The 282633-nt window shown below is 45.6% G+C and overlaps 7 protein-coding genes across 17 annotated transcripts in view; 4 read left to right on the forward strand and 3 right to left on the reverse strand.

Moving 5' to 3' along the window:
• The window catches only part of PPP2R3A (protein phosphatase 2 regulatory subunit B''alpha), a 53139-nt gene extending 32149 nt beyond the window's left edge, over positions 1-20990 (reverse strand). The window contains exons 1-3 of one of the 3 annotated variants that reach the window (XM_039696872.1): positions 20932-20990; positions 19355-19456; positions 6609-9037 (exon numbers count right to left, since the gene is read on the reverse strand). In XM_039696872.1, the coding sequence (XP_039552806.1) occupies positions 6609-8591 (1983 nt within the window). In that variant the 5' untranslated portion in view covers positions 8592-9037; positions 19355-19456; positions 20932-20990. Of the gene's footprint in view, positions 1-651; positions 1068-6608; positions 9038-19354; positions 19457-20931 lie in introns of those variants that run through there. The other 2 variants (XM_039696873.1, XM_039696875.1) reach the window with 2 other exon arrangements.
• A 4462-nt stretch (positions 20991-25452) lies between these two features.
• Positions 25453-33070, forward strand: DBR1 (debranching RNA lariats 1). The gene is made up of 8 exons (XM_039696943.1): positions 25453-25690; positions 25776-25900; positions 25996-26076; positions 27094-27179; positions 27568-27792; positions 28611-28691; positions 29813-29958; positions 30459-33070. The coding sequence occupies exons 1-8, from the start codon at positions 25494-25496 to the stop codon at positions 31132-31134; spliced, it is 1617 nt and encodes a 538-aa protein (XP_039552877.1). The 5' UTR covers positions 25453-25493; the 3' UTR covers positions 31135-33070.
• A 1452-nt stretch (positions 33071-34522) lies between these two features.
• Positions 34523-97571, forward strand: ARMC8 (armadillo repeat containing 8). 3 transcript variants are annotated; one of them, XM_039696949.1, is made up of 22 exons: positions 34523-34635; positions 36570-36646; positions 50089-50160; positions 60877-61019; positions 61111-61208; positions 68512-68604; positions 73089-73169; positions 74449-74524; positions 74610-74700; positions 78037-78097; positions 80931-81131; positions 83487-83582; positions 85055-85137; positions 85391-85472; positions 86654-86740; positions 87735-87827; positions 88305-88454; positions 90137-90232; positions 92193-92288; positions 92756-92828; positions 93753-93846; positions 95083-97571. In XM_039696949.1, exons 1-22 carry the CDS (start codon positions 34591-34593, stop codon positions 95114-95116), a joined length of 2022 nt encoding a protein of 673 aa, XP_039552883.1. In that variant the 5' UTR covers positions 34523-34590; the 3' UTR covers positions 95117-97571. The 3 variants fall into 3 exon arrangements, with proteins under 3 accessions (XP_039552883.1, XP_039552884.1, XP_039552885.1); XM_039696951.1 differs by lacking the exon at positions 34523-34635 and adding an exon at positions 37777-37849 and having other exon boundaries at positions 36581-36646; XM_039696950.1 differs by lacking the exon at positions 50089-50160.
• Positions 97572-98866: 1295 nt separating this feature from the next.
• VPS8 (VPS8 subunit of CORVET complex) lies at positions 98867-172910 on the forward strand. Of its 4 annotated transcripts, none has more exons than XM_039696947.1 (52): positions 98867-99220; positions 101638-101695; positions 102247-102350; positions 103455-103526; positions 103965-104078; positions 104548-104623; positions 105238-105587; positions 106247-106315; positions 107721-107851; positions 109263-109356; positions 109913-109945; positions 111790-111844; positions 114074-114079; positions 116923-117047; positions 118484-118570; positions 119559-119626; positions 120224-120377; positions 120480-120539; positions 121335-121442; positions 122225-122305; positions 122800-122970; positions 123661-123735; positions 124207-124242; positions 126433-126502; positions 127588-127634; positions 128495-128584; positions 128967-129013; positions 129504-129726; positions 130472-130561; positions 131682-131733; positions 131990-132032; positions 132766-132838; positions 134695-134814; positions 135383-135454; positions 138405-138524; positions 139595-139651; positions 140010-140092; positions 141357-141441; positions 142377-142475; positions 145406-145495; positions 145932-145978; positions 149861-150002; positions 150618-150707; positions 151137-151179; positions 151946-152049; positions 153174-153252; positions 154521-154603; positions 160415-160495; positions 161774-161943; positions 162495-162663; positions 171460-171540; positions 172190-172910. In XM_039696947.1, exons 7-52 carry the CDS (start codon positions 105480-105482, stop codon positions 172343-172345), a joined length of 4167 nt encoding a protein of 1388 aa, XP_039552881.1. In that variant the 5' UTR covers positions 98867-99220; positions 101638-101695; positions 102247-102350; positions 103455-103526; positions 103965-104078; positions 104548-104623; positions 105238-105479; the 3' UTR covers positions 172346-172910. The 4 variants fall into 4 exon arrangements, with proteins under 4 accessions (XP_039552881.1, XP_039552879.1, XP_039552880.1 ...); XM_039696945.1 differs by having other exon boundaries at positions 98868-99220; positions 126433-126523; XM_039696946.1 differs by lacking the exon at positions 114074-114079 and having other exon boundaries at positions 98868-99220; positions 126433-126523.
• Positions 172911-173613: 703 nt separating this feature from the next.
• On the reverse strand, positions 173614-194631 carry CUNH3orf70 (chromosome unknown C3orf70 homolog). 2 transcript variants are annotated; one of them, XR_005626306.1, is made up of 3 exons: positions 194355-194631; positions 175938-176718; positions 173614-174064 (listed from the first exon to the last, which is right to left on the reverse strand). XR_005626306.1 is itself a non-coding variant. In XM_039696937.1 (2 exons), the coding sequence occupies exons 1-2, from the start codon at positions 194527-194529 to the stop codon at positions 176165-176167; spliced, it is 729 nt and encodes a 242-aa protein (XP_039552871.1). In that variant the 5' UTR covers positions 194530-194631; the 3' UTR covers positions 173614-176164. The 2 variants fall into 2 exon arrangements, 1 of the variants encoding a protein (XP_039552871.1); XM_039696937.1 differs by having other exon boundaries at positions 173614-176718.
• Positions 194632-198528: 3897 nt separating this feature from the next.
• EHHADH (enoyl-CoA hydratase and 3-hydroxyacyl CoA dehydrogenase) lies at positions 198529-217443 on the reverse strand. The gene is made up of 6 exons (XM_039696912.1): positions 217341-217443; positions 216430-216602; positions 214778-214889; positions 214452-214556; positions 208175-208516; positions 198529-201014 (listed from the first exon to the last, which is right to left on the reverse strand). The coding sequence occupies exons 1-6, from the start codon at positions 217372-217374 to the stop codon at positions 199744-199746; spliced, it is 2037 nt and encodes a 678-aa protein (XP_039552846.1). The 5' UTR covers positions 217375-217443; the 3' UTR covers positions 198529-199743.
• An 11029-nt stretch (positions 217444-228472) lies between these two features.
• The window catches only part of MAP3K13 (mitogen-activated protein kinase kinase kinase 13), a 72248-nt gene continuing 18087 nt past the window's right edge, over positions 228473-282633 (forward strand). For all 3 annotated transcript variants that reach the window (XM_039696901.1, XM_039696903.1, XM_039696902.1), the window contains exons 1-6: positions 228473-228583; positions 237187-237301; positions 254709-254854; positions 275151-275725; positions 281957-282140; positions 282303-282494. In XM_039696901.1, coding sequence (XP_039552835.1) covers positions 275224-275725; positions 281957-282140; positions 282303-282494 — 878 coding nt within the window. In that variant the 5' untranslated portion in view covers positions 228473-228583; positions 237187-237301; positions 254709-254854; positions 275151-275223. The remainder of the gene's footprint in view (positions 228584-237186; positions 237302-254708; positions 254855-275150; positions 275726-281956; positions 282141-282302; positions 282495-282633) is intronic.

Genomic DNA, 282633 nt, shown 5'->3' on the forward strand with positions numbered 1-282633 from the left:
CGATTTCAGCAAATTGTGAACCCTCTAAATCTGGAGTGACTACATGTCCATTTGGTGTCCTGGCACATCCAATCTTTTGTCAGTTGTTCCAGAGAGCGAGTACAGCAGCTGGGATTTACCAAAAGCACACAGTTGTGATACAGTTTCCATTTCTTTGGCTACACCTCTGTGATCTTCAGGGTCTTTTCCAGACTAAATGATTCTATTACCTCCACAGCCCAAAGAGGGTAGGAAACGGCACAAAGAAGCATCTTGGGATGGTAAAATCATAAAAACCTAAGCCAGGTAGGCTGGTCTGCAGAGATTTGTACAGTTCACAGCAGACAGCAGAACCTCGTGCTTCTTCCAACATGCAACAACAAACATTCAACAGAGCAACCACACAAAAAATCTCACAGAAAACACTTGAATTTTACAACACTTGTCCCCATTATTAAAACACTGCCCTTGCTGTTAATTTCCCCGCTTGTTTACAAAGACATTTTAACTCTGCAATCTAAGCCTGGAAGGTTTATTTTTAAACCTGCTGGTATCTAGCTGCAAATAACTTTCTGCAAATAGACACGCCTAGAGGGGACACAGATTGATTCTCTGATCCAATAAAAAAATACAAAAAAAAAAAAAAGACAAAGAAATGCCAAGTGTCCAAACCTGGGCCTGCTGGAAGGCCTTGAGCCGCCTCTTGAATCGAGATGGAAGAACAAAGTCACAGCCCTTGGCAAGGAAAGCTAGCTCCCCTCCCAGATCTGGGTCCCTCCGCAGAGAACTCTCCTTGATCATCATCCTGGGCAGCTCCTAAGCAGATGTTGACCTTTCCAGAAGGGGCACGGGCACTCTGGAGGAGACCACGTCAAGACCAGCACGCTGCTTTCTTGGGTTTGAGTTTTTACAGGCAAAAAATGACAAATGGCTTCAACATATTATGTCTTCTCTCTCTTCACAAGGACAACATCTAGCAATTCTATCTCACTCCTGAAGCCAGAGTTCCCTACTTGAACCAATATTCAAAGTGTCTTTCAGTACCACCAGGATCTTCTGCCTTCTTGTAATACTTTAATTGAGAAACATGATCTACAAGTGAATCTATTTCCCTGCTGGCTACATGACAGACAATCTGTCCTTGGCTTGTAATAGGCCAGGGGTGACATGAGAAAGGAAGCACCCACCACCACTACCAAGAGCTCTAAAATTAGATGCTCTGCAGAAGTGGCTAAATATACCATCTTCCCCAATAGTTCCTACTTGTGTGCTCCAGTGCTGAGACCTCTGGGTCAGTCAGGCTCAGCTAGAGTTAAACCAGGCTCAGCCAAGGGCCCTGCCTGTGGGATGGCAGTGGTTTGAGGTCCCTGCTGCTGAGGTGATGAAGCAGAGGAGCAGCATTAGTTCCCACTCTCAACTGAAGGCTGTAATTTTCAAAAAACATCATTTTTTCCTTCTTGCTGGAAAAAGCAAATAATCTAGTTCCTTTAATGCCAAGCAAGCACATAAGGATGATCTTGGATAATAAGCTCAGTCATTCCCAAGCAGCTCTTAAGAAAACAGTTTCCTAAAGACATCAAAATGCATGATTCTTGTTATTCACTCTCCCCGTAACTCTCATGAGGCAAAGGCAAAGCAATTCTCAGAGGACAATAGACTTTTTCTCTGCACAACTTGGAGCAAGCAGGCTCCAAACCCTTGCTCTAACTTTGTCTAGGCTTGTTAGAAGTGTGTTCTCCTTCTCTTATCATGAGAATGGTGCTGAAAAAGGGCCTAAATCCAATTCTTCCCACACAAGAGTCCCATGGAGTGCTTCCCCTACCTGACTGTAAAATGGGAGCTGCTCTGCCAGGCTGCTGTCTAAGTTCAATAACACAAGAAAACACCCAATTTTGAGCTAGCAGGGCTTGCTCTCATCAAGGTATTGCATTTGAAATGGATAGATCTCAGTGAGCCTCACAACAGAAAGCTTTCATTGGACATGTGCCTCTGATGTCTTTCCTGGGCTCCTGCAGTTAACATGAAGTTCAAACGAGTGCAAAGCCTGAGTGACACAAAGAGGATGGGGATGAAAAAGTAACCTCCAAAAAGGAAAAGGCAGGCAAGGATCTTTGAAGAGGAGCTGCCACCAAATAAAGGATACACAGATCCATATGCAACACATTTGGAACAAATTTGGTTTTCTCACTCTGAGAATTTTTTTCTAAACATTAAGACAACACCTAAAGAGTCCATGAGGCTGCACTGTACTGGGAGTGCTGCAGATCTCATGCAGCAGCATGTCAGGAGGTGATTTATTGTAAATCATCTGTGGCAAGTGATGAATTACTTCATGTTCTGCTTACAGCCTGCAGAGGAAATGAAGCCCAGGGAACCTCTCTGACCTCCAGCTGCATCCAGACCAGCTACAGAGACCTTTGACAGACGTATGCATTAAAGAGACACACTTATCTGGCAGCCACTAGCTCATACTTTAAAAAACCAGCACAGCCAAATACTTTTCATGCTCAAATTAACGAAACACGAATGATCTCAGAAGTTTGGGAGGTTTTCACTGATAACCTGAAAAAAAGCAAGTAATCCAGAGGCAGGGCTCACTGTGTCTGTATTCCAATATTTTGGAATAGTTGTCTAGCATGCTACTTCCTATCCTCAAAACACACAAGGAGGGTATAAATAAATATATAATTATTCAGTACTATGAGAAATTGACAGTAAGAGAATCTTGTTTCAACAGCTTCAAAGTCAACTGGACAAAACCCACAACAGAAAAGTCTGGTCTCAACAGCCAGACCAACTGCACAAACCACAAACCCAGAAATCCCTCCTTGCTGTAGGTGACCCAGGTTAAAGGTGAGAGATCCCAGACTGCCTGTTAACTGCCTTTCATTCTGAGATACTTGAGACTCACTTAGACTTGTTTTTATTTCAGTAACTCTTAACAACAGGAAAAAAAAGCCCATAGTTATTCACTATTTGTGTTGAGAAGCAATGAATAATTGATCTTTGAAAGGAGCACAGATTGTGCGTATAGCTTAAGTGACAGATATTATCAATAGCAACAATTTTTAACGTATATAAGATGAAAGTTGATTTTCCAGAGAGTTTTGTATTATATTTTAGGCACATTTTGAGAATATAGAATTATTTCAGAACAAAGTTAAAGTTACTGTGACATTATAGAAGCCACTTTTTACAATTAATCACCCCATACAAGATCCTTGAAAAGAATATCATTACATTTGCAAAACAAAGACGTGAACAAAATTATGGAAGGGGCAGAATTACCAGTTGCGAGGTCAACCTTGGCTTTCTATGATTCACAAAGAGTTAATTCCACTCAGAGGCTTCTTAGGGCCCCCTGATTTAAGAACACAACACAGACATTTTGATACAAAAAAGCAAAGTGTGTGGCCTTGAGATGGTGTTTCAGGGCACAGGGAGTTAAGAACCTTCTGAGAGTCCCAGAAACACCCACCCCATCAGTCATTCAGGAGAGGCAGGACTAAACTGACACTACTTGGAGCCCACCCAGAGGACATGTGGAAACAGGGAACAGCCTCTGGATACTTCACTCAAGGCTCTACCACCTGAGACAGAGCAGGGTTATAAAGGTGGTCTCGTCAACCCCACAAACCCTGTGTTCCCAGATCCACTGTCCCTGGCCAAAAATGGATGGATCACCCATCTGACATCAGCCTGAGCTATTCCACTTACTAAGGTGGCAGCAAACAAAAATGTTAGTTAGGTTTAACAACAATACAATAGGAAGTAGAGGCATGGAGGAGAGAGAAATGGGAAGGAGAATGCTCTTTCTGGCTCACTACAACACAAGTAATCCTTTTGAGGAGCTACCCAAGAGTGGAGGGACAAAAACCAAAAGAGTCTCTTTGTGTCAAAGCCTGGCCCTGACCTCTGCTCCCAAAATTATTCATAGACTTTGTTCAACAGCTCTTAAAATACAACACATGAGCAGAACATGCAGCAGAGCCCTGCACCACTCACATTTGATTCTGAAAACAGCAGGACCACGTTGCTTACAGATTTTTCTAGGGTTCTTTCACTAGAGCACCACTTCAAGCATTAGCTGAATTTACTTTGTCAAATCAGCCAACCTGTACAGGTGGCCGACCAAGGACACAGGTTACAGCCAAAAACATCCACCACTGCCTTCTCCAAGGACCTTGCCTATGACATTTTACTCAAAGGCAGCAGTCTTTACCTTCCAACACACCCCAACACTCAGCATTTCTTCAGGTCAGCTCAGAGCATCCCAACAGCCCCATCTCCACCTTCTTCATTGCTTACTGGTCCCAGTTTACCCCAACTCCCTCAAACCTGCTGGTCAATCCAGCCCTTCTCACTACAGACAAAAGCACAGACAAGTACTAGGGGGCTTACTAATCTCTAAAAGGCAACTGCACTGTTCCCACTGAACTACTTTTTTCAAAACCAACATGCTAAAAAATCAGCTTAAGACAGGCACAGAGAACAGGAAATCCCAAACCAAATAGTTAGGAGGTTTAGAGATAAGCAACGGAAAACTGGATCTCAGAATGGGAAATGTTGGACAGTCTAAAAGTATGCAATGCTTCCTGGCCTGCCCAAAAGAAGCGTGATGCCCTTATTATGTGCTCTGCAAAACTGATGGACTTCTGGAGTATTCATTTCCTAGTTTCTAAATATTTGTGTTTTGAAGATGAAGAAGCAAGTAATTCTTTTGTTCTCTGTGGAGGATCATAATTGGGTTTATGATAAAGAGGAAGTCTGTTGCTGATATAAATTAGCACAGATTTAACACAGATAGGCCAGCTGAGCCAGAGAACAGCCTGGTCTGAAGGATTCTCCCTCTCCTTTTTAATTGCTTAGCATTTGAGGGATATTAAATCTGTCACAACCTTTACAAACAAAAGGTGTGCTGTTCTGTCATCAGTCTCAGAGCTCTAGGGTTTCTGCATGTGTGCCCAGCTATTTGATAACAGTTTTATGAGCCTTAAGAAAACACAGCAAATACTTCGTATAATTGAGGCACACATGCAATACTGAGTGAGAACCCACACGCAGCTTCAATTACATCCAGAGTGATCCAGGAATATGGATGTACTCCTAGATGCTACACCTAGCAAGGGATCTACACATCTGTGCCACAAATAACAGCAAACCTCAGGGCAAGTGCAGAGCCAGCAGCCCAGTGCCTTGTGCCCACTGCTGAGGGGACCAGCTGCCTCCACATCCTCTGCTTCCCCAGAACAGCTCTTCTCTCCCAGGGTCTTTGGTTCTGGGCATCTGCACCAGGCAGGAGTCGTGTGACTGCACAGAGGAGCAGAGCTCTGGGAGCTGTGGAGCACAAGCCCATAGAAGGCAGGCTGGGAGCAAACTAACACACAGCCAGGTGGGATCAGGGGAGCACAACCTGCCAAGGCACCACGCTGAGAAGTCACTTGGCAGCATAAATGCATCCCATTTTCAAGCATTACAAAAAATCTGCCACAAAGTCAGTGTCACACTTCATCAAATACATTTTTGTTTGAACTCCCAAGTCAGAAAATTTTGTAAAATAATGTACAAGGCAAGATTACAAGGGATTACTTTAGATATTTTGAAGCTGTTTAATTCTGCACTCTGAGGAAAAAGCTTCTTTCCCTTGCTGGAAATATCAGAATTCCATTTTCTGTAAGCAAAACTTCCCAGAGTAACAACAGAAACTCTTGGAGAGCCTGGTCTAAAAGGGTCTCAGTGCCATCATGTAGGGTAAGACACAACCCATGCACTCTTTTTCAGAACTGCATCAAGTTCTGGGCTAAAGTGGCCAGTTCTGAAAATGTGCACATTAAGAAGAAGCTGTGAAAGTTCACTTACAATCTGGGCACTTTTTCAGTGCCTGTGTGGAAGGGGGACTTTGGAAATTGAAGTTCTCACTACTGCCTACTTGGAAGTATGGCAACAAGCTTTCTTGAGACTTGGCAGCTGTTACCAAACAAAAAGCACCAAGTGCTCAACAGACAGCCCTGGCTTCCCTCTGAAGCAGGCTCTCATCAAGACCCCTTTTCCTGGGAAAAGCTGCTCCTCATCTGAGATACAAGCAGTGCAGACTCCACATGATTCCATGCACTGGGTTCAGGGAAAGCAGAACTAAATCCTCAGAGATTCTGTCCTTTGTCCCATGGAGGACTGCTCTCCCTAGGAAGCAGTGATGAGGAGGACAAGAAACGCTGCTCAGAGATGGGAAAGGGAGAGGTGGAAGAATCAGTTCTCACTGAACTGCTGAGAGGCAGTCCAATACTTGGTCCCAGAAATAATTATTTATACTTATTAAAGTAATTATTACTACACCCTATTATAAGGGACCCATTTAAACCACAAGCAAACAGTCTACAAGAGCACCTGCAGGAAAGGATCAAGCTCAAAGGTGAAACTCCAGGTCAGGACCTATTCTATTTTCTCATGGGTTTCAGTTTCCTTTTTTTGTTTGTATTTAAATAAAGACTACATTTCTGCCAGGTTGAACACATTATTCCACACTGCAGCATTCAAAGCACAATGCATCACTTAGATGTAATTCCCCACATCCCCCACATTTTCCCATGTTTGTTTTACTCACTATCCCATCAGAAGTTTTGTTCTCTTACCTTTATTACTTCTGGGGCCTGCTGAATTGAAGCTGGAACAGAGTCTCTGGAGGCAGCCCCAGCATGGCTTTTTTGCCCTGCAAGCAGGGACTGTGAAGGAGTTGCTAAAGTTTCCTGGAGAATTTGCATCACTTCCCTCTCCTTGGACAAACTTCCCTTGCCAGTCTGGAATTCCACCAGCTCCTGGGCAAAGTCCTCAATGCTTCCCAGGATACGCAGTAAAAGGGCTTTGTCATCCTCTTCCATTTTATGACCGTTGGTTTCCATGATTTTTGACAAAGAAGAAGGGGGATCAGCAGGTTTACTTTTGGGTTCAAGAGCCAGAGGTGGAGCCTGCCTCCCCTGCCTGCCAGACACCTGCAGTGAGGCAGGTTCACCCTCCTTCCGAGAGGGCTCCCTCAGAGTACTCTGCATTTTCTGTGAGAAGCTCTCCAAGTCCAGCAGCAGTTTGTCTATCTCCTCCTTGTCCACCCTACTGCATGTCTGGGCTCCTTTGGGGGCAGCAGCTTGGGCACCACCCAACACAGGGTCTGACACTGGCTTTAAAGGAGCGGTTTGCTCGGGAGCACCTCCTGCCCTGGCCCGCTCTGCTTTAGCATCAGCAGCCAGGTCTGAACCAGCAGCTTGCTGGTGGCTGCGCTCCAGGCTCTGCCAGCCCCCCTTCTGCTCTGCCTTCCTCTCTGTCCCCGCTGCTCTGTCCCCATCAGACTCCTCCTCGATGTACAGAGCCTCGGTGGCAGACGCGCAGTCGCAGGGGCTCGGGGCTGGTGGCTGAGGTAGGGCATCTTTCACAGCTCTCACGCTGCTCTCTGGAGGGACAGCGGGCAGGGAGCTGGAGCTGAAGCTCACAGTACCTGTCTGGATGGACTGGGAGGTGCTTGTCACCTCACCCTGACCTGGTAGGACAAGAGGAGCTGCACTTGAGGATGGCAGCTGAATGATATCTTCATACCTGGGTGGCTGCTCATCACCAAATACCAGGGGAAAAGGAGTTTGCTGCAAGCCATGGAAACAGTTCATCAGCTCTGCCCAGTCACTCGCTTCCCTCTGCCCTGCTGTCTTCAGCTCAAAGGGCAGCTTTTTCAGGTAGGAAGAAAATCTTGTCATCAGATTCATGTATATCCTCTCTGAATTAGCCAGGGGATCATTGCTGCTTCCTCCACCAACGACATCTGCAGACTTCTTCTTGATGCAGTGTTTGATTATGTCCGTGCACTTTTTCAGATCCTCTGAGCACTTGAGCAGGATGTCCAGGCACACCTTAATATCCCCACCAGAAGAACCATCTAGCTTGTGTTTTTCCAAAATCTGGGTAATGAAGTTTTCTTCAGGGAAGGAATGAGGGCAGAAGGGAACCACAGGATTTATGGTGACTTCTGGTGCATCACTGCTCTCCTGCCATTTCTCCACAGGTGAGGGACTCTGCAAAAAGCCACATGGAGGGCAGTTCTCATCATTGTTAAAGTGCCCATAAATCAAGTCAAAATCAAAGGATCGTCTGCTGAAAGATTCTGACCGAACTTTCCTTCCCTTTCTGTAGGCCACATGACTGGAAGAGTTTTTGAGCTTTTCAAAGGAGAATTCCTTTATTTTACCACTGGCAAGGTTTATTGCCTCGCCAGTAATGTCTTTTAAACTGCTGGAGGCTTGCACTGAAGAGCCCTTCTTGATTCTTGGATTATTTGGGAGGATTTGGTGATAGTCCTCATTTCCAGCCAAGGCAAGTCCATTTTCAGGAACAGGAATTTTATGGTCCAGGTTGGCATCTTGGACACTGAGCTCTGCACAGACACTGTGGTGAGCAACTATGCAGGTGAGTCCCTGTCTGAGGAGCTGGCAGGAGCCTGTGCAGTAGTGCACAGTGTGCTGGGAGTGCTGCTCTACCACCACGCTGCTGTAGCAGTTCACTGAAGTCACCATCAGCCTGTAGGTCGCTGCCATAGCACAGACCACGCTGGGAAGTGAGGCTGCAAAACTCACCATCAACTTCACAGGGAAAAGCTCACTTTTCACAGCCACACCAGACTGGATGAAAACATTCAAATGTCAATTGAAAACATCCAAACTGTGTGAGGAGCTACTGCCTTGGAAGGCCCCAGAGAAGTCTGGAGTGGTTTCAGCAGTACAGTCACAACAACTAGTGCAACTTGCATATGGTTTAACTTAAGGCACCTCGATGCTCATATTCCATGCTCAGCAGAGGTGCAGCATGAGCTGCTCCATCTCCAATAGTCCAGGTAGCTTCTCCAGCAGAGGCCATAAAATCCAGTCAGCTTCAAGGCAGAAGTGACAAGTCAACAATTTCTGTTTGACGCTTTTTATCTGGTTTTGGGTGCATCAGTAAAAGGTAGATAATCCAGTAGCAAGTGCAGGGAAAAAATCCAGAGTGTACTTGGGAGATTCCTCTCTCACACTGGTGACACAGGTCCCTGCAATAGAAAAAGGTGACAGTCATTATGATTGCCATGTATTGTGCAGCCTTGTCTACTACCAAACATCTGGCACCAGACAGAACAACCAGCACACAGGCCTGCACAGAACAGAGCAGGCTGATAGTCTTCTTTCACTCAGATCTACCATATAAGAGCAGTGCTGAGGAGCTGGCCTATATTTATACACAGGCTGTCTGTGTGCTGCCATTTTAACAGCTCTATTTTAGCCACTCATTAATTTTTTTCAGACTTGCTTTTTTCCCTCTCCAGACTGATCAAAACATTACCTTTAATTCTAATAGAGCAAAACATTTTGATCCTGTTGTGAATTTCTGCCTTTTGTTTTCCAAGGCTCTAAAGATAAGGCAAAGGGCACTAGAGAAAAGCACTTTCAGGATTTCCAAGCTCTCTGGATTATAAAAAGCTGCAAAAAGCCTGCAGCAAAGTAGCTGAATGCCTCTAAGAATGCACAGTCTTTAGTAAAGGCCATACTGGCTTCCATTAGCCTTTCACTAAGGTCTCAGGGACCATAGCAATATATTTTAAGGAGGAATAACTGTTGCACTTACAAGCCATAAATAGCAGCATATTTAATACAGTAAGTCCACTGCTGTAGACACTGAGGATAGTAACATTTGTATAAAGGTTAAGCCTATGGAAACTAGGAATTGAGTGTTTTACACTTGGCACAGTCATTTCCAGCTGCATTTCCTATCATCGTGGTCAGAACTGCACCAGAAAAAAACTCAAAAGCTGTTTAACTTTGTTATGAAAAAAAGCAAATCTCGCATTTAAGGGTCTTGAATTTTAGACATTGCCTCATCTTTCTTTAATACATGAACAATCAAATGAAAACACCCCAGTGAAATTCTGAGCACCCTCTATTCCTGTACAAACAGAAATCTATTTAATAAAACATTATTATATCACACAGCTAAGTCACTCCACAGCATGGGTTTATTTTGGTTTCTTCAAAGGCAAATATCCAGCACTGTGAAAGGCCAGGCCTGCACCTGATGAAAGCACTGCCCTCCCCACAGCTCCATCCCTAACTTAGCTCAAAGCCTGGACTAAACACAGCCCACACAAGGCAAGTCCCCTAAGAATTTGGTGCTGTTGTAATTACCCACTGGGGAGAGCACGAGTCTAAATGGTCACATTTTACATATTTTAAAGCCTTAATTTAAAATTGAGAAGCACTGATTCAAGAGTGTTCAGTGGAATTTGTGATGTGCCACGTCTGCTCACTGCAGTTACGTGGAGTGGGCACAGGTAAAGAACCCTTCCCACTTTGTTCTTTGGATTATATAAGGCATTGAAATGATTGCATTGAGGACAAAGAGCTAACTGCCATGCTGGGCTCTGGAACAGGCTGCCACCTGCCCATCCCAGCTGCGGGCCAAGCAGCTCCTCCTGTCCCGGCCTGCCCCCCTCCACACCCACTGGCACTGCCCCAAAGCCCCTCTGGCGTGGGAGGGCCCTCCCGAGGGATGAGCAGAGGTATGAGGTGTGCCCCTTCCCAAGGGAACATCAGGGGCTCCAGCTGTGCCCCTTCCCCTGGGATGAGCTATGGTACAAGGTGTGCCCCTTCCCAAGGGAACAGCAGGGGCACCAGCTGTGCCCCTCCCCTGGGATGAGCAGTGGTATGAGGTGTGCCCCTTCCCGAGGAACAGCAGTGGCACCAGCTGTGCCCTTCCCCTGGGATGAGCTATGGTACAAGGTGTGCCCCTTGCCCAGGGACAAGCACAGTGCCCCAGGCACTGCAGTGAGTCAAGGTGCCGGTGGAGAAAGGGCACCTTTTCACACTCTGAGGTGCCCACACCATCACTCACAAAGCCAGGGAACACACTTCACACCCTGCACTCACGGCTCTCAGGCTCCACTGCCACGTGTGCTAAAGCCTCTGCTGAATCAGAGCCACAGCTTAACATGGGCTGTTGGCTCCCCAGTGCCCTCATGGGCTCTGTCAGGAAACTCATGCTAGGCCTCCAAAAAGTCCACTGATCCACAGACTCCCTTCACCACATCAGGGTAAGAGGCCTGCTGCTTTTCCTTTTCTGAGCCTCCATCAACTTCAAACAAGCCTTCTAGCATTTCCTGAAATGATTGCTATATAATATTTAGAGAAAGGAGAGGCCTTCAGGACAGCAAGTTTGGTGATTAATGTTGCTTCTCAAAAAGCACAGGACATCCCGAGGGCTCCTTCCTCCCTCTGTGTCATACACAGCAAGGACAGACTGGTTTTCTTTTAGCAGCAAAGAACAGTTTGGGTTTATACCTAATTTGGGCAATAATTACATCTTGATTAAGTTATTTCTTAATTAGAATAATAATGTGTTACTCACTGTCTCCTCCTCTGTCCCTCCAAGGGTAGTTTCCTCCTTCCACATCACTGACTAAGCCTGTTTCTCTAATTCTTTAAACCACCTTCAAGCAATGAAGTTTTTGTGTCTGTAAGGTTATTCCTTCAAGGAAAGAGTCTCCTAGATTCCCAGCCTAAATGGACTCTTTTTTTTTTTTTTGTTCAACCTTGTATTGCCAGCTATGCCCAATAACAATTTTAGGTGTTTATGCAATGATTGCTGCAGTCTCCAATTCCTTTCCAGTTTGCCTGTATTCCTCTGGTAGTATTACAAACCAACACAATGCAAACACAAATTTGCCCAGGCCAACACGAGGATTGCTGCCTCCTGCCTCTGCTGTCAGCACCTTTTACTGCTGCATCTGAGGAGGAAGTAATCAAACAATCAATACAAAACCCCAATAATGCTCTTTCCTACACACTAACTAATGACTTTTCAGTAATTATTTACTAATTGCTTTATTATCACTGTCTGCAGAAACACGCTCAGGTTCTTCAAGGGCTGGAGCAGCACAAATCCTTACAGATGCAGAACAGAAATTTCTCTCCTTTCCCAGTGCCTTGCCCAAGGTAGGACATGCTCAGCTTGCAGCTTTATTTGAATGTGATCCGTTGAACATGATCCAGCATGCAAACCTGAGAGAGGAGTATCCCTGTTTTCAGATCTGGGAACACAGCCTCAAGCTGAGCTTCAGTTGTGACTCTTGGTGGCTGACTAAAACTTACTATTTATAAGTAGAATGAAAAGACCAAATGCATCAAGAAACTTTCCTACTTGGCTCTTTCCAGGCTGGAACTTCATTCCAGTTTGACTCTAGAGCAGCCCCCAGTTCAGAACCACTGCAGAAGGATTCTGTAATTAGGACTGCTGCCACGAAACCAGCCCAGCCCCAGGGATACAGGGCTGGCTCCACAACACAAACTGTGAATGAATAGTGCTTCTTGTGTGACTGCAGAATAATGCTTTATGTCTGTCCTATCTCTGCAAGATGACATGAATTACTTTCCAAAGGAAAAAATTATTGCAGATACTAATTATATAAAAGGTTATTCCACAAGACACACAAGAAATTCTATTCATGCAAAGATTATGCAGAAGTTAAAGAATTCAACAATGACAATCTGTTCAGACTGGGACTATCAGCCAGCACTTGTCTAGAAAGCTACAGGACAGGGCTCCAATACCTCTGAAAGTCTCTAACTCACCAAAAGTCTTCTTGAACCCTTATCTGCAGCACTACCAACAGGAGCTAGAAGCCACCATAACACAGTATTGATCAAGCCAACCTTCCTGCACCAGGACATGGCATCACTGTGGAACTGCTTGTTTCTAGTGGAAGGTGTGGTAGGACCAACCCTCCAGTTTGGTACTCTTGCAAAAGTACCAAACCTGTTTGTCATTTGGACAGTCACCAGTATAGCTTCAGGTATATCACCATGCCTGTGTAATCATGTGTCAGGTCTTATCCCCTTAGAAGGGCTTGTGGTACCAAAAAGCAACATTTAACTGTATCTTCTTATTTAGAGGTGATTGGGTTTTGTTTAGAATTCACTGAGCAAAGCAGATTTGGGAGCAAGCTATATGGATTATAGAAGAAAAAAGCAGGCAAACAACAAAGTAATGTTTCTTTCCAAGAAATTTTTGTAACAAATCCAGTTCTACTGAATTAAGTGGAAATTTTACAACCAGACACTTAATAAATTACTTTGGATCACAAAGGAACTGATTAACAACTCACCATCACTTGCACAACTTTTTGCTTCTCAAAAAGGAACAGTTAAAATTAGATTAGAGATTAAAATTAGTAACTTTTCTTTCTATACGGAAGAAGTTCAGTAGAAAAAAAATCTGGGTTGTTTCTTTGTCCTGTATTTCTTATATATTTACAGCTTATAATATTTTGGTGCACTTAATGGCAGCAGAACGATTTTGTATGTAGAACTTAGGTGGGAAGTGCAGCTTTTCAGTCCTCAGGACCAGCAGAAATTTGATGCACATGCACACATTTCAGGGACAGTAGAAGAAACCACTCACAATTGCACCTGTACAGTTTGGGGATTACAGGGGCTTACACCACTGACACTGGCACTGCAACCAGAACCTTCAGAACCTCTATTTCTAAAAGGTTTTAGCTACAAGCTATTTAATGTTTTAGAAACTGCAACAAACTGTGATTGCTACAAATCCAAACTTGCCTCATAAGCCTGGTTAGAGGACCTGACCTACTCAAAGTAAGTACTTCTATTTGAACCAGAGGACACTTCCTCATATTCTCAAGTGCTTCAGTATTTAATTACACACATTGTAGAAAAAGGGTCATCATTTCTCATTGAAGTATGTTCAGCATCAGGTTCCACAAACAGCTATCCCACTTATGCTAAATTAAAAGAGCTTTCAGGAAGACAAATTTCCTCACCTACAAGTACTAACACAGTGTAATCAAATCACCTCTTAGCATTTTCCAGGAGAGCCAGAGAGTCTGAGAGATATCTTCAGTCATTGCTATAAATCTTTGTCTGAGTTCTGTTTCTAACTTGCTATTGTTCTTACAAAACCATGGCAGAGGTGGGATTCATCTCACCTACACAGCCATGAAGTGTTTGGTGCTGTCTGTAGGCAGTGCAGATAGGGAGGCACCTCAAAAACAAAGATCACCCCAAAGATCACTTTAACAATCTAGTTTTGAGATGATGAGTTACATTAGATGAATCCTATCCTTCAGGATTACACAAGAACACAGGAAAAAACATTTCTGTCTCCAACAGTGGTTAAATGCCAGTGCTCAAGGGGCAGTATTAGAAAGACATATTGTATTTCTTAGGAGTATTCTCTTGGCCTTCAACTGTTTCCAGTTCATGAGAACTGTGAAGCTGGATGTGGTTTGTGTGTACTTACTAACCTCTGGAGGATTTCTCTCCTATTTCTCTCTTGAACACCCCCGGATTCAACAGAAATTTTTTGCATCCTGAGCATCTTTTGACAAGACATTCCACCATCCACCACCCCTTTCCACCCTGTCACTCACCAGCTTCAGTATGCCAAGATCTTGTGCTGATACACTGCACAAACACTGCATCTCCATGCACACTGTCCACAGCATTCCCACATTTACAGAACTCCATGTCACCCTCTGCCTTCTCTTTCCCTTCTCTTAGCTTACTCAGTTCTCCTAGAGCAGAAGCTACTTTGAACCTCTAAGCACTACCACAGCTCCTCTCATAAGCTTTTCTGGTTCAATTACACACTTTAAGACACAGGAACCCAAAGTGGACAGAGCATGCAGGAAAGATGAGAACCACAGGCAGAAATTAATTTCCGAGCTGCCTTTCAGAAATCAGTGTTATGCCTATGTAGTGTTTTCCCCTTTCCAGCCTGACTGCACTCAGGTAATGTATTCTCAAGTGTCTGCTCTCACAACCACCTGGGTTAGCTCACTCTGTCCTTCTTCCTACTTGTCATCCAAGAGGAAATAAAGATACTATTGTCCTTTGTAAAATGCTCAGAGATCTACTGAAAGACCACTCTATTCAAGAGGAAGGTGTTCACTTTTAGAGATCAATATTTTCATGTAGCCTCAGAAAAAAGGTTCAGAGATGGGCAGCAATAATGACCCAGAGGTCTTGAACAGCTGTTCTGAGAGGAATGATGGAGCAGGACCAGGCATTTCAGGTCAGAAGAGAGATGGCTCCAGAGAAATATAAATCTCCAAAGTCATGAATGGCATGGAAAGGGCAGATAGGGTCTGACTGCTCACCTACTCCTCAGCACAAGAACTAGGTGGTCAGTGCCACAAGAAGCAGGGTTAGACAAGCACACACATGCAGCAAACCTGGGAAATGTCTCCTCAAAGGATGCCAGGGACCCAGAAAGATTCTGGGGAGTCAAGGGGCCAGCTTTTATACCTCCTCTGTCAAAAGGCACCACGTTTTACATGGGTGCCACTTGACACCCTTTCATTCTTGCTATGCTGGTGTGGCAAAATAAACAGGGATATTCCTATGGCTGCAGATTTCTATCCTAAACCTTCCTCTTATCCTTCCTACTTCCAAACATGTATTTTCCACACTAAGTCCCAGTTTTTTTGGTTACTCTTTCTACAAAAGCTCTTCAGTCAGGTGTTTTCCTGTAATATTAACTACAACTGTTTGGAGAGGGGAGAATGTCTACCCCTAACTTTGGGAGGGTATGTTATTCATTACACAAAAACACTATGGATTTACACCATGGCATGCTGATTTGCTCCCTCTTCTTTTCCTAGAGATGTCATTTCTATTTGCCTTATTTTTTTGTTATTTTTGACTGCTGCTGAGCGAGTTTCACAGAGCCTTATCTGCATTACTTAAAAGATCTCTTTCTTGAATGGCACAGATTCTCATGAGCTCATCACTGCACAGGCACAAGGAGTTGTTTATCCCTTGTGCACATTAGTTTATATCTGCTGGTATCAAGTACCTACAGCCAAGTACTGTGAGAACCTTCTGCAACTGCAGGCAGCTTTTGTTTCTCCTACCCTACTCCTGTGATTTTCAGCATATACTGTCACTTCATTACTCTCTTCCAGGCCATTTATAACTTAGTTCAACAACACAAGCCTTAACAGGGATCCCCCCAGGAGTGAAGGGTGACCACTCTTCCCTAGAAAAGCTGAGAGTCCTTCCTAGGCTTTAACCAGGTATTAATTAATGACTGAGAAAGCTACACTGCTGCTCCATGGCAGCTCATTTCCTTTAAGGAGCATTAACAAAGTCCTTTGTTAATCTCTCTCTGAAAACCCAGACACAGCAGAATATTTGCTTGTTTGTCTCTCATGCCTTCTTGTCCAAGAGCTCCAGACCATCAAACTTTACCAGCTGTAGCTGGACTCCAGCATTCCTGCAGTGACCCATGGAGGTCACTGCAATGGGAACACTTATCAAGGCAGGCTTCCAAGCAGACATGACCTTGAGCCTCACTGTCCTGCCTCACTGTGGCAGGACCATTAACACTGCTCTGCAGTCACTGTGCATTCAGATAAATCAGTTTTTACACTGAGAAATCTGTTTTGCTAGATTTACCCTAAAGAAAAATAATCCCCCAACACTAACTTAAATATAACCTCTCCACGTTTACAGCAGCAACATAAGGCAAGCCCACCACTCAAAAAGATCTGGGCTACTATCAATAATCGTATTCACTGATTTTTAAAAATAAACCTGGCCATAGACCATAATGTATTGTTTTAAAATACTGACCTGCAGTTAGTGAATGCAGTATTATTCAGTCTAACTCCTTCAGGTTAAGTGACAAGGTTATCTAATACTCCAGGGCCTCTATCCCCTCCACAAACACCAGCACAGAGTCCCTGAACACGAGCATACCAGAAACTGCTGGGGAGCACCAGTGCACAGCCGTGCAAAGCTTGTCACTGGAGGTGTCAGCTGGGAAGGAGAGGAGTTAACAGTACCAGGAAAGATGTCACCCTTTTCAGCTTTTCTGAAATACCTTTCTTCAACTTTCCATTTGTACAGTCTTGGAACTAAAACTGACCAGACAGGAATTTGTGCCCCATGAGACTGGTTTCCAGTTAGATGAGACAGCAAGAGAGTAAAAGCTCACACAGTTTTTCCGTGTAACGCCAACCCGTTACACAGAAATACTTTGCCAACTAATTCTTGTTCCAGCCCCATGTCTGTGTAGACACACCAATCTTGCTCACTTAGCAGGACACAAATACATTCACCAACATGCTGAAGTTTAGCAAGGCACAAGAAAAAGAACAATTAACGCCTGAGCTCTGACACACTGACAGAAAATAAGGTGACTAACCAGTAAAACACTGGAGGTGAACGAGCTTCAAAAGCACATAATTAGCAAGGCTCAGGGCAGAGGTCAGAAAGCCTGCTTGATTAAGTAATGTGTCTCCTGGCTGCTTATAACCGTATATGGAAAGAGATAATTTCATATTAGCAAGATACATTTATTGCCCCTGGAATGTTAACTCAGTATTAAGAGTATCCATTCACTTTACATGGATTAAAGTGATTTTATGTAAGTAAGTGTTAAAATAACAAGGAAGATTTCTGTCCAAGACAGCATTCCCTTGGTCATTAACTTCTGCTGACACCGAGGTTACAACTTACAGATTCCCTGAAACCATTTTTGGAAACTTACTTGGAAATTAAATTTCTCCTGTAGCAGAGTAGCCATCTGCTAGTGGTCTGCAGAATAAATACACTTTTAATTTAATAACAACTAAACCAAAACAATTGTTTTCATTTATTACACATCTATTCAGAGCTCGCATTTCTCATTGCCTGACATATCCAACTTCTTCAGGTTTTACATGTATCACATTGGAGCCACTTAAACCCTCAGGCATTCACAATTTTGGGTAAAATTCTCTTTGTCTAAGGTGATAGCCCATTTCTCCAGGGCAGCCTCAGTTCCCAGCCCATATCTGGCCCCAGCTGCAGTACTGCTATAGCTACTCCATGGGTCAGCAGCAAGGACAGTGACACAGAAAAGCTCCAACTCTGCTGCATTCCCACCCTCTGAGGTCCCAGGAGCTGTCATTGCCACCAGCCATGCCCTGCACAAGCCCATTCCTGCCAGCCTCCAGCTCACACTGGGAACAGCAGCAGCTGCATTTGTCGAAATGCAACAAATTACACCAAAAGGTGCAGCATGTCCTGGCATTCAACAAGTCTGGCACTGCTACAGATTTTTGTGCCTGTGCCTTCGATAAGGCAGCCCAGAGGCACAGAGCAGCGTGCTCAAAGCAATGCACAGTTTAAGGGAGCATAACTTCTCTGTCCCCCACCCTCTACCAAGGAAAACTAAAGGTGTTTTAGCCTGACATCCCAGTAAGATTGAGGAAATAATTTCTCCTGTGTCTTTATTAACCTAGGGAGATTTACAAAACAACAGTGAAGCAGAGAATTTCCATCAACTTCTCTCTTTTCTCTGTGTATTTAAATAGAAGCATATTAAAAAGAAAAGCAATACACACAGAAAGAAAAAACAAACAGAAAACCAGATAAATTCAAAGATTACCTCACCTTAAGTGGACAGCTGTGTTCACATTTGTGAAGCTGCATATTCATTGAAATGAAGTAATTTTTAACTAGCCTGTGGTTTACAAGTATGACCTCGGGTATTGCCTCCTGCACCCTACCCATACACTATTCTGCAGTCAGAATTACTCATTTCTCCATCAGCAGAGTATTTGCATGCTAATCAGACACTGATTAATTGTTAACATGGTTAATCACCAACATATTTTTCAATAATATTTTCCAGTATTATCCTCATTTTACTCTGCAAAGAGAATACATCTGTTTCTGGTGCTCAAGCCCTGATTTTCCAAACTATGTGACATTAGGGAGTGTTTCATGTGGCTAAAGCAAAGCACCTGCTTAGTCACAACTGCAATGGCAGTCCTAGCTCAGAAATTCCACAAACTAGACCCAAGGACATAAGCAGCAGAGGAAACACAACAGTGAATTCTGCTGGAAGAATCTTGTCCCATAACACACATGAAAACAGTTCTTTATGACAGCACTCAACGAGGTTAATTATGGATGAGAAAATTCCCCTCCTCCCGTAGTTCTACATTGCTGTCCTGTTTCTGACAGAACTGGAGCACAGGATCTAAGTTCTAACTGAACGTTCAGAAAAGTTCAATGCAATAGGAGAAAGCCTGGTCTCACAGGGAAAAAGAACATGCAGTAATTTAAGTCAAATCAGTATTGGAAAACATTTACACAATGAAGCCAAAGCAAGCTCTGTCCTGCACCAGGACATGCCAAGCTCAGAGTCACTTCAAATCAGGTTTTCTGTGTAATTCAAGGGCAGAGAAGTCCTCTATGGAGAACAGTCCTTACTAAAAACAAAAAAAACACCAGCCAACACTCACCCCACCCATGAAAAAAAAAGGGAAAACAAATTCCACCATGCAGCATCATATTTATACCTCCAGGGCTAGCAGCAATGAGTGTCAGACCGCAGGGCTCCACCACAGAGCTTTCTGAACTGCCTGAGCCACGTTATTCATCACCTGCTCCACAGGTTGCAGCTGAAGGAAATGAAATAGATGCTTTACCAGAAAATCTCTGCAGTGTTTGGCAGTCACACATCAGTCAGCTGTAATTTGAGGAGCTTTGCCCACAGCTACCTTTAACATTACACCTCTGTGTAAATTACAACTACAAAATAATATGATGCGACAGTGGTTGCAAAGGTCTAGGTAATGGAAACGGGCCATGTGCCACCAGGGAACTTCGACTTTTCTCCTTCATTTTCAGGCAGATATAAATCAGTTGCAACTGATACATAGCGTTACTCTTTCCAGATATATAAATACTGGGAAAAAACCCAAACAACCCACCACTGTCTCATGCTTCAGTTTCTCAGAATCCAGCAGACGTTAAACACATAATTTTATATAACAAAGTCTAGCAGTACTGACAATCTCCTCAAAGTTCTCACTAAAATAACCTCCCCCTACACAACCTGAGAGAGCAGACCTGCCAAGCTGGAGAGATTGACAAGAAAAAACAAGAGAGAAGGTGATTTAAAGAAATGGTTAGTCAATTTTTGGAAGTGTTATTTCCTGAAGCAGACATCACATCATGTGAGCTACAGCCATGAGACCACCACCAAGAAAAAAGTGCCCTGCCTTGCAGGCAGCACTTCTACAGCAAACAGCTTGGGGGACTATCTGCCTCTGGAATCCTTCCCCAGCCCCATTTCTGCAAAGGTGGGAGCATAGAGCAGCACACCTCCCAGGGTTTCCCTCTTCAGCAGGAAAAAGAGAGTTAATATAATTAGTCCCAGGCTTAAAAATATTTACATTACTTGAGACCAACGCAGTCTGATGACCTGCAGAGAGAATTACTCCGGCAGGAACACCTCCTTCATAAATCATTCCACTCGTTATTCAAACTCAGTTTCACAAGTTTATGCTCAACTTAATCTCGAATTCATCTCCCCGTGAACCAAGGAGTCTGGTAGCCAAAGCCGTTCCCTTGCTCGCTCATGAAGAAATACATCGGGGGGAAAAAAATGAATCCTGCTTTCACGACCACGTATTCATTCACAGCTACAGTGAAGATAATGGAAGGTCCGGCTACGCAGGGTACTGGGGCAAGTGGTCACAGAAAAAGAACGTCCTGAGGACCCCTCACCGGAGCTGACCTCCGGCTCTCAACAGCCAACACCTCCGGGCCAGCCCGGGCTGGGGACTCGCTGTGCTCAGAACCTGCTACGCCGAAGCCCCTGGGGACAACTCTCCGGGGACAGCTCTCAGCCCCGAGCCGGGACACCACGGAGCTTCATCGCCTCCCGCGTACGCCCGGCACTGCCGGTCCCCCCGCCCTCAGCACACCCCGCCAGACCCTCCGGGACCGAGCCAGCGCCCACAGCGGGACCCCCGCGCCGGCTCCTCATGCACAGACACAGCCCCGGGCCCCCGCCGCCGCGCCCCGCGGCACAGACCCACTGCCCCAGACAGGGCGAGCCGCGGCCCCGGGCCCTGCCGCTCACACGTACCCGCCGGGGCAGCGCCCCGTCCCGTCCCATGGCCAGCGCCGCTCCCGCCGCCGGCCGCGNNNCACGGCCGGGCCCGCCCAGCGCCGCGGGCCGGGGGGCGGAGGGCGGAGGCGGGTCCCGCCTCAGAGAGCCCCGGGGCCGCCTCACGGCCCGTCCGCGCCTCGGCCCCGCCTGCGGATCTCCAATCGCCGCGGACGGCGGGTTTTGTTTTTCCCTCAAGAACGCCACCAACGCCCTTATAGAATCACGGAATCGTCAAGGTTGGAAGAGACCTTCAAGATCATCCAGTCCGACCATGCAGCCAGCACTGCCACTGTAACCCCTAAACCACATCAGCCAGCGCCAGAACCAGACTCCTCTTGTACACCTCCACGGACCATGACTCCATCACCTACCTGGCAACCTATTCCAGTGCCTGGCTGCTCAGAGTCAATTTTTTTTTTCCTAATAGCTGATCTGAACCTTCCCTGTCTCGGCTTAGGGCCATTTCCTCACTGCAGGCACGGCAGAGTCCGGCCCCACCTCACTACAGCCTCCTGTCAGGGAGTTGTGCAGAGTGATGAGGTCCCCCCGAGCCTTGTCAAAGCTAAACAAACCCAGCTCCCTCAGGTGTTCCTCATGGGGTACGTTTCCTTCCCGAGCCTTGCTGCCCTTCTCTGGATATGCTACAGCCCTCAATATCCTTTTAGAGGTGAAGGGCCCAGAAGTGAATGCAGTGCAGCCTCACCAACGCTGAGTACAGGGGAGGAATGACTTCCCTGGTCCTACTGGCTACAATGCTCTTCATACAGGCCAGGATGTCACCGGTCTTCTTGGCCACACTGCTGGCTCATATCCAGCTGCTGCCGACCAGCCCCCAAGAGCCCTCACTGCTGAGCAGCTCTCAAGCCACCCCTGCCTGAGGCTGGAGCTGCAGGAGGTTGCTGTGATGATCCCAAGTGCAGGATGTGGCACTTGTCCTTACTGAACCTCACGGTGCTGTCCTCAGCCCTTTGATCAAGTCTGTCCAGGTCTCCGCAGAGCCTTCCTGCCCTTGAGCAACACCCTCAACCAGCCTGGTGTCATCTGCAAATTTACTAAGGGTTTCTTCATCTCTTCCTCCAGACACCTTCCAGCCCTCATTGGCTGGAGGCCATCAGTAGTGCCCTCCAGCAAAGCAGCGTCCTCTGGCAAAAGATACAAATTAAGAGGGAAAGAGCCCTGTTGAGGCAGCTGCAGTGCCTCGGCCAGGACCAAGCCCTCCACTGGCAGCTGTGTTGCTGCACTGCAGATCGTGTTGCAATCATCAGACACGATATAGGGGAGGAGATGCCCAAAGACACTGGACACAGCTGCAGGTAAGACAGGTGGCATTCAGGCCAGCCTCTCCTAAGGGAGCTTTAGTCTTGTCTGGTTGCAGCAGCCCCTCCCTTCAGTTGCACACACACCAACCTGCCACCTCACATGCTCTTACAGCTTACAGCAGCAGCTCAAAATCTCAGCTGGAACACATCAGATTTGTCTTTTGCACTCCAGTGCATCTCCCTCCCCTTCACAAACATTGTCTCCCAGCACTTCTCCTTGTACCTCCCTTCTCAGCCATGCTGTCCCTCCCTAAAAGTCAGACAGATTCCTCTTCTTCATTTTAGTAATATGTAAATAATGCTAGAAACCTGTTAGTATACTCTAGAAACACTAGGAAGCACTTGACAGAAAAGGCTTCAAAAGCTCTTCTCACTCCATTCTCAGAGATGAGGGAAGAAACTCTTGTCATCCACAGCCCCTTCAGATGCCTTTTATTCTTCATTTCTCTGCAGAGGAAAACTACTTTCATGGTACTAAACTACCACAATCAGCTCTGAAAGAAACCATTATTTACTGCTCAGTGCAGGCAGGCAAGATCCAAAAGGGCAGCCCAAGCAATCTACTGACCTGAGCTTGCTTGTTGGGACCTTTCCCTCCTTGGCCCCACAGTTCCCTGGCCATTCATGCAGGACAGGATGTGCACTCAGTCCTCTGCTGCAGGACTGGACATTCAGGCATGAGACACACGCACAGGCAACTGGGGCAAGAGACTATGACTGCAAAACCCAATCCAAGGCCAAACACGGGTCATTCATGTGCTGGAAGAGGGCTGTGCTTCAGTCACATGGGTTTTCAAACAGTCTTGAAGAATGAAGAAAACTACAATAACATAGTTAAGCATTAACTTGCTGCCACCTACCCTGTAAACAGCAGCATGGCTGATTCCCTTTGTGCTCTGGAAAGATCAGAGCAGTTTTGCTCAGTGAACACTGAGTTTAATTACGGATATTGAGATGCATAATGAGTAGTGTACAAGTACTGAAATATTATGACATAAAAGAAGCCCAACTTTATAGACTCTACTGTGCACCAGTTCACTTGGGATAAGGGGCACATAGAGTATAAGAAATTAGCCTGAGCCAACAAACCCAGGAAATACAATTACAGTATCAGCTTACCTTGCCTGTCTGGGGATGAATTTGGGTGGGCAGGTGTCTCAGGAAGCCCCTCGAGATGGTGTACTCTGGGTAAGGTGGAATCTTCCAGAGAGTCATGGACCTTTCCTGTCTCTCAGCCCCTTCCTTTCAGGAAGTCTGAGAGATGGCAAACGCAGGAGGTTGTTGTTCTCCCCCAGAGAGTTGGAAAGCTTTCCCAGGAGAGGTGCTGGACTGATGAGTTCTTGCACTACTCCAGGTAGGTCTAAGCAAAGTTAGTGAAAGAGCCAAGTGCACCCGAAGTGTGCTTTCCCCTTGGAGACTTGTGGGGTTTGGAAGGCAGGGGAATTTTCCCTTTCACTTCAGCTGGGCTTGGAAGGGCCCCAAAGTACACAGAGTAATGCAACACTGTGAAATTATGAAACGTAGGAGACAACACTCATATTTTCTTAGTATCAAAAGAGAGGCCATTATGTAATGCTTGCTGCCATGGGGGAACAGGAATGTCTACTTGGTTCCATGATTACAGAGGAAGCAGTAGCAAGTTAATGCTTAACTATGTCTTTGCAATTTGGTTCAATCCCAACACCTAAAAAAACCTCCAAACCAGTCTGGAAGTGGAAAGTCCGGAGTGGTTTTACTACGTGACAATACAAGGCCACCGTACAATCCAATCCACTGCCTTTCCAAAGCAGGAAATCAGTGCTTTCCAAAGAGCCCTTTGGAAGTGCTCGAGGAAAAGGGGAGATACCCGATTTCTCACCCCGCCTCATACGTGCTTGCCCTGGCGACATTCCGGTCTCTTCCTGTCCCTGTGTGCTACAAAGTTACGGAAGCCAGGGCTTTGGCTATGCTAAAAACTCCCCTGCCTGAGGCTGAACTGGCCCGAGTCGGTGTTTTATCAGCTCAAACTGCGGGTGGAAGCGTGCACAGGCACTGCTCGTGCTGCTCTACCACTCTGTGGTCTGCGAGCCACGCGTGAGGGATAAGCACAGCCTGTGCTGCTCCCCGCTGGGCTGCCCGAGGAGGTGCTGCAGCACCGGCGGGTGCTGCGGTGCCGGGCAGCCGGACTGCCCTCCCTGGGCAGCCCTCCCTGGGCAGCCCGGGTACCCCCGCCGGGGCTCCTGTACAACCCCACTCTGTGGGTGGGACGAGCCTTCCTGGCCACTTACAGACCGCGGTGCTCATCATCACATCAGCACTGTGCCAGTGTTACTACAGACCCGCTGTACAACCCCACTCTGTGGGTGGGACCAGTCTTCCTGGCCACTTACAGACCGCGGTGCTCATCATCACATCAGCACTGTGCCAGTGGCCAGAGTGAAGGTCCCTCTGGGCAGCTACGGAATCACAGTCAGTCACCAAGGTTGGAAAAGACCTCCTGAGATCACCGAACTCAACCTGTGACCGAACTCCGCCTTGACAAGCAGACCGGGGCACTGAGTGCCACGGGCAGTCTTTCCGTAAAGACCTCCGGGGATGGGGACTTCACCGCCTCCCTGGGCAGCCCGTTTTCCAGTGTCTGATCACCGTTTGCATGAAGGAATTCCTCCTGATGTTCCACCTAAACCCCTCCGGGTGCAGCCCGAGGCCATGTCCTGTCCTGTTCCCTGGGAGCAGAGCCCGATCTCCCCCTGGCTGCACCCTCCTGTCACAGGGAGTTGTGGAGAGCAGGAAGATCTCCCCTGAGCCTCCTTTTCTCCATGCTAAGCCCCCCCAGCTCCTCCTCTCAGTCCGGAGATCCTTTCCCGGCTCCGCTCCCTGCTCTGAACTCGCTCCAGAACACCTGCAGGGACAGTGACTCTACCACCTGCCCGGGCAGCCCATTCCAGTGCCTGGCCACCCTTTCTGTGAAGAACGGGCAAGGCTGGAAGGGGCCATGGGCTGTCAGCGGGTCCGACCTCCCTGCTGGGTGGGGCGGGGGGTACCCCCGACGGTGAGCGGGCCGGCTCCCGCAGCGCAGCGCTCGGGGAAGCCAGAGACGGGCAGCGGGCATGAGGGACGGGCCCCGCTCCCCCGGTCCCGTGTGCCCCCCGCAGGGCGCATGCGCGGCGGTGACGCACGGGAGCGCGCGGCGGTGACGCGGCAGGCGCGCGCGGCGGCCGCTCGTCGCTGCGCTCGGCGATGAAGGTGGCGGTGGCCGGGTGCTGCCATGGCGCCCTGGACAAGATGTACGAGACGCTGGAGCTGCTGCAGCGGCGCCACAACGTGCGGCCCGACCTGCTGCTCTGCTGCGGGGACTTCCAGGCCGTGCGCAACGAGGCGGACCTGCGGTGCATGGCCGTGCCCGCCAAGTACCGGCACATGCAGACCTTCTACCGGTGAGCGCCGCCGGCCCGGCCCCGGCCCGGCCCGGCCCGACCCACGCGGGCTTGGCCGGGTCCAGCAGCTGCCGTGTCTCCGCAGGTACTACTCGGGCGAGAAGAAAGCCCCGGTGCTCACCGTGTTCATCGGCGGCAACCACGAGGCTTCCAACCACCTGCAGGAGCTGCCCTACGGCGGCTGGGTCGCGCCCAACATCTACTACTTGGGTGAGGCCCCTGCGCTCCAGTCCCGGCCCCGGCGGGTTCCCCCCCAGCCCCTGCCCCGCCCGGCCCCTCCGTGACCGCCCTCCCGTGTCCCGCAGGTTACGCGGGCGTGGTGCGGTTCCGCGGAGTGAGGATCGGCGGCATCTCGGGCATCTTCAAGTCTCACGACTACCGGAAAGGTACCGGGGCAGCGGGGAGGGGAGAGCCGGGGCCGCCTTGTGGTGTGAGGCTCTGCCTGTGCTCACCGCCAAACGTCTCTTAGCCTGGAAACCACCCTTGGTTCAATACACGGATTTCCCTGGGGTTGGTAGATGAGTCTGTAGCTGCCCAGTGACCACAGCAGGAAGCAAGGCACCTTTGGGGTGTTTTTGGAACAGAGTTGATTTTTCCATGGCAGTGTCCTTTCAGCGTGCAGTGCAACACTGTTTGGTTTTCCTTGAGTGAAGCAGTCAGTTTATAACCGTGACACTATATGAGTGTATTGTCCTGCCCTGAGGTTTAGGGAGTGTACATCTGGTTCCTCCTGGTTATGTGGGTGGATATTCAAGAGTTCTTCCTGGGAAGGGTGTCAAAGATGATACCCCATGTCAGTGAGTAGAAGATAGTTTGTTCTTTCTGATCTCAGCACTTAAAAGAGTGGTCCTTGTGGTTACTGTACTGTGCTGTCTTTAGTAACAAACAGCTTCAGGGAAGCTTTGCAGGTGGCTGTCAAGCTGCAAAGTACTGAACCAGTTTTCTGGAACACTTGATTCTGTCTGATACTTGCCAACACCAGTTCAATTTGCTGTCATCAAGGGGGCACTGTATATGCTTGAATATTGCCTGAATGAGATGAGATGAGACTCTTTAGGCAATAACTAAAAGAGCAATTATTCTGTTAATTCTGTAGAGTATGTAGGAGCTATGTCAGGCATTCGTGTGTTTTGTCCCAAGGCAAAGTTGGAAACTCATCCCTTATGTCAGGGTACATGTTGGTGCTTCTGGAGCCTGTGGTGCCTGTGGACAGTGACTGGGATGTTTAGGCTGCTGCTGAACCTGTTAAGCTGTACTTACATGGTGGGTGGCAGCACTGAACAATCATGAAAAATCACAGCCTTGTATTTGGGGTTACTCCAGGTGCCTGTGTGACCCCAGAAAGCTGCTGTGTAGGAGGGAGCTAGTCATTCAGATAACTCTTCTTGTTATCAACATTTCAGGCCACTTTGAGTGCCCACCATACAACCAGCAGACCATCAGAAGTGCTTACCATGTGAGGAATATTGAAGTCTTCAAACTCAAACAGGTCAGTGGAAAGTCTCTTTTTTTAAACAAGGGTAATTTTCATTAATTTGGAAGTAGGAAGTTAAAGCTACTCTGATCAAGTATGCTGAATATTGAACATGCTTGAACAGGTTGATCATACATCTGAGGGCTGTGTCCTTTGAGGAGGACTATTATGCTTAGCTATTAAGCTTAGCCATTATCCCTTTAAAAAATGTAATGAGGAAGAAGATGCCTTTGTGGGCAGAGGACTTGCTCTCTATCTATGATTTCCTCTGAGTGTCTTGAGTTATGGTGGTGGTATGAACCCTTTTATAAGGCAGTATAAAGCACAGCTGGCTGCCCCAAGTAATTTCTGAACTCCTTTGTCAATATGTTGTATTTATGCCATGTGCTTTTTGGCCTGACAGCTGAAGCGTCCCATCGATATATTTATGTCACATGACTGGCCAAGGAGCATCTATCACTATGGAAACAAGAAACAGCTCCTCAAAATGAAATCTTTCTTCCGTCAAGAAGTGGAGAGCAACACGTTGGGAAGCCCTGCTGCTTCAGAGCTGCTGCAGCACCTGAAGCCCACCTACTGGTTCTCAGCACATCTCCACGTTAAATTTGCAGCTTTCATGCAACACGAGGTAAAGAGGGACCAAAAATGAATGTATGTGTCCCAGGCACACTTTAGAATTCTCATGCAGGTAATCATGTCCAGAAAAGCAATGTAGTGGTTTTTGTTCTTAAAACTCAGTTAAAACCATGAAAGATTAAGTGGTGTTAGGATTACTGTTTTATGTAAATTAAAGAGATGTTATAAATGAGGGGTGTGACTCCTGATCTTCTTTAAGAACACCAAGAAATAGCTATTGTTTTGAAACTTCTTAATTTAACTGTGTAGAAAAGCACTCTCCTGCTCTGCTGGGGAAGCAGATAACTTCACAACAGGTGAGAAAAAGAGGCAACTTCAAAAAAACTGGTAAGGAGTGATTGAAGAGAGGGGTTACCTGAGGGTGGGAGGATCCCTGGAGTACAGCTTTGCAGGTCTGGTAGCCCAGGTTTCAGCCAAAAAACACCCTGTAGTTCAAACAGTTATTCCTGAAGTGGTGCCAGGGCTGTTTGTATTTGCAAATTATTTATCTCTAAAAATGTTAACTCCAGACCTTGTAGGATCAACAAGTCTGTTGCCAATTAAGTTACAGTTTTTCTTTTTATTCCAAGGCTGAATGTGCTCAGCTGAAATGAGTTAGTGCTGAAATGTAGCTCTTGCTTTATCTTGCTATTATCTGCATCCTGCTAGACTCCCAGTGAAGTCTGTCATTCTCTTTGTCACTGCTAATTTTCTATTTCAGAAAGTATTTTTCTGTAGAAATTATACCTTTAACCTGTCTATACAGCTTGTTTAGATTGGTCAAATTTCACATAAGTGCTAATGATTGTGTTAACACCATTTGCTTCCTAGACAAACTCCAAAGAAGAGTTACCAAAAGCAACCAAGTTCCTGGCTCTGGATAAATGCTTGCCACACAGAGACTTCCTGCAGGTGATGGACATTTGTAGAAGGTTTTCACTTTAAGTATTTTATTTGTTTGAACTGCTAGTGCTGTTCTTAGGTATAAGATGAAGAATAGTGCTGATAACTGGAGGACTTTCAAAGAAACTGGGAATGCTGGCTGTGTGGAATGGTCTTTGTAGGATTTTGTCCTGAACTAAGCAGACCATTTTGTGTAGGTGCAGTGTTTCCTTAATCCTACCAGTTCCATCCAGCTTTGAACAAGTACCTGACTCCGGTGAATGAGTCTAAAATAGATAGTTGAGAGTGCTGCTGACAGTGTGTTTTTCAAATGCACTCAGGTGTTTTATTAGTATTAGAGTAGCTTTTATTTATCATTATAAGGATAAAGTGGTGCCTTGTCTGTCCTTTGGATGTGTGGTGGGATCTATTTGCCCTAGTAAATACTTCTGAAGGTGAAAGAGTTTGAGGATGGGCTCTAGCCATGCAAAGGGACATGAATGCTAATCCAGACTTAAAATCCTAGAACGAAACTGATCTGGATTAGTACTACCTCCAGCAGCATGGAGGGTTTTATTACTTTGTGGAGTATTTAAAGTTAGAGTCTGACTAGGGCTAGTCAAAATCTGGCAGTATCACTGCCTTTCCCTGGAGAAATCCCCTCAGCTAAGAGATGTAGCAAACTGCATCCTCTCCCTTGTCCTGGCCACATCTTTTTTCTCTTAAGTATCTGTTTTTCTGTTTTCTTAGGCCACAAATGGGAGAAAAATTCCTTAAGAGAAACTAAAAAAAAAAAAAGGGAAAAAATCCTATCCTCCAATAGAAGGCAGCATGAATTTAGAAACAGGCAAATTCTATTTCTGAGTTGCATCACTGTCTAGTTGCTGGCAGTAATTGAGGGAGTGTGTTCTGCTTTTTAATTGATGTAAGCTGAAATTTAGAAATTCCTTTTTTACTGTTACTGATTGTCCTTTGTTAGCCCTTAATGGGAGGCTGCCTTGAGAGGACTTGTTTGGTTGAGACCACTAGCTCAGTGTACTTTAAACTTCATTAAAACTGTGTACAGTGAAAGTAACCTTTGAAACTTTAATCAGATTCTGGTGTCAAGAGAAATGACTCACTTGATCTGTTTTCTGTGTGTTTGTAAGTAGATAATAGACGTGGAGCATGATCCCAATGCAGGAGACTCGCTGGAGTACGATGCTGAGTGGATTGCAATCCTCAAGGCCACCAACAATCTTGTTAATGTGACCCAGAGCTCCTGGAACATGCCTGAAAATAATGGCCTCCATGCCAAGTAAGTTGTCTGTAAAATAGAGATGAAAATGTGGTTTGTTTGTTTGTTTTTCTGGACTGGAAGTAAAGTTATATTGGAGTTGTGTTTCTGTTCTGCAGCCTGTAGGACTGGCTAAATGCTTTGGAAAGAAAAGGGGATATTGGAAAAAAATGTAGTCTAAAGCATACAACTTCTTTAATGTTCTACCTTGGCAGTTAGTTTTGTTTTGCAAATTTAGACACCAGCATTTGAGGGACAGAAACTATACCAGGAGGTATAGTTTCTGAAAATCAGACTGGGTTTATAGGCATGGGTTGACAAAATACACTAATCCTTGGTAGGGAGAAGGGTGTCTCAGTACTGACCAAAAGCAAATGAAAACCTTCCTGAAAAAGCACTTGAGGAGTAAAGTGTCTCTTGTAAGATGAATATATAATCCATCTTTGAAGGTTGCACTCTGGTGGGAACAGGCAGTACCTTTTGACTTGCTGCACTTATTTAAACTTTATGCACTTGTTTAGGTGGGATTACAGTGTGACAGAAGAAGCCATTAAAGAGGTGTTAGAAGAGCTGAACCATGACCTCAAAATTCCTTGCAACTTCACATTGACAGCTGCTTGTTACGATCCCAGCAAGCCCCAAAAAAACATGGAGCCAGTTCATACCATCAATCCACAGACCACTGAGTTCTGTGCCCAGTTTGGCCTCACTGACATTAATGACAGGATCCAGCAGGCTAAAGAAGAGAGCTCAGGACGAGGTGAATGTGAAGAGGAGGAGGAAGAGGAGATGGACAGTACTGGGTCAGCAGAGGAACCCAGTGAATACACTACAGATAATTCTGGCCTCTCATCCTTTAATCCAGATGAAATAATGCTGGATGAAGAAGGTGGTGATGAAGACCTGAGTACATGTTCTGTAGATCCCTCCCCTGATCACCCTCCCGAGTTCTCTACGAGCTTCTCCGACATCCGGATCATGCCAGACTCCATGGTGGTGTCGTCTGACGATGCCACGGACTCCAACAATGAGGAACTGGACAAGTCTGGTGGGAGCAAGCAGCTGGAGGACAAGAGCTCCACTGAGAGGTCCTTAAAGCGCCTCAGTGGGGATGAGAACGGGGACAGCGGTGTTAAAAAAATCAAGAGAAGGAACCAAGCTATCTATGCTGCAGAGGAGGAAGATAAAACAGATTAATAGTTCACAGGGTGTAAGTTCTCCCAGCCTTTCTGTGGGAAGGTGGTGAGAATTGTACTGGACCACATGTGCTTTTAATGTTACATGATCTTAGTCATGTTACTTTCCTAATCTCAGAGGCTGGATGTACTTCTCACAGGGAAGGTGATTTACACAAGATAGACATCAAGGAAAGAAGCTGAGCTTTTCCAACAAAGTACTTTGTCAAAGGGTGTAAATCTCGTATATCCTTGATTTTTGCCGTGGTGTATGGTGTACACTCCATAACTTCAGCTGAACAAGACTCACCGTGCTTGTTTAACAAGAACTCTTAAACTTGTAGCCTGAGTCCAAGCAAGAGGATGTCTGACTTACAAGCAAGAGGATGTCTGACTTACAAGCCTGAATGATTTTATTTTATTGCTTTTATCTTGTTTTATACCGAATTATTAATGCAAAGTAGCATACGCAATAACCCTGTGAATGACATTTGGAAATAGAATTCCCATGATAACAAAACAGCAACAGAAGAATGAAGATTTTTGTTTCTGGTGATAGTCATGCCACAGAAAAACTTTGTGGTCTTAAACAAAACAATATGTATTGTCCAGGATTGGCTTTTAATTACAGTTCTGATAGCAAACCAAGTCTCTTGCTTTTGAAGGATGACGGTTTTATGGGGACCATGGAAGAGTGCATTTCTGTTCTTAAAAACTCTTTTTAGTTCTATGTCTTAAAACTTGAGAACACTGTCTTAAAATGAAAGTAGTTAGGAAGGTCAGCTTCCTGAATGTGGACAGCACCACTGTGTCAACTCTGACTAATTAGGGCTGAGTTTGGTGTTCGTGCAAGGCGGTGGGTGTGTGAGTTGTCTGAGACAGTAACGCCTCCCATTAGCAAAGTCACCTTTCACTTGTCATTTCAGTAGCTGTAACTTGCTGAACTCTTAAAACTGGATTTAAAATCTTCCAAAACACCTTGGTAATCTTCAGCTGAGGGAGAACTGAGGAGTTCAGGTTTTTTTTTTGTTTTAAAATTTTTGTTTTCAATTTGTTTTTAAAATAACACCAAAGTGCTGTGCTCAGCTGCCAGAACAGAGACCCCCTTGTAAGTTTCATTTTTTTTAATTTTTGCTCTGAATTATTAGTAAATGGCACTGCATTGGCCTGAGAGGCCACAAGGATAAAACTGAGTGAATTCATGAAAATGACAATGTTTTCAACCATATGTCATTAGACTCATTAGCCTTCCTGACAGATTGAATTCCTCATGGCCGTGCTGCCCCACCCCAAGAGCAAAAGTAGCTCCTGTGCTTTTCCTCCTCCAAGGCACAGGCACTGAGAAGGGAACAATCATCCTGACAGTAACAGGGAACTGGACAGGGAGCAGTGAGTGAAATACACCCATGAGTGTGAGTTGTGTATCAGGGTCGGGAATTAATCTGTTTTTAAATCACTTCCATGGTCTGGAGTTCATCTTGCTTCCTCTCCTGTCAAGCAGTTCACTACAAAAACTAAACATGTTAAGTATTCAAGGGCTAGAAAAGGCCATAATTAATGCTCTCAACAGTTCAATTAACAGCTCATCTGTCAGAACAGCCACCAAAGAGCTGTGCTGAGGTATGAGGAGAAACGGGGAGTAACCGGGGTGTGATACTCAGGGTATGTAAAACGGCTGTGAACTGTCAGGAAAGTTATTGAAGCAGATGAGTCTCTTTAAGGGTCCTGGGTCTGCAGTGGTAAAATCGTAATCGTGCCTCATGATCTGAACACTATAATGGAAATAAAGTGTTTTAAATATAAGTTCTGTTATGGACTTGAAAAGCCTCCCAAGGAACCTAAGCATGGCATTGAGCTCTCAGGGTCTCTGCACAGGAATAGAAGATGTATTGTGCATGTAATAGACTTTTCAGTCTGGTTCCTTTTGTTTTTAAAATAAACTTCTCTCCTATGTTGTCCCATGCCTCCCTCCTTCTGATAAATATGTTTCTAGAAGGCAAGAGACTTAGACTCAATATACAATACTGGTTTTAGAACCTTTAAAGATTTTTTTATAAAGTAATTCAGCGTCTATTGAGCAGAGTGCAGCTGGTGGAGACTTAGACTCAATATACAATACTGATTTTTGAACCTTTAAAGATTTTTTATAAAGTAATTCAGCGTCTATTGAGCAGAGTGCAGCTGGTAAACACAGTGAACATAAATGCTTTTTGAGTGTGAATCATGTCTGACCTCTAGAGTTGCCATGCCCTTTCTTGCAGTTGTTCACTCCCTCTGCAGTTTGCACTGTCCTCCCCTACCTTGCTTTCATCCATTATGGATTTTCCCTGTCGCCAGGATTCTCTGCTGCAAGGAGGATTCAGAAGAAGTGCTGAGCTTTTCTAGTAAAGGCCAGGTCCTTCAAAAAGGAAAACTCTAGGGAATGCTGATAAATTTAAATTGGCTTTTAAGACCCAGAGTGTCCAGTCCTCTTTAAAAAGATTTAGTCTCTGAAAACATTTGAAATTTTGATGAGAAACCTCTGGAAAACCTTGGTACAACCCTTTTATTTTTTTCCAGTGTGTGTACTTAGTCTAAAACTGTTTTTGCTGTTATTAGTGCTTGAGAAAAGTGTTGGCCTGTTCCATCCCACGCCAGCACACAGGTTTTTTCACAGCATGTCATCAGTCTGCTCAGAAAAACAGCAAAGACGTATAGCCTTGTTTAAAATGGAGTATTTTAAAATTAAATCTATTAAAGTCATTTTGTGACTGCATCCTAAGGTATGTTTATTGTACTCCTGTTATCCTGTGCAGTCTCTAGCAGCTGCCAAAACTCTGCTTTCCTGGGAAGGGAATAGGTTGAGAGGTGTGAACCCGAACTGATATTTCTGCTATCTTTTCGTAGTTTTACCATCCTCCCGTTCAGTTCTGACTTCAGGGTGGGTGCAGTCAGTGTCCCTCAGGCTGTGTAATGCAGTGGCGCTAATAAAAAAGTAGATCTTGTAGACCCTGTAGCACGTCTCAGTGAAGTCCTGGGTTGTTTGGGGTGTTTTCTGTGAAAAACAAATTCAAAACCAAAGAAATCAATGCTGGCAAAAAACCAACGACGAACTAAAGCAACGCAAACCGAATGTGTGCAGCGGGGCTGAGGGGAAGGGCGGGCTCGGGCTCGGCCCCGCTCGGGCTTGTTTCGGTTTAGGTTCGTGTTCGGCTCGGGCTCTTTTCGGTTTAGGTTCGGATCTGCTCGGGCTGGGCTCGGCTCGGCTCGTTTCCCCTCGGTCTCCGGCTCAAGTGGGCTCGGCTCGGCTCGGGCCGTCACTCTCCGCGGTCCGCGAAGGCCGCGCCCTTCCCCGCGCGTGCGCACAGCGGGCACCGTCCCGCACGCGGGTGGCGCGCGGCGGCGCAGGCGCGGTGGGCGGCAGCGGGGGNCCGCGCGCCCGCCATGAGCCCGCGCCCGCCGGCCTGAGGCGCCGCCGGTGCCGGAGCGCTCCGCCAAGATGGCGTGTGTGCTGGAGGCGCCGCTCCGCATGAGCGTCCTCTCGGTGAGTGCCGCGGCCGGGCCCTGCCTGACCTTGGCCCCCGCTGGGCCCCGCTGTCCGGCGGCGCCGGGAGCGGCCCTGGGGCTGCGCCGGGAGCGGGGGCGGCGGGGCCGCGTTCCTTCCCTCTGCCCCCCGCGCCGCAACTTCTCCCGGCGCTGCTTTTCCCCCTGCGAGGAGCCCGTTCCGTGCCTGCGGAGGCACCGGCGCTCCGGACGTGTCGTTCGCTGCTGGCGGCTCGGGCTCGCCGGCCCCGGGCAGCTGCGGCTGGGCACGCGGAGGGCCCGGCGCTGCCGGCGCTGCCCTTCCTCGGGGCTGCGGAGCCGGGCAGGGCTCCGGGTGCGCTCGCAGCCCGCCCCGGCTCGGGGGCTGTGCCGCTGCCGGAACCGGGGCTCTCTCCTCGCGGCGTCCCGGCTCCTGCGGCAGGGAGGAGCCGCCGTGCTGGGGGAGCCTGTGACAGGCACCTTCCCTTCCCTTCCCTTCCCTTCCCTTCCCTTCCCTTCCCTTCCCTTCCCTTCCCTTCCCTGCCCGGGGCGCGCAGCGGTCCTGCTGCATCGCCCGGTGCTGGCAGTAACGATGCGAAAGGTGCAGCCCGCGTGCTGCCGCAAGAGCGGAGGCTTGGCGCTTTCCCTTCTGTTTCCTGAAAAATACACGTTGGTTAAGAGTTCCGTGAAATTGATTATGTCGATTTTTTTTTTTTTTTTTGGAGGGGACTGCCTGCATATGAATGCACTTGTACACATTGTAGACTTCGTAGCTGATGGTGTTTCTTCATATTTTAGAAACAGAAAGCTGCGGGTTCTTTGAAGTCTAGAAGAGTTTTACATGTAAATACGTAGGTCAGATAGGTAGAAGTCTATTGCTATTCTCAAAAATACTGTCTTTGGTTACACGGTGGAAGTGCATCTGTAGGACTTACGTGGCATAATTTAATAGTGTTCCTGGAGACAAAGGAGCCTTGCTGCCTCTAGATGATTCTTCTCTGTGATGTGAGACCACAGGCAAGAAGCTGCTGGTGCCTCTTGACATCAGGGTGGGGAAGCAGGAGTAGGTTCAACTCCATAGCAGATACTTGCTAAAGCAAGGAAGAGTTTTCAACTCTTAGAGCTTCTCTCAAGGAAAACTCATAAGGAAAAAATGGGAAGCTCAATGAAAAGAGAGCTGGCAAAAAGGAAAAAAAAAAAAAAGAAAAAAAAGAAAAAAGAGAGATATAATGGCAACACATCCTGGCAAGTGTTCCTGAGAACCTGAAGACCTGGAGGGAAAATTCCCTTCCCCTTTCCCACCCTTGTATTTTGGAATGCTTGCCATCTCCGACTTTGGATCCTCTCAAAAGGAATAGCAAATCAGTGGTGCATAAGTGTGGAGCTTACAAGCACAGTCCTGTTGCTGGGAAGAGAATTCTCTTTGTCTTATACAGCACTATGTGAATGTTGAGGGGAATACTGTGCTGCTGTCCCATTGTAGGTGTGTGGCACAGGCTCTGAAATTTAGGTATGTTGGGACAAAGTGAGTTACAGAAAAATGTCTTGTTATGAGCTTCCTTCTTTAGGAGAGCTTGTTTGTGGGTTCTTGGGCAACATTAACTGCTCTTTGAAGCTTTTTCTTCCAGGAATTTATTTTTAATCTATATAGTAATTAAACATAATAAAATTGTGATTCAAGGCAGTGCTAATAACTGCAGTTGATAAACAGCTCTCTGTTAACTTGCTTTGACACTTACCGTGTTGTTATCTACATTAAGCCCCTCATCTTCTCTAGATTACCCTTGAACACAGGGTTATCTTTGTGTGATGTTGCCCAGCAGTAACACGCTGCACATTTAAATACAATTCTGTGGGTTCCCTGCCTCTTGCCTGGGAAGTTTTGTACACTTGCTGCTGCATAAGCCATGTGTGGATTGATATAAACTGTTGCAATTGTTTGCTCTCTCTCTGCAGGAGGTCACAGCCAGTAGCCGCCACTATGTCGATAGATTGTTTGATCTCGATCCCCAAAAAGTCCTGCAAGGTGTCATGTAAGTCACTGAAACACTCTTGGGCTCTTGGTTGTGCATAGGCCAGGTGTACTTGATCCCATGCGAGTGATAAGTCAAGGGCAAGAAGCTCTTCCTATGGTTTTTTTAAGAAATGTAGTTGGCAAATCTTAATACAAATATGTCAGTATTGATATAGAGATAGTATTGATATAGACTCTGACTCTGTAGTGCATATGGTTCATAACACAGGCTCCCAGTTGCCAGAAATGAGGTTAAACATTCTGTGAGCACTGAAATTTTTTTTTGATGTATTTCTGCCTTTTGGCCGTGTTTTGCTCCTCTTCCAGGTCTGTTGAGACTCTTTGTTCTTACTGCCCTGCCAAGTCAGTGTACCTGCCTCTTACTCTTTCCCCTGCTGCCATGCCTGCTTGTTGGCTCTGACTTTTTTAGTGCTTGGCTTCTGTCTCCCCATGGGAACTGCAAGCTGCAAGAGAATGCTCCCACAGAACTGAATTTGGATGCAAGTTGTATTTCAGTACTTCTGTTTCATGCCAGCGGTCAGGGTAGGGACTGAGAGCGTGAGTCAAGGAGCAGGAGTGAAACTGCTGCAAAGCTCTGCGTGTTCCCTTGCTGTCCTTAGGCCATGAGCTTTCCACTAGAATCACTTTTCCAGCAAAGTGGCAAATGAGTCCTTGCCCAGGACTGACCTTGGTGGTGAAACCAGACCTTTTTGGGCTTATCAGTAGCTTGCTGGCTGTGGCTGTCTAGTACAACACCAGGAGAAATCAGAGGAACAAGTAGATCAAAAAGCCAGGAATATTGCTTGTGTTGCTTAGCATGACCTGAGGTGTTCCCCAGTAGCAGATGAAAACACTTATTCCAAATGCCCAGGGCAACATGTGAGTGTCCCTTCAAAAGAACCCAGTCTAGGTAAAACTGTCCTGGAAGTTTCCTTGGTTGGAATACCCCCTTACCTGTGTAAGAACTTTAGATACCCTGCTGGAACTATGTGCAGGTTCTTAACTCTGCTCAAGGGGAGCCTGGTTTTGCTTCCACCCCTTGGCCTTTGTGCTCCCCTCCTCATAAGGGTGGTGGGGTGGTCCTGGGGAAGGATGTGTCTCATCCAGTGTCCCAGTGGGGTGACTTAGCCCCTCTTTTCTCCCTGGCAGATGCTCTGAGCCATGGCTGGTTCTCCGTCCCTGCTCTCCTTCCTTTTCAAAGGACTGGAGCCCACAACCCTTGGTAATCCCTTCCCTGTCTTTTGATACGTTATTCATCTTTTGCAGTATAACTGATCTCCCAGAAACAGGAGTTTTAGGCAGTATCTTTGTCTTGGGTAACATCTGAAATTCATCTGGTCTGTGGGTGTCAGTGGATTCTATGCTGAGATCCTTTTCTTGTATTTAAAGACTAGAAAATACCAATTTATTTCACAAAATCTCTCATAGGGCAGATTTGGATGGTAAAACTGTATTTGTGATGCTCTGGCTAAAATCTTATTTGTGAGAGTATCTTTACAGACTCTGAGCCAGTCCTTTGTGGCAGATGTGTTGTTTTTCCAATAGTGGTGGGTGGGTGTGTGACAGTCCAATTTAGAAAAAAAATTATATAAAAGATAGAACAAGAATACGAAAGAATATAAAAATATATATAAAAGATGGAATATAGAGTAATGTATACATTAAAAATTTCTGTCAGTCCAGGATTCTTTTTGGGCAGAAGAATACTGCTTTGTCCTTCTTTCTTTGATTTCAGGGTATATGCAGAGATGTTGAAGTTAGAATGATCTGGTATTTGGGGTGGAGTAGGAAAGGTTTAAAGTTTTTCCAGAAGTGCCTGTCAGAAGCTTTACCAGATATGCTGCATCCTTTGCACAAAATCTTTGTTTCCTAAGATGTGCTGGTTTTTCCCTGCATCCTGGCTGGAAATACTGATGACCTAGATTTTTATTTTGATTGATGGAACTGTATGAATATCAAGGATCAGAAAATGGGCTGTTGTAAGAGGCTTTGTTTCTGCCGATTGTTTTCAGTTATGATAGTGCTGTTTTTTGTATGCTTGAATGAATAACTTGGCTTGAGGCTTTTTTTCATTGCATCCTTGTAATTTTAATTAAACCCAACTTCTGAATGAGCATTGATAAAGGTAAAATGTACCTAAATGCTTCCTGAACTTGAAAATCATGCCAGTCCAGTTTTCATCTTGTAACTTGAGAAAGCTTTAATTACATATTCTAAAAGCATTTAAATGATTAAAATCTCCTTTTTTTCCTTGCTTTCCCATGAATTTTCAGAGAGGTGGTGTTTGGAGTTTTCCTTGTCCAGACAATAAAGCTTTACCTGGTTAAGAGCTTTTTTATTTTCCTTCTACTGGGAAAACAGAAACAATTTCCTTGTCCATTACTGCTGCATGTGGATCTATTGATCTTATTTCAAAATGTCAAGTTTCCTGCAGAACTTCTGTTCCCATAATTTCTGTCCTGCTCATCTGGGTGTGGATAGTGGATAGGAAAGGGAGAATTGTACCTGCCACTAAATCCTGAATTTCTGTTCAGGATTTGAGAAGTTGAGATGACTGCTGCCTTTTTTACTGTATCTGGTGGTGCACTAAAGTGTTCAAGGCCTGTCTCCATACCCACATCTGTGTGGCAGTGTGTGTATTTACCTTTTACTTGCTGTCTTTGTAGATGGGCAAGGTTAATATAGAAGTTCCCTTCTGTAAACCTGGACTCTAAATTGTGGCCATGCTTATGCTTGAGAGGTCTGTACAGGTTTGCTTTGTGTCTCCTTAGGTGCTCCTGTGACCCTTCCCTCTTGCTGTTGTAGAGCTCAGGTTTTCTCCAGTGTGCTCAGAGTGCATTCTGCAAGGTCAGCACTGATGTCAGGTGTGCAGCTTGTGTTGGCAGTGCTTACATTGCCTCACACAGATACTGCAGTGCATTAAATGCTGTGGTCTCTCTGAGGTTCTCTTTAGTGTTTTGCTGTTATTGGCAGAGGAACAGAACAGAAGTGGTTCTGTAAATTTCTGTGCTTTTATAAGAGCTTCCTTTGTCCCAAGGTTGTTCCCGCAGGATCATTTTGTGCTTTGCAGTATTTTTTTTAAAGCATATCTGGGTTGTGATCCTTAGACTGTCATTTGCTTTTCACCTGCTATTAAGCTCAGAACCACATTGTTCAGATGCAAGACTGATACCTGTTTTTATCCTCTAATTTTTTTGCTGGTCAGGGGCTTCTTTGAGAGACATTTTATTATCATTACATTTAGCCTGGTGCCTTCAAAGTGGCAGTATATCATTTTATGGAGAACTGTGTAATCCCACCTCAAGGCTGGGTTTGAAAGGAGCATCTTTTCTGACAAGCCTGGCTTACTCAAGGTCCCAGCTGTTTCTCATCAGGCTATTCCTCAGCAGTCAGAGGATCCTTTAAGACTTGTAAATTACCATCTTTGTGGTGCACTGAGAATTCCTGTGCTACTGCTGTTCCTGTCCTTTATGGCCAGCAGGAATTAGTAGACAAGTGTTTTCCAACCTTGTGTGAGCATTTTATTTCTCAGCACAATGAAAGAAACATCCTATAGAAATGGCACATGGTCCTCACACAGTGTGTGTCTTGCATCCAGCTATTTCATTTTTGTAGTTTGGGTGTGTGTTAAATGCTCTGGGCACAGGTTTAGATGGCTGTGTAATAGTGTGCTGTGTTCTCAGCTATGACTGTTGGAAGGATCATCAGTGCAGTGTTCACACATAACCACCACAAAAACTCTGAAATATGAGGCAACTTCATGAAGTAGGAAGAGAGGAAATTCCCATCTCAGTTCTAATGGAGCAACAGTTACCTCTCTTCAGACAGTTGTGAAGGGGCTACTTTTTGTTTTTGTTCTTCTTGTTTGTTAAACTTTCTGTAACACTAAGTGATGAACAGCACATGTTCATCATCCACATTTTGCATCTCTAACAGCTGCATCAGATTTGCAGTCTCAGTGGGCACTTGTGAACCTCAGTTTTCTGCAGAATCTTTTTTGCTTTTGTGCATATTCCCTTGGCCATGTGGAAATAGAGCAGTCCTTAGAGGGTTTTTCCTGTCATAGTTTGCCCCTGTACATTTGGGGCAAACATTTTTTGTACAAAAAATGTACAAAAACAGGGTCAGTTCTGTTGTCTCCTAGGCAGTACACTGTAGTAAATGCATATCCTCCCTGAAACTTGGAGGTGTTGTTGGCTAACAATAAGCCAATAATTGATGTAATTTTTTGAAGCATTGTTTTTGTGCAGAGTCATTCATAGAGGGAGGAGGCTCCTGAGTCCCTTGTTGGTGCTTTGTGAACTGCAGGCTGGGCTCTTTGTGGCTCGGAGTGGGGAAGCTGCAGGATGTGACAGAAATTGGAGCAGGTTTAGGTAGTGCTGGGTGCACTCCTCTGCTTGTTGTTGGTTTTTTTTTTCTGAGAGCTGAGCTGTGAAAGAAGGCTTTTTGGAGGAAGAGGAGGAACTGAAAGGCTTAAATATCTGAGCATTAAGTAGTGCTCTGTGAAGAGGGTCTTTCAGTGCAGTGGTTTTTGTAGTCAGGTGGAAGGGTGGTGTAGACAGAGGGAAGAGAGGGAGGTGCACTTCAATGCAAGTGTGTTCCTGTCACAGAGAAAAGGTACTCTCACTTTTGCATTTTTTTGTAATGCAGCAAAAGGTACATATGCAGAATAGCTTTTTTTTGGCACGTAAGTTGGTATGTGTTGTAACTCCTGGTGTAATATTTAGAGGTGGGCTAAACTTCAGGTGTACCTATGAGATTTGGCCAGCAATCTTGAGCCTCACAGGGATGTTTAATATTTCAAGCCTTGCATGTACTGCTCTGAGACAATGAAAGAATGATGGTTATTGACTCCATTTCACTGCTACTTTTGAGATGGCTGTGAAGCCACTTTTCTCCAAGACCCCTCTGTTGAAACAGCCCTCAGTGTGGTGATGCGGCATGTAAGTTGCCATGGTTGTGTTGGTATGTGTTGTAACTCCTGGTGTAATATTTAGAGGTGGGCTAAACTTCAGGTGTACCTATGAGATTTGGCCAGCAATCTTGATCCTCACAAGGATGTTTAATATTTCAAGCAGGTACTGCTCTGAGCCCATGAGAGAATGATGGTTATTGACTCCATTTCACTGCTACTTTTGAGATGGCTGTGAAGCAACTTTTCTCCAAGACCCCTCTGTTGAAACAACCCTCAGTGTGGTGATGCTGTTGCTGTCACGGCTTCAGTCAGAGGAGGGAGCAGGAACAGCCTCTGTCAGATTGACTGGTGGAGCTGGAGAGGATGGGGAATGACAGGAGTGCTGAGGTGGGACTCAGTAGCAGAGCGCCCTCAGTGTGGTGATGCTGTTGCTGTCATGGCTTGAGGCTCAGAGTCAGAGGAGGGAGCAGGAACAGCCTCTGTCAGACTGGCTGATGGAGCTGGAGAGGGAGGATAGGGTCACGGGAGTGCTGAGGTGGGACTCAGTAGCAGAGCTCAAGCTGAGCGCAGCTGAACATTACATGGCCTTTCAGAGTTTACCTTCCCCTGGTTAATCTGGTACACAAAGGCAGTGGCTGCCTGCAAGGGAGGGTGCAAGCAGCAGGCAGCTGGGGGAGAAATAATTCTGCCCTTTGGGGGTGTGGTGTGTTGTAAAGACTGAATTTGTAGGTTGGGCCCAAGGGATAAGTGCCACAGAGCCAGCAATGCTGCTGAGGTTGTGATTCTGCATATCTGGCGTTGGAGTTTCTGGTTCCAAGCTGCCAATTTGCACTGATGGGAATCAGAATTAAAAATTTGAATTTAGCAGCTTTCCAAAAGAAGCGCATTTTCCATTTGCAATATGGAACTTTCATGCTAACATAAAGGGTTGATATTTCTGGTAACATACAAGGGACAGAACCCTGTTTTCCAGTTAATTTGTATACCAGATGATTCAGCCAACTGTAGTATGTGTGGTGTGTTTTTGGTGCTGAGCTGATAATGTCAACTGTTGAAAAACTTTTCCTGGGGGATTATAGCAGGAAGGGTAGCTCATAGAATTACTTGCTAAAATATACTTCGAACAGTCATTTATCTGAAATGTCCAGAAACTCCAGAATGAGAGAGTTTATGGGCATATAAATATTAGGGAATTTCTATTCTAATAAGAGTAGAGTAACACCCATTTGAGAAATGGAATTTAGGCTTGACTGGGCCAGTACATCATCTTAGCTCTGATAGCTATGTGGAGATAAAAATCAGAAGTTTTACTTCATGACAGAGAGACTTCAGATTATTACAATCTAATGAGTAGTAGCTATGTTAAATTAGTAGGGTTTGGTGATCCTTCAGTGGCCTAAGGTACAGTGGACAGTGTCAAACAATATTCCAAGCTCACATTTAAAACAGCCAAACACATGCTGCAAGGCCATTTTAAGGCATTTTCTGTCCTGAATGAAACTCAAAACTTCTCCATGTAGATCACTTTTGGTGAGCGACATTCTGTAGACAAAGAGTGGTGGGTTTAAAATGGGGCAGTGGACAAAAGTAACTTTAAATAAAGAGACAGTGAATGAAGAGTAGTGCAGTAAAAATGTAGTGTTACAGATACCTCTTGGTTTAATGAAATTTCATTCGGTTTTTGCTGAAGCTGTGAGATGCACAGCTAAACTGCACACTGGGAAGTGAAATATCCTTGGAGAAAGATCGAGACATTAAAAAAAAGATACCACAGTTACTTGTATTTTGATATTTTGGGTCATTCATGTGAAGCAGCAGTGGTAGAGCTGCTCTTTTCATGTGGTTTGGCTGTTTTGGGACAGTTGTGAAAGAAATGTTTTGCTGACCTGGCATCACAGAGCAGGGATTTTCTGAGTGAGGATTTGTGAGAGTTCTGCTGAGCTGCAGCTGTTTTGCCCACACCTCTGTTCAGATAATACTTTAGGACCTAGTGTGGTTAAATAGCAGAGATTGATGCTGAAATTGAAATGCTGATAATACAGAGCTCTCTCCAGCTATGGGTCGTGTGGTTTTGTTGGTTTGTTTTTTTAAGTTTCTCCTGGTTACATAATAGAAGTTAGCTGAACTCCCATCCACCACTAACTTCAAACACTTTACATTTGGGTTACATTGTTCTTAAGGCTGAGGGAGGCAAATTGTCTCCATTACTGATCTCATGCAACTTGTAGCACCATATCCAGACTCAGTGCAAAGGATGAGACAATAAAACATGCTTGGGAGAGTGGGAAAAGCAGCATCTCCCTTTTGTCAGTCCAGGTAGAGACTGGAAAGGAACTTGAGTTTAAACTGTAGCCAAAGACATGTAGAGCTGACCTTGTAAAGCTTGATCAGAAGGGCAGCACGTGAATTGGCTGATGGAAACTCCTGTGTGGAAGTGAAGGTTTGGTATGAGAGGTTTCTTCAGTCTGGCACACACAGCAAGAGGAGCACTGGAAAGCAGGATAAATTCGGGGTAGGAGTAAGCTGTCAATATCTCTAGCTACAGGTATGGGTCACTGGAACACCTCCTTTTCTGTTTGGTAGACTTTCTTTGTCAGGAAGCTCCTGACATGGTAATTTGCTTCTGCAGAGGGGATACTTGAGATAAGAGTTCAAGCGTTTTCAATGGCATTGAGATATGGAGGAGTTGGAGTAAATAATCACTTTTAGCATTATGTGTATTAAATTCTACTGTTCTGCAGTGCTGTAATTGTAGCCAGGTGCTATTTTTCTACAGCACTTTGATTTTATGCACTGAGACTGCAGAATTAATATTGAGAACAACCATGGAATGAGGGGCTTTTGTTTAAATGTTGTTTTTTTAGTTTGCACTGTATGTTGATTGTGTCACAGTTTCTAAGTGTTGAAATTCAAAGGAGTTGAGTAACACTGTTTTGCTTTGCTGCTTTGTTCTTTCGTGTAAAATCATCTTTTTTGTTGTATCAACTGATATTTTTGAATGGGATTAGAAATCTTGAAACTTTGCTTCCCAACTTGATGATTAACTGTAAAAATAAGTTGATTTAGGACTTTTGGGGTTTGCTTGAATTGATAGGAGTTTGTAAAATTTTATTCACTTGATTGGACCAGTCATGTTGGTCTCTACTTACTAAAGGAGTAGAAAACAGCTTCAAGCCATAGTAGTATCCATCTTAGAAATTAATTCAGTGACAATAGTGATGTGTGTGTTTTGACATGCAAAAACTGGTCATTAAATCTTGACATTGCCTTCCATCCATCTATAAAAGTGGGAGAGGAGAGGAAAGGGAGCAGGAGGAGGAGGAGACAAAAGCTGTAGGAAGCATAATTATCCAAACGTAGCTCCTCCCCAGTGAGCTTCTGGCTGTAGTCCAGCCAGTACAGGTGCCATGTGCTAATATGATCCTGAAACTTAGAAACTCTCCTGCAGCTGGGGCAGCTGGTTTTTGTCTGAGTTGTGTCCCTGTATCAGCTGCAGTACCTCGGTTTTTTAGAAGGTTGCATTTTGAGTTTTTGAAACCTTTGAGAACGCTGCTTTGTGTTGCTCTGTTGTGACTTTGGACAGCCCCTGCTAGATAAATCTCCAGCCCTGACAGTGCTTTGTGTTGGGAGCTTTGTCTGCCTGCATAACTGGCTCAGAATCTCTTGGAACTATTTCATACTAAAAGTGAAAGCATTGGCTGGAGGTGCCATGGGGTACTTTTCCTTCTGTGATTGTTGAGCTCGTGTTTGATACCCTTCTCTGTCTAGGAACCCCTGAGATACAGCTCTCTGCTGTTTTCAAAAGCCATAAGATGAGGAAATGTCATGCAGGCTGTTTATTTCCTCTTCTTCTGTGGAGTTCCTGTGGCTGCTTCCTCAAGTCACTCTGGCTCCTTTCAAGATCTTTTGTGTTGCTCTGGTGGAAGGTGATGTAGGAAAGGTCCAGGGCTTCCTAGCAGAATTTTATAATTTCTTCTGTTTGTGCTTGATTTACTGTACTTAAAAATGGAGGTAGAGCCAAATGGTCACCTTGTCCTTGTATCCAGGCTGCTTTCTCAGGATTTCTTTTGCAGGAGAGATGAAGGTATGGGAGCTCACTGGGGATGCTGTGAAAGTCTCTTCTTTCTCAGTTGGGACCTGAGCTCACTCTTGTGTTTCACTGGGGTTTTATTCTGTGGGAGGAGTCCCAAACTTGGAACTGACTTCATTAAGATGTTGAACTTCAGTAACTTCTGCGTAGGATAAAGGTCAGCGCCTCAGCTTCCTTCTGCAATAGTAATTTTCTCAGGATGTAGTAATTTAATAATATTGGCTTTTATTGGTTAGGAATCATTAAAACTGAAAGACCATATTTTACTTGCAGACTGTTATAGTTAATGTCACTTCTTGCTTGTCTGAAGTGACTATATCTGGTGCCTTTAAACAATTACATATTAAATATCGGAATAAAACCAGAACTTAATACACAGTTTGCAAATTAGCTCTTCTTGTAAATCTTGTCAAGCTGTATTTAGATGGAAATTAGATTTTTCTTTAGTTTAATGTACTCGTAAAATACTTTAAACACTCATGCTGTGTTCATATTCTAGCATGCACTGCACTTTATTTATAGCTAATTAATTGAACTGATTGCTTTTGGGTTGCAATGTTCCAAAACATTGTTAGAGCTGATAAACACCACACCACCTGATAGTTTTTTGTGCTTTTCTCAAGTTTGTAGGAAGAAAAATCATTCTTTCTACTTTTCCAGTCTCTAGCTGGTTTCGTAACTTAGAGCTGAATGGTCATGGGTTCAGCTGATGAAACAATATTTTTATTTCTTTAAGAAGTAATAAGAGATTGAAAAAGCTGGTTTAGCACTTCAGGAAGCAATATTCCCAAGCACTTAGCTAGGAGCTCTGTGGTATCTTATTGTTGGCAGCCTGTGTTATTCCTTCTTGCAGGTTTTTTCCATGTAAATTACTTTATTGCACTATAATACATGTCAGCATAAATATCAGATTTTAAATCTATGCGTTAAATTGATTGTAATGCAGGTTATTTTATTAAATTATTTGGAATTTAGTTTGAACGTAAACTAAGATTTAATATTCAGGATATTAGAAAAGCCCAAACCAAAAACCCAGCCAACCTCAAATGCATCTTAAGGGCTCTATTTTATGGAGCTTCAGGTTTGTCTTTTGACTCTCCACAGAGCTGCTGTTCTGAGCTGAAAAACTCCCTGGTGCTGAGGTGTTGTGGGTGCAGGTGCCAGCTCTGAGTTTTTCTTGGGAGGCTGCTCCAGCTGTGCTGGTGCCTGGCAGCTGGCTCACAACCTGAGCTTGGAGCTGGGAGTTGGAAAGGCTGCATCTCCCTCTGGATCATGGTCCTGTCACAGGTTAGGCCTGGAGTCACCAGGGATGCTGCTTCTGAAGTTCTCTCCCTGTAGCTGCACTGTTACTGCTGCTCCCTTTTTCCTCATGCCAGGGACTCCTTTGCACAGAGGAAATGGGAGCAGGGTGCCTGACATTTGGAAATAAAGTGGGGGTTAGTTTTGGACTGAGTTTCTGAGGCTTCTTTGTTGCCTTTTGTACAAGATAGTGATCTGTGCTGCTTTTTTCCCTTGGATGTATCTCATGATGTCTTGGATGTGAAATCAGTCAAGCTGGAACTTGTTGGAGGTAATGTTCTTGAATATGGGAGTTGCCCTCAGCTTTTCCAAGGTTTGTGATTCACCAAGGACCTGGTAGTCCAGGACAGCATATGGTAGTTCCTTGCTTCTTAGGGAACTAGCTTCTTGATCAGGAAAATCTCTATAAATTATCATATGGAATTACATAATTATTTTTCATAGTACACAACAAAAGTCTACTACTATGCAGCATTTGAATATGGCATTTTAAGGGTGTTCTTGCTTTCCATATCCACAGTTTGCTGTGTGTTGAATGGGGTCATTTCTGTAGATGGCAGCTTGGAAGAGAGAAGCATGGCAGGGAGCTTGGGAGTGCACACAGACATGGGCACCTTTGAGTCCTGTGTGACAGGTTTTGGCCATGTTATCAATCTGAAGGTATTTGGCTTGCCTGCAAGTTGAAGTTGGTCAAATGTACATGTGTTGGATCTGTCAGAAATCTCAAACTTGTACCATTTACCTATCTGACATAACTTTTCTGAGGAACTTTATGAACATGGGATGGAGAAAATTAATCTGAATAATTTACAGATCAGGACTGTGCCCTCACTAACCCTCTCCACTTGAGTGTTGTGGAACTTGGCCATGCTCCTGCCACTTGTGAGAGGGTCTCTAAGTCAAATTCTAATAGGGAATACTTATTAAATGGTTATAATGTTAACAAACCATTCTGTTGGGGATTGGGGCAGGAGTCACAAAAGTTGGGTAGTGTTGTTTTCAGTTTTGTTTTGTTTTACACAAAATACAATGTAAAATCACAAGCACAGGGTATTAAAACAACACCAAAATCTATTTGTTAATTGGCAGGGTGCTTGGTTAGTGGCTCCTCTTTAGCTGCCTGAGATGCCTTTGCAGGTTGTGGGTATGGTGCAGCTTTTGATGGCTCTGGTGTCTCAGGGCAGCAGGGAGAGGGAGCCTCTTCAGAAGTCCTGGAGTGGCCTGAGCATTTCAGTACTTTAGTGACACATCTGTTGGTGCAGTTTCCCTTATCTTCAGTATCCGAACTTGACACATCTGTTGGTGCAGTTTCCCTTATTCCTCTGAAACATCTGACCCTTGCTTCTGCCACTGTTTTGGACTGACTCTTGTATTTCACAAGCTTAAAAAAATTACCTTTAATGTGAAGGGTTCAGCATAGAAACCACTGAAGTACTGTTTCTGATTTTAGTGACAACTTCAAGTCCATTTGTGGAATTCTCAGGGGTTTCCAGCTTAGCCTGTCTCCTGACCTTGCTCTTTCTCCTCTGCCTCCTGCCTCGTGGTGTGAAGTTACCCACCTTAGGTTGACACAGCAGGGAGGTGCAGCATTTCCCACCGATGCTGAGCTAAGTGGAGCTGTGCTGGGCTGGCAGTTGCTGTTCAGTGGTGGCTCCTTGGCAGGGGGTTCCTGATCTGCTGGGTTCAGGGGTGCACTGAACTGCAGCTGAGCTGTGTTTAGTGATGCTCCTGTGCTGGAGCTCTGAGATCACAGCTAGACTTGGAGGTGGCCTGGAATTCCTTGAGTACTCTTGTGCATGCAAGGAGAGATGTGGAGAAAGTGCGGGAGAACAATTACCTTTTGCTAATTGAGCTTTATGCAGGTCCTGTTTGTGCCAGTAAGGTGCTGCCTGCCTTGGCTAAGGTATTTTACAATTCTAGTGGAGGGAGTTGTTAAGCTTGGGGCACTCGGGACAGCTGCTTGGTGCAGTGAAATCTGCTTTTTCAGTGCACACCAAAGGACTGTATAGTGTTCCTGCTGGCCAGGGCAGGCCTTACAGGACAGGGCTGCTCTACATTTCTTTAAAATTGCAGATAGCAGCTGGGAGAGATATAGAGGCAAGAAAATGTGCTCACTTAAAGCAACCACTAACACTCCCAAATTGTTTGAATAAATTATATGCGTAGTGATTAACTTATCAACTTTGCTGCTAACACTGTAATCAATCTAGTTTTGGGTTTTTGATGATAAAGAATTACCTGAAGTTGATCTCTCTTTATTCTCTGCTCTTAAAGGCCCCAACAGCTAGAAGGCTTCCTAGAAATGAATCATCTTGATTTTCGTAAATCAGTTTTAGGTTGCAAGCTTGCTTTCAGATTCTCTGGATGTTCATGTATGCTCTATGTGCTCATTTGAAGAGAAGAAAGAGCAGGTGGTGACAGTTTTTAAGATGCAGTAGGAATTTTCTGAACAAGGTTGCAAACCACAGGTTTTCATAGGAGTTCTTAGTGTGTGCAACCAGTGTCCACTTTCCAAAGTGCATCCCATGTTCTGTACCACAGTATGAATGCCTGTAATGTGTGTAACCTTGCAGTGACTCTCAGGTGGGAGAATGCTCTGGTTTCCATTTAATTCCTGAGATTTTGATGTACAGATGTTTAGGTGTCCTGCTGAAATACATGAAAGGAAGCCTGGGGTGAAGAGAGTACAAGCCTGGTCTCTGGAGACTGGTGATGGTTCCTTGTTCCTTTTTCTTAGCTTGCCTTTCCCTGCACCCAGTAGACTATTCAGCTAATACTTTAAATTACCAATATTTGACTTTCCAACCAGTAGCGGGGTTTTAAAATTGTTTTAGAAGTCTAGTGATAATGTGGGCACAAAGAACCAGTATATCTAGTTTTTCTCAGTAATAAGACTTCTTGGTTTATGGTGTGCATGTGAGATAGTTTGGGGTTTTGCTTACTTGCAGGAGTTGGGATGTAGTGGAATCCCAGAGCTCTGGGGTATTTTCCTCTGGGCTGAGGAAACTGTGCCCTGAAGCACTGCCCAGTCTGTAGCTGCAGCATGGACATATAGAAAACTGCTTGATAAGCCTCATGGAAATAGTAAATTCTATAGATAAGCCCTCAGTACCTCAGCATAATTTACCAGGGTTTGTTTTTCTTTCTGGATTTACAGAGATATGAAAAATGCTGTAATTGGAAACAACAAACAAAAAGCCAACTTGATTGTTTTGGGAGCAGTTCCAAGGTATGTCCTTTGCTACTCTCCTTTTCACTGATTCACAACAGGTCTGGAATAATGATCCTTCGATCACAGGCACTTTTTTGTTTTAACTTTGATTGTAGTTGACTGAATATTTTCTTTAATGTAACTGAGAGACACTTGAAATATCTGTTAAACTCATGTATTACAGAACAGGCTGTTGAGTAATGCTTTTCATTTAGAATTTCATAGAATTCTCTAAAGTAGTCTTGGTGTTTTTATTGAACTTTATCAGCTCAGGAATAAAATCTATTTTTTTGACATTGATATTAATGATGGATGCAGTGGTTGTATCTTAATCCTATTCTTCAGCCAATTGCCTGGTGAGTTCATAACTGAAAATGTGTAAGGTTATGTTTAAGATTTAATTTAAAATATTGAAAAACATCTGACATAATTTGCTTGTCTGCTCCACTTGCTTCAGAGGATTAAAAACCATTGATCATACTTTATTGTACCTTGCTGCTTCAGCTGATGTTAACATTTTCTGGACCCTGATTCCACTAGTACAAATTGAGCAGGTGACTTTAACTCCTAGATTGCTACTACAGCTTTCATTTCATCCCTCTTCTCCTCTAGCTTTCTTTCAGCCTCAGTTTGCACCAATGTGGAATGGAAACCTTGAGCACTGCAGTCCTCGTGCTGTCAGTGTGGCACCCACCTGTATCTTTTTGCTTAAATGGCAGCCAGGTCCAAAACTGTTCTGCCTGAGAGCTGCTGCTGCTGTCTTGTCAAAAATGCTTTTTATTTGCAGAGAGTCTCTTCTCACTGACACACTGAGTTTGTGCCAATGCTGGCCCTTGAAATTCTCTAGGGATTAGCACTGGGGCCACCCCTGTACAGAACCTGCAGGGTTATCTTCCCTTTTGACCAGCTACAAACAGTTGAAGAGAAGACTTCACAGGAGATAAAAATATGAAAATGAGCATTTGTTGAAGATTATGAGAAATTTATGGAATTTCTATCAGCAACAGGCCTTAAGGGTTTTTGCAAGTCCTGCTGATTCTTGTGGTTCCCATTTTAAAAGCTACAGAAGACCTTCACCTTTCAAATCTAGAATCTGCCCATTCTTACATTTTGTAGGACTTCTTTTCCCTCGGTTATCCTGCTTTTTGCTGCTGCTTGTTTTTGCCCAGTAAGGAAAATTCAAAAGTGCTCTTTTCTTCATTGCTGTTAATGCCTTCTGGCTGTCTAGGTGAATTATACAGTTAATCTACAACTGCAGAGACATGACTGGCCCTGGGAAATGTTAAAAAGTGAACTATCATACTTGTCCTCTCTTCAGGACAAGTTATTCTCAAATGACCAGAAGTTTCTTTAGAGATGTTCAGAAAAGGCTCTTCAGACTGGAGGACTAGCTGAAATCCATTGAGTTATTGTGACCAAAGGTCATCCTCCCTGGCTATAACCTGGCATCATCTACCCCCAAGTGCCTTTCTGAAGGCTTTGCAATTTCCTCAAGGTGTTGCAGACAGACTTCAGTAGATTATAGACTGTTTGGGTTAGAGAACCCCTTTGGTTGTTCTCTGTCAAGGAGGGGGGAATCCTTTGGCTCTTTTGATGTGCCTGCTGATCAGTGGAGCTGGTGGAGTACAGGGGCCTGTGGAATTCCAGTCTGCAAAGCCAGGCCTCTCCCTCAGTGAGGAGAGGAATAACTAACATGGCATTCTTTATGTCTTAAAGAACCTTTTTCTTTTCACAGAGTTCATTTGCAGGTTCCCATGGGAAGATGATTCTCTTCTCTAATGGGAATTGTTAGAATTCTGCTGCAGCTTTGTCCTGTGGTTCAGCTTGTTTTTTTACTCATTTCTTGCTTCTCTCTCCTTCCCCAAGTATTCCTCTATCAAGCTTTCAAAAATACTCTTTAGACCCAAGGAACCCCTTCAGACCTGTCACTCAGTGAAAAAGAAAACAGTATCTTCAAATATTAGAGCAGACTTGTACAGTGTTTGGAAACCAGTCTAGAGGTATCTTTTGTTTGAAATCGGGCCAAATACTACTGGAATATATGAAATAGCCCTATTATTTTAAAATATTGCAAAGAAATGCAAAGTCCTTTGAAGATCTTCCTACGAAGGAAGCAGGTTCTGTGGAGGAATGGTGGATCCCTGTCATTTCTGGGCCAGTGGCCTCCTGAGAGCTGGCTCTTCAGTGGTGTCATCTTTGGAAAGGGACATGTATCAATACCTTAAATGAATATTTTTGAGGCCCTTGAAAGTTCAGTCTGACCTGTGGTCATCTCTGGACTGCTTGTTCTGAAGAGGGTGTTAGGGAAAACAAAGTTGATTAAAGAAAGCTTGCAGAATTTCCATGTCTGGAATTTAAAACTAGGAGGTGTTAAACCTGTACAAATGTGTGCACAGACTTGGCTCTGGATGTTCAGAACGGAAATAGCCAGCTTGTGTGTGGATTTTGTTTCCTAAGAAATGATTTCTATATCTCTTCCTAGAATCATAAAATTTCCATTCTCATGGAATGCTGGCCTTGGGCCCTTGTCAAGGCTGCAGAAATGTTACTTTTTGAAATTCTTGCTTTTTAGTAGTAGTCCTAGAAAATACAATTTTTAAAGTTTAGAGGGGAAAAGTTATTTTAAGGCCAAGTTCTTTAAGTGGCAGGCTGCTTAAAGCTAAGTGGCAGATCTTAAAGACACAACAGCATTAGTAAAAATAATTTCCTACTTGTACTGTCCTTCAGCTTTTTTTTTCCTTCTACCCCACAATAGTGCTAGCAGAGACCAAGAACTCCACAGTAATTGCTGGTGTGCCCTACTCAGTAGTTTTATAAGAACAAATCCTGCAGCTTGTGTGTCTTATCACGTCAGACACCTCTTTGGAGTCCAAGTTCAATTTAATGCTTTCTGTCAGTCCTCTTACAGCCTAAATCTCAGGGAAGTGATGGAATCATCAGTTCAAATGTAAATTGTTCTTTTCTAAGTCATCTCAACAGGGCTTCTGAACTAACTTAACGCTGTTCATCTAGCAGCAGTCTGCAGTGCTGCTGGCTCCCAATCCTCTGAGCTGTAAATGGCTCACAGAGGTGGAACTGGAAAAGAAAACCCTTCAGTGAAATGAGCAGGAGCAAGTTCCTGCTCAGTCAGTGTTCCCAGTCTGTGGAGCAGCTCTTGGTACCCAGAGAGATGCAGCATTGCTGGTTTGGCACTGAAAGGACCAGCAGTCCTGGGATCATTCCCTCCCTTCTTCCAGTGGGGATGGCCGGGCACAGGGAAGGCAATGCTGAATTCCAGTGAGCAGAGCATAGCTCTGTCTTCCTGTTTGTTGTAGTTACCTGTTCTGTTCTGTATGATTTTGACAAAAAACCTTACCTGAATGAAGTTACTGCTGATCTAATTATTGCTGAGAGTTCAGCATTTAAAGTCTAATCCACTTCATTAAGAGCTTCAGTTATTCATTTGCTCCAAAATTAATACAGTTTTTAATCAAATCTTAGTCCCAACCACCCAGGGCCTTTAACAGAATCACTAAATCATTCTTGTCACTTACTGAAAATTATTTTCTAACTTCCAGCTGGTTGTTCCCCTATCACATAAAGTCAATTATTTGGCTTTCTAAGGTGGTAGTGCCCTTCTTCCCAAAGCTTTCTCTAGGTAGGTGCACCTCAAAGAATTTTGTGTAGCTAATTTTAACCTTTCCCTGGCATTTATTAGTGATTCTGTTTAACTCTTGGGTTTTTAAATCTTTAAAATTTATTTGGAGTACATTTTAAAGGCCATGTAGAACAGCTGAAGGACTCTCTTCCATTCCATCACTTGGATTTTGAGTTCTGCACAGCAGATTGTTTGGTTGCCTATGGAAGTGAAACTAGTAAGAATTTATTGGAATTTTAAATTGTTTCTAGGTCTGTAAACACAGCAACATTAAATTTTATGTTTTGATTTATTGTTAAACATAATCAAATTCCTTCAGGCAGTGTTGTTTTAGAGTTTGCCAAAAGAATAACAGATTGCTGCTTTGGTAATTGTGTAACCTGGTAAAAAAGATGAGAAAGGAAGTGCTTTAGGTGGCTGTGCCCCTGGCAGTGCAGGTGAAATGCCAGCTTGGTGTAACAGAGCTCCTCTCAGAACCACCCTCGGTGCTTCTGACCATGTCCCACCTCCACTTGTCTTGTGCTTGACTGCACCAAGACCTGCCTCAGCTCAATAATCACACAAAACTAACTCTCACAAAAAGCAGGCCTTGTTTTGTGGGGTTAAAAAGAAGACAGGTGAGCAGAGAATGGGGAGAGCAGGACTTGCCCTACAGCAGTGGAGAAATGTGCCTTGAAATGCTGAGGGGCTGCTGGGGTGGCAGTGCCCTGGATCCCCATCAGTGGGAGCTGGAAAATGGATCAGGACAGCCACTTCAAATGGTTCCATGTTTGATCCTGCCTCAGAGCAAGGCCTGAGGATCTGTCAGAGCTCCTCATGCCTCCAGTGCTCCTCTGTGCCCACCTGGTTGTCGTGGTGGCCGCAGGAGTGAGGGCTGGCCTCTGCTGGGGCTGTCAGTGGATGTGCTGTTAGCAGCTCTGCACATCTTCTGGGACCTTCCTTGTCCCTGGCCTGCTCCCAGCTTGCTTCCAGGAACTCCCTGCGCTTGGACTCAGTACTGTGAGGTCTGTCATGCACATTAGGGAGTGTTTAGTCCAAATTTCTTGGCTGTCCTTAAGAGATTGTTTCCTGATGCCTTGTTCTGTTTTTTGTGCAGTTTGCACTGGGATTTTCTGTCATGCACCCCTCCAGGCAGGGATCTGTGCACAGGTGCTGTGCTTTGCTCTCTTAGGGGAAGGAGCTTCACTTGCCTTGCTGGTTTTCCAAGGCTTGCTTTGCTTTAGGGTGGTGAAAGAGGTGGGGAGCAGAGGCTCTACCATGGTTGTCCTTTGCTTTTCATCAAATCAAGTCAGGAGTCAGGACTTGATTGCATAATTAGACATCTCTTTATGAGGAATAACTCTCTCCACAAGGATGATGTGTGTAACTGGAGCGAGGTATTCTTCTAACACAGCTGTGGAGTACAGGTGAGTCAAGGCAAACATTTGCAGTCAGCAGAATTGTGTGAGAGCTGTTGTTTAGAAGCTATACAACCCCATATCTCTGAAGTGCCTGTTCTGATAGCAAAAAGAAGGTTGTTAATACAAGATGTACTTCTAATGCCACCTTTTCTATTGTGTATTTTTATTAGAATTTTAAGTTTCAAGTTTAAAACTATAATGTAGAAGGTAGCTTTATGATACCTCATGTTACTTCTTCTTAAGGAGCTGGAAGAGTCAAATCTGTACAAAACTACTCAAAAATGTGTTCTTGACATCCTCTTTCATGTGCTGATGCAGGATTTTGTATGGTGATATCAAACTCAATATTATGTAGAAGGTAGCTTTATGATACCTCGTGTTACTTCTTAAGGAGCTGGAAGAGTCAAATCTGTACAAAACTACTCAAAAATGTGTTCTTGACATCCTCTTTCATGTGCTGATGCAGGATTTTGTATGGTGATATCAAACTCAGTGAGACTGTAGTGTAATCTTTTTGTATACAATGGAGAATTTCAAACTGCAGGTGAATGGGAAGTAAAAACAGCTTGATTTTTGGTATAAGGTCACTTGATATTCTCAGACGAAAACCTTTTAGAATTGGTTTGTTTTAATGAACAGTAGTTTTTCAGATGGTCATAAGCTGGCTGATATTCTAAATCAGACAGGAATTTCTGGAAAATTTAGGATAAAGTTTGAATGTGTTTTATCAAAGTAAATTGAATGAACAGTCCAGTGGTGAACATAGGAATCCGACATCAGTTTTGAGCAAGGTGATAACACGATTGAAGCAAGAGTAGGTGAAGATGTTGCTTTGTGTAATGCCTATTAACACACTTTTTGTGGAAAAAAAGGCTTTTGTAATCTCAAAAATAGTCTTCAACTGAACCAGTGTAATTCACTGTGGAAGTGAAAACGTGAGTGCTGTTGGTGTAAATTTATCTCTGTTTGGTTCCAGGGGCTGTGTATTCCTATTGTGGTATAAATGGCTGCAAAGAAAGGATGTATTTATGTTTTGCTGAGTGGGTCATGGAATAGTCTTAGGGGGAAAATTGGAATAAATTCAGCTCAGACTGGAGATCTGAAAGTGGTGATGCACTGGGATGAAGGGTTTTGATCTAGTAACCAAGAGGAGAGGCAGCCACCTCAGTAGCCTTCAAGTCACTTGGAAGGGAGTGTGGGCACCTCGAGGGAGCTGGGAGCACCTGGGTGGGAACAGGGCAGGAACCCATGGAGTGCTGGGGGAATATTCCTGCTGTAAACAGGGCTCCAGGGGAGGAGCCAGGGCTGTTTCCTAATGAAACATCATTAAAGAGGAAGGGGAGGGAAAACTTGATTGGAGTCATGAAAAATGTGGAGTTTCAAATCCAGACCTCTTGCAGCTCATTGGATTTTGAAACTCCCCAAAGGTGGATTTAGTTACATGAAGGATCAGACTGGATGCAGGTTTTGTGGTGTATATGCAACAGCTCATGGAATATTAATGTTAGTGAGGATGTCTAAGCATTAGGATAAATTACTAGAGCTGCAAGCTGAGACTCCTTGTTTTACTCCCAAGGGAAAAGCTCTCTGTGCAGCCAGCTTCCCTACTTATAACCCTGCATACTGCTCAACTTGGCTCTTTTAAAAAGCTGTGCACTGTGTGAAATATTTCAGAAGCAGTTATTTTTGCATTCAGGGAGGGCTTTTCAGGGAGTAGTTAGCCCAGGTCTCTTGGATCCAACCTCTGGAGATTTGGAATTACCATTCCTTCTAGAAGGGAAACTGGCATCCCACTCCAGAATAAATTTCTGTGACTAGTAGTCATAAAAATCACTCATTTTTTGAGTCTTCTTGTGTAAGAATCTGCAGGTATTTAATTTGTCACTTTAGATATTATTGTACAGAAATTATTCTGAAGGCCTTTAAAATTATACTTGGTTCCGTCTTTGGGAAGTTCTGGGGAAAGTGATTGTTTCTTGTTATGTCTGAAAAGTAGTGCTTTTTAGCACTAAAAAGAACAGGTTGAAAAAAAGTTTGTGTTCCTGTCTTGTTTGAACTATTCTCAATACATTAATTCCATTCACTGTTTGGAGTTGACTCTCACGGGGACTTCCAGCATGTTCAGAGGTCACCTCTATGCATGCAGTGAGTTTTTATTCCATGTTCTGTCAGCCAGCAGGGGTAACTCACCTGAGCAGTGCTTTCATCTGTGTGTTCATCACAGGGGTTTTCAGGGAACAGCTTTTGGGCCTTCTTGCAATGGACTGGAATGCAAGCATCTTCCAAGGTAGAATAAAATACAATAATTCCACAAGTAGTGTATTCATCCCCTTTGCAAGGGGGTTGGTAAGAAATGTTCAGCTAATCATGACTGAATTAAAGCTTTTATTTATTAACATACTTTGATGAAAGATGTCTTAAGCTTCACAGCACTCAAACTGTTATCCTGGGCTCTTCCTCCACATGCCTGCCTATGGGGTTTGAGGAAGGGCTGAGTTTCATTTCCTTGCCAGGTGTTTTAGGAACTGGAGAAATTTTTGTGACAACTTGTGAATGGGCAGGAATGTGAAAAAGGGATTTTTTGTTCTTTTTAACTGTGAGGTTGGTGCTCAGACTGGATTGGGGAGGTCTGAATCATGCACATGTGTTTTATGGTGTAGAACTCAGGTGCATCTCACCCGACTCACTCATCATCAAAGGAAAGAGGAAGTGCAGCTGGGTCTCTTCCTTGCCAAGCCACTCTACTTCCCTTTTGTTCAGCAGCTCTTCCTGTGAAAGTTTTCTACTTTAAAATAATCCATGGTTTTCCCAGGTGTGTATCATGCCTCCAGCTGACCTCATTTCTGTTTCTTGGCGTGATTGTTTATGGAGTCCATTGGAGTGTCTTTCTGGATGGATTTGCTGTCCTTCCTCATTTGGATATAATTTCCTGGATATCATTCCTAACACTTGAGAAAAAAAAAGCCTTAATCACTTAATTGCCCTTAGAAGGGCAGAAGTTGTATTTTATATAAATGTAAGTGGAAAATATTTGAAGAAGCCTTATAGAAGTTTGAAAAAAATCCAAACACTGCATTTTAAAACCATGGAAAATGCTCATTTATATGTTGTAAGATCCTTCCATCAGGTTTATCTAATTTCCTCTTTGTTGTAATGAGCTTTACTGCAGGACCACAGGCTGAAGAGTGTCAACAAGAACATTAGCACCTTTTTGCTGTTTAGACAACCTTTTCTGTGTGGCTGTGCTTTTGTTTTCCTCCGAAGCACACAAAGTGTGTTGTGGTGGTTCTAGCACAGCCTTGTTCAGTATTTCTGCTGGCTGATAAGGGATAAGGCTGCAGATCAGGGATCCAGGTTATGCAGGGATGCTGTGTTCTTAGAACATTTGAACTATGAACAAGTACCTTAATCATATTTTTAAGTTCCCAAAATCCAAATTATAATCTTCCCTTCTGTCCCCTGCATATAAATGCCAATTTTCTTCTTTTTTATCCTGATGATATTAATGTAAAGGAGGACTGCATGACATCTTTGCTGAATATGTCTAGGCTAGAGCTTGGGAACAACAAACCAGTCCAGGATGTTCCCCTGGACAATAGAAGGATGTGGATCTTTGTCTTTGATGCTTGACAGTACTTTATTATTTAAGTTTTATCTTTAGTGATTATATGGATTCTCTTCACTTGAAACTTTTTGTAATTTTATAGTTTGTCATGGAAGTACCTAATTTTCAATGTTACTTGGTGTCAGTTCTGTCTTTTAAAGACAGAAATAGAAAATATTACAATATGCATGTCTAGCTCTGTGAAACACCTGATCTGAACCTCAAACTTATTTTAAAGATTTAGAAAAGGATATTATTAGTATTTCAGGAACTTATTGTATGTAAAATGGGAACTTAAATTTTGATCTTCACTAATTATAAAGTTTAGGTAAGGCTTTCTATTTTAAGCATGTTAGACTTTAGATTGTAGTCAATGTGTTTAATTTTTGCTCTTTAAGAGAAGCAGAACTGTAACATTTGTTCCACGTGTGGGGCGTTAATGGGAAAGAAAATAGCAATTACTTTCCTTGGAAGAGAAAAGCCTTCAGAATTTTATGTGCTTTTGAATTTTTAAAAAATCCTTTTGGGGAAAAAAGTCTTTTTAGGATGTGATATTGAGGGGCTGGGGCGTGTCTAGGGAAGGGAATGGAGCTGAGGAAGGGGCTGGAGCAGCTGGGGGGACTCAGCCTGGAGAAAAGGAGGCTCAGGGGGGCCCTTCTGGCTCTGCACAACTCCTGACAGGAGGGGACAGCTGGGGGGAGTCGGGCTCTGCTCCATGGAACAGGGACAGGAGGAGAGATAACAGCCTCAAGCTGTGCCAGGAAGGTTCAGGTTGGATATTGGGAAAATCCCTCCTGGAAAAAGCTTGCCCAGCCCTGGCACGGCTGCCCAGGGCATTGGTGGTGGAGTCCCCTTCCCTGCAGGGATTTAAAAGTTGTGTGGATGTGGCATCTGGGGACATGGGGCAGTGGTGGCCTTGGCAGTGCTGGGTTAATGGTTGGACTTGATGATCTGAGAGGAGTTTTCCAACTTTAATGATCCTGTGGTTCTGTGACTGAACATTTCTGCATACAAGCAGCAGGTTATTTGTTGAAGGCCTTGATAATGGGAGAAGGCCATTGGTGTGGTCTGTACAGGGAAGACACAGAGCAGGGTTTCAGGACTTCCTAGTGAAAATGGAACAAAATAGTCTTGCATTTCTGAATTTCTAAATTGGCCTCTAGGTTATTGAAAGCTATTTTTAAAACGGTTGTTGCTACTGACATGTTTTAATTAGTAATTAGATCAATATTTACCAACACATACAGCAGAGGAGTCAGCCAGGGTTAGAACAGTAGATGAGATTGTGCTTTCCACATAGGAGCTCAATATTCTCTTCTTTTCCACGATGAATTTTAGCAAGGATCTCTCAATATATTTGTACATGACCACAGAAGCTTTTGTTTCCTGTTGTCACCTGATTCCACAGGATTGAGGGAGTGCTATTTTTCCTTAGTGATGATTTTACATACCACTGATTATGTATTTTGCTTCTTGATACTGTAGAAAGGATCCAAATAGATTGGGACCCAGATCATTGGCAAGATGGGCTTTAGGCTTGAAGTGATTCTGTTTAGCTCCAATACAGCTGCCTTTCTGCACATACAGCTTTCCTGGGCTTTCTTTGCTTATGTGATCATTTCTCAGTGTTCCAAACTCAGATTGCCCTCAGACCACCCCATGCTTGTGCTTGGTGATAGAGTTACTTTGCAGTTGTGACCCAGAAGAAATCACTGCCAAAGATAACCATCCCCACAATGGTAATCAGGTGTTAAGGTTCCCTTTCCCATCAGCCTCAAACTGCAAACTCATTTCCTTCAGCTGAGATTTGGGATCTCCCTGTTGTCCTGAAAGGCCCATCCTGGATGTCAGTACTGTGACAGTACCTTTTTAAGAAAGAGCAGTGGGTTTTTTTCCTACACCAAGTAAAAGTTGTGTAGGAACACACAGTGTGAAAAGGTTGTGAATGAAGTGTTACTCTACTGTTTTGCTCAGTCTTCATCTTTCTTTTAAGGTTTTCATCATCTTTGCGTAGCAAAATTCAGATTATTTTCCATTAGACTTAAATTTTCTCTTCCATATGAATTTTCCTCTAAAAATACTTGTGTTTGCAGGTTGCTGTATTTACTCCAGCAAGAGACCTCAAGCACGGAGCTGAGAACAGAATGTGCAGTGGTCCTGGGCAGCCTTGCCATGGGGACAGAGAACAATGTCAAATCCCTCCTAGACTGCCATATTATCCCAGCCTTATTGCAAGGTACTCCTCCCTTGATGGATCTGTGTCAGTAAATGTTCCTAAAGTACTGAAATAAACAAAGACTGAATGGTTGATGTGCCCATATTTATAGGATTGCTCTCGCCAGATCTGAAGTTTATTGAAGCTTGCCTGCGATGTCTCCGTACCATTTTCATCAGCCCTGTAACTCCAGAGGATCTGCTGTACACAGTAAGTTGTAAGCAGATTGTTACGTCTTTTTAAAGGCTGTAAAGAGGGTGGGAGTGAAAAATCTTGTTGTCTGGAGTAGTAATAAGGCCTTGTTTGAGCAACAGCATTAGCACTTCTCTCCTGCCTTTAAGGCATTTGGTGTCTCTGACATTTATGGCTGGTTTGATATCAGCTGGTCACAGGGTAGCCCACTGATAAAGAAAATACCTATATGTTCAGACTTGTGTGCAATCTTAAGGAGGAAAAACTGTCTCTAAATGGTATTTAGAGCTGCTGTTATCAGAGCTGTACTGACAACAATTACTTTCTAAAAGTTTGTTTTATCCAGCATTGTCCTCCCTCTCCAGCTGGGAGAGGGCTTGCTCAGTTTTTGTACTTCCAGTGGAAGAGCTTCACCTCTAAAATGTCTCTGCTCTTAGTTATATATGTGTGATTTGCATTTAGGTGACAGGAGGATAGAAAATGTGCCTCTCCAGGTGCTGTAGTCCTGAGTTTGTCCTGGAGCATGTGCCAGCTGGGCTGTTGGTGCTGGCCCTGGTTAGGTGACTGGGCAGAGCCCTCTCTGAAGGCACTGCTGTCCCTGGGGTTTGCCCAAACCCAGGGACTGCCTCTTAGTGGGGAAGGAGGGGCAGGGAGAGTTCAGCAGCTTCCTTTGCCCTGGTGCGAGGTGAGCCATGGAATGGAAGCTGTAGTGGACCAGCAATCTCTTCCTGCTTGGAAAATGGGATCATTGCCTCAGTCTGGGGGAGGTCACAGAGCAGCTCCAGCTTCTTAGAGCAACTGGGCACCCACAGTGGGAACCACTCTGGTCCCACTCATTGAGAGCTGCTGCTTGCTGAGGAAGTCTTGATGCTTACAGAGAAGGGCACAGCTGGCCTCTCATGTCTTACTTTCTCTACAGTTTGGCTGTTAATAGTCAACAGATTTTCTTTGTGATTTTTTTGTCTCATTCTTATGCACTGCTGCAATATCTGTTTTGTTATCTATTCATTTTTCCAAAGAATTTTTACATTTTCATTCCAGACACAGGTAGGCAAACTTGTTATTTTCTATGGGCTCAATCTTACCATACACCTATTCTGAATTTCATCTGCCAGTTAGTCCATCTCAGAAAGTCAGCTTGCATTTAGTGTGTATAGACAATCAGCCAGCTTTGTCCTCCACTGCTCACTGCCTTTTTTTCCAGGTGTTTGGTGATTGTTCAGTGTGGAAAACCTCAATGCATATTGTATGTGTGAACACCAAAGGCACCTGTCCAGAGGGATCCAAGGGCTTCCTCTGTGTCTTTCTTTGGCTTCACTCCATGCTCCCAGATTCCCCCAAATCAGCCTCTAAGAGTTGTAAGTGCAGAGGCATCTGCTTCCTGCTCTCAGCCTCCAGAGAGGGGTTTAAGATGACTGTGTCCATTAACAATCCATAGCTCTTCTTGGGCATCAGTGCTCAATAGGGACTTTTAATTGCTCCCTGTCTGGAGGAGGGGTTTGATGTCTTGAAGGGAGAGGAAGGGTTAGAGAAATGGGCAGAAATGGGAAGGAACCAGCATTAGCACAGAAATAATTCCTACCATGGGACCAATATGCCTGAGGATTGGATTTGGTGTTTCATGCTTTGCTTTCTCAGCTGCACAGCAATGACATCAACTGCTCCCCAAGTCCTTCTTCAGGCAAATGGGGTGTCCTGGAATTAACCATAACTACAGGAAATTATCATCTGGTGAGGGGTCCTTGCTCCTTAGTTCACCTGTAAATCCCATTTTCCCATTTCCCATTCCAGTTAGACACCTCAAAGTTAATTATTTTATGATTATGCTTAAGGTCCTATTTCTGCAAATCCTTTTTTTTCCTTGTCTTGTGGGAATACCCAGAGCCATGCTTTGAAAAGAGCTGAATACAGATCCTTTGATAACATGCTTTTCTTATCTCTTGGAAGGTACAGCCCCAGCCCACACTGCTGTATTTCACAAGGCAGCAATTGAGACATTGGCTTTGCAATTAAAGGAGTAATTATGGGCCTGATGAACAGTTCATGGTAGACATTCCAACAGTGAGAACAAGAGGAAGAATTCAGAGCTCCCATGTAGCCACCCTGCTCCCTCTTTGTTTCTGGTCCCAGCAGCTCCAGGGAGACTTTCACCATCTCTGTGCAGCTGCAGCACTTGAAGGTCTGTCAAGTTCTGTCCTTTTCAGGTCCTGTTTTGAAAGGTAGGAGACCAAGTTTGTCAATGGCTTTTCATTCCAGCCCAGCAGTTCTGGAAAAAACTTCTGGAGAGTTGGATCTTGAGTTGTGTCTAACATGGAAACTTTCCCAGAATTTTTTCATGATTTGACTGCAGAGAGAGGATGCTCTCTCTCAAACCTTGGGCAGGACTGTTTCCAGGACAAGGTGTTGGGAGTTAGCTTAGAATCTCCAAAGGTGTTGCAGTCATTCTAGAGGTTTCAGAAGACCTCTCAGTTAAAATCCAGGATATACAAGTGCTTTAAAGAGTGCAGCTTAAAACATTCCTTTCTGTTTGTAACAGGTGCACATCACCCACAGTAATGGGAATATTTCTCCCAGCAGAAGTGCTAGGTCTCAGAGCTACACCTTTCATTTTGAGCCTCTCCTTATGGACAGAAGCCTGAAGGATCAATTGCTGACAGTTTTGTGTAATTCATTCTGTTCAGTTCCAAGGATAAAATAGTTCTTCAGAGGTGGAAACATTCGGGCAGTTTCCTGTAGAAACTTAGGGTTTGTACTGAAAAAATGTGCAGATCCGTCCATCCATCCAGGCAGGTTTTTAGGGTCTGATGCTGAGCTGTGACACCAGGTTATATCCAGACTTGCTGTGCCAGAGGAATCCTTGTTCATGGAGGCTTCCTACACAGGCAGTGTGCAGGATTTGGTGCTGAGACCCATTTAGTGACCATGCTGCATTTGGAAATGAGGAATGACATGGAGTTCAGGGGGACAGATCTGTTGAGGTTCAGACATATGTTCAGACTTCTTTAAATTCCAAGGTTATTGTGCATGCAAACCAGCCAGTTCACTGTAGCTGGGTGTGTTTTGGCTTGCTGAGTAGATGGAAGCTCTAAGGCAAATCCAGTTTGACTGAGTTCCTGTTACTTCAACTCCTGATACCTTATTGACAACAGAAGAATGGCAGAAAACGTTTCCAGCCCATGAAAGCATTCTGCATGTTTCCTGACAGATCTTCTCAGTTGTCATTCTATTTTCCTTGCTCAGTGGGACCCAGATACAATTCCAGTGGGAGCTTGCTGTCTGTGCTGGCCTTGCAGGAGGTGCATTCCCTGCTGGGAGTGCTGCCCTTACAGGAGTTTGGAGAGTGAAGGCACTGCAGCAGGATGAGACTCTGTCCTGTAGAGACAATGAGGAATCAGTTTGAGAAGTCTCAGGTCTTAGAAATGATGAGTGAAAGGCATTCCTGCTTCTTGGGCAGGTTTGGGATGAAAAACCTGACGTCACCTGGTATTGGCCAGGCTTGGTAGAAGGGAGGAGGCACACCTGAGAGGATCAGGATATCTCACACTGACTAATAACCAGGTGTCTAATGAGCAAAGAGCCCACACTGCCAAGTGTGCACGTGCTCCACCACAGCTCAGTGATCCACAGTTCCTAAGGGAGGAATCTGGGTCAGCCTCTCATGCCTTACTCCTTCTTTCCTTCTGGCTGTCTGTGGTGGCTGAGCAAGGCTGAATGTTCTCCAGTCCAAACTGCTTCCTAAAAATGAGAGTTGTAAAAGAACCAATTCTAGCTTATAGAGCTCGAATTCAAGTTATTTGGGTGGACAGAAGCATTTCAGTTCTCTGACTTGGGGAAAAGAATAGCAACCCTCAATGAAAAAGAAATGTTTTAAGAGTAGATCTTTACAAATTTTGTGTTAAAAAGGAATATGAAGAAATTAGGTATTGGGATCCAAGCAGGTAAATGTAACTGCTAAGTCTTTCTAAGTTCTGTTTGTATGGACAATAATTTTGTTACAATATGTATGATACAGAGGTATTTGTCCTAAGTTGCCTGTAACTGCTTTGTTAGCAGATAACATTTTAATGGGTTTGTGAATGTCATTGTTTTAACTGTAGCTTATGAGTGTAGACTCAATCTCACTAGGGCTGCTAGGAAGATCCTTTGTTATTTAGATACCAATACTGAATAAAAGTGGAATTATGTAGCCTCACACGGGCACCTAATCACTGTTCACATTTCTTTGGAAGTCAGTTATGTCCACACATCCCTTAGTTCTTTCTAGGTTCTTTTGTGATGAACATGCCAAAATTCTTTTACAAGTTGGATATTATAGCAAAATTGTAGAGAAGAATTAACAGTTTTCTTAAAAAACACATTAAGGAAGTCCTCTTGGAACTTTCCAAGAGTTTTTAACCTTTTCATACTCACCACACTTCAGATTTGATAGAACATAATGAGAAGGTGTATAAAAATGTCTATAAATAATTGCTTCTTAAATGTATAGTCCAGAATATCTAATAATACACATTTTTGTGTATTAGCAGAATTTCAGGGGACTGTGACTGTGTTGTTTGCAAAGATTCATTAACTCTTATATCATATGTACAATGACATTGTTGGGGTCACAGTGGCACCACAAGTACCCTGCCCCAATGTTTGATGGCAGAACAGCCCCGTCTCATAAATGCTACATGAAAATGGTTTTCATCATCCAGTATGAAAACCTTCCCATCCAGGAAGTCACCACTGGGTCATGGTGCCACACTGGTCAGTAAAACACAAAACGCCATGTGCCATTTCATTCCCATTTCTGTAGCTCTGCTGTAGAGCTTCCCAGCAGTTTGAGGCTCAATTTCTGACTACTTAGATCTTTACCAAAAACTTCCAGTCTATAAACTGCAGCTGGAATACTCCTGTGATCAATACTCCTCTGATCAATACTCCTGTGATCAATGCTGTTGGATTTTTAGGTGAAACTGGACCATTGCACAAGGATGTCACTGCTCAGGATGCAAAATAAGTGTTTGTTGGTTCCTTCTCTGATGTTGCACATTCATCTGTCTGGATTAAAAGAGTTTAACTGAATAATTATTTTATTCAAAGATGTGCTGCTTTAATAGTTGCAGCCTGAACCCTTTGAAATAATTCAGGTTTCATAGTCAGGGATTTCCCTGCAGGAGATTTCAGGTCTTGCATCTTACAATATAAAGCTCCTTTTTTAAAGCATTCCTGCCTGTGAATCCTGGTGTGTCTTTCTTCTCTTCTCCCTTTCCTCCTGGCTTCATGATGGTTGTGTCTCAGGGGAACTTCATAACTGAGCAGCCTCTTAGCACTGATTGTGATGTTGTGTTGAACACTGATGGGGCTTGATGCCTCCAGCTGCTGAAGATTTGCAGAAAAGGACAAGAATCTGTTTTAATGGGTCAAATGCATTAAAACACAGAGGAATCCTGGGTATATTGTCAGTTGGTGTTGCTTTCACTCAGGGAAGTTGGGAACAGGCAGCCTGGAGAGGGTGTGGGGTCTCCCTCACTGGAGGTATTCCAGTCTGGAATGCTCTGTGCCCTGTGCTCTGGGATGGCCCTGCTGGAGCAGGGAGGCGAGACCAGGTGACTGCTGGGCTCTTCCAGCCTGACCCATTCTGGGATTGAATTCCCACTATTGCACTGCAAGCAAAGCAGTCCCTTGCTGGCCTTTGGGTTCTGAAGTTTGGCTCTGGGCTCTGTGTGAAGGCAGATCAGATGGAGCTGCTGTGGGCTAAACCCTGAAAATGTTGCTTGAAGTAGGTAATCCCTTGGTCTTCCTATGCACATAAGCATGAAATGACCATGGATATATGGCTGGTGTACCTGGGAGAAAGTCATTATAAATAATTTTCTCTCTGGATGCTGAGATGCCAAATGAGGCTGTTGCATGTTGATCCTTTCCAGTTGGTGAGAAACCAGCAGTAGAAACAAGTTGAGTTTTTGCTCAGTGTGTTTCTTGGCTCTCTTGGTCTATTGTTTTCTGTAGAGAATAAGAGGCCTGGATTGTCAGCAGCAAAGCTTCCTAAAATAAGAATGATAATTGTGTATATACATAAGTAAAAAATATTAAATAAATACTGCAAGCTTTGTATAATCTCAAATATTTTTGCAAATAGGGGAGACTGGTACATGTTTATTTTGACAATATTAAAAAGTGTGGTGGGAAATTTCCCAAGTAATTGGGAAGCAAAACTTCTCATAACCAGAGTGTCTCTGTGAAGACACAGTCACTGAACAGTCAGTGCTGCTTTCAGTGCTCTCACAGGAGCTGAGGTGCAGGAAGGTTTTGCTCTAATTTCAATTAACTTCTCTCTAGATCAGGGGGTTGTAATTCATCATTGTGCGGGTAAAATGGAGTCTTAGTTTTTTTGGGCCAAGATAGCACATGTGCTTTGGAAAGGAAGGCTCATTCAATCCTTCACTCTGCTCAGCTCCCTTTATCTCATGGAAGTAATTTATTTTACCCGCTTCCAAACTAAAATATCTATTGTTTCTTTTAATATCACCATAGTTCCTGCCACTAAAATGTGCTGGTAAAAATAACTGAAAGCTTTTGAACATTATGGTTTTGTAACTCACCACAGAGATAAATAACTGGATGTGTTTGCAGAAGACAGCTTGTCACAGAATCATGGGAAAGTTTGGCTTGCAAGGGACTTTAAAGATCATCTTGTTCCAACCCCCTTGGCGTAGGGAACCTCCCACTGAAGTATAAAGGTTTTCTTTTGCTGATTTATTTGGGATTCTCTGTCACTAGTGTCACACACACTGGCAGTGTCTATAGTGTGTGTGTGACTGCAAGACAAAGGACATGATGACTGCCCATGAATCAGTTCCAGGGGACTGTGCCCTGTCCAGGATGGCACCATGTTCCCTCCCTGCTCCCTTGGACTCAGAGCTGGGAGAGGAGCTAGGTCAGCCACACTGCTGGGAACCATACTAAGGCAGCTCCTCATCTAATCCCTGTCAGTGGTCATGTTTGATTTTGGTATGTTCCCCCCCCCCCATTCTTTTATTGGTTTTGTCCCAAATATTTTGGAGGAAAATTGCAGAAGTTTTATTCCTGTTATTCCTATTTATTCCAATTGCACTAACCTTTTATTTATTTTCCATGGGGATTTGGCTCAGAAGTGTCACTCATGCCTTCAGCCTTTAATGAACTGCTTTTAATGGTCTTGATCTGTATCCACAGAAGTTTTGGTGGAAGGAAGAACACTGAGTGCAGAATCAGGAGTGCTCCTTTAAGTAACAAAGTGCAAAGAAGCTGTGCTGAAATCCAGTGTTAACACTCTTCTTTTCTCCCTTGTTTGCAGGATGCTACAGTTATCTCCCACCTCATGGCACTGCTCAGTAGGTCTCGATACACACAAGAATACATATGTCAGATCTTCTCCCACTGCTGCAAAGTAAGAAACAATTCATGTTCTCCGTGTTTCTGACCTGCAAGAATTGTGTGTGTGCTGCCTTTTGTGGCAGGAATTTTGGGCCAGTAGGACTGAACTGGTACTGCTCTGCATTTGCTGCAGATTTATTTGGGTTGATATATGCTGCTCTGCAGTACAAGAAAATATGCATATCTGGGGGGTTTATAGGCTTTGTCTGCTAAACAAAGCCAACAGTCTGGGCAAGCATCAGTCTTGACTTTTAGCACTATAAATCTTGGAACACTTCTGGTTTTCCTCTGAAAGTCTGAGGGTTGTGTGAGCATCTCTTTGCAGAGGTTGTGTAGCTGCTTTCACTTGTTTTAAATACAGGGACTGTTCTCTCAGAGGTGCTGTTGGTTGAGAGGAGAAATGCTGTTCTCAGCTGAGCTCTGTCAGTTACAGGTTCATCCAGATACGTGTTCATTCCTGCTATGTAATGCAATTCTATTGATAGGAGAAAACTGATTTAAAACCAGCAGCAACCCCACCCCAAACGTAGTTTTGTCTTTCCCTTCCCCCACTCCAAGTTTCCCCACAGCACTGATTTTAATTGTTGCAGGTTTTTGGGAGTTACTGTACCAGTGAGTTATACAATAACTGTATCAAAATAATTCAGGGTAGGAAGGGAGCTTTATACAGCATCTTTCCCTTTTAGTAACAGTTAAAACTAAAGAATCAGATTGTGTACTAACAAATGAGAAAGTTCCTAAGTTTATGAATTTGTAAGTATTTACCTTGAAAAATATCTTTCTGCCTTATCACTTAGAATGAGTCCCCTGGAACTGTGAATTATTCCTTTGTTAAGTGTCTGTGTTCTTCTGCCTTGACTGTTATTTATGTACATTCATCCTTTTGCATTTCTTCTGCTAAATGAAGCTGAGGACTGAAAACTGTCCATTTTGTGAGATATAATAATAGGACTCAGCTGATGATGTTTAGGGAACTGTTTATAGAAAACATGAAGACAAAATCCTACACTGGGCCATGGAGGTTCACATATATACCTAATAGTAGAAAAAAAAGTTTGGTATTTATGGAACAAAAATGGAGCAGTGAGGCACCTCCTGTTTAAGTGGCCCTTGAAAGTCTCCTTGACAGGCTGAGGAGCTTGAACAGGTGAAAAATCAGGCCATGTTGGCCTACAAGAAAAATAACCCATGACTAATTATGGGATGGTGAAAGAGTCGGTTTGTACAGTCAGGGGTTGGCTCTGGGAATATAAACCCTGTTGGCTGGGAGAGAACAGAAAACAGTTATTGTCATCTTTTTCCAAAGGAGTTATTTCCTTGTAGCTCCTGCAATTCCTGGTGGCTTGCACATCTGAAATGTTGTTTACAGTGCAAATGCACAGTCACTTCACAAGTGAGGAAAGTCTTCTGAGCTCACCATTCCAATTGGAGTGCCTCTCCAACCCCAAATCTCTCTCAAATTTTAGAATGAATGTCTGGAAAAAATCAGGGTTTTGGAAGGAAGTTGTTGGCTGTGTAAACAGAGAGAAACTAGGCTGCTACAAGAAAGACAGGGTGATGGGTATGAGTGTGAGGAAATGGTTGCATTTGCAGAATAAACAGCTGCATAACAAAGAAAAATATTTGAGGTTGAGTAAACAGATCATCACAAATGTTAAATTGATCAAGAACTCATTCTCTTGCCCAAGCAAATGCAGCTGTTCAGCAAAAATCTGAAATGTCCCCTTCCTTCTGTTTTGTTTAGTTTTGGCCTTTCAGGTTTATAATGTCAATGATTGTATTTTCAGACAGAACAAAATGCACCTAATACAATGAAGACACATTTGCAGGGGATTTTCTCACTTAAATGAATAGGCGAAGTGTGTTCTTATAATTAACAAAAATAATGAAAGTTTCAGTATTCACTGCATTTTAAATGAAGACTTCATCTTCCTCCAAAAGGCCCTTAGTGAGAGAACCTTTCTTACTTTTTCCCCTGAAGCAATAAATTACTATACATAAACCTTTGCATTTAGGTAAGGCTTAGCATATGTTCTAAGAGGCATTGATGCTTTTATTTCTCTTTTTGCTCATCTTAGTAGATGTATTAATTGAGTTAATAGTGACTTATCACAGCTTCTGCCCTCCTTGTCCCTGCACTGTTCTCAGCTCACATCTGGTGTAGCCATTTCTTTCTCTGCCCTTCCAGCATTTTTGTTGGTTTCTCAGGTTTCTGCCTTGCCCTCTTCCTTTTCCCTGGAAAAGCGCAGACTGGTTCTCTAGAGCTAGGAAATCCATCATTTGGGTTCCTAGCATATTGCTGCTGGTTTTTGCTTTTGCTGCTCTCTTTTGCTGCTTCTCCCTGCACATTCAGAGTTAAAATTAATGGCAGGGGGGCATTGCCCTGGAGAAAGGCCATCCTGAGCAAGGGAAGTGTTGATTTACAGGGGAACAGATGCAGTTCTTAATGTACAGAGCCAGGATTCTATCAACACAGAAGCAAATAAGTAAACTGAAATCAGGTTGATGTACCTGGGATGTGAAAGTGCAAGTCAAAATTAACTTTATAAGAGTCTCTCTATCTCAGTTCATTTGTTTTTAGAGCAAGTGGTATGAAGAGGTAGAATTTACTGTTTTAGGAGGGGTCCAGGATAAAGCCTGTAGTCAAGGCAGCTTTCTCCAGGCCTTCTTTTGCTGGGTGACCTTAGGCTGCTGCTGGATCCCTGCCCCAAGGCACAAAGGCACTTAGGTATCTGCCTTTCATTGTGGAATGAGTTGTTACATTTTGCTACCCTAATGTTTCCTTGAAAATTGGCATTTTGTGATGGAAGATTGTGCAAGAAGTGATGTCTATTCCTGAAATATGTCAGTCATTTGTATTTGGAGAACAAGGTCACTGTCAGAGGAGTGGAACAAAACCAGCAGCCTTCCTGTTAAACAGGGGCCTGAACTGCTTGGAAGTGCTTCATCATATTCTCAAGTTTTCACCTTTATATTTACAGCTGTCCCTCTTTGTGGGTTAGTGTTTCCTAGTTGTACTGGTTGGTGTGTGCAAACAAAGTGTATACACGAAATATTTCCACTTGTGCAACTCACATACACCCAGGTGTCACCTCTGTACAGGCATCTGCCCTGCTTGCACAGAATCTGCCACCTGCATCCCATGGAGGAATCACTGATACTTGGGAATTACTGAATCTAGGACAGTATGATTTCTTCTACTTTAAACTCACTCTTTTTTTTCACATATTTCAATATCTGTTCTTCAGCTCCAACACTGGCATAGCTGCGGCTTTAACTCATTGCCTCAGCCACTTCTGTGTGCCAATGTAAGTGGTTTTCCTCCTTCAACCATGCTGTTTTAATTGCATTTTTTGGTAGAAAGCTCTTGGTGGCAGTAGCAGCTGAAGCATCTCTTAAAGCACCAGATATGTTACATCTGAAAGTAATTTTATGGTTTTTTTCTTAGAGGTAAGAGACACTCTAAAAATGTTCTTTTGACTGTGAGGGGAATCTGATTTCAGCTATATCTCAGATTAGAAGATAATGTGTCATTGATGCCTACCAGGGTGTAAGAGGTGCCATTAACTCAGCCAGGTTTGAACAAGAGATTAAGGAGTGAAGAGACTTCCTTCACTTGCAGATTAATCAAGGAAGTGCAGAGAGGGATGAGAAATGCTGTGGCATCCTATAAGCTGAATTTAAATGTGCATAGCTCATGCTTAATGAGATAAAACCAGAGCTATGAACCTATTTTTAAAGAGAGGTTTGCAAGTCACAGACCAGCTTTGGCAAGAGACTGTTGAGGGCTGCAAGTATTGAGATTTCAGGTTGTTTTTTCAACCTCATCAAATCTTGTCATGCTACAGAAGTTCTTAGACCTTTCTCCTGTAAAATTTAGTATTTGTGTTTAATTCTAAAGGCTGTTTTGGAAAAAGTACCGACATATTAGCCATTGCCAGCTTAGATCTTGAAGTCAATAATAGGTGATGGCTGGCTGGATTTATGGCCAAACATGCTTGAAACTAAAATAAAAAATGATAAAAACTGGAAGAAAATGTGAATTTCTTCTCAAAGGACTGTCACTCTGTCTGGAACCAGTTTTAGAAGAAATCCCTTCCCTTCTGCAGTTAGAATTGTTGAAAATGCTTAATATAAACATTGAGGAAGACATTAGTGACTGGTGATCTTTTATGTGATTTGTAGAGAAAATCAGGAGCTTTCTGTTGTTTCCAGTAGGAAGAAAAAGTTCTCTAACAGAAGTTCTCTATCCATGTTGCTTCATTTGTGAGAACTAATGTCATTGCCTATTGAAGGAGAGAGTGGAAATGATTACCAGAAAAGGACAAATGCTCTAAAAATATAGTTGAAGTTGTTTATATAAAAAAAAAATTGTTATGCCAGCTGATTACAAAGTAAATGTTAGGAAATGTATCTTAAATATTTAACAATACATTGCAGACAGTGGAAATCTCTTGCATGTTGTTTTAAAAACCCTGTGTTATGTTTCCTTTGAAGGGTCCAGATCACCAGACAATCTTATTTAACCATGGAGCTGTTCAGAACATCGCACATCTGTTGGTCTCCACCTCCTACAAAGTAAGACATTTCAACTGCTCTATGTTTAACGTGTGTTTATGAAAGGAATTCAAATGGAGATTATAAAAACTGTGAACCTGTGAACCAAAGCTGTAAACATGTATGATGCGTATTTGTGGAGTAACAGTTGCTTTTACTTGCCATATTCTGTCAAAACCAGAGCTATTGTACTGTAAAGTTGAGGCAGCAGTAATGAAAACAGGGCTGCCTAGCATTGCTCCAAAGAGGAACAGGCACCTGGCAACCCAAGTGGTCTAATTTTTGAACAATTAATGAGAAAAAGAAGTTAAGCTGAAGAATAGCAAGGGTGATCTGTCCTAAACAGGAAGTCCTACCTATAAAAATAGATGGTTGTGGAATGTGTGGAGGCCACCAGCTGCCTGTGTGTTGTGCTCCCTGAATTCCTGAGTCTCTGCTCCCTTCTCTGTTGTGTTTTGGAAGTCCATCCTGTGCCATCACCTCAGAGAACATCACACTGTGCCTGTAACTTGGTGGCCAGGAGGGTCATCTCCTTCTCAGTCCTTCCACTTGTGAAGACAAGAACACAGTTTAAATATGTGCAGCTGTAGAAGGGCAAGTCAAAAACTAATACCTGAACTAATCTAGGTTCTGTGATCTGGGAAGGTGATAAGGTTGATCTTCCCTGTGGCAAAAAAGAAGTTATAAAGATTTCAGGAACTAGACAGCCATGAAACATTGATTAAATCAAAACTTTGGACTGAAGAAGGGGGAGCCAAGATGAAGAAATTGGTCCATCCTTTTCATCCAGGTGGTACCTGAGGCTGTGTAATGGCAGTAAAACTTATGGTGTACATTTGTTCTAAGATTAGTTTGGTATCACTGCAGTTGGATGGTTCTCTTCAGACATTTTATTAAGCCCACCTTCAAAGGATTCTGAAATAGAAATCTCAAGGGTACCTATGTCTGATTCTCTAATGTACTTATGAGTCCTAAAAGTAAAAGTACCATCATTATATAGTATTATTCTATTCTTCTTGTTGTTTTTGTACATTTGTGAGGCATTACAAATAAGACCAGTATTTCCTGTTTAGTTCTCAAGTTTTAACCTTGCTGGTTTTCTTCAGAAAACCTACAGAATGATAGTTCCAACAGGGAGATGACAGAAGTCAGGGTGTGAGTTAGATGTTTCCATATGCCATAATTCTTCATCTCAATTTCTTGTTGATTATACAGCATTGTTTTCTAGAAGCCTATCCAGCAGTATAGCCCAGTTTTGCTTTGAAATCAGTGTTGATATTTCATATTATGTTTTACACAGGTCCGAATGCAGGCACTGAAATGCTTCTCAGTTCTAGCCTTTGAGAACCCCCAGGTATCCATGACTCTGGTCAATGGTGAGTGCAATGCTGCTGCTGCTGGTTTGACACTCACTTTTTGCCTAGCTGAATGAGAATGACTTGGAACTCTCTCTTTTTTCAGTTTCTGTTGATGGAGAATTGTTACCACAGATTTTTGTGAAGATGTTACAAAGGGACAAGCCCATTGAAATGCAGCTCACGTCAGCCAAATGGTAATTGTCTTCAGGATCTGGGGAAATAGCAGGGAGTTTAGTCCTTACTCTTCAACTGCTTCCTTCTTCCTCGTTCCAAAGTAATGTGGGATGTAAAATCTTAGGAATAATTAAAGATACTTGTTTGCATTGTCTGAATCCTTGAACAAGTGGGTCTCACCCCATTTTATAATGTAACTTTCACTCTTTGCTGTACATAAACAGGGAAAAATATTGCTGGGCAGCAGTTTTGTGAGGAATGTGTGTTCAGCCATAGGGGTTTTCACCTGTATCTTGAATTTTTTAAGTTTTGATTTGAACAGGCAAAGCACTGTCCTGAACTACCATCCATGATGGCTGTGCTGTGCTGGAGACTGCACCAAGATGATGGGAGAGCAGAGTTAGTCCCTCTACCCAACTGTTTTAAATAAAATAGATTATTCTTCAGGCTTCATGTGCTCTTACAGCAGAATTAATGTTATTAATTAACTTTGTACTTCAGCTTTCCCTGCTGGTGTGGGCACATTTGTGTGTTCATATCCATAATGACTTCCTACCCAGTGACAAGATGTGACCCAGTTCTGTAATAGCAGCACCCTGGTTATGCTCACTCCATAAGCTGGGATTGACACTTTTTAGGACCATTTTCATTTTCTTGTGGTGATAGCTATGAAATAAATCACTCCAGGGAGTTAAAGAGATAAAATCACCCATTGGTATGAACTACTAAAATTAAGTTTAACTCAGGAGTTTGGTCGCTGATGTGTTGCTTGATTATTCATTTAGTTTTTGATGGCTTTTCTGACAAAGTACAGTGAGTTCTCTGAGTTCACCAAACAATTTCACAGCCACTGGTGGCAGTACAAGTCTCTTGATTCTGCATGAGGAGTAGATGGGGTAGGTAGGATCTGTGACTCTGGGCTCATGCTGCCAGGTTGTGATGCCCTAACTCATTCATGAAAGCAGTTTCAGTGATGTGCTTTATGAGGGGGGTTCTTGGGTAATCCCACTCCATGTAGGAGGTGTGTCTTGGGACCTCCCAGCCTCCATTCCAACCACAATTGGCCCAAGCACTCTGGTTTTACTTGTTTTATTGGGCAATTCTTAGTGAAGAAGGCAAGTTAAATTAATTGCACTGCATCAGTCTCAGTTCTGATTGATTTATGTGTTTCTTTGAGAAGTCAGAAAATACATAGAGAATGGCATACTTAAAAGAAATTTTTTTACTAATCTCGAGATATAAAGCAGCTGACAAGTCATAAAGATAGGCTGGAGTTAGAAGAATTGTTCTGAGATGGATGTTCCCAGGTCTACTGGTGTTTTCTGCTGAATGAAGGAACTGGGTTCCCATCTTTTGCTGTTACTTTGCAGTACTTTGGCTGATCTGGACCTTTGAAGCATGAAAGAAAGTGATGTGGTGAAAAGCAGTATAAGAAAATTGCAGGGGAATGGCAGACAAACCAATATCTTGAATTTCAGATTGGGTTTCTCCCAATTAGTCCACAGGCACTCATCCTTCTTAGGGCTCTCAGCTTTACAGCAATCCTGGAGTTTGCAAAGCCCTGCTGGTTTTTCTTCAAGTAGGTCCATCCCCTACCTGATTGCCCCCAAGTTAGACTCTCTCTTCCTTTTTCTTAATGAGAGCAGTAGGAGAAATTGTCACAGATGATTTCTTCTGCTTATAAATTAGATTTTACCCCTACCGTGCCAGTTTCAGTCAGTTAATCTGCAGTTCCTCTGATTTGTCATTAGACTCTTTGGAATGCAGATCTAGAAGAGTTTTTTTCCTTTTGAACCTTCTTTATAATTTCTATTTGAATCTGGACTGGCATACAAGACTACTTTAAGAAGTTCCCTTTCTTTCCCCTCAACAATTTAAGCAGACTTGGAAGATTCAGGGCAAAACCTCTTGACTGAAATGGAGCAAAGATCCTTCCCTTGAGCAGCAGTGTTGGGACAGAGGGAAGATCAGGATGCCCCTAAATGGGAGAGTGCTCTGCAGCTACAAGTGGAGCAGTAACCTTTCCTGCTAAAATCACCAGAACTGCTTCAAGCTAAGCCAAGCCTATGTTACCTGAAATCAAAAATTGCTTTCTTTCATTGCTGAAATAGACCTACTTTGCCTGGCAAATGGGGTCTCAACCAGACTAAATGGCAGCTGCAGGATGGGTGCTTTCCTTCTGATTGTGCAGGTGTGAAAATGAGTTTCCTGCTGTAGCTGCAAGGCTTGGGCAGTAAAAGTTTAGCAGATGATCTCTGTGGTAACATTGAAGTCTTATCTCTAACTTTCTGAGAAATATATTCAGAGAGTTCTGATGGTGGGATTTTTAGCTGTGGCTGTATTCAGAACGAGGATCAGTGTTGTTGCCTCTACAGGGATGTGGTGAAACACACCGTGGTTGTATGAGCACATTGCTGTTCCTTGGCTGAGCAGTTCTGATTGACCCTGTGTACTTCAGCCTGCCAGCTGAGGGTCCAAACATGTTAGTTTTAAGTTACCTTTACTGAAATACAGTTACATTTTTTAACCTCCACTCTGACATGCTAAAACCCAGCTCCAATGGTCAGTTCAGAAGCTAAAACAAGAGATAGTGGTGCACAGCAGTTCCCCTCCAGCTCCATTCCGCTGCCTTGTAGCAGAGCAGGTAAAAACAAAACCACTTCAAAGTAAAACACTTTTTTTGGTGGGCGAACTGTTTTGCATTTCTGATAGTTTGGAGCACTTTACAAGTACATTAACAAAGAGCTTGGAATTTGTCTGATGCTGTGTGCTGGTGAGACCTTGTGGTTGTCATATCCACTGTGAGCTGTTGTCTAATAAGGACCAAATGCTGGCTTGGTGCAGTGTCAGAGCCTTGGCTGGGTTCATTGTTAGTCAGGGTGTGCTGCTCCCTGCAGAGTGTGAAGCCCTGCCTGTGGACAGGCAGCATAGCAATTCCACCTCTCCTGGGCTGGGGAGGGCCTGGCTGGCTGTGCCTGGGCTGTCAGGCTGTGTTCTGTGCTGGTTCTCTCCTGCTGGCTGCACAGCCATGGGGCAGGTACTTACAGGAAGGTCTGGGTGTGCTGCACCTTTGCTTAGTGCAGGTTGTTCCTTTTGGCTGTGGGGCTCAGGCAGGGTGGTGGTGTGACCCTTTGTGGCCAGTGTGTGCTGTGTGCATTGATCACTGCTCCTGCCAGGGGTCCTGCACTGCAAACCTTCCAGAAAGTGCACCCGGAGGGGTTTGTGTGCCCAGGCTTAGTAAGCTCTGATGTATTTAAATCAAACACAGGAGGATGTTTCATTAGGACAGATGTTCTGCAGCAGCTGAAGTGCACCAAAGCCATGGTAGGTGACTGTGTGTTGTTGTGTTGTTGCAGCCTTACTTCCATGTGCAGAGCTGGAGCAATACGGACGGACGATCCCTGCATCGTTCTGAAGGTGAGCTGTGTCCTGCTTCCACCACCTTGTAAATGTAGAATAATTCTTTTTGTGCTGGCCAGATCTCTGTTCAAAAGGTTTTCTCATGTAGGTTTATCCTGGTTTTATTTTCTCATATAAAAGGTAGCACAAAATCTGATACACCAAAGATTGAAAAGCACCAAGTTCTCCTGACTTTTTTTTAATTAAAAAAAAAAGAAGTTCCCTGATTTGTCTTTTTTTTCCACATTGATAGATAAAAAAATCTGCATGTTGGCTGATACAAAGGCCTGCCCCTCCTGTCTTTTTGTGCAAGAAAGTGCAATGTACTGTTCATTCCAGTGTGCATATTGGCATCTGCTCTGCACTGACACCTGGTACTGCACAGCTGAGGAAGCCAAGCTGCATCATTCTCCCTCATCCTCCTGCTTAGCTTTGTTTCAAATTGACATCCCAATTCTCTGCTCTCCTTTCTCCCTACAACACATGCAAACTGGGGGCAACAATTCCGTTCTCCCAGCCCCTCTCTTCTGCAAACCTCTTTCTTCTGTTTTGGAAACATCTTCCCTTCATGAATCCCCCGTGTTGGGCTGTGCCCTGGTCAGGATGTGTTTGTTCCAGAGCTGCTCTGCCCTGGGACAGGGAGCAGGGCCTGTGGCAGCGGCAGGTCACTGCTGGGAGCTGGACCCTGCCCTGTGGAGCTGCACATGCTGGGCCCTGTGGAAAACCACCATCCTTTCAAACCTTTGCAAAGGGATGTGCTTGGGCCAGCTCACAGCAAAAGCAGCATTTTTTCCTTGTGGAAGCTGCTTTGTGTTTGAGGCTGTGGAATTAAATGTGTTGTACTACTTGAGAGTAGACAAAAGAGTGAGGGAAGAAGAAAGGCACAGAACCTTTGCCTTGTTCAAGCCACCCCAGTGATTGCTCCTCTAGGAGCTCCTACTTGCAAGATAACACAATGTCCCAGTGCTTAATCCAGCCACAAATCCTTTAACCTCTGCTGAGCTGAAGTGATGGCCCCATTAACATTCAGGAATTATTGACCCTTTGCTATCAAACTTTCTGCATTTGGGGGCCAGTCAAGAATGTCTGTTTCCAAAATGGTTTTAATTTACTTTCTTTGCTCAGTTTGAGTAGTGGGTGGGCCTGCAACATGGGGAAAAAATAAAATCCCTTGAGAAGGGCAGGGAAGGCTGATAAATAATGGATTTGATGGGAAGGGAAATGATTTCTCTGGAATCCTAATAATGAAACTGTCCAGATAACCCAGATACATCCCAGCCATACCATGGGAATTAGATATTCCATCTTTACAGTCCATTTCCAGACTTTTATCTGCTGGCCAGGTGTGCATTGTGGCTTTCCATCTTACACCCCTACAGAGCCTCCTGTGCATTAATTGCACTGTACTGACCTGTAGGTCCAATGGAACAGTTAAAATGTGGCTGTCAGAACTCTTGATTTATCTTACACCCCTACACAGCCTCCTGTGCAATTAATTGCACTGTGCTGACCTGTAGGTCCAATGGAACAGTTAAAATGTGGCTGTCAGAACTCTTGATTCTGTTTTTAAGCAGATGGAATTGCTTAATGTTGAAAAATATGAAATGTGTATTTCTCGGGTGCACGCAGCCGGTGACTTAACAATGCCCAGCCCTTGAATTCCAAGAAATAGCTCATTTCAGGCCATTTGACCTTGGAAAGAATTAAGACATTGTCTTTGTGATTTGGACATGGAATTCCACTTCTTTTCTTTCTCACTCCACATGAATGTAAGTTTTAAGAGCCTATGTACAATCTTCCCTGCTGCCTGAAGGCCAGGTATGCAGAAGGGAGTGCTTTGGCTCGCTGGATTAGCTGCAGGATTCACCACCTCAGTGTTAGTCTTTGAGGTGGCATCGAGCTTTCTAAAACATGTAGCCAAGTCCTACTTCCTGTGCAATGGAAATAAGGTATTTATCTATTTAATCATTTGAACAATCCATGGGTAGATGGATTTCGGGTCCCCAAAACATAACTCTGAGCAACATTTGCTGGAGTTATTGTGCTCACCTTGGTGGCATTGCACAAGCACAGACCTTGGTGTTATTCCTTGTCCATTTTCATATTTGGGAAGGCTTGAAGGAGCAGAGTCCCATCTCTTGGAGAGCTCTTGGAGAATTGGCCTGTCCAGAGTTAAGTACTTTTTATTGGGCTTCAGGTAAAGAAAGACTTGATTGGTTTTTCTGTTTCAGTAGAGAAGGTGTAACAAAACTGTTGTGTGGGTGTAACCAAGGTAGAGGGGATGTCAGGGAAGGCAGAATGGACCTGGATTCCAGGTTAGCTTCTTTTCTGGTTGATCAAAAATGCTTCTTGCTAAGGAGTATTCCTCCCTTGCCCTCTGCTCCAGGCAGCCAGTTTGTGTGAAAGGAACCCTGGGATTATTGCTGACTGCATTGTCCTTAGTTAATCCTGGATCACAGAAGGGCAGGAGGGGTCAAGTACTTCTTGAGGGCAGCTTGGGTTCTTTTGGTTCTGATATGTAGCAAGAACAAGCCTGTGAAAATATCGACTTCTGAGGGGATTTAAAAATTTTTTTACAAGGCTTTGTCAAACTTTGTCTATGTTTACTTTCAAACATTGCATGATTTTGGCTGTGTAAAAGGTTGTCTGAAAGTAGCTGATTGTACACTCAGCAATGCCTGAAACAATTTCTTCTGTGTGTGGAGTCTTTGAACCCACTGAAATGTGTGTGTGTGAAAGTTCTTCTCTAAAGAACAATGCAGAGCATTGCTGTAGGACAGTTGTTTCATTTCTTTGGAGTTTCTTCATCAACATAGCTGCCCTAGAAACTCCTTTTATTTAACCTCTGCAGACTCTGCCGTGCTTGGTTCGAATGTGCAGCAAGGACAGACTGCTGGAGGAGCGGGTGGAGGGGGCAGAGACCCTGGCCTACCTGATAGAGACCGACGTGGAGCTGCAGAGGATGGCCAGCATCAGCGACCACCTCATCGTCATGCTGGCCGACTACTTCAAGTACCCCAGCTCCGTCAGTGCCATCGCCGACATCAAGAGGGTGCGTTCCTGACCGCTCTGGGCCTTGCAGGAATGGGCAAAACCAAAATAAACCAGCTCAGGATGGGGGTTTTTAATTCTGGTTAAACCTGGTGTGGTAGCAGGCCCGCAGCTCGGTAATAATTAGCATTGACTCTATGATTCAGAAAGCATGAAAGACACTTTATTATTAGAAATCTGCAGTTCTTATAGAAACAATGTGGACCTAAGACCTGGTTGGTCTCAAAGTGAAAACTTCTCACACACTATTGGTGGTTATCAATAACACACTCTAGAGAACCATATCTATAAACAATGGTTTATAGAAAGAGAGAGAACAATTGTTTGAATTCTTTATCTCTAAGTTTCCCACAACTTCTAAACAGCTTCCCAAGATGTTACTAAAAAAGTCTGTGCCCACTCTCTGTGTCCAGAGAGCCGCTGCCACAACCTGGTGCCTGAGGTCCTCAATTGAAAGGTGGCCAGAGGTCCAGCAGGACTTGGTTCTTGGTGTTTGTACTCTCCAAGTCTCAGTCACTGCTCTTTGGAGACTTCATTAACCACACAAAAGTGTGTTTATCTGGTCTTCTTATCCTCTGAGTTTAAACATCTTGCCTTCAGGAACCAGTACATTTCAGCTTCATAAGAGATAATAGTCCATGTGAAGAGAGATTTGTTTTCAATTCTCAGGTCAGGTTTGTGGAAGATCTGAAATTCAGAGGTGGTTTTGTTGTGTTTAAGCACAAAAACATGTGGATGTCATGCACTGTTTCATATTATGAGTTATCTGCACTTGCAAGATGTTGGATAAACAGAGACCAGATGTACCTTGGAGTCTTACTGAGCCTGATTATTAGAAAGAACTCAAAAAAATACATGACAGAGCTTTGCTTTTTTTTTCCCTGAAACTAGCCCAAGAGAGAGGTTTATTTCCCTGACCCTTATAGAAAGGGGTTAATTCCAAAAAAATACATTACAGAGCTTTGCTTTTTCCCTGAAACTAGCCCAAGAGACAGGTTCATTTCCCTGACCCTTATAGAAAGGGGTTAATTCTGCATAGAGAGCCTCTTGAATGCTCTGTAAAAATGCAAATGAAACATTAAAAAAAAAAATCAGTTACAGCATAAAAAACTGAGCAAAAAGAAGTTTAGCAGCTTATTGAGGTGTAATGGACATTGGCTGTAGCATCAAAAATATGATCAGGTTCCAAAAGTGAGTGGGGCAATTCTAAATATTATGACAGTGCTCTGAGTGTGCAGTAAGTCTGTAGAAGCTGCCAGCTGGGATCCAGGGCACTGGCTTTGAACAGTGCTTGGAATTGCACCCTGTAAGGTAAAACTACGTGAGGAGTGAGTGAGGAACCTGCCAAACAGAGTACTTGTCTGCTTAAAATATTTATAGCATAATATTAAAATATTTATAACATAATATTTTAATACTTCTTGCTCCAGTGTAGCTGCACTGGAGAGAATTACTCATAGAGCTTAATTTTTGACATTTCTTTTATTTCAGCACTTTGCTACCTTATGCTGTCATTTTCCTGGCATTTTGTGTAGACTTTGAAGATTGCATTGTTTGTAGAACACTTTGGCACAGAGTTTTGAGGATAGTCAGAGTCACAGAATTATCTTCAGAAGAGAACATGAGGAGATCTGAGAGCCCAGATTTGCTGTTCCAAGCAGGGTCAACCTCAAACACCCCTATTTTATGATGCCTTTAGTGCTCCCATTAATTATCATAAAATCACAGAATATCCTGAGCTGGAAGGGTCTCCAAGGATCATCCAGTCCAACCCCTGGCCCTGCACAGACACCCCAACAATCCCACCCTGGGCATCCCTGAGAGCATTGTCCAAACTCTCCTGGAGCTCTGGCAGCCTTGGGGCTGTGCCCATTCCCTGGAGAGCCTGGGCACTGCCCAGCACCCTGTGGAAGAAGAACCTTTTCCTGACATCCAACCTCACCCTCCTTAACATGGCCTCAGAGGCCAACTTTGGCTCCTGGTTTTGCTTCAGTTCTCTTAATAAAACTTGTCTTGATTTTTCTCCCAGATTTGTCACTCCTTCTGGCTAGTTCCTGTAAGTCTCTGTTGGGAGATAAGAATAGCTTTTACCTGAATATGGTCTTGATAGAGTCCTAACCTTGTTTTGGCCTCAAATTGAAGACAAAGTTGTCTTCTCTTTAACTCAGCAGAAAAATGAACCGTATTCTTAACTCTGGTTATTGCATTTAGCCGGTAAATGTGGACATGAGCTCAGGGAGCAGCACTTTGTGCTTCTGGCAAAGGGAAATGTGTAAGCACCAGTGTAGAACAAAGCAGAATGTGACACTGCAACTGCTTTGGTGGCTGAGCCTGGTGCCTGTGCTGTGTTTCCCAGCTGGACCATGACCTGAAGCACGCCCACGAGCTGCGCCAGGCCGCCTTCAAGCTCTACGCGTCGCTGGGGGCCAACGACGAGGACATCCGCAAAAAGGTGAGCACTGCTCGGCCAGGGGGCACTGGAAGGCAGCAGTCCCCACCCTCCCAGTGGTTTGCCCCATTTTGATGTAAAAAGGTTGAAATGAGACCTCTCTCCTTCATTAATATAAATTTTCAGATCGCGTGGAATTGGAGCAAAAATTAATGTCTTGCTATCAGAGTGTAACAAAAGTAAAGTTTAGTTATGTGAGCATCTTCACAGTGGTGAACTAGACTTGCACAAGGAGTTGTCTTTCCACATTTTTGGTACTTGGCTACTCATAAGGAATGTTGTTGTGGCATATGAGAAATTTTTGAAACTTGTGTTCTGAGAGAGATAATACAACTCTGTTCTCATTTTTTGCACAAGTTGTCTTTCCACATTTTTGGTACTTGGCTACTCATAAGGAATATTGTTGTGGCATATGAGAAATTTTTGAAACTTGTGTTCTGAGAGAGATAATACAACTCTGTTCTCATTTATTGTATTATATGACAAATATTTTTTAAAAAATGGAAAGTATGGTCCTATTGGGAAACAAAGTCAGAATTTGTTTCCCAGTTCTCAAGTGACCAAGGCCTTGCGCTGGCATAACAATGCAGTTGGTGATTCAAACATTACAGCAAAGAGATTGGTTGCTTGAGCCACTGACTTAGTTAAAAATTAATGTGTGAAAAGTGGAGGGAACTTAATAAATGAATAATTAGAAGAAGCTTTTTTTAAATTAATCATGGATTTGCAGTGTCATGTAGCAGCTGCAGAAGACAGGAATGTTTTCTGAGTTTATTGGCTGGTTAAAGGGGAAAAGCAGAAGGAAGGGGGCAGGAAAACACAGGGTGAAAAGATAACATCAGGAGGATTTATCAGTGAGGAACCACTCAGGATCTCCAGAACTCAACACCATAAACTCCTCTTTTGTTACTTTAGTTAATAGAGAAGATCCTCCTTTTACACAGCTTTTAATATGCAGTGGGTGTGTGCATGCCAAAGTTGATTTATTATGCAAAAATCCATCATTCATTTGAGTATTAACTCCCTTTTATGCTGGTCTTAAGTGTTTGTGCTGGCCTTGTCTAAATATGGCAGGGGGGCTACTGGATATTTTTTATCCACACAGCTCTACAACCTGTCTCTGATCTATAGATTTTATATGTTGTGTGCACTCACACATGCTCACTTTTGTTTTAATATGACATTAAGGGTAATTCATGTATATGTATGTGTATATATAGATAGATAGATACTTCTATATAAAAATCACCCTCTTGTTGTTTGATGATTAAAAGCCATAGTGGAATATAGAATATAGATTTTTTATTTCCTAATTGTCTGGAGATACACAAAACTTCCCACTTAATCTGGCAAGAGAGTGTGGCGTGCTGGTTTTAGCTGCCGTTTTTATTTGTAACATTAAAAATGCTGCAGCCACAACCCCAGCAAGCCATGAATGCTGTTGAGCTGTGCACTGACCTGAGTTTTTGGCCCAGATCATTGAGACTGAGAACATGATGGACCGTATCGTTAACGGCCTGTCCGAGTCCAGCATCAAGGTGCGCTTGGCTGCAGTCAGGTGAGCCTGTCCTCGTCCCTCAGGACCTCTGCTGCTCCTGGGAGAGCTCCTGCTGCCTGAGAGCTGCTCTGAGCTCAGTTCTGCTGCTGGGAGAGGGGCAGTTATCCTGGGCTGGTGCAGGGTTTTCTCTTGGCTGTTCCAGGCTTTTCCTGCCTGCCTCCCAGCTCAGTAATCCTTGTGGAGCAGCAGGGTGTGTACAGCAGTGCCCATGGGGTGTGCATGTCTCACAGGGAAGATTTCTCTTCTGTTCCAGATGTTTGCACAGTTTGTCCCGTTCTGTCCAGCAGCTCAGGACAAGTTTTCAGGATCATGCTGTATGGAAGCCTTTAATGAAGGTAAGTGAGGAGCAGTCAGGTCTCAGTGCCTGGAGTGCTCTGCTCCATTCAAGGAGCACAGGGTGTCTGTTCAGTTGGTGTGCCTTGCTGTAGGATCATGATACAAATTACCTAGAAACCAAAATCCTGTGGCCTTCTCCTAAGAGAGTCATAAGTCAACAAAAGCCAACAGCAGCAAGTGTGCTTGGTTTTGGTTGGCTTTTTGTTTCCTTTTTTTCATTATTGGTTTTGGGATTGTTTTTTTTTTGTCATCAGTGAGTGAATCTCAATGCTCATGCAGGACACCACAAGCACAACATGTCCCTTAATGTCAGACTAAAGTTAGATGGCACAGTTCAGACTTGGTCTGTGAGCTCTGCAAGAGAATTTGGACCTGTGTTTTCTCCTGTCATTCTCTACCTCTTACATCTCATTGCAGATTTTATAGCTGAAACCAAAGAGCTCAGAAAGACCTTTGAAAAGACACATTATCATAGCGCAATTTTCCACAAGATTAAGAGACATTCAAGTGTGTAAGCTCTCATCCCGTAATGTCACTGTCATAAATGCAGATAAATAAACTAGTTTCTCAGTTTCAACATCTTTGAGACCTTGAAAATGCAGAACAGACCAAGTCTGCAAGCACACCTGAAGGCTTGGGCAGTATTGACATCCATAGGAATCTCCTGAAGTCAGCTTGAATGGACTTTTCAGAAGTGAAATGGCTGAGCACAGCAGGTGTTGTCGGCAGTAGGGAGCAAGGGAGGAACATGTTTGGTTCAGGAGTTGGTGTTTTGGTGCTGCTGGAGATGCAGGCAGAGGTAAAGGGCTGTAACTTGTCTCAGGCTGTGCTGCTCTGAGAGGGTGCTCCTTAGGAAATTTGCTGTGTTGTGCTTAGCACGAGGTGCAGAGAGGTTGAAGAGGCTCCTGGAGCTTTCTCTGCATATGTGTCCTTTGCAGAGCAGGGCTTGTCCCCACTGATTTCTACTAAATTGGACTGAAAGCTCTCAAATCTGATTTCTGTGAAATGATGCATTGCTCCAGCTTGTCCTGTGATGTGTGTCAGTCTGGGTCTGCACTGCTACCATGGAAGCACCTCCTGAAGTCTGCAATGTCCAGCTACAGCATAATTCCAGGTATTCCATTTTAGTGATCTCTTCATTATCCTGCTAACAGAATTCCTCTCTCCCCCCTGCCTGCAGGTTTTACAGAATGCTCCAAATGAAATTCTTGTAGTAGCATCTTCCACGCTATGCAATCTTCTTCTGGAATTCTCTCCAAGCAAGGAGGTGAGTACTTAGCCAGCAGCAGGGAGAGGGGATGGACTGAAGTGACATTACACAATGGTTCAATTAGCATAAAGGCATGTTAATTGGCAGCCATTGCTTGTGACATGTTATGGAGGTGTGATATTGCAGAGCTGTGCCACTGATGGCTTGGGAACAAAAAAAAAATAATCTGCTTACAGTGCAATGACAGTTAATTTAGTCTCTAAAGAAAAGAAGTAGACATGAAGTTTTGTCATTTCCTTTTTACTTGTAAAACACTGTTATCTTAAAAGATCATAAACAAGAAGAAACCACACTGATAATTTGCAATGTGATCCATTGTCTTAGAGAATTACTGCTACTGTAATGCTGAAAATGCTGGCTTAGCTGAGTCTTGTGTTTTTATTGTTCTCTGATGAACAGTAGAGGATATCTGGTTCTGCAGAGTCTGTATTTCATACAGATCATACTCACAAATCAACACTCCACAGCAGTGCAACAATTCCCCAAGTCTAAACCACTTCTTAATTACAGAAAATATTTGCAAGATTGTGCTGTATGTGGGATCCTGCAGGGCTCTATGGATTACCAAATTATCAGTTGGTCTTGGTGGTTTCAATCACATCTGTGAGACAGCAAAATAACTGAAATAATGCCAAGCACAGTTCACTGGCCATGAGGCCAGCCATGGGGTTTTTTTTAGCTGACTGCAGATCAGGTGTTTGTGGGGTGTGAGCAGCAGTGTGAGGTGATGCATATACACATATAATGTGTGTGCATCCATGTCTCCACAAACACAGACATAGGAGAAAGGAGCTGCCTTGACCTGGCTTTTTTCATAAAACCTACTGTTAAATGGTCATGGATATGGGGTGTGGCATGGCCAGTTCATGTGAGTGCACTGGACATGCTGTAAGCTCAAGAATGAGATGTAAGGAGTATATTTTTAGTATTTTCATACATGCAGTTAGTCTAAGTAGTGTTGTAAAGATCTGTTTTTCCCTCCTTCTTTCAGCCTATTTTAGAATCAGGAGCCATAGAACTTCTATGTAGTTTAACCCAGAGTGAAAACCTTGCCTTGCGAGTGAATGGCATTTGGGCTTTAATGGTGAGTATGACCCAATGAAAAATCCCTTGTGACTGTGTGCCTTGATAAGTTGGGGAACATAGCTTGTAGAACTTGTCAGTTGTTACTAACAATGACATCATTGATATCTGGCTTGTTGTTCCACCAAACTGCAGAAGAAAAATGGCATCAGCCTGGTGGTAGGAACACTTCATCCATTAGTCCATAAAGTAAAATAAATTCTTCAGTTCTGGTACTAATTTTGTTGCCAAGGTCATTCAGGGAAGCAGTTAAGTAGTGTCACTAGCATGCCAGGGGGAAAATAAAAGCAGGTAATAACCAGGTCAGGTGTAAGACAATGTGAAAATTGAATTCACTGTGTAGCAGTTGCTCATAAATTACAGCCTTTTTGCAAGATTAATTTAGGGAGGATATATTCTTGTAGAGAATAGTCTACTAAAAGAGTGAAAACCCAGGTTTTCAGGTTAAAAAATCCATTAAAAAGTGTGTCTGTTTCAGAATATGGCATTTCAAGCGGAACAGAAGATCAAGTCAGACATCCTGCGAGGTCTGAGCACAGAGCAGTTGTTTCAGTTGCTTTCTGATTCCGATGTAAATGTTCTGATGAAAACCTTGGGACTGCTCAGGAATCTTCTCTCCACTCGCCCAGTAAGTAGAGCTGCAAGCAGACCTTCTGAAAGCTGATCAAAGAAGCAGCCAGTCCAGTGCTTCTGTGCAAGACATTTTCCTGTTTTAACACCACTTGGATTTATTCAAATATCTGTAAGCAAATGTGCAAATCGGTGTGAGAAAGCATTTGAACGAATCCTCTGCATCCATGGAAACACTGTAATTATTATCAGAGCTAGATATTTTCATTTAATGCTCAATTCCATTGCATTTAGCTCTTAGCAACATTATTTTCATAGCAGTTTCTCTGTCCAAAACAACACTGAGGGTTGCACCATTGAGTCAGTGTATGGGAAGGTCCAGATCTCAAAGATCTTTCTTCTTCCTTGGCACTTGAAATATGTCTGTTCTTATCCATCTACATAGGTAGCACTGGCTCTGTGAATTTGGTGTGGGACTGTGCACTCACAAAATTCAGACATTCATTTTACACCCTGAAATAAAGTGGTTGGAAAATGTAAGTCCAGGAGTTGTTTTTGACAGGGAGAAAGACATATTCATGGAGGTAAAGAAAGGGGTAATCCCCTGTGAAGAACAGAGGGAAAACATGCAGCAAGAATTTGGCAAGCCAACATTTTTGAGGGGAAAAAAACCCCATGAAACCTCTCTGTGCATTTATCACATATTATGTTTCTGCCAGAAAAAGGTCACTGTAAAAAATCTTCTGATATTTTTACTCATTGAGTCTCAATAACCTTGATAGAAAATTAGCTCTGTCTTAATGTGCAAGAAAAAGTACTTAATACCTGTAATTCCTTGAATACACCCTGACAGCTCTCACTGCCAGTTAAGGTGTTCTCTGTCTGGAACTGTGTGCCAGCTTTGCTGCTTCCTGTGGTAGGCTTTAGAGCCAGAACCAGCCATTTTCAATCTCTACCCAAAACTCACTCCAGAATAACTCATTCAGCAGCTTTCCAATGAAATTCCATTATTAGCAATTTTAAGAAATCCTACAAGAATCCCTGAGGTCTTAAAAGAATTGTAGTGTGCAGGGTGATGATCATCTCTGATGCCTGTTTGCTGCCACTCACTCACTCAAACATCTGAGGTTTGGTATCAGTTAATCCAGTAGATCTTTTTTAATCTTTTCTCTTTTATTCTAGTGTGTTCATAGTCTGTCATGAAGTGACCTTTGAGCTGTGAACTTAGGGCAGTTTCCCCAGACAGTAACCAATGCATCTGGCTCATTTCTCTGCCCTCTTTAAGGCTTTGGAAATGTGGCTGTTGGACCTGGGCACAGTGTCCCTGCAAGAGTAGCAAATACCAGAGAAGAAACATCAGTTTTCTCACTCCTCTCTGATATTACCCCCTGGTTATCAGAAGAGGAGTGGTAGTTTCCAACTTCAGCATCACACATTTAGAGCCTGGGTCAGCAGGGCTCAGGCCTCAGCCTGGCAGCTGGGACAGCAGTGTCTCCTCTCCAGGTGATGGGGAAAGCACCACCAAGGCCCATATGATGCTCTCTCAGACAAAAGCAGGCTCACATGAAGAAGAATGTTCTGAGGTGTTTCTGCTGTGATTAATTCTTGGTTTGGGAGTGCTGACTGGGAGCAGTGCTCTGTGTGCAGTGTTGCTACTCCTCACTTGGAGTGATTCAAGCAGGAATGTCCCTTCCTTGTCTGGGGAGTTGCACTAAATGTATTTCATCCTTGCTTTGGCAGCACATAGACCACATAATGAGCACTCATGGGAAGCAAATCATGCAAGCAGTGACCCTCATTCTGGAAGGGGAGCACAATATAGAAGTCAAAGAACAGGTACCTTTTCTGTTTTGTGTTGTCTTGGCAGAATAAAATATAAGAGCAAAGAATGCTTACTGTTCACAACATGTAATTTTTGTTTGGGATTATGATGTGCTGTGAATATTTTACTGAGATCTGTCAGATGAGTAACTTGAGTACCTACAAGAATGTTTTTCTTTCTAATGGATTGTTACAGAATTGTTTGGACTGAATTCAGATTGGTTTTGCAAATGTAGGTTTGGCAAAGAGGAGGGATGTGAGAGCAGAAGAATTACACTGGGGCCATTGCATGGCAGGAAGGAATCAGCAGGAATAGAAACACTTGCAGGGAAAAGAGCATCCTGGTGGAGCCCAGGAAAAAGTGGGGAGGGACCTGGCCCGACAAATTAAAACTTTAAAAAAAAGCAATCCGCAAGAGGGAAAGTAGAGGGAAAGAGGAGATGGCCAGCAGGGAATGGCATCCTGGAGCCAATGAACAAAGGACAGCTGCTGTGGGGGTGCTAAAGCAGCAGTTAGAGGGTAGCTGGGCAGGATTTGGCTGGATAACTCTTGTGCCACACAAGACAGGTAGTGGGAGAGCCGTGTTCCTTCCTCGTACGGGGTGTGTGGTGGGGAAGGATGGGGGCAGCAAGGAGCTGTGGGAGATGCCAGAGGATTGCTTTGGCTTAGGTTGGACATGGATAGCCAACAGCATGGGAAATAAATGTAGGACTAGAGCTGGTCTAAATTCCTGCTCAGGGAAGAACAGGCTGAACACCAACAGGACTCCTTTGGCAATTTAAGTGCAAAATTAGCAAAAATAAAAATCCCCAGAGACTTGCTAGCATGTGTAGTGACACCATGGGTCTGAAACAGCTGAGAATTAACCCCATGTGTCTTTCTAGATAGGTCTTCCTGCTAAAGCTGAGGTGACAGGAATGGCCTTTATTGCCATAGATTATTCACCTTGCCACACCTATCTGAATTATTTCACAGGAGAACCAGCATACCTGGGAAAGAGCTGGGGCTGAATATGGGCTTTGGAGTTTGGGGCCTCTATCCACTGAGCATTTCCTTGGTCCCTGTGGTGCAGCTGGCTCTTATTTCAAGACCCACTACTACCTGTCTGCACACCAGAGCCCCTGATTGCAGCAGGACAGTGATTGTCTCTGTCACTGCCGGCCTCATCAGGATGTAATTAGCAGCTTGGAAGTAATTAGTCTCTGCAGCTGCTGACACAGTGCAGCGCAGCGTAGACACAAGCACCATGCAAGTGCTGATCGTGCTCCATTGTCCTCCCAGCATGTCCAGAAAAGATGGTCAAGTTCTTCCAGAGCTCTTTGGGAACGAGCCTGTGGAGCATCTGCTGGTGACCCTGAGAGCCAGGGAAGGGGCTGTGCCCATCAGAGCTCTGTGCAGTAGTGCCAACGTGGGCCAGGGTGCTTCAAGGGCATCCTGTGGGATGGCTTCTGTAATTTGAAAGAAATTACCAGCTGCAGAAGTAGCTGGAGTTACCTCTGCAGGTGACAACTGTGATTAGACTTGTTGAAAAGAAATGACTCCTCTGCCAGATCAGCAGGAAGGCCTCTGTCTCTCCTGTTCCTGGCCTTAACAATGAGGTAGAAATGGTTGGGGTTTGTTGTTTTTCCGTTTCCCCCAGCCACTGCTAAAGAACAGATTGCTTTATTTTCCAGGGCATTTATTCTTTCCTATATGTTGCAGATTTTCATAAGAGACTTAAAATGTTCTTTCTTGCAATAAATTAACGAGTGCTGCTCTTCATTTTAAAATGGTGATGAATGTTTTTGGCCAGGGCTGCTCCCCACAGCTGGTGACTCCTTGGCATTGGCCCTAGATGTGAGCAAGCTGGAAACTCCAGATTAAAGATATTAAAACTAATTAAAGGAGTTGTTTGTCCCGAGTTCAGAGCTGTCAGAGAAGCTGTCATGGGATGTGATCTGGGGCCAAATAACTTCCCAGTTTTTCTCTCTTTCAGACATTGTGTATCCTTGCCAATATAGCAGATGGCACGACAGCAAAAGAACTGATTATGACCAATGATGACATCCTGCAGAAAATCAAATACTACATGGTAAGGGGGATTTCTCTTACAGGATTTGTGTTGGTCTTTTGCATGACTGAAAAGAGGAAAGTGCTTTAGGATTTTGTTTTGTGAGTTATTCACTGTCATGCATTTAATTTCCATATAACCAGTGGGGTGTAAGTGCAGTTCTGTATGACAGAGGTGTACAAAAGAACTGACTAAAAGGAAAATCCAGGGCTTATTTCCTATAAAAACATGACAGTGATGTCATCTACATAGAAAACATTTAATGAACTTGGAAAAGGCATATCTTGAAGATGTCAGTAAACATTTGGAAGGAAGTGATTGACCACTACTCAAGTGCCTTATATTATGGCCCTATGTTTGAGAGAAGTTGTAGAGAAGAATTAATCCCAGCTTTGCTATCTTATTTATTACATGATGAATGCCAAAATATGTCTTGTGAATTTCTGAATTTCTTCTTCTAAACTTGAGTTCTATTTTTCTATATTTAGAGTCATTCAAATGCTAAACTACAGCTTGCTGCCATGTTCTGTATATCTAATCTCATATGGAATGAAGAGGAAGGTAAGAAACCCTCCTTATTAATGCACAGACAAGTTACTATCCTGATCAAAAAGCTTTTGTGGAATAGTAATCAATATTTACAGTGCACAGTGCAGTGGGATCCAAAGTGTAATGGGAAGCATCATTATAGGTGTAACATGGAATGTGGGAGTGGTCAGGAGACACTGAGGAGGATGCAGAGAGCTTTTGGGGGAGCACAAGGACACAGTGACAATAAACAGGAGCTGGAGAGACACAGGGGGAGGTTTTCACCTGTAGAATTTCTCTGAAGTCTCTAAACTATTGGAGTGAAAGTGAATTCTTGTAAGAGCTTCCAGATCTTAGAGGGGCTGTGGAAACTCATTTTTGGAGGGAACAAGTTCACTGGAGAGAATAAATGGATTAGAAGGGGATTTCTGGCAAAGAAATTCCACAGTATGGCTGGTTTGAGTGGCTTGGGCTGAAACCGGCTAAAGGACCTGTGGGTGGAACTGGGAGCAATGGATAAGGCATTTGGTGAGGAGTCATGGCCTGGCAGAGTGGGAGGTTTCCAGGAGGGGGCTGAAGGATGGTGCTGCTCAGGTGAATATGGTGAGAGGAGAGGGCAAAAGTCAGGCTCAGAAACACCACCAGGGGAATGCTGTCTGCATCCAGATCCTGTGAGATCATGGAGATGAGAATAAAACAGCTGAAGTCAGGATACCTTAGGATAAAGATTTTTGCCTTCAAGATGTTCTTGGCTCCAAACGTGTGCACAGAACACAGCAAAAGAAGCTGGAGCTCCCTGGGGGAGCAGGCAGAGCTTGAGGGAATGTTTCCATGGCTGTGCTGTGGCTGGACATTGCTCCTTACCCCTCCTTGACTGGTTCCTGCTCCCACCCCTCTGCTGTCCTGCAGCCTCTTGGGCTGCTGCCCCTCCCAGCACTGGGATTGTTGTTGTTGCAGGTTCACAGGAGCGCCAGGACAAACTCCGAGACATGGGAGTAGTAGATATTCTACACAAACTGAGTCAGTCCTCAGATCCCAATCTGTGTGACAAGTGAGTATGAAGATAACACGAGATCACCACAGTTGTTAATCTCAATTAAATTACTTTTAACTAATTAAGCACAACAGTAACTTTGCACACACCTGTGCTGTTACCTGTGTTAGTATCCACACAATCCAAAAGTTAGTGACAATTTCTGGGGTTTTATATTAACCTTTTGCAATTATCCCACCTACAGTTAGCAACAGCCCATATTTATTCTACAAAGGAGAAAAGCTGATCTTTGAAAGATGTCACACACAGACAACACAACTCAAAACTGGCAGTTATTTTTAAAATCCATTAAATTTGGTATTCTTGGTTTTATGAAAGATGTTCTAGTGTTCTGAGACATCTTTGTAGCAAAGTTAGGGCTTCTCATCTTAAAATCTGTGCCAGAGTATTAGCCCTAAAAATGGTCATCAGGAACATTTTGATATCCCACTGTTGCCACACCAGCCCCCCATAAGCTATTATGGCTTGTGATCACAGCAGGAAGCTGAGAAGAAAGAAAAAAATAATCTTCTTCCATGTTGATGAATTGTATCAGGTCCTGGAAAAGTCTGTTAAGGTCATGGTAGCAGGCTGGGAGCTGTGGGGGACAAAGGAAGAGCAAAGTGTCTCACTTCAGGTGGGCGGAAACTCAAAATTAGCCCATGTGATGATGGAACTGTAACCCCAGACTGGTGGGAGGTGTTTTTGTTTTAACAAAAACATTGTGCAATATTAGATGACATAAATTGCATTATTAGACTGGCTCCTTCCTCCCTCTCACCTCACTGTATGTTTTTGGTGGGACCAGTATTCCTACAGGATTCCTGACAGGACTCATGTGCCTCTAGTATATTCTGAGTTGACACTCCTTGATTTCTCAGCTCAAAGACCTGCTTTTCATGGTACACCTGTATAGCAGAAAACAATTGCTTTTCAGTGCCTGCCCTTAAGGGATTTTGGAAGGTGTGTATAGCACACATCCCAAGCCCCACCATGCTGGGAGCTCCTCAGTTAGTGCTGGGACCAGTGATCTTGGCTGGATCAGGTTATCCTTGGATGCCAGGGGGATTCTTTAACAGTTACAACCCCCACAGAGCATTTCTGCACCACAGGCCAGATCCTTCCAAAGTGAGGGAGCCTTTTCCTCAGCCATCCTCCCTCCCTCTCTGCTGGCACACTGAGCCTGCCCATGAAGCTGCTGCAGCTGCTGAGGAAGCCAGGTTCCTGTAATTAATGGTGTGTTCTTTCTTGCAGGGCGAAGACAGCACTCCAGCAGTACCTTGCATGATCAAAGACTAATTGAATCTGTGGACACCCCTCATGTCTACTTAAGGAATAGCAGGAGATACTCCTGACTCCTTATATTTGCACAAGTCACCTTGGGCTGCATTTTTCTCAGGTGCAGGGAGCTGCTTTGCAGAAACAGTTCGAATGATCAGGTCTCCAGTGCACTTGAGAATTTTCTTGAGGTAGTTTCTTTACTCAGAGGACTCGGGGTGGGGGGGTTGCTTTGGTTTTTTGGGTTTTTTTTTCCCTGAGCTACCTGGACTCTCAGATAGAACAATCAGTCATCGTTTTCCTTTTGGGCCTCCAATTCTCTGCTTTTGCTGCAGCCTTGTGTGGGTGCGTGGGTGCTCGAGTGTGTGTGTGTGCTGGGCTGAGTGTGTGGGTGTGAGACCTCACTTTTGGTTTTCCTTTTTTTTTGTGTGAAAATCTTTTTCTACAGGTTTTCAAGGGTTAACCATTGTTTGCTGTACGAATACTTCAATGAATTATATACCGTTTGAATGAAATGTTATTTAAAAAAAAACCAAACTGTTGTATCCCATAAAGTTTATTTTGAATTTTGAAGAGATGAATGTTTTTAAGTAAAATATATGCATTTCTGAACTTCAGCTTAACTTACATTATACTTCATTTTTAAAGAGAAAAATAGAGGGAGACAATAGATTCCAAATTCCAAGCAGCACATTCTGTACTGACAAAGTCCAAGTGTTCTCTACCACAATACAAGATCACCTGGTATCAATGACATGCTCAAATCCATGGAATGGACCAGCTGGATTGGGTTTGGGATTCTTTACATTTTTAGAAAACAAGCTCATACTTCAGGGTTAGCATGACTGATGCTTTTCAGAAAGGAGCAGGTGGCTGCAAGATCAGCAGGAATAAACTCTTGCTTTGCCAGCCAGGAACTTGCTCAGCTAATTGCTGAAGGATTGGCTTATTCATGGTCAGAAGGATTTGCTGATCACTGATATCAGTGGAGCAAACAGTGTGTTGCAGAAGTTATACCTTCCAGAAGGGCTGGCAAGCAGGATTAAGGGATTGCTTTTGTTTTGCATCCTTTATCTTCACAAATAGTTAAGTGACTTCCAAATTATTTCCACAAATGATCAACTGGGTGCATTAAGTTGGGGAAGGGATGGAGAAACTGGGGGTTCTGTCTTGTTTTATACTCAGTAACGTTGCTCCAGATTTTCTGTATATATGCAGCTATACACACATGCATGGATTTAGATTGCTGGATAATTGGTGGGGTGTGACTGCATCCAGAAGCCTGGACTGTCCAGATGTTCCTGAAATGGTGCCTGCAAGGGCAGGGGGAAACACGAGTGCAAGTGAAGGGGACTGTGTGAGGTCAGGCTGGAAAGGCAGAGCCTTCCCTGTCTCCTCAGGCAGTTCAGGGTTCTGACTCTCTGCCCAGGTGTGCTTTCTGGTTTCAGTTTAGACCATAGTCCATAGTCAGGCTCTCCAGACACTGTATTTACATAGCACTAACAGGCACTAGAGTTTGCAGACGATGTCTTAAACCAAATCCTTCTTCTCTTACACTGAGCTTCAGGAAGGCTGCAGCAAGAAGAGAAGTCTGTAACTTTGCTAACCAATTTTGATAATTATCTAAATCTTTTATTTCTAATCAGAAGGTCAAATTGTGATGACAGCCTTACTTTTTTTTCCAAGGTAACTCTTTGTGTCAGAAAATGTGACCACAGTTTGGCCTGGAATTTGAATATGCTGTATATCAGATAACTGTTATCACTTGGTTGCAAAGGAGAATATCTGCATTTCATGTAACTTCTTCCACTCTCAAAGACAAATAAAAGTGAGCACCTGACACTTTTCCCCCAGGCATTGCAGTAAGTGACTGACAGCTTTTAATGTCCTTCTGCACATGTTTCATGATGGACTTTGGGGGTTGAACAAAAGGGAAAGTAAAAATATGTGAGAACTTGTTAAATCTCAGTACCTCAAAAGCAAAGTCTTGAATATAAAATTCAATCAAATATATTTTTGCTTGAACTGAGAAAAAAATTCTGAGGCAAATGCAAAACTGTCCAGTGGGCATCTCCCTGCTCCATTTGCACTCCTGTCTGTGTTTAGGAGCTTGAGTTCTTCTGTATCTCTTCTCATCCTTCCCCAACTCATGTTTCTAAAAGCAAATGTGAGTTTGATTCTATAGAACTTTGGTGCCTACAGGTTTTGAGAAAAAAGGTGAGTAAAAGTATCTCTGTATAAGTTTTGAGGTGGTTTCCTAAAATTCTGCCAGAAAAACTAAAAACCAATGCTGAGACAATCTTGTTGCTGCATGAGAACAGTTGACATTTTCAACAGGTGTAGAGAGGACAAACTGTTGGATGAGAACATTTTTACAGTCAGTTAAACTTTGTGAATAATTTTTGATGTTGCTATAGGTATGTACAAAAAGAAGAATACTGTAAATAAAAAGAACTTTACCAGAACATCTAGATTTTTCTCAGCTTCCTGAAGAAATATGAGTTTTCTGCGTCAGCTTCTCTACAGCCCGAGATTCACAGTGGGACAGATTTTCCTGGTCACTCAAAGCTTTCCCAACTTAATGAGGTAGCAGCAGCTTGTGAATTCCAGGATTGCTTACAGAACCAAAGCAAAGTTTGTCTGGACATCATATCACCAGGATTTCTGCTGTTCTTGGGCCATTTCTCTGCTGAAAAGCCATTCTGATGGATGTTGATAAGTATGTCATCTCTTTATACATGGGTGTAGTGATGGGAGTCCTCCTTTCAGAGGTTACATGTTGCCACCAAGTGAAGTTGAGCAGGGCATTTGGGACACCAGCTGTCAGACAATGGTACCCTTGGCTCTCCCCACCACTTTCATTCCATGTTTGGACTGTCTTTCTCACACAGAAAATTAAATAAAACATCTTGTGGCTGTTGTTCCAGTCACAGATTTGCATTGTGGCAGTGAAAGAAGTGAAGTAACCTGTGTAAAGCAGCTTGTGCCAGGATATTCTAAAGGCAAGCATCTCATACTTCTTAAAATTTATTTTTACAGCCTTTACCCATTGCCGTGGATGCTGTGCCTCCACAAAACTGCTGAAGCAGTGACGCAGCAGACAGAGGAATAATTGAGGTGCCTGAGATTAGGTTTTTGAAGAGTAGAAAATGGCTTTAAAAGGGCTTTCTTTGGTAATCCTGAAATATGAGCACAAGAGCCGTCAGTTTGCAAGTGGTGGTCAAAGTCACCAGGGCATTTCTGCAGGCTGATTGCCACAAAAAGAGACATTCTGGAGTCCTTGATGAACCAAACCTGAATCCTCAGCCAGGAGGCAGTGAGCAGCTGCAGGACCAGGGCAGCAGGCATCGTGTGCTGTGTGACAAGAAGCAGCTCCAAGGTGTGCCCAGGTGTGGGAAGGGATGGGTAAGAGCAGCAGCCCTGCCTAAATGGCATTGCCAGGGGTGCTGGCCACTGGCACTACTCTCACTGCAGAGAGGAAAAGAAAACCACAAACAGCTTGTTTGGAGGGGGACACCCTTGCTCAGTGCTGTGAGGTCATGCCTGGATCCCATACCTTGCTTTGAGTCCCCAGTTTAGGAGAGGTGGGAAGACTGGAGTGGAGGGTGAGTGTTGGGCTGGGGGTGCCAGGCAGGTGAGGCAGGCACAGGAGGCAGAAAGGCTTCTCCTGCAGCTCTGCTCCAGGAGTCCCAGGGGAGATGGAGCTGAGCTTGGGCTGCAGCCACAGGAGAGGGAGCAGGGAGGGCTGGGCTGGGCTGGGCTGACGCTGCCCTGGCGATGCCAGCGCTGCCATGGCAGCCTTGGAGTCCTGCCAGCTGCTGCACAAGGCTCTGGAAGGGAGCTGCAGTTAAGGCCACGCAGCAGCACCTCAGCTCTTGGGGGAGGTGTGTGCAAAGGTGAGTCCAGGTTTGGGGCACTGCAGCACTGCTGTGGGTGCTGTGTCCAGGCTGGAGAAGCAGAGCCAGGTAAAAAGCTCTCTCTGTGGTGCAGGTTGGCCAGCACTTGGATCCAGGTGATTAGAAGCCATCTGTAGCACTTTGTGCTTGGGACAGCTGCTCAGAGGACCCTGTTCTGCAGAAGGATGGCTGCAAAGAAAAAGGAGGTGGTGCTGCAGGTCAGTAGTAGTCAGGACTTTAGTAGACCTTGTAAAGGCTCAGTAAGTGCAAAGAATGGAATTCGGTCTTAGGATATCTCAAATTCTGCTGGCTAAGCCTCACTGTGAGGTCCTTATGGGGAAGAGGTGTTCTGGAGGCAGCTGGGACACGTGGGAGGACCTGGCAGGTCACACATGCCCCAGTCAGGGCTGTGGGGTGCAGAGGGAGCTGCTGCAGGGCTGCAGGTTGTGTTTGGGGCTCTTGGGGCCTAGCACAGCTTTGGCTGCTGTCAGAGACCAAAATACCTCTGTTTTGTGAGGTAATAGCTCAGAGGACATTTAGGAGTTTGTGTGGGGTTGGCACATGTCCTGCATGGCAAGAGTTTCTGGACGTTTCTGAGCAGGTCACGTATTCAGAAAGATTGCTGTAAAGGTAGAAAAGCTAGAAGATACAAGAAAGACTCAAGGGCTGAACAATCTATTCTATGGTGATGTGTAGAGGAATTTTTCTTGTTTACACTGCACTGGTGACCTAGTGATGCTTTATAACTACTGCATGTGGAGAAGGGGGATTCTAAGAGCAGTTCACAACACAAAAACATTGGAAACCAAAAATGGGTTCTGCAGGTCTGCTTCAAATTTTGAGAGCAGTTCTGTCTTCACAAGAGAGAAATAATGAAAGATGTTATGGGTTCTTATGACCTTGTTTCTTCACTGTTTAAACTGGGAAATGTGAGCATGTGTAACAAGGAAAGAGGGGCACTTTAATGAGGGTAGGAATAGTTTCTGTTGCTGCTTGTCCAGCTGTGTTCCTGTGGGATGGGGAACTTGATATCAACTAGACCATGCCCCTTTTGTAGTGAAGGGAAATCTGGGTCTACATCTGCCCATCTGGGATTTTTTACATCTGCAGATGAAAGCTGAACATAAGGGGATGTCCTGGAAGGGATCTGGTTTTGTTAAAACCAAGTCCAAGCAGCCTCAGGACATCCAAATTAGCAAAGCCTGAAGAGTACCAGCAGTACTTAACTCCAGCATTTGAACTTATGGCCAAATTCATTATCACAAAATACTGTCATAAATCATTTAGACTCATTAGCATTCTGTGAAACACTCTGAGGGTGGTCCCAGCACTAGGAATAAATAATTAAATGTAGTTCTGCAGGTGTTCTCTGAGAAAACTAAGCTGGGGTCATGTGCTGAACAGGCAAATAAACAGAGGAGTCTGAGCAGCTCCCTGTTCCCTGAGTGAGACAAGGCCCTGGAGAAACTGCCCAGTGTGACCCCCAGTGACACAGCTCTGAACACCTGTGAGAGAGAGGGCATTTCATTTGCACTGGAGTTTCCACCCTGGGAATTCTTGGCTTTGAGATTTTAGCAGCCCTTTAATGCCCATTTGTGTTAATTATTGTGAAATAGCTGGCCTTGATGCAAGTTACTGTCTTCCACTGCAGTTTAAATGTAGCTGGGATTGATGATACCCACTGAGGAAGGAATCAGGAATCTTCATTGTTCAGGATGAACAAAACCAGATCTTGCATTTCTCCACAAGCGTTTTTTATTTTAATTTGCTATGTTTTTCTCAGTACATCCTGAAGGGCAAGTCCTGTAAGATGGGGGAAATGTGAAGGATTATATCCTTTCTAATAACAGTATTGGGAGTATGGGATAATAGAGGGGGTGGTGCTGTGTGTGGAATGGTCTAGGGCATCATTGACAGGGTCAGTCCCTGAGCAAGCTGATCTGATGCTGAGTTTTGTGCAGGAGATTAGATGAAGGACTCCACAGGCCCCTCCCAGCCTAGAACTTTGTGTTCTCTGCTCACTGTGCTTTGGAAGTCTTTAGGTAACAGCTGGGAACTCAGGTAGGGACATGCTGGGTTCAGACCACCCTCTAATGCCCACACATCATGGAAATTGTGTATTTACTAGTTTAGTTTATCAAGGCTGAAACATCTCAAATAGTAGAGTTCGTGTGCAGGCAAGGTGAGAAACTGCTGCTGGAGAATCAGGTGGTTCATAAACCCTGTGAGGACTGGGCCTGAATGGGGCGAGATTCAACTGGAACCCTGGGCAGGCAGATGGAGACCCTGACAAGGGGCTGTGGGTCTGGGAACCCAGTCTGGGGCCCCCAGCCAAGCCCCAGAACAAGCCTCTGCAAACTGAGTCTGGGATCCCCAGGCAGCCACTGTCCCAGCAGTGCCACTGAACAGGAGAGGACTTGCCCTTGGCTGGATGCTGCTGCCCTTTCTCTCTGCCTTTCCTTGGATCTTGTAAGACATCCTGATGAGCTGGTCAGAGGAGTTTCCTGAGTGCTCAGGTAATGCCTCTTCAGGCAGCTGTGTCTCTCTGGCGTGATTTGTCAATATGTTTGCAGCACCTGGGTAGTACCTGATGAATTACTGTGGTTTTTACTCTATTTTTCAATTTTCCACACAGATTAACATTACTAGCCAGGAGCTTTGGGAAGAAGTGCTGTGTCTCAAAGGACTCATTGGTAAGGGTTTGGTCAGCACACTGAAATGCTCTTGTTCTGTGTTGAAAGGATGCCTGGACTGTTAGGAATTACTAGTGTTCAGGATGTTTAGACAGTCTCCCCATTCCCCTTACCCTGAATGGAAGAAAAAAATATTCTAACCAAGTTGAGACCAGCAAGGAGGTTGCATGATGGGACAGTCACCATGCAATCCAAGCAGTGCTGGTCCAGTCTCCACTGCTTGGAGCAGGACTGTCCCCAGCACAAGGAACAGCTCTGGCTCCCAAAGTTTTCCTCTTGGGAAAACCTCATATGCTCTACCTCTGTGCAGCAGTGCCCTGGGACATCTGCTATCTCCAAGGTCACAGCCATGTCCATGTTTCTACTTAAGACTCCTCCACATCATTCTTAGCTTGTTATTTTGTAATGTAATTCTGTCCTCTGATGAGCATTTCAAACCTTGCAAGGGTTCCCAGTTCAGAGCTGAATGCAGCCCTTCTAGCACTGGTCTATTGGTCTGTGTCTAAACTGGCCCATCTGTGCCTTGTTCTGACCCATTTTCCTGCTTGCAGTCATTGATGTGTTTCAAGCCTGGTGTGGCCCATGCAAACCAGTAGTGAACCTGTTCCAAAAAATCAAGAATGAAGTTGGCAGTAATCTCCTGCATTTTGCTGTGGTAAGATCTCACTTGGCACTGCTTGAAATACCCAGTCCTCTGAAATCAGCTGAGGTCTAAGGGCTGAAATCACTTCTATTTCCAATATTTAGCCCGTACTATAGCAGTGTAGGAGTTGCAGCTGCTGGGAGTGAACCTGACACATACAGAGGCTTGGGTATATCTGTAAGAATTCATACAATTAAGGATTTTCAGCCTTCAACTACTCTATGCTGTCCAGATTTCTACTTAAGCAAGTTGCATTAGACAGAGCCATTAACACATGGCCTCTCATGTACAGGGAGAAGCTGAAGGAGCTGGATTTGGTCACCCTGGAGAGGAAAAGGGACAGATGTCCAGTGGGGGGAGGATGGAGAAGACAGAAACTGATGTCTGTCAGGGAAACACAGCAGCAGGACATGAGATAGTGGAATAAGCTGCAGCAGGGAAAGGCCAAGTAAATAGAAAAGTATTCAGGTGGGAGTGTAGCACACTGGGACAAGTTCCCAGAGTGCTGTGCAGAGCTGATTATTGGAAAAGCTCAAAACTGACACAGCCTTGAGCAACCTGCTGTATCAGTGAGAGCAGCCCTGCCCTGCCCTGGGGCTGGAGCCCTTCACAAGTCCCTCCCTGCCTCAGCCATGAGGGGACTCTGTGTTCTGGTGCCTTTCCTGGCTGGGGGCAGCTCTGCACTGAGGACAGAGCTGAGGGCAGTGAGGATTCTCATGGCTCAGCCCTCCTGTCTCTGCTGTCACTGCAGCTCCTCCTGGCACTTCTCAGCCTCATGGGCAGGAGATCTGAATTCACTTCTCAGGCTTTTTCTCTGGAGCTCAGCCAGGCATGCTGCTGGGAATAGAGATCCCTGTCCCTCAGGAGTGCTGCTCCAGCTCCTGAGGTGACATCTTCCTGCTCCTCAGGCTCCGGAACTGAGCTGTGAGCTGGCTGTGCCCCTGGTTCTGACCAGTGTCATTGTGTCCCCTAAGTCTGGGACCCAGAGGTGTTCTCCTGTGTGGCGGATGAGTACCAGCCCGCTGAGGGTGTCTGAGTCCAGGCACTTGTGTGTGCATCCCTCTGGAGCAGAAATGCTTTTCTAGAAACTCCTATTTTATTTTACATTCCTTTTAGGCTGAAGTTGATTCCATTGATGCTCTGGAGAAATACAGAGGACAATGTGAGCCTGTCTTTCTCTTTTATACAGTGAGTGAAAATATTTTCCCAGTGGTTGCACAGCAATAAATATAACCTGCTGGTGGGAACAACGTTCCTTTGGGGAGTATGTTTTATTTCTTTAACATGTTATGGGACAATTTTATTTGCTCTGTATCTACTGGTAATCAAATGCTGTGCAGATAAGAATATACAGCCAGTGTGCTGCCCTGTGGAGCCTTCAGGTTCAGCCTGCTGCTTCTGCAGGATCTCACTCCTCTCAGAATCTGCATTGCTTCATGCTGAGATTGATGAGGAGGCACAAAGCAGGTTGTTCCAAGGTTTCCCTCTTGCTGTGAGGCAGAGCAGCTCTGAGGGGAGGAGGGCCTGGTACAGAGAGTGTGGGTGATGTGCTGCTGTGGGGAAGTCCAGAGCCCAGAGAACACAACCTGAGCACTTGCTGACTGATTTGCTTTCCACACCTTCCAGGGAGGAGAATTAGTGGCTGTTGTAAGAGGAGCAGATGCACCATTGCTGCAGAAGACCATCCTGAAACAGCTGGCAGGGGACAGGAAGGGTTTCCATGGAGCAGAGCCTGTGCTGGTAATGGGTCACTGAAGCTTCAAACACCTGTAGATGTGCATGCAAGAGGAGAGCATAGGGCCAGCATAGCTCTAAAGCTGAGCCACTTCCTTGCAAAAATTCTCTTCCCTGCCCAGCCAACCTTCTGAGGCACTACCACAGGCACTGGCTTTGTGTGTGTGGTCTAAAGTAATGACATTCCTGAGGAGAAAAACTCTCTTCCTTATGTGTTACCTGCTGCTCCTAAGGCATCTCTAAAGCCTGCAGCTCTCTGCTGATGTTGCTGGCCTGTTCCTGGGAATGCTTTTCCCCCAGCTCTTGCTGTGCACTGGCTGAGAGCTCAGCAGGTGGCCCTGGCCAGGCAGAGCCTCTGCTGTCCCTGCTGAGCTGACCTGGCCCAGGACAGCAGGAGGGGGCCCTGCCTGGCTCTGGCTCACCTGGAGGGGAGTTGTGGGATGTTCCTGTCCCATCCGTGTGCTCTTGCTGCTAGGTGCCAGACAGAGCCTTCTCCAGAGAGCAGGGAAGCACAGCTCCCCTGCAGGAGGAACAACGGGGAGGACTAACAGGTAAGGCAAGGCACAGGTCTAGGATGTTCTCTGTGCCTTGAGTTGGAACCATAAAAGCTGGAACCCCCAGCAGGGATCCAGCTGCTGCTGGGACACCAGAGGGGCCATTTTTCCACCTGGGCACACGGGGAGAGTCACTTTGAAACACAAACTAGAGGCCAGCATAGTTTGGGTGCCTGGCATTGTGAAACTGGACGTATTTATCTTTCCAATGTGTTTTATCTTACATTTGTGCCCTTCTCCTTTCCTTCTGGCTGGCAAGGGCTCTTGGAGACCCCACATGGCTTTCTGTTTCCAAGTGGTTTTTAAAAGAAAACACAAATGCTTGGGCTCCAAATCTGCCTACACCATCTCCTGCCTTGTCTAAAATTGGCCATGAATTCCCAAAGGTTTTGAATCTTCTCCAAAAAGGGACGTTTTTTCTTGGCTTTGCTGGGCCAATGCTGCATCCTGGCCCTGTGCACGCCAAGTCTTAGGCTCCAGAATGGGGAATCGAAGCAAATCCCTCCTGGCTTCAGCTGAAGCCCCGTGGGATGAAGCGGCGTGAGGGATGTTGGTCTCTGCCTCTCCTTTCTGCGCCTATTGTTAATTTCGTTCATTTTCTTCCCTCGGAGGCTGACGCACGCATCGGGTCCGGGATGACAACCGCAGTTGTGGAGCAGATGCGAGATTTTTCAATAAAGACAAGATTTTCCTGCGGCGGCAGCAGCACGGTTCCGTGTCCTTGGTGTCCCCGCTCCCCGCCGGCGGTGCGCGGCCCCTTTAAGGCTGGCGCGGGGGCGGCCCCGCCGCGCTGCGGCTGCGTGGGGAGGAGGCTCGGGTCGCGGGTTCGAGTCCCGGCGGAGCCGGCCCGGCCATGGCCGCGGCCCTGGAGCCAGCGGAGGCCGAGCCGTGCCCGGAGCCGCCCGCGCACCGGCTGAGCGTGGCGGAGCTCGACCGTGAGCTGGACTCTCGCAGCGAGCTGGTGCGTCCCGAACCGCTGCGGAGGCGGCACGGCCGGGCCGCGGGGCTGTGCCTGCCTGGGCGCTTCCCGCAGGGCCGGGGGTCCGCCGAGGGAGGGTCGGAGGGGCCCTGGGACACCACGAGGGACGGTCGGAGCCCGCACACAGCCGCCCCTGAGGGAAGGAGGGAGGGTCGGCGGCTCCTCCGCGCTCCCGTGAGGGAGGGAGGGTCGGGCCCCTCAGGCACACGGAGGGAGGGTCGGCGGGGGCGTCGTTCCTGCATGGTGACACGGGGCACTGCCACTGTCATTTACAGAAATTTCGCGTTTTTCACCGTACATAGGGAAAAAACCCAACAACCCCCAAAGTTCTGTATGGCGGGTGCCTTACGTAGCCGGTACAGAGTCATTTAATTTCACTGTTGCTGCAAGAGTGCAATAGCGTGTTTATTGTCAACATCAGAAGTATTCTATGACTGTTTCTGGAAATAAGTCTCACACAGCCTCCAAGAAGGAAATATTGTCCTCACTCAGCCAGGTGAAACTGTGTGTGAGCGTGCCCTGGGAGCTCTCTGCCTTTCCGGCAGAGGCGTGTGTGCATAGCTGCTTTTTATGTGGCTTTAATTACGGTGTGGAAGGCGGAGTAGGCAACCTAAACTCAGGCTGTGGTTTCTGCTGTACAGATTGACGACAAAGAATTTGACATTCCTCAAGTTGATACCCCTCCAACGCTGGAGAGCATCCTAAATGAGGTGAGTGAACCCTCTGACACAGGAGTCAGGTGGGGCAGCACATGCGTGTTTTCCTGTATTCTTACTGTGTTTTTGCTGGAAAATAAAACAGTAGAGCTCCGTGGTTCTCTGATGATAGCTAGCAGGTGCATACTCAGTGGAGTAATTGCTCTATAGTGTGTGATATGGAATTTTCGTAGGGTTTAAAAAAAAATTTAAATATCCACAGCTACAGCCTAAAAGGTTTTCATCAAGTCCAAGCACATTCATCTGTAGATCTGGAGAGTCACCTGAAGTCTAGGCAGCCTATTAAAGGTCAGGGTCACCAAACAGCTGTTTTTAGTTAAAAGTAATTACAGAGTATTCAGAGTAGTTCTGAAATGGTGGGAGGAGATAAGAGCTAGATTCTTCACAGCTTCATTTGTGTTGTTCCTTTCACATATAAGGTGTCCCAAACAGAGACAGGCTAGAAACAAGAGGAGTAGTAGAGGTAGCTATGTCTTGTTTCTGCTGGTGCCTTAAGTAGTAGAAGTTTAATAAATTTGGGTCATCTGAAACTGTAAGGATAGGCAGTGACATCCATGTCAGAGGAGTAGATTCCAAGCCTTAAAACTTGAGAGGTAATAATGAAGAAAATATAGTTCAGTGCAGACCAAGTCTTATTGTAAGTATCTCAGTAAATGTAGGATGGGAATGACTGGCAAAACATTTTCTGAAAAGGATTTTAGCAGAGAAGAATGTGTCTGAGCCAAAAAGACAAACAGCTGCAGTTCAGAAAGAGCTGCTTAATGAGCCCAGGGCTGCCGGGTGTAAGTGAAATGAGGGGCAGCTGCTCTGCTCCCTGCTTGTTTGGCATCAGTTGCGGAGTTGTGTTTGCTCCCTCTGGCTTTGTGCTGAGAGACCAACAGGAGATGCACTGGTGTTAGAACACATCAGGGAGAATGGCCTTTTGAAAAACTATAATAAAAAATTCCAGGCTAAGACTGAAAGGAGAGAGAGATTGCAAACAGAAGAGCTGAGAAACCAGCAAAATCAACTCTCGTGGCAGCTGGAGGGACTTCTGGGCTCTTTGTGCCACTTGGTGAAGTGCTGGAGTAGATGATGATAATTCTAGTCCTTGTCTTGGCAATTTGGAGACTTGGAAACAGCTCTGTTAAAGGTCAGTTAAAGTTTTAATGGAGTATGTAATATTTGGGGAAGAAAGTTTAGCTGACCTGATCTCCAGCCCACTTCTGTGAATTCTGGAAACCTTCCACAGAATGAGCCCAGTAAAGTAATAAATAGTTCTGGCTTTTAAATCTGAGGCTTTCTTTTTCTTTTCTCCTTCTCCATTTCCCTGCTGAACTGATGCTGCTTTGCTAGTGTTTCAGTGATGCTGTTGTGCATTTTGAGCATTTAGCAAGCTGTGGTGATTCTCGCCCTCCAGACTGATGATGAAGAAGAGTCTTTCATTTTGGAGGATCCCTTTCTCTTGAACATTGATAACACAGATACACACTCCTATGACACCTCTTCTGTGGCCAGCTCTGACAGTGGGGACAGGACACACCTGAAAAGGTACTGCAGCCTCATGCCCTGGGAGAGCAAACCATTTGTGAAGGGGTTCTGCTTACATCTGTTAGAAACAAATTCTTCATTATTCACAAAATACTGCTATTCCTCCAGGATCACGTAGGCAAAGATGGGATTTGTAGTTGCACTGGGGGCTGGCTTGTTTGAGCAATAATGGCATTTTATGGGAGATAGATCAGTTAAATTTCTTTGAATTTTAATGAAATCTTTGAAGCACTGAGTCATGGTGACTCTAAAGAAAATGTTTCAAATGGGTATCTGACCTAGTCTGAAAGCAGCTGGTGGTTATTTTAAAAGGCAGCTGCTGTCACTTCTGTGAGCGGACTGCTAATATTGACATCTAATATATGATAATTAACTCTAATACTGCTGATTTGTGTCATTAATTACTCAAATGAAGGCCTGAGCCACTCCCATGGCTGCCTTGTGTGCCATGAGCAGTTGCACAGGATATAAACACTCTGTTGTCTGATGGTTTATGTTGGTACAGGGTGGTGTACAGACTCTGTGTCCCTTCTTTTTTCAAACAAGTTTGTTTGTACTGAGAGAAATGTTACCTGGAGTTGCTTAAACTTCTTCCAGTGCAGAGTATGCAGAAAAACCTAGAGGTGTTCTGTCACCTTTGGGTAAGGCTGGTTGCCATGGTTATGGGTTCTTAGCCATAATGCCAGCTACTAAAAACATGTTTGATGAACCTCCGTGGGAGCTGCTTGGTAGTGCACCTCTGGAGAGAGAAGAACACAATGTTTCCCTGGTAGTTTTGGGAATTTGGCTCTCTGGTGGTGTGAGCTTGGCAACAGAATTGCAGCTGGGGAATTTCCCTGTCCTGCCTGCTAGAGTTTACCAGTGCTGTTCTGAAATAACTGATCCTGCACTAGTTAGTTTTTAAAGACATTTTCTCTATAAACAGAAGCACTTAGGCTTTCATTTCAGGTGAGCTGTGTATTAATTGAAGGTTGTTCTTTACCATACACCCAGTTTTCCTATGGGTTTGTATTCTGCTAATGAGCCTTTTCCAATTGTGCATTTTTCCATAGATACTCACCTTTATGAGCTTAAACTTCCTCACTGAAGGAGCTGAAGTGTTGCTTTCAGGATGTATTAGTGAATTCTAAGGCTTGCAGATGTGTGCTTGAAACTGGCCATTTGTTTGGGGAAGTTTTTTTTACTCCAGGAGATGAGTTAAAACCAAACTGTGTACAGGCACAGCAGGGCAAAGCAGGCTTTGCTGATTATCTTGTGTCTTACCTCATTCTGTGGCCCCAAGGAGAAGAATGGAAATTGCATGAGTTACAGGTGTATGCAGAATTTACCTGCTGGCTTGACTGTGGGTTAGGCAAAGTTCCAAGCTTTTATTCTGATCTAATGCTTTTTGGTTTGTTTCTTAATTCCTTAGGAAGAAAAAACTCCCAGATTCTCTCTCACTCCATGGATCAGTGATACGACTCTCACTCCTGAAAGGAATTTCTGCCCAAATAGTGTCTGCAGCAGTAAGTGTCTTGTTCTGGGCACCTCCACTGAGAAAAATGTGAAACTCTTTTGGTATGTGTGGAGGTGTGTGTGAGATCTCCTGTCTGGCCCTACTATTAGTTCTGTGTAACACCATGTTAGGGGCATCAATTACTCACCTGTAGGCTCTAGGCAGCAGTGAATCAGGGTTTAGCTGACTTGCTGCAGCAGTGATGTGGTGGGTCACTTTTAGCACAGATTTGTGTTGCTAGATGTCATGAAACTTGGTGGGAAATGTTCATATAACATGAAAGTGTGCTTGAAAGTGCTGGAACTGGGTGTGCTAAATGCCTGCAGCAGGCACGTGGCTCTTTGAGAAGAGCACAGTAACTTTGACCTGGAATTACAGGATATTCTGCCTCCTCTCTGTTTCTGGGTGTTTCTGGCCAGTGGTTCCTTCAGTTCTGGCTGCCCTGGTGGGGCTACTAAAATGCAGCTGGTGTTGATTTTTATTTGTGTGTGGTAATTGTTCTAATTATCAGACATGTATGATCTGGGAGTTGTGTTTCTCACTCATGGGTTCTCCTGTTTCCCCAGGACAAAGTGGATGCTGGCTTGCCCACTGCAATTGTAAGTACTCTCACAGTTTTCAAGGATTGTATATTTTGTTTTCATGCCAGTTTGTTAAACCAGTATTTAAGACATAAATAAACAAGTAAATGTGTCTTCCTTGACTTTTCAAGTGTGAGGAGTGGGAGCAGCAGCCTGAAAGCTCCCTGGGGGCAGAGTCCAGCCTTCCTTCACTGCCCAGCTGCCCCTCTGCTGAGCGAGCCCCACACCCTCCCTATTTTATGCCATCACCAGGGCTTCTTAGCTCAGCACCTGACCTGTCTCCATCTGTTGCCCACAGTGAATTTCCCTAATTGTTTTTTCTTTGCCAAGTATTGCTTTGATTCCTAACCATTTTTTATAAAAACTTAAACTGGAGTGCTCCAAGTGATGGGTTCAAAATCTTTGTGTCTCTCTGTCTGAAGTATTAACTAAAGGGCTGTCTAAAGGATACTCCTGCTTAGCAATTTGCATCAAAATTGTTGAGGTCATTCAAAATCTCTGTCTGTTTGAAGTATTAAGTGAAAAGCTGTCTAAAGGATACTCCTGCTTAGCAATTTGCATCAAAATTGTTGAGTTCAAGCTCGCCAATCATGTCTGTCAGAAGTGAAACTGCTTGTAGTAAAATGAGAAAAGAAACATTTTAATGAGATTAAATACAGTAAATGTTTGTTTTGCCCTTGTGAAGTGAGTTTTAATGCTTTAAAAAGTAACTAGTCAAGCATGCTAATCATATCTAAGTATGTCAGAAGTGAAACTGCCTGTAATAAAATGAGAAGAGAAGCATTTTAATGAGATTAAATACAGTCAGTGTTTGTTTTGCCCTTGTGAAGTGAGTTTTAATGCTTTAAAAAAGAACTAAAGGTGTGCTCAGTCCCTTCAATTACAGTAACAGCAGCCCATAAGAAAATGTATTTTTGTTTAAAAAAGAAGAGGAAAAAGTTGTCACTTCTAAGGCAAAAGGCTGCGCAGTGAAGTTGGAGTAACTAAAGGTGTGCTGAGTCCCTTCAATTATAGTAACAGCAGCCCATAAGAAAATATATTTTTGTTTAAAAAAAGAAAAGGAAAAAGTTGTCACTTCTAAGGCAAAAGGCTGCGCAGTGAAGTTGGAAACATGCTGTGGCTGATATGTACATAAAATAAAAACCTGTTCTTACACATCCAGACATTACGGCATTTGAATTTTTTTAAATCTGACTTAAACTTGTTAAGAAATAAAAAAGTAGAACAAGATGAATACATCTACAGCATAATGTGATTTCTATTAAGTTTTAATCTGACTTAGACTTGTTAAGAAATTAAAAGTAGAACAAGATGAATACATCTACAGCATTATGTGATTTCTATTAAGTTTTATTTCATTGGGTGCAGGTTGGTAAGTGCAGTAGGATCTTGGAGGATATGTTTAATAGGACTTGTTTAATTCCCCATGGAAAGAAGTTGGAGTCTCTGGCTTGCTGTGGACTGGCTTCAGGGGACCAGCACTGGTCAGGGTTTTAGAAGAGTTCATATGTAGAAGTGGCAGCTAATTTAGGATAAAATCCCAAGTATTTATACTCATGCAACTACACCAAAAGAATGAGACTGACTTCAGAGAGATGCAATTTTGCTGTGGGTACCACTCTGAGCATTTGAATTTCAAACAGTAGAGTAAAAAGCAGCCCTCTGATCTTCAGATAATCTGTGTGATGGTTGTTCAGGTGTAGTACCTGTCTGTCTTCATCTAGGAATTGTGTTTGTCACTTATAAATTGAAAAAAGTTATAACCTTTGAAATCTTCCCCTTTTGGCAAACTTTGCTTAATAAGAGGTGGATTTGTGAAAGATGTTTCTTCTGCTTTCAATCTTCCTGTATGACTCTTTCAGGCAGCATCAAATCTGATAGCAGTGGGGACTTCCCATGGGTTAGCACTGATATTTGGTAAGTTAAAAATAAAGTTTGGAGTTATTTTGCATTTTAATGATCTTAAAAAAAAAAGCAAACACAAGCCAAAAACTGCCAGCCTGATTTATAACTGCAGTCTGAGTTTCTTCGAGGATGTTGTTTGTGCTATATGTGTTTTTCTTTCAGTAAAGAAATGAAGCAGAAGTAGTGTTTGTCATCCTTATTCATGTTTTGTTGGGGTTTGGCACTTTGATATTGAGAAATTTAGCCATGTGGGAGTTGTTTAAAGAGCCTTTTCTGTGTTTGAATAGAAGATACTCTGTGTTGATGTGGAAGAGACCACAACCTGTGTGCAACCATCATCAGTAATAACCTTCTGCCCTATGTCTGAATAGGTGTCAGCTTTGTGGAAGTTGTGTTCCCTGGGAACTGGGGCTTCTGACCCGTGGCTGCCTGCAGACCTGTGCCCTGGGTGTCTCCTTCCCTGCCCTTCCCCTGCTCCAGGCAGGCACATCTGGTCCTGTCATTCTGTTCTTCCTTTTATCACCAAACTTTCTTATAAGGTTTTCTGAACTCGTGCCTCTGTTTGCCCAGCTTACCAGCTGGGCCAGAACAGCTCTAGAACTGTTCCCAGTCACATTTGGGGTTTTTGCTCTTTGTGCAGCACCCAGTTCTTACCCAGTTTAGAAATTTCAGTGTGTTTATTGATGCTGGTTGAAATTCTTAGAGACCAAAAGTTAAGGGGACAGGGTACTCCAGGGAGATGGGAAAGACTGTGGCAGTGCAGGACTCACCTTCCTGGGTATTTAAGCATTAAACTATTTAATGCCATTTGCTTAATCCAATATTGAAACAGTTCTTCTCTCTAGAGGGAAGGTGGATTGAAGAGAGCCTCAGATCCTTCCCAAAGGTCCATGATGCTGGGTAAGGGGCAGTGGACCTGCACTGAGGGGAGCTCTGATAAAGATTTTCATCCCGAGTGTGTTGAAGCATGAGGAAGAGTTGAGTCAGGTTGTGCAGTCTCTTTGCTTGGGGATATTCAAAATTCAGCAAGGCCCTGAGCTGGCTGGTGTCTTTGACCTTGCTTGGAGCAGCAGGACTGGGCCAGAGACCTCCATGCACAGCTCCCTTACAACTGAAGTTACTCCATGACCCTGTGCTATAATTTAAAAGTGATGAGGAATGGAAGGACAGTGTCCAGTTTTGTTTCAGGATGCTTCCTGGACACTTATTCACTGCTGACTTCCTTCAGTTCTGTAACTACAACTTGGGCATTGATCCCAATGCTTTCAGATCTGTCTAAAGAGAGAGAAAACCTGGCAGGATAGGGCTCTAGAAGGCTTTGTTGTGTGCCAAAATAGGATTGGAGATCAGGCTTGGGTTTATTCTGAAATTTAAACCAAGACTAAATTTCTGCAGACCAGTCAATAACTCGACTTTTTTTTTTTTAACTAGATTTGTAAATTAGGGTCTGACTTAGTCCCTGAAGGTTTGTGTGTGGAGGGTTTATACTGTACATACTGTACAATGGGAACATGACCTCTTTTTCGCATGCAAAATTGTAGATCCATTTTCTGGTTGAACAATTTTTTCTGAATTGTCACTAACACATTTTTAAACTTTACTTTTTCTTTCATACATTTGATTTCAGCTAATTTGTCTCTTCTCCTAAGTCCACCTGTACTCATGACTTGTCTGCTCTGTCCCTATTATAGAAGATTTGGGAAATTTTCAATCTGCTTTTTTGAATGCTTCTGTTGACTCCTGAAACATTATCACAGAGCAGTTCTCAGGCTGCACGTGTAATATTGAAAAGCAAAGTTTCCTTCTGGATTAGTGTTGGATTAGATGCCAAGTCTGACATCCTGGAAGTGTTGCAGAAGAGATGGTAGGAAGGGATGTCTGGAGGTCTGGAGATGCTCTTCTTTGGTACCAGGGTGAAAATAGTTTTACCAGTTATGTTACAGTGGACTTCCAGTTTTATTTCCTCTCAGATTTCTAATTTTTGGTCTTCAATGCAATGAAGTTCAAATTTATAAACCCACTTTTTAAACTGCCTGGTTTTGGAACACTAACCTTCACAGCATCATTTCTTGAGTTAATCAGAAGGGGGAACATTACCCAAAGGAAACACTCAGCAAAATCTGAAGTTTCTCTGTCTTTGGAGATTGTCACATATGTGCTGTTCATTGCTTCACTCCTTCCTTTTACATTGATTTCTGGCTTTTTCTCTCCTCTTTTGGCCCTTTCTGTGTGGACTGAAAGGCAAAGGTACAGTACCACTGCTGTGTGCATGTCCCTGCATGACCAGGCCCTGTGCTGCCCAGGTTGCATGTTGTCTGTGCCAGGTTTCAGCAGTGCAGGAGCCACTGAGTGGATGGTGCTGCTTAGTGGGAATTGCTTAGTGGGTGCATGTGCACTGCACACTCCCAGGTTCTCCAGGCAAGGACAGTAGAGGAGCAGGTAAATTTGATTTTTGTCATGTCCTAGGGCAGCAGGTCCATAGCCGTTTGTAAAGGTGTTGTTTTGGGGCAGGACAAGGCTCTTCCGTGAGATCACCACCCACCCAGAACATTTCCTGGCACTGTGCCTAATAAAGTTAGCAGTGTGTTAGTAATTCTGCAGAAAACCAAGTAGGCCTTTCAAACTCAGGAAAGTCAGAGCATAAGGAGAAGATCTTGATGAAAACCTGGTGGTCCGAGCAGTATCAACTTGTGCAGTGCTATGCTCATTTCTTTGGTTTGGAACATGACTTCTTTCACATCCACAAACTTGTCTTTTTTCTGAATGTGCAGAATTGTATTTAAACTTCATCTCATTTTGACTTCAGACTCCGAGAGCAACACAGTTACTGCTGGAAAATTTTCAGATGAAGAATTGCCTTACATAAATTGAAAAATTAAAAACATTTTTTGACAATTGATAGCCACCTTTGTTTCAAACATTTGGCAAAAGCTTTTTATGTTTAATCCTTAATGTGCCTTACTTGCAAGCTGATAATACAAGTCTGGAAAATGGTTAGATCAGGTTTTATAACCTTTTTCTTTTGTCTATTTTTATTATTTTGCCAGCTTATTAGTAGAAGCTCATTGATTTTCTGATCTTGATTTACCCTGGAAGCAATTTCATCCATATTATAGTTGAATTTTAAAAAAAAATTATTGTCTAATAGTTCTTATTGTATGTCATCCTTTGACTGTCTGGAAACAAGAACAAGTACTGGATTGGTCATAGAAATCACTTGATTTTGGGATACAATAGAGGTCTTGTTTGTTTTGAATTGACATTGCAGGTGGGGGAAAAAGAAAATGGCTGTTGAAAATTCCTGTGGGGACACATATAAAGATGTAAAACCTTTTCAGAGAAAGCTGCGGAGGATTCTCCTTTTTCATGCCTGAGAGGAAATGGGTTATTGATTGAGTCACTGACAGGCTTAAGCTGAAGTACTGAAGTAGAAGGTACTTCCAGGAATGAAGAAGTCATTAGTCTTTAATACAAGGAGCTGCAGTATTCCACTACTTTCAAACACATTTTTATGGTTAGCTGGTGGTATTTTTGTAAATGAACTGCATTTCCAGGCCTCTGGAACAGGCATTATTTCTTTGGATCTTGACACCATTTGGAGACTATCTCTCTGTGAAACTTGTTTTCCAACTGTAGCTGTTTTCTCTGGACTTCCATGGAAATCTTTCATGATTCATCTTCCTTTTTCCTCGACCTGTTCTGATCTGTGCCGTGAGCACCCCTGTCACAATGATGTCAAGGTGTGTCCTAGCAGCGTGGCCAAAAATGTTTTCTCCTCACTCTGAGCAGTGCTTTAGAGTAATCCAGAAGTTCAGCTGTTGTTCTTGCTGGTGTTTATTTCTGAACTTCAATCCTGCCTCTTCATACAGGTGGGATTTGAAAGGTGACTCCCACTCTCAGCTGTCTGAACAGACTGATAAATGCATTATTTTGGGCAAGTAACGTAGGATACATCTGTGCTCTGTTTCCAAGCCAGCGCCTTCCCAGCAGTGGTGGAACTTGGAGAACCATGTCCCATGCCATGGGCACATCTTCCAGGGCATTTCTGGTGCTGAGCTCTGCTTCCTGGATCCAATCTTTCCCTTCCTTGCTTGAGATGAATCCTGCACACAGTGTTATTGTGGTGCTTCTGATGCATTTCATATCCCTGTAGGCTACATTCCAATAGTTCTCATAAAGCATCTTTTCTCACTCCCTCACTCAAAAGCAGAGACAGGTGGAAAAAGCAGCTCCAGAACATCTTTCTTAGCTTTTGAGAGCAGTGCACCAAAGACAGGCAGAGGTTCTCATCCAAACTCAAGAAGAGCAGCATCTTGTAAAGTGCTTGTGAATCTCTCGTGGTAGGAGCTTCCAAGAACTTGGCACAGACAGAGGTGCCCATGGTTTGTGGTGTGCAGGAGTGGACACTGCAGCAGTGCAGTCCCTGTGGAGGCTCTTCAACAGTGGCACCTCCTTTGCAGCAGCCTGTGGCTCAGGGAGGGAGTTCCTTTATAGAGTAAAAGCTGTGTGCAGCAGAACTCATTGGATGTTTTAACTGTGCAGCTTGGAGACAAAAGTGCCTTTTCTTTCCAGCCTTTGGCCTTTAGCAACAAAACCAAGGAGGAAAATTACATAATAGGAATAAAATTATGACATAAAATTGCACTTACCAAAAGCCTCTGTTGGGGTTTTGTAGTTGATCTTCAAAGGCAGAAATAGAAGGCTCAGAAGGTAGAATTAATTTTGTCATCTTGGTTGCTACAACTTAAGCACTCTTGTAGAATAGTAAAAGGAAACCTAGATACTGATTTTATTTTTCTGATTTTATTTTTCTAGTTTCTTTTTCAGTATGTAATACCTCTTCATTTTTGTATTTCCTGTCCCTGGTTTGTACTTCTAAAAATAATTTTTGTATTTCCCTGCAAGACAGTGTCCCACTCTTTTTTTTTTCTAACATGAGCTCTTATCTTGTAAACCCCTTATTAAAAGAACTTAACTGTAAGTCTGTGAATTGTTAATGTACCCCAGGTGAATTGTATATGTAAATAATTCCATTATGTTAATTTTAATCATTGTTCTTCCTTTATTTTTTACCAATTGTTGTGCTCCAGATCAGAACCAGGCTCTCCGGCTGTGTCTGGGCAGCACCGCGGTTGGGGCCCAGTACGGGGCCATCTCTGCTCTCAGCATCAACAATGACTGCTCCAGGCTGCTCTGTGGCTTTGCAAAAGGACAGGTAATTCCCAAAGGATGAGCTGCTCCAGTGCTCTGTCCTGAGAGGTACCTGGAGGTGCCAACAGCTCCAGGCCAAACCCCCTCAGTCTGTAGCTGTGTGTTGGCTGGTTCAGTGCTCAGAAGCAGCACATACAGTGTGATGTGCCCACAGCTTTTTGGGGCAGCCAATTCCTGCTGAATCAGGTTTCTGTGGAGGAAGTGAGTAATGCAGGCTATAGCAAAGGGTTCAATTAATTGTGACATAATTCCTATTAAACTGAAATGTGCAGTGGCTCACTGGGACAAGCACTTTAGTCTTTGTAGGTCGCTCTCTGAGGTCTGTGCATGGTAATTAAAGCAGTTTTTTACTGTTGTGATGACTTTAAATTCTTGAAACTCATATGTAACACCAAAATGAATTTTTGCTAATACCGTGCTTGTATGACATAAGTAGCATAGCTTTTGAAGGGAAAAGGGGTTGAGTCTGTTGTAGTTTTATGCCCTTCTCAGAAGCAAAGGAGAGAAAGCAATTCCTGAACGAAAGTAACAAGACTAAACCAAAATAGGTAGTCAACCTTGGTAACATTTAGAGGAGTACAAAGAAGGCTACTTTTTCTTTTTGCATTAATTTCCCTTTGCTTTCTCCTTCACAGTAGATAAAACACACCCCTGTGCCTATGGTAGGACTAAATGACAGCTTGCTGCAGGGCATGTGGAAATACTTAATCCATGCAGGACAGCAGCCAGTTTTAAATGATGCTCAGATAAAACATTTTGGAACAACAGCTCTGAAACATATGGTCTAGAAGCATTGATAGATGATTTATAGGATCACATAAAGTATTGTTTCCCTTAGAAAAGTTTTATTCAGATTGTAATCTTAGCTCTTCTAGGAAGTTATGCAGTATGTAGTTTGGGACTTCCTGCTTAGCTGAGAAATTGCTTGACTTTAATATTAAGTACAAGCCAAGGTTATTCTCCTACCTGCCTTGTCATGCCGAGCAAGCTCAGGAGGAAAGGAGGAGCAAGGTTCATGGTAGCCATGGAGATGCTTGAGTTTTGCTCAGGGGTGTTAGCAGGGATTTTTCACCTGTTCACTGGTTCTGAGAGAGAAATTCATTTGACTTGTTGGGTGGTAACAAAGTTATCTTACACTCTTTCATGTTCTTATCAGGCAGACAGCTGTGAGCTGAGGGAAATCGGGCAGTTGGGAAGAGCTGGCCAAAAGGACATGATTCAGAGTTGAGATAACACATGGTGTCAGCTCTAAAGCAGACAAGTGAACTGCTTGGAGAGACAGGGCAGGAACAGATTTCAGGTCACTTTTCTTTGATGTGAAACCCCTACTAACCCAGGGTGATAACGTCAGTATAGGAATTTGTTGCTGTAGTGTAATGCATGAGGTGATGGAGAGAACCCCTTGGCAGTGAATGTGTACTGAGCACAATCTGCTTGCAGATCACCATGTGGGACCTGGCCAGTGGGAAGCTGCTGCGGTCAATAACAGATGCCCACCCTCCAGGAACAGCCATTTTGCACATCAAGGTAATGAATCCTAAATGTACTACTTTTATCCCAGTTTTGTTCAGTCAGATGTGGTGACTTTCCTCGTGCAGTACTTTTAGACTTTAGATGAGAGTAGCTGCCTATGGCAGTGGTATCCAGAGATGAGAAAAATGAGCAGAAATTCTGTTTTAAAATGAGACTGAGTATACTGACGTAATAGTTTTGGCTGTGAGTTGTACTGTAACAAACAACAGTTGCTGTCTGTTGTAACTCCTCTCTCCAGTGCCAAAATGTATGAAGAATTAGTTGTTAGAACACATTTCTCTAAAACTTGCACTGTTTTGACCTGAATACATGACTTGCCAACTTTCAACTTAAAAGAATCTGAACTGTAGAAAGTAGCTTCTGTAAGCAGTTTTTCAAATAGCTTGTTGAGAATGCTTTGGGTTGAAGGAGAAATTGTCTATGGCTTCTTGTTCAGCATAGTGTTATTGTCATACACAGAAAATCATATCTGAGTTTGTGCCTGGCTTTGTTATTCACAGCCTCAGATGTCTGTGGGCTTACAGATTCTGTATATAAACACCTCCAGAAGTGTCCCAGCAGAGACCGTGATCCTTTGTCTGAATTACTTGGTGTCTTTAGAAGTTCCGGATGTTTCTGATTTGGGTCTGTCTGTAACTACAGCCCATCCACCAGCTCTGGCCCCAACCCATGGGCTTGAGGCTGAGAGCCCTTCTAGAGACAGCTCAGGTTTTGGTGTGCTGCAGTTCTGAGCTGCAGTATAAAGTAGTGGGGCTTTGGTACCAAAATCTGGCAACAGGGCTTGCTGGGGAAATGAAGGTGGAACACAAACCTTGCTTTTCTTGCACATCATAAAAACCCAGTAATTGTCTGAACTTGGTATGTTTGAGGTACTGTACACTGCTTGTACTGTATGTGTTGTTAGTACTGCATAGCATGTATTTTTGTATCCATTTGTTGTAGTTTATTTCTTAGGGCCATTTTCATCTCGTTTTCTGCTCAGTTTACAGATGATCCGACACTCGCAATCTGCAATGACAGCGGAGGCTCCGTGTTTGAACTGTCATTTAAGTAAGACAATAACTCTCCCCAGAGAAAGTACAAGAAACCATTTCTGGGTCATTTTTTCTAAAACCTAGGGAGAAAAAAAACCCGCTTGAAACCAATAAAGTTACTGCCTGACTGTTGAGGGTGTAATTTAGGGCTGCAGTGTAATTTCTCAGCTGAAGGAAGATGCTGTGTGGCAGTGCAATAGCTAAAGAGCAGCCTTAGTTGTTACCGTGTCACTGTATTGTCCAGAATGTGACACTCCTTGTGGGCTCTTGGTAGCTGTCATAAAAGTGCTGCCTCTCATTGTATCTTGGCTCATTAGTGAGACCTGTCCTGCAGTAGCTACTCGTTTTACTCTTGGCCTCTTCAAGAGGAGGAAGGACTAGGAGGAAGGATTGACAGTCAATCCAATAAAGTTCAGGAATTTCCCAATCCTTATTCTCAGATAAGATCTTAAGGAATTCTTGTCTGTATCTGAGCAGCTGTATGGGATTGCCTCCAGTTTCATGTCAGAAGTGATCTCTGGAGCTGTGCAAGGGACTTTTTAGAAGGAGTGTTTATGAGGGATCACTCCTGAGATTGTTGGGCTGCCACCAAGCTGATCTCTGCTCTTTGCAGGAGGGTTATGGGAGTGAGGACGTGTGAGTCTCGGTGTCTCTTCAGTGGCTCCAAGGGGGAAGTTTGCTGTATTGAGCCACTACATGCAAAGGTTGATTTGAGAGACCATCCTATCACCCAGTATTCACTGCTGGCCATGGCCTCCCTCACTAAGGTAACTTGCAGCTTTTGGGAGGCTTGATGTGAGAGATCACAAAGGAGAAGTTCTCTGCTGTATACTCAGACATTTTATTTTGCCTTCTTGCCTTCCTTGAAGATCCTGGTTATTGGCCTGAAGCCATCTCTGAAAGTGTGGATGACCTTTCCCTACGGCCGTGTGAGTAATAAAGTGAAACGGGTGCTTTTTGGGTTATGGCTACAAATGTTTTCTTGGTGGGAAGGAGATGAGATCAGGAGCAGGTGTTTGGTACCACTGCCTTCCACAGCACTGTGGAATTGCAGTGATGATCTGCAGGTCTAATGTGTGGAGCTTGTGGCAGAGAGGAGGTGAGAAGGCTGCTTCCAGCTCTGAGAAGATGCTGTTTTTCTCAAATAAGCAGGAGGGAGTCCCTCAGCTTCTTGCCTTTCCTGCTGCAGTGTGTATGCTCCACAGATGAAATGTTAACCTGATTATGGCTACAATCACCTTGGACTGGGGCCACTGTTTTATATTAGAACCATACAACAGACCCCTTAATTACAGGGACAGGAGCCAAGAAGAATTTGAGTATTAAACAGTCTTCTGAACTCTTGATTATTCCCTTTCATTGGTCAATGGCTTAATTCCTCATGTAAAAGCAGCTGGGGGCAGATGTGGGATGAGTTATGTTAGGAGAATGGAGACAAGGGGGATATCAAGCTGCAGCTTGCTGTAGTCTGTGTATCCATGTGGGATGGGATCTACCCTGAGCAGCTCAGACACCAGTGGTGTTCTGTCTGGTGTCCATTTTACCAAGGGCTCCCAAATGTGTGGCTGGACCAAAGAGCACAAACTGCTGCCAGGAGTTGGCTTTGCAGCACCTGTGTGTACCAGGCACAGGCAGAAGTGAGAAGCAGCTGATGAGCCACGTGTCCTGGAGCTGAGGCTCTGCCTGGTGTGCCTTAACCTCTGGCTGTGCTTTTTGTGTGACAGATGGACCCTTCGAGTGTCCCTCTGCTGGCGTGGCACTTTGTGGCTGTGCAGAACTCGGTGAACCCCATGCTTGCCTTCTGTCGAGGAGATGTCGTGTACTTCCTTCTGGTGAGCCTGGGCTGTTCTGTGCTGCTTTCAGGTGGTCACATCTTATCCACACATTCAGGGATCGAGCCTCTATTTCAGTGACAGTGTGACAGCTGAGCATGCTGGGAACAGCTGCAGCTTCCCACTGGCTTGGGAAAACTGGCCTGATGGTCACTGCTCTTCAGCTGCAGTGGTGCCTTTCCTGGAGGCATGAGATTTACCTGTTCCAGAAGTATGGATTTGCAGTGTGTTTCTACTGGAAATATGTCTGAGGATTGCTTTCTGGGAGAGCATGTGAATTTCAGACACCATCTTAGTCTTTACTTTAAAAGATGAGTCTGGAAAAAAATTGTGTAAAATGCTAAGAAAAGATCATTCAGTCCTGTTGGTGTGTAACTTGAAGGCATGGTGCTCATTGTGTTTAGATCTGCAGCAGTTACACATGCAGATATGATTGTTTGGAGACAATTTCATGCTGCTTTCAGTACGAGACCAATATCTAGGCTTCTGAAAATCTGGCATTTTGGCTTTGGAGTGCTAAGTTTGTTTTCCAACTCTGCTGTCATGTTAGACCTTAAGCTCTCTTTAAGCACCTAGACATGTTGTCTGGATTGAGTCCTCTTTCTCCTCTCTCATCTCTCCTTGTAAAACTGGGGAGAAAGAAAAGGGTGCGTGTTTAAACTCTCCTTGCCGAGATGCTTGTCTGGGGTGAGCTCAATCACTGTGGCACCCTGTGGGAACTGAGAAGCTGAACTGAAGCAAGTCGTGGAGTCTGAGTCAGCCTTCTTTGATCTCTCTTTTAGGTCAAGAGGGATGATAGTGGTGCAATACATGTCACAAAGCAGAGGCAGCTTCATCTGCACTATGATCTCATCAACTTTACTGTAAGTCTCAGTACTGCAGAATGGTTAATTTTTTTTTCACTGGTTTTCTTGTAAATGTATCTCAGTAGCCCTTAGTTCTCTGCACTTGTCTGTGTTTATATGGCGATAACTAACTGAAAATGTCCTTATACTTGGGACTCTGGAAAACCAGCACAGTGTGGGAACCACCTGTGAGCAGTGATTTAGTTGTCTTGGCTCTGACTCCTCTGGATAGAAAGTGTGCTGGAGCATAAACTGCGTGCCAAGAGGACAAGAGCTCTGGTGGATTGCTATCTGTCTACAGCTGTTTTCTGTGAAGATTCCATGTAATTGCTCTGCAGAAGGACCCTCATTATCTCTGCCTTTGAGGTTATGCACACGTGCAGTTGTGAAGTGGCCATGTATAGTAACTAAGCTACTGGCTGTCCCAGAATTCCCAGGAGGGGTACTCAGGGATGTGGCCAGAGTCATATGGAGAATGCATTGCTGAGATGTGGAATTTGGTGCTTTTGCAGTGGATCAACTCACGGACAGCAGTGCTGCTGGACAGTGTGGAGAAGCTGCACGTCATAGACCGTCAGACTCAGGAGGAGCTGGAGACCATCGAGATCTCCGAGGTTCAGCTGGTCTACAACAGCAGCCACTTCAAGTCTCTGGCCACAGGGGGCAATGTCAGCGAGGCCTTGGTAGGCACTGGTGGCCTGTTTGTGTTTGCAGCTGTGTTTGATGTAGGCCCTAAGTGGAAGCCTGGAGGGGAAAAGCCTTTTGGGAGCATCTCAGAAGTCAGATGTGGTGGTGATGTGGGCAACTAACAGACAGCTCATGTTTCCTTTGGTGCACTGAAGGTAGTAGGAACTGCTCCTCCTTTACCAAGCTTTGGAATATTCTGTCTAGGGTAAAAGCTGATGTGCTTTATTCTTTAAGAGAATTTTTTACTTAATGCACCACAGACTGGAGCACTGGTTACTGGCAGTCGAACTGCTGTTGTAGCAACTCTCACTTCAACAGTTGCCTTCCCATCTCTGTGCCCTACACATTTGCTCTTGAGGAAGATATGTGAAGAAGCAGGTGGCAAGGAAAGGGCCCTCATAACCTTTTTGGCACTTGAGGGTGGAGTCAGAGTCCTACTTCATCATGTCTTTGGGTAGCCAGAGCTCAGCAGCACTTGAAGCTGAGCTCACAAGCAGGAGGGAGTGACAGCAGAGCTCTTTGACTTCCTACTGCCCAGTGATGTGTGGTGTTCTTTCTCGAGCCTCATTTTGATTTCTGTATTACAAAGGATCTTGGAAATGTATTTGTTGTTTGAGAAATTTAAAAAAAAAAAACAAGAAACCAAAAAATGGAGTTTTACTTGCATGTGATTTTTCTCCCTGTAGGCACTGGTTGGAGAGAAAGCTTGTTACCAGTCCATCAGCAGCTGTGGTGGTCAGGTCTTCTACCTTGGAACTAAGGTTAGTGGGGGGAATTTTTCAATAAAAACACAGGGCATTCACTGTTGATGGTAGCTCTTCTAGAAAAGGGCAGTTTGTCTTCTGTGGACATGTGTATTGGGAAAAGGTTCTTTGCACTTATGTTGTGGGTGAAAGAAATGTGCAGTAATTTGGTTTTAGCCAGGGCATGGGCTGAGCGAGACATTGTCATAGTTTCACAACATCCTGATTCATTCTGCTCTGGAGTATACTTAGCCTTACTTTACTGACATGTCCTCTGCCCTAAGCTTCTGTGTCTCTGTTATAAATGTGCTAGGGAATAAGCAGAAGAAAATAAGACAGCAGCTAAAACTGGGCTCCAGTTAGTACTGCTTGATAGTTGCTTTTTTTAGTCATTTGTACTGGTGTGCTGTGGTGGCTCTGTGGGATACTACAGGGCTGCATGAGCAACTGCCAGTAAATAACTTTCAATTTCTTTTTTTTCTTTCCTAGTCTGTTCATGTCATGACATTGAGAAGCTGGAGAGAGGTATGTTGAGAGGGAGACTGTACACCTTAGGCTTGAATTGCTTAACTCTAGCTCAAAGGAGGGAGGGAGCATTTGTGAAGCATTTTCTGGGCACTGTGTTCAGGATTCCTGATTGCTACACAGAACCAGTGCTGTGGATACACTGATATTCATGGGGCCACCAGGACTCTTGCTTGCCTAAATTCCCAGGTTGAATGGAGACCCTGTTCTCCCAAACAAGGCATCATGCCTTGCTGTGTGTCAGCTTTTGTTAGTGCAGTGCATGACTTACCTGAGTGTGTGATGAAGTCTTCCACAAGCTGTGTGCAAGCTTGTGTCTGCCACACAAACATCCAGGAGTGAAAGAGAACCTGCTTCACTGAAGTTTGTCTCCAGCTACTGCAGGAGCTGCATCATAAAATCCATAAAAGACTACCTAGAAAGTCCAGAGGATTTTAGGTCCTTGTTGGTTGAAGATTTTTTTTGGAACATCATTTCTCTGACAGCTGAAACCCCATCAATCCCACACTAGAGTTCTTAGTGATCAATTCTGATCTGTTCCTGTGTTGTAGCTTTCACTTGACTCCAACAGCTGTTTTCCTTTCTGCATCACCACTTTGCAGTATGTTTATTCAGTGTGTGCATGTTTTCTCTCAGGCTTTGTTTTGCAAGGCTAAGCAGAGCTCTTTCAGCCCTCTCTTGAGATTACTTACCCATTCCTTTCTTTATTTGTAGTCTCTGTTCTCTGTGTGTCCTGTGTAGTCAGCTTCTTGGGCATGGGCAAACATATGGCTCTGGGTAAGGTCTTACAAGTGCAATGTACAGTGTCACCCCTTCTTCACAGCCTCTGCTAGACGTGTCATTTCTCATGCATCCTTGGATTTCATTTTTCTTTTCCTTTGGGTATGTGTTGTCAGTGACTTGGGCACTCTGGTGATTGACTAGTGCCTCGCAGCCAAACTGATTTCTGCTGGAAGTTGCTTGTACCGTTGGGTAGCATCATTCCTCTGTTTCCAGCTTCAGGGGCATATCTCTTGTCTTTCTGTTCTTCTGTCTCACCTCACGTGCTCCCAATTGGTCATCAGCAAACTTTAGTAGTAAATTCAGCTTATGCCTATATGTAGAAGGCTCCATTGACTCAAGAATCAGCTTCTAGACTGATTCCCAAGGAGATCTGGTAGCCATTTCTTTGCAATCTCATATTTCTCCTTTAAGCAGTGACCTTCACCAGTTTTCCTCTTGCTTAGGTTGCTTTAGGGCTGTTGTCCTCATCTATGGTTATAAACTCCTCCATGTGGCATTTTATCAGGACCTTTTATAGGATATGAACAGTTGAGCTCTGTTGAGGTTTTAGTTACCAAGAGGACTTCTCTCTGCTGGGTTTGTCTCCTGCCATTCACCACTGAATTTGCTTTAGTAAGCTGTAATGAAGAGTCTTGTTCTGATCCATGATTTCAGGTACAGATTTTCCTGGAATTCCAAAGTCAAACACAGTTTGTTCTCCGAGACATCCCCTTTGTAAATTGCTGTATGGTTTCTGCTGTGTTGCAGTTGTGCCTCTGTCATAGGGGACTTAACTGAGAGTTTGATTTGAGGGTGTGGTGATTAGGGTGAAGCTGAGAGTTAGTTCTTGCTGCAGGACAGGATGCTGGGCTGAGACCTGAAATCTCCCTTCTCTCAAACAGTTCTTTGACCTATCATACCAAGGCCAGTGGTGTTTGACCTTGGGTGTTAATAGTTCCTTTAAGCAGAAAATATTTGTGATCTGCTTCAGTCCTTGCTGACTCTGAGCTCAGGAGAAAGTAGGAGGTAGGATGAGTACACACTGCTGGAAGCATGGCAGAGTTGTTCACTCCAAGCTGTTGTGCTCCAAGTGATGAGGCTATGATGGGGAATAGAAAATTTTTATCCTTTGTTTATCAGACAGTCAATAATGCTGGGGGTCTTCATCCATCAAGCATCTGACTTAAAATGTCCCCCCTATAGGGACTTGATGTACTGGGGCCTGACATTTCTTAGTCCAGCAGAAAATGTCCGTTTGAGAGAATCTCTTTGAGATCCTGTCCTTTACTGCAGTGTCGTGAGAGTTTCTGAGGTGTCTTGTTGCCTTGCTGTCAGGAACCATGACCCACTACTGGGAAATGCTGGTCTTAAAGGGGAGGGAATAATCTTTGCTGTAGCTCTGAGGTCCAGTATTCCTTGTTATTTTAGAGAGTTGACCACCTTCTGAAACAAGAACGTCTCACAGATGCTCTGGCTCTTGCTTGGTCCTTTTATGAAGGTAAAGCAAAGGCTGTTGTAGGTAAGTTTGGACCTGTTTGCTTCTAACTGAAACCTCTGGGGATGGTTTTAAATATCTGCACATACAGGAATCACTTTTTAAGGGAAAGAAAACAGAATTGAATTGAAGAAGAGAAAATAGGATGTGTTGCTTTGAGTTTGGCAGAAGCAGCCTTTATACAGAATAGTTTGTTTTTCTTAATTTTTTTAACTATAGTCCATTTAGCAACTCAAATGAAAGTCAGGTTTGATCTGTGTGTGACTCTATGTTGTTGTCACTTTGCCATGAAGGAGGTAGATCCAGATGTTGAATATCCAACCTGCTAAAATATTCTTAAAGGCCGTGCATGACCTGTAGGTATCTTTCAGTGTGATTCTCTGTCAGCTCTGCCAAGCAGATGCTTTCATCCAGGTTTCTCCCCTGACTGTACAAGGAGCTGAAAGAATCATGCTGGCATTTGGCACCACATTTCCTACAAAGGAGATTGCTTGAGAAGTGTGTTAATCATGCCAGAAACTGCCACTTGTGTGGTCAGATTTGTACTGGACACTTTGATTTTACAGCCAAATAACTTCTGATGGCTTTGACAGTGAGATGCAAGTTCCCAGGACAGGATCCTGCTGTGAAGTTGCTGGTATATGAAGATGTGTTTTGTTTTAGTGCATGGATATAGCACAATAAAGCAGATTGTAATGCTTTGAATAATGAAAAAATGTCTTTTTGAGTTGGCATTTATATTTTCCCCTTTTAGTGCACTTTATTCAGCTTATTTGCATCAAGACCTCTTCCAGCAATTACCCTCATGTACAGTCTTTGACAGCTCTCCATTAATTGTTCTCTCAGTATTAAACAGCACTCAGAACTGTTCTTGCCATCCTATGCTGGAACAGTCTTTAAGTGAGGAGAACAAACCTTTTGGAAGAAGAGAGGGCTAAAAGTAGAGCATAAAACTGTATTTACATATCCTGACCTCTACATCTCAAGGGTAGTTATGTTGGCATCTGAACTGTGGAGTTTTTTTATTTCTGCTGGTAGCTTAGATGAGAAAAGCTTTGGTTTTCACCTCATTTCCTCATTCTTTCTAGGCTTGACTGGGGACACGAGCAAGAGGAAAGCAGTCATTGCTGACAGAGTGAGTCCTTGAGCTCTTCCCAACTGGATTTTCATGTGTGCTGGGGTGATACTGTGTTCCTGAAAGGAACAGTTTCTGCCCTCCATGAGTTAATCCAACTAACTCTAGAACATGTACATATTCCTCTCTTGCTAAAATTGGGAGCAGAATTTTAGAAAAAAAATTGGAAATACCTTTTGGGTAGAGGTGGGGATAAAATCTGTAGCATTAGCAATCCAAAAGGAGACATTTCCATCCAGGCCTGGAGATCTCTGGTCCCCTCACAGTGAAGAGAAACCTTTTGTGTAGGTAACTCTGGATTTCCCTGACCTTTGTTTGGCACATGTCCATCAGTATGTGACTTGCTGACTGCAAGGATGGAAACTGTGTTCTGTGTTTATGTGAACATGGAATAGACTCTTCAGCTGATCCAGTTCAGTTTTTACAGAAACTTGCTTCTGGGAGGGGTACATACTTATTGCAATAATTATTTAGCTGTGCTCTGTTCTTGTTTGCAGGTAGCTATGCTTTGCTGTGTAATATACTTTAACTTAAGCTTTGGGTAAAATCATGGCCCAGATGAGCCTAGTGCTTGAGGATGTGTTCACCAGCCTGAAAACTGGCTGTTGGGCTGGCTGCCCAGCTCTGTGGTCAAAGTTAGTGTGGGCCTTCAGTATCCCCCTGGGCACTTCTGTGCCATTGTCACACCACTGTCTCTTGGCAGCCTCTTCCCTCTTCTCCTTCCTGCCCACAGCACTTCATACCCAAAATGGGACAGCAGGGTTTACAGTGCTGCAACGCCCCAAGCCAATCTGAAATGTGCTACTAAGCAAGGCCTCAGTATAAGATTTGAGTGAGTTTTCTTATTTGTTGTAATTCAGATGGTTGAAATCCTTCTCCATTACACCGATCGGACTCTGAAGAAATGTCCTGACCAAGGAAAAATCCAGGTTATGGAACAGCACTTCCAGGTATGGTGCTCCAGAGGACTGTAGAAATCCTTTGGCTTTTTTAATTAACTTTGTTTTGCTGCAAACATTACTGTCTGTTTTTGAAAAAAAAAATTGCTGTGATTCAGTTCAACTCTCACCTGTTGTATGCACTCCCAAAGTCAGGACTCGGGTATAGTGGGTGGCAGAGCAGAACCCGTGTGCTCTCTGTGCTCTGCAGGAATGTCAGCAGAGCTTTTGTCCATATGCATCAGCATATGGAAAACCTGTAACTGTGCCAGCTACTAGCTGAGTCAGATACCTCATTGTTTCTGCTCTGTGTTGGCCAGGCTGCATTTCGTGCTTTGCAGGATGTGCTGCTTGGCAGGATTTTTCCCTACAGCTTTGTTGTGTTTGTTCCCAGGATGTGGTGCCTGTCATCGTGGATTACTGTCTCCTGCTGCAGCGTATGTAAGTCTGGCCTTGCAGGCCTGTCCCCAGGGCAGACCCCAGCTCCCCAGGTAGCCCCCAGTGCTGCTTCCTGTGACACCACGTGGTGAAGAGGAATTGCATCACATCATTCTATAGCACATGTCACATCACAGTTCAGAGGAGTGCCTAAAAACCAGTACTGAAGTCAGGAGCTCACTGCTCACACAAAACCATCTCTTAAATTTGCATTGATGTGTTCAGGAAGAAAAGTTGCTTTGAACCAAGAACCTGCCTTCATAGATTTTTGTCATTCTCATCACTTCCCTTCCAATAGCACTTTTTTTGCTGCAACACCCCTAGCTGGTTTATGCTGTGTAACTTGCCCCAGTGCAGGAGCTGAACAGGGCATTCAGTTCCTGAGCCTGGGAAATACAGAGAAAATTGAGTTTAATTTGGAGCCCTTGGAAAGTAGATAAGCAAGGAGATTTTCATAAAATTATTTGATAACTAAACTTCTCCATTCTCCTAGGGATCTGTTATTTAACCAGATATATGACAAGATGAGTGAGAACTCTGTAGCCAAAGGCATCTTTCTGGAGTGCTTGGAGCCATATATCTTGAGTGATAAGCTGATGGGAATCACAGCTCAAGTGATGAAAGACTTGCTGCTTCACTTCCAAGACAAGAACAGGTTGGAAAACTTGGAAGCCTGCATTGTGCATATGGATATCACCAGTTTAGACATCCAGCAGGTGAGTGGTTGTGTTGCATACTGTATTGAGCTCCTCTGAATAAATCAGCAGTTACAAGATCTTGTGTTTCTAAGTGTAGCATGGCATGTGGGTTTCCCTGTGTCCCTGGGATCAAATTCAGGGAGTTGGGAATTGTACAGTGTGGCTGTGTTTTGTTCCCCCACTTTTTGTCCTGGCATAGGTTAATGCATCAGCAGCCAAACATGTTGGAAAATCCCTCAAGATTATCCCCAGTTACTCTTTCCCATTCGGAGTACCTTACCTGACATCAAAGGCTGCAGGAGCACAGAAAGCTGGAGTTGTGTTTGTCAGCTTGGGTACTTGCTTTTGCACAACAATTAGTGGAGCAGGGAGGTGTTCCTGCTCAGCAGTCCTCTCTTCTGATGGCATGGCTTTCCATTTCAAGGGTGAAGCTGCTTGGAAACCTGATGTTATGCTTCACTAAACCAACCAAACTACTGCAAGCAAGGTTTTTGAAGAGCTGGATTTTTAAAATGTATTCTTTAACGTCATATGGATGTTAGACTCTAGACAGTTAGATTCCATGCTTGCTGCGTGAGCAATAAGTTGAAGACTCCTTTGGGAGGTTTGGGGTTTTCAGGGAACCTGGTTCTGAAAGTGGAAATTCTCATTCTGCTTTAAGTTGTACTCTTGGATGATGAAAGTGCCAGGACAGGGCCTGGGGAGTGAGAAAACTGTGAGCTAGGAGCAGCTGTGTAGCTGCCTGTGCTTTGCTGCCTTGCAGGTGGTTCTGCTGTGCTGGGAAAACCGGCTGTACGATGCCATGATCTACGTCTACAACAGCGGGATGAACGACTTCATCAGCCCCATGGAGGTAGGAGAGCTGCTCCTGCAGGAGGGGTGCTGGGGTGTTCTGCACACATTCTTCCTGAGAAACAGCATTTCAAACCCAAAGCCTTATTTTATTCTCTGTATTCTGCCTTCTTGCTCATTTCCATTTCAAGGGGGAAATCGTGTGTGATATGTGCAGTTTATTTCACTGGATGCAGTAGAGGAGAGAAGTAATTTGTAACTACTGTGCTTTAGAACACCAAATTCCCTGCTGAGGCAGAAATCCTTTGCAGTTAGGGCAGGAAATATAGTCATGTTAAAATAAAAAGGGAAAGCACCAGAAGATAATAACATGATTATTTAAGGAGACTGCACGTACACAATTCATACAAAAGGCCAGAAGCAGCCCTTGCTTGAGGCAGGCCTTTTTCTGAGCCCTTAGAAGAGATCGCTCAGCAGGAAGCACAGGACTCACTGGAAGGCTCTCTGAAAGCCCCACTGATTATGCTGGTTATTCTGGAGATGTGCCAATGGCTCTAGAACCCCAATGTGTTTCCCCATGGAAGCCCTGCTGGTGTTTTTTCAGTAGTGCTGAAATAGAGAACTGGGACCATTAGAATGGGAAAATCTTCACCTGCCTAAGTTTTAGCAGCTGTAATCTATTTGATTTTTCTAAGGAAGGAGGCTCTTTAGGTGGTCATAATTTTAAAAAGGACTTCTGAAAACTGAGCAGTAGCTGCAGGAGTGCAAATAACTTTGCTTTCTAGAGGCAAGTGTTTAGACAGATCCTCATTCTACATTCCCAAGCTAGGCTCTGGTGACCCTGCTGAGTGGTGGAAGTGTTTGCTCCAGGATACACAGGAACAGGATGTGGGGCTGGTGGGTTATGCTCTGACTGACCTCTGGGACTCCTGAACATTGCTTTGCTTTAGTGTGGCCTGTGCTTAGGGCTAGAGGTGATGGAGTGAAAGCTGTTTTTTCATAAAATCAGCTGTAAACATCTTTTGCTGTGTCTTGGAGTCCTCTGTGCCTGTTAATTAGAAGACATGGTGATAAAGAGTTTCTGTGGGAGGACACCCCACTGATCTCTGCTTTGAAACCACACAAGTTCTTTGCTTTGAGATTTTCCAGCTGCTTGAGAGCTGCCTTTTTTCTTGTTACAGAAGCTGTTCAAAGTCATTTCTCCTCCACTGAATGCTGGAAAGTCTCTCACAGGTACAGAATGCTTTCCCTTTTAAGGTTTCTACTTTTGATACTTGGTATTTTGAATATCCCCAGTCACTTCCAATGAAGAGATGCAAAAAGGGAATACATACCCAATATAAGGGTCTTGGAGAACAGAGGAGTGTTCTAGTACTGTTTGTAAAGCTGCTCTACTTTGTATGATAAACTCTGTTTTTGTGGGAGAAGAACTTAATCTCTGTCTCTTGTATTGCTGAAGAGAGGGTGATGAATAATTTTTCTGTTGTAGATGAGCAGGTGGTGATGGGCAACAAGCTGCTTGTGTATATAAGGTAAGGTCCTTCAGAAAGTGTGAGGTGGTGTCTAGTGGTGGCACCAAATTTTAAACTTGCTGTAGTTGCAGAACCTTACTGGGAGCTTCAGGTTCTGAGAGATTGTGTAAAATAGCAGTGGGTACTCACTATAGCTGACTTAAATTTAAAATCTCTTCCTGTTGCCTGTGGTGTGCATGAATAGGAGGGATCAAGTTGGAGGCTTAGAGCCCAAGTTACTGCTCATGTGCATTTTAAATTTCACAATTTGCTTTTGTTGTGTGTGAAACACAGAGCTCCTTGGCCAAGGGCTCAGTAGCCTCATGTTTTGTAGCAGGCCATGCTGTGCCTTGCCTTTTGGGATAGCTCAGCTGTTCCTTGCTGGGTTCCCTGTCATTTGCAGGAGCTTGCACAGGAGGGATTCATTAGTGAATCCCCTTTCTGGAGTCTGGGCAAGATTGTGAAGTTACTTTCTGCATTACTCCAGCTTCCTAAAATTGAAAATTCTGGGGGAGACACTGAGTTTTCTCATTATTTTCCTGCAGTGGAATGACTGCAAATTCATGCACTATGTTGGCTCAGTGTGTATTAACAGCAGTGCAGCCTGGGATGCTTCTTGCTTTCATGACTTACAAAATAAATTGGTTTGTCTTGTGTTAAGGGTTAATAACTGAAAATTAAGTCAAAAAAAGAACAATTCTCAATGTCTTTAATGTCAGGGGTATTAAAATGCCTTTCCCTTCCTTTTCTGTAGCTGCTGCTTGGCAGGCCGTGCATATCCATTGGGTGATATTCCTGAAGATCTGGTACCTCTGGTGAAAAATCAGGTGAGAAACCTCTTGGAAGGCACCTTTCCCACATGAGGTTTTTAGAAGAAGCTGCATATGTCTTGTTTCACGGATTTCCAAGGGAAAACTATTATCAGTCTGATAACTGATCTTTGTGATATGAGTGTCTCCTGGTGTAATTGCAAAATTAGTTTTTAACTGATGAAATCAAACAGTTGTTGCAGTCTGAACATTTAAATGTAATATTTTTCTTTCAATTATAAATTAGGGGGGTGGGAACACAGAGTTCTCAGTAAATGGTTTTTTTGCCTTACTCTTCACTACGGAGTTACCAGAAATCTGTAGCTGTTTCTTCTTTGTAAACTTAATGTGTCAAAAATGTGTCAAATATGGGAGGGTCTTCTCTGTTTTCAAATGCAAATGACACCGGATTGACACTGGGGAGGAATGTCTCTAAGTAGCTCTTGGTTGTAGGTTTCTTGAAGGCTTTTGACTCCTTTGGACCAATCTGACAATTTCTTGAAACAGGATGTTCCTTATCATCACTTTTTGTGCTTACAAGACTCCTTCCTGAATTTCTGGTTAGCTTTACAACTTTTTTTTTTTTGTGCTTTTAGCATTTCACTTCCGTTTCAGGGTTCCAGTGAGAAGGATGTGCTTTTTTTTTTTTCACTTTGTCTTTGCAGTACAATGGAACAGCCGGTTTTTGAATGTGGGGTGGGTTTTTGTTTGTGGTTTTTCTGTGTTTGGATTGTGTTTCCTAGTCCAGAGCTTGTAGCTCTATGTATGTGGTAGCTCTGGGTTCCTGCAGCAGCTGTGCAAACCAGCCCACTCCACTTTGCTGGGCCAAGCACTGGCTGTTGCCCTGTCCCAAGGTTGTTGGGTTGCCTCCTGCTCGGGCTCTGAGGGGAAGCAGGAGCCCAGTCAGCAGCAGCAGCCCTGGGAAGAGCCTCCAGCCTCTCCTTTCTGTGGTTCCTGGTGGTGTTCCTGAGAGCTGGGCTTATGTAACACTTTTGTGTCTGGTAGGTTTGTTTTGTTTACTTAAGCATTCCTAGCTGCCAGAGGTCAGCTGGGAAGGTGTGGATCTGACAGGCAAGCTGCTAATTCCTTCTGGATTCAGTGCCACTGTGCTGACAGGAGATGAACTCAGAACAGGAGTAAACGGGGGAACATGACACTTGCAGGGGGTGGCTGGGAAAGCCCATGGCCTGTCAGTTGTCTGTGGGATCCCAGTGTGTACCTGACTCATATTCCTGAGTGCTGCTCCAGCCTGGAGCCATCTGCTCCCTTCCTGCTGCAGCCAGCTCTGCTGAGAGCCTGGCTGAGACACCTGCAGCGGGCCCCTCTTGGTTCCCTGGGACTGCCTGGACACCTCTGCCAGGGGCTCTGTAAAGGGAGTTTATTTTGGAAGATGCCCTCAAATTTCATGAACTGCAAAGTCAGTGGAAGAGACAGAGTTGAAAAGCACCTCAGTCAGTCTTTGCAGTGCCAGAAGCTTTGTGCCTCACAGTGAGGGGGCAGATTGACTGGCTCTTCCCAAGTGAACTGCTGACAAGGAGAGGAGCTGTGCCCTGGATAAGGAGTTGCACAGCTTCCCAGGAAAGCTGCCAGGAAAGGGAGGGAGTTTTCTGATTTCACACACTTCTGTCTGCAAATATAAATAAGCCTTTATTTTTGTTTGATCTTAAATTTTGATTGCTCTTAAATTGGTTGGTGAATCTAAGGAGGGGCTGACAAGCAACAGAAAACACCACTCAAATAAGAACCGCTGGACTCTTAAGGGCCTTTAAAGCTTAAGTGCAAAGCAGATAACAGTGCTGCTTTCCCACACTCGTGCTCCCAGTTATCTGAAATCCATAGGGAATGTGCTGTCTTTGCTTGCCTTGTCCTTGCAGGTGTTTGAGTTCCTGATCCGGCTGCACTCAGCTGAGGGGTCTGTGGATGAGGAGGTGTATCCCTACGTTCGGACCCTGCTGCACTTCGACACACGGGAATTCCTCAATGTGCTGGCTCTGGTAAGACACCCTGGCTTTCTGAGAGAAAATGCTCTGCCAGTACTCCCATCAGCAGTGAGGTTCCTGTCAGTAAATCTGTGCTTTAGCTAGATCAGGAGTTCCTTGCTTGGGGCAGGAACAGTTCTGATGCTTTTCCTATGAGATATCGGGGGAATCCCAGTAGTCTTTTGTGGCCTTAAATACAGAGTGATGAACATGACATTACACAGTGAAAGTTCTGGCAACAGAGGCTGTGTTTAAAACATAGGTAAAAATAAAACAAAAATAATGTATTTGTAAAGAGTGTTCTAGTGCATATCTCTATCTCCTGCATGGAAATCTGTCTTTCTTACTTTCCAAATTTCTAGAATTTCCTATGTCTATTTGGACCCATTACTTTTACCTGAATGTGTAAAAAACCATTTTGGTAGTTACAAAAGAGCAAATTATATCTTGGAACCTGCTGTTTAGGGATATGCAGAGAATGGACTTAAACCAGCATTGTCTGCTTTGTGATGTGGCTGCTGCTTTGTGTTTGCTGTTATTCTGAGAGATTCTGCTCAAGGTGTCAGTGTTTTGCCTCTTGCAGACTTTTGAAGACTTTAAGAATGACAAGCAAGCTGTGGAGTATCAACAGAGAATTGTGGACATTCTTCTGAAAGTGAGTGTGCCTAAAAATGAACTGTTTGTATCTGACTAATTGCATGCAGTGCTGTAATCTGGAGGAGGTGTTTCCAGTCCTGCCCTGGCTGACACCTCTGAGAAGGTGCTGGGCAGGGGCATGGATTCACCTCAGCCAAAGCTGTAGGTTGGATATTCAAAGTGATGATTCATGCACTTCAAATATGCTGACAGAGAGGTCTCCTTTCCTGTGATTTCACCTAGGTGGTGCTTTGTCAAATTTCTCATTTCTGCACTGTTAAGCTTATTTTGATCTGCTGCTCATTGAATCTCCTCCCTGATTGCTTCTGAGCATGAAAAAGGTCCCAAGTATCCTGTGCTTGGCAGGGTGCCACTGCTTTTCTGCTGAATCCCTGCTCCCTGTGCCTGCCAATGCTATGTTTGGGATGCAGCATTTCCAGGATGACAGGTCTATCTTTAGTTTAGGGAGAGAAGAGGAATGTCACTTATCAGCCTGGTGCTCTGGAAATCACTTGTCACCCCAGCCCCTGTTCCCAGCAATAGATGTTCCCATGAAAAGCTCTTGCTGCCAAGCTGTCACCATTAATCACAAGTGACTCCACTTGGAGGCTGTTTATGTATAAACATACCATAAGTAGCATTTCCCTGTCCCTGTCATCACTGATAGCTGAGACAAGGGCATGGTGAGTGACTTGGGTGGCAGTGCTGCTGCAGTGGGCTGAGACACTGCCACCGTGAGGGGTTTTGTGAGCCTGCCCAAGCAGGATGTGGCTCTGAGGGGTGTTTTAGCCCTGTGCTGGCTCAGCCCCTCTGGTTTGTGTCCTGAGCTGCTGTCAGCAGGAGGTGGCACACTGCAGCCATGTTCCAGAGCTGCTGGGTACGTGTTCCTGTCATGGCACCAACAGCAGGAGGGCAGCTTGAGAGGGGCTGCAGCATTGCATCTTCAACCAAACAGAATGGTGTTAAGGAAACTATCAGTCCTTTGGCCTGGAATCTACTGTCCTTTTAGATAAAAATTCTTGAAACTTTCACTTTAAATTTGTCATTAGCAATAAAGAAAACACCAGGGAAATAGCTGTGCTTTTGAAATAGTTTGGTGAGCACATTCTGCTAATGCTGATCCAAACTTTGCCAAATGAATCATCTATGTGGCTGGTCTGCAGGCTCTGGGAAGTTGCTCTATTCCAGGGATGCAGTATGTTCACCTTCACATAGACTGACAAGAGCCCAGTTTGTGAAAAACAAAGCTAAAATTAATAAAACACTCCAGATATTTCAGTGAATAACTTTTAATGGTGTTAGGTAGTGCTGTTCTGACTAGGCCCTGTAAGAAACAGCCTTTTTAGAAAACGAAAACTGAAAAAGAATGATTACATTAGCTGTGTCTCAAGCAGAGCTCTGTTTGATTCTGTGATGTGTGTGGCCTGCCTGCCTCTCTTGTGTCACAAAACCATTAGCATCTCTTGGGGTCTGGAACTCTGGGTCACTTGCAGAAATCGATTGACTCCCCCAGCTCTGAGTGAACGAGATGATAAACTGTGAGCTGCTCCATGGGCTTTGCTACAGCAGTTCTTAGATCTTAGCTGGCAGAGTTGTCCAAGTGATGGATTTCCCCCCAGCTTAAACACACTGCTCTTAGAGGGGACTCTACAAACAGGAGCATTTCACTTTCAAAGAAATCGATTGACTCCCCCCAGCTCTGAGTGAATGAGATGATAAACTGTGAGCTGCTCCGTGGGCTTTGCTACAGCAGTTCTTAGATCTTAGCTGGCAGAGTTGTCCAAGTGATGGATTTCCCCAGCTTAAACACACTGCTCTTAGAGGGGACTCTACAAACAGGAGCATTTCACTTTCATTTGGGGTTTAGGATTTTTTGAAGCAGGAGACACCAAGTCAGGACACATCAGGCTCATGTTTTTCACACCAGACAGGTGAAAAGCACTTTTTGGGTTTCCAGTCCCTTTTGTAGTGACTCTTAGATATTCCTTTTTTTCTGTAATTTCAAGTCAGCACAGCCACAAGTTTCTCTAAAAGTTGTTAGACTAATGCTAACATAATGTGAGAAACTTTTCCCCAAATCTGCAGTAGGTTCTTAGCTATTAGAGTAGTTCTTTGCATGTCACAGTTGAAATGGTGAAATGGGGCTTGAAATGAGGTGTTCAGGGTTGTTTTCTTCTATAATAGTTGTACTTTAACCATATAACAACATTTCTCTCTCAGAAGCTGTTCCATGTCCCATGAGCAACACAGGCTGCAGAGGCAGAGATAAATGTAGGTTTGGAGCATCTTCACACCTGAAGTAGTGAAATGGGGCTTGAAATTAGGTGTTTGGGGTTGTTTTCTCCTATAAGAATTGTACTTTAACCATATAACAACGTTTCTCTGCTCAGAAGCTCTTCCATGTCCCATGAGCAACACAGGCTACAGAGGCAGAGATAAATGTAGGTTTGGAGCATCTTCACACCTGGAAAACAGGGACATGCAAGAATTCTTGCCTTGAGTAGAGGGAAGAGAGGTGGAGCCTCTTCATCTTTGGGACAGACACATCCACTGCCTGTGTCTTCAGGGCACACAGCTGAATGCTGGGGAAGGGGACTTGTGTTTGACCTTAGGATGGACTAACACCAGGAGGTGTCTGGGGTAGGAGGAGACACAATGGCTCACAGGGATTTCTTCTTGTCTCAGCTTTCCCAAAGGCAGCTGCAGAATCAATTCAGCTCTTCAGCTTTGGGACGGAAGTGCTTTAGCAAGGACACATCCACTGCCTGTGTCTTCAGGGGACACAGGTGAATGCTGGGGAAGGGAACTTGTGTTTAACCTTCAGGATGGACTAACACCAGGAGGTGTCTGGAGTAGGAGGAGACACAATGGCTCACAGGGATTTCTTCTTGTCTCAGCTTTCCCAAAGGCAGCTGCAGAATCAATTCCTTGAGGGTTTATTTTTCCCTTTTCTCTCCAACATTTCTCAGGTCATGGTGGAGAATTCTGACTTCACCCCATCACAGGTTGGCTGTCTCTTTACCTTCCTTGCTCGGCAGCTCGCCAAGCCCAACAACACCTTGTTTGTCAACAGGACACTGTTTGACCAGGCAGGTATTCCTGAGTGTGTGTGACATTCCAGGCAGGATGCACCTCTGCAGAAGGTGTGGTCAGTGCTGTAGACTGGAGCAGCTCTGGAGGTACTGGTGCATTATAACCAGGTGGCATCTTGCTGGGCTCTTGCTGTGGTTTTGCAGGAGCAGAGTAGGACAGACCATGGAAGCACAGTACACAGTGTTTCAGCTTGCCTGGAACTGTGGGACAAACAGCATTGCATCCTAGGAAGTGTGCAAGGCCAGGCTGGATGAAGCTCTGGGCAATCTGGTCTAATGGAAGGTGTCCCTGTCCATGGCAGAGAGGTGGAACTGGGTGAGCTTTAAGGTCCCTTCCAACCCAAGCCAGTCTGGCATAAGGGGTGTCAACTAAAATTACATTAGTGAGCTTATAGAGCACATAATTGTAGCTGGTAATTTTTAGTTCATGTGGCCACTACCTTCTCTGCTCTTTGAAAAAGGAATTTGCACCAGTGTATGCCCAAAGCTTGCATGAGTTAACTTTGTATCCCAGCTTAGGTCCCTGAAATTCCTAGGACTGAGGAGGAGGCTTCACTGGCTGCAGCGGTGTTGCTGTGATTATAACAGGGATGTATGAGCACTAATAAAAATTAATTAGAATATATATGTTCTTGGTCCTAATTTAAGACTGAAGAACTCTGTGGAGGCTAAACAGATTTGGATTAAACACTTCCATTCCACGTATATTAAATGTTGTGAATGACATAATTCCTGTTTTCCTGATGAGATGGCACAGTCCAGGAGAGTGGGTTAGTGTAGTGATGCCATCTGTTTGGTGTGTAGTCTGAAGCAGAAACTTGGGGTTCCCTGAGTTCCCTAAAGTTTGGTTCTAGATCCTGGTGCAGAGTCCTGTGTTTTCCTCTCAGGAGTCTTTCTGCAGTTCTCTGCCATTCCAGTATTCCCAGTTTGGTTCCAGGTACATTCAGATGGCCCTGTTGTGTGGTGGTTTGCTGTTGCCACTGCTGGTGCTCAGGGTGTGCTGGTGAGTTTGTGCTGCCAGCTGTGGCAGCCAGGCCTGGCTCACACCAAGCTCTCCCCTGGCACAGGTGCTGGAGTTCCTGTGCAGCCCAGATGATGATTCCCGGCATTCCGAGAGGCAGCAGGTAAGAGCCTTCCAGGGATGCTCCTTGGAGCACCAGGCAAGGCCAGGCTGTGGAGCAGAATTTGGCCTTGGGAGTGACTATGGGCTTTGGGTCACATGCCAAAGACGTGGGCATGGGAGTATTGGGCAGTGCTGGGCACAGCAGGAGGGAAGGGTCCCGCCCAGCATTGCCTACAGGAACAGAGGCAGGAAAGTTCTCATAAGCTCATGTCCTTCCTAGTTAAAGGACTGTCAATTAAGAAATCAATGAAGTCAGCCCTGTGTTCTTACCGTGTTTAATGGAATAGCAGCAGTGTAGTGGCACTGGCTGTCCAGCTGCTGTTGCTGCCCTGTAATTAAGTGGTGTTCAATCCCTGCAGGTCCTTTTAGAGCTGCTCCAGGCAGGAGGGATCGTGCAGTTTGAAGAGAGCCGCCTTATCCAAATGGCAGAGAAGGCTGAGTTGTGAGTTGCTGGACACAATATAAAAAAACTGCTTTTAAGCCTCTTCCATAGATATTTCTTGGCTCCATTTTTCTTGTTTCTGCTTTGTGACTGTGTTTGGGGTTATTTTCCCTGTGCATTCACATCATGCTTCATTTAAGATGTTCACATTTAGTCTCAGACTTTCTTTCCTGGGTGTTCTCAGAGAAAGCATTACTAGGAAAAGGGGTAGAGTTGTGGAAACCCTTCTGGAGAAATCCTGTGGGACTTCATGAGTTTTGACATTCCCTATCCTAGAGCCCAGGCTGTGTTCAGAGGTACAGTTGTATATTGGAGTGCTCTGCCCTTGGCAGATGGAGGTGCCTGGTTGGGGTGAGACCCACAGGTGGCTTTAATAGCATGAAGGGGTCTGGAGCCACCCCCATGGTACTTGTTTTAGAACTGAGTAGGAGAGACAAAAACAGTGTCTGGAAAGGCTGAAAATTTCCAGCATCTCCTTTAGACGCTTTATGATTCCAGAAAGAGTCTGTCATGCCAGAGCCAGGGAGGGCATCTTCATCCAGGTCATGAGTTTGGGTGTTACATGTATGAATCCACCATGCTACAAAGGACCAGAGGGAAAGCAGTGGAGGGTGTGCCATGCCTGTTCTCCTGTGTGTCCTGAAAGGAGTAACTCAATCAAATTTTTCAGAGTCAATAAACACATTCTTTTCTCCTTGATTCAGAGAATTTGGCAGCCAGGCCCCCCAGCTCAGCCACTTCCAGAGCTGAAAGAGCTATAGCGTAATATTAATTATCAGACTCTTGATTTGGTTTGACTCAGTTACATCTGATTTTATGTAAAATCTCAAAATACTGAAGATGTTTATTAAAATGTGAAGGTAGGAAGCTGTGTCATAACACACTGTTGAGTCATGTTCAGTGAATTTCTTCAAATAAGTGTAGTGGATTGACCTAGCTTAGAGGAGAGTGTTCTGGAAACAAAGATCATCTCTGACAGCAGAACCTGTGAGACCTGATTTCATTAAGAGTTGTTATCCTCTGTCCCTTGCCTCTCCCCTTAGTAACTCCACTTTTCTCTGTTCTGTGTGATAATTTCCCAGAAGAGGGAGGTTGGCGGGCGGGTTGGTGGCCTGAGGCTGGTATAAATGGCACTCCAGCACACTGGAGCCACCCAGACTGTGTGCTGAGAACCCCAGTGTAAGACACTTCCAAATGCTGCCTGTCTGCTGTGCTGGCTCATCTGAGTGCTTTTCCTGACGTGGGAAGTTTCCCTTCCTTTCAGCTATCAGATCTGTGAGTTCATGTACGAACGGCAGCTTCGCTATGACAAAATCATCGGCTGTTACCTGCGGGATCCCCTGAGGAAGGTGAGTAACCCTGGTGCTCCTGGCCTTTCTGCTTCGTGGCCATGCAGCCTGTCCTGCTGGCCACAGCTGCCTTGCTCTTCTAGCATAATTACCTTAAAAATGCCCTTAACAGTTCAGGTTTCTTAGTTGTAGTCAAAGCTGTTTGTGTTTGCCTAGCGGAGAGGAGCTGATTTTTTTTAAAGTTTTAGAGTTTTCCTTTTAAATCTAGTGCTAGTACATCAAACCTGAGTGCAAGGTGGGATTTATTGCAGATGTGGCTAGCTGCAGTACTTTTTTGTTTCTGCCATTGGCTCCCACATTTCTTCCCCTGGACACAGGCTCTCTGCCCTTATCTTTAGCATGCCTACCTGCCACAGTTTTTGATGTATTCCCTTCCCTACCACCACCAAAAGTTGGGATGAGAGTCTGGCAAATGTGACCTCACCAGGTCCTTATAAACCCAGAATGCTGAATGTTGTGTGGGTAAAGGAGTCAGAAAAGGAGGTTGTGATAGTGAGGTGGCCAAAAACCATGACACAGGAGAGCACATAAGCTGGGGACAGTGGAGGAGAGGCCAGTGTCAGGGAGGAGCTCAGGAATGTGCTGGGAAAACTGAGCTACCCTCTGGCAGTGTTCTCTCTGTCTGGGCTCCTTGCTCAAGTAATGTCCTGTCCTTTTTCCCTGTAGGCAAGAGGGAGACATTTCTGGTAGGGGAAGAACAGTTCTCTTTGACCTCAGTGCTTAACACATTAGCATCAGGTTCCCCTTGGCTCTCTTTTCCTTCAGGAACTCTTTAGGGACATAGAGCCTCCCTGCAGATAACTCATCCTGACCTACTTGGAGAAGACTAGCCCTGAGGTCTTGCTAAGGCTGCTGCAAACACTCTGGTTTCCAAAAGCCGGTGCTGTCAGTGGTGCTGCAGAACACTGCAGTATTTATGGGTTTGTGCCTTACAGGAGGAAGTTTTCAACTACATCCACAACATCCTGTCCATGCCTGGCTACAGTGCTGAGGAGAAGCAGCTGGTGTGGCAGAAAGCTTTGGACCATATAGAGGTAGGTGCAGTATCTCCTGCAGCCACAGTCCCTCAGCTCCTGCTGATGGCTCTTGGATGTTCCAGGTGCTTTTCCAGAGTGTCCAGTGCTGAGTCCCAGCTGTTGAGACAGCTCTGATGTCAGCTCAGAGCTCTCACACATTCCTGTAAGTGCCTCTCTCAGAGCCAGGCTGGCTTCCTGGGCTTCCTGCTTTCAAGTGCTGCTCTTTGGATAATGGTGCCTCTCAGGGGGTGATGGGTAGTGAGTGCTGTGGAGCAGCAGAGGGATCCATTAGCAAGTGTTTCATCTCCTGAGCATGCAGCAGCAGCAAGGCAGGATATGGACATCACAGTCCTCACAGGCTGGAGGATCCAACTCCTCATCCTGATTCCTCACACTGCTAAGTGCTTTCAGCCTTGGTGCCCTGGCACTGCTAACCTGGGGAATGATGGGGTCATGACTTCTCTGTAAAACACAGGCTGCTGCTAGACTTCTCCAACTAATGATCTTCCCCATGTTTTCAGTCTCTCTCGGGGATGAAGATGTCTGAAATGATTGTCCAGTCAGTAGATGTGGGGAATCTGTAATATTTCTAGTTCCTGTAAGGTGCTGTCAGTCCCCACCAGGGTGATCTGGAGATAAGCCAGGAAAATAATTCTGTCTGTAAAACAAGGCTTGCAGACAACACTCCTTAGCAGAAAATGACCACAAAATCTGTCTCCTGTGAGGCAGACAAAAAGCTAATGGACACATCCAGAGTACTTTTAGTTTCTACCAGCATCTGCAAGTAGTGCATGACTAATGAGAAAATGGACCAAGAGGGAGAGTGATTCAAAAGGTAATGCACAAAGAAACCCTGGGAATGCTGCTGCCTGACACGTGGCTCACTGAGCTCACAGCCCCTCTCCAGAGGCACTGGCAGAGCTGTGGGACTGGTGGGGATGATTGTGCTGGGTCTCAGCAGGCCTGACTCATTGCAACCTCATCAGAACAACTGGGGTTCCAGGTTGGGCAAGCTGCAGCTGCTGTGCTGCTTCTTGTGTCTGTGTCCTTATTCTGCTGCATCCCTGCTCCCCCAGAGAGCTGCTGGGCAGGTGATGGGCTCTGTGGGTCACCTTTCTTAGGTGCTGTCACAGAGGTCAGCTCCCTTATTTATTTTGGCATCTTCTGTTTCCCAGGATTGGTAAACCAGGTGGTTCAGCAGCCTGATGGCTACTGTGGGATTTTGTCCTTTTCCATTGTGTTAATCCTGCTCTCAGACGTTCAGAAGACTTGGAACAGTAAATAATACTTTACTGGGGTGAAGCTGTGATTTCAGCTCTTAGGACAGCTGTCATTTGCTGAGCTATGAATGCAGCAAACCAGCCTCTTCAGGCAAAACTAGCAGTGTCTGGAGAGGATTTCCTGGTGATTGTGTGGCAGAAAGTGGAGTTTGTGATCAGTGCCACTTTTCATTTTTCCCACCATCTCACAGTCATTGTTTGTTGATACTTATCTTTAAAAAATAAACTCTTTTTTCTCTTCAGTCACACAAGGGTCCTTTTCTACCCTCATTCCCACATACCTTGTGTCACTTCTGTCCCCTCAAGGGCTATCTAAGCAGTACCACGTTTGCAGGTTGTTCAGACCTGGGAGAGGACAGAAACCCAAGCACCGAACGTTTTTCTGGGGAATGGGTTCTGAAGGTTGCACTGGTTCCAGACAGGGAGATTGGACCAGCCCCCTCCAGCCTGGCAGTCCTACCTGCAGCAGTCCTGGAGACTCCCAGGGAGGATTTGTCCAGAGAGAGAAGTAGATTAAGACACTCCTACTCCTTCATGTGTCCCTCTGCACTGCTGTGCTTAAGATCTCATAGGTGCTTTGGGCTGCCTGGGTTTGTGGGGTGAAAGAGTCATGGGGTACAGTGAGGGGCTGAGCTTGTGCAGTGGGGTCAGACACTGCAGAGCTTCTTCTGCAGCAGGCAGGTTTTCCTCTGGACACCTCACCAAAGGCATTGTCTGGGACAGCTCTTCCTAAAGAATTACTGGAATGGACAGGCTCTTCCTTGCTTCCCTTTGCTCCAGTCTGTTGCTGGCATTGGCTGTATTCAGTGGCTGCTGTGTCTGTCTGGAGGTCAAGCTACTGCTAAGGAACTTCTTCAGTCTGGGTTTTTTCCCAGATGTACATTTCTGAAAATTTTCTTTCTTTACTGCTGTAACAGTTGGTTTTGTTCAGTAAAGAAATGTTTACTCATTTTTAGGTTCAGCAAGGGCTTTTGGGAAGGGTTACCAGGTGCACAGTGTTGTTTTGCAGCAGTTGCTTCTCATTTATTTGGAAGTGTGGATGCATTTGGAAGGGTTAGAAGCAAAAAGCTCACATTGCAGGTTGTGTAAACTTGTGTGATATGAAGCCTTTTAGCACAAGCTTGATAGAAAGCAAATCCACAGGCATCTAAATGATTCTTGTTTCCTTGTATTACAATAAAGAAATTGCTTTTTCATGTCTGGACAGGTATCAGTTATGGTAAACAGTTACAGGAAACTTGCTTTTAAACCTCTGGTTTGGTTCAGTTCAAGGCAGTTGAACACTGTTTCCATTGAACTGAGAAATTCCCAAGGGTTGATTGTTTCCCCTTTCCTGCTGGCTCACAGTTGGCACTGGGAATGTCTTGTTGGCAAAGGGTAAAGGCAGTTGTCAAAAAACTTGATGAATAACTTCCTCTCCTTAGGACTCAGGTGGGTTTTTGGCCTCTTCAAGGCCTTGTGTGTAGCAAAACATCAACTTCCAAAAATCCTTTTTTACCAAATACCCTTCTATTTTTTCTATACCTCTCTTTGTACAATGGTGTTTGTTGTCTTACACTTGCATCTCAGCAAAGGTACAGTTACAGTATGGATGAGCTCAGTGGTGCTGCTTAATTATATTGCCTGTGAAGTCAAAAAGAATTAATTTGGTTGTGTTTCCTCCCCAAGGAGCTGCTGGTGCTGAGCCCAGGTAAAGCAGCTGACCTGGCAGCCATTCACTTCAGCGAGCAGCTCGAGAGCATCATCTCCAACCTGCAGGTGAAGTGTCAAACTCCATTAGTCTGGGGCTTCGCTACAGTAGGGATGTAATTTCTGTAGGAAATGATTGCTAAGAGTCATGGGGAGGTATTGCTGTGTCAGAAACAGAAGAAAAATAGGCTATAGCTGCTCACTGATAGGAATTGCTACATCTCAGTTATTTGGCCTGTTTGTAGAGTTTTGGCCATAAAAATGTATAAGCTCAGAGCTGCTGGTTGCAGCTTTTAGTTGGGTTTTAGTATGGCTTGGAGTCCCAGAGCAGAGCTGTTGTCAGGCAAACACATCCTCAGAATATTTGTGCAAGACATGCCTAAAGCAGCTCCTTCAGCAGGCAGCAGCTGGGAGCTGTGTTTTCTTCAGTGAATATGGTTCAAGGATCACTGTTTTACAGCACTTTATTTATAATAACAATACTGTGTCTCCTCCTGTTGTACAGGACCAGTTCTTGCTCTTCCAGTTCCTGAGGAGTCTCCTTGATCCCAGGTATGTACAAAGTTGGACTGTTTACAAACTGCAGTGTGCAAATGTGGATTGAGATAAATTCCTTGAACCAGTGCATCAGCAGCCAGCCTGTGCTGAGATCAGGCTTAGGAAAGGTGACCTGCTCCTCAGGGTGCCCCAAGCTGGGAAGAAAAGCCCAAAAGGAGCATTGTGGGGAGCATCCTTCAGGGGAGTCCCTGCCTGGGAAGTGCTGTGGGCTCCAATGCATGCAATGTGCTGCCTCTGGCATGTGGGGGGAGCTTGGGCACTGCTGCTGCAGCTGCTCCAGAGGGCTGTGGAATGCTTACCCTGGGGCTGCAGCACCCATTTCTCTTCTCAGCAATGGCAGCTTCTCTTCCTAACCCACTGCTTTGGTTACTTGACTGAGGTGCCCGAGCTTAACATAAACAGAAGAGCATTTTGGTCAACTGACATTTTTAATTTCTGTCTTGTTTCAGAACTGCTGCCATATTTCACTGCAAGCTCCTCTTTTTAACTGCTTGCTTGCTTCATCTGTGCCTGTTCTTTTAGTGCTTCAGCACTGAGTGTTCTCTTTCTGTTAAATCAGTATCAAATGCCACAAGGCATTTATATATGCACAGCTCCAGTTGCTTTCAAGAAATTGTTACTGCAACTGAGGGAGAGATCTTGTTTTGTCAATTGATTACAAATTAATTATGCTTAATGAAGGGGAGGAGTAGGAAAAGGCAGTATTTTCTAAATCCAAGTGTTCATGTTTCAGTTTTTATTGAAGTGGAATTAAAAACATGCTTTGGAAGCCAGAACCTGGAATTAATCAATCACCTCTTGGATTTTAATGTAAATTAAGGAAAAAAACCAACCAACCCAAACCAAAGCCAAAACCCCAAACATACATTTTGTTCTTTACTGAGTTTTACAGACATGTTTGTGTGGAAGGTGTTAATTTCCACACCTCCTGTTTTCCTCGGGGTCAAAACAAAATAAAAAAATATCTTGGTTAGGTTTTATAGGAAAGAAATCAGATTATTTAGTTAATCAATGATTAATTAAAAAAAAAAAAAGTGGTTAAGCAGAAATGAAACCCAGCTGGGTGTTAAGTAGGACTTTGTTTATGCTGTGGTATCACTTGCACCCAGTGAAGGTAGTAATTAACCTGGATTCTAATCTTCTGCACAGAGTGCCTCCCATAATCTCTGAGTAATAAACATATCTAATTTCACTCTGCCATAATTAGAGCTAAATAGACCCATTTCTCCTGTAGTTACCTTCTGATCACAGGCGGCACGTGATGTGTTCAAACCAGCAATGGGGAGCAAGGCTGTGCATCTGATCTCCCCACAGCTCTCTGCTTTTCCCTCAAGGATGCTGTTCATGTGGTGCACTAGGCCACATGGTTTTTTCTTAATAACACTCAAATCTTGAGGTCTTCTCTCAGGAAAAAACAACTGTGAAGTTGTTTCCTTCTAAGACCTATTGAAAGGAGCTGAACTGTATCCTGGGAGAGGGAGGGAGGTGAAATCTTGCTCTGCAGATCTACGTGCAGAGGCACCTACACTGTGGAGTGTATTTTTACATAAAATAGTGGTTAGGCTATTCTGCAACATTTGTGTCTTTTCATCCAATCTAAATGTTTACATGGTTTTTTTGTGAAGCAAAATTTTTGTCAAAGTAAAGATTCTTAGAGCAGTAAATGAGCTTTTTGAGGTCTCAACTAGAAATGATTGCTTGATCATATGGGGACAAGACTCATCATGCTGGTCTAACTATCCGAGTTGGTGGAATTGCATTAGGGATTAATTTGGCCCATTTAATTTAGCTAGAGATTTATTTTTAAGGAGGTGGAAGGGGGAAGGGAGGAAACAGGGTTAACAGGAATTGCCTGGGGAAATTAAACCAAATGTCTGAATGTTTGTAGCATAAAGCAGCCCCAGGAAACAGCGAATGTAGTAGGGATTGCTCAGCTCATTAATCACAGTCTTTGCTACGTTTCCATTTTAAACTCTAGAGTTTTTTCCTCTTAAAAAACCCAGCACAGTGAAGCATTGTCTGTTGGCATTTGTGTTTATGTATTACACCAACAATATTAACTTATTTAGCAACACAGTGTTCTGGGTTTGTAAATGCAGTAACAGACTCCTAAACCATGAGGGTTTGTCCCAAGGGCTCTGCTCTGTGCCCAGCTGCCTGTGACACTTGCAGGGCTCCCTTGTGCCAGGTTTCATGAGAAACCAGTGCTTCTCTCTTGCTTTTTGGAAAGACTATGGCAGGGGAGACATTGGACATGGTTATTTTGGAGTGAAATGATCCCATGTAGCTGAAGAGGACCTGCAAGACTCCGTTAGCTTTAGAAATTATCAAAATCCAGCTTTCTTGCCATTGTCTCTTCTCTGTGTTTTTTGATGAAATAAATGGCTGAGGGAAGAGTGAGCTTGCTCATGAAGTCATGAATACTTGGTGCCAGAGTTATTTCCAGACTTTAAATTCGTTCTCATGCTATAGATGCATGACCATTTTTCCTGTCTGGCAGACAAGATCATTTTAGATATAAAGTGGGTTTTTTTGTGTATCTATAAAAAAAGGAGAGCACTCACCCCCTTGCAGGTACTGGGAGAGTTTACAGGTTGTTTGTTGTAGGGAGGAGTGGATGGTGAATGCAGAATTCAGGGTTCTTGTTTGGTCCTTCAAGGTCCACTCTTTGCTCTCAGAACACAATAATTTGGGCACAGTTTTTGTGGAGTTGTGCTCATACTTTGCACACTGTGATCAGTACATGGGTGAGGCTTTTGTTTCTGGGCATGTTGCATTTATAATCATTGTGATCACACTAAGCTGCTCTCTTGACCTGCTCAAGCCACAGCATTCTGCTGGCCTTTCTTGGATGGTAATATTCCTTTTGTAACTCCCAGGAAATACAGGGTATTGGATATCAGACCTTTTCCATCCCATGGCTGTAGGATTTGCACACTAACAAATCTCCTGCTTAAGAGTTTGTGTTCAGAAAGGTAATAAAACTCAATATATGCACCCTGATGCATTTCCTTTCCTAGCAGGAGCTTCAGCAGAAGCTTCAGCTTTATTTTGTGGCCAGGATAAACTTCCACAGTTTCTCTGCGCAATGCACCAGTCCTAGAACTGCCACGGGAAGTGTAACATGCAGTGGCAGAGAGCTGCTGTTCATTTAAGGGTTGCAGGTGCTGTGTCTGGCTCCAGGGAAGCATCATCCTTTCCCTCCTCACTCTGAAGTCTCTTCCTTCTTGTTGCTCTTTTTAAAACCAAGATCAGTAGGAAATTGTCAGGACAAAGGGACATGGGCACTGCTCACAGTTCTGTTCTCTCTTCTGTTTCTGCACATGAGGAGTTTGCTTAATAATGAGCCCAGGGACTGCAAAATGGGGATGTTTCTCTAAAAGTATGAGTTCCTTTCTCAATGAGGTAGATCAAAGGCATGAAACATTAAAATGTGGTAAAGGAAGTCAAAGAAGAATTTCAGGAGCAATAAGCAAAAAGCAAAGAGCAGGTCTGTAGGACACAGACAATCAGGATCTGAACAGAGCACTCAGACCATAAGGTTTCACTGAGGAAATGAGGCTAATTCTTTGTGCCTCTTTGCCATGGAGTTGCTGGAGATGGGTCTGTGCTGGTCTCTTTCTTCACAGGGGTCTTTGAGAGTTTAATTTGTACTGAGGCATCAGGAGGATATGTTGTGGAACAAATGAAATGGCTGCTGAGAGACCTCCAGCACCAGTAACTAGTAGAAGCAGCATAATTTTCCTCTTAAAACCAGATTTTTTAACTTCTGTATTAAGGATAAAAGACAACACACAATTGAATAAGAAACTCTTCTTCCCAGCCAAATTTCTGGGCTAGAATTTGATTTTGTCTCTTGTGCCTGTTTTATTCCAGAGAAGGCATAAACCAAGAGCTGCTACACCTCCCACCCTGTATCACTGAGCAGTTCATTGAGCTGCTCTGTCACTACAGTCCAGACCAGGTTTTGGAGACACTCAAAGTTCTGGAATACTGCAGACTGGAGGAAACCATCCAGGTAGGAAAGAGATGTATTATGACAGGGGCCATGGGATGCATTCAAATCAGCTCCTACCCCTTTAAACTGCTGTAAAGATACTTCACTTGAGGCTTGGATTAGTTCCTGGATGCTCTTCCAATCTGTTTCTGGGACTCTGTGTCCCTCTGAGCTGCTAAACTGCTCTTCTGCAGCACAGGTGGATATATTTAATAGACTAACACTGAGTTGGGTCTCAGGGCTAATAAGAAAGGGCCATTAGTGCTCTGAAGCTGCTGAGAAGCTGCAGAGTAGAGGGTGGCTGTGTTGCTGCTAATTAATCATGTTGGGGGTATATGAAATCATGGGCCTGGGGTTTTTTGGAAAGCAGTGCTGCCAAAATCTGCCTTGTGCTGGGAGAGCAACTGTTCCTTCTCTGTATGGAAATTGTACTGGTAATTTTTGATGGCTGGTGGTGGGAATAGTGCAAGCTGAGAAATAAAAGGAGGTGCAGGAGAGCTGCTCAGCCTGGGTAAAGTGCCTGTGAGCACAGGCACTCCCAGCCCTGGCCATCTGCTTGGCATTGTCTTGTGGATAAACAAACACTGGCAGCTTTCTTCAGACAGACGTTTACCTTTTTTTTTCCTTTCAACTCAGATAACCCAAAAACATCAGCTCCACGAGGCTTCTTCCTATTTACTAGAGAAGAAGGGAGATATCCACAGTGCCTTCCTGGTTATGCTTGAGGTAGAGTACTCCCAAATCCTGAATGTGGCATTGTTGCCATGCTGTCAGCATGGTGGCCTGAGCTCAGTTTGGATGTTGTCCTTGTTCCTCAATTTGTTTCCCACTAGAATCCATGGAAGCATTTGCCTCCTGACAAATACCAATAAATTGAAGGTGTCTGCTTATTCAGAACATCAGTATATTTTTTCTGACAAATCTTCAAATATTTAGAAAATACTAGATGCTGAAATTTGTTTTTCATTGCCAAAAATCATCTTTCAGCTCCTTCTTTCCTTCCCATATTTGGAAATATGTTTTTGCCATGTTAGTTGTGCTGGGGAGGAAAATGGGGGCAAGCCTGTGCAACCACACCTTTGAGAAACATTTCTATCAGGATTTTTGGGATTAAACTCCCAAGTTGACTGTTCTGTGTCCTCTCTTTTGTTTCAGCGATTGCAGAGCAAGTTGCTGGTGCTTACTCAAGATGATGAAAGTAAGACTGACTTAAATTCCATTTTCTATTAAAAACAGATAAACACAAAAATGTCAAGTGCTTGTGTCTGACACCTGGTATAATGAGATTGTTTCGGGTTTCTAGGCATTGCAGTGACACTGTTCATATGGTAGCTGTTTGGATGACACTCCCTCACTCTGGTGTTCTGATCTTGGTAGAGACCTCAAACACTGAGGGATGGTTTGTGTGTGTGTGGTGTCAGCTGCCCTGTCAGCTTTTCCTGTTGGGACTGGTGCTCTCACTGGCTTACCAAACACATCTCCCATGTCAGAATCCATTCAAACTCATTACTGAGCTTCACTAGCATTGTATGGGAACAGTGATGGGAGACAGCTGGGAGTACCTTTTTTTAAAGCAAATTTCTCAGATATATAAATAAAAATGTTCTGCCCATGGAAAATGAGTGTATGCACAGATGTGCTGTTCACTAGCCCAAGGACTCATGGGCAGCTAATTAAATGCAGTGCCCATAGTTGTTACTTAATTGTATCCTGAACCACAGCTAAGATCTTCCTTATTTGAGTAAATGAAATGTTTTACTTGCCCAATTTATTGTACTATTCAGGAGAAGTGCCAAATATCAGAACTTGTCTTTATAATGTAGTTGCTAACAGTACTGAGCAGACTTGAGATGAACAGCATGATTTTATTTTGCAGAAGGATTGATAGTTACCTTATCTAATGGGAGTTAACTTGTCTAATAGTTCCTATGATGGTAATTTGCTTTTTCCTTCCTGACACTTAGGCTCAGCTGAACCCTCCTTGCTAGAAAATATTGAAGATACGTTAATGAAAACAATTGCTCTCTGCCAGAGGAATTCACATAGTTTAGACCAGCAACAGCGAGAGGTAAGGCAGACAAAAATGTGTCACCAGAATCAGCCAAGGCCTCTGTGTCTTGTGAAGCTTTGCTCATATGGCTCTTGCTCTCCACATCCATTGGGTACTGGTATGTCCAGACAGTCACTGTGTGCCTCTCCCTGTGGAGCTTCAGGGTTTGGAGCCATAAGAGTGAAATCCTCGCCCATGAGGGTGAAGCACAAAGCAAAGTTCATTTCAGAGGGAGGAAGGGATGAGACCACAGCCTTTCCTCCTTTCCAGGTCCAGGTGGAAGCTGGGCCCAAATGCCAGTCAGACACTGCAGGGGCACTGTGAGCTCTGGGCCAGCTTCCTGGTGCACAAAGCTGCTGCTGCTGTCGCTGTGGCTGCAGAGCTGTTCACAGCCCTGAACTGAGTGTCAGCCTGGGCTCTGAGGGGGGAGGCAATGCAGCTGCCCTGAGCTCTTGCAGAGGGAGCTGGCTTTGCCCATCCCCTCAGACTGAGGTTGTGTTTCCATTTTTCCCATGTCAGTGACACAAAGGCATCTTTAGTCCTAAGATTCTGCATAATTTTCTGTAATTTCTGAACTCAGAACAGAGAATGTTGTTCCTATGTCTGAAGAGGTGGCATGGCTGGAAGTCAAGAACTCTTGATTTCTTCACAAGCACTGCCCAGTGTGAGACCTGCCCCATTTCTTCCCTGTGCCTGAGGAGGTAGCATGGCTGGAAGTCAAGAACTCTAATTTCTTCACAAGCACTGCCCAGTGTGAGAGCTGACCTGCCCCATTTCTTCCCTGAAGTTGTGTCATTCTACAACAGATAGGAAGAGAATTTAGATGTCTCTTTCCATTTGGGATCCATTTACTGTGCTGCCCACTCTGTGAGCTGTCTGCCCTGGAGAGTTTCCCTCTCACGTGGGGAAGTAGTTGGGGACTGAATGAAGCAAACACAGACTTTTGTCACAATTCCAGTAAAGTGCTTTGCTCTGAGGTACTTTACCATGTTTCAGCTCTGTCCCACAGCAGTCATCAGAAATGCAGTTCTGTTCTCAGAATGTGGAAGTGAGTCTTGGCCAGCGGCCTCTGACATTGCTCACAGCTTGTTTTAGCACTGCCCTGTTCTTACTGGTTCTTTCCTCACATTCCATGATTCCAGGCCCTGTGGTTTCCCCTGCTTGAGGCCATGATGTCCCCACAGAAATCCTCTGGTTCCTCACAGTGTCCACACTCTGAATGTGAGTACTTTGGCATTTGTGACCCCAAATAGTAAAAGTTGTGTGCTGTCTCTCCTCTGATGAATGAATAGAAATTGTTTGTTACTCTGTTCCTAAGTATTCTTCTCCCTGACTGCCAGGAGCTTGGGTTGGGTGTTTGCTAGGCTGCAGCTGTCAGGTGGATGGGTTTGTTTCATTTGCTTTATTTCGTCCTGTGTGGAAGAAGCAGCCTACCCCAGGCTGTGGTGATAAGTTGGTTGCACTGAGGGTGATCCCTGAAGGAGCCAAGGTGCCCAGTGTGCACAGAGGCTCTGTGGGTTGCAGTCAGCACTTGGGGAGCTCCTGAGGTCACACTGTCATTGTGCATGCCCAGCCCTTTGTGCACCTCTGCCTGCTGCTGTCTGCCATGTGTAAAATCAGTGGGGCTGAGTACACCAGCCAGATTCTCTACTCCACTTCTGAGTCAGCAGCACACCTTGAACAGCAGCCTCCCTTTGTGGGAGAGGTAAGAGTAGCTAAAAAGGGGCTTAGATGTTTTGGTCTTGGCAGTCCCCAGCAGGGAAGGATGTGGAGCTGCTGGAGCAAGCCCAGAGGAGGCACCAAGGTAACCAGAGGGATGGAGCAGCTCTGCTGTGAGGAAAGGCTGAGGGAGCTGGGTTAGATGGGATTTTGCCCTGTGAGGAAGGTGAGGAGCTGGGCACATGTTGCCCAGAGAAGCTGTGGCTGCCCCTGGATCCCTGGAAGTGTCCAAGGCCAGGCTGGATGGGCTTGGAGCAACCTGAGGTAGTGGAATGTGTCCCTGCCCAGGGGATGGGGCTGGATGAGCTTTAAGGTTCTTTCCAACCCAAACTACTCTGGGATTCTCTGAATAATGTCTTTTGCTCCATCCCAGACCCATGTTACGGATCTAGGAACAACTTTCATTCAAAGGTCAATGCTGGGAAGTTTTAGAGTCTGTGGGCCATAACATGGACAAGAATCCAAACTGGGATTTGGTAGCAATAGGAAAAGTGAATGGTGGTGTTACCAAGGAAGTGAAAGTGTGGGTGTTTACTGCAGGGGGTGTGGAGGGGAATACAGAGATATTGTGGGATTAAAACCTTGTAAACTCCCTTTATGCTGCAAAAAGCTGTGTGCTTAGTGCAGTATGTGTGGGAGAAAAAACATAAAAGCTATTTTCAAACCAGAAACCATGACCTGAAATAAAACTCTCTCTCACTGTAAGACTGATCTCTCTTTACTCCTGGAATCCTAATGAACTGCTGTGGCTGTTATGTTTGACATTCCAGCTTTGAAGAGTTTGACAATGCAAGTGCTGAACAACATGGCTGCGTTTATTGCTCTTCCCTCAATCCTGCAGAGGATTCTCCAGGTGAGCTCCTGAAGGGAAGCAGGTTTCACCAAGCTGTGCCACTGGGTTGTTGGGAAAAGGTATTGCCAGGTTGTTGGAGGTCAGATCAGCTACTGTCTGTTCAGTGTTTCAGTAAAAGTTCTGTTGGTGAAACATAAGGTGTAAAAGCTGATAGAGTTGCCTGGAGAGACATGTGGAAATGCACAGACCTGTGAGAAGGTAATTGAAATCATTCCTGCAAATCAAATAAAATAGTACCTCAAAGCTTGCAGTTACTTGGAACTGAAACTTGGCAGGTTAAAGGGCAAAGCCACAATGAATTCCCCAAAACTTGGCACTAAATTTGTTGAAAGCCTTCTAATGAAGGCTCTGGGATGGACAGTTGTGAAGACACTACAGCAAAGTGCATAGGCTTTGCAGAAAGATCATAATTGGACCCAAAATATTATTGATGGTGCAATATTATTTTAGAGATGCAATTAGTGAGTAGCAGACTTGCAGAAGAGCTGATTTTAAATAAGACCTTGGGTTGAGTGATCACAGGCAACTTCAAATTGTTAATTTGCAAAATAAGTGAAATCTAATATTGGGATATAATAACAAACCTTGAGAAACACAGAAAAGGAATTAGAAGATTTGTCTGTGTTGTGGAGTGGAATGATTGAAGGGTTGAGACAGTGTTGAAACACTGTTTAGGTTTCTGTTCCAGGTGAGAGAGGAAAAGGTCTTACAGCTTCACAGGGTGAACACACACCTCTAGCAACCTCTTGGTTTGATCTTAATATTATTCACAGTCTTGGATTTTGAACAAACTCCTAAGATAGCAAAGCATGTTGCAAGAGAGTGGATAAAAAGTGTGTTCAAATGAAATGTGGTTTTATCAGAGGAAGTGTCAAGGAAACCTAATGGCTTTTCAATAACTTATTTAGTCTACTTTTAGCTGAGGTTTTGGTAGAATTTCCTGTTGGGCCTTGTTTGATGTTTAATGTAGGCAGGGAAGGATGGAGAAGCTGTGAGTGAAGGGGAGGCTGCCAGGGAAGGGAGGCTTCCCTGGCTGTGCTGAGGACTCCAGGATGGGGTGGGAGTGACCACACTGATAACACAGCTGGGAGGTGTGACAGTGTGGAGGAAGATCCTGTTCTCCTTTGGGATGAAGAGAGATTGCCATCAACAATCTTCACATATTTCATTCTGTTTCTGTTCTGATGGACTCTTCTAGCAGCAATAGAAAATCCTTCCTGCAGGGGCTGGCACTGATGTCCTGGAGGCAGCAGGGGAGGGAAATGTTTTGTCTGTTGTAGAGGGAAGTGGTCGGTGTGATGGCTGTGCTGGGGAGGCTGAGGGATGCTTCATCAGGTGAGGAGCTTTACTGAGGCCAGAAATGGGTCAGACACCACTGAGAGCAGCATGTGCAGCTCTGGCCACTGGGTTGGGAGGCAGGGAGGAGCTGCTCCTGCTCATTCCACCTTCCTGGACAGCCTGACAAATCCAGTCTGACTAAAGAGAGATTTGGAAAGGCAGATTTTTTGAGCAACTAGAGCAAAAAATGATGACTTCTTAAAATGCAGAGAAAAGGACTGAATTCCAGGTAAAGAGCATTAGTATCAGAAGTTCATAAAATGGGGCAGTAATTGGTACCTGGTAGCTGAAAAACAGGTGTAGGAAAAATAACATCATAAAGATCAAGAAAAGATCCTTAGGGAGGGGGAGGTGATGTTGATATAAAGGATCTCTAAGTTGACTTTGCCTCTTAACACTTACTCTTCTATAGATTTCACTCAATTTCACTTACACCCATGCATTTGCCAACCCCTGAGGTGTGTGGAGTGATGTGACCTGGATTGTTTGTGTGCAGCAGAGGCAGTGTGAGCCCCTCGCTGCATCTTGGGGATCCTCTGACAGATGCCAACAGCTCAGCTGTGTCCTTCACAAAATGCTGGCTGGTTTCACCTCTGAGGCTCACTTAAGCCTCTCCCAGCTTCTTATCCTCCTCATTAGGAGAGGGGCTCTTCTGAGAGCTTGCCTGTGCTGAGTCTCACCAGTCTGCTTCAGAGCTTGCACCTCCTGTGGGGACAGTGTCCTTTGTTACAAGACAAACCCTCCATTGAACCCTGTGCTCCTGTCCTTAACCCCCCCATTTCCCTTCACTCTGCCTTACACCAGCTCTTATTCCTGGGTTCCTGCCACTGCCCTGCTCAGCTCACTGTTGCCTGGGGTTTGTGGCTGTGTTTTGTTAAACTCTTGCTTAAGGGCTTGCAGAGGGTGCCTGTGGGAGGGTTCTGTGGAGTTTATTTGGATGCACAGCTTGGCCCTGGGGAGAACATTGCTTTGAGTCCAGCTGGGAAGCTGGTGTTGGGATGGTGATGAGCAGCTCTTACTCCGTGGCCTTGTCATGAGTGCTCAGCTCAAATGTTCAGGAATCCTGAACCCTGGCCCTGCTGGGGGTCAGGAACAAAACTCCCTTGGAGCTAGGCAGCAGAGAGCACTGGAGTTATTGCCTTCCAGTCATCTGCTTCCTTGGGTTATCTGGGAATGCCATTTAAGTGTCCTGCAGGGAAGAATCACAACATGGCAGGCACAGCTGGTGCTTTCCCAGACAGGAAGATCCCTGTCTTGTTAGCCTTGTGTTCCTTTTTCAGAGCTGTGTAGTTGCTCTTTGAAGCCATGCAAAATGCTAAACCCTGGTGGCAAACCCTTCTGTCTTGGCTCTGAGCGCTGTGCAGGGCACTTAAATGTGTTATTGATGTGCCACCTTGACTGTGACCACAAGGAAATACTGACACCAGCCTTTCTGGGCCCTGCAGTGCATACAGCCTTTCCCAAGCCCTCCAAATATTTTGGTGAAATGCAGAATTACAGGTGGTGCTTCTCTGACAGGGCCCTCAGATGCTGTTTCAGCAGAGCTCAAGGTTTGTGATAGGGCATCCAGGTGCTGGAGCTGCAGGCTGGGAGGTGGCACAGCTGCCCAGGAATTCACTGGGGGTTTTGTTGGGAGGTGGATAACATCAGTAAACTGAGGTAGATTATCTTGCCTCCTCTGAAAGGAATTAGAGTATTCCAATTTTAGCAGACTGTTTTTCTTCCTCTTCTGGGCTTAACTGCTTACAGATTATACCTTATGCAAATGTTAACTTTGCAACCAAAGTCTTTGGCCAAAGGTGCCCCTGGGGCCAGACCTGCAGCTTCCCAGAGAGGACACAGGGTCCTGGCACCTGCCTGTCCCAGCACCTGGGCTCAGTGCTATCTGACTGAAGTCATGTGAAATAACAATTGATGGATTTGCTGCTGCTCATCCTTTATGGTGTTGGAGACTGACTTATTAACTGAACCAACAGCATTAGGAGAGATACCAGAGGAATCCTCTTGAGCATTAAGAAAAACTCCATGTTATTAAGGATGTGAGTGCTCTCTGAAGAGGGCTGAGAGGTTGAGTGTTAATTCCCTTACAAAGCTGTAATCCTTCATGAATGTTTTGTAAGCAGATGCAGCGGATGTCTCCTACAAAATGGAGACCTGGCGAGGCCAGAAATGTAAAAGCTACCAGTAGGGACCCCAAAGAGGGGAGGAAATGATGCTCTAAAAGCTGTTCCAGAGTGGAGGCAGAAAGATTCAGAAAGCTTCTCATTATATTTTTTCCACTCCTGCTTAGGGCTTTGGCTGTTTTTTCTTCCTGGTTTGGGAGACCAGCACTGGGATTAGCTGTGTGTGGAGTGGTTGCTCTGGCCCTTGCAGAGGGGAGAAGCTGAAGTGAGTGTGTTTGCAGAGTGCATTTATTAGCACTGCTAGCAAAGCAAGTGCTGTTTCCTGGACCCAGGAAGAAATGGGAAATGGAAGAGCCAGAGGTGGCTGGAAGGGCTGCATGAGCACCTCTGGGCTGGGTGTGGATCCCTGCCAGCCCTTCCCATCTGTTTGTTGGTGGCACCCAGGGCAGGCAGTTTGGCTCTGGCTCCTTGTGCTGATGCCATGCAGGCTGCTGGGATGTGTTCCTGGTTGGTGCAGTGCCTGTCCCTCTGCATGGGATGGCACAGCCATGGCTGGAGCATGCCTGAATCCCAACCCGAGACCAGTTTTGTAAGGTGGAATTCATGAAAGATATTCCTCCATAAAACCAACTGATCCCATGAGGCTTTTGTGTCTGGAAGTTCTGTGGGGTCTGAAGCTGCAGTTGAGCAGCATTATAATTGTCTGGAGAAGTGACCTGGGGGCTGTGGGTGTGATGTTGGAGGCAGGCAGGAGCTCCAGCAGGGAATGGCCAGGGACTCACTGCTGGCACTGGGCTGCCAGGCTCAGGGTGAGGCTTGGCCAGACCATGGGCCTCCTCTGGAAAGAAGAAAGTCCATTTTCTTCCCAGCTGCTGTTATTTTTAAAGATCATCAAGCATGACTTGAGGAAAAGACAGCAACTGAAAGCCCTCAGACTTGTGTTCTCCCTCTGCAAAGCTGCAGGTGTGTCTTTATTCTTCCCTCTTCACATCTCTTCTTCTGCTCTGTGTCCAGACAGGAAGCCAATGGCTTTGAAAATCTCCACTTGTAGCTTGGGAAGTTTGAGGTGCTGTGTGGAAATTGTGGGGTTGGGACAGTTTGTGAGTGACCTGTTGGCTGTGTACTTGAGGGCTTTAGAAGAGGAGCTGCTGGCTGCCTGCCTGCTCTGTGCTCTGGGTCACATTCCTGCTCTCTGGAAATGCCATTGCCTCCCTAATCCCTGCAGTGCAGTGCACTTCCTGTGCTGTGCTGTTCACCCAGCAGGAAAGGAGCCTGTGCTCTTCATGCTTCCTCCCCATGCTCCAAACTGGTTTTCACTCAGTGCTGTTACTGAGGGCTGCTTTTATTTAGGTTTGAACATTGCTGTTTCTGCCTGTCACACTGCCCATGAGGGCTCTTGTTCAAGAGTTCCTTGACTTGCTTGCTCTTCTGTCTTGCACCCCTCAGGGTGTCTTGCAGTGTAGCTTCCATGCTGCTTTAGTTGTCTGTGGCAGCTGGCTTTGTCACTCTCAATCCTTCTTGCCCAGTCCCAGCATGGAATCAGCCTTGCTCCTACTCCTTCTCTCATCCATCTTATCCAGAGCTTGTTTATCCCACTTCTGTTCCTGTTTCCATTCTGTCCCCACCATTTTTCTACTCTGGGTTGGTTTCCTTTCCACATCTTGCTGTTCTGTTTTTGCCAGTCCTGCCCCTTCCAGCAGACACTTCTGTCACTTGCTGCACAGAGCAGTGCTTCAGGGGTGCCAGGGTGGGTGTGCAGGGCTGTTTGGGCTGGAGCAAGGGGGAGATGCACAGGCTGAGCCCCTGTACCAGAGCCCTGTGCTTGTGCTGCTGGGACAGGGCAATGGAGCTGTTCAGGGTGTGTGGAAATCAGCCCTGCAGCTCCAGGAGAGCCCCAGGGCCCTGTTCCTCTGCCAGCTGGGCTCAGCAGTGACTGGGTGTGCCCTTCCAGCCTGCACATCGGGGGCTGGGATGAGGCTGGGTGTGAGGCACCCCTGGCTGGGCAGGAGCATGGGGCATGGGGGCTGGGAGCTGCCTGGCCATGCTGTTCCCTTCAGTACTCCTCAAATGCACTCTCCAGTCAGCTCCTGCAGCTCCTGAATGGAGTTTGCAGTTTTGACCCAGGCACACTAATTTACAGTGATGTTGTTATCTACTGAGTTCTGCTAATTACTGATTTTTCCCATCAGTGTGTGGGATTGTTCTGCTGTCCCTGTGCATGTGCAGAATATTTAACTCTGTAGTCATAGCTTCCATTTGCAGTTCCAATCCAGAGGGGAAAAAAGACCTAAAAAAAATCAAAATGGTTATATCCTGTGATTCAACTGCAGCTTTGCATTTCTTCATACAGGATCCAGTTTATGGAAAAGGGAAACTTGGAGAAATTCAGGGGCTTGTCCTGGGAATGCTGGACACTTTTAACTATGAACAAGTAAGTTGCCTGTGTTTCTGTTCTGTCCACCACTGCATGCAGCCTCATTTTAGCTGCGTGACCTGCTGCTCTCTCTGTTATTTGTCATTTCTATCTGCAGGGCAAAGTCAATGAGAGATTTCTGTGTGGTTGGGGGATGGGGAAGGAGTTTGGTTTGCTCACAGATTGCAAGTGAAGGGACTGACAGGTACATGGTGAACACCTCTGCAGCTCAGTTCTGTGTTAAATGTACCAGAAGGATAAACATCTGCTTTTTCTCCAGCTCATCCTGCAGTTAGGGATTCAAAGGCACAAAGCTGATATGTTTTGTCTTGCTATGCAGTTTTAAATAACAGGCTTGTAAATTAGGCTGTTTTTATACTTTCAAATGATAATGTTGCACTTCCTTTGTGTCCTGGTAAGATTTCCTCTAAATCTCAGTCCTGCTTTTCTCAGCCCAGTCCCAAATCTCACACAGTCTCCACACTTGAGCACCTTTCTGGGACTCCTTTCCCCTAAGCAGGATGCACAGTGTTCCTCCAAGCCCTTTTCCCTTCTCATGGGCAGAGCCATCCCAGCTCTGCTCAGGGCAGGCCCCCAGGCACCAGCAGCCAGTGCAGAAACACAGTGGGAAATAGCTTTGCTGTGGAGGCTGGACACCAGGAGCCTTCATCTGGGTTTGGGTTCTTGCAGAAGAACCTGCCTGGCAGCTCTGGGACAGGCTGTGTGCCCAGGTGGGATCCTGTGCTGCTGCTGTGGGGCAGGGATGAATCAGGGAGCAGAGCCCCTGTGCCTGAGAGAAACTTGGTGCTGGAAACTCAGGGTGGTTCTTTGGGCTCTTTGAAAATGAGCATCCATTGGGAAGGACAAGCAGATGAGCAGTTCAGGGGGGTTTTTAAAGACTTTAATTGCCATAGTGCATTTGAGCTTTGATTTTTATTAGCACATTTCTCCCAAAATGGGGATATAAGCAGTAGCTTGTCAGATAGAAGGGAAAAAAAAGGAGGTTTGATGTGGAAGATGACAAAATGAGCCTGCCATGCCTCTGTTAATGCTCTTGGGCAAAAGTCAATACAGGACTTGTCTGTTTGAGAGTGCAGAGGAATTGCTCCATTAACGTGTGATGAAAGGATAAGTGTTTTGAGGTCAGGGGATGGAAAGCATAGGAGAAGTGATTTTATTGGGTTGTTCATGCTCTTAGTGAGCTGCTAAGCGGCTTGTTCTGAAGAACTGCCTGGCAGGGAGTTTGTGCAGTCTGGAGGTGACAGACTGACCTGCTCTGTGTTGTCTTCCACACAGACCCTTCTGGAGACAACCACGAGCCTTCTAAACCACGATCTGCACTGGTCCCTGTGTAACCTGAGAGCCTCTGTCACCAGAGGCCTTACCCCAAAGCAGGATTACTGCTGCATCTGTCTCCAGCAGTACAAAAGGAGGCAAGAAACTGCTGATGAAATCATTGTTTTCAGGTAAAGTTGAGGGGTGGGGTTGCACCTGTGATCCTGTTAATAGTTTTAAAAGGGGAAACAAATTCTCCTGGTTGTCATGATCTGTATTACTGGGAGCACATCTCCCTGCTGCCTGGCACTGTGAGAGGCTGGCTAATCACACCCATCAGAGGCTGCTTTGCATGCAGCCAGCTCTGCCTGCCTGGGAGGAATGGCCTCCCAGTCCCAGGAGCTGGCTGTCACTTTTCTGTCCCCTCTCCCAGCAGTGTGCTTTGGGCACTGCACCATCCTGGGCTCATTTGTGTATTTGTACATCTTGGACCTGCCACAGCCCTGGCATCCCCATGTCCTGTCTGTAAAATAAGGTGAAATCATTGTTACCTGGGTGTCACAGTAGCTGCATCAGCAAATGGGCAGCCAGTGTTGACTCCGAGTCTGAAATCAGCAGGAGGGTGAGGATACACTGCTGATTCCCAGATGCAGCCTTTGCCCACTGGGCAGCCCCTTGCCCTCCCTGTGCAGGGCTCAGGAGGTGCTGCCCTGCTCCCAGCCCTGACCTGCTCTCTTCCCAGCTGTGGCCACTTGTACCACTCGCTGTGCCTGCTGAGCAAGGAGTGTGGGGTGGTCACCAAGGGCCTCATGAGGTGGATGTGCTACAAGTGCAACTCCAGCAACAAGGGAGGGAAGCTGAGTGAGAACTTCTCAGAGCTGAAGAAAGGGACTGCAGCATCCCTGGCACAGGTAAGTTTTGTGAGGTGGTTCCTTGTTAGGTAAACTGTCATCATCACTTTGTTCTCTGTCTGTCTGTGCTTCCAGACAAGACTCTGATCAGTACCTGTCAAACACTCTCAGCAGCTAATTGGTCACTTTTCTGAATGCCAGGTTGTTTTGATGGGGGTGCAACTCTGGAAGTCAAGGAAATTTGTTCATCCAGAAGGTCTAGGAGCTGGTGTTGGGGCCAGCTGGATGCTTGCAGCTGGTTGTGTGGACAATTCCTGTCCAATTATTTTTAGGTGTGTTTTATATAAATCATAGATTGAAAGCAGGCACATTCCTTGTAGCTGGATTGTGGAGCCTCTGTTCCACCTTCCTAGCAGATAATCTGGCTCTGGATAAAAGGTCTGGGATTGATTTGACTCACTAAGTGCTTGCACAATGTTTTAAGAAGCTTGAGTATAACCAAGATTGATGCAGCTGGATTTGGGTGAGAGAACAGAGAATTAATTTGTATTTATTGTCAGTGTTTGTGCACTGAAAGTTTCATCATCCCTAATTCAAACTGAAGAACAGCCTCAAACATGCATGGAGCTGCCTTTTTCCTGGCTGGTGCTGTGGGTGGTGAGCCCCATGGCAGCTGGTTTGTTGGGTTCTCTTTAGGGATGTTGCACGTGTGCAGCTGAGCTCTGCTGCTCCACGTTCCAGTGGCCCCTGGCTGAGGGTTTGTTCCCAAGTGCCTCGGGGTACTTTGTGTATTTCTCACTGTATGGATGTGCACAGAGCAGCGTTTTCACTCCTGGAACCAAAATAATTCAATCTTGGAGTATGTTTTTGTAGTAGTACTTTGGTTTTGTTGGCGCAGATGATTTCAATTCCTGCCAAACCCATCCTGATCAAAAACTGGCTAAGGGCCTGAATCAGCTGCTGTCAGCTGCTGCACTCACAGGAGAGGCTTCCTGCTTGGGGAGATTGGGGAAAGGGAACCTTGCAGGCCTGTGTGGAGCACCAGGCAGTCTCTGCAGTCAGGCTGTGTTAGTCTTTGATTTGGTGACAGCAGCCAAGCTTTCCCAGGAGCTTGGAAGTGGAGTGTGGTCCAACCAGGCTGAGCAGTGTGTGTGTCCTGTCCTGTCCTGCCTCAGTGGGATTGGGCACTGCATCTAAGGCTGGCAGAGTTCAGCAGCCCCATGTCTCACCCTCTGCACTCCTGCCCCAAAGGAGTGAGAGGAAATGGGGGTGACAGCCTGGGGTGTAGTTTAAAAACTGAAAGCAGAATTAACTACTAAAACTGCATTCAGCATTTGAGTGCCTGACACTTGATTCCAGTGCTTTGTAATTGGGTTATCCCTGGCTTTCTCTTGGGCAGTCAGTCAGGGAGCCCCTGTGGCTCCCCTTTGACATCAGTCTGACTGACTCTGTAGAGAAAGGAGGGGAAATGCTCCACACGCCATGGCAGAGACTGGGGTAAGGAGAAGATGCTTCCTTTTATTTAACTGATGAAGGAGAAGGGCTGGCTGGGACTCAGGGCCTGAAGGGAGGTGTGGAGAGACTGGATGGGGAAGCAGACTGACAGCATGGCTCATGACGTGCTAGCTGGAAAGTGTCCATCCCAGTGCAGGATGGTGCCCTGCTGCTGCTGCTTCCCTGCTGCTGTCTCGTGCTCTTGGCAGGGAAGTCATGGCTTCCTGCTCCACACACAGCCCAGCCCAGCAGAGCTTGGGCAGGGTTCAGCAGAGCCCCAGCACTGCTCAGCCCCCAGCTCCTCCTCCCTGTGTCCCAGATCCTCTCCAAGTCTGGGATGTTCCTCACATACCCAAATTACAATATTTAACTGTTGTACTCACATGTGATCAAACTGTTGTGCATTCACATCTTAAAAAAGCTGAGTATATTTGGACTTGGCAATAGACTGGAGAATCTCCAGCTCCTGCAGGAAAGTTGTTTGCTGAACAATCACTGCTCAGCAGCATTAGTTAACCCTGGGAGGTAAGGATTCCTCTGACCTGGCATGGGCTGAGTTACAGAGTAGTTTCTGTGCTGGGGCAGTGCTGGGAATGCCCACTGGGGGACATGGGGCTTCTCTGTGCCCTCCCTTCACTCTGCTGGCCCCGGTCAGACCCAGAGCTCTGGCTTGGACAAGCTGCTCTGGCTCCACAGCTGGTGTTTGTGAGCAGGAAATCCTGAGTGAGTCCTGCTAACAGCATTGTGTTTCCAGCCCTGCCCTCCTGAGAGTCAGGTCTGGGGCTCCCAGGCCCTTCTGCACAGAGATCTGTGGGGAGGGTGTTTCCCTGTGGCCCCTTTGAAGACTCTGAAAGTTTAGTTCCTCTCTTGGCAAAATCTAATGTGGTGATCTTCAGCTGAGGTATTTATTTTCTTAGGAAGCCTTGAATTAGGAATAGAGTCATGCTGAGAAATGCCACTGAGCATCTGGAGTGCATTTCACAGCACTAATTCTGCCCTGCCCAGGCAAAGGCTGTCAGCTTGAATCGTGCAGTGTGGCTGAGATGTGGATGTGGAACGACAGCCCAGCAGACAGGGCTGCCTCTGCCCCTGTGCTCTGTGTGTGGTGCTGGGGCCAGTCCCTGACACTGGGGAGGTGGAGAGATGCCACCAGCCAGCACTGACCCATTATGGGATCACTGGCAGTGTGGATTTAAGTGGAACCTGGCTGGGATGAGGGCATGCTCTGCCCCAGCCAAGGGGAGCAGAAAGAAGGGCACAGGGGATTTTCTTTCCTCTGGTTCTACTACCAAGAGTTTGTGCTTTCTGTTACCCCTGATCCTCACTGCCTTCCCAAGGGTAATCCTCTGGGGCTGGGCCATCATCTGTCCTGCTCTCCCTGCCTTGGAGCATCCCCTGAATGAGAGTTAAAAGAAATGGGAGCTTGTTTTTCGAGCTGTATGTTTGTTGTGGTGTTTGTGGGGGAGGAGGGCTCAGCAGCTGGGCCACTGCCCGAATACCTGCAGGAAAGGCTCTGGGTGTCTCAGCCACTGATTCCCAAAACTCATTTGCCTCGTTTCGATGAGCACAAGTTCTCCATTTGTTCTGCCAGCTTATGCAGTAGGGATCAGGGAGAGGAAGAGTCTTGGCTCCTGGGCCATAAGCCCTGCCATGAGCCCCTGAGCTGCCTGCTCTGCTTGTTCTGTGTCCGAGGAGTTCTGAGCGTGCTGCTGTTGGAGCTGTCCAGATGGCAGATATGTTTTATTCAGGAGTTTAATCCTGTCAAGTCACGCCAGGACGGACAATGGACTTGATCCATAGTTAATCCAGTTTGTCAGGCTCTACCTTTGGGCTCTGTCCTGCAGTTTTCCCATGTCCCTCCCTATGACAGCCTTCTGGAGCCTCTGGGACAATTCCCACGTGTGGGGGGCTGATACCACATCCCTCATGTGACCTTAAAGGTCCCTCTGCACCACGTGCTTTCTGTTGGGCAATAGTGAAGGTTTAGGATGGGCTTTTTCACCAAAACTTACTTTAGAGCTTGACAGATGTTACCTGACCTCCATCCATCAGGAGGCAGAGCCAGTGTCACTGTTTTCAGGGTAACAGTGACCATCAGTTATTAACTTGTCTCCAGCAATACAAAACACTTCCAAGGGGTTTGTGACTTTGAAAATATCCAGATGTGATCCCCCCAGTATCACCATAGAGATAATTAGTGTTTTACACAGTTACAGGAATGGGCATTCTCTCCTCTGTGGAGAATGTTCCCATGTACAAATTAACTGAGCAGATATCCAGTCCCTTGGCTTTGGAGGTGGATTCCTTCACTTCAGCAGTGCACAGGAAATGTGTGAGGAAGGAGCTGGAGACACAGAACATCTGATTGCTGGTAATGGAAACAAAAGTGATCTATTCTGAGTGCAGGTGTCTTCATGAGGAGGACTGGCACCAAAGGTAAAAATGCAAACAATACAAATTGAAAAGGACTGATTTGAAAACCAAAATTATCCTGTAACAGCTTTTAAATCAAAATTTACTGGTTTTTTGAGCTTCTCATGCTAGAGGAGTTGGGTGAGTTTTGTTGTTTTGTGGGAATTTTTTGAGAAATATCAGAATGAATTGTAATTGTGTCCCCTGGCCTTCCTTCAGAGCAGTCTGCAGCCTGGCAGAATGGTCCTTGCACTGCCTACAATCCAAAGTCTGGCACTGTGGGGTCTGTGAGACACTGACAGGGGGCTGGGACAGCTGATCCTGGAGCCAGGAGCAGTGAGACCAGGATTACCTGGGGAGGGGTCATGGCCTGGTTAAGAGCAAAGATGGCAAAATTGCAGTGGGGAATCTTGGCTTGACTTTACATCTCAATTTCTAAGGAAATATTCCTACAGTCTGATGTAAATTTCCTCCATTTTAATAAAACATTGCAGTCTGGGAGGGTGTGTAGAACAGACTCATTGAAATGCAGTGGCAGCTGCTGGGCTGCAGCAACCTGTGGATGTTCCCACAAACTGCAGCAGTCCCTGTTGGCAGTGATTCCACAGCCCAGGGTGTGCCCATCAGGATCCAGCACAGCACCAGGGCAGGGCAGGAGGTCACTGTGCCTCCACAGAGGGGCTGGGAGCAGGGACATGTCCCAGGGGAGCTGCTCCTGGAGCTGGGCTGGCTCCTGCTGCTGCTGCAGGGGGGATGGCTGTCCCCCCCTGTGGTCCCAGGCTGAGAAATAACCAGCTGAAGGTGCAGCTGACTCCTGACTGATGCTCCTCTGAAGGAGGGGAGAGAAATAAAGACAAGCCAAGGCTTTGGCTGTTTGTAGTCCCATGATGGGAGGGTAGGAGAGTGCCAGTGGTGCTGGCTGTAGCCCAGGGTGCAGGAGCTGTTCTGGACAGTGCCTTTCAGGAAATCAGGGGAACATCAGTGTCTGGTAAATCCCAGCAGGGGGAAGCTGCAGTTCCCATGGAACCCTGGCAGCCTGTGGCACAAGGAGAGCAGTGTTGTGTGCTCTGTGTGTGACTTGGGCAGCTGCAGCTGAGCTCATGGGGCAGAGCTGGGCATGTTCTGAACCTCCCAGACACACAGCAGTGCCAGGGGACAGGAGGCAGAGGTGTTCCCATGGGTTTTCTGTGAGGTTTGGGGTCACATGGCCAATTAGCCTCTGGCAGGAGAGGTCACTAACCCTTACTCCAAATAGGATTTCTTCCCTCTTTTGTGTGTCTTTTACATAGGACTTGAGGGAATGGCTGGAGCTTTGTCAGGGTGGGGTTAGGCTGGATATTATGGAAAAGGTTCTTCCCCAGAGGGTGCTGGGCACTGCCCATGCTCTCCAGGGAATGGGCATGGCCTCAAGGCTGCCAGAGCTCCAGGAGCATTCAGACGACACTCTCAGGCATGGGGTGGATTGTTGGGGTGTCTGTGCAGGGCCAGGGGCTGGATTCAATGATCCTCGTGGGTCCCTCCAACTCGGGACATGGTGTGATTACCTTCCCTTTCTCTCCCAAGTCCTGTCCCTGAGAGAACACTGCACCTCCTCAGCCTTTTGTGCTTGGCCCTGTGGGATCTGTTCAACAGCCTTGGCTCAAGTCTAGAAAACATTCTCTGCATGGAGCCTCTGAATTCTCAGGTGCAGGTGCTGAGCTCAGCCCAAGCACAGGCCTGTTGGGTGCACCTTTCACATTTAATCCATGTGCTGCCAGGTTTCCCTCAGAGCCTGCTGGAGGAGAAATGAGCACCCTGTGTGCTGGGCCGTGGTGTCCAGGGAGGACGTGTGGGGGTGTGTTTCTCTAATTAACTCAGCAGTGTTATTGCTCCTTGGCTGAAGGCATCAGTAGGAGTCCAAGGGAAGATCCCAGCAGCACCTGGTGTAGGCAGCAGCAGCTGCCCAGGGCATAGTGGGAGCACAGGGATGTGCCTGTGTGCTCCCTGTCTGACACACACAGTGCCCTCCTCTCCTGTCACTGCAGTCTCACGTGGCTGCAGCAGTGACTATCAGAGCACAAACAGACCTGTGCACTCCCAGGCCCTGAGTGGGAGGTTTGCTCCTCAAGTTCAGCTGGAAACAAAAGACATCTGCCTTCCCCTGGTGCTGCTGAGGAGGGAGAGCCAGGGCTGTGTGCCAGCCTGCCTGTGCTGGGGAGCCTGCTCTGCCCTGGGCACCTGGGGCTCTTGGCTGCCTGTGGCAGGGAGCAGGCAGGGCTCACCAGTGTGCTGCCAGCACTGGCCCCTGTGTGCCAACACAGGTGAGGTTCTGCAGGCTCTGGGGCTGTCCCAGGGCAGGTGCCCAGCACCCTCCAGGCTGTTCCCTGTGAGCCGTGGGCTGGGAGTCTGTCCCAGAGTGTCCCTGGGCAGGGGCTCTGCAGAGCACAGCAGAAGCACACTGCTGTTCTCAGAGAGGCATCCTGAGGTTTTCCTGAAGTCCCTTAACAGCTCTGTAATGTCACTGTTATTGCAGTGACTTTGGTCACAGGCTGCCTTGCTCTCTCTTTGGTTGGTCATTCTGGGTTCCTGGGAGTACCTTAAAAACAGCAGGGCCTTATCTGGCAGAAGAGAGGCAAATTTACTTTGTTTAACATTAATTGGCTGGCTTTTCATTAAAGCCCTGAATTTGGGTACGTGTTTATAAGGCTGATGAGCCATGGTGAAGAAGGGGAGGAAGGCCAAGGGTGGCCTTGGTGTCCATTGCCTGTGGGCTCAGCTCTGTAAATGGGAAGGTGGGAGAGTTGCCTTTATTCTGTGGAATTCCAAAACCTTCTCTAGGACTTCTGCTGCATCTCTCTGTGCCCCTGGGGCAGCGGGGTGCTCTGAAGCTCTCACTGGTGCAGCAATATCTTGTGTGGAAGGAATGGCTGAGGGCATCTCTGGGTTGGGTCTCTTGACGTGACTATGGACAGTGCCTCTGCTGAAATGTTGGGATCTGCTTTGCTTAAGCACTGGCTGATGATGGAATTTGTAGCTGTTAAATTAAAGATAATTGCAAGCTTGGGAGGGCTGTGTGGTGACTAGCAGAGGGGGTGGAATATGTGCAAGAAACACATGCAATAGAGATTAGCATTAGTGGTGGGATCGAGGAGAGCTGGGAAATGAAAAAAACCTTTTCCCTTCCTCCTGGCTGAGATCCTCAGGAGATGAACTGCCTCTCTGGGGTTCTGTGTCTTGTCTGAGGCCTTGCTGAGGGGTGTGGGGATGTGGCTGGAAATGGGTTGGGGGTGCCCATCTCAGAGGTGGCCAGCCCTGGAGACAGAGGCTGTGCTGTGGGGTGAGCCCAGCGCCTTCCACTGACACCTGAGTGCTGCTGCTGGACCCTGGGAGCCTCCCGTGGCTCCTGAAGGGAAACATGCCTTTAGTGACACGCTTAAAAAGGAAAAGGCCTGACAGCAGTTGTTTCCATGACAACAGAAAGAATTGCCTGCAATATTTCAGCTCATCAGCCTGGGAACAGCCTGATTGATAGTTACGTACGTGTGGTAGGGAGAGAGCAGGAGAGGAGAGGCCAATTGTATTGCATTTTCCTTGTCCTTGAATGCTTGTGGCCACAGCAACTGTGGAGGGCAGGTTTTCCTTGCTTTTTGTGTTTTCCAAGTGAGGATGACCTATGTGTCCCTGGGAAGCACTGGTACAACCTGCTGGCTGTGAGTCCCTGACCCTCCCTGTCCCAGGCTCAAAGCCTATGCCAGGTGTGCAGGGAATGGGGGCATCTGGCTCCCTGACTGGCAAATAGTTATTTACACTACAAAGAATATCCTGGAGGAGGAGGAGAGAGCTTGGAAAATGTTTCCAGCATAAGTGATCTGCACTCAGGACATTCCTCTCTTCCCAGACTAATGATCAGAGGCAAGGCGTGTGTGGGTTTGGGATGGTCTCAGAACTATCCAGGCTTCAGGAAACCCATGGGGGGCTCAGTGCATCTCCCACTGCCCAAGAGCTTAAAATCAATGCAGCTTCAGTCAGTACCCACTGGCAGGATTGTAGCATTTTTGGTTAGTAGCCCCTGGGAGATGTATTTTGGAGAAGATATTTGAATGTTCCCTTCAAAATAGATCCCCAGAGACAACAGATGCCAGCCTGCTGCTCATGAGGGAGGCTGTTCTCCTGGCTCCTGTTGGGGCTTCTTGATGATGCTTTTGCTTTGCAATATGAGCAGAAACGTTCAAAATAGAAACATTGTGGTGTGATAAATGGAACAAACCTACAAGAATCTGTGATGCTTTGTCATCTCTCCCTGGGACATATAAATGGTGCCATTTACAGCAGTCTGAGTGTGTGCCACCCTCTGTGCAGCTCTGGGCCCTCTCTGCCCTCACCTGCAGCTGCCCCTCACTGCTGGGGGACACTTGGCCTTGTACCCCCCAGCTGGGCAGGGACGTGGCTGCCACTGCCGTATGACTCACCTTGCCTCCCCTTCCCACCCCTCATTTCCCAGCTCTGTCTGTAACACCCCACTAGAGGACAGGAGACGGGGCTCATGATGCCATTATAGGATGGCAGTAGTTGTTGGCAGTCACTGCAGAGTCACGGGGTCACGTCCCTCCAGCGTTCCTGTGCTGTGGGGTCAGGCTGGGACACGGGCAAGGGCTGGGGGAAGCTGTGAGGGAGTTTTCCCATGCCTTTTTTCCTTCCTCAGAGGTATCCCAGTCTGCCATCAGGGACAAAGCCCAGCAATAACTCACTGTGGATGCAGGGGTGTAACTGTCCTTTGGGCAAGAACAGGACTAATTTTTTTCCCCCCAGTCCTGGGTGCACATAGTGGCTTCATGCCAAGGCAAAGATGGCTAAAAAGACCTCTCAAACAGGTTGTGGAGTGACTGCTCCTGGCCCAGGAATTAATTTCTGTGTGTAGGAACTTGGCAGCCTGCTTTGCATGATTTCTGTAACTTTCTTACTCTTTCTCAGATGAGCTCAGAGTCTGTGTTGGATCCTCAGCAAATCCAAGCTTTTGACCAGCTCTGCCGACTCAACCGAGGCACCTCCCGAGTATGTACCCCTGGTTTTCCTTCTGCTTTCAAACTGGTGATGGGCATTTTTCATGTGGCCAAGCCAGACACTGGCACTGGCAAGCGAGGGCTCTGCCTTTTCTCTGGGGTTTGGGCTAGAGCTGGCACTTGGCTGTGGCACACTGCAAAGGCAGCCATGCTGGGGAAGCCACTGGCAGGGAAACCTTGGGAATGACTCTGGCTTTGTGGCTGGGCCTGACAGGTGTCCATGGGGTGATCCTTTGTGGATTTGTAACTAAGCTCCCCTCTAGACACTGTAGCTCCTGCAGTGGCTCAGAAAACTCCTTCCCCCTATGCCCCTGCTGTCCCAAGGAGAGCGCAGCTCCCTCTGTCCCTGGCATTTTCCTTGTGCCTCCTGCCTGTTTTGGCTGTGGTTGTTGGCACTTTCAGTTCTTTCTGAGTTTGTTTTTCAATTATGTGATTTCAAATCAACCTAAAGACCCCTGGAGAGTTGTTCACTTGAGGACTGGTGACCTGCACGGAGCTCCGTAGGGTCCCTCCATGCCATCCATGCCCTTGGCTTTACCTGGGTCAAGGCTTCTCTCGCTGCAGCAGGGACACAGTGACGCCCTGGGCTCTGTGTACCCTGCAGGAGCATTCCCAGGGTGACCAGGGGGTTTTCCTTGCAGCTGGCTCTCCTGACGGAGCTGGCGCGCGGTGGCCACGGTGGCGGTGACAAGCACGGGCTGCTCAGTGTTTCCCACGGGGACCCGGCCACCAGCAGCGTCTTCCAGAATGAGAACTTCCAGCTGCACCTGACGCCCCCGCCGCTGGCTGAAGAGTAGCACTCCTGCCCTGGCTGCTCCCAGGCAGGTGCTGGGGAGCCTTCCCACCACAGCACAGGATTTTGCCCACACCCCTTTCCCAGAACCCGCTGCGCTGACCCCAGTGGGCATGGTGGGTCATAGCTGGGTGATGCCCCAGCTCTGCTTTGGCAGTCGTGGGGCAGCTGGGCTGGAAGATGGAACTCTGGGACAAACCCCAGCATGCTGGGGCACAGGGAGGGCTGCCTGTGCTGACCCAGGGGCTCATGGCAGCAGCAGGAACTTTTCCAAGTAACTGAATCAGTTCTGCCCTGCTGGAGGAGCCTGTCCTATGCCCAGAGGCCCCGTGTCCCTGTGCTGTGCTGGTTCTGTGGCTGGGGGCCACACCTGACTTCTGTGTTCTGCTAAAAGCAGCTGTTCTGGCAAGGCCTGGCCCTGCTGTCTCATGGCAGCAGCCATGGGGTCTGAGGGCACAGAATGGGCAAATCCAGAGAAGGCTGAAGAATGCAGGAAATGACACCTGTGTGAGCAAACTGACCTGCACACGCTGTGTTCTACCAACCCATTAAAGAGGCCCTTGGTTGAACTTGCTGTGACTTCTGCACTTCTGTGAGTGAAGCTCAAACCTCCCCTCTCACCTCATACCTGTGTTGGGTGCGGGAGGAGTGTGTGTGTAAAAAAGGTGCTGTCACACACACACTCCTCTTCCCCCTGCTCACTTTAGCACCAACACTTGGGTGTTTTGGGGTGCCCTCAGGGTCCCAGCTGCTCCCAGAGCACAGCACCAGGTGTTGCTTTCCCTACACACAGAACTCGTGTGGCTGATCTGTGCAGAGCTCATATGGAATGGCAGCAATATGGAGCAGCACAGCTGCCTCCAAGGAACATGGAAGCACCAGGTGTTGTGCAGAGCTCACCTGGGTAGGAGCAGTGCCAGTGCCCTGAGGTGCCTTGTGTGCTCACCTCCTGCCCATGAGCAGAACTACCATGGGATGTGTCCAGCCTGCAGCCACACCTGGGCACAGATAAGTCAGGGAGCTGACTTTGGTCACACATCAGCTGGAGCAGCTCTTTCCAGGTGAGTCAGAGCTGGGCCGTGAGGCTGCCCACCAGCCCCAGCACTTACCAGGGCCTGGTGTGCTGCCCCTGCTTATGCCCTTCATCTCCCTGGCTCCGGGGCTGTGTCAGGGGCTGCCATCTGGAGCTGTGAGCAGCCCTTCCTTTGCTGGAAGTCTCGCAGTGCTTCTCTCTAGCACGGCAAGCACACAGGCAGTTAGGACAAGCAGCAGGCCAGTTGTTCAGTATTTTATTCAAGAGGAAATATACACACACCTCTCCCTGGCAGGGGAGCAGCCAGCCCAGGCATGGCTGCAGCAGCACGGCCACGCCCGTGCTTGTGCAAAGGAAGGAGCCTGGTTCTCCTGGAGCGCTGGGAGCCGGGTGTGTGATGGGGCAGGAGATCCCTGCGCTGGGCCCTGCCCCAGCAGCCCCAGCACTGCCCAGAGCGCCGCTGGCCTTTGCCAGGAACAACAGGAGGAAGAGGCAGCTTATTGTGCTTAAGACATCTGAACAAATCCTGGGTAGGAGACACTCACAGCTTGTGGGTATTGCTAATTACTTACAGTTAAGAAAGAATGGATCCTGACGGGGACAGGACCCTGTGGAGTCTCTGCCACCAGCACCCCCCGAGGTCACGGCGCTCCCAGCCTGAGCCTGGGCAGGGCTGCAGCTCCTGCTTGCCTGCAAACAAGGTGAGCTGTGCTGGGCAGGGGCGTCCTGCTCACGTTCCCTGCCCTTGGTGCCCCAGGGAGAACTGGCGAGGAGCTCCCTGCCCTTGGGAAAGGCTGTGCTGCGCCAGCCCACCCTTCCTGCCTGGGAAGAAGAAGCTGTTCCCAGGGGAGGAAGAGCCTTCCTCTCTCCGGGAGGAAAGCTCTGAGGCCAGGCATGAGAGTGAGCTCGCTCAGCTCTCCACTCAGGTTACAATTGAAAGGTTAAATATGAATAAATGCTGTAGGTTTATACATAATGTTTCCTTCTACCTATGGAATGTGTCTGAATGGTCCAAAGACACCAAAAATGTTGTTAGAAACTGTAGTTAGCCAAGAAAGACAGCCCTGCCCTTAAAAATGAAATAAATCCTATTTAGTTTTACTACAGCCTTTGTTTAAATGCCCTCAGAAAAACAGAGTATTTTCAGGTGCCTTGTGAGAATGTATCCGTTCATGCAATGGCCCAAGTTCCTCATTTCACAAGCATTGCACATTTTTATGTAAGTCATCAAAACTATAAAACCTATTATTTTTGTCTGAAAGTCTTAGTCTAAAAAGTACAGCATTACTTTATATCCACCCATGGAAACTCCTAGACGCGCATGTGCACAGACACACACTGTTGCCTAAATGTCTTCTAAAGATACTGATTACAAAGTGTATAAAATTGGGAATACATTGTCAGGATACAGTGAGAGATGAGCCACCCTCTACCACAGACTATAATCTAGGATCAGTCACTAACTGTACACGTTTTTACAGCCTTGGATTCACCAGGGACTTCTGAAACGCAAACAGCAACTACACAGAGAACGGCAGCACCGCTGCAGGAACACAGGAGTCACTGGCTCCAGCTCCATGGAGCTGGCTGGAATCTGAGTGACATTTGTGTTTCCTTCAAGCAGGGCTGAAACTGAACCTCCTGTGAGACAGCTCCACTACCAGCTGGGTGAGGGACCCCTGCTCCGAACCTGCTCCTGGACTGGCAGTGATGGAGCAGGAGCCAAAGCCTCCTCTCTCCGCTAGGATGACCTTAGGCTCTATTTTAACAATCTGACATGCCACTGAGACTGTGGGTCACTTCCCAGGGGCATCTCCACGCTGTCCCCAAGCTCTGCCGACACAGTGGTGTGGCTGGTAAAATTCTTTTTGTTTAAACTTTGTTATTCTTCAGGCAAATGCAGGCCCTGAGGCCATTTGGTCCTGAGTGTCCGGCACCAAAGAGCCCAGGAGGAGGCTGGGTGTTCGGAGGTAGTCGCTTCCTTCGCCTGTCCTGGAACTCCCCAGTCCAGTGTGGTATTGGTTAGATGGCCATGCCCCACCTATGCCTGCTCCCCTCCTGCCCACCTGCAAAAGCCAGACCCCTTCCCAAGATCCAGGCAGAGAAAAGGGACCAGGTGGATTCAGGTAACTCATCCCCCTCCAGAGCAAGACCTGCCTTCTCAGGAGATTTCAGAGCCTGGCATACCTCAGCAGCTGCTCGGTGCATAGCCTGGAGAAAAGTTGGAGGCACTTTGTGCATTCTCTAGCTTGCCATTCCAACCTGCTGGAAGCGTGGTGCCGACAGCCTTAGAGGAGGTCACACCAGCACTAGGGAAGAGGCTGGACAAGGCGCCAGGACAGACAGACGGGAGGAGCCTCGTGTAGCTGTTTGAGAAAGACTAAGGGCACCTCGGTTTGCTGCTCCAGGCGTGCACCCCCATGCTCTGAGGGACCCCTGCCAACAACCTGACAGGTGGAAACATCTCAAGTGGCACATCCTCGTGTGAGAAGTTGTGTGTGGGGTAACCCAGACCGACAAAAGGGCCTATTTCTGCTAGAAAAGTCTTAAGATTTGTCACTACCTTACGTGCAGACGTGGGAGAGCTGATCAGGCTGAGAACGTATTAAAATTGCTCAGGCTGCTGCTAGTTCACCATATGTAAGTCCTGTGACCGCGCTCCCATGACAGGAATCTGAAATATCAAGTGCACTGGAAAAAAGGGATTGTCAGAAAAAACAGAAAATAGAAATACTACAAAAGCAACATTACTGAGAAGGAAGTGGACTGAGCCGATGCCGACCTGTGTGGTCACACAGTGGTTTCTATAGTCTCAATCACTTCCATCTCACACTGCGAGGGCGACAGGAGCGGGCACTCGTCCGGCTCCCAGCTGCTATCCGGGCTGTAATCTTCCTCTGAGCTCAGCTCGGCCACCCCCTCCGTGTCCTCGTCACACGACTCCATGTAGTGAACCCCCACCGCGTTGATGCCCGAGTCCTCGGAGCTGGACGGGGACGAGCAGTGCTCTGGTTTTGGTGTATTGCTCTCCTTTGTGATTAAGGCATTGCGGACGGAGCCCTCGTCGGGCCGGGCCCGGTGCGGGGCGGGCGGCTGGCGCTGCACGTAGCACATCTTGCCGTTGATGCACTTGACGCGGTAGTTGTCGATGAAGAGGTCGGCGATGGTGCAGAACTGTGGCGCCTCGGGCGGCAGCGGCGGCTGGAACGCGGGAGCGAACTTGAGGAAGTGCTCGGTGAGCGACACCGAGATCTGGATGGTGTTGGGGGACTCCCGGGGGCGCACGGGGATCTCGGTGCTGGGGAGCTGCTCCACGGGGGTCATGGGCTGGTAGACGTATTTACCTGTAGGGACACAGGAGCAGCGTTTAAAGGTCTTTGGGTTGGAACAGGAGCGATGACGTTGACACTCTTGGACACCACCAGCAGTTCCCTGCTGGCAGCAGCTGCTGCTTCTCTTGTGGCCTCTGCACGTGTGGATCCTCTGACACCTAATGCTGCAGGTAATCACAACCTCCTGTACCCCCGTGCTGCTCCCCTCCCCGACCCTGCCTCAAGGACTGCTGTAGGACATGACTAACTGGAGAATTTACTCCAGGGCACAACTCCATAGCCACGAAGTGGGAAAGATGCCAAGTCTGCCCACCCCACTTTCTAGGAGAAAGAAAACGGACAAGATTCTCAGAGGCTTTTTTCCCCCACTGAACATAACATGTAAGTTCTAGCTTACATCTTTGCTCCAATGATCAAAATTTTATTATATTACTATTATTCCAGTAAGTCTCCTTGTCCATGATTCCACATTCTTTGTTTTTGGAGACTAAATCGTGTTTTTCCCTATTATAAACCAGAAGTTCATACATAACTATAATTAGAACTTTAAGGCAGAAAATAAGGGAATTTTCAAGCTTTTGGCATCTTGATTATGTGGTTAAGTAGTAAGAAAATAGGATTATGTTGGTTATATTGAGCAGAACAAAGTGTGAACTGAACATCTTCACTAACAGAAATAAATAAGAGAGCAGAAAATTGGGACTATGTCAGGAAAAACTGAGAAACCCCAGGCTATGCCTAAGAATGTAAAATGCTGCATTTTATTTGCATGAAGCCTCTGAAAGATTCATGTCTCCCCAGGGGCTCATCCGCTGGGAAAGCACAAATTTTCAGAAGCCTTGTGAGTAGCGGGGCTGTCGGAAGAGTTTTGCTGCGCGCGCTGCAGACCCTGCTTTGCACAGGCAGCAGATGCACCAAAGCATGGAGGGGCTGGGGGTGCCTGGAGCTCTCCAGCTGAGGGGCAGAAAGCTCCTGCAGTAAGGAAGGCAGAGTGCCGGTGTGTTTCCAGCTCACAGGTAGATGCAGCCTTTCCCCCTGAATTACCCATCCTTTGGAACATCGCAGAATGTTGGGAAGGACCTCAAAGACCACGGCGTTCCCATCCCCCTGCCGCGGGCAGGGAACCTCCTCCGAGACCAGGCTGCTGTGAGCCCCGGGGCAGGGCTCGCTCCCCCTCAAAGCCTCTCGGCAGCAGAGAATCCCCCTGGGAACCCCTCCCAGCCCGGGGAGCTCCGGGCCCACGCACAGCCTGTGCTCTGCCAGCTCCGGGACGTCACCGGGAACCTCGAGCACCGGCAAGGCTTTTCCCACCCCGCAGTGCTGCTGGAAGGGAAACGGCTCCTGTGAAAGGCGGCTGGGATTTCCAATCCCCAGAGCCCAAGGACAGGGAGTACAGCAGAAAGCGAAGGAAGAGCTCTGGAGTGTGGGAGAGGCTCCAGGCACGACGAGGGAAAAGCCCACCCGTGTGCCATGGCAGGAGAGCGCACACAGAGCTGGCAGCAGAGGGAAGTGTGTGAACAGCTTTGACCAGCTCCCCTCCAATACCTCATCCAATGTTCTCTCCCTACGCTCTGTGCTATGGTAATTGCTGACAGAGCCATGGGGGAAGCTCAGTGACAAGAAATCAAGCTTTTCCCCTGTCTGCTTATGGCTGGATGACAGAAAACACAAAGCCATCCTCTCCACTTGCCATCTCTGTACCACGATGTAGCTCCTAAACCTGCTGTGACTCAGAGGAATGAATGTTGGCATCCAGCAGCTGCGTGCTCCAGCCACAGGCAGAGCACAGCTCTCACTCCTCCAGCACAGATCCTTGGTTCTGGCGTCTCTGGGCAATGGGGTCCCTCGGAGGTTTCTCAAATCTTGTGGACAGAACTTCCCAGGGAAGCTCCTCACCCTCACAGCCACAGCAGCAGCCCACGGCTTCCTGCCATCTGCTGCTTCCCAGAAATCCTTCTGTGAAATTAGTGAACATTAAATATGCCACTGCCTTGCAAAGCCCCACAGCTGATGATTACTGTGCTGCTGGCTGGGATAGTGTCTGATAAATTCAGCTCATGGAAACTGAAGTGCAGCCTGTCCTTGCCTGAAACCACAACGCTCTATTTATCCATAGATTTGGAGGGCTTCTGAGTGGGCTCCTTTGACAACCAATGCTAAAATACAACCAGATACTGGTGAAAAACATTTCTGCAACTCAATTCTGTGCTGCCTCTATTGTAAGAGTCCAAGGAAGGGTCCAGTGAAGATTTTACCAGGATAAAGAAAAAAGGTCTCTGTACAACAGGACTCTGTTTTTCCACTTAAAACAGTGTCACCACATGCTGGCAGAAGACTGAGGGATGTTAGGAATAGAAAGTAAGGAAGCTTACAGCATGGGCATGGAATGGTAAAGCAAAGACTCCTCAGTTTGACTTTTTTGGTGTTTGTTTTTCCCTTTTTGGGAAAAGAAGAAGAGCGGTGGCCAGGTCAGCCAAGGAGTTCTGGGAGCTCAGCTGGTTGTTTCTCCACTGCAGCCACACACAGCAGCTCCCTGCATGTCTCAGGACTGCCCTGCTGGCACTAATTCCAGAGCAGGAGCAAAGAGCACAGGATTTCAGAGCCTGTCTGGGTGATCTCAAAGGGGCTGAAATGTTCCTCACGTTCCAAGGACAAGCTCTGCCAGGGTAAAGCAGGAAGCAGCCAACACACAGCAAAGAGAATTTTCTACATTAACTGATTTCTATATTTCTTTAGAATTCTGGTACAAGTTTGTCAAGTCTTATCCGGTTTTAGAGGCAATTTTAAACAGATTGAACTTGTTTCAAAACATGAGCAGGTGCTCAGAACTGGGACTGTCAGACTGGATTGTGGACAATGCTGTGCTTACAGCCTGTTACCATCCCTCACCCTACATAATGCATGGAAACACGTCAGCCAGGATGCAGCCCATGAAAAATAAATGCAGAAATTAGAAATAAGATTGCCCTCCACTCCTGCAGCTTGCAGGATTGCCAGGCTTTTTCACTAGAAATGCCCTAGAAGCACAAGTCCCCACATTCTCTTATAATCCACCTCAATCTGATCAAACACCCGTGGAAATCAACAGCAATATTTTTGCTGACTCTGAACAGCTGGCAACGATAAAACAGTACTTTGAGCACCTACTCTGCTCCATCCCATCTCATACACTAGATCAGAACTTATTGCCTATTTATTCCAAGTCACCTGAAGAACTCTGACTGCACTGTGCTGATGAACACTCCTGTAAATGACAGTGTTCTGCACAAATTCAGATCTCACACAAGACAACACATCCGAAGTTGTTTCCTGGGTCACTTCCCCACCACTGCCTACGTGGAAGGTGATGAAGGAAAAATACTGCATGTGTCAAACACATGTCTACAAATCAAACTCCAAATCATGTGAAAAGAAATTTGCTGCATTTGCAGAAGTTTGGGAAGTTGTTGTGCACTTTAAGAGCTGCTGTGAAGAGGTGTCACAGTTCTGGCTCTGCACTTCCACCACCGTGGCCAAAGGGCTCAGGGGAAACAAGAGCCTGCTCCCCTCCTGGAAACAGTGTGGAATCAGGCTCTGCCAGAATGACTGCCAAGGTAGGTCTTGGTTGTCCACGACAGCCACTGGCAGACAGGTGAGATGATGAAATGAGAGACCCCAGAAACAGGCTACACTAACCATTTGTCCCCTGAGCCTGCTCTGTGCTCAGGGCATTATCCCCACCAACACTGCTCCTCTGTCTGACCCCTCAAAGTGACAGCAGCTTGTGCACAACGAGAAAGGGACAATTGTTTCTCCATTTCCTCAGCTGGCCCTTGTGCCAGCACACAAACCAAATCCTCAGGGACCTGGCACACGCTACAGCCAACACTCAGCTGCAGAACAACTATTCAGCTGTGTGCAAGGAAGTGAGTGCTGGGCAGTGCTCATCTCCCTGGTGCTCTGTGCACAGAAATAGGATTTCTATTGCCAAACTGGATGGATGCTGTTCCCCAAAGCCTTGGCTCTGTGCTTCCAGTGAGCCTGCCAGCAGGCTAAGGCAGGATCCAGCAGAGCAGGGAGCTCTATCATCACCTGCACATCTCCAGTAAACTCAGGCAACTTGGAAAATTTTTTATGTTCGTGGCATTAATAAGCAGAACTCTGTGGCTGATTGACTGGAAGCTGTATTAGAGAGCCTCCTGCTTCCAGTACCCCAAATCAAGCTTTGAGAAACAAGCCATGAGGTCACTTCTCTCTGATTTTTTGCTAATTTGGCAGTCTGCATGCATCTTCACCAAACAGACACAAACCAGCAGCAATTTCTGTGGCTAATATGAAATAACTTAACCATGAAATAAGCAGAGGTGCAACTGGAAAATTCTTTTCCACTTCCCTCCATCCCAGCATTCTGGTTTACCTCTAGCACTCATTAATGTGCTTGACATATTGAAAAAAAAAGTCCAGCTTTCAGGAGGAAGGTTTCCTAGAACAAATTCTCAAATTTTACCCTCTCAAAAGGAGGACTCAGTCCTAATAAATAACACCATGAATTGCTCTGCACATCAGAAAATGGTAAGAGAGAGCTGTGGATTTTACGAGTCTAAGTCAGCAATACATACCATGGGTATTTGTTCACATGCAAGGCATTTAGACATCTATTAACTGAAAGAGAAAAGCTTTTTTTCATGTGTATTCTTCCCCCTGCAGCTGCTGGAACAAATATTTCTACAGCCTCCCATCTGCCAGCTCATCTATCTCCAAAAATCAGCAAGGTTAACAAAGACCTGCTACTTGGCAGCTACTGAATGTGACCTGGCTTACCTCAGGAACTGCTCCTGTGTGGGCTGAGCACGTGTGCAAGTCCCAAGGTGGGCTGAAGGTGAGCTGGCTCTGATCCCAGGGGAATCTCCGTGCCTTTGGCTGTGGTGGATGGAGGGCTGGAGCCCAGGGCACAGTCTATGGCTGCCCCAGGCCCCCTGTGAGGGTGTGGAGGGATGTGTCCTGTTCACCAGCAGGGAGCTGCTCCCCAAATACTGGTGACTTGGAGCTGCCTGAACATACACCTGTGCAACAGCCCCAGTAATCCTCCCTTGTGAAGTCCAATGGGATTCTCACTGCAGCTGTGCCAGACTTTGCTATTGCCACTCGCAACCCTGCCAAAAAATTCAGCTCACACGGGAGGGGAATTGGTCCCACTATGAAGAACATAAAACCCCTCTAATTAAATACCACAGCTCTGAAGGAGTGAAGGCAAAGGAAGCATTCATAATGCATGTGTGACAGGAGACAGCTCTGCCTTGGAGGGATCTGCATTATTCCAAGGAGAGCTCCCTGCACAGCTGTTCTGTGTGTGGAAACCTTGGAGATGAGCTTCTCCAGCACTGACTTTCCTCACACAAGAGACAGAGAACAACCGAGTGCTCTTCTGGTGGCACTTGTTCCACATCTCCTGGGTGTGGCAGGAGAGCCAAGGCTGGCTCTTGGGGAAGCACCAGGTGCATGTGCAGCTCTCTGGCAGGTGGCGACAGCTCTGAGCGGGAGTGGTCCAGTGCTGGCACAGAGACCCCAGGACAGTACAGAGATTGTCACACCCAGCTGGGCTTCCAGGGCCCCCCAGGAAGGCACAGGTTTGCCAGCCCAGCCAGAGGGCACGGGAAGGAACCAGCTAGGGGTTCATGGCTGGCACAGCAGAATCTTGGGGCAAGGGAGGGTCTCCTCCTTCACAGCCTGAGGCAAAGCTCACTGCACATCCTGGAGCACATCCTGGACAGGTTTATGGAGGGCACCCAGCATCCTCAGCCTCTGGAGGTGCCCACCACACCTGTTTGTTGCCAAGTGCCCAGCAGAGGGGAATTCCATTGGGAAGTGTGATGTTGGGCTGAGTACCTACCTGGGGTCATGGCCCTGCAGCCCTGCCAGCTGAACAGTGGCCAGAATGACTGCCCTGGCTCTCCTCCTCCTCTCTCCAGGTACATGCACAGCTTGGAACAACAAACCCTTGCAAACAAAGCTTGCCCTACCCATAAATACTCACCAAGGACTATCACAACTCCAAACTACACTTAGAGCACACTACTAACTTTTCCAGAGGGGTGAGAACAAATGGAAGGAGAAACCCAGAGCACATGTACAGATGGCACGTGTGAAAAACTGCACTGCTCACCCAGTCTGCTTTTCCTTGTGATGTATGGAATGGACATCATGTCATATCCAGCAAATCCTCATGGGCTGCATGGTGAACAAAAGATGTGGGATGAGCCACCAGAGGAAACGGAAGACATTTCAGGACACTGAGGCACTGCCAGATTGCCAGGCTCAAGTAGAGCTGAACTGGGCCATTGGTGGTTATACAAAGGCATAACTGAAATGATTGTCCACCTTGAAGAAGCCTCATAGATAAAGATATGCAGCACCTCGGTACAAGTGATATTTCTGCCTTACATTTTGTCCAAACAACTTTGAAAAAGCACTAAGATTGCTCAAACAAATTTCTAGTGTGGGGAAAGCAAACAGAACATTCTGCATACCTGCAGGAATTCTGGCAGAACTAGAAGGCCCCGTAAGGGATCACAGAAGAGACTCCAAGGGCACAAATCAGCTCAGCAAAGGAACAACAGAAAAAGCAGCCACACACCATGACCTGAGCAGGCTGGAAGGGCAGCAGGAAGGGCTGGCAGGCTGTGCCCTAACAGAAATGTATCACTGCAAACAGCTCCTTCTCACAGAAGCACCTCCATCCCAGCACTAATGAATCCATCCCATTCCAGACCCTATCCAAGCACAAGGAAGAAGCAGTCCAGCAATGTTTTGGCAGTGGCTGCCTAGGAGCAATTCCATACAGCTGCCAGCTCTCTCCTGTGGAGGTGTTCCCTCCCTGCTGTGCAGCCAGACAGCTGTGCCAGCCCCTGACTCAAGGCTTTTCACAGGAAACCAGCATAGAGTGGGGAAAAATCAGGAAGTTTTTCCTCATCAAATTTGTATTTTAATGCCCTTTTGTCTTGATCTGTTTTAAATACAAAAAGGATCATGACAGTACATGCTGTGAGCTGTCTAAGCCTTTGAGGAGTTTCTGTGCACATCAGCTTAAGAGCAGGTAACGTTTAAATGCAAACAGACCCCGGAGCTCCCTCCATCATCCCTGCTCTTTACTCTCACTGCTTACACGGATTTACTGGACTTAAAGAAAAAGCAGCCCTGAAGGCTTGAGAGATGCAGCCATAAACCCTCTTAAAGGGGCCGTATTTGCTCACTAACCATGGTAAGGAACAGAATAGCAGCACCCAACAAGGCAGAGAGCAGCAGCACACAGCACGTGTGTGTTCTGCAGGAGCTCTTTCCTCTCAGTAGCTGGAGAATGTCACCCATAGCACAGGTGCTACTCAGCCCAGCTCCATGCTGGGTTCCAGAAACACAGAAGCACAGGCATGGAAAGTGTGGCACAGCCCTGGTTGCCTCTGCCAGCACAGCAGCTGGGCAACACTACCCAAGCTCTGAATCCAAGGATATTCATCTTCCAACATCCCTTCCAAACCACCCCCAAAGGCCAGAACAGCCACTTCTTACACATTCCCCTGAGAAATTTTATCCCCCAAGTTACACTAGATATTTTTAAAATTCAGTAGAGAAAAATAGCAAAAAATGGCTTAGTGCTAAATATTTATTCTACAACCCCATCCCTGTGCACCATCTGCTCAAGCTTCAGCAGCCCATGGTTTCCATGCAGCCAGTCAGTGCACTGACAGGGAAACAAAGCAACATAAGCACAGCTCCATGTCAAACTACCCAGAAGACCATGGCATTGCTTGGAAATCAAAGGGAATGGAGACACAAGATCCAGTTGTCTTCAGGTGTGTGGTAGGTGCTGCAGGGGGGCACCCTGAGCCTCTGCATACAATGGAATGTTTTCTTGGGAATTCCCAAATAAGCAGAACAGCTCCCAAGGTTCTTGAAGGAAAAGTCCTCTCTAAAGACCTGCACTCTGCACCCACGGGGGACAGCTGGGGCAGGAGGCTGGGATTCACAGTTTGGGACAGACACATCTCTGTGGCCACAGTGTTTTCCTGGTGGCTGACAGGAGAAACAACGGCCATGGGACGTGCTGTACCTGTGCTGATTCCTTCCTGTGGCCAGAGCCCAGGATCTGCTGACACATCATCTGTGCAGTTGCTGTGTGGGAGCAGGAGCCTTCAGGCTGGACAGCAGCACGTTCTTCAGTGCTGGGAACAGGCTCCCTACACACACCACCCTCTGTTAACCCAGCGCTGTTCCTGGTGCCTCAAGCACATCTCCATTCACACACCATTCAAACCAAGCTATTTCTAGCACAAGCCTCTACAGAACCCATTTGTGGGGATTTTAAAGGACTGCTCTCCCTGCTTCTGCATAAAACATATCACCTGGAGCTGAGGAGTGCAAGTATGGGACCAGTGCTCTCCTTGGAGGGGTGTGGGATCCAGCAATGCTCTGCATCAATGTACAGAAGCCAAAGTACCACCACTGGAGGTGCAGCAGTGTAGATCACATTGAGCCCTTGTGTCACACAGTGCCACTGCATGACTTGGAGCACCTGGACAGCACAGCTGGGAGCACAAACAGCTCTCTGCTGTGCCAGGGTGAGCCAGTGCTGGCAGAGTGAGAGCACCACCCTCAGCTTCACATCCAGAGAGGCAAGATCCCACAGGACCAGCTGCAGAATGGCTCCTGTGCCAGCAGATCGAGGTCTAGTGGCACAGGGAGGAAAAACAAAGCAAAAGGTGAGTGTCTCCTTCCACCTGCCCTGCCTACAGCTGGGCTAGTGCTGGTGGACTGCAAGAGCTGGTCAGTCCACCCTGGCACACCTGATGCTGCCCCAACCTGAGGGAGGGAGTGAGGGAGGGAGTGTGGGAGTGTGCAAACACTTGGAATAGGGCTCAGGCCCAGGAAAGCACTGAATGCAACCAGGCAGCTACACAGCATGGAGCACCCAAGCACCCTGCAACAGTTACAGGTGAGCACCAGCATCATGTGTGGCAGCAAGAGGGACAGACAGAGCCTGGCACACAGAGCCTGGCACAGCAGGGAGTCATTTCAGGGCTGGGTGCAAGCACACAGCCAAACAAGCAGCTTCCAGAGCAGACGTGTGGGCTCTTGAGCTCCGCAGCCACCAGTGAGAACAAGAATACAAATGCATGCCTCTTGCTGAAATTGTTTTACAACGTAGGTTACATATAAATTCCAACTGTTACATGGCCTAAATTAAAGTATGGCTATGTTAAAAACAAGACCCAGTTGCCAAGCAATCAGTTTTCACTTTCCCAGTAGGTTTTTTACTTCCCTCTATGTGAATATACTCAGCTATTGGCAAAAACATCTCCAAATGGCACGAACTGCACTTCTTGAGTTCTGTGATCAGTCACTACATAAAAATTGATTAGTGGAAGAATCAAAGCCATTATGAAAACATACTCTGTATCTTGTGGGCAGATAAATTCATGGAGGTGCTGGAAGAAAAACCACAACACATTAAACCAGAGTCACTTTATATGCAGAGAGAGAGAGATGTTCTACCTGGAATCCAATCTACTGCCAACCAGCTTTTGCATTAGTATAAGCTTGTGCCATCCATCAGCAGCTAAGCCCACACTGTCACAGCTCTCGAGAGTTTGGGAACATCTTACACTGTTTGTGAGTAAAGCATTTTGCTTTTTATCCTTTACAGAAACACAAATTTCTAGTAGAGCCTCACCAGTGTAAGGCTGTGCAGAAATAAGTTAGCAAGGCTGGCAGTGAGTCATGAAGTGTACAGCAGCACTGTTAAATCGAGAGCCATTACATAAGAACACCCCAAGATGCCCCTGCTCCACAAGCCCGCCTGCTGGCTGCAGCAACACGAGCGGTGACAAAACATGTTCTTGATGAGCACACAGGTGCTGCCAGGAAATTGGAGGTCCTGTGCCAAGCACCTGAGAGGCCCCCTCAGTGCTTCCAGCACTCCTGAGCAGTGTCAGCTCTGCAGACCTGCAGGATGGAAGTCACAGCAACGACAACCTTGTGACTCAGTCTCATGGGACAATGCAAGGCTATGACCACAGGCTGCCAGTTAAGAGCCGTGAAACATCCATCAAGAGCCACAAGGGGAAGGATGTGACAGCAGGCACTTTTGCATCGGGCACTGGCATTAAGCAGGCTCGCAGATCCAGGCTGGCAAACAGATTCCCTCACCTGCAGAGTCCAGGAAGGAAGCCACACGCTCGCCACAGGCGCTGTGCTCCATGCAGATTTTATCTTTAGGCTGTTCCTCCGCAGTGACAAAAGTGCCAGCAGCCTCTCACCAGCAGGAAGCCCTCTGAGCAGGAGCACAGGCCCAGCCCTCACTGTGCAGGGGTCAGGACACCCTGCATTCACAGACAACCCCACCAGCTGACGAGACACAAGATTAATGAACTTTTGCTTCAGAAGTACTTGCTTGTGGTAGGAAGCATCCTGAGCCTTGTCCTTTCAGGTTTCTCAAAATCAGCACTTAACCCTTCAAGGAGCCACAGAGGAAGGGTGTCAGTTATCTGCCACTCTCAGAGGCTCTTACCAGCAGATCACTGAGTTTCGGGCAAGCAGATAAAATTATTTGTGAATTTTGCCTCTCAGGTGGACAGACAGATTACAAAACAGTCTCACAGTCATGTATGACAAAGAGATTTTGTCTGGTAGGAAGTGTTCAGGTACACAGATCCCCTTTTCTTCAACTTTTGGAGAAAGAAGTACAGTGATTTCTGTTCAATCACGCATGAGCTGTACAAGAGTTAGTTCTATGAGACACACTAAGCAAGTAGCCTGAATTCAGAGATTTTCCAGTGGTCTAATTCTGTTAAGTGATATCTGCACCTTTGTTAATAACAACAGAACATGCATGTCTCTAAACACTATAGTAAGGATTCAAAATGAATGGCAGCATGTTCTTCCAGAGGCACTGACATTCCCACAGGGTGCAAGGAATCAACACATGTGAGTTCTCTTATCAATGGTACATTCATACTGTGATTTCCAGATTATAACTAAAACCTGAGGAACAAAATCCCATCCAGGTCTGGAATGGTGCACCCATAAAAACTGGCAGTGCTTTCCCTTAGAGTAACACTTCAGAATATATTAAGCTGACATTCTTTCCTTAGTTGTGTACAGCTTAGTGAAACGAAGTTGGAATATCATAGCTCTTCAAAATACAGGTGAAGAGAAGATCTTACACAGCCACAGGCAACAAATCCTCATTAAAAGTCTTTTCCCATTACAAGCTGCAACATACACCTTTCTGCAGTTTCTGCCTGGCACTCAGCATGCCTTGAGATTTTGGCTGGCAGGAAGTATTTTGGTACACAGGTCCCTTTTTCTTCAACTTTTGGAGAAAGAAGTACAGTGATTTCTGTTCAATCACACATGAGCTGTACAAGAGTTAGTCCTATGAGACACACTAAGCAAGTAGCCTGAATTCAGAGATTTTCCAGTGGTCTAATTCTGTTAAGTGATATCTGCACCTTTGTTAATAACAACAGAATGTCTCTAAACATTATAGTAAGGATTCTAAATGAATGGCAGCGTGTTCTTCCAGAGGCACTGACATTCCCACAGGGTGCAAGGAATCAACACATGTGAGTTCTCTTATCAATGGTACACTCATACTGTGATTTCCAGATTATAACTAAAACCTGAGGAACAAAATCCCATCCAGGTCTGGAATGGTGCACCCATAAAAACTGGCAGTGCTTTCCCTTAGAGTAACACTTCAGAATATATTAAGCTGACATTCTTTCCTTAGTTGTGTACAGCTTAGTGAAACGAAGTTGGAATATCATAGCTCTTCAAAATACAGGTGAAGAGAAGATCTTACACAGCCACAGGCAACAAATCCTCATTAAAAGTCTTTTCCCATTACAAGCTGCAACATCCACCTTTCTGCAGTTTCTGCCTGGCACTCAGCATGCCTTGCTCTGTGCACAAACATTCTGTCCGGATACATGGACTTAACAGGATGAATGTTCAAATCCTTTTCACAGCAGAAGTAAATTCAAAATGCCTATTTGTCCAGGATTTGTGTCATTCTCCCTCTAGACCAAGCTGTGTTTTCTGGGAATTCCCAGCCCTACTGCTCCTAGCCCCGCTACTCCACTCCACTTTTGAAGAAAAGTGGAAGAAAAATGCAGAAAAATGTACGAGCTCCTCCAAATACTCAGAATTTCAGACACAAGCATGTTACAACTCCCTTTCCCTGTTTATCCAACAAACCAGTCATCAGGATGTAGTTTTGCCCTGTGGAACAGTAGTGCTGGAAATTCAAGTTGCCATCCCCACTGCCAGGCTGGCTGCTTCCAGTGCACATCACCATCTGCAGACAGGGACACACAGAGCACTGGGGCACTGCGGCCCTTCTGCTCCCTCCTGGATGTGGAAACGACTTTTACAGCCACCAAAAACCAGTGTAAGGAAAACCCATTGGAATAAGAGCAAGGTTTTTGGAGATGTACAGTGCATGCTGTGCTGCAGAGCACCCTAGTCTGTGGCTGCTCCTCTAACACACAGGGATTGACAGACACTGGCTGCAGGCAGGCACAGCTCCTCTTCAGACCCCCAAGCCCTATCAGGATGCACCTGAATTCCTCCCCATACCATCTCAGCTCACTTACAGCTCTGTCACAGGAAAGCAGGGCTCCCTCACTGATTCCCTCCTCATCATTCCCACAGGCAGACTGGGGTCTGAGTAATTACATGGGCTTGGGAGATTGTCAGAGGCCCTGCTGATGGCTTCTGTCGCTGGAGAGGGGCAGACACACCTTGGAAATGCTGCTGGTGTGCACAGAGATACTGAAATGCTGCACACATCACTGTGTGGCAGGGGAAATGCCTGCACCTGGGCCAGGTGTGTACCTGCCAGAGAGCAGGCAGGAGCTGCCATGGACACACACCACATCTTCTCCCTGGAAAAGGTTTAATTAATCAAGGATGGCCTTGACAGATAACTTTCACCAGCTTTGCGTGACAGACATCAAATTCCTTCATTTTAAAATGTTATAAAAGAAAGCTACTAGTGATTCAAGCAGAGACGGATGCGAGGAGCAGTATCAGCTCAGAGCACAGCCAGGTGCAGTGACTGTGCTGGTTTGGCTCGTTCCCTGGCTGCTGCTGTGGGCAGTGGATAAGGGACAGCCCCCTCCCCTGGCCAGCACACAGCTGGCACTGATGAGACCCCAGTCACAGGGACTCTGCCTCTGCTGGGTGCCCTCAGACACTGAGAGGAAGCAATGGAGCTCTAGGAGCCAAGAGAAATCCTGGGCTGCCTGTTCAGGTGAACCACAAATGTGAATGTACTCTACACTCCCAGAATATTGCTAGCATGGCCAAATTTAGAGAAGCCCTTCTCCCCAAAACCACCCAGCAAACACATGCCCTTTGTGGCATGCCACCCATCACACAAACCCATTTTCTCCTCTTGGCTGAAAAATGCCAGTTCCTTGGATCTCTTGCCAGGCCTGCCTGACCTCGTGCAGAACCTGCCAGGTCTGGCTGCAAACTCCAGCCCAGCAGTGCCATAATTGATGATGCATGCCAGGGAGTGGGAAACCAATCCAAGGCACACCTGCAAGTGCTATCCACCACCCAGCAAACTGCAAGGCTGGGGGAGCAGGTGTATTTTTAAAAACCTTTCCTGCCACCACGATCTTATTCTTGCCTGAGCCTAGCAATATGTTCCCTTCCTGGCCCCCCAATGGAGATCTCACACTTTCCCCATGCTTGGTTTGTTTTCTTGTAAAGGTTCCAAACAGCTGAACCTGTAGAAGTGGTGGAACTGAAATTTATTTGCTGCATTTACTTTTCAATATAAGATATGCAAGAGGCTTTAAGGAGATAAAAGCTTGCTCTTTTGATGCTGAATGGGGTGGGGGGGAAGCATAGGAAGGCTAATACAAGGTGGCACAATTACTGTCTATTGATGCAAATGCTGTGGAACCACGATTCATCATGTATTATTGATAATTGCAGCATAATGTACCGAGGGGTTTGCAGGGTGTTTAACAGAATGCAAGATATTCAGATTACAAATGAACCCAGTTGCAAGAGAATGCTCTTAATTGTATCAAGCACGATGCCTTCTCTCACAGTTAATTCTTAGGAAGTAAAATTAGCGAAAGTCAAAGTCCTGCTGTCAGGTCAGGACAGATGCAGCCCCGAGGATCTGATCCTTTCTGACATAAGCAGGTACCACCTCACAGCCAGCAGCCTCACAGCCAGCATCAGTGCAAATCACAGCTGCAGTGGAAATCCCGAGGTGAGGAAAGGGAGGCAGGCACCTTGCTGCAGACCTGCCTCTGGCATGTTTTCTCTGGCTCTGGAGAAAGTAGATCAGAGTAATTTAAGGCTCTCAGCTTGCATCTAATAAACAAAACCTCCCAAGGCAGTCAGAGGGGAGGAAGGTGAACAGGGGGCTGCCACCCTGGCAAGGGGAATGCCTGCAGGACACAGAGCAAGCAGGAGAAATGTGTAGTGGGACAAACACAGGGGCTGAAGTAAAAACACCTCCTGGGCCAACACCTTCTTCCCTGCTGGGAAAAGGACTCTGAGGCTTGAGCCCTCATCCTGCTTCCACAGGGAGACTGGAGTCAGCAGCAGCCAGGGGAGGGGTGTTGAGGACAGTGCAGCAGCAGGGACGAGGTGTCCCTGCACTCTGGGCAGAGCACAGCAGCTCCAGTGACACCCAAGACACCCCACACACCCCATCCCAGCCCCACCAGCACACCCATCCTGCACGTCTTCCATGCACCTCCTATGGAGGCTGTGCCTGGGTTCAGAGCTCCCCATGCACAGGAGTGCATTAGAGAAACACCACACTGGGAAATCTGCTCTCCACCAAGCCCAGAACAGACTGAAAAGGACCTAAAATGAACTGCAGGCTTAGACAAGTCATAGAGGCACCCAGGGCAGCTGAGGCTCTCGGAGCTGTTTGGATACAGCAGTCAGTCTGTGATCTCCCTGCCAGCTGTTATTGCCATTTTATGGACAGAGAAGTATCAGAGGTAAAGAGAGCGCCTGCAGTACTGCTCACTTCTGAGCATGCCAGCCACAACGGCTTTGGGAATTCAGACTGGGTTCCTTCTCAATTATTCCTTCCATAGCCAAGTGGCTCTGCAACGCTAAATTGCTTCTGTCACTGAAGTAAGCAGATGTGATTCTGAATACACATGAGGAGACAATCTTCTCATCACGGCATGGTGAGTTTTTGTAATTTCTCAGTGTAAGTGCACTTTAACTGAGTTGACATTCTCGAGGACCTTGGCCACTGATGGAAAATAATACTTCAATAGCTCTTTTAATTGATGTAGAGTTTCCTGTTCCCCAATAAAGCTCTTAAGAGTCACAGAAAAGCACTTTCAAGAACCCTCTGAGGATTCCCAAGTCAGTATTACAGCACTGAGTTTATGCAAGGTAACTCCCAATACTGTTTAATTACATCTCTGACCTCTATACAATTTCCCATTATAGACCTCATTCTTACCCCTTTTAAGTCCAACTCAACTCATTCCACAGGAACAGGATACAAAGAGATCCTTAGCTCTGAAATTTGCATTAGGAAATGAGGGGCAAGAAGGGAGCGCGCTTCACCATGGCTTTCAGAAGATTAAACAAGGCAGTGAAGTGTGTGACTTCCTTTAAAATCTTCCATTTAAAATCCTGGTTTATTGAGGCAAAAGTATCTTAACTTTTCCTTAGCCATAAAGGAGGAATTGAGAAGGAAGTCTGTACTTCTTGCAAATGCTGTAACTATTTTTAAATCTTATAATTGCCACACAGAAGCAAAGGGTTGGATGGGATCTCAAGTGGTCTTTCCAAGAGGGAAGCAGCTCCATGTAATGCCTAAGAGACACCAGTCTAAGCCTTCCCTGAAGCACCATGACTCTTCACCTTCTCAAGTACTCTGTTCCCCTGCTGCATTTCTCTTTCTAATTATGATATTTTCCCATATCCAAACATGAACTCTCCTGGTCACAGGTAAGAGATACCTGGTTATCTGCCACCTCTGAGGACTCCAACACAGCTGCTCTACAAGGCTCTTTGCAAAGCTCATCAACCCTTCCTTTCTCCCTCCCTCAATCTTTTACAGCTCAAACAACCCTTTCTTTGGCACCCCCTTGTAAAGCATATTTTTCTAAGCTGATCTCTGTGATCTCCTCCCCAGTTCTCCTACAGCTCTATAAAGTGCAATGCTCCAAGCTCAGCCCATCAGCCTGGTTTCCTCATCACTGAGCTGAAGAGACTAATTAAATTGCACACTTGCCATGCTCCTGGTAATGCATCCCAAAGCGAAGGCTGGGGTTCTGGGTTTGTTTTTTCTGCCACGCAGCCCTCCCGCTGCTGAGGCACAGGCAGTTTGTGATCCATCCTAATCCCCAGATTCCTCTCTGCAATCGCTTCCCAGTTCCATGTTTGACTTCCCCATGCCAGGACCATTCCCAGATGATTTTGGGTAACATCTCCAGGTTATAAGCACCACTTTGAGCTCTGATCCAGAGTGCTCATAAGCTTTTATATCTTGATGGTGGCCACAAATAACTGAGACCAGGGAAATGTTGGGAAGAATCTAGGTCATAACCTTTGTGTTACTGATGAAATGCCAGTGTCTCTGTCCCTGTGCAACAGGTGACTGTGGCACCTTCTCACACAGCCAGTTGTGCCACACAGGGCACAGACAGAAGAAAACCTTTTGTCCTGAACTGCTTTCAAAGGAATCCCAAATCAAGGCAAAAAACCTGAAATGCATATTTAACTGATATAGAAGCTTTCATTCAAACAAAAGCTGGCTTTTGGGGCAGCCCCCTTTCCGTGTGAAACAAAATTTGCAAAAAGTCTGTGAAGGGGAATCCGTGAAGGTGACTAAATTGCATGGAGAGATGGCAATGGTAATGGATTTAAAATGAGAATGGGATATCCAGGGACACCTTCAGCAGCACCAAGTAACCCTCACATAAGGGTCCAGTGTTAACCTTGACCATCCAAGCTTTAAGCTCTCCAGAACACAACACGACCCAAGTAAATGGCTCCATCACCATTTCCTGACCTCGCATCAACACGCTGCTGGGAAAGCCTGCTGTTCAAAGCTCTACGTGATTAATTATTCATCAAACTATGTTTGGACATCCACAGTTCAATCTCAGCCTCCATGATTAGATACATCAGGATCTTGAATACTGATAATAAAGTCGTTGGGCGCCTTTTCACCAGAGTTGGCTCAATACTGGATTTTGAAGCTATCTGCTATATATAGCCTAAAGCAGTTACCTCTCTGCTCAAAGGGGTTTATGCTTGTAACAAGAAAACCATTAGCACCGAGAATGAAGTGGCTGGTGCGAAGGACAGCGGTGCCCAACCAACGCCACAGCCCACCCTGGGGCCGGCTCAGGGGGGAGAGGGGCACTGGGACTCCAGGCCCCGAGAGAACTCTCCGGGCATCGCCACTGCCGCTCCTACGGCAGCGGCACCCGAGGACAGGGTCCCGCTGGGGCCGCCTCGGCACGGACAGCTCCGGGAGCGCGCTGCTCCTGGCCGCGGGACGGGACGGACGGGACGGGCGGTGAAGCAGCGCGCGGGACCGCCAGGGCATTGGGGCCGGCCGGGATCGCGCCCCCCGCCCGCGCCCTCGCCCCCTCACTCACAGTGGCACCATCCCAGGTGGCAGCACCAGTGCAGGCGGAAGCAGCGGCCGTGGCTGTGGGTGGCGCAGAGCGAGAGCCCGTCGCAGGGCTGGAAGTCGGGTCTGCCCGCGCAGCTGCGGGCGAGCGCCTGAGCCTCGTCCAGCTTCTCGCTCTTCGCCGCCGCCGCCCCGCTCATGGCGCCGCCGCTCCGCCCGCAGCCCCCGCGCCGCAGCGGCCAGAGGAGGAGGAGAAGGAGGAGGAGGAGGTTGAGGACGAGGAGGAGGAGAAGGAGGAGGAGGCCCCGCGGCTGCAGCGCCCGCTGCCGCTGTCCTCGATGGCCGTACCTTCCGATGGCTCTGTCCCTCGATGACCGTGCCCCACGGTGGCAGTGCCCTGCGGTGGCCGTGGCCCCTCATAGCTGTGTCCGCGATGGCCGTGTCCGCGATGGCGAGGTGCCCTGGCGGCCGAGCCCCGCGATGGCCGTACCCCTCGATGGCTGTGTCCCCATGGCTGTGTCCCCCGGCTGGCTGGGAGGGTGACCCGCGGGCTGCCCCGCGCGGCAGGGCGAGCCCGGCACGGTGCCCGAGGGCGCTGCCGGCAGCCGTGGCCGCTGTGATATTCCCTGCTTTCCCAAGGCGCTCGCAGCGGCCGGAGCGCACGGGCGGGAGCGGCCAGCAGCCCCGGCAGAGCGAACCCCGCTCCCAGCAGGGCTGTGGGCCGGCTGCCAGGCTCCCCCGAGCGCTCCCCGGCCGTGTGGAGCCCCTCTCCAGACACCACCGGATTGATGAATGGGATGCGGGCACTCTGGCTATGGACAGTAGCCTCCTCCGGGGAGCGTGGGCAGCAGGCAAGCAGCGATCTGGGGCGCTCCGAGCGTGCAGCCCTTTTGCTAGTCTGTGAGACAGGTGGGCACAGATCACCCCTGCAGTGCCAGAGCCAATGGAGCAGGACACAGAGCTGCTTGCACACGTGGCCCGCAGCACAGGCAGGTTTTAGTTGTTTTTTTTTCATCATGCTACTTAATCTAATTCAGAAACCCATTTCTTTCTAAGCACACAGTGATTTAAAAAAAAACCTGATAAACTTCGTCTTTCATTTTGTAAAATAATCAGTAGATATCCTTTTGGTTAATAAATATATGAAAGTGTATTGTTATTTTCCAACAATTATATCTTTAGGCCAAAATTCAAGTTTGGATTTATCTTGAGCCCTGGCTACATTATTTGTTTCCTAAGTATGGTGGTGGACTTGTTTCCCTGCTATGTTTGAAAGAAAATTGCAGTTTTATTGCTGCTCTGCTCAGCACTGGGAGTTGAAGTCAGCTTTCTGTTAGAACAGAAACCAAATGGTCATTTTCATAGTCCCTTATCTTTGTACGGTACCCAATAGCTCTATATCAGAAAATGTCAAAACATACTTATTTTTCTGTGTTCTCCAGAATATTCCCAGACAGTTCATATGGGGTCTGTCCTTGGATAGATCCCAGAGGTGTCCCCATCCTATACACTCTCCTGAAGGTGTGCTGAGAGAACCATTTGCTTCTTGCCAAATAAGAAGGGCTTAAGAACAGCCAAGGTGATGTTTGGCTGTGATCAGCTCCACACTTTATGTGTCAGACCAAGGGATATGGGTCACAACTGCAGAGCAGAGTTGCACTGAGGCTTTGAACCACCTCTGACTGTGATCCCTGACTTGCAGTGCAGACCTGGTCTCTGCAGTGCTGCTGACTCTTCCTGCTCATCCATGGTCCCCTCTTGCAGCACCTCAGTGCCACATGACTGTGTCCCAGCTGTGCCCTCACCTTCTCAGATCTGGAATGGCTGCACCATTAAACTCAGCCTGTCTGGGAGGAGATGGGTGCCCAGTTGCCCTGAGCAGGGGCTTTGAGCCTCAGCTTTGACTGGTCACTAGGAGTGGGAGACCTTCACAGCCCTGTACATTTTAAATGTCCCCGGTGTTTATTACACTGAAAAGTGAGTATTCTTATCTGTCTTTGTTTTGTAGAAATCCCACTGAAATCTGCAAACATTTAGGACCTTGCTCAGATGTTTGCAAGCAGAGGAGAAACTGAGTGCAAATCCAGGTGTTTCTTTGACACTGTCCTGATGTTCCCCTGTCCCCCGGAGCCTGCCAGCAGCAAACGAGGGATGCAGCTCAGCTCCCAAGAGAACCCTGGCCCAAGGAGAACTGGCACTTCTACCTGCTGGCACGAAGTCCTTCCTCTCCAGCACTGTCTCACCTCCAGAACTGCTCTCAAATCAGCCTGGGCTGTCAGAACTTTCTGTTCAAAAGAAATAAAGAAGGAAGGTGAAGTGTGGGTTACAGAAAGAGGGGTAGGGGTTTCTGGCAAGACCCAAGCCCCCATCCAATTTGGGCGTGTGCTGCAGGACTGCACTCAGCAGCCTCAGGCGGGGAGCTCTCTGCCTCCCTTTGAAGGGCCAGTGCTGCAGGGGACTCTGATCAAAGCTGAGGCAATCCTCCCCTTTGGTGCACTCCCATTCGCTACTGTTTTGCACAATGCCTGTGGCTGAGCAGTTAATGGAGGCATCTGCTGCACTGGCAGAGTTCACTGCTTTAATTAAAGATGTCTAACAATCCCGCAGCTGCATGAGAGAGGCCACGGGTGCTCGCAGGGCCGACACCGAATCTCCTCAGACTGAAAGCAAGCACCCTGCTGTGCAGAAAGCACAGACATGCAGCCAGACACCACATGAAAGCAAAAGCAGGGCCCAAGGATTAAGGATGGACTGGAGCCAGCTCGAATTGTGTGTCACCACAGCCTCACAGTGCCAGAGAACTGTATAACCTCAGCTCATGGATAGTTTGGAATAGTCAGACATGCAGCAAGAGTGCAGAGACGGGGACATTGCTCACCTGTAGGGATGGTTTTACCTGGAAAACATTTTTAACAGAGTAACATTTTCCTACTGAGTAAAAATGGTTAACTGATTTAAAAAGACAGGTGGGAAAATGAATCCTGTACCAAGTGGTTATCAAGTTCTCCTCTGCATGGGGCTGTGTTCTCTCCTGTTAAATGAAGAAACATTTCACTCATGGGTATATTTCTGGCATCACTGCACATTTGAGCTGATGGGGACTGTGCAAGGCTGTTACCCATTTACCAAAGAAGCTCACAGAACAGGATGGTGGTTGCTGCTTGGGCTGCTTGTCAGCAGGCACCAAGGGCTTGGATCAGGCTGCCCTGCAGGGCGGAGGGTCAAGGAGCTGTGGGTGCCCTCGGGTGTGCTCTGCCCTGCCGGGACAGGAGCAGGCCAGGGGCCGGGGCTCCCACGCACTGCCCCCGCCCTCCCCGAGCTGGGAACGCGACCTCGCGGCGGCAGCAGTGTCACCGCTGGTGCGGGGACGTCAGGCACACAGAGCGATCGATGCTGCGCTGCTCTGGTCGATGCGGGTTTACAAATGAACTTCGGTCAGGAGAGACATTACTGGTGTGAACAACCTCTGTTTTCAGCAATCCCTGACGAGGGAAATGGACCCATCAAAGGCACCAGCACTCAGGTGCTGCAGGTGACGAGCAGCATTTCGGCCCCAGGATAGAAGCTGGTGTTATCCTGGGATAACACTGGGATAACACTGCAGCTCAGAGGAAGGGCACGTCCTCTGCTCCACAGCCTCCCCCTGCAAGGGAATCGCCCTTTCCCAGCCGATCCCCAGCGCGGGTGAGCACCGCGGCACGAGGCACGGGAGAAGGGAGGTTAGCCCGGGCAGGGCACCGTGTCCAGAGCTGTCCTGGGGATGACAGAGCAGTCACCAGCACAGCAGGGCTGTTGTGTAACGTGTCACACAGAGCCTGCTCCTGTGGAAGTAGTGCTCCACCTCTGAGCCGGGCTGGATTTGCTCCCAGCTGTGGCACACGAGTGATTAGGGGCAAACTGCCCCAGTTTGCTGGGCCTAGAGTGACTCCTTCTTCAGTCCTGGAGAAAAGCCCTCCCTGGAACCAGGCACTTGGGTTGGCTTGTAGCTCCTAATGGGTTTCCTGCCCTCGATTTTGCTGCCTCACCCACTGGTGAACAGGAGTAGACAAAGGGCAAAAGAGGCATGGACCCTTTTCAAACACAAACTCCTCCAGAAACAGGAAAATTATCTAATTCCATCATGTAAAGAAGGGATGGGGAAAAAAACAAAAAAACAAGCACATTTGCTTTTTTTCCCCACTATCTCATTTGACACTATATAATCTGTCATTACATAATCAAAGCAGCTTTATTAAATTAAAATCAAAAGTTAAACATTCAGTGTGCCTGAGAAGAGAGTACAGACCTACCTATTCCCCACACCAGACTGGAAGATACATTCACTAGACATGTGAAATGGGAGACTTTGTCCCAAAGCATCAAGCCTGGAGCTAATTTGGCTCCCTCTCACTGTGCTCTGCCCTTTGCTAGAGATCTACCACCTCCCTGCCTGCCTGCAAGCAGTGTCCCTGCCTGCACAGCTCTTGTGCCATGCCCTTCCCAGAGCACCAAGGAAAACCTGGGCAGTGCCAGGCCATGTTTCAGGCTGGTCAGATAGAGCCTGCTGGGCCCCAAGACCTGGTAGCTGTATTCAAACAAAATGCAGGGAGTGATGGCAACTCATTTCCACACTGAAGGGATGCCAGAAGATGTTTCTGCTTGGACAAAGCCAGGTGGGGATAATGGCAACAGAGGATGGAGTCTGGATGCAGAAAGCCAGTCATGAGCCAACACCACAGGGCAGGTTAGTCAGGCTGATGTATTTGTGGCTTTCCTGGCATTTATTTGAGCATTCACTGGATCAGGGAGAAGAGACAGTACCAGGGGACAGCAAGGGACTCCCTCTTGCTCTCCACCCAGACCTGCTCTCTCCACTTCATTTGACTTTACCTCTGAAAGCTGCCGCACCCTTGTGCCATCTGTCCCCCAGCAGCAGGAAGGGAGCAGGTTCCAGTTGGCTGGCTGCAGAAGAGCCAGAGAATTGAGGGGAGGTGGCTGCACAGGCAAGAACTGAAACAAACTGGGAAATAGGTTAAAGGCAGGATTTGGTAGATCCAGCAGGTCTTGATTGGACTGTGATCCTAATTTTCTTGGCTCCGACCATGATTTGCATTGTGGGCTGTAAATGCTGCTCCCTGCCTTCCCCAAAGACAGACTGGAAGAGGAGTACAGCTGTGGTGACCTGCAGGCAATGCAAAATGAGACAGGCCTTTACACAGCAGTGTGTGAGGCTGGGGCTGAGAGAGAAGGCTGGATGAAGGCAGTGGTGACCTGCAGCAGGCAGGGACTGGGATCAATTATTGGCCAAAATTACTCCCTGCAAAGGTCTCAGAAGGCCGTGGCTTTGTTTATGGGCCTGTAGCACTTTAGGTTTTATTGGAAGAGGCAGTGCAATTGAAGCACTGCTTTCAGGAGATCAGCCTCCATCAGAAGAATCACAGCTTGGAGCTCTGCTGGCTGAGGTAGGACATCCACTCCTTGAGGGGGGGGTTCCCCACAGCCACCAGCTTTTTCAGAAAGGCACTGGGCCTCAGCCCAGGCACATCAGGGTGGGCCTCAGAGTATTTCTGCAGTTTAGCCAGCACGCGGGGCAGCCCCACGGTGGAGGCGTAGAACATGGGGCCGCCCCTGTGCTTCGGCCACCCGTAGCCATTGATGTAAATGACATCCAGGTGCTCTGGGCCTGATGCTATTCCCTCAGCCAGGATGGCAAACCCCTCGTTGATGAGGGAGAACAAGCACCGCTCCAGGATTTCCTCCTGGTCTATGAAGCGGGTCTGGATGCCGTGGGTGTCTCTGTACTGGGACAGGAAGCTGTGGAGCCATGGGTCTGGCGTGGCTGTCCTGCCGCCGGCCTTCTCGTACTGGTACCAGCCCGTGCCGGTTTTCTGGCCGAAGCGGCCCTGCTCACACAGCAGGTCGGGCAGGGGGCTGTAGCGCTGGCCGTGCCGCTGCCGGGCCGGCGTGCCTGCAGGGAGGGACGGCCCCGTCAGGCCCTGGTCCTTCCGAGACCTCCAGCCCACATCCAGCCCCGCCAGGTCAGACATGCGGAAGGGGCCTATCTTAAACCCAAAATCTTCAAGAACCTGATCTACTGCTTCTGGTCTGCTTCCTTCCTCTAAAAGGAAAACTGCTTGTTGGACGTATGGGAACATCATGCGATTCCCAACAAACCCAAAACAATTCCCTACCACCACTCCCACTTTTTTCAGGGCTTTGGCCAGCTGCATAGCAGTGGCGATGGCGGTGGGGGACGTGTGGCGGCCATAGATGATTTCCAGCAGCCTCATCACGTGGGCAGGGGAGAAGAAGTGGGTGCCAATGACCTGCTGTGGGCGGCTGGTGGCAGAAGCTATTTCGTCGATGTTCAGGGCTGATGTGTTTGTACACAGCAAGGCTCCCGGCTTGCAGATCTTTGACAGCTTGTGGAATATTTCCTTCTTCAGTGCCATGTTCTCAAACACAGCCTCGATGACTAGGTCTACATCACACAACTGATCAAAGTCCACAGTGAACTGGAGACGTGCAGGGTTATGGAAATCCAAGGTCTGGGCACCCCCCTCCATTTTCATAGCCTCACGTTCCAAAAGGAGCATCACAGCTTTCCTCCCCTTGTTGAGATATTCCAGATCCTGCTCCAGGGCTACCAAAGGTATGTTTGCCTTAACCAGAGAAGTCACAATGCCTCGGCCCATTGTTCCCAGCCCTAGGGATAAAAGCAAGATAGAATCAAAGATTATTAATAGAAAATTAATCTCCTGAAAGTAGCATTTCCTTTGTATCTCCAGGATAAAATGTGGAGGCCTCTTGAAAACAAGTAGTGCACACATAGAAAACAGATATTGAAGACTGGGGAAAAGGAAGGTGAATCTGCTCTTTCGGTGAGCCTAAATGTTTGAAAAGAGGTAGCACAAAGGCAAGTTAGCACCCTCACAAGCTTACAAATTGCCAGTGGGATTCACCCAGTGTGCATAGACCATGTGATTCATGTCTTTGCAAAGTTTTATACCTATGGAAAGCAGGATCACTGAGGAGTGAGAACCTGGGGATCAAAGAGAGAAGCTCTGAGTTACATCTGCAATCCTGTTATGACCTTCTGCAGGCAGGTTCAAAGCAAGATTTCAACCTGAGGGTATCAGTGCTTCACTGTTCCTGTGAGGTGGTCTGTTATGGGCATTGAGCAGAGATTTTGACACTGGCAAAGTTCAAAGGGTTGGTTTCTCCCTCGTCCTTCCAAGCCTCCTCTTTGTCTCCCTCCTTTTCTCCCTCTGCGCTTCACTGCATGATCTTTGAAGCAAAAAAAAAAAAATCCGGCTGCTATTTCTGTAAAGACGTGGATGCTGATCTTCTCTGCACTTTGTCTCTAAGGCCTCCTGTGTCTCTCAGTGCCTGGCCAAATGGGATGGAACTAATGCAGTGTTCTTCATCTAGATTTCAACATCTTCTCTCTCCTTTTAAATTACACTGCCACATCAGTAGCCTTTTGCCTGCTGTTGACTTTCTGTCAGGTATCTCTGCTCACCAGGAACTCTTCAAGCCCTCCAACACAGGCCATTCCTAACTTCTGGAGATTCCCAGTCTTCCTTGTCCAGCCACACAGCTAAAGCTGTTGCCCACAATTCCTGTAACTGAGAATCCACTCACACTGTATTTTTTTCCTCCAAGGTCCATAAATGTGCTACCCCCAGCTCCAACCCCCAGGAATACCAGTGCAGAGATCACTGGCTTGATCCCTTGCACCAGCTCTGTCCTCTGTTGACATTAAATGAAGCTGCACTTCCCTGTGACACACAACTTACAGCACTGATCCTGCTCTCCCATGGTGGAGGCTTTTCCAACTAAATTAATACAAACTAATGAGGGAAGGTCAGCACAATTTTACCAGCTTTGAAAGTGCGAAGCCTCTGAATGGGAGGATTATAAATATCCTAAATATAGCAGCGACCAAACAAAGTATAGGTTTGTTATAATTCTGTAAAAATGATTTTTTAAATCTCAGGTTTACAAATGAAAGTCAGCTAAACAAATAAACAGAAACAAGGGGATTAAAATTTTTGTCTAAATCAGCTTTGTAAAGAAGAGCTAAAATGATGTCATCATTTAAACGAGTTCCAGCAACCAAGGTCAGACAAGGTAGGATGTTTTTTCTGCATGCTACACACTCTTGGTTTAGTTCTGCCCACCTTAAGCTTGTGTGCACACGAGACATTTCAAACTTTCCCTGCTTAGCCACCAGAAGATGGTTTTTACTGGCATCACTACCTAGCAGCCTGCTTACAAGCCATCATTACACTCCCAAGCAAATGCTGAAGTTCCTTTCAAGGAAATTAGATTTGCTGTTTCATAATCAAGTTCTACTGAAAACTAATTTGAAAATAAATCTAGAATAACATGAATCAGCTTTTGGTAATTCAGTGTCTATGGTTTGCTGGCTGAAAAACCTGAACATGAGTAACTCCTCCCACTGTGCTCACTCTCCAGAGCCTTTGATGCAGGAGCAGGTACAATTAGGGATAGGTTTTCCCTGGCTTTGGTGAGCCACACAAAGTTCTTTCTTCCTGCAGAGCAGGAGGGTAGCTCACCCCTCAAACTCTCTTTAGACATCAAGCTGACGTGTTTGCAGTCCCACATGGCTCCCTCTTGAAGTCTCTTCCTTCCCACTGTGGAAGCCTGGGGTTTCTCTCTGGAATTTCCAAGTTCTCCACACAGCCTGGGTCTTATGCACTCCTGATCCTCCCAGCTTCAGTCTCGTGACTGAAATCTTAGTGGTTCTCTTGCCTTATGAACTTTTCCTAATTTTCCACACTGCCTTTTCCTAAATCAAAACCTCTTTTGTGAGCAGATGTTCCCCAAGCTTCTTTCCCAGGGAAGCTCTGCAGTGGTGGCAGGTGATTCCCCTGGTTGCTTTTGTCATGAGTACTCCATGTAGGTTTTAGCCATCCCATGAGAGACAGGCACACATGATTGTAGTACTACACTTTCTAGGCCACAGGAACAGGCTTATAGATAAGATATGAGCTTCCCAAGCTTGTTTCTGACCTAGAAAACCTGTCTCTCAACTTCCTACAGAAACCTGCAATGGCCTGTATGAAATGATGTTTAATGAAGCTGGCAGAGAGAGTAATGAAAGCCCCAAGGGGTTTGTTACATTAAAGCTTGCACAGTGTGATTCCCCTGGGAATATTTCCTAAAATTGGGCTATAAAACTAAGGAGAGCTTTGGCTATCTAGCAGCAAAAGAGGCATTTCTGAGGACTCCTCTTTTGCAATTCAGAAAGCCAAGTGATCTTGGGGAAGAATATGTTAGAGCAGAAAAAAATGGCAGGGGATCATTAGGCCTTACATGTGTAGAAGGCTGTGGAAGAAAGAGGAAGGGAGATGTCTCATGCTCAGCTCAGATCACACAGACTGAAACTCGGTGAGGAACTGCTCCAGAATTTCTGCTATATGTTGCATTTTCTTACTCAGTAGTGTTCTCCCTTCCCCCAAACCAGGAAAAAACCCTATGTTCTCCTCTTCCATGCAGGGGACTAGCTGCATGTCCAAGGCACATCTTTCCAAAAAGACTGAAATCTGCTTTAGGAGCAAGAACAGTGCCCAGCCATCCTGCTCCTGGTCTTTTCTTGTGAAATGAAGCTTTGACATATAATTAAAACTACACTTGTACATATGCAATTTCAGGCCAAATATGGGTATGACAAATCCATTTGCTGGGCAAGCTGAGTGAATAATGATGGTTAATTATTGATCTGTCACGTGAGGTACTTAGAATATGAAAAATCATACAAAATTAATTGAAGGACTTTAAAATACAAATTTCAAAACAAAAGCACTTGAAATATGTGCAAGGCAGATCATGTACAGTCACACACTACAGAAATACCTATCTGTGGAAAACACTCTGAACTATAATGAATATTTGGACATTAAAATGCCTGGCAATTGAAATAATTCTTTATAGATTGCTAAAAATATGCAAGGACTGTTCCCAGTTTTCCTGATAAAAAAACCAATAAGCAATTGGCAGTAATGGGCTGCTGTGGACTGGGGCTGCTGCCTTCTCTGTTGCAGGGTATCAGTTTCAAGCAGAAATAATGTGATACCCCAGGCAAGCAGGGAGCTGTGGGGAGATGCAGCTGCAAGGCACAGAGAGAAAAGAGCCTTCTTTCTGGGTGTTGGGGAGCCACAGGAAGTGGAAAGAGGTGGGAGCCAAGAGTTCAGAGCAACAAAAGCAAAGGAAAGTCAACATGAAAAAGTCAACATGATCTTCTCAGTTGCTTCTCACCATGCAGCAATAGGAGATGGAAGCAGCAGCATAATGCAACATGGTTTTAGTGTGTGGAACAGCACAACATTGGCTGTGGGAAAGTGGGGTCTGCACGATTTCTGAGTAGCTTAAATTGAAGCAGCATCTTTCTCTGACTGACCTCCTCTCTGCAGCAAAAATAGAGAGACCCTGGGTCACCTAGGGTAGACTCAATACTTGCATGGATGAGCAGCACTATTTTAAAAGGTGTCAGTCCCTCAAAAATCATCACTAGGATTTTGATTTCTGGTGCTGCAGGGATGTACTTCAGATCAAAAACATGAAGTTACAAAACACTGTAGAACATTGTACTGGCTGGAGAATTACTTTTTGTTTCAGTAACCTGAAAGAAAAAGTACAATTGTGTTGGCATGTTCTCTGCCTGTCTCTAATGGACTTACAATTTCACTTATATCAAAAGGCAAAAGGAGGGAAACCTTCCAGAGGAAGGAAAAAAAGCACAAGATACAGAAAGAAAAGATAGAAAGCAGTGACACTTTGGTGTGGGGTTTGGGGTTAAAAGAAGGTGATGAAGAACCTTCAAGATAAGATATGTCACATGAAATGAAGTATGACATGAAGAAGAGTGTAAGCAAAGCAAGCTCTACTGGTGGGATACAGGGGCTGTGTAATGGGAGCAGTGATTCAGCAAGGCCCTGAGTGCACTGATGGGCTTTAATGTCCCTGACCAGCCACACCTGGAGCTTCCACCCACCTGTACTGCCCATTGCCTCTGAGCCTTATTTAAGCTCGGACCTGGGCTTGTGCCCTCTTCTTAAGCTTTCTTGGAGGAGTTCTGGTGGCTTACTGTGGCTCTGGTCACTGTTGATCCAGACCTCAGCCTGATGTCCCACCTATATCTTGGACCTGCATCATCCTAGGAACTTTGCTTGATCAACTATGGCACTTCCAGTAGCTCCTGGCCACAATCTCTGCTCCTGCCTGCTTGCCCAGGTACTGTACATTTTGATGCAACAGTAGGTTGTGCTGCCATCCAGAGGGAGAAATGGGTGGGCAGGATCTTCAGGAATGGGGAAGTGTAAAGTTCTGTCTGTGGGGAGGAACGGTGCATGGTGGGGCTGGCTGCTGGAAAGCAGCTCCCCAGAACAGGGTCTGGGAGTGCTGGTGGACACCAGCTTGGCTCTGAGCAGCAATGTGGCCTTGTGGCACAGCAGATCAATGGCACATGGAGCTGTGTCAGGGGGGGTCCTGCTGGAAGCCTGAGGGAGCTGATCCTGCCCCTCTGCGTGGCACTGGTAAGACCATAGCTGGAGCTCTGAGTGGGGCTGGCTGCTGGATAGCAGCTCCCCGGGTCTGGGAGTGCTGGTGGACACCAGCTTGGCTCTGAGCAGCAATGTGGCCTTGTGGCACAGCAGATCAATGGCACATGGAGCTGTGTCAGGGAGGGCTCTTGCTGGAAGCCTGAGGGAGTGATTCTGCCCCTCTGTGTGGCACTGGTAAGACCATAGCTGGAGCTCTGGGCCCACTGCTGGGCTCACCAGTACAAGAGTGATGTGGAGTGACTGGAGTGAGTTCAGTGAAGGGCAAATAAGATAATTAAGGGACTGGAGTATGTCTCATGAGGAAGGGCTGAGGGAGCTGTGACTTCAGCACAGAGAAGGCTTGGGGGATCTCACCCATGTAAATATAAACACTTGAGAGAAAGGCACCTGGTAAAGGAGATGGAGCCAGGCTCAGATGGCCCCTGGTGACAAAACCAGAGGTCATGGGCACAGGCTGAAACATGGGAGTTCCAGCTGAACAAAAGCAAACAATTGTTTTTAGTGTGGGGCTGACTATGCACTGGCACAGGAGAAGTTGTGGAGTCTTTATCCCTGGAGATGTTCAAAAGCTGTATGGACATGGTCCTGAGCAAGTGGCTCTAGGTGACCCCATGTGAGGAGATGTTGGACAAGATGACATTCAGAGGTGCCTTCCTGCCCCAAGGATTCTGTGGTTCTGCCCCCTGCTCTTGTTGTTGGCTCCCCATCCCTGGGGTGCAGCTGCTCCCTGCCAGTAGTTAATTAACTGGATGTGTTAAATGTGGCTAATGCCAAGGCTGCCTGTTACCCTGGGCATGCCAAGCAGGAGCAAGGAAGAAATATCTTGGTATCTGGCTATGGTGTAATTACTGCTGGAATGCTGTTCCCACTTCAGCTATGCACCTTTAATGAAGTGTTGAAAAATTTGTGAAAGGGTAAATCAAATGACCAGAGTGTGACAGATTGTGCTTTGCAGCAAAAGTATCAAAGCACTTTGTTTGTTCTGCAGGAGGAGGAGTTAACTTAATTGTCTGTAATCAGCTATGAAAACACTGAAACCTGGAGGTGAGGTTGGGGTAATTTCAGACCATAATTCAGAAATCTGTCCAGAGATGAGTGGCAAATACTTAATCCAATAGAAGAGACATGCAGCCCAGCCAATTCTGCTTGGAAATAAAGTACAGATGATGTTTCTACTAGAAACTTTCAAATAGAGGTTGCATTTGTCCTCAGAATTCCCTCTAGCTCAGTTACAGCCCCAAAATAGGCAGCTCAGCTCTAACAGCCCTTCTGGCTAAACTGTCACTGTGATTAGGTCTTTGCAAGTGTGTTGCTCTGGCATGGTTTAGCAGCACAGAGCAGGGAATGTCCCTCCTGTCACCTGGCCATTCCTCCAGACTCCAACACGGGCCCTCCTGTCAAGGCACACACTGCAGGACTGACAAAAGTGTGTGTCCAAAGTTCTGTGCTCTTCAAGTCACAGAACAAATCTGCTAACAATGAATGCCTCTTTACCTGAATCCTTCTCACAGGGTTTGTGATGTTTAAAAACCCATTTCTATTAAAAATATGGCATGGCAGCTAATGAAGAGAGGAGAACTTCCAAAAAATTCTCTGTGGCCTAAAATGAGTTGTCAGACAACTCAAGAGCCCTGAGAAGCACCCAGAAAAAAGCAGTGTTGATCTGGTGAGATTTCCTTGAAACAGAATGGATGTTTTCCAAGTGCTCCATTACTTGTCTAACCATTTTTGAGTGCTACTATCAACAGCTAGAGCTGAAATTTTTTTTTTTTTTTAATCTCAGCAGTGCATTGAAGGTTTTATTTAAATTGCTCTTATAAAAAATTAATGAAGGCATTATCTTGCTGGGCTACAAAATGGCAGGAGTGGATCCCAGTGAGATGAAATCTTCTTAAAATACAGCTGTCAAAACATTTTTGTATTAATATATCCCTGAATGACTCTGTGCACATGCACTTGCAGTACAGAACTAGACCAGGAGGAGGAGAATTTCCTGCAGACCTGCTTCTAGCATGAAGCAAAACCAGGTCTTGGTGTTTAAAAGGGACTGCTTATGGTCCACACACGAAGTGTGAGAAAAAGTGAGAGAATGCTATTCTTCTAAAGGAAGAGGAGACTTCAGGTGCTGATCTAGTGGCACGCGAGTTGCCATCTGAATTTGGAGTTTCCCAATGCAGTGACAGCTTCAGCAGTGGGTGTGGAGTACCTGTGTGTGTGACGGGTGTCACGGCCTGCTGGGGACCCCGAGGGAGCTACCCCCGCAGGTGGCTGTCCTTACCGATGACGGCGGCCCTGCGCACGGGCTGCGGGGCGGCGCTGCTCCACGAGGCCCCGCTGGGAGTTGCCCAGCGGCGCACGGCTCTCTCGGCGAAGAAGGCGTACTGCAGCGCCCGGGCCTGGCCCGAGGTCAGCAGCACCCGGAACAGCTCCCGCTCCCGCCGCAGCCCCTCGGCGAAGGGCAGCTCGGCGGCGGCTCGCACGGCCTGGAAGCACAGCTCCGGAGCCAGGCACCCCCGCGCCTGCTGCTTCACCTTCGCAAGGGCTTCGCTCAGGAACGCTTCCATGTTGGGCAGCTCGGGAACCGGCTTAAGGCTGAGCCTGCGGGGTCCCAGGGGCTGGCCTGGGGGGAGAGAAATGGAGTTACGGAACAAAGCACCCACATCTTTACAGATGTTGTCTTTCTAGACTTCCAGACCCTTTTCCACAGGCTGGGGTGGCAGTCTGCCTCCTCTTCTCCAACTCCCACTGCATTAGGGCTTGCATGGCACAGTGAGCTGGGTCTAGAACTAAAGCTTCTGACATTTCTCCTTATTTCTGCTTGCTCTGACAATTACGATTTTTCAAGTCCCTTCTCAGACTTCAAAAAAAGTAAGACTTTATTTTCAAGTAAGTTGTTCTCTCCTTCCTTTTCTCAGCTTCAGAGTGCCCTGACTTTCCAGTTCTCTCCCTTTACAGTCCTAGCTGCCATTTTCATATGGATCTTTCTATAGGCTTCAGTAATGAAGCTTTCCTCCAGTATTGTTTAGTATTCAGGACCCAGTTGACATTAGCCAGAGGCATTCCTGCCAGAGGCCCGACCCAGGCATTGGCAAGAGAGTGGAAAACACACCCTGACTGAAGGAGCCCCTCAAGTCACTTTGGGACTAACCAAAAGGGGATCTCACTCAGCATGATTTTGGCAGCAAATGGGAGAGTTCATGTTTGTGTCAGCAAGTGATGAATCAAGCAGCCACACAAATATGTGAAGTTTATTACAGACAGAGGTTGCTATGGTGATACCTAGAAAGGATTTTAATTGAGAGAACATAGTTATGGTTCAGATGTCAAAATTCTGTCTTCTTTGTAAGTACAGACCTGGCCATTCTCAGGTGTTCCTCTGCTCTAAAGGCAGCTTGCTCAGGGAAGAACAAGATCAGCAGTTCAGGATGTATCCCCTTGATACTGCAGCATTCTCACAAAGACCCTGCTGCCATCACAGCCATACCCAGATCATTAACTGCAGCATGGCACTGCATGGATGGCTACTGCTGTTCCCAGAGGCAGCCAGGACTGCCACCAAAGTCAGGTGTGGGGCTGAGAACCTTATGCTGAAGCTCTCTGGGGAGAGGGTCTCATTGCTCTGGCCTCTTAGATGAGCTCTGCTATGGGGGCACACTTCCTTCCAAGGCAGCATATTGCATCTGGCTCCCCTTTCTCTTCCTGTTGTCTGAGACAGGGAAGTGCCAAAGCACCAGCAGAATACTCAGGAAATCCTACAGGGGATACTGAAGAGCAGGAATAGTGGCAGTGCTGCAGGCATGGCTGCCTGAGATACAAGTCCTGACTCTAGCTCTTCCTCCAAGACTGAGCAATGCTTAGGAGAAACTGAAATACAAGTTTCCAGATGAGTTAATACTCTGATTTCTTGTAATAAAGGTCTTCAGAGCTCAGGTTTTTAATTAAGCCTCTTAGTGAGCACAAAAAGATGAACACTCACTGTGTAAGTAGCTTCCCTTGTAATCAGAGTTCATAAAAATGTTTTCACATTGACAGTGGATATAATTTTATCAGCCAGTATTGCAGGATTTAGTCAGGATAATGTTCCTTTATTTTGGAATAATTTTCCCCCTAAGTTTTTAACCCAGAAATGTTCTTTATCTGCAGTTCTTTATTTAGGACTTAAATAGTGGGTTATATTCCATCACAAGAGGAAAGCTCAGGCTTGTCCCAGAAAGCTGATCTGATGGCTGGAAGATGGGGCAGATCAAGGGACTTCATATGACATCCAGTGGAATGGGCTGGTAAAAAAGGAATACCACTGGAAGCCTTTAAGCTTGGTCTTCAGACAGCAAATAGTACTGTAAGCACAAATAGTGATGGGGGATGTCAGTTCCTCAGACTGAAAAAAAACCTCAGGGTCCTGTAGTAAAATTCTTATTTTAGCTGCAAACTAAATAGGTTTTCTACAGCACCTCTGTGCAGTATCTTAGCTTCTGCAATGCCAATAAAAATAAAGGACATGTTTATGATCAGGAAAGAATTATCAGAATCCAAGTCTGGGAAGAAGAGATCAGTGTGGGACACCTGCAGCTTGATTTCTGAAAGCAAAGCAGCAGGAAGATGATGAACAGTGCCAGGCATCAGTGCTGCAGGAAAAGCATCATCCACACACAGGAGCTAACACAGACTCCTGCTTTGTTTACCAGGTTTGTAGTCCAGGGGCACAAAGGGCAGATCAAGTCTATAAAATTTCTATCAGCAAATGCACCACGCATGCAGGCAGTATCAAATGTTTTGTTATTTAAAGAAAGAAATATCATCCTAGAGTTGTAAACCCTTGGGACACTATGAGATGGTACATGCAAGAGACAGGGCCAGCCTAATGTTCTTCCTCATGCAGGGAACCGCTTGTGAATTTTTGAGGAATAAAGCTGAGCCCTGCCCCTCAGGCTGCCAGAGACAATTCCAGGCCATGTCAGACCTGTTACAAACTCTGTTTAGTGTCCAAAGGACACTTGGCTAGGCCTCTATCTAAGGAAGGTGTCAGCCAGAACCTTGAGCCCTGGGGAGAGATTAAAATGTCTTGATATTGTGCATCTTGGCAGAGGTGGCTCACAGAAAGGCCTTGCAGCTCTAAAGGAAAGCCTTTCCCCCAGCCTCCATTTCAAGGATGCAATTACCCACCAGCAGCATCTGTTCCACCCCTAGCTTTGATGAGCCTCAGAAGGAACAACTGCTTCCTCTGCAGCAACTCCCAGTAGCTTACAGGCTGAAACTCATCATATTTGCCCACAGATTAATACCTGGGGGACTTGAGTTACTCCAAATTGCTCTGGTTTTCCTTGTCTCATTGGTGCAAGGCATTGGTACTGCTCTGCTCTGAGGTCAGTCAGCAGGTGAGGTCAGAAAAACAAGGGGTGTATGTGGAGAGTTTGCTGTGTGGAGACCAGGAGCCAATTTCTTCTCCAGCTGAGGAAGACCAGAGCAGGCCAACAAGAAGTGGGCAGGATGAGATGCAAGCTGCTGCATGTCACCAGCAGTTCCAGCCATTTGTCAATTTTGTGATGCCATCAGCTGGGAAAAGCTTGAAATGCAGCTTTGGATTACTGCAGTGATTGTCAAGCACATTTAATGAAAGGATGTTCTCCTTGTCCCTAAGGATTCAGCTCCTGTCTATTCCTTTTAAATAATGCCTTCAGAAGTGAAGGTATTTTCTTTAGCCTGGAGAAGCCAGTTTGCCTGAGAGGTCAGGGAATTATTCTTCCTTCCTATGTGCAATACATAAATACAGGTTTTCAATGAAAAATCTAATTCAGAATCAGTAATTGCCTGTGTGTGTTCCTACAGCCACTTACTGCTTCAGAGCATCTTTTAAGGTGTTCTTCATTAGGAACAGCCCATAAAAATGTATGGATGAGAATACTGTCCCAACATGCCATAAAAGCAGCTCTGTCAGCTGTGTATCACAACAGTAATCAAGGACCCCTGATACAGTAAGGCAGTCATTTGAGACTGATCTCTTGCCATGAGATACTGCAGCTCTGGCGCTGCAAAAGCTTTAGAAGAAAATTATTTCTGAATTGATTCTTTGAGAGTTATCTTGCAGTACAGCCTTCCTAGTAATAAGAAATTCCAGTGGTGACAAAACCAGTTATTTAGCCAGACTGCTCTGTAAGAAGTCAGCAGTTGGAGCTTCATGTTTTAAAAAAAATCTCATCAGAAACAAAATGCTGCATGCCACACAAAGCCAGTGGAATTTTGTGATGGCATTTTTTTGGTACGTTCTCTTTGGTTTTATTAAGATCATGTGAAAAGCATTCACTGAAAGCAGAACTCCATGTGAACAATCTCCAGACCAGCTATACAAGACTGTCATTTCTTCTGCAGCCCTGTTAGTGCTTGATGGAGAAAAATGAAAGCATTGCCTTGCCTTTGTAGGACAGGAAATTTATTAACTTCAGGCAAAGGCCAAAGCAAGGAATGACTCAAAAGAAACATACAGGCCCTGGGTAAAATCTTTCAAATTCTTAGATAACCTGAGGGTAAATGGTGCATCAAAACTTGTCATGGTCTTCTGCGGGGTCTAATGAGAAATTTTTCAAGCAGGAAAGAAATAGATTAGCTGGCTCACCAGTGTTTTCACTGTTAAAACATGTACTTTAAATGCCAGTAAAGCTGTTGGAAAGAGTCTGAAAGCATTTTTAAAGTTCTGTGGGAGTTGATATATAGTGTGATGTGAAACACCGTCAATGGCATTACTCATTTTTGCTGGGATAACTCAAATCAGCAATAAACAGTGAAAATCTAATAATGAGTAAGACTGGGACAGCTACCTGCTGGACCTTCAGCCAGGATCCTTGTATGCTTATACAACTCAGAAAAAAACCCCAACCCAACCAAACCTACATTGGTAGCTACAATTTCCAAAGAAGGTGATGCTAAAGAACAGGATTTTGCCAATATTAGTAGTGGACATAAGCTCCAGAAAGCACGTTACCCTAAGAAAGAGTGTGGTCAATGCTTCCTTCCTGAGGGTCTCCTGTCAGGCCAAGCTGGCTTTCACAGCTGTCAACCACTGCACAATGTCTGTCATGGAGGAAACAAGCATGCAAATATCTAGACTCCACCTGATTGCACATAGCATTTGTTGAAATCCAGAATGTTTTCAGGTTTGCCAGTTCCAGCAATGTATCCATTACTCATTTCATGACACACTGCTGCTGCTGTCATCAGTGCTGGCACAGATCTTGTGCAAAGCATCATTCAGAGTCCAGAGGGTACATCACAGGGAGCACTGTTTGTTGGGTTAATTTGCCTAGAAGAGTGGTAATATTTCACTGCTCTCCCAACAGATGGAGGAACAGAATTTTCATTCAAAACAGACAAACTCAGCGAACCAAAGTACCTTTGTTTTTCTTAGAAGCAGCAGTGAAGTACATCACCCATCTCTTGCTAAAGAATTATATTTAGTCTGATGACATAAAGGAAAGAGAAAAGAGGACTGCTTATGTCATTGATTCTGCACTGGAAAATGAAGCCCTAACATACTGTGGGATGAATGCAGTGAGAAGGATGGATATCTGCTATAGAAAACCCAGCCAAGGGACACCTTGGTGCCTGTCTGGTACATCTCAAGGTGTGGGAAAGTATACAAGATGCTGATATTTAAGAACAGTTAATTCTTTGAATTACCTTAAAATATGGTGCATTGTCATCTAGGACAAAGCTTAGGCTGCCTCACCTTCTGGCACAGAGAAGGGGCCTTGTAGTGAAGAGAACTGGAGAAGCAAAACCAACATCCCAGCTTGGACAGAATTGTCATGCAATCTAAACAGGAAGGATTTTTTTGCTTTCCTGCATTCAGCTCATTATGACAGAGCCCCAGATGAAATCCAGTGGTCAGGTTCCAAAGGACAAGGTCAGTAGTGGAAAAATGTCCTATTTTCTCTAAAGACAATGCTCCTCACGCTGCACGAGGAATTTTCCTCTTCTTAAGTTAACTCCAGCAAATTTGATTCTGTTATTTCTAAGATGGGAGAAAAATCTCTCCCCCTCCCTCCTGTCTGCACAGGCCATTTTTTATGTGGCACCCAAAGGATTAGGCACAGAGTCACTTACAGACCATGGATCATTAAATTGAGCACAGGATGTGCCAGCCCCTCCATTATAGGGAGAAAGTTATTTTTGCTCAGCCATTATGGATGGTGCAACCAGAATGCACGCAATGCCAGCTGGGATCCAGAACTTTATGTGGATAGAGCACTTACTCCCCAAAACCTGGGGAGTGCAGCACCCCAGAAGAGCATGTGAATTTGGATATACAATTAAAAAGCAGGAGGACTTGCTATATATCTGTTCTCTCAATCTCAGTTGAATTTCTGCAGCTTTCCAGCATCTGATTTTTTTCACTTCAGACAACAGGAAACAAATTCTGCAATTAATTCTATCTTATATGGATGCCAAAACTCAAGAATGGAGCATATAAATTAGAACAAACTGGTGGGCTTTTTTCTGTCTCTTTTCAGCCCTGAAACATCACCAATTATTTCCTGGTACTGCTACAATTTGTTCCTCACCAATCACTTTGTTTGCCAAACGGATTGCTGCCTCAATGGTGTTTTCTTCCACAATTTCATCAACCAAGCCCAGCTTCAGTGCTTCAGTTGCTGGAATGTGTTTTCCTGCCATAAAAAAGAGAAATAAGGTGACCACAGTGGAGCCTGATGGGCGATTTTGTTCTTTTCCATCTGATCAAATGACTTGTGCAGCTGGTAATTAGCCCCTCATGGGTGGAAGCAAGTAGAATTACAACCCAAGAAGCTACACAGGTAAAAGATTCCTGGTTTTTAGATCAACTGGTATGACTCAATGCCATGTTCTTCTATACAGACACAGCATTTACCTGTAGTGATCATATCCAGAGCAGCTGGTACTCCAATCAGTCTGGGGAGTCGCTGAGTGCCTTCAGCACCTGGAAGTAACCCTATGGTGACCTCTGGCAAACCCATCCGAGCCTAAAATGCAGTAAAATGAAAAAAAAAATCTGATCAGAAAGAGTGGTAATTGCAAACTGAGCAAAATAGAGGAAAGACAAGCAGATGTGAGTCACATTGCTCCTCTAGGAAGCCTCAGAATTTCTACATAGAAACCTCATCCTTGCTTTTTGCTACATAAAATATTTAAGAAAAAAAAACCAAAACACTTGACCATTTGAAGGATTCCTGTACAAATGCACAAGGAAAGCATGACCTTTCAGAGTGTGCCAGTACAGCACTGGGGGACAGCTGTAGGGCCAACAGCATTCCCTAGATTGGCACATCTGTCAATAATGCTTTCAAGTAGTTGTTACAACTGTTGGAGGGCACGCTGGCTTAACTTTCATCTCCCTACTCTAATTCCTGCAAGTTTAGCAAAGAGTTGGAAGGAAACTTAAAACCATCTTGTTTCACTACCTGCCATGGGCAGGGACACCTTCCACTACACCAGATTGCTCAGAGCCCCATCTAACCTGGCTTTGGATACCATTTGAACTCTTCCCTAATCTTCCTTCAAATGTCTCTTGGTGCATTTGATATCTGGTAGAGTCAGGGCAGCAGGAAGTGTATGCCCTTCAAGTCTTTTCTTGAAAAAAATTATCCAGATTTTGTTGCCTATAAAAATAGTTTGCACATTTTCTATAAAGCTTTTAAGAGACTTTGAGTTACTTTAAGTTCCAGTAGTCATGGCACTTCATAATGTGGTTTAGTGGGCATGGTGGTAATTGGTCAAAGGCTGGACTTAGTGATCTTGGAGGTCTTTTCCAACCTTATTGATTCTGTGATTCCATGGCCCTCACCTTAGGTGGCACAGAGGATGATGTGGAGTATCTCTTTATGCTGTTACAGCAACCCACACTGCCACAGAGAAAGTGACTCACTGCAGAAGTGAGGGGAGGGCCCTGCCAGTGAGGAGTCTGTACAAGGAGACAGGTACTGCTCAAGGTGGTTCAGCATTTCTGAACCTTGAAGGAAAAAAACCCAGATCATTCCTGAAGACTCTTCAAGCTGCCTCTTGTTCAAAGTGCTCCTTGGGGACCCAGAGCTCAGGAGGAATCTAACCATAAATGCTCCATGCTAGCTGAGTTTCAACTCCTTTAGAAACGAGGCCATGAGCAGAAAGAAGTGCAAAATTCACAAGGCTGGGGAAAAAAATAAATAAGAGAAAGTCACGCTGCATGAGTCAGTAAGATACAGCTGTCTGCATCAGAATATAGATAATGAGACCTAGGGCAAATTAACATTTGGTTACTGGAGTTCTACACAGCCATCTTATCCTACTAGTTACTTTATATTTAGAAATGCCTTGAAATTAGTTATTTAGTAAGGCTTAGGAAAGATGTCAAGGGTGGTGGCGTAGGTGAAGAATGTCTGAGCGCACAGATGGTATCCTATAGCTGTAAAGCCACACTTCTCTGAGCATAGGGTCCCAGGAAAGGCACCCTGTCCCTCTGCTCGTGCCATCTGTACCTGGCTCCCGGTGCCCGCAGCAGCCCCTCTGGCCCGCAGGCTGTGTTACCTTCACGTGTGCAACGCGGTAGTGACAGCCCAGCGCCACCTCCAGGCCTCCTCCCAAAGCGACGCCCTCGATGGCCGCCACCACCGGCTTCTCGCTGCTTTCGATGAGAGACACGATGGGGCCCAGGGCACCTCCAAGTCTCTTCGGAGAGGAAAACCCTCGGATGTCAGCTCCTGAGGGAGCACCAAAAGATTAGGGGGAATTAGTAGGTGAGGAGGTGACTGAAACAATCCTTCCCTCCATGCCACTGGACACAGCTGCTCACAGATGCCCAAGCCCTTGCAGTGCTGCTGGCAGGAGAGTGGTTAACAGGAATCACCCCTTTTGGGACCACCTTCAAGGAACCCTGCATCTGTGATCCTGTTCACAGAGCTCCGAGGAAGGCTGAGTACAAAAATACAGAGTAACTGTAAGGATCATGCAGTCACTGCAGGAATGTGCAAACATTCTTGGTGTGATAGTGAGCCTGGAATAGTTAAGTGCAAGTTACTACAAACAAGCAATGTAGAACTGCGCAGAAATTCCCTAGCTTTTCAGGCTTCTTCAACTGGAGATCTGTTACTTACCACTGCCCTACCCCAGGTATATTCCATGCACTAGACCAGTAAATGGTCCAGAGATTTTACATAAACAAAGCTACAGGGACTGAGGAAACACCAGGATGTTATGGAGTTGTGCAGCTGTCCCTCATTTCAGAATGATCAGACCAGTTTACTTCTGGCCTGTTTCAAGGTCCAGCTTGTCATGTGCCCCATGTCAGTTGTGGTACAGAAATAGACAAAGCACCCTCTCTTGTGGCCATTTCTAGCCAAATCAGGACTTCTGTCAGCTGTGTGATGAAGCAGAGAATCTTCAGATGTGATGGGTGGAGAGTGTTTCATCTTTTGCTCAGCCTGTGTTTGATGTCTTACCTGCACTGAATTTCCCATTTTCACCACAAATCATAACAGCTTTCACTGAGGGATCTGCATCTGCTTTCTTCAGCCCATCCTCTAAAGCCTGGAGAACTGCCAGACTGAAATAAAATAGAGATTCAGTGAGTAGCCATCAAATACATTCCCCTTCCAAGAGGTCTGTGCTAAGAACACTGAGCAGCCCAGTGACAGTGAGCACCATGTCCAACAGGCAGTCCCCATGGCTGGCTGCTCCCCTCCAGGTAAGGAATTATTCCAGATAAGGAATCCTGGCCTTATCTCCCCCTTCCTCCAAGGACAAGCACCCAAACCCAACAGGCTGACTGCTGACCTGTCAGTCACTGCCTGGAGAGCTCATCTTCAGGCTATGACACTGCTGTTTCCCCAACAAGCAGCATAGGGAAATGTTCTTTTGAAGATGTTTTTATGAATTAAACATTCAGATTTTCAAGAAAACAGTTTAGCATAATTTAGAAGTAATTAATGCTAAACCACTGACAATCTAAGAACTTTTTGAAAGGAGCTCTAGGGATAAAAAAGTTATCTTTCAAACACCTGACACAGGCTCTGCTGATGTTAACAATGCCTTCATCTTGTGAAGATTTGCACATAGGTCTGGGCTTAAACTGGTGTGGGATCCTGTCAAAGAGAATTTGGGCATGAAACACTTCACAGAACATGTCTTGATTCATCTGAACAGGTAGCTCTGCAGGCACCAGCAGTAAATGTGGCCAGCAAAGAATTAATGAAGAATTTCAAAACAGATCTGTAAAAGCATAAATAGTGTTTTTTCAAATCAGATATTTAAAAATCTGACCCAACTGTATGTCCACTTTGCATTTTCCTCTTTAAAGCTAATTCATGTGTTTGTATGGATGGACTTGGAGAACCTAGTCTGTTTTAGAAGGTGGTAACAATAGTGAGAGTAGGTAAAAATAGAAGCAGTAGCACTTCAGTAATAGAAATATTAATACAAATGTAATGTGTATATAATTTAGATACTAAAATGTACTGCTATACACACAGCCTGATATTGTTTGTGGGCAACTATTAGAGATGCCTCTGATACAGAAAATCTGAGCCACAAGCAGCTGAAGACTGGAGGAATATCCAGGAAGTATCATCCCCACTTGCCCAGTCCTTTATAAAACCACCTTTCCTTCCTAGACCTTCCCCAAGCCCTGGGCCCAGCTCCACGTGTGAGCTTGGTGCTGAGGAAAAGAGAGCAGAGCTCTGCTGATGCCCAGTGGAGAGGAGCAGTGTTAATTACACTGAGCTAATCAAAAGGCCTGAGGCACAGTCAGCTTGTGCATGTTGCTATGTGTTAGAGGGCATTTCATCTAAAAAGGAAGCTTGTGGTGAAGTAGATGAAAACCACACCATTGTACTCTTGTGTGCAGACATTTTTACAGAGCAATGCTTGCAGAATTCGTGTGGGAATCCATAGTCTGCAACAGGAAACCTGAAGCCCAAGGAGCTCCCTGTAAGGCAGCTGTGCAAAGGAATCCAGCCAACCTCTGCATATTCCTCCTTCAAAATCAAAAAAATTAAAGACAAACCATTGGGAAAGTGTAACAATCAGGGCTGTTGGCTGAGGAGGGCTGTCCAAGAGGATCTCCAGGACAATCTGCTGCCTGTATAAGGCTGTGCTACACAGGAGGGTCAGTGGGAGCCCTGAGACCTGACAGCCAGAGCCTGGGAGAAGTGTTATTTTTGGAGAGAGAACAGCCAGTTATGTACCAATTGCCCAATCCAGACATCAAAGACAGCTCTGAAGTCTGATGTTAGTAGTGGTTCTGAAGGCTGAAACTTAAAATGAGAATAATTTGGCCATGCCAAAGTAAAACTGTGAGGTGAGTCAGTAAAGGTCCCTCCACTGCACACAGGTCCACATAGCAGGATATGAAAACATTTCCAAATTTCATACACTAAATGTGTTTTAGTATATTAAAAATTTGTGTTTTATCTCCCTCCCCCTGGCATATTTGTGGTTGCTGCTATTTGAGGAGCACCCACTGGCTGCACCCAATGCTTGCTGCTCTTTGAGTTCTGTTTGTGCATCAGTGAAGAGCCAGGGCACAGCAATACCAAAATCACCCACGGGCTGGGAGATTGCAGGGAAAGCCATTAGGAAATGTCATTACACTCTACAAACCATGGTGCAAAGAGGGAGAAAAAATATGTTCCATGACCCAAACAAATGTGAAGTTACTAATTTGTGATTATTGTATAGACAAATGGCACAATTCCATCAGGAGCAGACAAGAAGCAATCAGTATTTGTGCCTGTTCCAGGCAGATGCAAAATACCCAGCTAGAAGGGTTGTCTGCACAAATGGGAAGGTTCAGGGTTCCATGGAGTAAATCAGTTCCAAGCCCTCAGCACTTACAACAACATTCTATTACCAAAATAAAAACTAGTCCTCAAGGCTGCCACAAAATCAGTTTGATCCCTGCCTCGCCTTTATTGACCCAACAGGACTGTTCATGACAGTGAATAATTTAACTTGCTACTTGTGTAAATATCTCTTCTATTTCTATATAACTTTTCCCCAGTTGGAATTTTTGTGGGATAAAAAGGAAGAAAAATCAGACTTTTTGCAGTTTCTTGTTTTCCTAAGATGGAGTGATAAGTTTGCCTTGGATATGTCACAGTCCAACAGAAGACTGCACTGCTTTGTCACTCACATGTTATAAACTGGCAGTAAAAGATGTAATTTTCAATTAAAGCACCATAGTAAAATATATGACAGTAGAATTATAAAAGTGCTCAGGAGAATCCCAGCTTCAAACTGCTAGAGCATTAAAGAAACAAAAAGTCGCTGTAATTTCCATAAGTATTTCATTACTGTGACACTGTCATTCATTTAGCAGTAACAATGCCAAAATTCCCTCCATGCTTTCCAAGGCTGCATCCCATGCCATGCAGTCATTTCCACCATGGGTACTATGTTGTCTGCAGGAAAAGTGATTCTGCCAAGATGATTCAGTGTTCCAGGTTTCAGGAACAAAAAACAGGTACTCTTAAAGAGTAGGTGCACACCAGAGCAAGAGAATATTCTTGGACATTACCATACCAGGTTTTTATTTTATAGATCTCATTGCAGTGACTGTGAGGTGCTGGATTTGTAACAGGGTTTTACTATTTACCTTACTTATTTCACATTTTAGCTGGAGTTTGTGAATGTGAATTTCTTTAATTAAAAAAAAAAAAACAAACCAGTAATATAAGGGAATCCTCATTGTTTACTTAGTCACATTTAAAGAAGTCAAACTCTAAGCCAACAGTGGAAAATATTGTTTATGGAAAACATGCAGGTCTGGTCCTTTTCCTTTGTATTTTTCTCAGCTTCTAGTATACTTTAAAAACCTGCAAATCCCAAACCTGAACAACAACAATCCAGGCTCTCCCATTGTCATAAGCTCCTTTTCCTTTGGATAGTTTCCTGCAGTGTTTTTCTTTGCACTAACTCCTGGGTATTACATAATCCCCTACTTGTAATTGGGGACTTGTGTGCTGGAGTTACCTGCTCTGCTCTCCCTTGCTTCAGTGTAGATCCAGCTGTGTAGCAGCTACTGTCACACACTGTTGTGTGACAAGTTGCTAATACACCTTGAACTCTGCACATAAATTAAGGCCAGAAGCAGAATGGCATCTTTTGGGTGGAATTTTAGAATAGTTGTTTTAGGGAGCAGGTGCTAAATAATCCCAGAATTTTCTCTCTGTATCTCATCCTGATGAGTGCTGATCCATGGGTAATCACATTCTCCCCTCATTGCTACCTGTCTGAAACTGCAGCTTCTCTCATCTCCTTTGCATTTTCTGATTTTAAGGTGATCAGGGTCAGAAGGACAATCCTGGCAGCCAGAGAGGGTCTTTCCCAATCAAACCTGTTATGCTGTCATCCTTCATAGAATCCCACACATAAGCTGCCCTATTGCATGGCCTCCCCTATCCTCCCTGGAGCTTTTCTGTCCTTGTCAGCTCAAATGTTGAAATACTCCTTAAAGTCCTTCTAATTCCCAGAGTCAGCAGCCTGCCTCTGCTGAGAAGGGTTAGTCAGTCCTTCCTTTTGCAAGTCTTGTCTTTCTGTTCCCCCAAACTCCCAGTTCTTTGCATATCTAAATCCCTTCTCTCACTGCCATGGTTTTTTAGATGCACTGTGAACACTAAACTGCAAACTAGGAAAAAACCCTCCAAACAAATCAAATTTGGCAGATGCCACCTCTGCTGGTGGAGAGTGATTAGCTTAAAGGGGAGTCTGTGTGGGAACCGAATTTGCTGCCAGACTCTCAGGTCAGCACACATTTCTCAGGAAAGCACTGCCCCAAGGTACCAGCAGAGGATGATGTCAGACAGGAGAAAGCAAATTCCTGCCCACCAGTGGCTTCTAAATTGCTAATGGCCGGTGTGATGGCCCAGGAGGGGGAAATGGATAAGGGGGAGAGGTAGGGAGGCTGGAGCACAGCAGCAGAACCTCACCAGTCTTAAAAAGCATTTGTGCCTGATGTGAAATGAAATTTTCAGGGTTGCTCTTGTCTGTAACTTCCACAGCCCCCATCACCTGTGCAGTCAAACATTTCCAACAGCACTAACAAACCTGCTCCCTGTGGTCCAGTACAGAAATGTGCAGGAGCAGGAGGAGCAGCCAGGGATCAGTGTGCTCTACCTTCCCTAGCTGCAGTCACACCTCAGCTAACACCCACCCGATGGCAAGGGTGTGACAATTTTGGATCTCTTTTAAAACAGGTACTGTCCTGGCATGCCACCAAAGACCACAGACATGTCTCAAGTTGTAGCTTAATGGATCTGAAGTCTGCCAGGATCTTCCTTCTTCCCTGTGGGGCTGAGGGACAGGACCACAAGCACACAATCTGTCACCCTTGGTGTATCAGAACTGCACCTTGCTGTGAGGCACTGCAGGGCCAGGAGCAAAGGGCAGTAAAGGCAGAGATCTGTCCTGAAGATCCTGTTGTGCTGTTGCTGTTCAAAGGCAGAGGTGACTTTGGGTTTTCTCCAGGAGTTCTCAAAGAGGGGAGTTAAGATTCCTTAAGCACATGTCTGTTACTGCTGAAGGTTGGACTCAGGGATTTTAAAGGTCTTTTCAACCCCCGCCGTCCCGGGCCAGCCCCCGGCGCGCCCCGCCCGCAGCCCGCCCTCACCGCGGGGCCGGGCCGGCCTGCAGAGAGCTGCCTCTGCTGCGTGCAAAACGCGGAATATGGACATTTTTCTTAAGAAAGGAAGTTCATTAATGTTTGATCTTTATAAATTTCAAGCCTAATCAACAGGAAAGGAGATTTAATCTGTGGAACAGCAGCTCACAAGCTCTGAGTGATGCCCAGGTGCTGGGAAGAGAAATCCTTTTTGGTAGAATTGCCTTGCTAAGGTCTAGGGCTCTGCAGGTTTCAATGATCTCAGTCCCAGGGAGGCTGACAATGCTTGGGAAGGATGTGTGTGAGTGCCACTGAGAGTGGGCACACAGAATGCAGAACTTAGAGGCCACAAGGACATTTGGCAGAACCCCCAAAATAAGGAAGAAACTGATAAAGCCAACCCAGCAATTGTGCTGCAATCAGCTCTGCTGGGTAAAAGGCAATTCCATCAGGGGCAGGTCATGACCAACGACTCACAGACCACTGACCCAAGAAAACACTGACCCAAAAGAAAAGAAAGACTGGGCTAATTAGCATGAGAAATGAGAGAATCATTAATCAGTAGAAGATAGAGCACTAAATAATGATGTAACTTGCACCCAATGAACGTCAATACCTTCATTTGCTAAAATATATAAATAGTGAAAAGTTTTGACAGTTGTGCTGCCTTTGTGGATTTGCCACCCAGCATCCTTTCTGTGCAGAAATGTAAATAAATCAAATACCCTGACTCAGGGTTGGATTGGCACTTTGCACACTGGGTGACAGAACCTGTTCTGGGACAACACTGCGATTTAATGTGTGCTCCCAGGCAAGCTCAGTCCCTCTGGTCCTCTCGGGCATCACTTCCTACCAGCCCCTCAGCTCAGTGCAATAAAGCCACTGGAAAAAGAGCTGAGAGGTAGCGGGGGAAACATAGTTCATAATGTTACAATGTGTATCTGTTGCTCTAAAATGTTATTGAAGGGACACAGAAGATTCTTATCTATATATTGTTATATTCTTACTTATATCTCTATAATCTCCCTTTATGTCTCTTGGCCTTTAAGTCAGTCCCTGGGCAGAATGGCTACAGCTCTTTCCCTGGTCAGGAACAGCTGTACACAATTTTAGAAATTGATTTACATGTACAGAAAGGTCCTTCACGAGAAGCAACCTTTATTGCTGCTTTTATATACCCTTTATTGTACAGCTGTTGTGGTGGATCACTACATCTCTTCTGGCATTCATTATATATTGTCACAAACCCCCCCAAACTAGTGATAATACTCTGCCATTTGCTTGTAAACAGCATGTTCTGGGAGTTTATAAAAATGGTGTAAATGATGCCTTGGAGGGCTAGCTGGTCTGCTGAATTTTTATTAACCAGAATAAAACCAAAGATCACTCTAAGTTGTACTTTGTGTTTATGATTTACAGGTCTGATCTACTTGTCCTTTAATAATACAACTGCTCTAGTTGTGATAAAACAGCCCTATTTCAAGCACAAATAAACACAGAAGAAAGCAGTGCTTGAGAAAAGAGAGCTCATAGAAAAAAAAAAAGTTCTACATTGTCATGGAAAAGTTCAAGTAATATTTAAGGTTGTAGGTCTCATGCTTATCTTTTTTGTTTCCTTCAAGATTAATGGAGTTTGGTAGTGAGAAGAAGAAATGCATTATTGTCATGGAAAAGTTGAAGTAATATTTAAGGTTGTAGGACTTATGGTTATTTTTTTTCCCTTTTTCCTTCAAGATTAATGGAGTTTGGTAGTGAGAAGAAGAAATGCATTTCAGTGTATACAGCAGAGAAATTTTAAGTCTTGGAAGTTGTGCAATGACCAAGTGCAAAGGCCTGAGCTTAAATCGAGCTCCCAAACCAATGGGGAAAGACAAGTGTGTGGCACAGGCCCCAGTTATGCTTCTGGCTGTTTTCCTCCCCCAGTGCTGCTGCTTTTACAGCAATCAGACCAAGGCTGTGCAGCTCTGAGCTGATCTTGCACATGGGAGGGGTGCAGGGTGCAGAGCCTGTCAGAGCACTTCACCTTGGCAAAATGTGATCAGGATGGTGCAGTTTGTTCCTGCAGTTTTTGTGTGGTTCCCCAAGAGCCTGTGCAGCTCTGCCAGCCCTGCTGTTCTAAAGCTGTGCAGGGGCTGCCAGGCAGTTTGTGCTTCCCTGGAAAGCAGCTGTGGGCTATGGAACCACAGGACAAGGTGGCAGCTTTCTTTAGCCCTAGGCCTGCCAAAAGAAAAGAGATCTCACTATTCCAGATGCCTCTGATTACTGGTCTTTTGACCACACATTAGAGGATAATGCTCAGAAAATACATCTAGCAGCCAGCCCTGGGAAAAGGCTTCTAAAACAGGAATAGCAAATCCTTAGAAACTCCAGTACTAAAAGTGGGAATGAGGGTATTCACCAAAGGTCAGATTTTAATGGATGTGAATGTTGTGCTTTGTCTTCTGAACCCCTCAGAAAGTGCCATAGTAGAAAAAAAATTCCTGCTTCTTTCTGAGATGGAGCAACACGAATATGTCAAGTCTCCTACAGCCCCCTGGGATCATCAGCCAGTTCAGAAAGTGCTGAATATAAAAACAAGTGTTTTATTTATAGGAGCCTCAGCTTAATTTTTATTCCAGTATATCAGTGCTGCAAGGTACTCCAGAAGAAGCACCTTGATTTGCTCTAACCTTATTTACACAGAACAAAAATTCCTGGAAAATGCTTTTTTGACAGCTGCACCCAGAGACTGGAAAAGGTGAGTGCAGTAATGTCCCAGCTGGAGGAGCAGAGTATTTCTGTGGGAATGACCTCTGAGGAACATGGAAGGTCTTATCAGCTGTATTGTGCAATCTGAGTTGAGATTTGTGGTAAAGCCTATGGCCACAGTGCTGAGAGGGGCAGGAACTCTGAAAACTTACTGGTTCTTGTCATCAGCTGGTCCAAACTTCAGGCCTGAATTACACCTTACTGCTCAAACGACAGCCTGGAGGGCCAGCCAAATCCAACAACTGTTTTCTGCTTTCCCTTTTACAGTTTTGACGCTTTTTAAAAATTTTTTTCCCCCTTAAAAAATATCTGTTGTAAAAAGAGCTGTGGAACCTTTGTAATCTTTGTCTGACCCTTTCATGTGTGGTAAAAGCCAATACTGCTGAACATTTGATCATAAAATAGTTTTCAAAGTCTCCTTTGGTTATCACACCCTTAGGAGGTGTCCTCTGATAACTTTGTTTTCCAAACTGTCTCCAAAACTCAGCCTCCCAGAGCCTCAGTGAGCTGGAGTTTGGTGCTCAGAGAGCTCTGACAAAGGCACAGCTGGAGCAAGTGTGATAACTACAGCAACACAGCAAGGCACACTGTGGGCCATGGAATGTCATCCTATTGCAGAGTTTAAATTCCTGCTGAAGAGCCACAGCTTCTGTCAACCATGGAGGTTATTTCAGCTTGATGTGATAAAGACATATTTAAAAATCTTTTTGTCCTAACTGGGTATCCTTTGAGGATTTTTTTTTTCCTGTAGTAAAAAGATTTTAAAATGTCTTGGAATCTTTGCTTCCTGTTTTGTCTTGTAAAGTAAGTCTGGGCATAATTAAAGGCATAGTTAACTTTGGCCCTGTTACTACATTTAATAACTTAAAACCCACTATGCTGGTGGAGAACAGTTGTAAACCCAACTCTGCATTCCCCCTTACAAACAAACAGCTCGTTTTTGTTTAAAATGTGTGTGTGCAGCTGTGGAGAGCAGCAACACAGCCCTGTGAGCAGGACAGCTGTTGGCATGGAACCACAGACTGGTTTGGGTTGGAAGGCACCTTAGAGCTCACCTCATTCCATGCCTGCCCTGGCCAGGGACACCTTCCACTAGACCAGGTTGGCTCAAGCCCAACCTGCCCATGAAGGATTTTTTTCTTACTGAGACTTTACTCTTCCCCTTGTCTTCTTGAAACCCAGGATTACCCCTCTGAAACTCCCCACTGCATCAAGCCTGGTCTGTATTTATGTTTATTTTAGCATCCAGTCCTGCAAACACAAAGCCATGGACAACTTTGCACACATAAAGCTGGTCTGAGAGGTATGTTAGCAAACTCACAGCATTTCCCATTGAGTGGCTTGTCTGTTAAGTATTTATCTCACTCTGTGCCACATTGGACATTTTAGATCTAAATTGTCTTAAACAAAAATCGCCATTTCAAAGGTAGGACCTCGACTTTTCCCTGTCAGGACAAAGTATGTTGGTTATTTTTAATAATACAAACCTATCTCATGACTTTTGAGCTCTGTTAATTGCGTGGTTTCAAAGCAACACCTCCTGGCGAGCCGTGGTATTGCTTGTGCAGGAAGAGACCTTCCTTGTGGGATGACACACACAAAGCAGGAATGCTGTGCAGTGACAGAGCCACAGGATGGTTCGAGCTGGAAGGGACCCCAAAGCCCATCTCATTCCAACCCCCCTGCCATGGGCAGGGACACTTTCCTCTAGCCCAGCCAGCTCCATGCCCCATCCAACCTGATCTTGGACATTTCCAGAGATGGGGCAGCCACAGCTTCTCTGAGAAACTGTTCCCAGACTCTCAGTGACCTGCAGCAAAAACCTTTCCTTGCTTAGTGTGCAAACCAGGGTGTGATGGATGTGGCTGTTCCAGCTTCCGCTGGGGGAGAAATAAAAGTTGGGAGCATGATCCAGAATTCTTTATAATGAGAGCACACATAAGCACTTAGTGCTGTCTGACAGGTATTGCTGTGTTTTTCCTTTTTGTGTGTGTTTATATCACAGGTGCTGGTTTACATTGGACAATGTCACCACAAACTCTGCAGGATTTTTCCATAAAGGAGCAAAGCCAGCAAAAGATACTTGCTGTTGTGCCTATAAATGGTGAATGGATGTTAGTGCCCATCTTTGCCCTATTAATTTCCTCTCTTTTCCCTATCCCACCATAAAACTGTCTATTTAAGCAAAAAATAAAAGTATGAAGGGAAATTCAGAGCGGTTTCAGAAAAATTCCTTAGTGCTCCAAGGATCCCACTCCCTGAGTGCTAAATCAACATGGGTTTCCTTAGGAGCAACCCACACAAGTGGCTGTGGAGGGGTATTTCTGGAAGGAGACAGTAACATTGTCAATGGAGGGGTCAAAAAAGATACATGTAATCAATATGTTTTTCTGTACTCCTCTCCAGATTCGTTGATGTAGCACTAAAGAAACTTTTGTGTCCAGCAGTAAACTACAGTGTTAAAAGTGCTGGTCAAAGCTTGGCATCTTAATATCTACTTTGGCCAGGCAAGGCTGCAACCGGGTGGTGAGAGAACCGGCAGGTAATATTAGAATACTGCGGCTGCTATCACCAAGTACTGAAAAACAGGGTAAACCTCAGATACCGAGTCGTAGTTTGGGCGCTCTTATCGCACTCAGCCACGAGTCCGGCGCTGGTCTGTCCGTGCCGGCCCACGCAGGTGATGCTGTCACAACTCCCGGCAGCCTGCCGGGGCCCGATGGGATTCCTGCACACATCCCGCCCGGCCCAGGGCTCATCGGGAGCACCTGAGGACGGCTCGAGGTGCCGGCCTCGACCAGCCAGCCCCTCAGGGGCACGGCCCGAGGCGCTGCGGCCCCGGCCGTTCGCGCTGTGCCGGCCCCTCACGGGCACGGCCCGAGCCCGCCTCAGCCTTCCCGCCCAAAACCCGCCCGCGCGCCGCCGCAGGCCACGCCCACGCCGCATTAGACCACGCCCATGCAGTGCTCGATCGCGGACACCCCAGCCCTCAGACCCCGCCCACTGCCCTCATACCCCCCCGCCCATCTCCCAAGACCCCGCCCACGCCCCGACGCACTCGCGCTCCATCAGACCACGCCCACACGCCTTAAACCCCGCCCACGCCCCTCAGACCCCTCCTGTGCTCCTGCAGCTCTCGGCCACGCCCCGTCACCCCACCCACACCCCTCAGGCCCCGCCCCCACGCTCGGGCCCCGCCCCCGGTTTAAAGCCCAGCCGCAGCCGGCGCGCTGCCGGAGGTGACGTTCGGGTCCGGCGCGGGGCGGAGCCGGCCGGGACGCGGAGCTGCGGGAGCGGGCTGCGCAGGGAGCCGGGAGCGCGGCGTACCGGGAGCGCGGGGTACGGGCTGCGCCGGGAACGGGGAGCGCGGGGTACGGGCTGTGCCGGGAGCGGGGAGCTCGGGGTACGGGCTGCGCCGGGAACGGAGGGCGCAGAGAGCGCGATGCTTAGGGAGCAGTGTCCGGGTGAGGGAGCGCTGAGGGAATGATGTGCCCCGGGAACGCGGTGCTCGGGGGTACGGGGTGCGCAGGGAATGCGGTGTGCAGGTGACCGGAGTGCTCAGGGAATGAGGGCCCTCAGGGAATGGGGTGCTGAGGGACACGGGGTGCTCCGGGAATGGGGTGCTGAGGGAATGAGGGTGCTGAAGGACACGGGTTCCTCAGGGAATGGGAGTGCTGAAGGACGCGGGTTCCTCGGGGAATGGGGTGCCCGGCTTTCGGGGTGCTCAGAAAGCTGCGCTCCTGTTGGCAGGCGCGCAGCTCTCACGCTTGTATATTTGATATTAAAAAAAGGGACTTTTTCCAGTGTAAGGGAGGGTCAGAGCGGCTGCGAGGTGCTGGCGTGGCTGCTGAGAGGCAGGTGAGCAGTCCCAGGGAGTTCTCGCTGCTTTCCGGGCAGCAGGAAGCGCTTCAGCCACTCGCCAGACAACCTGGAGCAAATCCCGCCCGAGCTAAGCCTGTGCTGTCTGTCCTCATCTTGTCTGGGGGCTGTTGACAACAACAAAGCACAGGCTCCAATGGTTTTGTGGCCTCTCCAGTAAAAAAAAAAAAAAAAAAAAAAAAGCGTAGGAGTTTTGATGCTTCTCTCACCTGGCAGAAGTTTGGGAGAGTGGATGGGATGAGTTCAGTGCATGCTTCACTTTTGTGGCTTGTCCAGAGAAGTGCAGCTCTTAAATTCATGAGGGAAGGCAGGAACTGTAGTGCCAGGACAAGGGGAATGGCTTCTCAGTGCCAGAGGGCAGGGTTTGATGGAATATTGGGAAGGAATTCCTCCCTGTGAGGGTGATGAGGCCCTGGCACAGGTTGCCCAGAGCAGTTGTGGATACCCCATCCCTGGAAGTGTCCAAGGCCGGGTTGGATGGGGCTTAGAGCAATCTGGGACAGTGGAAAGTGTCCCTACCCATGCCTGGGGCTGGAATGAGGTGAGCTTTAAAAACCCTTCCAATCCAAACCATTCCTCATTTCTCCTTGTAAGGAAGGGCACTGCCCTGGGCACAATCTTGTACTGTGCCACATTTTTGCTAAATGGATGGCAATCGGGTGTAACACCTGCAGGTGTAGTGCAATGGAAATAAAACCTTTAGATTAAACAGACAGGAACCTGCCTCCTCTCGCCTTTGAGTTCTGGGGGAATTTTGCTGCTGGAAAGTGCTGAGACCTTGCTGTGACTTCACTTGCAGTTGTTCTTTTAACCTGTAGTTTTACTGCTTCAGGGGTAGGTTGCTCTTACTTTACTGATCTCATTCTTGAAGCAGAGCAGAAAGATAAAGGTAAATACTTTCTGCATTCACTCCAAGATGGAGTGGAGTCGTGATCTGATTGCTCCAAGGGGGCGTTTGAGGTGTGAAAGCTTGCATTTTTGTGGTAACTGCATGGATCTGGAAGCATGGAATTTGAGGAACAGGTTTGATATTCTATTACTGCTGGAAAGGGGAGCCCTGTGCACCTCTTTTCCATCCCTCTGCTTGTCTGTTTTCCTTGCTCCTCAAGTGCAGGTGTGAGTGGTGGGCTGGATTCACCTGCCAAACCCAGTGGCAATTAGCACCACATGGAAATTGATTCCATGGAGCTGTGTGTCTGTGCATCCAACAGGGACAGGCAGCCCACCCGTTAGGCAGTGACCGGGATCAAAACCAGTGGAGCTGCTCCTGGAAGTGTTCCCTGAGGCTACACTTTGCTGGACAGTCCTGGTGATTGTGATTTGGCTTTTTGGTGGTGTTTGTTGTTTTGTTTTGGATTTTTTTGGGTTGAAAGCTGTGCATTACTCCTTATTTCCAGATGTTCCTAATATCCTCAGCCTCTTTCTTCCACTCTTTCCCAGCAGAAATATTTTTGTACCCTGACAAAGTTTCCCTTTGGACGCTGACCCAACTGGTGCCTGTGAAGGGTTAGAAATACAGGACTGGGGCATTTTTGGAATGCTGTCTGTGGTGATTTTCACCCATAATTCCACAGGAATCGTTGCTACAACAGATGTTCTGGTTTAGAGAACAAAAACAGTTTTTGCTAAATGTAAAGGTGGGAGTGCTAACAACAAATAAAGAAATCACAGGGAACAGGTGGATAAAGAATTGAAACAGATGTAGGAAAGAAGGAATTACTCTCAGCTGCTCGCTTTTGGCCTGAATTGTATGTTAACAGCTGTTTCTCACAGCAGAAAGCTCTCAAAAAATAAAAGGTGAGACTGTTGTCAAAAATTTATATCAGGTGCATGCAGAGAATTTTTTTAAATATAAGCAGTTTTCTTACCCTCACTAAGACTAGGAACAATTAACCTGGAAAAAATCACTTTTGTTTATTGTGTTGTTTTAAAGTCTGTGTTAGTACAGCAGATCATAATTAGTGGAGAATAAATGCTTCTCCTTGTAATGTGCAAGACATGTATAAGCCTTTGTGACATAGATTAGTGGCTTAATTGCAATGTTAAAATACTACTTCTGGGACAAATGCTGAATTTCCAGACCTTGGTGTGGTTTGCTTTTAAATGCTTTTTGCTGTGTGGCTCTTGCCCCTGCCTTGAACCTGCCCTGCAGTGTACACCTCCCATTGTTTAGATCTCCTTGCCTGGAAGCATTTTCCTTTAGCTCCCTTATTAAAATTACTTATGCTGACTCTAACTACTGCCCCTGTAGAATTTTTCTTCACAAGTTCTCATGAAGAAGATAATTTTATTTTTTTTTTGTTAGAAATGGCAGCATAAGCTTTAATAAATGACTGTATCCAATATTCCAGGTGGGTCTCAGCAGTGCAGAGCTCAAGTTAAATATTGACTTGTGTAGAACTTTGGTCTTGAGCAATCCCTGCAGAAACTGCAGGCGGGAGAAAGGTGTTGTGGCAAAGATAATCACCTTAAACCACCCCCTGCCAAACTGAAGCCAGTCTGGCTGTGGGGAGTGGTCCCAGAGGAGGCTCAGAAACCCCCCACAGTGTCCCCATGTCGTGAGGGGACAGCCACAGCTGTACCTGGTGGTGGTGACAGCCCAGGGTGTCTCTCTGGAGTCAAATGACCGGAATTTGGGGTGTCCTGGTGGTGCCACGTCTGGCGGTCTGTTCTAATCTTGCTCTTATTTGTATTTATCCATCCCTTGAGCTGGAGGGAATATTGTGTGCCAGGAGCCCAGCTGGTAGGTCGTCTCTGCTCTGGGACCATGGCTCCTACTACAGAAGGCTCTTTGTGCTTTATAGACACGTGATCCCTAGAAAAAAATAAACATTTCTCATTCCTGCAGAGATTTGCCCTCAGATATGAACTAAGCAATAACTGTTTCAGCACTTTCAGCCTGCCCCATCCATCTTTCCTTGTCTTGTGGGCTTTTTTACAAAGTCTAAAATCTGCTTGCTGAACTTCATTGGAAATAGAATTCCTCTGGGACTGACAAGATAAATTTCGTTCTTGGTGATGTGGCATGTATCGTTCTTGACTGCTTTGCTGTGGGGAGCTCAGAAAGTGACACAGAGCTGTATATTAAAGAAAACTAATTTTTCTCTAGCTACGAGGCTTTATAAGAGGTGGTAGGCATCTTAGATTTTATTTGCTTGTGGGGAACAGGAATTTCAAACTAATCAGAAGGTTTTAGCAAAAAAAGAACATCCAGTCATCTATGGTGCTTTAGGTAAAAGAATTTTGCCATCCTTTAATAGTAAAATATTTTGAGTTGTTTATACCTGGGGGAATAAGTTATTTTATATCTGTGGTAGGTCTGTTTTCTGTCAGAATCTGGTTCTAGGAAGATTTTCCTCCTGTGTTATTGGAAGAAGGTTGGGTATGTCAAGTGCCAACTTTGTTTACTATAAACTGAGGTTTCGATGAAGAAACACTTTGCTTTAGATGCAGGATTGGATTGATGACTCCTGCTTTTTAACTTTATATTTTTGAAACCATTTCCTTAAGTGCGACGGGTGTGAACTGAGGAACCTGTAGAGTAAAAGGTGGCTCGAATTTTTAGCATTCCTGTCAACTTTCTCCACTTGGTGAATGCAGCCTAGCAGCGTGACTCAGTGTCAGGTGTGTGCCACGGATGTGTGCCTGTCTGCTGTGGCTGAGGTCAAGGTTTAGGCTGAGCTCCAGATGGTGGCCAGGGGATTACTTTGAGAGCTAATTACAAGGCTTCTTTGTGTAAGTCTGAATAGTTACATCACAAAGATATTCTTTAATGATTCATCAGGCGGTTTAGTGGGGGAATATCCCACAAGTTTTTAACTTTCTGATGAGGTGTGTTTTGCCCTTAGCCTGCCTGGCTCGTGTTGAGCATACCCCAGCACTTGCAGGCTGTTTTAATGGGCATTCACTTGCTGACTCTGCCATGGGATCTCTGGCATCTCTGAACTCTGGATGTCTCTTTTTCTCTGCATGTGTGGCCTACATTTCTCCTCGCATGCACCTCTGGAGCAGGCGAGCTGCTGTGGTGTTAACAAAGGCCTCTGTCTGTGGTTTATTCACTCCTTGAGTGAGCAGAGGCTATTTTTGGAGTTCCCTCAGGGAGAAGGTGGTCAGGAATCCAACCTTGGAGCTGAGCAGAGGGGAGTGCAGCAGTGTCAGCTTTGGTCACTGTGCTGGGTCAGCTGCTGCTGGTGGTTCTGTCACAGAGGATCCTGTCTCCTGCAGAAGGGTGGTAGCGAGGTCACCCGAAAGCAGAGTGCTGAGAAAACGTTCATTTTACTCCCTTGGTTTGTTGCTGTTGCCAGGAAACACCTTGTCCACATTTCAGAGACGTGTGAGTTTTGGTTGCTTCTATCTTAGCTCAGCAGATTTGCCCTACAACTCACGGATAGAGGGCATTGTCCCCAGCATCCATATCTCCAGATCAGTGTGCCAGCCTGTCTTGTGAGGTTCCATTGTCACTCTTAGCTGGTGCCACTACAGTTGTGACCTCTGGCCTGTGGCAGGATGGCTCAGTGCTAAGGGGGATGAAATTTCCTTGCAATGTTATCCTTCCCTGTGTCTGGGCTACTCAGGTATCCCTCCAAGAGGAGTTTCCCACTGATGCTGTGTACCCAGTGCTGCTGCTGCCTTCAGGTCAGTCTGACACCTCCATGTTGGTGGAGGAAACAGAATGCTGGGCTCTCATGCTGCTGGTGCCATGGACCTCAGCAGGTGGCAGATGAATGGCTGAGTTTTCATAGAATCATGTTTTCTACCTGTTTTCCTCAGAACCTGGACACTAAAGTTCACCATGTTGCTTGGTGGCACTGGGACACTACTTTGGGAATAAGAATGTTTAGCTATAGGGTTGCTGGAAGGACTCCTGTGTCCCTGGGCACAGGTCAGTGTGTCATATACCTGACACAGAGCACTGTGGCCTTCCTGGTTCCCTTACAAACAGAGCTCTTCTTTAATGGGTTATTTACACTCCCCAAGGCACAGTGTCCTGTAGTTTCAGTGTGCTTGTCTGTCTGTACTGGGAGAAAATACTGATGCTGGTTAACTGATGTAGTGTGTTCTCATGGGTAGAGCTTCCTCCTGCAGCCTGGTGGGCAGAACAAGGGTGCTGGCTGTAAGCTACAAGTATCATTTTTGTGTTCAGTCATCCATTGCATGTTTCTGTGGGCAGGAGCTCTCTGGGCAGAGATAATAATCCAAACTGTTGATGTGCTTTCTGTAGTGCAGTCATGTTGAGGAGCTCAGTGGACTGACCAGGTGGGCAGTTGACAGAGCACATACCTGTGTAGAAGCCTGCTAGTGCTCAGAGCCTTAGGGAATGTTTGCACAGTCATTTGTCCCTGTGTCTAGGGCCAGAGTGTACCATCTGCAACAGAAAGTCATCATGATGTCTCTTGAGAGGTAAAAGGATTTGTATGGGTTTTCCTGTGCTTTGTCAGAAAAGCTGGCTGCTTTTTTGTGTTTCTGAACACACTGAAGCAGCAAAGATCAGTCCCCGGTGAGCAGGACCCTTTTCAGACTACCTTGAAGTCCCTCTTTGCCTTAATTTCCAAAATAATTCTGTTCTCCTTTAAAAAACCAAACCTAAGCCCTGGCTTCCTGGTTCGTGCAGTGGGAGGCTATTGTGTGCCTGACCTCAACCTGGCTGCTGCTCAAGGTTCTGCAACATGTGATGCCTGGTGTTGCATCAGGTGATGGATGGGGGATTTTCTTGATCCCTTTTGGCCAAGGCATCCTTGAACCTTCTATTTTGAGAGGCCCATATGGTTGCAGGACTGAAGGAAACACAAACTTTAGTGTTGGATCTCATGTGCTGGTTCTGGGAAGCTGGTGACAATTACAAGAGCCCTCGCTTCTGCAGACTGTCACTGGAACCAGGAAAGATGGTGGTCATGAACCTGCTCAGCCTCTTTGAGCAGGTTCTTGACCAAAAAATTCAATGTACTCAGTGTTTTCTTTGGAGGTCACTTCATACTCCTTCAATTCCCTTCTTCCCCTGTAAGTCATGCTTTTTCCAGGGCTGTTCCCCAAGATTTCATTTCTTGCTTTTTGCTGAAACCTCGCATCTCCAAGAAGGTGGTGCTAGACCACACTTATTTTTCCATAATTAGAGGATTAAATCTTCCAGACATTCTTTGAAGCCACTGAGAGAGCAAGGCTATTGCCAGTCACCTGGATGTGCATTAGGGACTCTTAGGAGCTTGTTTATTCTCTGTGTGATGAGTGATATTTCTTGTCCTCCTTTCTCTCGGGCTAGCTCAGATTATGCTGATAGCATTAGTAAAGAACCATTCCAAGTCTGATGTCACTCTACAGCAAAACCTGGGAGGTTTGTTGAGACACTCACCAGGCACTGGGACTTTGCAGAGTAACCCACGCATGAAACTGCATTTTGTGGAGCAAAATGCACTGAGAGTAGTGAGGGACTGATGCTTGTGCTTGAGAAAGCTGAAAGGAGCTGCAAGCAGAGCTCTACACACACCTGCATGTGTGGAGTCACCTAAGTTCAGGAGAGCAGCTTTTTAAGCATTTTTCTTTAATCCCTGTTGTCTGTATGACACTCTGCTCTTCCTTTGTAGTTCTTCCAGCAGCAAGTTGACAAGGACTGTGAACTTGGGATATGTGTGTAAAACCTCTATACCTGTGAGCTTGCAAAGAGGCATGGGACTTGTCCTGCAGATATTCCCAGAAGGAGAAAAACCCTTGGGGATACTTTGCATCTCCAGCAGTGAAGTGTGAAAGTGGAAATGGACAGTAGATACTGAGCTGTAATTATTGGGAAGCAGGAGTCTTTTCTAGGTTAGTGGGAACGTTCAGAGTGTGACCTGAGTAATCTGAAAGAGTTGAAAGGTTTTACTGCCTTGAGCAACTTTGTGTCTCTTTGACAGATGCTTCCAAAAGGAACAACATTGATAACGGGAACTGCGGGATGCGCCACGCTGAAATTTTATCTGCCTAAGTAGCTGCTAGTCCAATTCCATTAATGTTTGCATATTTAATAAACTTCTAATGTGGGATTTTAATGAGTTGGCAGTTATCTCTGAACACCCAGCAGCAGTCTCAGAGTTTAGGTGGCTCTCAAATGGAGATTTCTCTCACTTAGAAGGCATGTGGCCTTTCCTTGGGCAGTCAGCACTTGGCAGGCTCTGGAATACTTTGATTTGGTCTGTATTGATGTACATCAACAGTGAATTTTTAATTTGGATGGAGCCCTAGGGTTAAGTTTTTAGGGGAGGCATCATTTTAGAAAGCTGGATGTAAGAGAAGTGACCTTGGTTAATCTCATAACACACCATTTAGCTACTCAGGATGTTTCTTGCTAGTGATCTAATTATTTTGGCTGTGAAATGGGATTGTCAGGGAAATTGCTTCTAATGTGGCATTTACTCATTTACACTCCCAGTGCTTTTGCTTTGCCTTTTCAGCCTAATTTTGCAAACACGTCCAATTCCTCCTAGTCCCAAGCAGGGTGAGAAATGCCCTGGTGGTGCTGCACAGTTGATGTCTATGCCTTTGCCTTTTCAGCCTAATTTTCCAAACATATGTCCAACTCCTCCTAGTCCCAAGCAGGGTAAGAAGTGCCCTGGTGGTGCTGCACAGTTGATGTCTATGGTGAGGAGAAGGAAGGTAATCTGTTATTGAGGGAATTGGAGCAAAATTCAGCAGAACAGTTCCATGTTTATGCTTTGGAGATAAACCTGAGTTTAGTAAATGTATGTCAATATATCAAATGTAGCAGGCAAGGTGAAAAGGGACTTTTGATAACACAATGTAATTCTCAGTTCTGGCACCAGCATAACTTTAAGTAAGTCCCTTGCTTGTTCCCAATCTTCAGGATGAATTCTCAGTGTGCTGCTGTGGATGGTGGTTCTGTAAGCTGTGAAGGTGGCAAGGGTGAGGAAATAATTCCTTACAGCCTCCTTTAAGATAAGACAACAGTAATTCAGTGATGCAGATCATCAGATGGGTTTCAGGTGACCTTTCAATGGGCTTGGTAAAAAGCAGGAAAAATTGAATGTTTATCTGAGCTGTATTTTAAATTGAAGTTCTTTTTATATCTCCAGAACACCATTTTGGGAGGAACAGCAAAGAGAGTTAAGGACAAAAACTGATGGACCGTTACATCTTCCAAAATGAGCCATTTCACACTTTCCTACTGGAAAATAACATGTCCTGAAGGTGAGTAGGTTTTGTATGTGACAGATGAGTTGCCTGATGTCTTGGGCCTTGACCAAAGGCAGATCCACCCTCATTCCAGCTTGCCCTGACACTGCCTGTCTGCACAACCCATAGAAACTTGCTTGTGAAAATGTGTATTTTATCACCAGGAGAAACAGGGAAGAAGCAAGGAATATTTTCCACTAGTGAATTATCATTGATTTAGAAGCCTTTGAAAAAGCTGGAGTGCTTAGTCAAAGAGGTGAGGCATTGGGGGCACGGATATTTTCTGGTGAGTGGAGAAAATGTAGGTGTTTTATTTGCAGCATGAGAAAGTTCAGCTTGTAAGACAAACTTTGGTGTAGTTTGGCAAGGGTATTAAATTACATAAGGCATTTTCAAGTTTTATTCCAGCTGTACCTCAAGTGATATTTTCAATGTTAAGAAGAGCTGAAGAGTGCTTGCTATCAAAGATGATAAAGTAATTTCCCCAAAGTAAAGAACATAATGCTTGAATGAAATTAAATCAGAATTGTATTTTGTACAGTTTGTGATATCTTTTATGTTATTTTTGTACTCAGCCCCTTAGGGCTGTAGGCAGTGACCGTACAGTTTTGTTTTAAAATCCTTTAGCAACAGAAATCAAAATGGGAAGTGTTACATAAGTCCTGCACTCAACATTGAAATAAAACCAGCATTTCTGAGACAGTTAAGGTTTAAAATATCTTGGTTTAGACTTTACTCTCACTTTAATAAATAACATATAAAAACAAGCCATGAGCTATGTAGGCCTAAGTATGCCCACTTAGCAGCATTAATTCTTATTTTTTTAAATTAGGCTAATACATTTGCCTTTCTGATCGCTGCTACTTTGTTAATATTTTTGTTTTTCTGTTTTTTTGGCATGAGTCAACTAGCAGCTCTGAACTCAAAGACAATAGTGGAGTGCAAAGGGTGAAAAATAGGTGGTGTCAGTTGTCATTCTGCCTGCACAGAAATTGCTTGAAAATGTTCAGCACTGGTGTCACAGGTGTTTTGTACATAAATGTTTTTCCAAGTGAGGTAAAAATCCCAGTAGAAGTTCAGCCTAGAGTGAACTGTTCATGTGCTTTTATAGATTTGAAGCTCATTAGACATGTGAGTTCCTTGAACATTTGTATATTTGGTAGCAGGAGAGCCTCTCAGGAATGTAGGACTTGACAGGTACAAGAGGATGCAGTGTCAGGGATTTTACTTGTTGAGGAAGAAAAGTCTTGTAGCTGGAGAGAAAAATACTGTTGACATTCATTGGTGCTCTTTGGTGTCTGCTGTGATCTGCACAGTTCTGCATAAAAGGATGGAAGCCCCAAAGCAAAAGGTGTGACTGAGCTCTAAAAGCTCTCTTGTCTTTCCTAAGTGCTTGTGTTTTCCAAGTGTCCTCTTCAGCTGTTGTCTGTGAACTTTTTGCCAAAAACCCTGTAAAGCTAGGGAATCTCACTGGGGGTACCCTTTCTGGTGTAGTCTGTGTTTTGCTGTTGTATGGATGAGCAGTAGAACTTCCTCTGCCTTTTGCTTTCTCCTTTCCCAGTCTGTAAAAATTGTGACTTTACACTGTGGAGAAGGATTGTGCAACAGAGTGAAGAGTGAAAAGAGGATATTTTTTGCTGTTCTAAGGCTTCTTTGTTCTCGGAGGTCAGGAGCAGCTGAGCTCCAGTGATTTCATACACTCTCCTATTACCTGTTCTCATGCTGGCCATAAGCCTAAAGGGACAGATCCTCCTCTGGATGAGTCATTAAGTAAATACCAGGCTGTGCTGGTATTCCTGCTCTGAGTACTTGTTCTTATTTCTTGTGTGTTGTTTACTCGCTGTTTTCTTAGCTGCTATCACAACCCCAGCAGATTCTGTCAGCACAGGGACTTCTCACGGTGTGCAGCTGGGGAGAGGCACCTGCACTGGAGCCAGGAGCTGTTCCAGCCTTGTTCCAGGAGGGATTTTCAATAGTAGCTGGGAAGTACTTGGAGATATTTCCAGTAAAACAGTTCTGGTTCTTGGCTCTTGATCGCAGGCACCTTGCCAGGTGCTGCTGGCTGCATCCCTCCTGCAGGACAGGGCATGGGAAGGAAGTGCATCCCATGGGGGCACTGGAGCACGCAGTGTTCAGAGCTGTCACTGGAACCTTCAGTTTGTTCCTGCTGGGCTGCTGCAGGGAGAGCTGGAGCTCTGGGAGCTGTGCTTCTCCAGCAGCTGCTGCAGCCAGAGTTGGCTCAGGAATGATTGTAGAATCCTAGCACCATGAAGTGGTTTGTGTTGGAAGGGACCTTGAAGCTCATCCAGTTCCACCCCCCTGCCAGTCACTAGATCAGGTTGCTCAGGGCTCCATCCAGCCTGACCTTGAACAATTGCAGGGGTGTGGAAGCCACAACCTCTCTGGGTAACATATGATGACATGGTGCATCTCCTGGAGGAGATTTGCAGCTTCCATGGGGACAGGATGCTTCAAGTGTTTGTGCTCACTGGGAAGCTCTGCTGGCAAGGGACAAGGGCATGTTATCCACTGGCCCACCCATGCACCATAAGAGTGACTTGCAGTGTGCACACATTCTGATATTGGATAACCCCTGGGTTTTGTCTGGAGTCTGGATTTGTGTCTGTTTTTCATGTGGAGATTCACCTGTATCAAGCTTCTATCCTAACTATAAAACCTTGAATAGGTGTAGAGGTTCCTGGGGGTTCCCTCCTTGCCTGTCTGCTCCAGTATGTCATCACTAATGGCCTTATGGGATTTGAAAATGCCTTGGTGTTTGTGGATGAAATTCTTGTCTCATTAGGACAAAAATATGCCATCAATTTAACCTGCATCCTGACAAAATATGGACAGTTTGAACCTGGGGCAAGAACTGGATGATGCTGCCCAGCCAGAATCAGTTACCATCCTTATTTTCTCTGAGGGAGAGAATGTTTACAGTGCTGTGTGGCTGAGGCTGTTCTGGGGGAGCTGACCAGGGCATTGGAGGTCAGAGCTGTGAGGCAGAGCTGCATCAACTTCTATTTACGTCTTTATTTTACTGATACTTCCTTTAGGGCTTTGCTTATTCCCTTCTGCCAGGGGAAGCCCTCCCAGCCACCTCCAAAGACACTTCAAGAAGTCCATCTCAAGGTGTGGTTCTCTCCCTTTCCTGGGGATCCTGAGGTTTCCATGTTATAAACTGCAAGCCCAGTAGGTGCTGCTGAGCTGTGGCACAGGCAGTGTGAGCAGCCTGGGACACACCAGGTTTCCTATAGGAAGACCCATAAGGTTCATCCCCACATTGAATTTACAGCCAGTGTTGCAGCAGTGAATTTGACTTGGCTGCTGGATGCACGTGGCCTCTCTGGGGTGTTTCAGCTGCTGTGCTGGGAACCATTTGTTTTGCTTTAACTGGATGTGAAATATCACCACTGTGGCCTGATAGATCCCCTAAATGGCACAGTGTACAGTCAGCATCAGCCTGGGGTGAGCTGTTTGCCCACTGCACTGGAATTAACTTGCCCTGAACAAAACTTCAGGAATTCCTGGTCTGGGACCTTTCTGTGCCAGGAGTTGTCTGCAGCCCAGTTTAGTTAGAAAGTGTCAAGACTAAAACCACTGCACATCTTTCTTTTATTAAGATCTGCTGTTAAGAAAATAATTTTTGCTAAGCAGAGAACTTTGGGCTGACATTTAATGAAGGGAATAAACTGTAAAAACCTGTAATCACATTGGAGGGAAAAGGAGCCATTGTTTCAGCTTCCCATGGTGGTTTTTCTAGCTGCCTGAGTAAAACAATTCTCTTTTCAAGAGCTATTTTTCCTACATTTAAATATTGGGTGGATGCATTTAAAAATGTTTGGTTATGTTCTAATCGTGTGTAACTTTTGGATACTGATTAGTGGATACAGGTGCAGCAATAAAGAAGCTGTAAATTTGCCAGGTAGCATTGCTTGTTGCAGGTCCCCCTTATCAAATGAGATTATATTGTTTCTCAAGAACGTTGCACTTGCCATCTTGAAGCAGAATTATATTTCTGTTAAAATAATGTTTGCTTAGTGCTTCCAGGTAAAGGAGAATTCAGCATTACTGATAAGGACCACAATGAACTTTTATTTAATTCATTAATCATTTGGCTTGGTCTATATTCTCTGGTGCCTGAGCATTGCATATCCTGCTATTTTGGAGTGGCTGTGTTCAGAAAGCTGCTCGGTTTTTTGTATTCTGATGTCTTGTTACCACAATTTTTTTTTTTGCACTGAAATCTAACCACTATCTTTGAGAGGATGCATCTTTTTTAAACTCTACTTTAATCTCTGGTTTTCTTTTTTTGGTTTACACAACTATGATAAAAGCATCCAGTTTATGCTGGGGTCAATTTGATTATAATAAATTCCTTCTCTCCTTCCTTAAGCCCCAGTGCAAATGAAGAAAGCTGAATTTGCTGTCTGTTCTTCATGCCTTTTTGTCCAGTGCAGAAGAAAATTAAGCTGTTTTGACCTTTCTTTGACACTTGTAGTCAGCGAAGATGAGTGCAAAGGCTTTGTAAAAGTAAATGAAGTCAGTATTGTTTTCTTCTAAAATTGTTGTCAATGCACTCTGGTGTGCTCCATTAAAGTCCCAGCCTGTGAAGGCAAGTGCAGGCAATCTCAGCTGCTGTTTCATCCCCCTTCAGGGGTTTGTTCATCTGTGAAGTGCCCTGTGGCAGAGGTTTGAGGTGCTGGCTCCGAGTGGGTGCCACACACCCCTGGTGAGCTCTGTCCTGCCTTTCTCCTGGCATTGCTGGTGCTGCCAGAGCATCACCTGGGTGGAGTCTGGGCAGGGCTGGCTGAAATCAGGGGCCCTGCCACTGGTACATGGCATGGAGCAGAAAAAGGGCTCACAAGAAACTGGATGGTTTCATGGAATCCCAGAATGGTTTGAGTTGGAAGGAACTTTAAAAATCATCTCATTCCACCCCCTGCCATGGACAGGGACACCTTCCACTATCCCAGGTTGCTCCAAGCCTTGTCCATGCTGGCCTTGGACACTTCTCCAGGGATGAGGCAACCTGTGCCAGGGCCTCCTTACCCTCACAGGGAAGGATTTCTTCCTAACATCCGATCTAAATCTCTCATCTTTTGGTTTAAAACCATTCCCTCTTATCCTGGCATTCTCCATTACAGCTGTAACTTAGGAGGTAAAAGAGTGTGCATAGTTTACCACCCAAAACCTGATTGTGTGCTGCTAGTTTGTATTTTTCTATTGTGCTTGAAAAATGGAGCTGTGTTCTCTGAAATGTTTGTGCTGTGTCCTGAGAGGGAAGGTAAAAAGGGGAAGACTTAATGTTTGCCTGACAGAATGTTGCAGCAGTAGCAGAGGATGTTGTATCTCAGTCCAGGTAATTTCAGGTGTAACAGAACTCCTGCTTACACTTTTCATTCCTGCTTCTCTGCTGTGTATTTTGCAGACAGCTGTGCTTGCACTGGCTGCCTTATCTCAAAGGTGATTAACTGGTATCTTTATTTGCTCTGCCCTGTGCTGATAGCAGCCCTCAGCCAGCCCTCTCTGTTTCCAGCCCAGGATGGGCAGAGTGGAGGCTGCAAAATGAGCTGGTGCTTAATGCCTTGCTTGTGGATGGGAGAGTGTTCACTGAGAAACTGGACAGGGTAACTTGGTGGGGAACTCAGACTGTGGTTGCTTCTCTCAGTCACAGACTCCAGGAAATGGAAACCAGCCCTGATTTTTTCCTGACAGAAGAGTTTCCAAACAGGTTATGTGTCTCCAAGTACAGGCTTTTCTGGATGCACTTCTCTAGAAAGTCATAATACATTTATGTAGTGTGCTGTCTCTTGCATTTGAAATGATTGGCAGTTTTTGGGAAGTGCCATCTGAAAAATGCAAGGATTTGCTTTCTTACAGTACAGTACAGAAAATTTCCCTTTGCTGTTTCCCCACCAGAAATGGCACAGCTCTGTAATGGAGTAAGGTGTAGGTCACTGCAGTTTGCATTTTGCTTTACTCTGTAAAGAGCTCATCCCTTCAGAGGTGCACTTGGTGTTGTTCAAAAACTGCTGCTGCCATCAGCCAAACCATGTTTGTGATTACATTGCTATGAAAAGTGGGGTTGTGCAGAAATGAATTTGCATTCCTTGAAGAAATTAATGGTGCCATGGTGTGGATATTGGATCAGGTGATACAAAGTAAAGGTGAGAGTTTGAGATGAATGCACCTAAAAATTCCTCTCCTTTGTCTTGGGTGGCTGAATGTGATAGTTTAGATTAAAACAGGCCAAGAGAGCCATTGTGTAGCCAGCTTTTGAAAGCCAGGCCTTTCAGCTCCATGCCTAAATTAGTGGATGCAATTATACATTTCAGTTGTGTGTACTATTTACTGAAGTTACCGTTCTTAAGTGTGATAAATGCTTTTGCATCTTGCTTAAAAGGATGGGCAAAAAAATCCATCTTGCATGAGGAATAGCTCTGTTTTAAGACTGGGTAGAAATTGAGGTTATTGTGAGATCTTGGAATGAATGCTGTTAAATGAGCTTTCCTGAATTTTCTTAACACTGAAGGATTTTTATACAACAAGTTCATATACATGTATTTATAAATATATATGTGTGTATATATAAATATATATATGTGTGGCTAGAGACATGTCCAGTAAAAATGGGCAATTTGATTAAAGCAGGAATTTAAGGGAGTGTTAGAATTGTTGCCTGGGGCTTCAGTGTGATTTTGCAGTGCTCTGGATGGTTAATAGAGAATAGACTAACTGCTAGGACAGAGAAGCCCAGAATAATTTTCCTTGTCCCAGTTAAGTCAAGAACTATTAGAGCAGTGGAAATAAGGTTTCAACGAGAGGGGAAGAAAGGGTGAGGGACATGTCAGCTCTCAGTCTTGGTGGTTTGAGGGGAGAGTAACAGAATTTGGAATGGAAGAAGGGTAAGTAGCAGTCACCAGTGAAAATAGACTAATGTTGCATGTAAATGCATTAGGAATGATTTTCATTCTTTCTGGTGCCTTTAAAAAAAAGAAAAAACAAAAACAAACTAGATGAATATTTGCAGTAAGACATGGAGGTCAAAGGAATATGGGATTTCCTTTGACCTGCATGTTTGTCAGGAAAGGCTTTTTCTCTGCTTTCAAACCTGATGTTTGAGCCATTTTGAGTCATTTCTCTCCAACCAAGTCCCACCAAACTGTGCTACACTGGCCATGCAGGAGTTTGACCCTCCTCCCATGGCTTTGCTTCCCTGGTGCTGGAAGCAGGGAGGACACAGCAGCTCAGAGGCTCCAGTAAACCACCTTCACTTTCTAGCTCATACTTAAATGTTTGGAGGAGTGGCATCAAGTACTTTTTAAATGCACCTTTCCCACCTTTTCCTAAGGTATGTTTTTCTCCTGTCATGTCTTAAGGTGTTGGATTGTGACACTGCAGTAGAAGTAACACTTCTGAGCAGCATATTGAAGGACCAGGACCTTGACAGGCATTGTGTGAGGAATCTTTAACCTTCTCTCTGCAGCACCCCGTGGTGGTTCACTGGGAACTACTCAGGAAGCACAATTTCTAGTCTCTTTTGGAAGTGCAAGGGTAACAAGACAAGTGGGAGGAATGAGAAGGTGGTGTGGTGTTTGCCAACAGCCCCATATGCAGCTGTGCAGGCTGTGTGCCCAGTAGCCACAACCAGGATCCTTTATATTTTTCTGGTTGGTAGCCTTCTAGTCCCAGGGGACCATCAGTAAGGGACCTGTGAGAAGAAATGGGCTCCTTGCTAAAGGAGAAGATGTTCTGCTCTGCTCTTCTTTGCAAGGAGCTAACTCAGCATTGTGCTTGAGGATTGATATTCAGGACTAATTTCTGGTAGTGCTTTATCTTTATTCTCCTATCAGCAGTCTGGCTTCAGTACCCTCCATCCCTCATTCCATTATTTCCTTGGCCGAGGGAGTGTTGAATGCAGTACTCCTGAGCAGTTAATTTGATTGTTCTGTCCTGCCCTTTGCCTGTCTCTGGGGTGACCACAAGAAGATGGACCAGTGTGTTCAGGCTTCCAGGAGATTCTGCAGGGCCTAGAGAACACACTTCTGCCCATTCTGAACTCATGATGTGTCTGGAGCAAGAGAAGCTGTTCTCACACTCGGGTAAAAATACAGTCCCTTCTCTTAGTCTCCCTGGTTGGTATTTTTCAACATCAGTGTTAGTTTCTGTGGTTTTCAGGTTAAAATACACATGCTCCTGTGTAACTGAGATTCATTATCTGTACAACACGTTTGCTTTTAAATTACTGAGGGCAAGGAGCCTGTGTCTGCAGTGCCTCCCTCCCCATGGAGCACGTGGAAGGAAACAGTTTGATCAACCTGTTTGTTACAGAGGAGAGGCAAACCCAGAGGGGAGGCGGAAAGGCCCATTAGGTGTTCTTTTCTTCTCTGCAAGCTCCTCTCATGTGCTAAAGGAAATTGTTATTCTTGTCATCTCAGATGATTATATTCACAAAATCCAACCCTGAAATATCATCCCTATATTAGACACTGACCATCTACAGGCACAATCTTATTTTGTGCCTTTATTTTGATTACCTTTGTTACCTCAGGCACTTGGCAGGAGCAAAAAGCCTCATCATTCTGATTGCTTCAGTTTCCCAAGATGTCTTTTGAGAGAAAATGTTTCCTGAGCTTTGTTGCAAGCTCTTAAGTAGAATTTGGTCTTTCTGGGAATCATGTGAGATCAAGTGATTGCCTGGAGCAAGAGAAGGTACTGAAGCTGCAATAGCAAAGACCTTGATATCAAAGGCCACCTGCTACTGCTCTCCATCTATTCAGCCTTAAGTTACCAGGTTATAAATTCATCCTGTGTTTCTACAGAATGGCTGGCAGGTTCTCAGCAGGTGAACTGGGCTGTTTCTCAGGGTATAGTTCACATTTGTATCCCAGAAATTTCCTCCTGCATAAACTTTTGTCTAGTCTTCACGAGACGTACTGAGTTGTCTTTTGGCCTTCTTCCTGTGTGCTCTTTTTACTATTTTCTTGGTTTTCCTGGTGTCAGTCAACAAATCCATGTCAGCATGTAGCTTTGACCTTCAGGTTTGCAACCCAGCTTACACAGACACCTGGTAGGAGTAGAAAATACTGTCCCACAGTAAAATTCTAATAGTTGTCTGTTTTTTCCTGAACCTTGGGTTATTGATCATCTTGTGTAAAGAATTTCTTATTAAAAACTTAAATGAACTCCTGAACACTTTCTCGTTGAAGAAAATGGAGAAAAATATCTTACAGTCTGTATTGATGTGGCTGAACTACACATACAGAGAGAACATTGATTAACCTGGGTTTTCTGCTCACAGTGTGTGTTTTCTTTACTGTGCTCAGTCAGAAAAGCATTTCTAGCAAGCTGAGGTTGTATTTATGGAATGAACTGTGTTGTAATACTCATGGAAAAATCTCTGCTAGGACCCCTGTTCATGTCCAGGCCTGTGATCCATCTCTGATGGTCTGGCCACATACCCTTGTGGCCTTTCCTCACCTTGGATCTCCAGCACAAAGGACACAGCATCTTTTCAGGCGTTTTGCTTATAAGCAGTTTTTGCAGTTCAGTTTAGTATAGCTGTTCTAAAATGTTTTCATTTCAGCCTAAACGCAGATGTAGTGGCCCCACCAGTGCTGTGTGGGTTCATGTATTGCAGTATATGCATGTGGCATTATTTTTTTCTTTGGTTTGTTTTGTCTGCTGTTTGGCAAAGGAGAGACTCCCCTGGTCCTCCTGCTGCCAGCAATTACAGACAGGTGCCAGTGCCCAGTGGGAGTGCATATTTCCAGCCAATATTTACAGCTGGTTCTGTCCTGGAGGGATGGAGCTGCTGCTGTCAGTGGAGGTGAGGGAGGTTTCCTTTTGGCTCTCCAGTGAGAAGCAGGATGTAAAATGCAGCTCTGGTGATGTCTGGAAGAAGGTTTTGATGGTTTTTTTTTATGGCTCGAGCTATTTAATGTGTCTGTGCTTTCCTCTGAGGCAGAGGGTCCTGGTTTGGGGAATAACTGTGTCATCTTGGTCCTGGTAATGAGGGAGCCTCCCTGGCACAAAGCATGACTGGCTGAGTCTCCTGAGCTGTTCTGTGAGTCTGTCCTAGAGCTGATTCCCTGGAGTGTTCTCCCTTCTGCAGCCTTGGTACCATACCAGGGTGAGGTCAGAGATGGAGCTGCTTCCCTTACTCAGTGCCATCTACCTTGTATATTCAGAGTGAGCTTCTCAGAAGAAAAAATGCCATGGTTGTGTCACAGGAGATTGCAGTTACAGTAGAATCATATCATAATGTGTCAGTGTAAGTGTTTAATGCTTTCTGTCATTTGAGTAGCAGTGCACACCAGCGTTTTCCTTGTCATCTGTATCTTTTTAGTGTTGGACTTGGCTTATTTCTCCAGAGGCCTGCAAAGGTCATTGTTTTGCAAGGAGAAATGCCATGACATCAGCTTTTGGGAAGCTGAAAATCCAGAGCAGCCACCAGTGACAATTGAGGTCCTGCTTTATCAGAGGTGATACCTTCCTGTGTCAGGTGTGTGTGGAAGAGTCCAGGCTGCTGTCCTGGCATTGCAAGGTTTTCCCCAGCAGCTAAATGCAATGAAGAAGAGACTTCTGATGTGTCTGTACCTGCAATGAGTGGCTGTGTCCTTGGAGGTTAATCAGGGCTGTGCTGTGGGTTTCTGTTTCCTCCTAATTTTTTTCACAAGCAGAAAACTACTTGTTGGAGTTGCATCTCACTGTCACTTCCTCCCAGCCTTGAGGAGAATGCAATATATAAGAATACTAGTGTATATGTTTTTAAATCTGTGCTTTTAAAAGAGGAAATCTGCACTCCTGGATGACCTTCACTTGTTGTGTGGAGGTTTTCCACAGGCAGCATTTGTCATGCACTGTGACAATGTGTGCAGCTGGATGAGGCTCTCCTACTGGGGGTGAGGAAGGCTAAGCTAAAGAGTTTTCTGCTCTCATTCTGAGCTTGTCCAAGCAGTTCTTGGGCATAGCTGGCTTTGAGATAAGTGGCATAATTCCAATAAAACAGTTATGCTGCTGGGATAAAATCTGGGTCTAACTGAACCTTTGTGCTTGGTTTTAGTGAAGCCACATTTCCCTTTAGGATTGCAGACTGGGAGGAAGACTAGGTATGCTGGTGGAGGCAACAGAGGAGTTGTCTGAATTTCAGCAAGTGGATATAGATGCAGGGAAAAGAGTGAAGTTTGAGATGAGAAAGATTTAAGTAGGGACAGGAAATAGGCTTCTCTCTGCTGGTAAAGGGAAAAGAAGCAGATAATGGTGACCGGGTGGCAATCTAAGGGAATTAAAGAGCAGGAAAGGGAAGAAGAATGGAGCTGGAGATCTCACAGGGGTCATGGAATGCATTAATTTTTTTTTTCAGACTCTTCTTGCATTTTAGGTAGGAAGAAACACTAATTAGCAACTTTTCTTCAGGATTTATCTAACCAATTTGAGCTTACTGTTTTGAGTGGGATAGGAATAACTCAAGGAAGTGATGGATAAAGAATGACCCTTCCTGATAAATTTTATTTGTTAGGAAAGGAGCACAGGGAGAAAGTCAGTCCTTGTAGGGACAGTTTTGCAAGAGGAACAGTTCCAGGTGGGTCCTTTTTCTGCTCCTAGGGCTCTGGGAATCCATTTTCTTCTGTGTTTCCATGTGCATCTTCCTTCTGTGGTTCTCCAGTTTCACAGTGTTCTTAGCAGGCAGCGTGGTGCCTTTTATCAGTGATCTGCAGCCCTGGCTGCTTCCTCAGGTGTGGTGCAGTAGCTCTTGTTATCCCCTGCACTGTGTTGGGCTGGCAGAGCTGTGAAATTCAGGGCTGGGAGCACTCCAGAGCTCCCTGTGTGCTGCTCACCCTGGTGCTGCTGTCCTGAGCAGAGAGAAGGGAGGGAGCTGGGTGTGTGGCTGGCTTGTGCAGCTCTGTCTGTAGTGTCAGGTATGAAAATCTCCCTGGTGCTTTTCTCCTATTTTATTTTTATACTCTCATTCTCACTGTGTGTCATCTAGAAATCAAAGCAGGAGTGTGCAGTTCAGCAACAGCAGCAAAACTGTGCTTACTACTTAGCTGCTGCTTTGCTGAAATTAAACATTTATGGGGCCAGAGACTCCTCACTGCTCCATCTCAAATCTTTCAGCCTCCTACACTATGATGATTTTTCTCTTTGCATTTTGACACAGCTCCTCTAAGAAATACAGTGAAATCAAATTATTCTCCACTGGCCTCTCTCCCCATCTTTCCTTTGTGTCCCCAGTTTGCTTTTTTCCCTTGGCCATGACATATGGGGAGCAGCTGGTAGAATCAATGCTTTTGTTGAGGTTGAGTTGAGGTTTCCCCCCAGTCTGATGGGCAGAGATGTGCCCTCAGTTACTGGTACCCATTTCTGTTCCCTGGTCTCTTCCAGGGTGGTGTGACTGTGTAGGAGCTCCTCACTGCTGCAGGCAGGGAATAACCCAGTGCTGCAGCACGTTGCCTGTTGGTGCTCCAAGCTGTGTGGCTGCCTTGGTCTCCATGGAGAGCAGTGGGATGCTTCCCAAGGCCTGCATCTCATGTGCCCCTCCTTTGTGGCCTGGAGTGAAACCTGGGCAATGGCTCTGTTCCTTGGGCACGCTGGAGTGCAGATACCTTTTGCAAGAAAAGGGTTGTTCCTGAGCCTTGACAGAGACTTTTACAGGACCTAGTGCTCAGTTTTCCCTTGCAGAGCATGGTCTACTTCTTTGATTTAAGTTTGCTAGCTTAAAGCAGTGCTGCATGGATGCTGAAAGCCCACGCTCCTAAAATAGCTCGAGTAGAAGGAGCACTTGAGTGCTGACTCCTCTTCAGGAGAGGAGAGGGAAGGTAACAATGAGCAGATGGCAGGTATTAGTCACATCACCTGATTTATCTGAGCACCTCAGACCCCATGGGCTCAAAGGTGCTGGGGGAACCTAGAGGGAAGGAATCCTCCCAGCAAACCAGGCTGGCTGTTGGAGTTGCACAGGATACAGGCAGAGGGAGCTGAGAAAATGAGGAGATCTGCAGCCAGATGCTAACCTGAGGAAAGGATGCCCACAGAGACCCTGGCCAGAGCCTGGGCCTACATTCATCTGCCCAGTTTTCCAAGCCATTCCCTCATGTATTTGACAAGCCCTCAGAGCATTACTCCTTGGGGCTCCCATGCTTTGTTCCCTCTGCAGAAGGAGCAGAACAAAGGTCCAGGTACCTCAGAAATAACTGAATTCCCCAATTTCAGGATCAGCTGGAATGACATTATCCTAGCTTCTACTCTAATAAATGCAGTACAGAAGCTGCTTGATCTTTTCCTGTAGTATCTAAATTGCCAGTGTGCACCTTGCAGTCCAGCTGGGCTGGCCCAGCATCCTCTCCCTTCTCCAGGTCCTTGGTATCCACGTGTTGGCCCTGGCCCAGCTGGCAGTGGGCTCCCAGGAGAGCCTGGAGATTCTCCCTCCTGCTGATGTGCTGGGAACACAGCGTGGAAATGAAATGTAGAATCTGTGCAGTCCCTTACATAGCAGTGGCTTCTAGCAAACTTGACACCATGGAGCAGGTAGGGCACGGAGGTGGCATGGAAGTGCTGCACTTCCAGTTGCTTGCTCTGGCTGCACTGTTTGTATAATCATTTTCTTCCAACCCAGCCTGGCCAAAAGGCAGCTGTAGGCACAGCAGAGGGAAGGGAGGTCCAATTTAGGGCTCTTTTTGACTCCCCTGTGCAGAGATGGGGTCATCAGGAATTACAGCATTGATATGCTCTCCCTGAAGAATAGCTTTATTTTTAGTTTTTTACCCCATTTGTTTTGGGTTTCTATTGTTCTAAATTTTCAACAGCAGAGGCTGAATGTGTGGTCTCCTCCTTTTTCTCGTCTTTTGTTTCAACTTTTTGGCAATAATTCCTAAAGAGCTGCTCTGCTGGAGCTGTTCCCATCATTTTTCACACTTGTGCTCAGCCCTCTGCAGAAGCCAAGCACCCTGTGGGCCTCTGAATTACAAATCTCTTTGTGGTGGCACCTTGCATCCTTGGGCTTCAGCTTCTGCCAAGCACCCAATGAATGTAGGAAGGGAGTAAACCACTTCTGCTGTGGTACATAAGGGGTTAAACTAAGCTCTGTTTATTAGTGTTGATGCTTTAAATGTGCCAGAGCATTTGAAAACGGGCAGTGGACAGGGCAGCAAGCAGTAAACACCGTTAAATGACAATACTGTTCAATATTTGCTGTTAATTGAGAGAGGCAGCAGCTGCTGGTATGCAGCTTCAGCCAGGATGAATTAGTAATGAGTCTGTAACTGGGCTTTTTTTTCTGGTTTAAGGTTGCATCAGCCCTTTATAGTTCAGTAACATGATTGGGATTGAAATAAAAATCATAGCATGCCCTAAATTGAAGATTTTATTTTGTTTTTGTTTTCCAGTGAGTTGTCATGGAGCTTGGTGTCAGTGATAAATTTGGCAGCAGTAATAAAACTGCCTTGTGTTTAAGGACCAAACTTACAGATTTTGGTTAGCTTTTCCATCCTGTGTGGCAGCCAGTGGGAATGCAGCAGGCAAAGCAAGCTCCTCCTGTGAAAGAAGGCACTTTTGTTGTGTTCTCAGATGTTTTCAGTTCAAACAGGAGTTTTGGTTCAAATTTCTTTGCTGGTGCTGCTGCAAGACGTGGGGTATGAGAGAGTTCTGTCCCTTGCTGCAGGGGCAGGAGGAGAGGGAACACTAATTCAACATTTCCCTTGTCCTTTTCTTGCACTTTTGCCATGCATTTGTGTTAAGCTTAACCTTTGAAAACTTGCTGATAAGCTGTTATCAGCCAACAGTTAAAATAACAAACCTTTCCACCTTGCTGGGTTGGGATAGGGACTTCCCAAGGCTTCAGAGCCATGGTATGGAACAGGAACATCATTAATCCAGAGCAGCCAGGCTGGGGGCAAAGTTTTCTCTCTGAAGAAACAAGCCACAGCTGCTGCTTTCATGCTGTTTACGTAACCTGCCCTGTAAGTATTTATTTTGCACAAAACGCTTTATTCTGAGCTGTAGATGTTGTTGTGAAAGGTCAAAACTCTGTTCTAGTGGTTTTTAGCAGATCTGAAGTGGGGTACAGGAAATGAAATTCCAGCTCAGTGGAAAACAATGCCAACAGTCCTATTGATTTCAGCACAGCTCGGCTTTCACCACAAGTAGAAGAATTTAGAAGCAAATAATGTTGTGTTTGTTCAGTTTGTTAAACAAAAATCCATCTGCAGGGGTTTGCACTTGAATCCAAATACTTGGAATTCTGCTGGTATTTTGGTAGGATGAGAAATACTAGATTGAAAGAATTCTTTGGGTCCACAATGATTATGTTAAAGGAGAAAAAGAAAATTCAATCAGCAGGTGTGTTTGTATCCCTGTTCCCAGCGGGGGTGATTTCTGTATTGCACACCTTTGGCTTTTGGGTCTCTCCTGTTCACATTGGCAGTTTTTACACAGTGAGTAAGTGCTTTTATGCATCCTTAAGAGCTTGAAGCTGCTGCACACCATGCTGGCTTCTGGACTGGATTATAGAGGCATGAAATCTTTCAGGTTGGGTGTGGGAAGCAAGTGCTAAAAGCCAATCGAAGGCTATAGAAGGTGGTGGTAAATGGAACTGCAGGAAGAGCTCAACTCTGGTGCTGAAAGTCCTCCAGCCCCACAAGTCCCTTCCCATTTAGGCACTGAGCATTCTCACCTTGGCTGCCAGTTATAAATGGTGGTTTCAAACCTGTCCTTAAAACCTGCATTTTTTTTTTCATGTGAAATGCAGTAATTTATTCCAGTGGCATTTGGCCAACTTTGGGCATCTGGTGTCTTATGTTTTTTATGAACATCTCTCCAATTTTCTCTGCTGTCTCCTATACATGTGTATGATTGGTGTTTACAAGGATAAGGTATTCCAATGCATTTTTTGTTTCCTATTTTGTGTGGTTTTAATTATTTTAATATTATTATTGTTTCATATCTAGTAATGCTTACAGTATTTGTTTTCTTAAGCAAGAAAATAAATCTTATATTTACATGTACTATTTCCGGTCTTAAAATAGTGGGAAAAATTATAATTACTGGCTTTTGAGGCTTTTTTAATTGATTCAGTAGAACCATGTAATTTTCTTGTGAACAAAGGCAAATATTTATGTTTTTAATACATAAAGTATGAACTCTAAAGTTTGTGTGATAAAACTGTTAAGATACATGTATGTTTACTCTAGATTTTACTTTGAAATTGTTCTGTAATTAAAATAGTTAATGCAGTCCTGGTATGGGGCCACAGAGGCTACAAATTGGTACTTTCCTGTGCAAGAATATTGTTATATTATCACCCTCCTGTTGCCCAAACAGAGCCTCTGAATGTAGCCTGACCCAGACCTCTCAAGCTTTTCCTTGTTGGGAATGTGGAATTACCCGTTCTGTTTTTGTGGCAAACCAGCAAAGATAAGGAGAGATATAAAATGAAATGGCAGTGGTGACAAAACTTAATATTGTTCTCAAATGCAATTGGCCCTTGCTCCTATTTCAACAAAAAATTAGGAACATGCTGAACCTCCCAAACATTGGCAATGGCCTTGAACTAAATAGTGGTGAAATGCAGAACATGAGGCAGGTGGTGCCAAGTGGATTTTTTTTTGTCTAAAGTCTCTTAATTCTGGGAAGTCACTGTGCTGGAATTTCTAACCCTTTTCCTCAGTGTTGTAGTAGCTTGCTTGTGTCTGAAGGAGGCTGAAGTATATGAGGAAAACTATTTGTGTGGGTAGAGAGAAACTCTTTTAAGACCAAGTAGTTTGGTATTGCATTAAAGCTCTGTAATTTCAAGGTGTTGATTTATCTTTAATTTTATGTAGAGCTGGGCTAAGTCTTGCAGCCTGTTAAATTTGGGGGGGAGGGGGGTGGGGGGTTGGAGAAAGTGCAGTGGGCTCAGGACTGGGAGTCTCAGTAGTTGTAGTCTCTCTCCTTGCTTGGTTCTGGTAGTAACAGCAATAATGATATTTTGACTTGTATGTACGTAGGAGGACTGAAGTAAGTTATGCTTTTCCTAAAATTTGCTTAAAATTAGGAAAACAAATAGCTTGGAGTTTGAGTATAAAATTAAGTGTAAAATATCATTAATAGATTACCTTGAAGGATGTTATTTTACAGGCTAATCCAATCCTGATGTAATTTTGTAACGTGGAAAGCTCTGAGCTCTTTTACTGGAGCTGCTTGCTTAATTTAGATTAAAATTGTACCATAAAAGGATTATAGAGTGTGTGCCTGTGCTAAGAAAGGATGTACTAAATATGCTGAGGTATTTTTCTACTCCCAGCTCCTTTTTGAAAGTGCATACTTAATTTTGGATGTTCTCTGCTGCCACGTAACATCACGATGTGCTGCGGGGATGTGTTGGGTTGATCTTGTGAGCATTTCTTCAATGCAGGATTCTGAGCTTCCTTGTTTTTTCCAGAGAGAAGAACTCAGTGCTGGACTGTCCTCAACACTACCCATGGTGCAGCTTTCGAGGACAGCTTGATTTCTGTGACTTGAAGAGGAGGCACATGTGCAGTGAGCCGAGAGGACATGGGCTTCCAGTGCATCTGGAACAATGATCAGGTACCAGCAGCTGTTCATATTCAAATTGTAGTAACTAGTCAGAAACACAAAGAGATATCAAGTGATAATGTGCTCACTCCTGTGGTTGTCCTAAAATTCTAAATACACTTGCCTTTCTAAGGTAGGGATGAGCTGAGTTCACCTTCTTGTTTTATGTTGTGTCCAAAGCCGTTTCCCTGCTGAGCCTGCAGAGACCTGATGGGATCCAGCTCCCATGGGAGTAACAGGAAGGGATAAGTACCAAAGGGGTGGGTGCATAGATGGAGGTGGAATCAGTGTTTACATTTTTCCAATGTAACTTGGAGTCTGAAAGCATTTGAATCTGTTAATTCTGGTGTATTGATTTTGTGAGGGGACAGCTTAGCATGTTATTTTCCATTCTTATGAGTACTTTTACATGGTATTTCCCTGGTGATTGGCTGGAGAATGCAGATTTTCAGAGGAATCCAGGCTGTTGTAGCTGGAGTAGAGACACCAGCAAAATTCCAGAAATGCAGAAATTGATAGTTTGTTTTGGATATTGCCGTTCCTATGACTATATAATCTCTTGATTCTGTGTCATATATGCAACTTTTTAGTTTAACTACATTTATTTTATGTATTAAAAATTAAGTGGTAAAACTTATATGTCAGCAAACCACATATGTCTCTCTGTATGAAGAACTGAAAAGGGGCTAATTCTATAAAAACTCTGTAAGCTTTGGGGAATTAAGTTTAGAAGAATATATAAAAAATAGTTGCTTGTTTCTTTGTAGATGCTGCTTGAAAAAATAATTTATTTTTGTCTATAAAATTTTTAGAGTTTTCTTCAGTTAGTGTCTGGGTATCTGTGTAATAGAAGAAAAAGTAGTTGTTTCACTTGAAGAGACTGAAAATGGGTTTGTTCTACACATCTTCTGTATGTTTGTGTGATCTTTGTTGTACAGAGATGCTTCTTGCAGAGAAAGCTACAGATACATAATTTTAGGATGCGCCTGAGCCACCTCTGAGTGGGATTGCAGGAAGATGTGAGATGGAGCTACATTTTGGGATTTGTTTCTTAATATAAAAGCTGTCAATTTTTACCCATTCTGTGAGGAGTGGTGGGTGCTGTAGAGGCAGAGCATCCATATATTTAGATTCTGGCTGTCTCTTGTTACGAGCTATAATTAAGGTGAAGTATTTTGCTGAAGAATTGAATTCTCCCTTGATTTGAACCTGGTTCCATCTCTGTGAAAGCAATTAGTTGCTTGAACCACCCTGTCCTTGCTTCATCAGTGACAATTCATCAGTTGCTTCATCGACATTGTTGCTTCTAATTTATCTGATTTTTTTGTGATTAGTAGGCAAGGCACTCGATATGGGAGTGCTCTGTGTGGTAGTGGTGAGTGGAGGAGGCTTGAGGATGGAGGGTCTGGCCCTGAGGGGGACTGTGACATTTATAGAGGACTGGAGCTTATAAAACACTCTGCAAAGCTCTGGAGGGTCCCAGGGTTAATGCTTCAGCTGATGTGCTTTTGCACGTGGCTCTCAGTCAGCCTCTCTTAGCCATGACTTGAATTTACTGATGTGGTGCTGGTTTTTCCCAGGATGGGCAAATACAGAACTGGGCAATACAAAGCTGCTGGTTTGGGGTGGAGTGTTAGGACAATGGCAAAGTTTGATGTGCCCCTTGGGTGAAGTCTCTTTAACTTTTGGTTGTCCCTTAAGGTCAATTCTGTGATTTAATTCAGAAAATATTTGGGGTGCTGTGCAGTGACCCCTCTGGGGTGCTTTCTCCATCATCCTGCAGTGTCCAATGTTGTGCTTGAAAACAAGGCCCAAACCCCACTGCTGACAAGTTCGGTGTTCTAAACTCCAATATTCTCTATTTAAAGTGCTGTCACAGCTCCTGAACAGAGTAATTCTGCATTGTGATACCTCACACAGATCAAGAGGACTCTTCTGGGGTCTGCAGTGAGCACTGGGGAGCAGCAGTCTCTTGGGAGGGAGGTAAAAAAAAGCAGTGACCTCTGAAGCAAAGCCTACTGAAAGCTTCATGAGTGACATGGGTCTGGGAGGATGCTGAGCAGGTTTTGTTTGCCTTGGGAATATTTACATAGAGCTGATCCACTCTTCTTGAAGGAACTTTATCACAGTACTACAGAGAAAACTGTTGGTACTAAATATAGAGCCTTATTCTGGCAGTCTCATGACTTGAGTTCTGCTGTCTTAATGGGCTTTCAGCAGTTTTTGTAGGGTTTTTGGTAGAAAATCTGAATATTACTCCTCGAAGGAGTTGTGTAACAGTAGCAAGGACACAAAGATTAAATTTGGTGAGACCTTGCACTGCAAAAGATCAGAGGAATTTTTCAGCTTCTGCTGTTGCTGTAAAGCTTTCAGTGCCTCAGTATCTTCAGAGAAGATCCCTCAGAGGTTCCAATAGTTCATCTTGATCTTTTGCATCAAAGCAATATCACTATTGCTGGACAGCTTTTGTGAAATGATTTTTGTTTCCTTCCAACTAGAGGAAACAAGTTCCTTAGGCTGCTGCTTTATTATTTACCATTTAGAAAAGCTCTTCTTACAGCCTAAGTAATTTTTTCTTCTTGCACTTTGAGTCCATTGCTTTTCTGTAGATGTGGAGCAGGACTTCCCTCTTTCTTTGAAGAAACCATTTGTGTATTTAGTAGAAACATATAATATCTCATTAGCTTTTCATTTCACTCTGTCCAGACTGAACCACCTCACTGAGTTACCTCCCCATCCCTCAGAGCTTACCTGGTGACCTCTCTGCCTTTGCTTGTTGTTCTGGGTGATTTCTCACATTCCCAGCAAGCCTTTCCCAAAAGTGGACTTCCCCAAAGGCCTCATCAAAACTGAGAGGATCAGGAATTTGTATTCCTGTTAATGGATAGAAGTTGCCTTGTTTGTGACAACTGGATATTTATAATTTGTGCTCAGTCTCTGATCCTCTCCATCCCCAATCCTTATCTACAGTGCAGCTGCTCAGCAGTTGTTTCTATATTTATGCAGGTGATTTTTTTCTCTGAACAACACTTGACCTTGGGGAATTGGACTGCATTTTTTAATCACTTCTTCAGTTTCATTAATTCCTCCCTGCAATAGCTTCCCATTTATTCATGTCTTTTTGTGGCAATAACATAAATTATAAGACTTTTCTTTCCACATGGCACTAATACTGAGGCTTCATTGTCAGCTCTCATTGCTTTTTGCAGATTTCTCACCTGCCAGAGGAAAAGTGACAGTGGCTCAGCTGGCTTTACAGGTGTCCCTTATAACTGCAATTGATGAATACTTATTTTTAAAATTCATTTCTTCAGTATTTCTCACTGCTGTGAACCCTATTAGAATTAATTATTGTTATGGAAGACTTGATTTCAGCCTGTTCTCTGGGAGGAATATTATGTTGTGCCTGTTTCCCTGAACAAATAGATCTGGTTTTCTCTCATGGCCTCTGCTCAGCTGGCCACCACCACTGTCAATGCAGGGAGGCTGTTGCTCACTTGCTGTTTGAACTGCCCTTTCAGCAGCTGTAATGTCTCTTGTGTAGCACCATTTTCCTTCCTGATGGAATTCCAGAGCTTCTCTTTATGTCCCAGGAGCTGGGCTGCCATCCTTCAGAGGAAGGTAGTCTGCAAATGGAGTTTTTTGAACTTTCCCAGCCTCATCAGTGCATGTTCTTAACATAACACTGTCTTGTCTCCTCCTAAAGTTACACAGACTGGAACTGCAAAGGCAGGGCTCACCTGGAAAGAGGAGGGGAAGCCACTCAGAATCCCCTTAAACAGCTTCCCTTTCCAAACAGGGCTCCTGACTGGAATTGCTGCTCACCTTTGTCTGGATGTTGTACATGCCCATTTTGGAGCTTTTTCTCTTTTCCTCTGGTCAAGCTTCTCAGGTCTCAATGCTGGTCTTGTCAAATTACAGTTTTGTTCACCTGCCTCTGTAGGGAGGACTTCTCAAAGTCCCAGGTCTGGGCACTTTCAGAATAAAATCCTATATGATAAATGCATACATTTAATTTCTGGTCTTACTGAAGTGCAATTGAGACAGTTGGTTTAAAATTATGTTGTATTTGCCCTATTGAGTGTGTAAGAGATAATAAAATCACACACACACAAAAAGGAAAAATAATAAAATAAATTGGCCCATACTACTGTGTTACATGTTCAGTTTTTTCAATTTTTTCACAATATTCCACTCTCCAGTAACTGATATTTCTGGCATATCAGTTTGGGGCATCAGATAGGGTCTGGTAATAAATCTCTGTAAACAGCAAGTTTGGAAGGACATGAAATAGAAGCTTTGCTCCTTACAAAAGGGAAAGTGAGTTGCACCAGGTCAGGTCTGGACATAATGACAGCACAAATGAGAATCTGATTCTGTGATTCTGATTCCTTCCTTCCTGGGCGCTCACAGGAGGGATGTGTCTGGGGCTGGGAAGAGTAGATTCAAAGTTTCACAGGTGTTTAGGACTTGACAATGAAATGGCCCCTTATCTATGCAAATATTTACCCAAACGTTTGCCTGGTAGGGAATCATTTGCTGTCTCCATTCACTTATTTACTCATCCAGGTAGGAACTTTTCACAGAGCAGTCCCTCTTGTACCTCCAAGTGTGTGCTGAGTAGGTTTATTAACAGCCTTAGTGCTGCATAATTATGAAATTAACCTTTGAGTCACTCCCATCTCTTTTCTAATTTTCTGCTGTTGTCAGTGGAATATGCCATGGGCAGCATTAAGGATTTCTTTTGGGTTTGTGCTTCCTTGTGTGGCTGTTATGGGCCACTGGCAGAGGCAGGATCCTGGGATAACTCAGCCTCTGGTCCAGGGCAGCAGAACCATCCTTCCTTGTCAAAGGTTGGCTTGGGATTTCTTCCCAAGTTGCCAAGGCCTACAAATAACAACGTATGCTATTTTTGAATATTGGCATAATATTGGAATTCTCAGTCTTCTGCAATTTTAGTTGTTCACCAGTTTATTGAAACTGAAGGTCACAGGATTGGAGAACTTGATTATTTTAGGACTGGGCTCAAATCAATAGGATGTGCCAGCTAGAAATGTTATGCCTAGCAGATGCTGTGTAACATTCATATTAGTTATTAATTGGCTTGGAAGTACTTAATTGTCTTGTATTTTTCAAATATGGTGAGCTAGTTAGTTTTTAAAAATACTTTTAACTTTCTTTTGCACCCATTGCCATCAGTTTAGCCTGTTATTTCTCCTACTGGTCTAGTTACTTGGTTGCTCATAATTCCTTTTAGAAATCCTGTTGCCTGTCAACTTTTCACTGGCACTCTTGTGGTCCCTTAAGAACTTTGGATTTTTAGTATCTTATACCCTTGTTGTATACAGTCCATTTTTTCCTCTGTTTTCACGTTAGTACTGAGCCAAATTATATTTGGCATCTGATATTTGAATTCCCTTTTTTTGCCAATGATTTTGTCTGAGAGAGAGGGAGGAGAATAATTTCTCTTTCTTAATATTGGTCAACTTAGTTACTGATCAAAGGAGCTGTGTAATGTGTACTATAAAAATACTCACCTGGTTGCAACACAACACAGTCGTGTAGCAGCCATCAATTTTAGGACACTGTGGGTTGGTTTTTTGTTTCACAATGATTTAAGATATTACCTTGTATTAAATTCAGGACCTTTGTGTTTAAGAATTTTAACCTGAGCCATTGAGGCATAGATGAAATCAAGTGTTGGGATACTGAACCAAGCCACCATGGACAAAAAAAATCTGAAATTCTATGCACAAGCTCTTTCCTGCTCCTGGAGTCCTCCTGGGGTTTTGTTCCCACTTATTTTCTCTGCTGGGCATTTTTTTTTATAAATGTCACTGCAATTAACCCTTGGAAACCTCTGAAAATTATTTTCCTTTTATTTTTATTCTGACTTTTCTAATTCTATAGCAATATTTCTCCTTTTCTTCCACTTCTTGCATGTGCTACTGTACTCCCCTTCTAGTTCCTGAATTGATTCCTTTAGGGCAAGAGAGTAAATTAACATTTTTGTCTGTTTTGAAAATGCCAGGGAGATCTGGAAGCTGTCTCCATCTCTTGGTGGTGTAAAGCTGAGTGCTGGGCTCTGGAGGGCAAGGCAGGGAGTCAAAGCAGGTGCAGCTGGGATTTGAAATGGGGCCACAAAGTGATCCCTTTGGAGAAGGGACATCTCTGTCTATCCCTCCACTCCTGCACCCCCTTGGGTACAGGAGTGCTCAGCAGTGGTCTTGTCTGGGCAGAAATCTTTTGCTTTAGTGACTTTTAGCTCTTAAAGAAGAGAGATTTCTAAAGCAAAACTAAATGTGTGGTTTCTTCGATCTTGAAAGTAGGTAATAAGAAATTTGCATTCCTATGCATTTTCCCTAGCCAGATTTATAAGTCTCAATTCAGAAACCACAGTCCAAATAAGCCCTCCTCCTCCTCCCTCTGCAGAAACTGGTATCAGTGGTGCTGTTCACATGAGATCAAGTAGGCACAAAATCTTTGTTTTTTCAGCCCAGATCCGTGTTGTTGTTACATCCTGGTTAATTTTGGGATGTTACCCACTTTCCATAAAGAAATGTAGGATTGTCTCAGGCATTAATTTCAGATGTGCCCCACCAGAGTAAGTTTTGAGACATCTTTTTTTGGCATAATTGCTTCCTACTGGCTAGGAAAAGGTGTGGTGAAAATATGGAAATTCTGTCTCTTAATAATTTTGAGGCTGCAAATTGTTCAGAAGGAGTTTGAGGCCAAATTGCTGACTTCTGGTCAACACTGAGATGGTGTAATTGCAGATCTTGCAGCCCAGGTTATCCTTCAAACTTTGACCTTCATTCCTTGTCATGCTCATCCCTCCATTCCTTCCCGCATGTTTCAAAGGTGCAAAAAGAAGGCAGAACTTGTGCTCCTCCCCTGTCCCCATCCAGGTGAAGCACAGCTGCTCTTGCAGGTGGTTACCAGGACTCTGCCAAAGATCTGGGTGTCCTTGCCTCTGGTCTGCACAGTAAAGAGTATTCCATTGGCTTGGGATTGGCACTGGGGTGGAAATGGGAGTGGGTGATGTGCCCACCATGCCTTATGTAGCCAGAGTGTGAAACTCTGCCTGCCCTGATCTTTGTCCCCTGACCTTGCTGAGGTGGAGAGCTTGTCCAGGAGAACTCTGCCTGCCCTGATCTTTGTCCCCTGACCTTGCTGAGGTGGAGAGCTTGTCCAGCAGAACTCTGCCTGCCCTGATCTTTGTTCCCAGACCTTACTGAGGTGGAGAGCTTGTCTGCTGGCTGCCGGGAATGTTTGACTGGAGCCGAATGTGGGATTTTGTTAATGCTCCTATTTTTATTTTACTGGTTCTTTTGCATCGCTAATCAAACACAAGCCTCCTATTGTTCTCCCCGCTTCTTCCTCCCGGTGCATGTTTATATTTAGTTATTTTAATAATAATACGCGGGGTTTGTAATCCCGTAAGCAGCCGGGGCGGCGATGAACTCCCTTTCTGATTGCCGAGCGCGTTCGGTTCCCGTGGCAGATGGCTGTTATTTGATCCGCCGCTGTTCGGAGCGGCGGGGAGCGGGCCCGGGGAGATGCCCCGGCCCGGCGCCGCTCCTGGGGGTGCTGGGGCTGCCGGTGCCCGGGGTTGGGGCGGCTGGGGGCTGTGGCTGCCGGTGCCCGGGGGCTGCCGGTGCCCGGGGGCTGCCGGTGCCCGGGGCCGCGCTGCCGGTGCGCAGCCCCGCCGGGCTCCAGCTGCCGGTGCCCGGGGCGGGCGGGGACTGCCGGCCGCGCTGCCGGTGCGCAGCCCCGCCGGGCTCCATCCATCCATCCATCCCGGTCTCCATCCTGTCATGAATCCGTGACGTCAGCACGCTCGGTGGTTCTTTGCAGCAGGCTGCAGGATTGTGTGGGTGGAATTTCCTTTTATTTTGCAACACTTCCTTTTTATTTTTTTTTTGCTTTTTTTTTTTTTTTTTTTTTTTTTTTTTTTGCCTTCCATCTTTTTAAAACAAGAAAATGGAGCATCACATAGGAAATGTTCATCCTCGTGAGTATTTGGGGGAAGTGTGTTTCTGTGAGGGGTGTGTGTTTGTGTGTGGTGTTCCATGGTCAGCATTCCCCTCTCGCCATTTATTTCGGAAGGACAGATGGATTTTGCATTTGTGATGGGAAAGGGCTGAAAAAATGATGCTGAGAAAGGGAAGAGGAAACGTGAAACCTTAATTTATCCATCACTGCATATGAATCTGAGAGCTGGCCTGGCCTTTGCCTGCTGGTGTGCTGGACATTTTTCACTTGCAATTTTGCACGTTATCTTTTTGTGCCCCCCTTTTAAAGGGGAAGGGAATGGCAATGGAGAATGGATATAAATGGAATATACAGGCAATGACTTAAGAATTACTAGATAGTGTAAAGAGGCAGAATTGTAATTATTGCTTTTTGGGGAATTGTAATTTTTTTTTTCCTTGTGGCTAATCAAACAATTCCTCTTGTGTGTTACGGTGTTAAATAATTTAATTTTATTTCTGAGGTGAAGGAGGTGTGTTTTTCTTTCAGTCAGCTGGGTAGGAATTTGCTCCCGTATTATTGAAAATAGCAGTTTGAGCTGTCTGTGATGTGCTGAACACAATTTTCACCCCTCATTTTCCTAATAAACGAGGGAGCTGGGAGTACCTTTGCAGTTAACGATACTGTTCACTGGGGCAAGATTTGTCATATTCCTGCTCACCTGAATGGGCATGATGTCATGTTTGCTCCCAATGAAAAGAAGAGCTCCTCTTTATTTTTGTTTTGGGGGGTGGTTTAGGTGCTGCAGTAGCTTAATCATATCAAACCACATGTCTCCCTTAAGTAAATGAAAAATGGGATATTTTAAGTAGATCTGGAGAAAGATGACATCAGGCCCATGTGTTTGGATATACTGATTTTAGCAGTAGGCAGTCTGTTCAGTAGAAGATGAAGGAATGTATTTGGATCAATAATTTTGAGGGACAAAATATGAAAATAATTGAAAGGAGAGAGATGCAGTCAGTCTGGCTGGGAAATGTGGGCACTTTCCACCGTACCTGCTGTGTGGGTAGCCACAGACACCTTGGGATAAACCCTAGAATGGGGAGGGTAGAGTTGTCACGGGTTTAAAAGTTTTTGTCACTGTCCTTTTTGTTGTGCTCCTGAATGAATGTATACGGGTTTTGTTTCTAGAGAGAGGCAGCCCTTTGAACCCTCTGTCTGTGACAGCCTTCCGCTGAGAAACGCAAATAAATCCAGATTTTGATGTAGTGGGGGTTTTGTTTGTTTGTTTGTTTTGCTGTAGCATCCCATTTGTTTTCTGTCTTTGGGGCCTCCAGTCTGAGTCTTTGATCTGGAAAGGTCCTGTCATTCAGATTTGTCTTTGTCCCCTGCTGCCTGATAGTTAAATTTATAGCTGGCATTCATTTTGACCCTTGTGCCTGGAATTAGCAAGTAACTTCTAGCACAGAATAAATGGTAGGGACTCCCACTGTTCCCCAGCTATAGGTGAACTTGGGTTTAATTATGTTTGGGGGCTTTTTGGTTGCATTTTTAACTTCCCTTTTTCATCTCCTATTGTAAAGACTAGGTAAGTTGCTTATCTCCAGTGGATCAGAAAATTGAGTAATGGTTTATTTGAAAATCTCTCCCTAGGTAAGATCTTTCACAATTAGTAGTTATTTAAATATGGGTCTGCTCTAAGCAGTGGCAGGATAAGAAAAGTTTTAAGTATTTCCTGTTTTCTCAGGACTTTTTAAATAGAAAATGTGAGATATTGCTGATTAGGCTTGAGTTGTTCCTGCCTGGTACCTGTTCCAGGTTGTAGTGGAGATGTGGGGAGTGGATTTTCAAGAGCTGGGCTTCTCAAGATGGCAGAGTTATAAAATAAAACTTTTTTTGAAATATAAAAATACAAAAAATCTGGCATGGTTTGTGTGAACAGATTTAAAATCAGTTCTGGTTGTCCTTCAGCTCTGGTCCTTGGGGCCAGGGCAGGCAGGGGAAGGTGCATTGAGCCTTTTAGCCAAGCTCTGACCTGAGATCCCAGTAGAGGAAGGCAGCAGGTTCACTGCTTGTGCAACTTCCAGTGAGTTCTCAGCCATGACTGAATCCAAATGAGTCAACTGAGGCAAGTGTTACCCCCAGAGCTCTCAGGAGTTTGGCACTTCACCAAACTCTATCCGGTTTATGGGACTTTGTTTTTTATTCCTCCTTGGCAAAAATATATCCCATGCAGAGGCTTTTGTAGGCTCCTGTTTTGTGTCATTGCAGCAAATCAATCTCATCTCCTGGGTAGTGTGGGGTAAATATTTCACCCAAAACACAGACTACTTAGGGCTGAATACCAGGTTGGCAGCTGTGGCTGCGCCAGGAGCAGCGGCTCTGTGTGTAGTTACTCCCACCCCTATAAATACTCAGTGTGTGCTTTGACCTTTGTTCTCTCTCCCTGCTACAACTTCAGCTGAGAAGTTGGTGGTTGGAGTGGGTTCAAAGGCTTTGGCAACAGTTGGGTGTAGGCCAGGAGGAAGAGCAGATTTGTCTGTGTAAAGTCTGTGATTTATAAGTCTCTGGTGAAGTTCTGATTGTTGGTGCTGTTCCCTCTGGAGCTGTTGGTAACATAGCACCGAGGTGCTGTGAGAGAAGGAAGGAGAAGGTCCTGGCAGGGGTGAGAGGCTGGGCTTTTTCCACCATAGTGGGCTGGAGGAATGGAGGTCTCTGTGCAGACACTATTCATCCCCGGGATGCTTGTCCTGTCCCCCATCTCTGTCACCTTCTGGAGGACACCAAACTCAGTAATGTGGCTGTACAGTTGTGACTCCTGCTGAAACACAGGAAGCCCAGCCTCACCATCCTGTGGGCCTGAGGAGATCCTCGGGTGTTGAGCCATCAGCTGCAGCCCAAGAATGGTCCAGCTGGGGTGTGCTGAGTGCTGGGCTCTGCAGGTTGGGTGGCTCGAGCTGTGCCAGGCCCAGGAGCACGCCCAGCTCTGTGTTGTTTGTGTGTTTCCAGCACGTAAAGCTGTAGTGGAGCAGGCTCACACCTCTAACCCTGCGCTGTCACTAATACAGGCTTACGAGAGGCTCCTGAGCGGGGCATTGTGCTGCCTCTGTCGAGGAGTAATCCTCTTTGCTCGTGTATGGTGCTTGCTAAATACAACTCAGTACTGCTGTCATTTCCCATCCCAGATCTGCCAGCTGGATTTCGAGTGTCCTTCCCCTTCCCAGCAGGTGCACCCAGGCATGGACCTGGTGTGAGGTGACGGAGCCAGAGCACTGCACCCACCCCAGGAATTGTTGTACTTTCATGGAGAGCTGTTGAGTTTAGTACTGGGTGTGAAGCACATAGGCTCTTAGTACTGAGAAGTTTGTGTGAGTAGCATTTACATGTCGAATATGCTTTGCAAATGTTGAATAATTCATATCTACTATAAAAATAAAAACAAGCGTGGGAGTGAGCAAGTTTACCTGAGACCAGTCTGACACCTCACGTGAATTAAAGTGAGGCTTTGATTCATTCACTGCGTTCCTGAAAGCAGCACTGTGATATTGATCTTCATCCTCAAAGATCTTTCAGACATTAATTAATTTTAATGCTACTCTTTGGAGGAAAATAGGGTGTTTCACTTCTGTAAGGGGGGGAAATTCCAAGATACTGTTTGTTGGTAGAACTGGAACATTTAGTGCCTTCATATGGGAATGTGGGGCTGTAAGGCCTCTGTGAACTAAACTGGAAATTTTACTGGTGTTTGTTGCTGTAAAATATTTCAGTTTGAATCCTTAAATCTGTTGTTGTTGTATAGTAATAGTAATATAACATATAGTAATTATATAGTAATAGAATAACATATGGATTGATCATAGCATGGGGATTGTCAATGAGGTAAAAGTACAGAACTGGGAAGGATGAAGAGAAAATTAACAGAGCCTGAAGCCTGTGACTGGGTTTGAAAAGTTGTTTCCTGCTATGGAGACAGCTAGAAAGGTGAAAGAGAAGAGTGTAACTTCAGGTCATTTCTACATTTTAGTCTGAGACAGATTTCAGTAGTAATTCTGTAGTGTAAAAGGCTGAGCAGCATTTAGTCTGTCTTTATCCCAGCTGAGTATTTTCCAGTGTATTGATGGGCCTGTGGTGGATTGTCAGTGGAGAGATGGTGTGTGGGGCTGCTCGTGTTCCCTGTGTGCACAGCTCACACCACACAGCAGCCACTGGGAGGGGAACAAAGAGCAGATGGGTGACTTAATTACACTGATTTTTGTGAGGTAACTGCGTGGTCCTTGGTTTGCTGCCCTGCTCCCCAGGGGCAGGTGGCTGTGGGTTCCCCTTTCTCCCCAAGCACCTGGGCTTGGAGCAGGGCTGCTCTCCAGCAGGAACGTGCAGTCCCTGCTCCCTGCAGCCAATACCAGAGTCATTATGCAACATCACTTATTTCCTATGGCATCAGATTATGCAATTTCTGAGCAGAAGAATGCAAAGCCCTGGAAGAACACAGTAGCATTTTAGCAGATCCAAAAATACCTTCTGCAGGGTAGAGGCAGCATTTCTGTGTGTAGTGCTGAAAATACGCCGTTACGTAAGGTGCTTATTTCCCAGCTTGGCAGGGCTGCCAGGTGGAGCAGGACGTGCTCTCCCTGCCATGGAGAGCTCTCCCTGCACTCACGGGAGCCTCGATGGGCTCTTTGTGTCTCTTCCTCACCAAGATGAATTTTTATTGCTTTTTTTTTTTTTTTTACTCCTTTAGAAAAAATAAAAGTGGATGCTTGATTTCTGTTTCCAAATCACTGCTTCACCGCCCCCCACAAATTTGTGACCTTATGCTGAAGGAGGTTCTAGTGAAACATTTGTCGCATGGTGCTGGAGGTAGAAATTCATTCCTATGCTGAGAGCCAGGGCAGATGCACACATTGCATGTGGGGATAAGAGTTCTTTTAAGGTGAAGTCTGCTTTGGAAATCTATTAAATGTCTTTGTGGGAGACAGGAGCATGGTAGGAAGGGGGATCTGGTTGATACAATCTGTTGGGATTTTGGCAGGAATACTTACCAGAGGCTCTTAAAGAGGCTAAACAGCTATTAAATAACTCAGACACCAGGCTGGCAGACAGATTACTGGTAAAATTATATGGAATAAGAGTAGGGATAAAAGGATGGTAATGTTGAAACGTTTTTCTCTGCTTTGGAGATGGCACTACTCATACTCTTCCCACCTTTTCTTCCCTTATCCAGATATTTTAGGAGTATTCTGTTTAGGCTGTGAGACTTCACAAGGAAGGTGTTGAGGGTAATAACTGTGGAGGCCACCTGCAGGGAGTAGTGGAAGGCTCCAGTGAGCTTGGGTGATAAAATATCAGTCCAATTTAGTGTTGATTGAACACAATTCAGTCTTAACAGTCAGAATTAGGCTCTGACATAGCTTTTTTCTGCTCAGTAATGAGATCTTAGGTAGTAAGAGACCCATGGAAGTTAGCTCAGCATCCTGAGGAGCCAAAATGATCATTGTGCTTTTGTGCATTTCTGTGGCATTCTGGCCTTTTTGGGAATCCTGGCTGTGGTCTGACTTCCTCAGCTACCCAGAGAAGCTGCCCCATCCCTGGAAATGTTCAAGGCCGGGCTGGGTGGGGCTTGGAACAACCTGGATTAGTGGAAGGTATCCCTGCTCATTAATTTTAAGGTTTTAATGGCTTTTTTCAAGCCAAGCTATTGTGTGATTCTACATTCTATAACTTTAAGGTGATACAGGAGAAATGGAAAAGAGGTGATCAAAGACTCAGAGCAAGTTTCATATGGAGAACAAGTGAGAATTGTTAGACTTGAGAAAGAATGTTGGAGGATGGGATAATTTTTTTAATCACAGCTGGAATTAAAGAGATATGTTCATGTGCCATTGAAGGAGTGAACAACAGGCTGTTCCAAGAAAGAGAGGAATTAAAGGCCTGCAAAGTGAAGAGCAGCTGGTTTTACCTTCAACAACACAGAGTTAAGCTACAAAACTCCCAGCCCTACACAGTGTTGGCTGAAGTGTTCTGGTTAAAAAATCCCTTGACCATTGGCACAGCCCAGTGCTTTGTGCTGAGGCTCAGAGCCAGCACAGTGAGCTGTGAGCAGGGCAGCTGTGGCACTGCTGGCGGGAGCTCTGTCTGCCTGCACACCCTTCCCGTGGCTCTGCAGCAGGAAAGGGGGATGGATCACCCTCCTGAGCTTCTGGGGCTTCATCCCATTGCTGCAGCCTGGGTGCCACTTCTTCCTCCTCTGCCAGGCCTGCTTGGGGTGTGCAAGGTGCCAAGCAAACCTGCAGCTGGCTGTGCACAGAGCAGTTCAGCCATTATGGGTGTTTCTTGGCTGGTACATGGTGCTATTTTTGTCGTTGTCAGAAAGGGTTCAGGCCACTGAGCTAGACAGGGCTCTCTTTCTCACTGGTACAGCCACAGACAAAAGGATATCACCACTGAAATCACTTTTCCAGAAATGATGTGTCCCGGTTTTTTGATAGATTGAATTATTTTGGAATATATTGAATAAAGGCTAAATGAAGTCATCACAAAGTCAGGTTTTTGTTGTGATAACACAGACTACACACAGCATAGTCTGTGGTCTCACGTGCTTAATGCCCATGGCTATGTTAATATTCTATTAATATTTTTAAATGATGATTATGATAGTTGTGAGCCCTAAGCAGTTGCTACCACATCACTCAGGTGAGGATTATGGTGTCTGCAGAAGAAATTCATCTTATGTTGAGGTGGCATCCAAATATTTATTGGAGAGAGGAAGTAAAAGCATGTGTTCAAGTCAGGATTCTGCAGGAGGTACAGAAGTACTGTAGTGTTTATCTGACAACGTGAAAGAGCAGTGTAAAGCACAAAAAAGCCAATGTGACAAGACTTCACTTTCCCAGGTAAACATGCTGTTTGTTGTAGAGAAATGTTTACATGCAGAAATATAAACAGAGTTATTGCAGTGACAGAAAATCTCAGCTGGGTCAGATGAAGAATTTTCACTTGTTTTACCAGCAATTGATGATGTTTTGGCTATGTAATTGTACTATTTAAAGATAAGGCTGGGTTGTGGCAGGGCATTCATGTGGGTGTGAGATGGGAAGAAATGTCCTTCCTTGAAGCAGCAATGCGTCTTGAGCAGGAGATTGATGGCTTACAAACACCTGAGCTTTTGCCTTGGGCTACTCTGTAGTTGGCTTAAAGGTTTGCCTATAGCCTGGGCTGGGTTATACCAAGTGAATGTGGGCAAGCTTCATAGTGTGATTTCTTTTTTTACAACCCAGCAAAACAAATAAAATAAAAATGTAATGTAATTAATTAATGTAATAATGTAACTTTAGGAAAAAATTAAACCCTCCTGAAAACAAAGAGTTTGCCTTTTGCTGATGTGTAACTCATTCTCTATTGATAAATCTGCTTTTACTTCTTGTTTTCAAAGCAACCATGCAAAGCACAAGCCAATATTCCGAGTAATGTAAAAAGTGTGGCAGAAGAGGAGTATCTGATCATTCATGTAATATTTTCTTCATCAGGAGACCAGGAAAAGAAAGTCTGTTGAGATCCTGTGTAGTAAAACCACACAGTTCAAACCCCAAAGGTCAGGAGTGACAACAAAAGCTCTGGGACTTGCCAATTCAGCAGCTCTCAGTCTTTCCTGTGCTGGCGTTTTACAGCAATGGGAGAGGACTGTGCATCAATGTGTTGTAAAAATTCCCTGTAGAATCTGAGAGAGTGTCACAAGGGGCAGGAGAACATGATGTCTGTGCTTTATAGACATGCTTTTTGTGATTTTGTTAGATTTTAGAACATTTTTTAAAGCTTTGTCACAAGCCACTGGATGAGACAATACACCCATAAATTCCAGTCGTGTTATCAGTGAGGAGATGTGTAGTTACCTTGTTGTGCCCACTGCAGCCAGGAGGAAATCACACTGAGTACCAGGAAAAGCAAGGTGAGACCTGCAGGGCTTGGCTGTTGTGATCTGGGCAGGAATCTCCTCTGTCCGTGGTAGTTCTATGTACCAGCTGGATAATTTCTGTCAGCAGCTCTTCTACAGCCCCTAAACATGGATCAGACAATTGCTTTTATTCTCTTTGTTTGTTGGAAGTGCAAGCAGAGATTATGTTTAACTGGCTAAAATAGAAATAGTGTTCAAGGAAGCAAACTGGAGACTTGGGCTGTCATAAGACTTGAGTGGTGGCCTCTGTGCTTACACCACCTTTCCAGCACACTGGCTTTTTGTTTGGTTTGGTTTGTGTGCTGTGTCTGGAATGCTGTGTCTGATTTGCCACTCCATTTTTAGCACAGGTCTTTAAAGGAGAAACTTTAAAGGAGAAACTTCAGTCATGGTTCATGCTCGGCATTGGCTTAACTCAGCTGCAAACCTGACCCATTGTGTTGACACTTTTAGGAATATTGAACTTGTACAGGCAGCCACGTGCTTTGGTGGCTCTGGGGATGTGGTATTCACATTTCCTGAACAGAGAGAGACTTAATTCTCTCTCCCAGGATTTTTCCTGGAGAAGGCAGTGAGAAGCTCAGGGAAGAAGAGAAAATAGTTCTTATCTCTACTTGCTGCTCCTGTTTGGCACATGTGGAATGGGTTACAGAGAGTGATTTGTTAATTGGATTCTGCTGATGGTTGTTTGGGCTGTTTGACCAATTGGATCAAAGCTGTGTCATGACTGAAGACAGTAATAGGTTTTTCTTTAGTATAGTATAGTATTAGTGCAATATAACCTAGCTTGATAAAGCATTTGTTCAGCCTTCTGAATCATGGAGTCAGAGCACATTATTCCCTACACTGGGGTCGCCCTGCATCGACAGTGGGAGTGTGAGGACACTTCCTGGATGGCTATTTTCAGGGACAGGCACAATATCAGGCAAGGTGAGAGTGTGCCTTGGTAGCTGATTCACCCACTTGGTGATTCAAGTAAACTCTCACTTATCTGTAGTTTCAAACTGAATTTTGGGCTGTCTGACATGTTGAGGAGCAGCCTCACTCTTTTGAGAAGAGGTGCATGTCATGCTCCTCTTGTCTGAGGGTGGTGAGATTTTGCCTGGAAAAAATACTTTGCATGGAAGTGGAGTCATTTATGAGAAGTTGTGATTGTGCAAAATCACACCGAGCCTTGAATCTCCTTCCAGACAGAAGAGAAATTTGTTAGTGCAGAGTGCATGAACTCATGAAAACAGTACAAATCCGAGGGTCTGCCTTCAAGTCTGTGTGTGCAGCAGCACTTTGTGAAATCTCAATCTCTTAAATATGCACAGTCCTCCCACACATGGAGCTTCCAGCTTTTGACTGGGAGGCTGCTGCAGCAGGAGCATTGCTGGGATAGAAATAGCACAGCCTTGGCCAGGCCTTTCCCTGGAAAAGCTCATGATGCACATGCAGATCACAGACATGGGATCCCAGGCTGGTTTGTGTTGGAAGAGACTTGAAAAATCCTCCAGTTCTACCCCCTGCCATGGGCAGGGACACCTTCCACTAGCCCAGGTTGCTCCAAGCCCTGTCCAGCCTGGCCTTGGACACTGCCTGTGCCAGGGCCTCCCCACCCTCACAATTTCTTCCTAATATCTAAACTAACCCTGCCCTCCTTCAGCTGAAGGCCACTCCACCTTGTCCTGTCACTACCATGCCCTTATGAATACATCCTCAATAGTAGTTTGGATGTAATGAAACCTAAAACTTTCAAGAAAATGTTTTTCTTTGCCTTTTCTTTTATTGGGAAGAGGTCAACATGAAAAATCTCAGCCTTTTGGTATATGACTGAAAGAATAGTAGCAGCAATACAATAAAACTTGGAAAATGCTCTTCTTCCCTTGTTTGAAGAGATGGTGAGATCTAAACCAGCCTAATTTCATTGGATTAAATCACATTTTGCTAAGACAAGAGGTTGCACATTGCAAAATTTACTGCAATAGAAGAGAATTTTAAAAATTAATTCCCCCCAACAAGTCAGCATGATGTGGTGTGGCAGAAACCACCTTCTCCCCCTCCTAGGGTTTCTGCACCACTTTGCTTCAAGTTGGCTTGAGAGGAAGTTGTTTTAAAAGAAGTGCTGCTGTTTCATGCTCTCCAAACAATGAGTTTGCTGCACCTCTGAAAATTAGGCTGCTTATGTAAGGGCCTAAATAAGGCTGTATCATGCCAGTTTGAAAATAATTCCATAACTTTTATATGTCTTCTCTCCCCATGAAGCACATGAAGGGGCATGTAAAGTGGCAGGACACCGTGCCTGAAGGTTTTTTTTATTTGAAACATCTCAGTGCTGGAGAAAGCAATTTGATCTGGGAAAACAGACCTGATATCCCTGAGTCTGGGGCTTTGTTCTTGGCTGAGCTGTGTAGTGAAAAGCTGTTCATTCCATGTTAAATCTCCACAATCAAACATTCCAGAGGCAGAAAATTGTAAAAATGTAAAAGTAAAACCTTACACTGTAGTAGTGTACTCTTGAGAGTCACATAACAGCAAAGTTATTTTATCCTCCCAAGTCTGATTTAATCCTTAATGCACTTCCAAAGGCTTAAATTTGAGATATTTTGGGACACTGTTGCCTCAGATTCTAGAATTTGCATTTGAATTTCTTGCAGGACACCTGGCTGATGTTTTATTTGTATTGCTTAATATTCTATGTTACAAAAAGCAGATTTCTCTGTAGGAGCAGTGGTCACATTTTGCTCTTGTTTAAACAATCACTTGTCACTCTCTGACTTTAGGTGATGGGCTGGGGCTGAGTTGGGCCTGGCCTGGCCTGGCCAGGTGTTTTTCTGAAATGCTGTTCAGGTCTGAAGCACCTTGTTACCAATAACAAAATCTGTGATAGTAGAACAACTGCTGCTAGTCGTAACTGTACTCTGAGGTCACACTGCAGCTTCCCACACTGCTGAATTGGTCATTGTAAGGCTGGCCAGCAGCAGGTCAGGAATAACCAACTCTCCAGCTTCCCATTTGGGTCTGATTCAGCTCCTCTACCTGGTTTGGGCTGTGCTGCAACCTCTGCCTCACTTGCTGTTTTGCTTTCTTTTAAAGAACAAAGTTTACAACCTAAATAAAGCTTTTATGCAAGCCCCATGTGATCAGGCAGGATACAGGAATGTAATCCAAGTTCCTGGCTGTTCCTGTTTGCTGCTGGAGAGGGGCTGAAGCCCAGGGCTTTTCATCCTGTGGGCTGAAGGGCTTATCTCTCCTCTCTGCAGTGACCTCATCCTGAGGAGTTATGGCCCTGAGCTGTTCCCTTGCCATTGGCTGTGTCCTACCTGGCCACCTCTTTCTCCCTTCCAATGGCTGCTTGCAGAGCCTGGGAATTTGCACCCACTAGAACTGATCTTACTTTTTAACAAAATACTTTCTGTTAGGGCCATTTTTTTACCCTACTCTCAGCTTCTCATGGAATTTAAAACTGGACTTTGTTCCGTGTTGCAGGCTGAATTCACTTAATTGCTTGTGGCCCAGTGTTAGAGCCTCTTGTTTCAGAAGGGACTATCCCAAAACTGTTTTTGCAGTGGGCAGCTCTGGCAGTGTGACCCCAGCCATCAACCTGGCTCTGTGGGAAGGTGGCACCACCGTGGGTTGTGGAAAAAAGACCTCTCAGAGGAGCATGGAGCAACAGATGGAGGCACTTCTTAAAAGGGATCCCAGCTTTTGTTTTATGTGCACCCTCCCAGAAGCTCATGCAGGGGAGAAGTGGAGAGCACTGGTGGGAGAACAGCAAGGAGGGTCTGCTGTTCCATGAAACTCAAAGTTTTACTTGTTTATGAGGGTGGCATGGATGTGGTTAGAGAATTGAACATACCTTGCCACAATGGACATGGAAGGTCAATCAACAGTCCAGAATGGTGGTAACCAGATGGGGCTCCGAGGGAGCAGCCACAAAGCATCCCTTGGTGGCATCAAGGTACCTGTATCACCAGGCTTTGTTTCTCCAACACCTTGTCTCGAGGGTTTGCAGAGGGATCCTGAGCTCGTGGGCTGTGCCAGGCCCAGGAACAGTGGTGGGACTCTGACCACAGCTGAGCTGGGGCCAGCTTCAGTCTGATGGGAATGCTATGGGAATTTTCTGCAAAGAATCTTCCACGATTTTGACCTTTAGGCTCTTGTTTAAAATTGTGGTGTTTGTTTCCTGGGCAATTCCTGTAGTATGTTACCGAGAGTATTGCCTGAGTGGAGTTTCTGTTGGAGCCATTTATTTGTTTCTTTTAGGGCAGTAATTATTTACCAAGTATCAGCGGCTGTCTGGAAAGTCTAGTTAATTATCAGCTCACCTCAGTGAAACTGCACGTAGTGAAAATACTTCAATAAAAAAATTGAAAGTTGTTCGTTTTCCTCTCGTTTCAGGTACTGGGCCCACATGTCACCTGTGAGTTGTGTCCTACAAATGCTCTGAGCACCCCCTCGGGCCGTCTCCTTGATGCACACCCACGGCATCATGGCCAGCACTCAGGAGCGCCTGAGCCTGTCTTCCTCTCCCAGCTCCATGGGCAAAGCGTTCTGTGAGGACAAAGACTTGGGGCGGCTGCCTGAGGAGCACCCCGCGGCCGGGAGCCGCCCGTCCCCCGAGCTGCTGGAGGACGTGCGGGAGCGGGGCTCGCTGCCGGCCGAGCTGCTCGAGGGCATCAGCAGCCCGGGCACGGCGGCCGTGCTCACCAGCATCAGCGAGGACGCCCGCGACCACTTCGAGAACAGCGTGCTGCAGCTGCGGGAGCAGGACGAGCCCGAGCCGGGGCTCCCGCAGGGCACTCGCAGCCCCGGCGATGGTGACACCAATGGGGCCGGTGACGATGTGAAGGTCCAGTTCAACCGGACGGGCAGCGGCAGCGGCGGCTTCCTCGAGGGGCTCTTCGGGTGCCTGCGGCCCGTGTGGAACATCATAGGCAAGGCCTACTCCACGGACTACAAACTGCAGCAGCAAGGTGAGGGGCAGCCGCCGCACTGCTTTGGGGTGAGGTGAGGTGAGGAAGCCAGGGCTCGTCCCCAGCTCTCCATGTGGCCGATTTTGCCTTGTCCAGCCCTGTCACGGGTTTCCAGGGATAAATCCTGCGCTGTGGAGCCAACAGCTGTCATGCGTGGCAAAGGCAGCTCGTGAGGGAGTCAAAACCTGCTCAGCCCCATGGCTTGGGCCATTGTGACAAGGCCTGAATCTGAGCCGAGCGTGGGGATCAGATGGAATTGTGTTGAAGTGCTTGGTACAACCCCTGTGTTAATTTGTGGAGGTTTTTTATGCCAGATGGAAAACACTGACACAGGCGCTTCCACTTCAGAACCTCCAGGTGAAGGCTGTCCCCAGTTGACCACCAAATAGCAGGAGTATTGCTTCTCTTTTAAAAAGACTTATTTCTTTTTATTCAGGAGTAATTCTCCACTTTAAAACATCATTTAGTCCTTGTCTTTCCAGAAATATGTTCTTCAATATTTATACCTTTTCCATGTGGATGTGTAAGCGTAAATGTGTAAGTGTATGTGAGTATAAATACGTATAAAATCTGTGGCTTGGGAATAAGTGATGTCCCAGTTGACTGCATATATATCTATATAGCTATCTATCTATATATATTTAGGGGGTACTGAAAAGCAAAGAGCAGAGTATGCTCTGCTGTTGGTGTCTGATTTCTCCCCTAGCACAGGGGGAGGGAGGTGGCAGATGGGAAAAGAACAAGCTGTCATTAGAATTAAGGAGCTGAAATGGTTGAGGCTTATGGAAAATGGGAACAGCCTGGCCACTGCAGTACCATGGGGCAAAGTCTCCTTTGAGCATCACTCAGTAGTAATCAAATGGCTTTTTGGCACAAATTATAAGATACAAGGTCAGAAACCTGTCTGAGTGGTTCAAATCTAAACCCCAGAGGGATGGGGAACAGCTCCTAATATGAGGGAACAGAGCAGTTCAATAATGTGTTGAATGAATTTGCCTTGAAATCAGCTTCCTAGAGTCAGTTGTTTCCAGTTCATAAGCGAGCAGGAAATGCATCTCTGCATTCCAGGTGCCTCCTGAGCAGCAGCTCTCTGTGCAAGGCTTTGCTTGCTTTGAAATTCTCTGGCACAGTTGGTTCTGTCTCGTTTGCACGTTGTAAATTTGGTATGTCACGTGTGGTTCAGACTACAAATAAAAACAGTGACAGAAAGTTCCCTGGGGAATTAAGGCAGCTGGGGTGATTGCACAAAGGGTGAAGAGTTTGGAAGGGCTGTCTGGGTGGGGAGTCTCCCTTGGGAAGGAGAAGGAGTTCTGAGCAGTGGGATGGCATTCAGAGCAGGCATTGGGCACTCTCTGTGTGACAGTGCTTTGGGTTGGATGCTCAGTGTTTGTAAGGGAAGCTAAACATTTCCGAGGAAAGGCCACAGGTGCAGAGTGGCAGTGGCCACTCCCAGCAATTCTGTGTGTCCCACACCTGTCCCCACTGCTGTCTGTGAGCCATCCTGTGCTGCTGTGTCCCTGTCACCTTGGAGCGGTGGCTTTGGGAGAGCTGCCTGTAGGACAGAGAGATCCCATTTCCCACAGAGCAGGGCCAGCAGCTGCACTGGAGACCACAGTGCTCTGGTGACCCACAGGGGACACTTGCTTTTATATGGAAGTCACCAAACTAAAAGCTGGGAGCACTAATGAGTGAAAAGGAGCAGCTGAGAGCAGTGCTGGGGCTGGAGGGTGCATGCAGAGCTCGTTCCTGTGCACAGGGTGTCCTGCTGTTCTCTGTGTTGGGAGCATGTTCAGAGCCACACATCCAGGGACACTGCTGTTTGCTGCTGGCATCAGGCCCTTCTAAAAGGGCACATTTGAACTGGCTACAGATGTGGTAAGGCTGAGGATTAATTGGGATCAACTATATGTAGCTGTGTGTTCAGCTGCATTTTCAGTGTCTTCATTGTTAGAAGGGGGAGTGAAAAGAAGATTTAAAAAAAAATTATTATTTTTTTCTTCTGCAGCAGCTCAGTTGTCTTGTTTTGATGATATCTGTTACCCTGATGGCAGTACTACACTCCTGTTACCCAAGGATAAACCTTTTCAAACTGCTTCTGTGCTGAAACTTGAGGATTTTGTGAGAATATTCATGTTCTCTTTTCCAGATGATCTCATTCTTGCTTCTTGCCACCAGAAAATCATCTCTGTGTGCATTTCATCAGCTACATACAAGCCAGCAGTTCAGTAACTGATGTATGTGATTATTTTTATTTTTGCTGTCTTTTAGCAAGAGCACAGAGGATGCATGGATTGTGTTTGTGCAAGTGCTGTGTGGCTGAGGAAATGTCTGGGGCTCTTTCAGCAGCAGGGAGAGGATTGTGGTGGCTTTTCATTTCCCTGGGAGCTGCTTTACAGCTTTGGGCTGCTGCCATGGATCTGTGCAGATGATTTTTTTCCCCCTTTATGAGACAACTACTTAAAGCCTCATCCAGGAGTAATCCTTTGTGTTGGGCTGAATCAACAACAGGGGTAGGAGTCCAGTTTGCATCTGCAGCCATGTGGCCGTCCAGAACTTAAAGAGAGCTTATAAAAAAGAGGGGGAAAGACTTTTTACAGGGGGAAGTAGTGATAGAGCAGGGGGGAATGGTTTTAAACTAATAGAAGAGAGATTGAGATTAGGTTAGGAAGAAATCCTTCCCTGTGAGGGAGCTGAGGCCCTGGCACAGCTTCCCAGGGAAACTGTGTCTGCCCTTGTGTCCCTGTAAGTGTTCCAGGCCAGGCTGGACAGGGCTTGGAGCAGCCTGGGATAGTGGAAGGTGTCCCTGCCTGTGGCAGGGGGTGGAAGGGAATGGGCTTTAAGATCCCTTCCAACCCAAACCATTCTATGTTGCCTGCAGGTGCTTTGTGGTACTTTTTGCTGCTCCCTGGTGTCCCTGCCCACCTGCTTTAGCTGTCTTGCAGGCTCATTCTTTGGGACATGGTGGTGGTGTTGTGGTTGCAAGTAGTAAAAGACAAATATGTTTCATGTCCTTGAGCCCATATTGCCTGAGAAGCTTTGGCTGTGACTTGGTGAAAGAGGGAAAAGATAAGAACAGCTTTTACATGGTTCTGCATTACCTTCTTGTAGAAATTACTGCTTGAGTGCCCTTCCTGACACCCAATGGTCCACAAGAGGGCTGTGCCTGTCCTTCCCTGCAGGACATGGGCTGGGCAGAGCCGTGGTCAGCTGGGAGCTGCCACAGGCTCTGTGCTGATTGACCAAGTAATGCCAATCACTGCTTGGTGAAGAGTCATTCCTGTGGGGAATGTTTGCTTTTGTATTGTTCAGTGCCAGGTGATTATCTGAGGTTTAAGTACTTGGGGTTTGACCCATAAAATCCCTGCCTCCTATGTTTTTCCAGTTGTTTACCCTGATTTCTAAAGTCTGCTGGTGAATACTTTCAGGGAGACACACTCAGTTCTTTAATTTGCATCTACCAGTTATTTAATTGGGATTGTGGGGACTCCAGCACTTTAAAGCAAGACTTGTTTGTGTTTCCTAGAGACTCATTAGACTTCCCAGCCATTTCCTTTGGATGAAGAAGCTGTCTCCAAGAGCTGCCTTCACCTTCCCTTTCACAAGTTGTGTGTTTACCATCATTGTGAGAGTTTTTGTGTCTACCTGGAGGGCAAGGTGCCTGTCAGAGGGTGCTCGTGTTGAGGGGGTCTGTGTAAACCAGGGATGCTTCTTGTCACAGTGCCAGTGCTGGAGAGCAGCCAGCGCTGGGAAAAGCTTCCTCCAAATAGATTGGTTCAATGGCTCAGGCTGCTCCTGCGTTTCTTCCCCATGGGAAATAGATTCTCATCATGCTGCTCAAATGGTTCTTAATCACCTCAGAAACGCAAGTTCTTGCGCAATTCCTGCTGCTATTACACTTTAATTTATTTAGGGGAAGTATCCCACTGGTTTCTTAAGGCCCAGAAGAGTCTGACTACTACACTGTATGTTACCTATGGTTTGGCTCTTTGTTCTTCTTGATATTCCCCAAGATGTGGGATATTTCACTGTCACTACACTGAAACCTCTTTCCTGAATTGTGCCCCTGACAATCAGGATGCAAATGGGATATGGGAGAGCATCTGTGTTCCGAAATAAACACGAGATGACTTTACAGAAGGAACCACATGAACTTTTGCTTACTTTGTTTACAGCCTCTCTCAGCCTTTGCTATTGCAGAGGGACTATTAGAGAAAGGTAATGTTACCTGATAGGGAATATTAAGAGCAAACTAGGATTCCAAGGTGATACAGTTATCCATTAGTGCTCACAAACTGTAAATGCCTCATGGAAATGAATGTCAGTGTTCTGTGTCCTGTACAGGAAAGACTTCCCACAGGTAAGGATGGAAAGAGACTTTGGACAACGGGGCATGGCTTCCCACTGCCAGAGGGCAGGGATAGATGGGATACTTGGGAGAAATTCTTCCCTGTGAGGGTGCTGAGGCCTGGCACAGGGTGTCCAGAGTAGCTGTGGCTGTCCCTGGGTCCCTGGAAATGTCCAAGGCCAGGCTGGACAGGGCTTGGGACACCCTGAAACAGTGGAAGGTGTCCCTGGCTGTGCAGGGGTGGAACTGGATAGGCTTTTAGATCCCTTCCCCCCCAGTCCAGTTCATGATTCTATGAAAGAAACAGCTATTTCAGTACAACAGAATAGTTTTGATGTTGCCCATATAAAAATACTGTTCATCAACATGCACAACAATCACCTCTATTTGCCACCTCCTTTCAGAAGTGGTGCATGTGTGAATTAAATAAGAAATACAGATCTTCTTGATTTAATTATGAATGAATGAATGAGTTTTATTAATTATCTAATTATTTTCTTTATTTAAAATCTTTTGGTGTTTCAATGTCCAAAGATTGAAATGCCAGTTTATGATCCGAGTATGGAAAACAGCCTTGTGTCTGGGAAGGAACATGTGCTGGGGGTTGAACTCTGCCCTGCCAAGGGGGAGGGAATTTCTGCTGGGGGTGAGCAATGTCTTTGTTTTTAGTTCAGTGAGCAGGAGCAGTGCTGGGGTCTGGCTCTGGGGGAGAGCTGCTTTTCCATGGCTGTGCCTGGGGAACACTCACTCAACAGGAGACAGCAGCCACTGCCTGCCTGTCACAGGAATGATCCCAGGGAAAGCCCACAGACCTGTGTGGCTGATCCCAGTTCAAAGCTTTCCCTGGCTGAACCTGTATATCCACAGTAGGGATACACAAGTTTCCCTTCAGTGATAACAGTATCTAGAATGGACACTTTGGCAGAATCCCAGTGCTGCCCTGGGAACATCCCAAAGGCTGGGAGTCTGGGTGAGACAGCATTTGTAGTCATCTGAAACAGAGATCTGTACAGGTGTGACTTCCTTTTATTTCAGAAATCAGTGGGTTGTCTGTTGGGTTTGCTGCTAAATAATTTATTCTCAAATTGCAGATCTTTATTGAATTACAGTAAATAAACAGTTCCCTGCCTTTTATCCTGTTGTTTGTGAGATTTAAGGCAATTTCAAGGTGACTGATAGGGAACAGAGCTTTCTGTTCTGATGGGTGCAGCTCTCTTGAAGCAGTTTTTACAGTGTCACTGGACCTCTCCAGCATTATCCCTACAAATGTGTGTGGGTACCAAAGAGGAGGAATTGCTTAAGGTTGTTTTGCTGTTTGACATTGATATAACCAATGCTGGTGTGGGAAGGATTTATTTCTGTGCCTGCTGCTGGTGGTTCATGTGCTTTTTGTTGGCTATCTTGGTGGTTGCTGCTCTGTGTTTTACAGCCTGCCACCTCTGACTTTTATTTCCTATTTTTGTTTATTTCAGGGAGTGAAAAACACCCTCAATATTTTTATATCACTTGTGAATGTTAAATGTTTCTTCTAATCTGTGCTTTTCAATGGAGTCATGCGCTTTGGCCAGTGTTGGGGTGGAGGATCTCCTCCCAAAATTGCCAGTCCAGGGTCCCTGGTATGGTAAATTGCTGGAGTGGCTCACACAAGTGGTTAGCAGGGTGGTGAAAAAGCTGGAAGGATGGGAGTGAGGTGGCTGGGATGGCTGAAAAGGTTGTTGGGGCTGAGTACATGTGGTGCATGCCTCAGCTGTGCCAGAAGATGTCACCTACTCTCTCCAGAGGAGCCCACCCTGTGGTGCAGGAGGTGGCAGGTGCTGCCCCGGTGTGCTCTGACAGTCTCCATGTGCTTGACCTTTTCCATTATCCCGTCTTTCCCCTGTGCCCAGACACGTGGGAGGTGCCGTTTGAGGAGATCTCGGAGCTGCAGTGGCTGGGCAGCGGGGCACAGGGCGCTGTGTTCCTGGGCAAGTTCCGGGCAGAGGAGGTGGCCATCAAGAAAGTGAGGGACCAGAACGAGACGGACATCAAGCACCTGCGCAAGCTCAAGCACCCCAACATCATCGCCTTCAAGTAGGTTGTGACCCTTGCCAGGAGCTTTGTCCAGGCACGAGCTGTTTGCTCAAGCTCTCTGGGAAGGATTACACAATCCAGGAGCTAAGCTGTGTCTAGGACAAAGTGGTGGTCACCCTTCCTGTCTGTGTGCTGCTCCTCACTGTGTGTTCTCTTTGACAGGGGAGTTTGCACCCAGGCCCCGTGCTACTGCATCATCATGGAGTACTGTGCCCACGGGCAGCTCTACGAGGTCCTGCGGGCCGGCAGGAAGGTCACCCCACGGCTGCTGGTGGACTGGTCCACGGGGATTGCCAGTGGCATGAACTACCTGCACCTCCACAAAATCATCCATCGAGACCTCAAGTCACCAAAGTGAGTGTCAGCTGCTTAAACATCCCTTAGTTTGGGTTCCTCAAGTCACCAAAGTTAAACACCCCCCAGTTGTGGTTCTTCAGGTCATCAAAGTGAGTCTTAGATGCTTAAACATCCCCCAGTTGTGGTTCTTCAGGTC

This window comes from Passer montanus, unplaced genomic scaffold (genome assembly GCF_014805655.1).
Source record: "Passer montanus isolate IOZ18808 unplaced genomic scaffold, ASM1480565v1 scaffold115, whole genome shotgun sequence".
Taxonomy (NCBI): domain Eukaryota; kingdom Metazoa; phylum Chordata; class Aves; order Passeriformes; family Passeridae; genus Passer; species Passer montanus.

Coding starts and splice junctions, on each gene's coding strand:
- DBR1 (XM_039696943.1), top strand. CDS start 25,494: ATGAAGGTGGCGGTGGCCGGGTGCTGCCATGGCGCCCTGGACAAGATG. Junction 25,901..25,995: donor GCCCAACATCTACTACTTGG/GTGAGGCCCCTG, acceptor CGTGTCCCGCAG/GTTACGCGGGCGTGGTGCGG. Junction 28,692..29,812: donor CACACAGAGACTTCCTGCAG/GTGATGGACATT, acceptor GTTTGTAAGTAG/ATAATAGACGTGGAGCATGA.
- ARMC8 (XM_039696949.1), top strand. CDS start 34,591: ATGGCGTGTGTGCTGGAGGCGCCGCTCCGCATGAGCGTCCTCTCG. Junction 74,525..74,609: donor ATCCATGACTCTGGTCAATG/GTGAGTGCAATG, acceptor CTCTTTTTTCAG/TTTCTGTTGATGGAGAATTG. Junction 93,847..95,082: donor GATCCCAATCTGTGTGACAA/GTGAGTATGAAG, acceptor TCTTTCTTGCAG/GGCGAAGACAGCACTCCAGC.
- VPS8 (XM_039696945.1), top strand. CDS start 105,480: ATGGCCGCGGCCCTGGAGCCAGCGGAGGCCGAGCCGTGCCCGGAGCCG. Junction 129,014..129,503: donor TGTCTCCTGCTGCAGCGTAT/GTAAGTCTGGCC, acceptor CCATTCTCCTAG/GGATCTGTTATTTAACCAGA. Junction 171,541..172,189: donor TCAACCGAGGCACCTCCCGA/GTATGTACCCCT, acceptor TTTTCCTTGCAG/CTGGCTCTCCTGACGGAGCT.
- CUNH3orf70 (XM_039696937.1), bottom strand. CDS start 194,529: ATGAGCGGGGCGGCGGCGGCGAAGAGCGAGAAGCTGGACGAGGCTCAG. Junction 176,719..194,354: donor CCACCTGGGATGGTGCCACT/GTGAGTGAGGGG, acceptor GTGTCCCTACAG/GTAAATACGTCTACCAGCCC.
- EHHADH (XM_039696912.1), bottom strand. CDS start 217,374: ATGATTTGTGGTGAAAATGGGAAATTCAGTGCAG. Junction 216,603..217,340: donor AAATGGGAAATTCAGTGCAG/GTAAGACATCAA, acceptor GTGCTCCCTCAG/GAGCTGACATCCGAGGGTTT. Junction 214,557..214,777: donor TCTGGATATGATCACTACAG/GTAAATGCTGTG, acceptor TTTTTATGGCAG/GAAAACACATTCCAGCAACT.